At 43.1% G+C, this 288,358-nt stretch overlaps 1 protein-coding gene and 2 long non-coding RNA genes across 14 annotated transcripts; 2 read left to right on the top strand and 1 right to left on the bottom strand.

Annotated features, from left to right (window-relative positions):
• Positions 1-65,194: 65,194 nt before the first annotated feature.
• On the top strand, positions 65,195-98,169 carry LOC123630716. The gene is made up of 5 exons (XR_006732745.1): positions 65,195-65,377; positions 67,643-67,748; positions 94,140-94,218; positions 94,363-94,579; positions 98,106-98,169. It is a non-coding gene; the product is annotated as an uncharacterized LOC123630716 (long non-coding RNA).
• Positions 75,188-78,115, bottom strand: LOC123630715. The gene is made up of 3 exons (XR_006732744.1): positions 77,838-78,115; positions 77,188-77,329; positions 75,188-76,095 (listed from the first exon to the last, which is right to left on the bottom strand). It is a non-coding gene; the product is annotated as an uncharacterized LOC123630715 (long non-coding RNA).
• A 10,414-nt stretch (positions 98,170-108,583) lies between the features above and the next one.
• LOC123630714 lies at positions 108,584-222,861 on the top strand. 12 transcript variants are annotated; one of them, XR_006732739.1, is made up of 9 exons: positions 108,584-109,401; positions 109,678-109,818; positions 109,931-109,991; positions 111,596-111,790; positions 115,203-115,458; positions 121,255-121,378; positions 125,056-125,180; positions 221,900-222,015; positions 222,536-222,861. XR_006732739.1 is itself a non-coding variant. In XM_045540615.1 (5 exons), the coding sequence occupies exons 3-5, from the start codon at positions 111,788-111,790 to the stop codon at positions 153,407-153,409; spliced, it is 618 nt and encodes a 205-aa protein (XP_045396571.1). In that variant the 5' UTR covers positions 109,478-109,818; positions 109,931-109,991; positions 111,596-111,787; the 3' UTR covers positions 153,410-153,997. The 12 variants fall into 12 exon arrangements, 6 of the variants coding, with proteins under 6 accessions (XP_045396571.1, XP_045396573.1, XP_045396572.1 ...); XR_006732738.1 differs by lacking the exon at positions 108,584-109,401 and having other exon boundaries at positions 109,478-109,818; XR_006732740.1 differs by lacking the exons at positions 108,584-109,401; positions 221,900-222,015; positions 222,536-222,861 and adding an exon at positions 146,377-146,541 and having other exon boundaries at positions 109,478-109,818.
• The last annotated feature ends 65,497 nt before the right edge of the window (positions 222,862-288,358 follow it).

Here is a 288,358-nt window from a genome sequence, read left to right as displayed (position 1 = left end):
GGGGAAGACCTCGCTGTATCCCTCAAGGTGTAAGGAACTATTAATATATGCAAGATGCTCAGGACATAGAATAGGGTATTTCAGGTTGGTGGTGTCTGAGAAGGCTTCATGGAGGAAGAGATACCTGAACTGGGTTTTAAAGGATTCACAGGGCTTCAACCCAAAGACAAGGGAAGAAAAAGTGTTCCCAGAAGCAGAAGTAGAACGGGCAAAAGGCACGGAAGCATAAACTATCATGGAATGTTCAGGAACAACGTGCCATTTAATGTTGTCAAAGTGTGAACCATGCTGGCAGAGAGGAAATACAGTCCATGCTTGGTGGGGTGCCCAGGGGGTGCCCTCACAGGGGGAAGGAAAAACAAGCTCCCCCAGGCTTTTTATAAGGGCACTAATCCCACTTAGGAGGGCTCCACCCTCATGGCCTAATCACCTCCTGAAGGTCCCACCTCTTAATACTACTGCACTGGGCTTAGGTTTCAGCTATGCGGTTTAGGGGGATACGAGCGTTCAAACCATAACGGGACTGTATACTCGAAAATTGCTGAGAGAGCAGATCCCAGGTGTTCTCACCACAAGAACAAGAGAAGTGTATGAGGTGATGGATGTGTTAATTAGCTTGATTTAGTCATTTCACAATGTATATGTGTATATATATATATCTCACATCACGTTGTTCACTGCAAACATATACAATTTTTCTTTGTCAATTATACCTTAATAAAGCTGGGGAAAGCTTAAAAAGTTTATAATATGTTTAAAAAGGAGTGCACATACATACATATAGACACACATGTATTTAAGTTTTGGAGAGGTGGTTGCTAAGCATTTACCAACCCAGCACCGCATATGTATATGATGAAGCGTGAGAAGGTAACATTCCAGATATTTGGGAGCGCTCTGGGGGGAGGTTGCAGGTGGATATCCACCCACACCCGCCTCTGTCTTGCCTTCCTCTCTGCATTTGCCATCCACCCGGTCAGCCAACTTGGAAGTTGGGCAACCATCGAGGAATCCTCCCTCCCACTTCACATCTCATCACCAGCTACTGTTTTCTTCCTAAATTGTCATGGTGTTCATGCTTCCATGTGATAGGTTTCCAACTTGGAACCCAATTGAGAAAACGGCTCCTCTCAGCGAGTCCTCTCCTGTAGCTTGCAGAGCACAGACTGTGGGGGAGACCGTGGTCGCCAGACAGCGTGGAGGACGGAGACACAGAGCTCTCTGGGCTTCAGCCAGGGGGTTAGCAAAGTGTGCTATGGGCACAGGGAAGCAAACCCCTGCAAAACCCCCCATGAAGAACATATATAAAGGTGACTTAGAGCAGTTCAGAAGGAGAGACCAAAAGCAAGGTCCCCCCAAAAAGGAAAGTGACATCCCAGTGTGTCCTGTGCAAAAACTAGAGCAGGACACACAGAAGAGGGTGGGCAGAGCCCCTGCAGAGATGCAGACCACAGTGGAGGGGCTGCTCTCCGAAGCTGTGTCTCAGGGTGGGGCCACGAAGTTGGCAGAGCTGAGGGAACGTGGCTCGCACGGGGTCAGCTCCTCCATGGAAACGCCTGGGGAAGGAAGTCGGGGCAGGGGGAAACATGGGGGAGGGGGCTTTGTGAGAGCTGCCCGCTGGCTTCCCAGTGCTAGCTGGGTTCTCAGGGCGCCTACAACGTCTGTGTCCATAGGACAGATGCCACCTGTGCCCAAGGCAGACACCCGCTCAGCTCCCGTGTGCTTTTCTGCACAGCGAACGAAACCTCTAGCTGCCTCTCTCTCCTCCCCAGAGCCCTGCATCCTGGCTGCCTTCCTTTTTGCCATGGAGAAAGAAGGGGAGCTCCTTGTTTCTCCACCAGTGCTGATATCAGGAGCTTGCTAAATATAATTCTTAGGTGTGGATGTAGCTAGTGCCCTCGTCAACTCCTAGGAGAGCAAATATGCACAGAGCATAGTTTTCAATTCCTAGTGGGCTTTAATAGTGCTGCTGTTTTCACGCCAGCCTGCATTTCAAGGCCTCTGGTCAAGGTTCAGCATTGACTGAGACTTGGACTAGGTAGCCCAACTTTTCCTTCTTTCTTTATTCCTTCCTTCCTTCCTTTCTTTCTCCTTCCTTCCTTCCTTTTTCTTTCTTTCTTGAATGCCCATCCAGCCCCAACTTTACTAATGGGGGCAAAACCAGGTCAGCAGTGCCCCCTTCCAGAATGTAGCTTAGCTTATTCTGAGCATGTCCCAGGTTATAGGAAGACAGAATGCAAATGAGTAAAAGTGTGCTTGTAGCTGGTAACTTGGAATTCGGCATGTGAAGACACTGTTCAATCAAGTCAACCACAATATCCGAGGATCCAAAAGAGCTTGGCTCCACTTAATGGGAAAATGCAAATGAAAGACATGGCTTCATTCCTCCACCAGAGCAAGGAGTCAAGCGGTCCCTCCTGCCCTTAAGAGGTGGGTTCTAAGTTCACGTGGCCTATCATGGAGGCTGACTGTCCCCAGGGTCAGACATCAGGTGGCCTTGGCATCGAAGGCCCTATTCCCTCTGCCCCTTTAGCTTCTGTGCCCGCAGGTGCATTGAGCTGGAAATACTTGTCCCAGCTCCAGCCCCAGGGAACTTCTCTACTCGGCCAAGGCCCTTGTTCCTCTACCTATACCCATGCACGTGCTAGAACATTCCTTAAGGGATGGTTTTCATCTGGTTATACAACAGTCTGCAATCTTACAGGAATCATTCATTCATCCATTCATTATTTTCATTCCATCTCATTCTGCCTCAGACGAGTATGTGATGTAGGGTGGGCACAGCTTGCCAACAATTGCTGGCAATTGTCCTTGAGAGAGGGAGGCAGAGTACGCTTTCTTGGACACCCAGTTCTGTGCTTCCTGTGTTCAAGACGGCAAACTACCTTGGCTTCCTTCTGGACAAGAGGCCGAGGCAGACACCTCAGGCCTCATCCCTGTGCAAAGACTAGCACAGCAGGAAGATGCCGTGTAGGGTGAGAAAGCCTCCTGCAGACATGAGAACTAAAGGGAAGCATGTCATTACCGCTGTCGCCGGGCCACCGTTTTATTATTTCCTGCCTGTTTGGGTGTTGCTAAGGCTCTGTCCAGTCTTCCAGGATTGGAAAGGAAACACTCTGATTATATAGTACATTTATCATTTTCAGCCTTTTCAACTAGCCACAAAACTGGATCAGACGGTCTCTTAAAAAAATGGGAGCATCCTCCGGTTAGATGAAAAGGAGCCGCTCCACAGCTATTTGCCATTTGGCGGCCGTCCTGAGACGCTCCTTGGCTGGGATTGCGGGTGTGGCTGCTCTTATCACATTGTGCCGAAATCCTCTGCACTGTTTGCCCAGCTGGTATCGGTTTAGAGCTGTTTAGAGTCTCCCATAGAAAGGCAAGCTTTCCGTCCTCAGAGCAACCGCTGTGACTACGTACACGTAAGAGAGAAGCATCGTGATGACTAATCAGAACCGAATCAATGGTTCCCTTTTTGCATTATAAATGATGAGGTTTATAGTGGACGGCTTTTAGCAGGAGTGTGGATGTGACTTCTGGGTGGAGAAAGGGGGGGAAGACATGCCACTGTGCATGGGACCCGCCGGCTGGGAAAAGGACTAGAAACGTTAATGATGGGATTAGGGTGCCCACTGAAAATCTGACCCGGGAAAGTCTTAGCCTTTGTAATAGGAGAAAACATTATTAGAGGAAGCAAGAACTTTTGGTTAGCTCTGTGCAGTTATTTGAGGACACCCAGCCTAACCTCTCTGTCCATGTGGGAAACTTTCTACAAAACCTGACCTTGAATCCTCAAGAATCTCATCTTCCCCTAAATTTCCATGCAGCCAAGAAAGCAGAAAGCAGCCCTTGTAGGAATACAGCAGTGACAGGAAGCTCGTCACCTCCTGAGACTGTTCCAGTTTTTGAATGGCTTTAATTATTTGAGGAGTCTCCCTCACCTGTAGCTGAAAATCTCCTCCCTGTAACTTTTATATGTTGGTCTTAGTGCTGCCCTTTGGAATGATACAGAAAACCCCAGCTTCCCCTCACAGTATGGTTCTTGCAACATTTAGCGGTGACGCCAGTGTTTGTTCTGTCTGGTGTCTCCCGTCTGACTGTCCTCACTGTTTTCTGTTGCTAAGGAATTCATCGCCACATGGTTCTGAACTTGTGGGGTCCATGTGTTGGTCATATATGGAAAACTGGTCATATATGGAACTGTTGCCTCTTTTGTTCATGACACTATATCTTTATTAATTAATCCATCTTAAGAGCTTATTGTTTCTTTCTTTCTCCTTCTTTTTTTTTTAGCAGCTCTTAGCTTCTGCTTATCCTAAAACCTGAAGAGCAGTCAGCTTCCTGTTCCCTCAAATTTTCAAACACCTGAGGAGCTGGAAAGAAGCAGAAACAAAAATTTTGACCTTGTCACTGCGGACTTGTTTTATCAAGGCCTCTGTCTGTGGCATTTTATGTTAGAATCTTCGGTAAGTGGATATATTATGTACTTTACCTATTTTTGCATATTTAATGTGATAGGACCACACTAATATCCATGTTCTCTTTGGGAATGGTGGCTGGACCTTTGTTAGATTTTGAAAAAAACTGCATGTGCCAGTCATAGCCACCTGAGCAGGTCAACAAGCTGAAGGTGTATCCTCCATACAGTGCTACCCCTGCCACAGGTAGGAGTTTGAGGGCATCTGTGTGTGATGTTTACAGAGCCAGGGGAAATTCTTGTGGTATTCTGGAAATGCCCTTTGTGAGCCTGGTGCTGGTGTTCAGGTCTGGCTGAGCAAAGTTGTGCTAGGCATAGCCCCAGCCTTCAAGATCAAGTACAGCCTTTGTATTAGAGTAACTGCCCCAGGGCAGGCCCTCCAAAATCGTGTGTCCGGTGGGCAAATCCATTCGAAAGTGTCTGTTATACTTTCCTGAAGCAATAGGTAGAACCTGTGGACATATCTGCTTCGAGTGGACTGAGCCCATTAGAAAATCTATCTCCATCTCTGTCACTGTCAATTTGACGACCATCTCGGACTAGAAAGGGTGACTGACTTAGCAACGGGAGACTTGGCTTTTGGGAAGGAAGGCAAGAACAGCTTCTGTCTTGCCACCTCCCTGTGTTGAACTTTTAGCTTAAATCTCAGGAGCCCAAGTGTGTCTCTCTGTTCTTTGAATTTCTTTAGCACTTACGGCTTATTTTTTTTTCTTTTTTAAGACACAGTCTCACTTTGTTGCCCAGTCTAGATTGCAGTGGCATCATCATAGCTCACAGCAACCTCAAATTCCTGGGTTCAAGCGATCCTCCTGCCTCAGCCTCCTGAGTAGCTGGGATGATAGGTTTGTGCCACCACGCCTTGCTAGTTTTTTCTATTTTTGGTAGAGTTGGGGGTCTCACTCTTGCTCACGCTGGTCTCAAACTCCTGAGCTCAACTCCCGCCTCAGTCTCCCAGAGTGCTAGGATTACAGGTGTGAGCCACTGCACCTGGCCAGCACTTACAGCTTGTGTTAAACACCTGGGCATTTACAAATTTAATAAGCCTGTTAACTTTTCCCCATGAGTACGCCTCACCCCCGCAGCTAGATTGTTCCATCTTTGTATCCTCCACACTTAAACATGGGCTTTTTCCCATCAACAGGCCTAGATAAATAGATGTGGAATTAAACCACTGAGATCCAAGAAGAGTAAGTTTCTTTCTCAGAAGAAAGAACCAGCCAAAAAGGAAAACAGGCTTTTGGGAAATTCCTACTCTGTGCCAGGCACTGGGCTAGTAACGTTACACTTGATATTTCCTATAATCTCCATGAGACTTTCAAGTAAGTATTATGATCCTAATTTTGCAGAAGAGGAAACTAGGTCTCAGAGAATTTAAGGAACTTATCCGAGTTCATAAAAAGAATACAAAACTAGGCAGGATTTGAACCTGGGTCTCTCTGCCTGCAGGGGCAGCAGGGTAAGAAGCTGTCTGGCCCCCCTGCATGTGCAGCAGGCCTGGAAGTGAAGACATTGGTAGGGGTGTTGCTGCTCCACGGCCACCTTTGGGTCATCAACAGGGGCCATCTCACTGCAGAAGAAAGAGGAGAAAGCCCAGGGCTGCGAGAACAAAGACGGAAAGGGAGGCGGAACCACGAAGAAGGAGAGAGAGGAAAATTGCTGATTATTTACAGTTCTCTAGGCAGGAGGAACCCCACATCCACTCAGTAGAGCAAAGTGCTCATCAATGAAGTAGTTTGCAACCTCCTGAGCGGGCATAGCAATGACATGAATTTTTATTAGTCTCTTTCTCCCAAAAGGAGGAAGGTGTGTTCTTTGCTATAGAAGACAAGGATTTTGAGTGGTGTTAGGGAGCTTCAGAAAGTTGGATTCCAATCTTTGGATCATGTTTACAAACTTTATTAATCAGGTTAGCACTAGGCTATCCTGTTGCAATAAATAAAGCTTGATATCTCAGTGGTTGCACAACAAAGATTTGTTTTTGGCTCATGAAAATTCTGGTGTGGGTTGGGTGAGTCTCCAGGGCAGCTGTCCTCCGGGCAGCGACTTGGTGATGCGGGCTGCTTGCATAGATTGAAGCCATTATCTCAGCCCCTGGCTTCCAGGTTGCTGCAGCAACCAGCATGGAGGGTCCAGCCCCAGTTTTTAAATGCTTCGGCATGGAAATGTCACAGATCATGTCCATCCAAGGCCCGATGGCCAGAGCTACTCACAGAGCACTGCCTCGCTGTAGTGCCACACCCTGCTGGGAAGTGTGGGGGAAAGCTTGGGTACTCAGTGACCATCACATGTCTTGCATACATTCCCCCTTACTCTCTACTTCTCAAAACCATTTCTAAGGCAGCTCATGGCTCTTGTTAAAGAATATAGACTTCTTAATAGCTTGTAGGCTCCTTGCCTTGGCCACCATGTTCTAGTCACATTGGACATTTTCCACTGAGTCTTTTGGTTCAATATGCCTTCTCTTACCTACTTCCTCGCTCCTCTGCCTGCCTGAAATATTCTCCCCTTTCTGTTTTCTTGGCCAATTCCTCTGATTATGTGGAGGCTTAGATATCACTTCTTATGGAAATCTTTCCTAAACCTCCAAATCTGGACTGGGAGCCCCTCCTTTGAGCACCAGCCATCCTTTATTTCCCCTGTTACATTATACTTGGAAAGCCACTGTTTATTAGTCTGCACTGTATTTGATGGTGGGCTCTGTGATGCTTGAGATCACGGTGAGAGCAGCCCCTGGCACAATGGCCCACACAGAGAAGATGCTTACTTAGTGGACATTGGAGGAAGGAAGGAAGGACATTCTGAGGCAGAATGTATGTGATGATACTGTTGCAGATTTGATTCTGAAGTTAGACTGAAAAAGCAAATGCACTAGAGGAGCCAAGATATTTTAGAAAAAGAAGAACAGTGGAGAGATTCTCACTTTCTGTGATGTGAAAATGAACAATAAAATTTTAGTAATTATGAGAGTGAAATGATGGCCTTGGGAATAGGACGAGAGACAAACAGAATGAAATGAAGAGTTGATGTTGCAATCTTGGTTCCGAATTCTGCACGGCAGGCTGGGCAGCCTGGGGTCTCGGGCAGGCTTTCCATGCTGCAGTCTTGAGAGAACAGCCTCTTTGGGAAACCTCAGTCTTTGCTCTTAAGGTCTTCAACTGTATGCGAAATGTACATGGAAAGTTGGTTTTGTGATAAAGGAGGCATTTAGATCATTGGGGAAAGGACGGATTATCGAACAAATTGTGTTTATGCAATTGCTTACTATTTGGTAAAATTAAAAAATAATCAAGCTAAGATTTAAGAAGTTAAAAAATTAAAAAAATAAAGTTACATCTCTAACTTTTTTTCCCTATGTGGCTCTCATCTGTGAGAGTACTATGTGGACAATTTTCTTTCCCATTTTACTCCAGAAAATGAATAAGTTGGAAAATAGTTAATATCCTAAAGCAAAGTATGTTTGTGATGGACCCTTTCGTGTACCTAGTGGTACACTCTGGTTCACCAAGTGTTGACCAATTGTTTGCTTGAGTGTCTAAGAAACTAGTCCATTTTTAGTCTGGCCTGAAAGATTCATGTTGGAATAGAGGATATTTCTATTGAAAAGCTCCCCCCCTCTTAGTCATATTATAGATTTACATTGTGTGGGCTTTGTGTATTTCAGGGCTATAAATCCTGTCCCTTTGTAGGTCTTTGGCAATGCATGGAGTTAAATGGACACGTTCAAGTCATGCACTCCAAAGATGGCTGGCTACACATCAAATCTCATCATAATGGAAGATGAAAGTGAAAGATAACTGTCTAACCTTTGCCCTGTCTTGGCATTCAAATGCCAGATGAATGTTGGTTTACCAAATGCAAAGCCAGGTTGTGCTGGGTACTTTTTGACAGGAGGAACCCTGTAGGCATCATGAATTTACCCTTATGCCAGTGAATGCATGCTTATTGTTTCTGTTTTTAGTCTGTATTGACTATATTGCATTGTATTATTCATTTAAAAAAGCAAAGCACGTTTTGGATATTAAATCCTAAATTTGAATATGTAAAATACAGGGATATCCTCCTGAAACATTTTTGCATAGATTTGAGCATATGCAACAGATAAAATAATTTGTGATTATTCATATCGCAAAATGATACTTAGCATGAAAAGGATTCAATGCAATTTCTTTAAAGAGAATTTTCCTAATTTAGATGCAATATGATATTGTCAATTTTTGTACAACTTTAACAGCAGAATCTGTAATGAAGTCAGATACAGTACGTTTTACAATTAAAATATCCCAAGTCCCTCAAATTCAATTTGGTTCATGGCAAGTGCAAATGAGACTCCCTTATCATTTTCTTTCTCCCTTTATCTTGTATTTTACCAAATTATAGTTTCAGACATACAAACTCCTGCCCCTAGCACACACTTGGAGTTTCCTTATAGTCAGGGATGTCTAGAAGCTGAAGAGAGAACTGAAAAGCTATGAGAAACTGAAAAGGAGCTTTGGCTATAATTAAAGTAAAAATAGAGCTACAGAATTTATGCAATTTTTCTGGCTAATTAAAGCAAAAATCCACAGGACAGAATAGCAACTGTGAGCTGTAAGAATGTGCACAATGGGATAGAATTCACCATTTGAAACAATTTTTTTTTCTACGTTAACCTTATTGGTTGAACAGGCATAATTCTCTGAAAATCTGCGGTTAATTTCTAAGGTTCAATTAATGTATTAAGGAAATGTCAATATCTTAGCTGTTATGTAGCTTGCTTTCTTTAAAAAAAAATTTAAGGACATGCATTTGAAGATAAGAAAGGATTTCACATGATTTTGTAAGTCCTTGTATCTTGTGTCTGTGTAGAAATGATCATATTTAACACAATGACTGCCACACTGAAAAAAGAAGTTATTTTCCTGGGGGCTATGGTGTTTTATTACAAAAATAGAATACAAACTTTGAAAGCAAAATAATGCTTTCTAATTTAATGAAAAATTTGTTATTTTTTATTGTTTTCTGTGTGTGAGTTATATGCAGCTTGCAAAACAGTTCACGTGGCTCCCAAGGTACAGAGAAGGGTGAGTTACATATACTTCATGAGGCCCCGGGCTCAAAACTAGTGTGAGTTAAATACAACTCACATAGCAGTTAATATGTTAAATCAAAATGGGAGACCTGAGTTTAGGGCTTGTCCCAGACTCAGTTTATGTCCTACTGCAGAGCTTCCCAGCTCTCTTGCCTACTGGCTGGAAAGGCTCAGGAATGGCTGGGGCTGTTCTTGCAGTCACAAAGTCAGCTTACTGCTGCTGCCACCACGCCAGGTCAAGCGCTCTTCATGAAACACTGACTGGCCAGAAGAGAACACTGCATCTGAAGAGGCTGGTGGATGCATTTTGAAAGTGTGGAGAAGTTAGAACCCCATGTGGCTGACTTTGCCCAGAGGGAGGTGGTGGATAGCAATGGGCCGGTCAGTCAATCCTCTCCTTTCCCGGCATGCTCCTTTGCCCTCGGAGACTATTCTGAGATGCAGTGGTCCGTACAACCTTCCTGAAGACATGTGAGACGGAGCAACCAACCAGGCTGCTAAATCCTTGGTCAGAACAGTAACCCTGGTGTTTGGTCTCCCCCTCCCCTGCCGCACTGCTCTCTCCCTCACACTCCTGCTTTCTTGGATCACACTTTGCAGTGAAATGTTAGCACACAAACATGCGCCTCAGGCTCTGCTATCTAGGGAGCCTGGGCTAAGAGGCTTAGAACCAGTATTGGCCCCAGAGAGCAAACCCCCTGATGGGCTTTGGTCGTGGTACGGGGATGGTGACAATCCTTGGCATCCTGTAGCTTCACAATTACTAAAACTTTTATCTGCAGTTAATCAGGACGAGGAAGAGGTTGAAGGCAACGTGCTGAGTTATCCAGATACTGGGGCACTTGCTCCATTTTGGGGCAATAATAACCACAAGGACTGTGATGTGAGGTGATGATTTTTGAAAGCATTGGGAGCATTGCAGAAAGAAAATATACTATTATAATAGGTGCAGCCCAGCTAATTGCCATCTTGAGGCTCTGTGTCAAAGCCAGAGTATTACTGTGGTAGCTTTAAAGGAAGTCCTCATCTCTGAAAGCCACAGGGTAGAAGGTTCTAAAACTCAGGATTTGATTATAAGGGTGGCAGAAATGCAAAAGGGGCTAACTGTACAGACTTCACAGCTCCTCAATGTCAGAGTCAAGTCCCTGATGGGGGAAGAGTGGGTCCCCGAGACCTTGGATGATGACATTCGCTTGGCTAAGACTGAGACTATTATATCCCCAAATTCCCTGAAGCTTCCTGGTTGGCAGAAGCTGTTCTCGACAACTTGAGGAGAACAGCTTCCTCTTCCTCGGGGATTACACTATGGCCTTACCTGGAGGGCTATGCAGGTTGACCCTTGTTTATCTCTAGATCTGTCCCCAACATCATGCATTGTTTCCTGGCTAATAACCGGAGTCAGGTGTGAGGACTGCATCAGAGAGGAAGCATAATCCCTGATTCAAGAGAAAACAATCTATGTGTCAAAGGACTTACAGGGAATTGGCAAACATGTATCAGCAAAAAGCACATAGGGGTGGATTTTGAGGGTGTTAGCTTGTCACGGTCAGCTGGAGCTGGTCTGTTGGGGTGGCTCCTTGACATTTAGACAGGACGATGCTCTACAATTGATAAGGTGGAGGTGCTGGAGTATATTTGGCATTATTTTGAGGAAGAGGTTAAAGCTGAAGGAGTTGTGAATGTGAAAATGAATTTACTGTGTTAAACCTGAGAACCTACCACCTAACTATGTTTCCTGAAAGAGACTGGGAGACCCTTTATGAAGGCGACAGGGATGTACAAAGAAAGGGCTCACTGACATCTTTGAGAAGCTCAGTGTCTGTCTTCTGTAGACCAGGTTTGATGGTGATAGACACCACCATGGAACTGAACTCCTTTATGTCAATGAGAATGATGAGATTCCAGAATCATAAAACCAGCTCTGAACAACCACCAGAGACAAGGTGGCCATGACGATCGTCAAAAGCACTGCAGAGTAGCAGTGAGTGCCTTAACCTTCAGAGGTTTATAGCAATGGCTAACAGATCACGATGCTCCTAGCCATGAGAAAGATGGATAGCTGACTAGCGTATTACTAAGATTGTATAATGATAATAAAAAAGAAAGCTGGAGAATAGAAAGTTAGCATCAGTCACCGCAATGGGAAATTGTGGCCTCTTACTCAGCTTTCAAATGTAAGCCAGTTTATAGATCTAGAATTGATAGATTGAAGGGGAGGCTGAGGTTTCCTTGAAGAAGAGCCCTATTTCCCACAAGTATACATGAACATTTATTCTTCTAATCCTTCTCTTTAAGGAATTTGCCGCCATTTCCTCAAGGAACGAGTACTAGAGAATGGGGAACATCCAGGCTTTTTAAGGACTACTGTTAATATACACAAGGTGTGAGCTGACACTGAAACCAGGGCATCTAAAGTGCCTACATTGCCCCTTCTTTCAGTTAAATTGGCAGCTTTAGGAAGCCAGGTGATAAATGACGTTTTACCCCAAGTCCATTTCACAGTGGGTCTATTAGGTCCACTGGGTCCAAAAAACTACCTTATGGTTATTTCTCAGGTCTCAAAATATGTAACTGGATAGATATATTTAGTGGTTAGCAGAACTCCCAATAGGTTTCCTGACTTGTGGAGTAGGGGACATTATGGTAGGAAGAGCCAAGTAAAGTGTCTGAGACTGTTCTTTCCCAGTATCCAAGATGGTAATCAGAAATAACACGACGTTCCTGGGGGAATTGCAGATACTATTGCCATCATCAAAAACATAAAAGATGCATATCCCCATAATACCTCCATTCAATTTATCCATTGTGTCCCTGTAAAAACAAGAAAAATCATGGCAGATGCTATTAGGTAATAGCTCCCTTAAAGCTGTTGTGCTGTATTTACTGGTGAAGATCGATACACATTTTCAAACCTTGTATGTGACTACTGGTCTGGCAAATGCTTTCTTCTCAGAAATCTGTAGGAGGATCTATAGTGGTTGGCCTTTATACGGCAAGGACAGCAGTACACATTCACCGTGCACACGTCTGTGGGGACCTTGATCAAGCTGACATTCCACAGAACATCGCTCTGGTCCACCTGTAAATGACACCATGCTACTTGGACTTGCTGATCAGGGAGTGGCAAGTGTCATAGATACTCTAATACAGGGGTTCTCAACCAGGGGCAGTTTTAAACCTCAGGGGATATTTGGGGGTGTCTGGAGACATTTTTGGTTGTTATAATTGGGGGAGTGTGAGCAACTGGCATCTAGTGGGCAGAGCCCAGGGCCGCCAGTGCACATCCTGCAGTACAAATGTCAGCGCCCCGCCCCAACAGGGAATTATCTGGCCCCGAATGCGAAGAGTGCCAAGGTTGGGAAACACTGTCCTAGAGGACATGGAGGTGGGAGATTAACCCTATGGAAATTCAGGGGAATGTCACACTAATGAAGTTTCTGGGGGTTAAGTAGTCTGGGGCATGCTAGAACATCCTTTTTTTTTTTTTTTAAGGTAAAGGATAAATGGCACATGTGAGTTACTTAAAAACATTTGCTGAATGAATAAGTGAATGAATGGCATACAGGAAAGTTCCCTGTGCAAGAGAAGGATGCTTGGGAGAGACAGTTTCCCAGAAGAAGGTAGAAGTTTACTGCGCCAGAGGCCAAGACAGGGGCTGGAGGTGCAGCCTGGGAGAAGGCTTTGGTTTATATGGTTTACACGCTATTCATTAGACACCTGCCCACAGAAGGAGGAGGGCAAACCAGTGGTTTTCATCTGGTTTGTGTTCTAGAAAGATCACTTTAGGACTGGGTAGAGAGACTGTCCTGAAAGGCTATGAGACCAGAGTCAGTGAGACCAGTCTGGCCCTTTCGCAATGTCTGGCTGGGAAACTGTGGACACCTGTACCAGGACAGGATGGAAACAGAGTAAAGGGAGAAACAGACACCAACAGATTTGGGAGAAGAAATTATCAGGATGTGGTGACTGAGCTGGCAAAGTGGGTGGAGGGAGAAGGAGGCGTAGACAAAAACTCCCAGGTCGCTGGGTCCTTGGGTGACTGGGGAACACAGGAAAAGAACACAGTTTTAGGTGACAGCTTTGAGGAGATCATGAGTTTTATTTTGGATATTTTGCTATTTAAAGATGTGGGGCACACAAGAGGCAGCGTCTAGCTGGCAACTGGAAAATTGGGAGAGTTTCAGTTGAAGATGGGGACTGGGAGTCCTCATGTGATGGGGGTTGTTTGAAGCTGTGGGTTGAGTGAGATCATTCAAGCAAGGAAGGGAAATGCTTCCTGTATATTATCACGTTTCTCAGAGCCACTCTGGAGGGCAGTATTGTGTCCATTACTGATGAGGAAACTGAGGCTCAGAGAGTTTATCTGCCTCATGTCGACATAGCTGATACATGATGGAACTAATCAATTCTAACCCAGGCATTTCTGCCTCTAAGGCTTACTCCACCATCTCGCAACTTACCTTTTTTCATAATTCTATGGGATTTGACTTTAAAATATCTGTGGATGGCAGTTTATCAACATTACCAGTGCATTTGCACTTTGATCCAGGTATCCCACTTCTGTAGGAATTGACCTTATGTTCAGAACTGGACATGTACAAAATAACACACGCACAATGCTCTTCTTTGCAATCTTGTTTAAAATAGCAAAAGACTGGATGCAGCAGGGGTGGTAAGGGAAAGAGTTAAACAAACTGTGATGCATCCATACAATGGAATACCATGTAGCTGTGCAAAAAAGTAAGGAAGCTCTCAGTGAATGATTCAGAGAAGGTCTCTGGGGTATGTTGTTAAGGTAAACAAAAACAGCAACAGAACCCAATGTGTCAAACACTGTGTGTAGTATGCTCTCTTTTGGATAAGAAAGCAAAAAAAATAAGAACATATATCATATATTAGTATTTGCTTATATCTGTGAAAAGGAACACAAAGGATATAAGATACTTATTGAACTAGTTAGCTCCAAGGGCAGTGAAGAAAGGAGTAGAAGGGTGTGGGATGGCAGCATCTTCTCAGCAGACATCTTTCAGATTAGAGCCGTGTGAATACAGTTGCTATTCAAAACACCTAAAACATTGAAACTGGGGTCTACTTACCCATTAGCATCTATCTACTTTTGAAATTCACTTGTGCCCCTGGAATGATGTATTTGGCATATGGATTTATAATCTTCCTATATTCAGCCATCAATTGATTGATAGATCAATCCACCATAATTATTCATCTACGTGTCAGGTGCCGGACTAGCCACAGGCAAATACTTGAGAAAACAAACATAGTTCCTACCTTAAGTCTAGATATAAAGATGGAGATGAGTCAAATCACCCACAAATACACTCACATGTCAACCATGCTGCAAAAAAGTGTACGAAGGGACCAAGTTATCCCAGGATGGGGTTGGGAGGGCATTTAGCACAGGCTTTCCTGAGGAAATGGCTTCCGAACTTCAGAGAGGCAGGAGGTCATTGGCAAAGAGAGGGAGGACAGGCAGCGGGAACAGTATTTGCAAAGGCTCTGAGGCAGATAGCGCATGGTATTGGAAGAACCCAAAGAAGGCAGGCATTGGTGCTGTGTAGGGGGCTGAGTGGTGGGTGGGTTAGAGAGGGAGGGGGTGCAAAACATGCCGGATCTCATGGGGCATGTGGAGGATGAAGGTCCTTGTCATGAAAGATGAACTGGAAGGCACTGGGGAGGTTTAGACCACAGTGGAACAACATGGTCCTGTCTGTGTTTTACGAAGGCCACTGAGGGCTCTTTGAAGAAGGGTGGGGGTGAAGAGGAAGGGTCGATCAGGAGACCAGTTGGGTGACTATTGCCACACAGCAGGTGACAGGAGACCTTTGTTTGGACCGGGCAGGCGTCAGGGGTAGGGTTAGGAGAAGTAGATGCATTCAAGAGAAAACGACACCTAGAAGACTGCACGAAGGGTCGCATACGGGTGGTGGAGACAAGCGGTCCAACATGGAGAGGTGTCTGGTGCGTACCGTGCAAGAGATGGGGCTGCTGTTTCCTGAAAGCAAACACTTGGGCAGGTGTTTGCAGAGGGGCACGTTGGGTCTGGGGATTCTTGGGCTTCCTGGCAGTCGTCTGTTTTCTTCTGGTTCCCTGGTAAAGGCTTAGCTGTTAATCCCCCTGCATGTTTCATATTTCAAGCGTGTTTTTAAAAGGCTGCCCTTTTATTGTTGTTCTCGTCACTGGTTCCCTATTAACACGGGCATTTCCCTTTATTTGCTTTCGGCCTTCCACAGAATGATCTGGGTAACTTGAGACTGCCGTGGGGAGCCGGCCATTGTGTGTTCAGTCCCACTGCCATTGTGTGTTCAGTCCCGCTGTGTGGCAACGCTCCGCGGATGTTTTCACAGTCCTGGCTTTGGCCGTGCTGGGGCTTCTTGGCTTCCCAAGTCTTTAAACACAACACTGATGCTATTTTCTTGTCTCCATGGAAGGAGGAGAGGGATCACTGGAAGTTTCTCAAAGAGGAACACTTTTCTGCCTAAAGAGGAGAGGATGGGAGATCACTTTATTTTTCAAAAATTGGCCTAAAAATTTAGTAGTTTTTAAAAGAATTGCTGTTTGTTCCTGCATAACTTATCCAACCATGGAGCCACGTTCTGCCAAGGGCACTGTGACCTCTGCAGGGAAACAGAACATCCTGAACACCTGGGTCAAATATTCTGGCACGAAGGCAACTCTGGTGACTGACTTCCAACAGGTCCAGAAGGACAACTTGTTGGAAAATGTGTCTGCTCCTAGCAGTGCAAGGTCTGTTTCTCAGCTAGTGAGTCCTTTCCGTGTCTCTGAATGGGGTGGAGGATGACTGAATTCTCATTTGGTCGGTGGTGACATGTAGGTGTGCAGAGATGACAGGGATTCATCCAGGAGAGCTGGTGACAGAATGAACACAGCTCTAGCGAGGGCCCAGGCAGAGTCTCCGGTTGCTGGGAAGCTTACTCCATTGGGCCATGAGAATGGCCTCAGATGTCCAAATGGGGGGCACAGCCGACCTGCAGCCCCCGCTGCCATGTGTGGAAGTCCATCGCTGACCACGCTTTCCGTGACTGAGCATGGTGGGTTACGGGAGCAGGCCTGTTTCTGGGAGAGACAGAACACCTCTGACTGTGGCTCGAGGCCTCCCCACTGGCCTTGCAGAACTTTCTGGAAAACTGCACTTCAATCAGGGAGGCATCCACTCCAACTTCCTCCCTTCCATCTCTCCTTCACGCGGGTCAGACCTGCACCCTGATCTAATGGATCTTGTAGCCTCCTCCGGTTCCTTCTCCATGGTCTCTCTGCTGTGGACTGAATGTCCATGTCTCCCACAGAATCCATATGTTGGAACCCTAATCCCTGGTGTGATAGTCTTAGGAAGTGGGACCTTCAGGGAGTGATTAAGTTATGAGGGTGGAGCCCTCATGAATGGGATTAGTGCCCTTATAAAGACACTTCAGAGTTCCCTTGTCTTGCCACGTGAAGATGGAATGAGAAGTTGGCTGTCTGCAGCCCAGAAGAGAGCCCTCCCCAGAACCCACCATCCTGGCACCCTGATTGCAGACTTCCAGTCTCCAACACTGTGAGAAATAAAGTTCCGCTGTGCATAAGTCACCCAGTCTACGGTATTTTGTCATGGCAGCCTGAATTAAGACTCTCATGGGCAATTGTCTTGATAAATTACATGTGCATTTAATCTTGTCTTGGTTTCTGCTTTTTAGGCCATCACCACTAACGCAGGCCCTCTCTTAAAGAAAAGTTTTAGAAGGCACACATGCAGTTCCCATGGTCTCATCTCTTCTATTATTTTGTATTCAGCCTGATTCACTCATTTATGTTACGTGTCTGGCTCCTGTAAGTGTTTGATTTTATTCCCCAGGTCTTGTATTATCTTTTGAAGAGTAGTGGAGATAGAGAAATAGAAAAGGATCGGCCAATCAGGAAAATATTACTCAGTTGGCAACATGAAGTTAAACCATTGGATTTCTTGAAAGTTATCAAATTTGGATATCGTGAAAACTTAATATATGAACGATCCATCTAACTTTCATTTATCAGCAGTCCATTTAAATTTTCTCTATTTTAATGTAACCCATGAGTCCATGGAGTTTTTTCAAAATTAGAAAGTTGTAGAATTAATGATGCACTTTGCCTTTTATTAATTTGCATAATTGCTGAATGGCCAAATTGTCTTCAGTGTTTGAAAAACCTTGGTCATGTCCACCAATCCCTACTCTTCCCTAGGGAGTAGGTGGATTAAACAACAATTCCCTAAGAACACATGGTGCCCGTGCAGTAGATATTGCCATATGATTTCAATAAATAACTTTCTGAAATATTTCCAAGCAACAAAAATAGTTTCCCAGCTGCTCTTAACTTTTTCAGTAATATTTTTATAAAAGAAGTTTCTCTATTATTTTTTTCCTTCAAAGTGACTCATCACCTGAATTACTCTTTTTAATTTTGAATGTCATTGAATCTAAACTTTGCTGTTGCTATTGTTGTTAGCCAAAAAGTGATGGTCACGTCTCTTTCAAGTTGAAAGAACAAGGACCATAAGACGGGATTTTCTCCACCTTAGAAAGTTTTCATTGCTCTCCAGAAGTAACACGGATACATCTACATAATTTTGGGGCCCAGTGCAACATGACAGGGTGGGGCTGCTTGTTAAGAAAGCAGGGAAAAAGAGTTGGTTGGCCAGGCGTGGTGGCTCATGCCTGTAATCCTAGCACTCAGGGAGGTCGAGGCGAGTGGATCGCTCCAGGTCAGGAGTTTGAGACCAGCCTGAGCGAGATCCCGTCTCTACTAAAAATAGAAATAAACATTATCTGGACAACTAAAAATATATATAGAAAAAATTAGCTGGGCATGGTGGCGCATGCCTGTAGTCCCAGCTACTCGGGAGGCTGAGGCAGGAGGATCGCTTAAGCCCAGGAGTGTGAGGTTGCTGTGAGCTAGGCTGACGCCACGGCACTCACTCTAGCCGGGGCAACAAAGTGAGACTTTGTCTTAAAAAAAAAAAAAAAAAGAAGAGCTGGTAAAGGTATGGAAATACGAAGCTTTTCTTCTTATTTCATGTATCTCTTCTGCTCACACACATGCTCCACTGTCCCATTGGATTTCACTTACAAAACACAAGTTCAAAGGTGAAATTGTTAAGAATTTCCAGACTGTGACAGCAGAACACGAAACCCAGCACAGGGCCCTCCTGAATGTGGGGCCTTTGCAACAGCACAGGTTCCCACGAAGCTGGCCCTGGGTACAACTCACCGGTGAGTCACAAGGAAGCTGGAAACCAGCTGGAACACGTCCCCTCTTCTCTCTAGAGTTTTGGGCGGAGGTGCGAGCAGGGATTGTGGCTGGTGCCTGAATCCGGGCTCCCAGGTGAAATGGAAGGCCCGGTGCTTGTGTCTGATGTGCCAGGACAGGAGCAATTCTCCTCCCTCTGCTTTGTTCTTGGCTCACCTGGGCAGTGGCTTCGCCCTACTGTCTGTCTTGGTGGAGAGAAGGGTGATTACTTATTCATGGTGGGCAGTGTTATTTTGACTTTCCATTTTAAACAGTTTATGTCGTCGTATTTATCGAGTGCCTGCTCTATGACGGTTTCTGTTCCAGGTGTTGCTGAGGTCCTCCTGTCCTCAGGGAGCTTACGTTCTTGTGGGGAGAGGCGTGCAATAAGCAAAAGAAAGGAGTGGACAAAATATAAAGAGTGTCAAACACGGAAGTGCTGGAAGGAAAGTTGAATCGAGAGAGGGGATGGAGACGTCAGGCTGTTGGTTCAGAGCTGTCAATGAGATGGCTAGGGAAGGCCTCCCTAGAAGGTGACATTGGAATGAAGACTGAGGAAGACGAAGGAGGGAACCAGGTGCCGACGAGTGTCTGGGACAGTCACAGTCAGTGCAAAGGTTCTTTGATGGGAACAGAAAACTTTGTTCTCCGTTGACCTTGCGTGGGTTTTTGGCATAATTTTAGCATGCGAAGATCTACACTAAATCAGATTTTCCCTCCTTTGTAGGTAGAAAATAGTACTTCTCCATGAATGCAGTTAAAAATGAATGAGTGTGCCCCACGCCTGTAATCCCAGCGCTTTGAGAGGTGGAGGCGTGAGGATCGCTTGAGGCCAGGAGTTTGAGGCTGCAGTGAGCTATGACTGGGCCACTGCACTCCAGCTTGGGTGACAGAGGGAGACCCTGTCTCAAAAAACAAACAAACAAAAACCAAAGGAAAGAATGAGAAGGAGTTTCTACACCTCGACTGAATGTGGCTACTTTTCCTCCTGCAGCAGCACAGCTGGGTTCTGATGTCAAGTAACTTCTACAGACAGACCTTTCTTATTAAAGGACGTTTCTTATTAATGGATGACTTCAAAGCAAACTTCAAAAAATCCAATTGATTTCTCATTTATTACATTTTGTTTTGCAAAGGATTTTGTGTCAGTGATGGCAGAATGAAGGTGCCAATAGGAAAATAATTGGTTTACAAATGGAAAGTTAATCAGGCATTTCCCTTTACATTGCCCTCTCCAAGGTCAAGGCGTAACTGAAATGCAAAGAAAACACATTTGTATGGGAGGTGGGTGACAGGCTTAGGTGGAGGGTCATGAACCTCGAGGCTCCCTCTTGGAAGCAAGTGTTGGAGCAAATGGTTTGGCGAGCTTCAAAGGAGCGGGACACTATTGTACCTGGGGACACAAGACTGGTGTCTGCAGTTACATTAATTGGGATAACAATTATGAAAGCTTGAGAAGCCTCAAATTTCAGAGCACACAATAATCCCCAGGAAGACTTTTCCCCTGGTGGATATAATATTGCTGTTTGCCAGGTGCATTCCTAGGATGTATTAAATTTCTCAGATGCGTTTTGTATAGGCCACGGCCAGGGACAGCGTTGGGGGTTGCCAGAAGATTCTTTGGTTTCAGCCAGGCAACTCTCTGCTTTCCTGGAGTGTTCGTGTGCATGGTGGAAGCAACGGTCAAAGTGGACTTGACTTTTATCTGGAAGCGTGAGCTCCATGTCCTGGTTTTAGTGACACAAAAGGCAGGAATGCAAAGGTTTACTTCCTGGAACTGTTCGTGTTTACACGTTGATAATGTATTTCTTCATGTTGTTGACCCAGATGGAGTCGTATCTTGCCTGGTGACAGAGTGCGCTTTGTTAGTTGGCCACTTTGGAATTTAATGGGCTTCTGTGGAACATGGACTATGTTTTCCTGGAAAATAGAATATTAAAATAGTTGACAATTCTCCCATAGGCTGAGCTGAGTTCCAAGAACAGCATATAAGTAATCCTACCTGATTCACCTTCGGATCTCGACTTTGAACTTCTGTTGATGGCAACAAAGCTGTCACGGAAAACAACATACTTCACTTTTGAAAAAGAAAACGTCCATTAAAAAAAAAACGTAGACAGGTTTTAAAAAATTGTCATTTAAGACTCTTGTCTGATCCTTACCTCAGGGTAAAAACCTCTTCAATGTAACAAAAATATCTGCTATCAAATAGTCATTGGTTTATATAACATATTCCAAAATCCCTACAGAAAACTCTGAGCTAGCATTTGGAAGTGTCATTGTGACAGGAGTATATTTAATAACCACAGTCTTCTTAGTCGATGTTTCTGCCTTCACGCTGAGGTTAGCTTTTGAAGCCGTTAGAGGAATAGGAATTGGCACATTAGACACTGAAGGTTTTGCAAGCCGAATGTGTCATTCCTTCCATTTTCTCTTTACAGGAAATGTTAAGTTATCAAGTTCACTGATATTTCCTGATATAATATTGCTATTTCCTGTCTGAACAGTCATGCGGCAGGTCTCTAGAACACTGTCCCTAAGAGTGTTCACTTAACGATTCCAGAGCTCATGTTCTCCGGAATATTCACTCTTTCTTTTCTATGAGGCAGTGACGCAGAGGTGTTAGTTCTGCTATGAAACATAAAAACATGCATAGCCCCTGCCTTGGACCTTCCCACTAGTGAGTCATTTTCTTCCCTCCAGAAACTACTGCTACTTTTGGACAATCTTCTGTTGATGCTGGTGACACAGGGAACTGGGAAGAGATTGGACAGGAATGTGCTGGAGCCCCCAGCCCCTGCATTTCCACTCAGTTGGCCAGAAGTGATGGGCAGACACAGCACTTGGCTGGTTTTGGTATAGAAACTGAAGAGAAGTGGGGCAGGGCACTCAATACCACCATGTACTTCACACATAAAGAAAAACGTGTTTTCAGTTGAATTAGGCTCAGAAGCATAACCCAGGATGAGTCCAGTAAGAGCACTGTTAAGTCTGCAGTCACTAGCTCTGGCTCTACAAAGTGGCCCTTACTTTTGTCCTTTTACATTGGGTATTTCTTCCTTGTTTCGGCATCCGTGGGTCTGGAAATGAGTACATGTGCAATCTGAAAAATTCGACAGTTTCCAGAAGCTCACAGGTTTTCTGGGAGCTCACAGGTGAAGGCTTCTGGAAGCTTTTATCTCTCAGCTGAAAAGTCTTTCTGAGGCCACACACAAAGTGTCGTCGTGACACCATCTTCCTTCTTAACCCTTTTCCTATCACAGAGAATACTTCTAATCACTGGAAAACTGCCAGCTTCTCCAGGAAGCCAGATCCTTTGGAAATCATGCAAAACACCAAAAGCAGTAACAAAACTAGCAATGCAAAATGGGGTAAAAAGTCTCTGTGTAGATCTATTCCTATTGGCTTTTTTGATAGTAGGCAAGTGAGAAAACTTTGAATGTATGACTTCAGCTTCAACGGCATATGTCAGGGTGCGGTAGAGGAGGCGGGGTGGCATGTCACATTCCAGGGCAGGAGGTCCGTGCTTCTCAGGCAGCAGCCACCTGGCCATGGGGTGATCCCACTTGTGTTTGAACAGTGGGCATTGCTGGCTCTGAGAGGGTTCATTAGGGGTCAGGATGACCTTGAAGGTTCTTCCTTACCTTTTCTTCTGCCATCTTGACTGCTTCTACTCTTCATCTTCCTGGAGATTGCTCCAAAGGATCACACCACTAGTGCACACGACCACGCATACCACTGGTCAGCACGGAAATAGGGTGAAGGATCTGGAGTGACTACTGGCTCACCAAGGACCTCCCATCCTCTCTGCTTCTCTGTCCTTGCTTGGCCGGGCATGGGAGAGGGTCTTTTGTGGACAGGCAGTCTCTCTGGGGGCCTCCCTGGAGTGACTTACCTTAGAGAATTTACCAGGTTTGGGTTTGGGCCCAGGCTTGTGGCTCAGAAAGAGGATTGGGTAAACACATTAAGAGATGGCCCCTTCTCTGTCTAGCACAGACACACAGTTACTTCACTCAGGAGACTCAACTGTAAAAGCAGAATTTCAATCCATTGATCTCCATGAGAACTATAACTGCAGAGAGGCTGGATTCTCAAGAACTACAGGCAGGTCTTGCCGCCTGGGGAATGAAGTTGCAGCAGAAGGAAGTGTGATCAGCCTGGCTTCAGAACTGGGAGTGTTAGTGACAAAGCATAAGCCAGAATGATGTGTGCTCTCTGTGGGGGGTTGAATGGTGGCCCACCCAAAAGATATGTCCACCTGGACATATCCGTGAGTGTAATCTTATTTGGAAAAAGAGTCTCAGAGCCTTTAGAAGGAGCCAGCAACCCTGATGACATCTCAATATTGGCTTTCTGGCCTCCAAAACTGCGAAACAATAAATTTCTGTTGTTTTCAGCTGTGCACTCTGCAGTAATTTGTTATGGCAGCCCTAGCACACTGCTACACTCTCCATTTAGACAAAGCCGCCCCTGGAGTCCTCTGGCCAGCCCCTTCTCTGCATGTTGCTTAGATGGGTCCTGCCAACATCTGCCCACAGGGCTGGGCAGCTTCTGTGGCTGGCCACTGTCTTTTACAAGGACACATTTTGTCTCTAGACACCGTAATCCATCCACGTGGGTCTTGCTGGCCTGGAACCTATTCCTTCTCTTAAGCCTTTCCTTTTGTGCTCATCTTCTGACAGCGTTGCAGCTTAAGTCTCAGAGTGGCCACCTTATTCCCCAAACATTCTTGGGGATAGCGATGAAAGTGGAAAATGCACTTCTGCAGGAAGCATATTCCACAAAGACTAAAAATACCTTTTTTGTATTATTATTTTTTTATTTCTATGCACATTTTCCCATGAGGTCATGCCAGTTCTGGTTGGTTCTATGACTTGTCTCTTCTCTGGGGGCTTCAGTAGTGAAGTCAATGTGTAGTCCAGAGCCCACTTGTCAGTAGTTACTGAGTACCAGACAAAGGAAAAAGCAGAGATAAAGTTCTCTAAGGTTGGGTGTAACTTTCTTCCAGGGCTAACCTCATCCCTCCTGTCTCCTTCAAATAAGGTGCTGATAACAAATGTCTTTCCTAATAAAAACTGAGTTTTTCTAAGAAACACGTTTCATGGAAGATGGAATGCTTGTGCTGCTTTTGGAGGATGAGCAGGAGTTGCTTTTCTGGTGATGAGGTGGGATGAGGGTGGCCTGGGTTGGGGGATGTGTGTGCATGGGCTTTGGTGGGCTGTAACATTGGCTGCAGGGGCAGGGAAGCAGCCAGCAGGGATGACCAGGAAGGCCTGGCACACACACTGAGCAGTCCTGACTATTCTTGGTAGGTGACATGGGGCCATCAGGGAAGATTAGACCTGGGAATATCATGATCAGATTTTATTTATTTATTTATTTAGACACAGGGTCTCTGCCACCCAGGCTGGAGTACAGCAGTGTGATCATAGCTCACTGTAACCTTGAACACTTGGACTCAAGTGATCTTCCCGCCTCAGCCTACCAAGTAGCTGAGACTGCAAGGGCACGCCACCAGGTCTGGCTAACTTTTAAATTATTATTATTTTTTTTTGTAGAGATGGGGTCTCCCTGTGTTGCCCAGGTTAGTCTCAAGCCTGAAGTGGTCCTCCTGCCTTGGCCTCCCAAAGCTCTGGGATTACAGGTATGAGCCACCCCGCCTGGCCAGATTTGAATTTTTGAAAGAGGCCATTTGGTGCCATGGTAGTGACTGGGTTACATTGGGATGAGGGTGGAGGAGGCAGAGAAAACAGCTAGCAGATCATGCAAGTGAGTAGTAAGTAGCAAAGTGTAGTTTGGTCTTGAGTTGCAGGGCTTTAGAACATTCTACATCTTAAATCGTATCACATTTCCTTTTCCATCCGTCTCTCAAAGATGTCACGAAGCACAAATGAGATAGAAGTAGCAATGTACGTGCAAAAGCAGCACAAATAGTTAGGAGCAGTGTGTGAAGAATGACATTCCGTTATCCTGGGTAACCCAGCACAACCAACCTTTTCAAACAAGGCAGCTTGAAGTAGGAGAAAGAGGAACGGGGAGGAGAGGGAAAGGCAGCCTCCCCTTGCCTTTTTGTTAGAGCCAAAATAAGCATTATTAACAATTAAACCAATGTTAGTCACCAGATATTTCTGGAAGGGGAATTATACTTCCATGATACATATTAAAACAAAAAATAGAACAAATGGTCACCACGTGGGAAAGAAGTGGCCCCACTCTTCCAGGGGTCTAGGGCCACATTTACTCAGCACGGCATCTTACATTCCTAGTGCTGTGTGCAGCACATGGTAGGTGGCCACCAAACTGAAAAAATAATGAATATGGGGGTCCACAGAGCATATCAAGGATTTCTTAGCCATCTGCAAGTGTACAATTTTTTCTTTCTCTAATATCATGCAACCAGAATTATGCAAGCTGAATTGAAATAATTAAGCATTTGCCTTTATAAATACAAGGAACCTCTCACCCATACTCTGTTTGGTTGTGCCTGCCCGAGCCTTTCATTTTCTCAGTCATTTGCAAACACAACCTCAACTCTGAGCTTGGGACACCTTTTGCCCTTTTCTCCTTTTTTGTCAGCTGAGATTGGGAAGTAGAATGCTGAATAAATAGAAATCCACTCTGGGGCTCAGGGCTCTTTACAAAGGTAATTCTGACCTCCAGCCACACGCAGAATACTGGTAATTTGACCTCGACTTGATTTCCGCACAAGCTGTCATTTTATATACCCAGAGAAAGCAAGAGAGCACATAAATGAGGAGACTGTATTTCTAGTGGCACACAAAAACAGAATCAGTTACCAAAAACTATCCTTGCTCAGGTGATAACAGCCCATGTATTTTTTTAAATTTTTGTTTGCAAGTGCATATTTTTTTTTTTTTTTTTTTTGAGGCAGACTCTCACTCTGTTGCCCAGGCTAGAGTGCCCTGGCATCAGCCTAGCTCACAGCAACCTCACACTCCTGGGCTCCAGCAATCCTCCTGCCTCAGTCTCCCGAGTAGCTGGGACTACAGGCATGTGCCGCCATTCCAGGCTAATTTTTTCTACGTATATTTTTAGCTGTCTATATAATTTTTTTCTATTTTTAGTTGAGACAGGGTCTCGCTCTTGCTCAGGCTGGTCTCGAACTCCTGAGCTCAAACAATCTGCCCGCCTCGGCCTCCCAGAATGCTAGGATTACAGGCATGAGCCATCGCACCCGGCCTGCAGGTGCATATCTTGGGTGTCTATGAATTCCAGTACACAGTTTGTAATGGCTTTTGTGTTTGGTAATAAAATTTTACCTAATGGGCTAGCAGCCTAATATGCAAAAGTAATTAGGTATTCATATGCTTATAAAGAATGTATGTTATTATTAAATGCTTAGGATACAATATAACATTTTTCTTTGATTAAAAAAGTAATATAAGCTCATTTTAGTAAATTTGGAAAATACAGGAAGGTGCCCGAATCACTTGAAAGGGATTTGGAACCCATCACTCCACTAGAATTGCTATTATTTGAGGTATTTCCTTTTTGTGTATGCATGTACAGAGTCATTGTATGTGATTATATATACATTACATGATATATAATTCTGAATTCTACTTTTCTCCCCTTTAACACTGATGTACAAATATTTTCCCCATATTATTGAATATTCTTTGACAGTGCTAGGAATGGTTAAGGCTTTAATTGGTCAATTTAAGGTTGGCATGGCTAGATATTTGGTGCTTCCAAGCCAACATTGCATAAAGGATTCTTTTCTCCTTCTTTATTAAAAGTAAAGACATCTCTATTTCATCCACAGGGTGAGGGCCGTGTGAAGGCAATTAGGATCTCTATGTTTTATATTAAGAAAAGTGTAGTCAGATCTCTGGTGCTGCCTATTCTGTTTCTTATTTATATCCTGTACATTTTCTTTGTTCTCCTGGTCGACCAAAATCACAGAAATAATTAAACCTCAGTAAGAGAGGTAATTCCTACAAACCTGGAAGGTTTAGCTCCAGCTGGCATTGAATGGAAATGCAATATTTTACACAGTGCAGGTCATTCCCGATGCCCTGGTATGTGTCCTTTCTCTCCATGACATCAGACTCAGGTCGGTGATCACTGAGGATTTGGAGGAGTGGGATTTAAGAGGGCAGGTGGCACGCTCCCGGGCAAGTGGCCAGAGATAGCAGAGGGTCTTGGGGTACACAGGCCAATGGTTACTTTTTAGGGAAGGCTTGAGGTCAAGGACAGAGACAAGAGTATATATGGAAGGACCTCTACTTGTCAGGGTCACACCCTTGGGTTCAACTGGCTTCATTTGCTACACTTCTGCTGATGGATGGGGACAGCAGAGCGGCTTCTCTTGGCTTCAGTAGGCAGGTGATCCCCATGAGAGACTGGGGACTCCCTTGGGGTTTCCTCAGTCGCAAGTCAGATGGGAGGGCGGGGGGTGGGGGGGAGTGGGTGTTTGTTGGGCTGGGTGGCCGGCCTTTCTCTGTGGGAAGCAGGGAGCTTGGGCACCACTCAGCCTGGCCTGAACTGGCTGCGGTGTTGATGGGCCACATCAGGTGGGCCTCCCCTCAGAGCGTGTGCACCCTCCAGGCCCAAAGATGGGGATCTGCTGGTCTTGCCTGGGGGCACCGGGCTTCCTGTCTCTGCCTACTGTCCAACTGACACCGGCTCCTTCTTGTGTCCCTTGGGTGCCCCTGAGTTCTTCTGGGTTAGGTTACCCCACTCCTGGTACCAAAATCTGTATTATTTTTCTAGGGCTGCTGTAACAAGGAACCACAAACTGGGTGGCTTAAATAGCAGAAATGTACTGTCTCACAGTTCTGGAGGCCAGAAGTCTGGGACAAAGGTGTCAGCAGGGCTGATTCCTTCTGAGGAGAATCTGTCGGGGCCTCACTCTGTGGCTTGTAGATGGCTGCCTTCTCCCGGTATCGCTTCAGATCTTCCCTCCAGTTGTGTCTGTCTCTGTTCAAACTTACCCTTTTTATAAGGACACCAGTGGTATTGGATCAAGACCCAGCCTAATGGCCTTATTTTAACTTGATTACTCCGTAAAGACCCTGTCTCCAGATAAGGTACTAGGGCTTAGAATTCCAGCATGTATTTTTTGAAGGACATAATTCAACCCACAACAGGCCCTCATTCCTCACCAGCTGTCATGCCAGCGAGCTCAGGAAGTCCTTCAAGCTATCAGTAAATTACGACATTCAGCTGACTGTATCTCCGAAATAAAGTTTGAACTATTTATTCCTTCTAAAAGTAAAAGCAGGTTCCTTTGAAACACTTCCACTTTGAAGGAATCATTCAGCATTGCGTTTTTATCTGGAGAAGTAGTTATTTAAAGTGATGGAAGGTGATGCAGGATCCATCTGGGTTTAAGTTAGAATTTTCTGGCTATTGGTGTCTCAGTGGGTCACCGTGCTGGTGGGTCACGGTGTTGGAGGGTCACGGTAACAGTAGCTGTCCCACGTTCAAGTCTGTGTGCCAGGTGCTACCAGTGGAGCTTCTAACTCAGTACCCGGAGTTTTTGGTCTCAGTGGGTGCTAATGATTCTATTTGTGGGTTCAATCAATGTTGAAAAATACGATAGCAGTTATCTTGGTCTGTTTCGTGCTGCTGTAGCAGAATACTGGAGACCAGGAAATTCATAAAGAGCAGAAATTTATCTCTGGAGGCTGAGAAGTCCAAGATCAAGGCGATGGCAGGTTTGGTTGACCGGGGAGGACCTGCATCCTATGGCGGGAGGGATGCTGCGTCCTCACGCAGCGGGAGGCAGACGGGCAGCCTAGTCCCCTGCTGCCGCCTCGGTCCCTCTCACAAGGGAGGAGCCATCATGGCCTAATCACCTCTTAAAAGCCCCACCTCTTAATACTATCCCATTGGCCGTTAAGTTTCAACATCTGAGTTTTGGAGGAGACACATTCAAACCACAGCTGCAGCCTAGCGCAGGGGTGAGGAGGGTCGCGGGGAGCCAGACTGATGGAGTGGAACAAACTGTGGGCTGTGGGCAGGGTCCTAAATTCTGTGTCAGTTGCTCCTCTGTAAAATGAGGATAAAGCTAAAATCTAATATCTATAGTGTGGGGTTGTTAAGAGGATTAAATAGATTGATATATGCAAGTGCTCAGCACAGTGTCAATTTGGTAGATAAAAATAATGACCAGAAGCTTCCTAGGTGCCAGGCACGGCGTAAAGCCCTTGAAATGCAGTCTTGTGACCGTGCTAAGGGGGTGGTTACGAGTCTCCCTGCTTCCAAGAGGAGGAGACAAACGCATAGAGCTGAACTGACGTTCAAAGTCAAAGAGCCAGTGAGAAGGCAGAGCCAGGCTTTCAAACCAGCTGTGTCTGCAGACGGGGCCTGAGAAATGCTTCTCCCTCTGTTGATAAATGAGTCGACAAACAGTTGCTGAGCGTCTGTCGTGAGGTGGTAGGTACATGGCAAAGTCCGACAGAATAATGATGACGCTTATAAATGAAGGACTGATTTACACCGGAGTGTCAGCCCTAGCAATTCATTTGAACTATGCTCAGCTGCCTTCTCTACGTTCACTAGTGATTAAGAGTAAAGAACGAGGTTTGTGAATTTTATTCTATTTGAATTTTGAATTGAACTTCCATGAAAGGTTTCACAAGTGATTATTTCCTACTGAGTAGCTGAGTGTCTTCCCTGAGCTTAGAGATTATTATTTTTTTTATACGGATCGGTTAACAGGACCCAATACATTGGCATTCTTCTCTATTGCTGAGTAAACGTTCACATGTATACCTGATGCAGCTTAGAGTTCCACCTCCCAGCAGGTAGAAGGCAGAAGGCACGTGAGATCCATTTACCCTGGACAGCCAGCACAGAGCCTACCAGGTGTCCTCTCTGGCCTCTGGGAACCATGGATGAGGACAAGGCATAATTACAGGAACGTGCAAGGGCCAGTATCCCATGCTTACACCGGCTTACACCTGAACAGGTAGGGAAGGTGTGCTCGTGGGGGGAACATCCCAACAGGTAAGTAAGTGGTCATGTAATTTATCATCCAAACCAAAGCTCTTTTCAGAATCAAAAGAGGGTGCTAATAATAATTATGCCTAAGTAACGGGAGCAAAGAGGGACAGTCCTGGCCAACAGGGTGAGGCCACCCTACCTCCAGTCCATAAGGCTGAGAGGGCACTGGGGACCTGGGAGGGCTGGGAGGGGGAGCATGAGGGTCCTTGCTGGGGGTTGTGACAGGAGGGCAGGCTGGAGCTATCTGGATGGAGGTCATGCTGGGCCACTTGTCCTCTGGTGTGAACATGTTGGGCCACTGTCCTGCCCAGAGATGGACACACTGTCCCAGTGTGGACATGCTGGGCCACTGGTCTGTCTTGATGTGGACATGCTGGGCAAAGTGTCACATGCTAGGTCACATGATGTCACATGCTAGGTCACTGTTCTTTCCAGAGGTGGACACACTGGACCACTGTCCTGTCCCAATGTGGACATGCTGGGTGACTGGTGTGTCCAAATGTGGATACGCTGGGCCACTGTCCTGTCCCAATGTGGACATGCTGGGCCACTGTCCTGTCCCAGGGTGGACATTCCTACGCTGCATGAATGGAGGCATGAGAGAAATCCTGTTCAAAGTAAATTCTAACTCCTCCAATTTGATTAACCACTGTAACTCTCTTTGCAACATCCCTGGGTATTTGGAAGCACACAGTCCTTTCTCCGACAGAGCAGTGTGAGCTGGCCTCCTCTTGTGGAAGCCAACACTTTCTAAATCGGGGTGAGCAAGCCTGGTTAAATGACAGTGGCTACCAGTTGTTCATTTATCTCATAAGATTATTCTTAGCAAAGTGTGTGTGGGTAAACGAGGAGGTTGCTAATAGAGATACGTGTGTGTGCCCGTGCTGCACACCGGTGTGTACGCAGCATTCATGGGGTCAGGTAGGTCTGACCCCAGCCCCAGCTCAGTGGCCTGTCTGGTCAGTCGCCTCTGCAGGCTCAGCTGGCACGTGCTGATGGTACTCTAAGCCATTAGGAAGGTATTTGATGGGAAGGAGACGGGGACTGGTGAGCCATTTCAGGGCCGTGACTGTATCAAAGGCTGGGAAGAAAGGGTTTTGGCTGAGACGGGCATGGAGTTTCGTGTGCCAGGCCACCTGGCCTTCCTCCACCAGCATGGGGACGAGGGGCTGCTACAGGCCGTGGGGGAGAGAGAGGCAGGGCTGAAAACCTGGTCACAGGGCTCAGCTGCGTGGGACACATGTGACGTGGGTGGTTTGACAGGGCTGCAGGGAGACACCGTGAAGCTTGGGAAGCATGGCAATATTCACTCACCCTTTTAGTCTAAAGCGTTGAGATTTCCCAAAGAAAGGCACTGTGCCTTCAGGGCACATGGCAAATGGTAACATCTTTGTTAGCCTCATAGTCTCTTCTTTATCCTCCCTCACCCCATCACCACCTCTTTTCCTGATACGTGCATAATGTGCCTTATTTTTACTTACTGAATTTATTGGATAATTTAGTGTTTCTTAGTCTTCACTTTTAAAACAGTGACACTATCCTGTACTTCTTATTAACCCAAACTCTTATAAAGTGAACTCTAAGTCGAGTTGCTTTTTCCTGTATGGGTCGTAGGTGCTATGACAACTTGGGTTGTCAGTGGCCCTGAACGAAGAAAGGCACTCAGCCCCCTCTGTGCGATTGCTCACAAACGTCTCTACAGGCTCCGTGCACAGTGATGTTAAAGTCTTTTCCTCCCCTTCTAACTGAAAAGAGATGCATGAGGGTGTGCTTTGCAAAGTGCCATTTTACAAGTGCAAAGCATTATGATAGGATTCAAAATCAAACAACTTCCACATATTGGTAGTTCTTAGCGGTAGGCAGTGAGGGATTAAATACTGCCCCCTCCAACACACACACATTGATTCCTTTCCATTGTTGTCCTGGAAAATTTTCTGCCTATTTTTTTTTTTTTTTGAGACAGAGTCTCACTCTGTTGCCTGGGCTAGAGTGAGTGCGGTGGCGTCAGCCTAGCTCACAGCAACCTCAAACTCCTGGGCTCAAGCGATCCTCCTGCCTCAGCCTCCCAAGTAGCTGGGATTACAGGCATGTGCCACCATGCCCGGCTGATTTTTTCTATATGTATTTTTAGCTGTCCAAATCATTTCTTTCTATTTTTAGTAGAGACAGGGTCTCGCTCTTGCTCAGGCTGGTCTCGAACTCCTGAGCTCAAACGATCCACCCGCCTTGGCCTCCCATAGTGCTGGGATTACAGGCGTGAGCCACCGCGCTTGGCCCTGCCTATTTGTTTTTGATAGTTGTTTTGGAGACCTGAATTCAGAATTTTGCAGTTTTGCATTTACCTTTGATTAGTTTGTGAGCCCAATATTTGAACTGATTAACTTGAGTGCTATGAAAGCAATTTCTAAAATTAACAGAACTAAGTTTGTTTTAAGTCATTTTAAAAGCACTATTTCTATCTATTTCTATACTACTCAGCACTTTGGGTTTGGAGAAGGAATATGGGAAAGTTGTTATAAAAATCAAAGAATGAAAATACCCTGTCCCAAGTGTTGCAAATTTAGAATTACTGACATAGAATATTCTTTTATTTCTAGTGCTTTGGGCAAATTATCATTTTGCAATAGGAAAGCAAATAATTTGGTTTTCCTTTGAGGGATGTTCTGTTTTGAGGGTGAAAATTTTGTTTTGTCTTTCATAAATAGAGATAATAAAAGGCATTTTCTAATGGGATACATTTCCATCAGACTTAAATTATGAGAAATCCTTTGTGGAAGGATTTTTTTTCTTGTTCCTTGTAATCCCCAAACTTAGTGCAGTGCCTTGGACACATTAGATGTTTGATAATTATTCATCAAAATAAAGGGCAACTTCAGGTGAATGATCGGTTGCTCCTCTGGGTAGTCTGTAGGCTGCCTTGTTTTTTACCCACCTGGTCACTAGATGTCCCTCTGTATCCATGCTAAATCCCATTAATATCCATCCTTATGAATGCATGCAGAGAAAACAGGCTAGGAAATGCTCCAGCAGCGCTCAAGTTTCCCATTTCACTGGGCACCAGTGTCAAATCCTCTAGACCATTGGTGTACACAGAAGCGTAAGACAAAGCTGGTGATGTTAATGTTAAGTTGTTGAAAGAAGAAACAGAGGATCTGTTCTGCCCTATAATAGAAATGCTAGGAACATTTTATGGTCAGCAGATTTTTAAATTAGCCAGGCATGGATGTTAGTAGTTCGCATGAACGCTCATCACACACAGTGCTAGTCCCCTGCAAGTGTTGTCTGGGATGGTGGTGCATTTGCTGAACTGCTTATCTGTGACTACTCGAAGGCAGGATCCTCTGCTGGTGAACAGACAGACCCCGCTCTGCTAATGCTATTGTGGTCAAACTTGGTGTAACTGAAAAGTCATGGTTGGCCTGGTTCTCTACAGTGTCTGTAATAGTATCCCCTCCACGGGTGGAGCCACAATCTTAAACAGGGGGATGCTTTGTGCGGCCTTGGTAGAAAAAGTTTTAGAGGTTGTGATCATGGTCGCCTTTCCTGTAGTCACTTCTCACAGCCACGTGCTGTGCTCTTGTAAAAATAGCAGCACTGAGAAGGAGGAGTTTTCTCTGGGACAAATCCATTTCTTTGAACAATGTAATTTTTTCCCCTGATTATGGAAGTGATACAATTCCATTGTAGAAAATTTGGAAAATACAGAAGAGTATCATGAAAACAAGAATTCTTACCATTTTAGAGAAAAAAATTAAAATCATATTGTATGTATAATTTCATGTCATCCTTTTCATATTACATTGTATCATGAACATACTGTGTCCTGGATCATTAAAAACTCTTCAACGAGATATCATCTCACCCCAGTTAAGATGGCTTTTGTCCACAAGACAGGCAATAGCAGAGGCTGGTGAGGATGTGGAGAAAGGGGAACCCTTGTACGCTGTTGGTGGGAATGTAAATTAGCATAGCTACGATAGAGAACAGTGTGGAGGTTCCGCAAAAAACTAAAAACAGAACTACCATATGATCCAGCAATCCCACTGGTGATTGTACATCCAAGGAAATCAGTCTATCGAAGATACCTGCACACTCCCAAGTTTGTTGCAGCACTTACCATAATAGCCAAGACATGGAATCAACCCAAGTGTCCCTCCATGGATGAATGCTTAAGGAAAATGTGGTATATTGCACCATGTTATACTGTTTAGCCATAAAAAGAATGAAATCCTGTCATTTGCAGCAACATGGATGGGACTGGAGGCCATTATGTTAAGTGAAATAAGCCAGGCACAAATACTGCATGTTCTCACTCATGTGCAGTAGCTAAAAAGAAAAAAAAAAATTGAACTCATGGAGACAGCGAGTAGAATGATGGTTACGGAGGGTGGGAAGGGTAGAGAGGAAGGGGAGGATGAAGTGAAGATAGTTAATGAGCACAAAAATACAGTTAGGTAGAAAGAATAAGATCTAGTGCTCAGTAGCACAACAAGGAGACTATAGTTTATAGTATATTTAAAAATGACTAAGAGTGGAATTGGAATGTTCCTAACACAAAGAAATGATATGTGCTTGAGGTGATGGATGCCCCAATCACCCTGATTTGATTATTATACATTATATGCCTGTATCAAAACATCATGTATATCCCACTAAAAAAATATATACATGTAACTATTACATTATATACCTATAATCATTAAAAATAAAAATTAAGAAAAAAATACAAAATAAAAAAATACTTTTCGAAAACCTGATTTTTGACAGCAAAAATTATTCTTCTTCCTTTTGCCTGTGCTGCATTTTATTCAATCATTTTCCTATTGATGGACACTTAGGTTTTGTTTTGAATTCTCTATTTGCAGAAAAGGTGCTGAAATAAATACTGTTATGGAGGCATTTTTCTCACATCTCTGATTAATTCCTTAGCACAAATCTCTGTAGCTGGAATTAAAGGCAGGACTAATGGCTTCTGGTTGTGGAAGCAAAACGTGACTTTTCTCAGGAAGAGTTCTTCACCTTTGTGGTTATAAACTCAGGGCTGGATTGAGGAATTCTGAAATCAGGATGGTATCTGAGTTCTGAAAAGCATTTCTCCTGTGGCATCTTTTCATATAAGGCTATGTGATGGGGAGGAAGCCCAGGCTGTCTGTTTTGCAAATGGATTCTCCTTGCCTTACACCACTATCATTTATTTCCTGACAGCTTAACTCTGAAGGTTTCTATCAGAAATGGCTGCTTTTTCCTAACCCTGGGGTGTGTTTATATGGTCTTCTATCACCTGGAGAGACCCGTGAGTGGTTTCTTGTGCATTATTAAGGGCGCTCATTGTTCACTCTGATATGTTACTCCAAATCACTGGTGGGTTTAATGCAGGTGACACACGGGCGGTTTATCCTGATTTAGAATTTGGGCTCTCAAGGGAAGAGTTTTGGGCATGGTCCTTGTAACTATCCATGTTCTTTCACTAGAAAGGACACATTTTATTCCCATTCTAATAGGAGATCCAAAATGTAGGGGGTTGAAAGCATTTCAGTGACAATTACTGTTGAGAAGAGCTCTTTTAAAAATTTGTTTTAAAAGATTGACATTGAATAAAAGGGATGTTAATTTAACTTTTAAAGTCTTTTTGAAATAAAAATTAATTCATTTCTAAAAGTCAGTATTTTGATATAGGAGAACCTCTTATTTGTTTTCAAATGGAGTTCTTTTTGAAAAATGAAATGAAATGAACTTAAACATGTCTTTCCTCCCTGAAATCTGGAATGCTTCTGCTTTTGGTGTTTTGGGAAAAGGGAAGAACATTTTTTAAAACCTGTGTATGCACAAGTCTTTTAATGCTCTTTTTATGCTTTGGATTATGGAAGTCATAGCTCAGAGACAGCACAAAAGAAGAACCAAGGCTGCTTCTGTTCGATGTTCCTTTCCTGGTCCTCTGGGTTGGGTACTATCCGTCAGTTTCCCACATTATTCCAAGTTCATTGGTGTGTCTAACCACCTCAAAGCCAGTTGCCCAATGCTCTTGCCGTCTGGCCTGCCCTGAGCCATGGGGCTGTGCTAGCAGGGCTGGTTGGGGCAGCGTGCTGGGGAGAGGCTGGCCTGCAGGGTCCCCTCACTGCTGCTGGCTGTCCTGCCACCCCAAGCCTCAGATACTCAGGCCCCCAGTGGGCTCTGAGCTGCTCCTTGCTGGATTCCACCCAAGTCTTCCCTCTCTGAGTCCAAGCCCCATGTCCTGAACCACACCCTCCCTCTCAAATTTCACCATGTTCTGTTGTCTTAAAAATCTGCTTCTGTATGAAAGCTGATAGCATGTGGAAAATTACCTTGATGCCCACCAGGTAGGCTCTCCTTGCTGTCACAGAAGAGAAAGGCTCACAGAACAAATTGAGATGCACAAATCATCCAGATTATTGAATCAATTGAAAACACAGCATGAGAAGCAATGAAAAGGTGATGGGGTAGTGGACACGCTTAGGATTGGGTGCCTGCAGGTGGAATGACCACACCTGGAACCCTGTGGGCTATGTGTCGTTCACAGGTCCTGTCTCTTTACCCGCTGCGTCTGCCTTTCCTGCCACTGGTGTGGTTACAAGAACTGGAGTTGAGTTCAGCAAGGGCTCAGCAGAGGAAAGATGCCTGGAGCCAGTACATACTTCCTGTCTTGGAGTAACGCAGGAACAAGGATGGGGGGCGGTGGGGTCGGGTAGCTCCAGCTCCCAGTTAACCTGCTGAGTGTCTGTGTTAGGCAGAGTAATGGCTCCCCAAAGATGTCTGTGTCTTAATTCCTAGATCTGTGAATATGTCACCGTGCATGACAAAAGGGACTTTGTAGATGTGATTAAGGACCCAGAGAAGGGGAGGTTATGCAATGTAAGCACAGTGTTTAGGGAAAGTGGGAGGTAGGTGAGTCAGAGTCAGAGATGGGGTGATGGGAGCAGAGGTCAGAGCGGGATGCTGTGTAGAGATGTTACACTGCTGGCTCTGAAGACCGAGGAAGGGGCCACGAACCAAGGAATGTAGGTGGCCTCTAGAAGCTGGAAGACCTAAGTGTTATGGATTGAATCGAGTTCCTGCCCTCTGGTTCCCCACCTCCTCCCCGAATTCATATAGTGAAGTCCTAACTCCCAGTACCTTGCAGTGTGACTGTGTTTGGAGACAGGGTCTTTGCAGAGGCAGTTAAATTGAAATTAGGTCTTATGAGTGGGCCATAATCCAATAGGGCTGGTATTCTTATAGGAAGAGGAAGATTCCAACACAGACCCGGGCAGAGGGAAGATGATGTGCAGACACAGAGAAGACAGCATTTGCAGGCCGAAGAGAGAGGCTGGAACAGGTCCTTCCCTCACGGCCCTCGGAAGGAACCAACCTGCCAACACCTTGATCTTGGACTTGCAGCCTCCAGATCCCTGAGAAAATATATGTATGTTGTTTAAGTCAGGCAGTCTACAAGATTTTGTTACTGCACCCCACAAAGTTATATACCAAGAAAACAGATTCTCTCTTAGGGCCTCCAGAAGTGAATACAACCCTGACAGCACCTTGATTTTAGTTCAGTGAGACCTGTGTTAGAGTTCTGACCTCCGGAACCGTAAGATGATTACATTTGTGCCCCTTTAAGTTGCTATGTTTGTGATAATTTGTTACAGAAACAATAGGAAACTTATGCACTATCTTGTGGGTTTCATGTGTTCTTCTGGGCAGAGCACGTGGGCCGGAATGGGCCTATGGTGTGTCACTGATGAATGGCCAATTTAGGGATGACAAGACTGACAGCCTGGGGGTCGCATGGTCTGTATCTTAGGACCTGGTCTTTCTACCTAATTCTGTCTGTAGGTAACATTCTTGTTTGTTCCATCACCCTTTTAAAGTCATAAATTTAATTCATTCTAGCTATCTCCAACACATCCTACATGTTGCTCACTTACTGTTTCTATGTAATACATCTGGATTACGCTACATGCTTACTCACTGTGAATGTAGTAGTTTACTTAACACATTAATGAGTTTTGCCTGCATTATAAAAATCTATGTAAGTTTGTTAGTGTTGCAGAGAAACAGAACCAACAGAATCTATATATCTATGTGTGTATCTATACATCTATGTATGTATATATGTATGCATGTATTTGTCTATCTAAAGGAACTGGCTCATGCAATTATGGAGGCTGACAAGCTCCAAGATCTACAGGGTGAGTCAGCCAGCTGGAGACCAGGGGAGCTGATGGTTTAGTTCCAGTCCAAGTGTGAAGGCCTAAAAACCAGGAAAGCTGATGGTGTATTTGCAGCTTGAAGGCAATCAGGCTCAAGTCCCAGGAAAAGCCAATGTTACAGTTTGGCCTCCAAGATAGAAGAGCCAATGTTGCAGTTCAAACACCCCCAGGCAGGAGGAATTCTCTTTTACTTGGGAAAAATTCAGCCCCTTTGTTCTATTCATCTGCTTGGCTCAGTCTACTGATTTAAATGTTACAGTCATCCAAAAACACCCTCATGGAAAAATACCCAGAATAATGTTTGACTGAATATCTGGGCACCTTGTGGCCCAGTTAAGTTGGCACATAAAATTACCCATCACAGTAAGTAGTATATCCTTTGGGTTTCATCCTTCTCATTTATTTTTCTTGTCTTCTATAGTTGTACTAAATATTTTTTAAAATGACACAGCAAACACAAGTTGCAGCTGCTGTGTTCCCAGAGTGCTGATAGCTGATGCTTTCTGAGAACAACATTCACATTTGGAAATGAGGGCTCTGTACACAGTGCTCCTCCTGCCGTTATCCCGGCTGTGGAATTGGGTGAGTGCTGTGGCACATGGAAGTTATTAATGTCTTCTTTTTCCTTCCTCCCCAGCCAGGCTCTTCTTTAGGGCTTGGGACACATGTTTATGTATTGTCTATGGCTCCTTCCAAGCAGCAGCAGCTGTGTGGCATAGTTGTGACCCAGACTGTCTGTCCCAGAAAACCTAAAATATTTTCTAACTTACAGAAAAAGTTTATTGATCCCTACTCTAGAGCCTCATAAAAGAACTATTGCCATTTCAATGTCAAGTTTGTAGAAACCAGGACTCCGGAAGGTCATTTACTTTCCTAAGATTCCTGACCAACTAGAGATCGGCAGCGCCAGGATTTGGCTTTAGAACCCAGATGTTTCCAACATACCGGCTGCCTTGGGGGAACTTGTCTTCAGTGCGTGTGATCCACTGTTCCTGCCCAAAGAACATGATTTTGACCTGTCTTATGGACCTAATTTTGTTGTTTCTGATCTCTTTTCCAGCTCGGTGAACTCGCATCCAATACATGATATCTGTTTCTGGCTCTTAGCTATCTTCTAATTTGCTATGAGCCAATAAACACTTCTTTTATTTTGTCATTTAAGGTTGTTGATGAAAGAGCTGAGGTTTTGTTGGGTAAAGGCGCGATTGTGAAATGCCACTAGTCATGTGACTAGAGTGAATCATTAAAACATCCCACTATTTTGTGCTGAAATAAATTTTTGTTCATGGGAGAGTTGCAAAGGTTGTGCAGGGAGCTCCGGCAGACTCTTCACCCAGTTTCCCCCAATGTTAACTTCCTATGTAACTGGGCATATTTATCAAAACTAAGAAATTAACACTGGTGCAATTCTAGTAATTGGACTACAGACTTTATTCTAATTTTATTAGTTTTTCCACTAATGTCTTTTTCTCTTCTGCATTCTAATCCGGGAGACCATGTTATATTTAATTGTTACGTATCTTTAGTCTTCTCCAATCTGTGACATTTTCTCAGTCTTTCCTTGTGTTTCATGACGGTGACATTTCTGAAGAGGACTGGTCAGGTGTTTTGTAGAAGTTCTCCATTCGCATTTGTGTGATGTTTTCTCATGATTAGACCAGGGTTATGAAATTTGGGGAACAACCACAAATACAAAGTGCCCTTATCATTACATCATGTCAGGGGTACATGATATCAATATGACTTATTAATATTACTGGTGACATTGACTTTGATCACTTGGTTGGGTGCATAATTTTTAATGATTAATCAACAATATTGTGTCTCATACCCATTTTGCACTCAGCACAATGCTAGGCATGTGTTAGGTGAGATAATTGAGAAATAACATAGAAAATCATTCAGAAAAAAGGATAAGAAAGTATTCTTTATATCATGTGTAAGAAAATAGATGAGTAGACAATGGAGAAACAATTCACAGGAGAAAACACTTTTTTTTCTTCTTTACACAAAGCATTTAAAAAATACATCAAAAAAGTTTATCCTTATAAGTAGACAATAATTATCCTATCATTATAATATTAATTTTAAAAATGGTACACAAACTTAAAAATACTGATTGAAATTTGGTGTAACCAATTTGTATGTACACTATAATTATAATTATTTAAAAATATGTAGAGTTAAAAAGACCAGGTCATAGAATAAAAGTTAATAGTGATTGCCTTTGGATGATGAGTTTGTGGGTGATTGTTTTTCTCCTTTTGGCTTTTTTATAGTTTTGGAAAAATTTAACAATGAGCTTGCATTAGTCTTCTAGGGTTCCTATAACAGAATGCCACAGACCAGGTGGCTTAAACAACAGATATTTATTTTTCCACAGTTCCAGAGGCCAGAAGTCCAAGATCAAGGTGTTGGAAGGTTTGGTTTCCCCTGAGGCATCTCTCTGTGGCTTGCAGGTGGCTGTCTTCTCTCTGTGTCCTCATGTGGCCTTCTTTCTGTGCACGTGGCTCCCCCGTGTCTCTTCCTCTTCTTACAGCAGCAGTCCTGTTGGATTTGGGCCCCATACTTATGACCTCATTTGACCTAAGTTATATCTTTCAAGGCCCTATCTAACAGGGATATAGTGGGTTGGGGCTTCAACATATAAATTTTGGGGGAACACAATTTAGTCCCTAACAGAGCTAAATTAACAGAGGCAGCGTGAAGCAGTGGCAAGAACATAAATGTGATGGTCAAAGCTGATTCGAATGGCCATTTAAAAGCATGTGAGCTTGGGTAAACCTGCACCTTGGTTAGCTTATTTGTCAAACTGGAAGAATTAAATAATTTTGCAGTATGTTTGGGGGGAAAATTAAATGATACACTAAGTTTGGAAGGACCTGGCGCTAGTTATTCTCAATATTATCTTTCTTAAAAGACATGGCACCTGCCCTTGGGATTTTTATAATCTCCTTAGAGGGACAAGATTAAAATGCATTTATAGAGTGAATAGCCAAGTGTCATGGGACCTCACTGTAGTTATTGTAGGAATTCAGAGGAGGTGGAGGAAGAAGTTGAAGAATGCCAAGAAAAGTTCTAGGGAGTAGAAGAAACTCAGACTTTGTTACAATTAATATGTTGAATGTGTTAGACACTGTTCCAGTCATTTTGGATCCACATTTGTTCAAATATTATTAAGTGCCTACCATGTGCCAGGCATTATTCTGGGCATTGGTGGTACAGGGAAGAACAGAACAGACAAAAATACCTGCTTTCCTGGAGCTCGTGTTCTAGTGGAGGGAGTCGGTAATGAACAGATAAACATGCAAGTGTATGTTAGTGCTGTGAGGACAAACACGGCAGGAATTGTGCCTGTGCAGGTTGCAACTTTAGGTGAGGTGACTAAGGTGCTTGGTGCTCACATGCAAAGATTAAGGAGATATCCTCTTTCCCTCCAGTAACTCTCTAGGGAAGAGAGTCTTAAAAACAGAACGATCACCACTGTGTCTTTTTTTTGTTTGTTTTCTATCAGCATCACTTTTTAAAATTTATTTCAAGATATTATGAGGGTACAAACATTTTGGTTACATTTTATGTCTTTGCCTCACCCAAGTGAGGTTTAGAGCCTTGCCCTTCCCCTCTACAATGCACACCGTGACCATTAGTTGTGAGTTTATTCCCCCCAACCCTCTAATCCCTGGAGAATATTACTACCGTGTGAGCACCATAGTGTTGATCAGTTAGTGCCAATTTGACGGCGAGTACATGTGGAGGCTATTCCTCTGATTTTGTGATACCTCACTGCAGATAATGGGCTCAAGCTCAATCCAGGAAAATATAAGAGGTGCTAGATCACTGTCGTTTCTTATAATTGAGTAATATTCCATTGTAGACATATCCCAAATTTTAGTAATCCACTCATGGATTGATGGGCACTTGGGTTGTTTCCACATCCTTGCAATAGTGAATTGTGCTGCCATAAACATTCGGGTACAGATGTCTTTATTATAGAATGCACAGAATTATTATGATATGAATTTCAGAATTTGAAGGAAACTTAGAGATTATGTAAGCCATAAATTTAAGCCATAAATTATTTAAAGTAATTAGTGATCCATACTTAGAGTAGACAACTCTATAACAGGAGTCAGCAAACTCCTCTGCAAAGAGCCAGACAGTAAATATTTTAGATTTTGGGGGCCATAAGGTCTTTGTCACATCTACTCAAATCTGCCATTGTAGTGTGATAACAGCAATAGATAATAAATAAATGAACAAGTCTGACTGTGTCACAATAAAAATTTATCTACAAAAACAAAAACAAAAACAGAACAATCACCCACCAGCAGGGTCAGTGGTATCATAGAAGCCCAAGGCAAATGGGGACTTAAGGCGGTCTTCACTGAGAAGCAGCGTTTCATCGGAACCTTGAAGCAGGTAGAAGTTCCCCCAGGCATCTCAGGTGAAGGGACTGTGATTGGCTTTGGAGGCTTGGAGGACCCTTGGGTGTGCAGGGAGCCCAGGGTGGGGAGGGAGGAGACAGGTTCGAAAGGTAGATAGGGACCTGTACGTGAAGGGCTTTTCTCCATCATGCTGGGGGAGTTTGGATTTTATCCTATAGATGAAGGAAGTTACAGAGTTATTTTAAGCGGGCGTGCACCAAGATATTTCTTGCTTTGGAAATTGGATGGATGGTGACGTCATTAACTGAGATCTAGAAAAGAGCGCGACAAGGTTGAGAGGAGGAGAGATGAACATGGAAGAGGAAAGGGAAGGAGGGACTGAGTCCGGCTGTGCAAGGTGGAGGGTCTGCAGGACTTCCCGGGGGAGGCTCTGACGACAGCTGAATGGGGGAGGCTGAGCTGCGGGCAAGTCAGGAGGGAACGTCTAGGTTTGAGCTGCACCTCGCGTTTGCTGTGGCAGCGCATATACTGACCTGAGTTGCATCTCAAGGCTCTAATTCTATCTGCCTTCCTAGCGTAGTTGACACCACCCCCGCCAAAACCTTGATTAGATTAAATCAAAATCTTAACAAAATTAGAACAAATGACATCCCTTTCATTACTCTGCAATGCGAAGCTTATAGCTTTTTTTTTAAAACAAGGAAATTAGATAAATGCAAGAGTATCTGTACTCTGCCAAATCACGCTGATTATTTCTCAGCTAGGTTTCTGCTTATGGGTTTAAAAGTATCATTTACACAAAAGTATTTTTCTAGTTAAGGAAATTAAGGTAGGGACATAGATTTGCAGAAGCCAAGGTCATCCCTTTCTCCCACTCCCACCACCACTACTTTTTGGAAGCGTGTGTTTTCTGTACATTTTTCTAGTCTTCAGAAATAACTTTTGGTCATTTTCTTCAAGTTGCAAATCCACAGGATCTGTAAATTGGAACATATGTGGTGTATTTAAGTGATCTCATTCTTGCTTTATTATTTCTGATTTATTATTTCTTTTCGAGTCAGCTCTGGGCTCCTTACCAGAAGTGCCTACTGAGACATCTGAGCCCATTTACTCTTTCGGTCAGGACCCCTGCGTCCAGCGAACTAGTCAACCGTCTCCCAACATGACTTTGATCTAAGTTATCCATTCATTTTTCTCTTGATTCATTTCCTTCTCAAAAGATGTCTACTGTCTGCCATGGTCCTTTAGTGGTTGGCATCGACCCTCTCTCTTTCACACTCTCTGCTTGCTGTGGCCAAGTGTGTGTGTGTTTGAACGTGTGCACGTACATATGTGTGGCTCAGTGACGTTCTCCAGGGGTGCCTGGCTGGAGTGAGCCGGTTCTGCCCGACTGGGAGGAGGACAGTTTCCCCCCACAGGGCAGCGCTGCTCTCAGAGAATTGAACATCTTGTCAAATGTCCATGCTTTTACTTCCCTTCCTGTTTCAGTTAGAATGAATCACATTTGCAAACATTTCCATCCTTTTAGTGACTACATGAAATAACACATTTTTCATTAGTATTTACTGCAATTAACCTTAACCTCTCTTTTGCTTTTCTTTTTAGAATTAGCACAATTATTTCTATTATTATCTAGCTTCCCTCTGTGTCTATACTTAGCTTCATTAAAATGGATTCAAGCCTAGATAGGTTGACAGTCTTCTTTAATTTCCAGAGACTCAGCATTCAGTGTGGAATAATGAAAACTGTGGTGCAAGAGTAGAGCTAGTTGGCTAATAGTTCCAAACTATTTTTGATCAAGTTTCTCCTCGACTATCTTCCCCCAAACCAAGCTTACAGAGGGTCTCCAGTACTGAGCTCTTCATCAATATTTTATGCCATTTCTTTGAAATGGGACAAATGACCCAGGCTCTCTGAAACCTATTGAGTTCTGTGATTGCAAGAGACTATTTTCAACCGAAAATTCCACCCTCTCTGTCCTCACTGTCCTATCCTTCTAATGGATAAATGGAGAATCATGACAAAACAGCAGAATTTTAAGACTGTGGCATCACGCACCTGCTTTCTGAGTGATTGGCAGCTACCTGCCGCTGAGAAACTGTTTCAAAAGGGGAACTGGCCCTTACTTCCCTTTTAAGTGAGAGTCCCAGCATGAATGTAGCCTCAATCATCATTTCTAACAGTTGTCTCCTCTTACGAGTGCACTACCTCAGAGACCTCTGAGCATAGACTGGATGTGTTAGGCAGAGCCCTTTCAAAATCCAGACTTGTTTTCCAAACAAATGCCAGATTTCCTGGGATGGCTGGTTATAGCCCCTTAGTCCACCAACAGAGTGCATCTAGGATCGTCTGTGTGGATAATCTTCCCTTTTTAGTGTTTACTTACAGGGGAAGTGATGTTATCCAGACGCTGGGTCGGAATGAGCTCATGTCATGTTTTGTTCTGATGTTGTTTTCCCTCAGTAGTTTAGTGACCTCAGGATCTGAAGGCAGATGGATGGCTTTGATGACATTTCAAGGTGACTACCATTTCTAGTCTTCCAGGATCATTGGGAAATCACTAGAGAAATGAGGCCTCCATGTAAGGTGGCAGGTCAGTCTGCTAGTTATTCACAGCCATGGGAAGATACCACAGAACTATTATTAGTCTGTGCTGAAAAGACTTCTCTATTATTCCTTTTAAAAAGAAATGTAGTTTACCTATATGTAGATGACTTCTTCAAGGTTTTATCCTGATCAGATGGATGGTTGAATTCTATTTTCCAGCTAAGATTTTAGGCAGGAGAGTGGTTTTCATGAAAGTCTAATGCATTGTTAGTGGATATTCTCCCACAAAAGGGTTCCATGGTGGTATGGGTTTGGGAAATGGTGGCGAAGAATATGATGGAGTCACCAACAGGATACTTACATTGCTATTCATGATTTGGATATGTAAACATATGTCTGTCTAAGTTGACTTAATAATTATCTAATTTAAACTAAATTTCACTTCTGAGAAAATTGGTGAAAACAACCAACCACGAATATCCTAGCAGTCTGTCCTCATGTCTGTTTCCAGATTAGCATTCTCTGAAGGATTTTGTCCATTCATTTATTTGTTTATTTAGCAAATATCTATTTTGGGCCTTCTCTGTGCCAATACTTGGGGAGACACTGCATATTGATGACAAGGAGTGTGTGGCAGAGGCAGCCAGTCCCCCCACTCCCTCCTTCAGTTATGTGGAGCACATGGAACCCAGAACAAAGACTGTGTTTCCCAGCTCCCCTTGTGGCAAGAAGTGCCATGTGACTAAGTTCTGGCCAATGGGATGTGACCTTACGTGCTTTGTGCAGAGCTGCCATTGGGCCTCTAAGCACTGGCCAAGGTGTGCACCTGTCAGTAGCTGCCAAAATGAAGCTGTGTGTTTCAGATGGCAGAACAAGACAGAAAGAGCTGGGACTCTGACACTAGGGAGTGCTGTGACAGCCTTTGAATATTTGTGATTACACTGTATGTGAAAGAAATAAGCTTCTGTCAATTCAAGTCACTGTTACTTTGGCCTTTTTTATGGCAGCCGAAGCAGTAACGTAACTAATCCAGAAAGAATTTCTGATGATCAGGCATTGTCGTAAGACTGGGCAGACAGGACATTCAGGAGCTTTATAAAGTCAAACGGTATATAATGACCACCTCTGTTTGTATAAAAGGCTTGGATATAGAAAGGGAACATTTTGTGAGCTTCTTAACATTCTCACTCCCATGTGTTGGGGGGGAGGGAATCAAAGAACCAGGGAACTGAAGTGTCTTTCAGCGATGATGGGGAGAGGTGTGCATTCTTTTCACTATGATAGCCAGTGTACATAGAGAAATAAGGCCAGGTTTCCATAAGAAAGCTAATTCACCCAGTTAGTCCAGGGTATAAAGGCACTTGACATGGATTCAAAGGTTTTAAAATAATCAACATTTGTTTTTCTAATTCCTTCCATATATCTTTGTAAAACAAATCCTGGCATAGTAAATTTCCTTTTGCCAACAGGCTACTTCTATCCACAAAGTGGGCATATGTAAACATACAAATGTATATTTAGATATGGGTTAAGCATAAAATAGCTCTTTCTTCCTAAGAAAAAGAAAAACCTCAATTCATTACTCTATGTGACATTTTAGATCCAAGTAGACAAAAAGGACCATGTGAAAATGTGCTAAGCTTCCCCATAGTTAACAAGATGTCACTTTGTAGAAGAATTTTCATAATTAATGAACCAGTTCAATTTGCTCTGCCACTTGACTTTGATTAATATGTCGTGGAGTATTCCCACCGGGACTCTCTCCAGTTGGGTTGGGAAGCTCTCATGTCTATATCCTGTGCATGTGCATGGGTCAAAGTGCTGGCATCTAATACCTGCCATGCCGGGTCAGGGAACAGCCTTGCAAACTCAGGGCAATGCCTGAGATCCACGACCCAGAGGGACAAACCCCAAACCAACAAACATAAAATTGAAACCAAAGCCATTTGGAGCAGGGATTGGACCACTCACCTGGCTGTCTTATAAAGTCTTAGAAGGAGAATTTATATAATTGCGTTTTCATTCCTAATACTGCCATGGATTTGGAGATGAAATAAAATGACCTTAGGATCATCTTTAAACCATCTGATTAAAATTTGTTCCATTGCAAATACAGTTTATGGGGCATAAATTACTTGCATGGTGAGTATCAGTCTATGTCCAATCTACATTATGCTGTTTAGAAATCACTGTAGGTATTTAAGATAAGGAATTTAATACAGCACATTTACACTACATGACTTGAGAGGGATGGAAGAGGAAAATTGGGGGAGGCAAGCTCACTTAAAGTTAGGAATACAAGAAGCCACTGTCCTCCAGGCTTGAGGAAGCCAAAGGGAACATGATGCTCACCGAGCCACTAAAACTGAGCTGACAGAGCAGAAACCCAGAAGCCACCCTTGCCAGACTTTGCTGCTGCCACCACCATCTCCAGAGGCACCACTAGAAGGTGGAAAAAATAGCGTCTCCCTTACTCCCACCTGCCAATTTGTTACTAGTGCCTCATCTTGCTGGAAACTAACAAGAGCTGACTGGCACAAGGATCTGGGAAATGTGGTTTCTGGGCTTTTTACTCCTGGGTCAGAGAGGAGGAAAAAGAAAGGAGAGTGTGGAGCTGAGAACAAGAGACTCTCATCAGCACCCTGCGTTTCCAAGGACAGAGCCTGTATAAATTTAAAGTAGTTGTGCTTTGCTTGATTAAATTAGTTAATGAGAAAATCTTCTATTGCTGGCCAGGATATTATCTCTTTCAATCCATCTCTGTGAAATCCTATGAGATTATAATCTAACACATGCATACCATCCCAAAGTTGTGTGGATGCTACTATATTTAAAATGTTCATGTTAATATTTATTAGACTAATTATCCAATTGGCCTTGTATTCCACCTGAGTTACTGTGTTGCTAAAACAAGACCAAACCCCATATATCCTGTCCCTTCACCATGCCAATCCTGTCTTCCTATAGTAACCCAAAAGGATCAAATTTAAACAGAAAAGGTAGTGAAGAAATGAGATGAAACTCAGCTTAACCTCATGTATCTTCCATTTCAGATAAGAACCCAGATGGCTCTTTCTCTGGGTTTGAAACCAAATGGCTTTGGTTTCATTTTTATGTTTGTTGGTATAACCCCAAAGGCTACCCCAGCCCCCAAAATACCTTAGAGAGGTAGGAAATGCTACAAGGATGGACCTGTGCCTCCTGTTGGGCTTCTGATGGTCAAAGCAAGTCAAGGACATTGAGGGAGCAGCCATCTAAGCCCTTTGTTCCACTGTGTGGACCAGCGATGGAAGGCCGTTAATAAAAAGAAAGAAAGCCTGTTGGTCATAGTGGCATTGTATAAATAGGACTGGGTAATTTTCTTTTATGAATTCATTCCTACCTCTTCATGTGGGTCTGAGAAGTGTGTCTGGAGGGCATTTTCCTCCTTGGTTGGAGGTGACTTAACATACTGGCAATTACTGTCATTACAAGCCCAGTCACATAGCTGGAAGATCTAGGCAGCTGCTTATTCCTGAGCAGCATGGGACAAGTGGGAGCAGCTGAGACCTCAGTGCCAGGCCAGGGAACTGTAGACAAGTAATCTGCTGGGGGAAAAGGCCCTTTGATCTTTGCACCAGACAGTAATTTCAGCAGAAGTAGAGTCGACATGGTATTTTTTTATTGCCGTGGGATGGGCATTACCGACCTGCATGTGTAGGCATTGCCAAGAGGAAGCAAAGACGATTGTTAGCTTACCTGCATCTTAAGCTGTGCGGTGAAAAAGGCTCATGTTTTTCTTAAATAGAAATGATCTGAATATCTAATAAAGGTAAATCATTTATTATTTAACATTTTAACCATGTGGCCAATTTCAGCTCGTGTGGAATCTGATGCTTGCCGGCCAACTACAGTCTGGTGACGGCTATTTTATTTTTGATACTGGGGATGGACTGCAAAAATTCAGTCATTTGCATTAAATTCAGTACAGTGCTTGCCTTCAGATTTCCCTGGATGTATCTGCTGTAGTCTCGAGGGAGACACTAGACCTGTACCCTTGGGATGGATCAGTCTGCCCTTGGAAATGCTCCGGCTGACTGTTCCGCCAAACTGGAAAGAACAGAAAGACTGTCCGAGGAAGAAAGTGGGTCTGGGTGAAAGGCGTCTGCTCATGTCCTTTGTCCTGGTTACAAGACAAGCATCTCATCACAGCCATTCGGACTGTGGTCAGGGCGTGTGGATGTCCCAGCACTTTTAGCAAATGCTCCTAGACACTTCGAGAGGACTTATCCGTGAGTCTTCTTGGTTAAGCGTCTAATTGAGCTCATTAGAATTTTCTGGTTTCAGAATCATGATCTTTTCTTGAACTAAATAGTTATGGTCCCTCTAACTGGACAGGATGCTGGGTGTGGGGACAGCCTCTGGTATTGTGGTCTTCAGCATACACCGATAGGCTACCGATAAATAAATACTGAGTGAACGAACACAATGAATTCTCTGCTTATGGCCATTGATTGACTGGTGGAATTCTCTTTTTTTTTTGGTGTCTACAGGAAATGTCTTTCTCGCTTGTGTGTATGTCTGCCAGGCTTGCCAGTGCTAAGTCGGCCACGGGAGGGGTTGCTTTCAGACACACCATGTGACCTGTCAGGCAGATCAAAGCAGGGATTTCAGGGCTGACTACAAGAGGAAATGGTTAGTAATTAATAAAAGGATGTGGAATTGGTCATGTTGACTGAAAGAGCCCAGAACCTTGGCGAAAGGCTCCCAGAGGCTGCCAAGATAATAAGAGTGGCTGAGCCGGGTGAAGCTCGCAGGTGTTAACGCCAAGGGGTGAGGATGGCGAGGGGTAGGGTAAGAAGTTTACAAGCTTGGAGCATCTCACCCAGGCCCAGGGCTCCCTGATTATAAGAGCCTCTTCAGCTCCTGCCATAGTTTTGGTTTGTTTTTAAATGGAGCTTTTAGGAGCCGTTAGGGACATACAAAAACTTGATAATGATGTTTAATTCTGAGAGTCAAGCTGTGGTTTCTCATTTGCCATTTCTGGCTTCTCGTTGCTTTATGTCAATATATTTTGTTTCCAGATTTAGGATCAAAGAAACTTTTCTCTTACACTTATTCATTTTTTCCCCCCTGTGTGCAGTCTAATGCATTGATGAAACCAAATAAATCCCCAGGGAATGTGCCAGTCTGCTGTGGCCACTGTGTACCTTTTGGGAGGTTGGGGGTGGGGAATGTGGGAAGGGGAGGTGGCCTGGAGGACAGATGTTGGGAAAGAGGATGTTAGAAGTGAGTCACAGCTCAGCAAAGGACTGGTGAGTGTGCCTTGGTTGGTCTCAGCTAACAAAGCTGAGAGCCATGAGATGCAGAAGGTCTGGATGCAGCTGTGTGTGTGCCTGTGTGTGTATGTGTACTCTTGGGAGTTGGCAAACAAACTATGGAACCTCCAAAGAAATTTTCCACCCATTGGTTAGGATATTTCGGAACTTATAAACTGCCTCATTGAGTTTTTAAGCTGTTTTCCCAAGAGGGTGATGATGTTTGGTCCCTTTTGCAATCTTCATAAATATCTCAGGACATGATGTCCCTGTAGGGGTCGATTCTATTGGTCCTAGCCAAGTGACAGTGGAATTTCTTAACTTCTAAAGGATTACTCCCCTTTCTTTGTCCTCCTTCCCTCCCCTTTGAACCCTGACCAACTTCCTCCAAGGAGACCAGTGTCACGGACAACATGGCAGCAGGCGGGAAAGTGTGGATGGCCATGTGGGCAGCCACCATGGACTTCACTGGCTCATCCTCGGTGGGTTACAGTGGAATTTCTGACCTCAGAGCATATTTCAACCTTATGGGTCATCTTATATTTTTTGTATATTGAGAATGATTTGATGTAAATATGAAAGATGTTAAAATAATAAGCACTTACAAATACTCGTTAAGTATTCCCTGGACTCATCTGTAATTTCAAAACACAAAAATATCATTTAAGGGGTTGCAAGACCGATGTGGAGAGTGGTAAGAAATGACAAATGGATAAATGCATGCTGGCTGCCTTCAGTTTGCTATGAAGAGAAATCCTATCCCTCACGTGTCAGTTATCATTTGTCACATAATGCTGCATAGGAGCACCCCTAAATGCACTGGCTGAAAACTGGAATGAATTGTGGTGGCTCATGCATCCTGGGGTGTGTCTGGGTGGTGCTCCCGGTGTCCCTCCTCCTTCTACCTGGGGCTAACCGTGGTGTGCTCTTCAGGTGACGGCAGGGGTATAGGAGGCAGATGGAAACACCAAAGGCCGCTTAAGGCCTAGGCTGTGAACTAGCAGACTTTCCTTCCACACACATGCCATCAGCAAAGCAAGTCACACGGCCAAGCCGAAAGTCAAGGGACAGAAAGTACATCCAGAAAGGACAAGGCTGGGTGAGGGTGTGGACAGAGAGAGGCTACAATGGGGCCAATCATTCAGACTACATTCTCTCTCTCCAATGGCTAATTTAGGCAAACCAGGGACGACTTCTCTGGGGATATGACATTTAAATTGAGTTCTTCATGGCAAGGAGGAATAAGCCATGCAGAAATCTAGGGGAAGAGATTTCCAGGTAAGGAGAACAGCAGGTGTGAACATCTCAAAGGAGTAACAACCTCTCCTAAAAACTGCAACTTCCAAAAGCTGCCTTGTACAATGAACCCACGCTTTCTTGTGTATTTTTTTTATTTCAGCATATTATGGGGGTACAAAAGTTTAGGTTATGTGTATTGCCCATGCCCCCCGCCCCGAGTCAGAGCTTCAAGCATGTCCATTCCCCAGACAGTGCGCATCGCACTCATTACGTAGGTATACACCCATCCTCTGTGCGCCCCCCCCATCTGCCCAGCACCCAGTTGGTGTTATTCCCAAATGTGCACTTAGGTGATGATCAGGGAAGAAATTTTCTGGTGAGTACATGTGGTGCTTATTTTTCCATTCTTGGGATACTTCACTTAGTAGAATGGGTTCCAACTCTATCCAGGAGAACATAAGAGATTCTATATCACCGTTATTTCTTGTATTTTGAAGGAAAACATTCTCTCCAAATTGTTTAAGAGCCCGTGAGAGCACTAGCAAGGCCAACTTCAAACAGGATTGGTTATTTATCTATTTTTAAATAGACTTTATTTTTTTAGAGCAGTTTTAGTTCACAGCAAAATTGAGAGGAAGGTGTAGAGATTTCCTGTGTACACATATGCTGCCCCCACCCATGCGCAGTCTCCCCTGTCATCAACATCCCCTGCCAGAGTGGTCCATTTGTCACAGTGTATGAACCTACAATGACACGTCACAATCACCCAGAGTCCATAGTTTATATTAGAGTTCACCCTCACCCACATTCCGTGGGTTTGGACAAACGTAGAATGACACGTACCCAGCATTATAGGGTCATACACAGTAGTTTCACCACCCTAAAAAGCCACTGGTTGATTACAAGTGCCATGAAACCTCACACATGCCATCTGCGTAGCAAAAGGAGAACAAAGGAAAGCAGCCAGTGCAGCTTTTTCCTCCCTTTTTCTTTCTTTCTTCAAGATCGTAAAGGTCTTTGACGCGTGGAAGGCAGGCTTTTATTAACTCGGCATTTGTACCATAAACATGATTCCCAGACTAGCAGGAAAGTCCCAGAATTCTGACTCATTGATGTTTGAATAGATGTTTTGTAAGGGCAAGCGTTTGCTTTCACAAATAAAGCATTGATGAACTAAGCAGTTGCTCGAAATGAACCGGGAAAATTTTACGATGTGCACTTGGGCTTTGGAAGACAGTGCCATGATTTATAACAATTCCCCCCTCCCCTTTAATCTGTATTCATATTCAAGAGAATCTTCTGTCTTTCTGGCCACCCATCTTGGTCAATGCCCAGTGTGAAGGAGACTTGTATCTGCAAATAGAAAAACAATGAAACACAATTTCACATGGGAAAGGGAGATACACACTTGGTAGGTGCTGGATATCTGCCCTTGGCTCCCGGGATGTGGGGCTGCAGTGGTGTCTTCTCTCCTGATGAGAGTTACTGTGTATGAAAACGAGGAAGAACTCTGTGAAATACGCTGTTTTCAGGAGTGAGATCAGTGTGATTTATTTTTTGTTCTGGGCTGCTGGTAACACAGCTGGGATGTTTTAATACATTTGTGGCGCTTTGGTAATGGAAAGGTGTGGAAATAGAACTGGAGAGAGATCAGAGAGGGGCAGAGAGTCAGGTATTTGATGCTCTAGGCTCCTGTTTATATTTATGAGAACTGAATACCTCGTGTGGACTTTGACATGGCAACAGCAAGTGGTGGGAAACATTAGCTATCTGCACACACTTGAACAGAGTGTAATTCAAAAAAAGGAGAATCATTTAGCTGGTAGAGCTACAGTTGGGAGACAGGAGAGTCTGCTTGTGGGAATGAGGTCATAGAAGGTCAAATTAAAATACCCACATCATGGGCATTGAGTACCCCCTTCCCTCTCTCACCACCCTAAACTTTCCATTTCTTTAACCATTCTAAACACAGTTCTCTGACTCAAACTGTCCATCTGGGCAAGGAAGAACGACTCTGAGGACTGGACCCAGCTTCCTGTCCTAGGAGGTTGGGGAGGAAAAGAACTGTGGTTGGAACATGTGGGCACAGCTCCCTTGGAGTGGCATGTGGGAATCTCTGAGAGCTTTCTGTGGTTCAGTGGAATTTAATCACTTTCTACCCTTAACTCTGAATGTCCTGGAGTTGGGTCTCATCTACTGTCTCACTTGATGCGGGACCTTGTTGTAATAATGCTATGACAGTCACTCAGACTCCTGTCTAAACACTTTTGGTGATGGGTAAGTCAGTTCTTTGTGGGTCAGCTCATTCTTTGGTGTTTGTTTGGGTCAGTTCAACATACCCAGTCATGGCAGTACAACGTGATCACCTGCTGAAATTTACACAATCTTTGCTGCTTGTGGCCCACTCTCAGGGACTCTGATAGAATTGTTCTAGGGAGAGCGCTGGCATCAGTGTTATTTAAAATTCCTCAGGTGTTGCTGACGAGCAACTGAGGTGAGCACAATGGCTCTGGGCACTAGGAAATGTTTTTTTATTGGATGGAAGTCAGCTTTTCTGGAACTACCACCCATCCGTGCTCGTTCTGTCCTCTGGAGCTAAGTTCATTTCCTCTTTTACATGACAGACTTTCACACATGTGGAGTCGATAACCTGTCCCATCACTCCCCTAAGGTTTTTTCTTCTCCAGACGAAGTCACTTGTCTCGTCACAAGTTACTGCTGTGATGTGGTTTGATCTCTGCACCATCCTGTTCGCAAGCTACACTGCCAGGATGCCACTTAATAGAGTGTGTCTCTTCATGCTTTTGTTTCATTGTGGGATTGCTGTCAGCTAAATCCCCCCAATTTTCTCCCACTAAAAGCTTATAGCTTAGTCGGGGAGATAAGCATGCCAGTAAACCAAAGCTTCCCCATCCTGTAATTATGAAATTGATTTTAAAAGTCTAAATGCAGGACTTTTATTTACCCTTACTAAATTTCATCTTGTTGGGTTTAACCTATTTAATTCTGTGCTCCAAAAGTGTTGGTAAATAGAGCCAATTTGGTAAGGAATCCTTAGATTCCTTATAACATGATAAGGAATCCTTATAACATGATAACTTATCATGTTATAAGTAACAATAATAATAGCCTCTGTTTGTGGACCGTGAGCACTTTACTGGCTGGAAGCACCAGCAGCTTGGATTGAAAGAGACAGAGATGGACCCCCAACCCCCGTGGGCAGGAAGTAGGCTGAGAACTACAAAATCTCCAACTCTGTTCTTATAGAAAGGAAGGGTACTCAGGGACAGAAACAAGAGACCAGAGGGTGCAACCAAGAGCACTGCAGAGTAGTGGGAATTTGCAACACCTGTGCAGCTGGGATGCAGCAGTGCTTTGGACCACCGCTGGCTGTGTGCCTAGTTTCCCCCCTTTTAACCAGAGTGTCTATTGTGGATCTCTTGTGCTTGCTGCACTGTTGTATGTGGAGTATGTGGGGGAGTAAAGATAGCCTGTCTCTCTAGTTCATAGAATTCAGATGGTGATGAACAGTACTTGATGTGTTGTACCCAAAGTGCCAACTCAGGGACCTTCTTTTCTTCTTGGACATGATTTAGAGGGTTGAGGCTTTTGGGGGGTCTTGGGAGGGATGAGTGTTTTGCATGCGTGAGGGATGTCAATAATTTGTGTCCAGAGGCAGACTGGATCTGGGCTCTATAACTGCTTGACTAACAGAATATGGTGAAGTGACATTGTGCCAGTTTCCAGGCCTCAGCCATAAGGAACTGGTATCTTCTACTTTCTATCTCCTGAGAGACTTAGTCTTGGAATCCGGCCACCATGTTGAGAGGAAGCCCAAGCTGCTGTGTGAAGTTCTTATGGGGAGGATCCAACACCCAGAACAACCTGCCAGCCACACGAGGGAGCTACCTTGGGAGTGATCCTTCAGCCCCAGTCGTGCTGCCCCAGCTTATAGCAGTGGAGCAGATATGAGCTGCCCCTGGGGGCCCTGCTCAAAGTCAGATTCATATGCACAGTAATGTTGTTTTAAGCTACTAAGTTTGGAGGTGTTTATTTGGAAGCCATAGCAGCTCCGGGCATTGTGCTAGCACCTTTTCATATGTTTTATTATTTAATCCTCCAAATGAGGTTGTGACATAGGTATTATTTTCTCTTCCAAATAGATGAGAAAACTACGGCTTAATGAGTTTAAGTGACATGCACAAAGTCATACAAGTAATGAATGGCGATAATGGGATCCAAACTGGGCAATGTATCATTCTTTTAACCTCTAAAATGTTGAGTTAAACAGGGTTAAAGGCAAGGGAGCCATTCAGCCATTTATCAGACATCTATAGAGTTACTTCTTGTGGAGGAAAAAAGTGATAACTTAGAGGAAGAGACAGACATGAAAGCAAATAAATACAGTTCAGTATAACGTGTACCAGAAGAGTTGTATATTACGTTCTCTGAGAGCCGAAGTGAAGGGATACAACTACATTTTCAGTTCTTTCTCAGTAGATTTTGTACCTGCAGAGAGATATAGACAGTACTAGTATACATGATTCAATAAAAAAGTGATAATGTACTATAAATAGTGTATGATTTACCTTTTCCTATTATAGGTATATGAGACCAATATTCTAAATTGATGACCATAATTTATTAAACTTCTCTCCTATTAGATGTTTCGATATTCTTTTTGCTATTGCAACACAGCAGTGCATCAGATATCTTTATATATACAGCACACATACATATTTCTTTAGGAATTGTTGACTCAAAGATTATGATTGCAATTTTTGAAAATTATTGCCAGAAAAACTTTACCAATTTGTACTTCTACCAAGAATGAACGAAAGGGCCAATTCTCCTCTCCCCTATCCTATGAACAGTGCTTTATCAATCTGTTAAGTTTTTGCCATACTGATGAGAAAATAGAGTGCTATTGTTTTAATTTACATTTTCCTGTTTACTAGATCATTTCATTTGCTTTTAGCCATAGATATACATACATATTTTTTTTTCAAGGACTTCATGTTAAATGTCTTTTCCTGCTTTCTTTTTTTTTTTTTTAAATCTTTTTTCCTTCTGAATTTGCATGAGTTCTTTAAATATTGTAGATATTATTTCCGTTAACTGTTGCAAAGACTTTCTTCAAGTCTTTTGCTTGTATTTTAATTTTGCTTAAGGAATCTTTTCTTATTGAGGCTTTAAGTTTTCATGAGAACATCTTTCAATTATTGCTTTTGGAGCCTCTGGTTTTGAAGTGGTTAGGAACACCTTGTTCATAGGTTATAAATTCCCTGTATTTTCTTCTAATATTTATAATTCTTTTTAAAATTTTATTTTATTTTTTATTTTTTAAGAGACAGGCCCTCACTCTATCACCCAGGCTGGAGTGCAGTGGCATAATCATAGCTCACTGCAGCCTTGAACTCCTGGGTTTCAAGCAATCCTCCTGCCTCAGCCTCCTGAGGAGCTAGGACTAGAAGTGTATGCCACCATGGCCAGTTAGTTTTTAAATTTTTTGTAGAGATGAGGTCTCAATATGTTGCCCAAAGTGGTCTTGAGTTCCTGGGCTCATGTGATTCTCCCATCTCAGCCTCCCAAAGTGTTGAGATCATAAGCATGAGCCACCATGACTGGCTTATGGTTTTTTATTTTATATCCACCTGGAATTTATTTTGGAGTGTGCTATGAGGGAGATCTAACTTAATTTCTCTTGCTAAACATATCGTCTCAACACGATTTATTTAGTGATCCATCCTTTTTCTACTGAATTGAAGCTTTACAAAAATGAAATATATATCTAGGACTGTTTCTGTACTCTGTTTTATTTTGTTGATTTGTCTATTCCTGTTCTAATAGCACACTCTTTTATTAATGTAGATTTGAAGTATGTTCTGATATTTAATAGGAGTTCCCTTTGATTTTTTTCAAATCATTTAACTATTCTTATATATTTTCTCTTCCTGATGAATTTTGAAACCAACTTGCCAGCCCTATAAAAAATTCTGTTGGATGTCGATTCAGATTGCATTGAATTTATAGCTTAATTTGGAGAGAAGTGACCTCTTTAAAATTTTTTCATCCAAAATAACTGCATTTGCATTATTTAAAAAATAACATCATTACATTTTATAATAGAGATTTTAAAATCATGGCTGCACATATTAATGCCTGGGTCCCCCCTCCAGAGACTCGGATTTAATTAGTCTTGTAGTGATTCCAACATCCATGCAGGGGACAAAATCATTCTTCTATAGTTTTTTCTTTTTAATTAGTTCCTGCACACTTTTAATCAGGTTTATTTCTAGGTCTATTATATATCTGTTTATTATTATTATTAATATTACATGCCAAAATGAATTCCAGCACTAAATATAAAAAAACAAAACTATAAAAGTATTAGAAGAAAATATGACAGATACTCAATTTCTTATTACTTATGTATTAGAAAGCTATTGATTTTATATCTGATCTTATTATTTTGAATAGTATTTTTGTCAATTCTCTTGGGTTAACAATTTGTCTACAAGTAGGAAAAATTTTATCTTTTTGTCCACAGTATATATTTCTTATTTCCTTTATTTTTCTCCCTTTTTGGATAGGACCTATAGAACAATGACAGATGGTAGCTATGATGGTGGGTATGGTTGTCTTGTTCTTGACCTTAACAGAAACTTCTTAATATTTCATTATTAAGTATAATATTTTCTATGGGTTTTTTCCTAGGTTACATGATTTTACATCTTTTCTTAGTATAAGAGTTTTTTTTTTTAATCTGGAAAGGGTGTTGAATTTTATCAATGCATTTTTGGTATACATTAAGATAAGCATAATGTTATTACCCTTAAATCTGTTAATATAGTCAACTATATCATAAATTTCCTAATATTGAACTATCAATACTTTTGCATTTCCATGTAAATTCTGCGTGACCAGGATTAAAAAATGATATATTATTGAATTTGATTTGATAATACACTTTTTAGAATTTTAAATCTATGTTCATAGGCAACCTTGACCAATGGCTTCATTTTGTGTGTGTGTGTGTGATAATCTTGTCTAATTTTGGAATCAAGGTGATGCTTGTTACATAGAATGATATCTATGTAGAGTCTAAAAGCTATCTTTGTGTACTGTCAGACAGATATGTACTTTATGATTATCACTTGCTTCAAAGAATAGAAATCCTCATAAAAGTATTTGGATTTGGTACTGTTTTTAAAAAAATGGATTAAAGCTTTGACTATGTTTTCAGTTTTTATAAAAGTATTGTTGATCTAGCCCCATCTCCTACCTCTTCTTGGATCAATTTTGATGAATTCAGATTTTTAGAGAAAATCCTGTACTTGCTGAGATAGTCAAATTTATTTTTTATATAGTGTTTATTTGCTTTTATTTAATGAAATCCCATATCAAGAGTTATATCCCCTTTCTCATTGCTAGGTTGTTAATTAACACTGGGAATCAGTGGATGTCTATTTTTGCTGCACACCCCAAAACCAAACTATCACCTTAGCATGTTTCTGCTTCATCCTCTTCACTCTTTCAACCCCACAGCCTCTTATGTTGAGATCTTCTGGTTTAGTTGCAGATTGTTGTTAAAATTTCAAAATATATCTCCAGAATATACTTTATTGGTTTCTCTGTTTACTGTTGATTCTTGTGTCTCACATCTTACCCCTTTTGAATTAATTTCTCTTTTTTGCTTGATTAAATCTATTAGAGAAGGTCTGTGTATGGAGGGTTAACTTTTGGAATCTTTGTGTATGTAAATGCCCTTATTTTATTTTTCCTTTGAGTGCTGATTTGGATAAGAATCAGATTCTAGATTCAAAGTAATTCCTCCTCAGAACTTTTAATGTATTACTCTATTGTCTTTCAGCCTCAAGTACTGTCAAGGAGAAAGCTGGTGCTGGTCAAATACTCGTTAATGTTAGGTAGGCTGTTTATTCTTTCATGAAGCATTTAGGATTTTCTTCTAATCCTTGAACTTCTGAATTTTATAGCGGTATGTCTAAGGGCAGGTCTTTTCACAAGTGATGAGCATTTTTAATTTAAGTGTTTATTTGGTCCTAATAAATTTTTTTTGTTTCTTAATTATTTGTTCTTTTCCATTTCTTAAATTTTCTCTGTTCTCTATTTCTAGAATTTTCACTAGATGGATATTGGCACTTTATGTCTTTTTAAAAAGCTATTTTCCATTTTTCTCTTTTGATGATATATTCTTAAATAATCCCTTGGCCCAATTTTCCATATCAACAAGTTACTATTTAACCGTGAGCTTTTTCCAATCCTATTTATCCAATGAGGGTTTTATTATCTGAATTAATTAAAAAAATTTTTTAAGATCTCAAATTCTCTTGTATAATACCTGATTCCTAATGCATGGATATGATAGCTACTCCTATATTTATTTCCAAACACGACACTTATGTTAATCCTCTTCTACTTGCTGTATGTTTCTGCCTAGAGAGTAAAATGTAAAGTTGATGGAGATGGATACATGTCAAAATATCCAGATTTTAGGACAGCTGTTTGTTAACTTGCTGTAGATTGTAAGGGGTTTGGCATTAAGTATTGGGGTCTATTCTATGAATACCCTCCCTCCTTTTAAATTTCGAAGTAATATTTGCCTAACTCTATTCCTAAATACTTCTCCTTGTTCTCTAAGGTGATCAACAGTGGCTGATAATCTGATATGTCTGGAATACTTTGTACCATCTTCTTTCTTTTGGGAGTTTGAAAGTTCTAGTCATGACACTAGTGAAAATCTACTCTTTTGAAAATATCCTTTTAAGTTAGGCACTGTCATGGGAAAGAGTATGTGAGTTTCGCTCAGGAGAACAAGTTGCAAAGAAGGAGTGGACACATCCTCTTGCAAAACAATAAAATGTTCTTGTTTTGCCCCATTGTGTCTTTCTCTTAGTAACAATGGCTGGATGAAAGAATGCATGAATGAGCTTCTTTACTAGGCATGATATGGGGGGAAAGGTTATATTATGATAAATTAGCCTTTCTTTGCAGATGCACCCATCCATCCATCCATTTATTCATTTGTTCAAGAAATGTGTATTGTCTTCTTTTTATGAGCCAAGTATTATTTTAGGCACTAGGAATGTAGCAGTGGACCTGAACCTTGCATTTGTCTGGGGAAATACAATAAATGAACTGTCAAATGTAGCGGTGAACATGGAGAAGAAAATTAAAGCTGGGTCGCCCAGTCCAGAGTCCAAGTGCCAGCCAGAGAATCTGATTGGCCATGAGAGGTGATGTGACCAGCTTTCCGAGTGGGGCCGTGGCATTTTTAGCTTCTGTATTGATAGAATTTTGTAATGGATAGTAGATGTGGGAGGAAGTCCCCAAACAGGGAAAAGAGGCTAAGATGCTAGACAGCCCAAACTGGCAAAATTGTTCAGTACAGCATCCAGTGGTTTATGTAATCCTCCGTGTAAACCGGTGCCAGTCCAACCCTGTTACGGGGCCCAGACCTGAAGCCCAGCTCCCAGAACTGTTTTTCAGACAACCTCTATTTGGTTAACATCATGAAAGGAAACTCTTTACAATTTTGTTTTTTAACAATGTTTTGGCTGAGGTTTGGAATGAAAATGTTTTGTTGGGGTGTGTTCTACGATCAAAGCTCCCTTTTTTCACCATACATATAACCCAAGAGGTATCTGAAAATCTTATAACATGCATATTTTGGAGAAGAAGTCTAGCCTGAGCTATGTTTCAGATGCTGGGGGTCATTCTGGAAAGACATCTGGAAGATAAAGACATTGTCTCTGTGTTCTTGGGTAAGCACATTACGGCTGAAGGCTCAGGTACTGGTGATGCCAACAGATGGGCAAGGCAGTGATTCAGTAAGTGAGCAAAGAGACCACTTTTATTTGAAGCATGGTCTTTTGTTAAAACAAAAAGATTGTATTTTTTTGATTTTTGGCACCAGTATACTTCAACATTGAATGAGCCTGCATCCTTGCTCTGAAAGTGAAACAAGAAAATCCCAGTGCACAGCACAGTTAACTTTAACAGGGTCAAAATAACTTAAGACAAAAATGTTTATGCTTAGAAATGTAAGTAGGACCACTATGAATGAATCTGCTAATTGTTGAGAGGAATAGAGTGGAGTGGTTAAGAGTTTGGGCCTGAAACTCAGAGTGCTTGGGTTTGAATCTTTGTTCTGCCACCTACAAGATTTTGAGCAAGGAATTTAACCTCTGTCTGTATTCCTTGGTTATCTAGGATGGAAAATGGTAAAACCTCATTAGATTGTTGAGAATTTAAGTGAGTTAATATGTCTAAGACTAGTACAGTGTAGAATATAAATTCTCAATAAATAACTAGCAATCATTATCTATAATAATAATCGTCTTGCCTCACAAATGAATATCAGAAAGATAGCCAAGATAATTCTAAAAGGGCTTCTGTAGTATTGAGAGAGATAATTATTAATTACTTCCACCCAGTGGTTCAATGCATTTTGTTTCCTGGGGGACGTTAGCCCCTGGTTTATTTTGGGGGGCTGTTAGTACTCATCAAGTCAGAAGTTCTTGGGGAACCGCACAAAGCTTCATTTTACCTTCAAAAGATCTTCTAATGTAAGATCTCTCCTTCTTGCATCTTCAGAGCATAGCCCTGGGCACTGCATCGGAGTTCATTATCTGGACCTGAGTAAATGCAAAGTGAGACCCAAGGGCAGCAGTTCAGTATCTGTGGGGTGCATTCCCACTCACGCCACGCAAGCAGCAGAGCAAGTAGTCAGGCTCTTAAATCTGTATCATCAAAAAAACTTTAAAAGTTAACTATACACCTGTGTTTCAGGAATCCAAAGCACATGGATCTGTTTTTATTTAGAAAAAAGGACAGACAACCTGCCCTTCTGCCACTCGTTGGTGTCCTTAACCTCGAGGACGACTGGTCCAGAGCTGGATGGGGACTGTGGGTGCTGGTTTAAGACACGTCTGTGCTAATCATTTTTTCTGCCAGACTCGACGGCCGTGTCTCAAGTCAGAGCTCCAGAACTTCACCTCCTCCTACTTCAGCCTTGGAAAAACTAGATTCCTACTGGGATGATATGAAATTATGCCTTGAGCATTTATTATTTCATAAGCACAGGCAGAATTTTTCTCAAAGTAGTCCAGTAGGCCAGGTTTTCTCCATTTGTGGTCCACAGACCACCTGGGTTTCTAGTTAAAAATGCCGATCTGGGATGAAAAAGATCTCTTAGACCTTTTTGGATGTGCCATCTGTGGATTCATTTGAACTTATTTTTGAATGGTTTTAATATTCAGGCAATGAATTTCATTAGGCCACTACTACTACTTCTCTCTTCCTCCTCCTATATCATTGCGCTTCCAGGTACTGAGAACATACTATTAAGACACACCAAGCTTGCAGCCATGAATGATGGCCACCAGAGATGTTGACACCCTCATCTCCAGGGCCTGTGACTATGTTATCTTGCATAGCAAAAAGGACTTTGTGAGTGATTAATTTAAAGATTTTGAGGTGGGCTCAATGTCTCAGTGTAATCACAGAGGTGCTAATAAGTGAAGATGGGAAGACGACTCTCAGATGGAGGCCTGAAGATGCTACACTGCTGGCTTTGAGGATGGAGGAAGGTAAACTGAGGCATGCAGATGGCCTCCTGGAAAACACAAGGACACGATTCTCCCCTGGTGCCCCCAGGAGAAACGCAGCCCTGATGACACCTTGATTTAGCCCAGTAAGACCCACTTCGGACTTTGGTCTTTAGAGTTGTAACATGATACATCCATGTTGTCTAAGCCACTACATGTGTGGTGATTTGTTACAGCAGCAATAGAAAACACACACACAGGCCTTGTGCTAAGTTTTTTATACATACATCTAAAGGTAATTCTCTCCACCATCTCCTGAGATAGGTTATATTATTAAATATCCTCATTTTGCAGAAGAGCAGACAGTTTAGAAAGATCAGGTAGCTCAGGACAGCTCCAACATGTGAGAGCTTGTTGCAAATGTCCTGTGTTCACTCTGAGCCGAGTCTGCAGATTTGATTCCATCCAGCCTGTATCTCCCTTTGTCTTTGCAGATTGAAGTTCATGTTCTCCTTCATTTCCCTCCTGGGAAACTCTTCATCCTCTTGAGCACCTTCCTTATCCTTCTTTGAACATTCTGTAACTTATTATGTATTTCTTGTGGAATGAACACTACCTTAAGCTCTTTTAAAGTTATTCCTTGAGTGTTTGGTTAACATTTCTTCACCAGTAAATTGAAGAGGAAAGAAGGAAGGGAACAGTGGTTACTGGAGCACCATCTCACACCAGTGCTTTCCGTGTAGGGTTTCATTTACCTTCTCGGCGTTGGGCTGGAGGGATAGGTGGGGAGGAGACGTGGTCACACTGCACTTGCACAGCAAGCACGTTGTGTTGATGGGTCACCTGTGGCTTGAAATAGCACAGCCCTATCATAGCCTATGTTATAGACCAGAAACGTGAGGCTCAGAGGTTGGACGATGGGTTAGGGTCACACAGTTCTTACGCGTTGGAGGTAGGAGTGGAGCCCAGGGCCATCTCACCGCAAATCCCGTGGTGCTCCTGGGAGCAGGGAGAGGGGATTCCCGCGGAGGCGATCCACGGCGGGGAGTAAGGACAGAGGAAGGAGGAGATGGGACGCGCTGTGCTGGGGCCCGCGGGTGTTGCGAAGCTGATGCTGGGGCTCGTGGAATAAACCTGCATCGGTGAAGCCAGAACGACTGTGGCTTGCTCATGGCCTTCCATGCTAACTGGAATCTGCTCTCACGGGTCTTTCTGCAGGGAAATTCTAACCGATGATGCAGGAAGAGGAAAGAAAGGATGGAGTGATTCCTGGTCTGTGTGTGGGGGGTTTATAAGCCACAGAAATAGATGATTTTATTGCCATGGGTATCTTTTTTTTTGCCCACATTAAGGCATCTCACACACGGTATTGAGCAGGATTTCAAAACAGTACACATATCATGACCTGGTACCTGACTCCCAGGAATTTCATGTTTGATTTTTTTTTTTTCAACTGGAATTTGAGAATGCCCTGTGTTCTATGTTTTATTGGATTTGAAAATAAACTGTAGCTAAGAACTGATTTTTTTTTTGTTATTGTTGTCTAGTTCAAGTTCTTGATTTGTTGGGGTAGGAACTGGATGCAGAGGGAAGCGCCTTCTCATCTGGACTCTTTGTCCAATCTTGTCCTCACGTACCCTTAGCATAACTCTGAAATGTGGGCCAGGGGGCTTTTGGGTCAGGATGTTCTCCTCGTTTCTTTTATGAAATCTATGATCAAGATCAGTCTGGTTGCCTGGGGGGCCCTTGTGATGTAATCTCTAGAAAGATATGGAAGACTTCCCAGGCTAGCTCCTTCTCTGCAAGATCTCTCTGAATGCCTCTTCGTCCTCCTTCAGGGTACTGGGCTCCTGGGCTCAAAGAGCACGGCCCGTTCACCCTTTGGGTTAAGATGTTAACCTGAAGATGAAGTGGTTCATTTGAAACTAACAAAAGTAAATCCTAAATATTCTCCCTTTAAGGCAAAATTAAGCATATGATTTTTGGGGTGGCAATCTAAAGTTAGAAAGTGTTTAAAAATTATTGTTCATACTCATGAATTCAGAGCCATTTACAAAGCTTAAAATTGTAAGTGATGATTTTAAAGTCTTTGTTTGGCTAAGAAGAAATATATATTTTTTGTCACCTCTACTAAAAGGGAGCCCCAGCTACTAACCTGAACTTCAAGAGCTGCAAAACTGAAACCCAGCTGCTGGCAGGGGTCGGAGGGCAAGTTTGGAAGACAAGGAATGGGGTGCCGAGTTCTGTGAAAAGTTATCATTCTCATTGCTTGGCCTTCAGTTGGAACCATACTCATGAAGTATCTCAGAATATGTGAATCTGTGTTACAAAAAGGTAATTTCTAAAGAAGAAATGTTCATAACCTCTTGTGCGGAATTGCATGGGTGTTTACCGGTCCCTGCAGTCAAGAAATCCTCCCTTGGCCCTCACACAGCAGATCAACCTCAAATCTCCTGACTGGGTGCATTTCAGGGGTAATCGCATTCGATCAGTGATTGTTCTAGAGTAGCCCTGTGTCTGCGACTGGTTAGGCCTGGGCATGCCAAGGCTGAGCATTCCTTGGGGATTTTATGCCTCCCCACCTCTTCCTTGGCCTCCTCTCCACAAAATGCCCATGACCTTCTCCCTGAGCTCTCCCTCGGCCTCCTTCTTCCTTTTCCGGTTCTGTGTAAGCCCCCCATTATCTTAGAGCACCCCTCCCCTGGCCTCCGCTAGATTCTGAATCCCTGCAGACCTCTGCTGCTGGCATCCTTTGAGCCAAACACGCTCGTGCCGGGCGTTTTCTGCCCTGTTAGTGGAAGGAGCTGGGGCATGCTGGCCAGGCTCTGGGCTGCGACAGGTTACCCTTTTGGCCCTTCCAAAGGTCTGCTTTGCATTCAGGTCTGCTTATTGGCGTCCATGAAGTCTCTGGGACCTGCTCCCTCTCTGGAACCTGCCTGACACTCAATCTCTCCATTCCTCTGTGGACCGGGCCAGTTCTCCCCAGGGACTGGAGTCTTGTCCCTGGACCAGAGTTCATTGATAGGTGCCTGGTTATCTCCCGATTCTCTAGTGTTGCTTGGCTGCCTTCAGGTTATCGTCTAGAACAGTTCTTGCTCCTGCTTCCTTCCTGTTCCTGATTTATTTTACTTGTCGGAAAACTTCATGGTTTGCCATGCTAACAAATGTGCTCCTTTTCCCGCCCCCGCCCCACACTGTCTGCGCCCCTGGGTGATGTTGGCTGGGTCTGTCCTATCCTCACCCCAGTGAGTCCTTCAAGTTCTAGGTTGGGACCTTCATAGCTCCTCCATCCTACCGCAGTTGGCCAGCCACGTGTCTTGTGCCCAAATCGCACACCTGCTTGGATCCCATTTTTCCTGTGCTGTCATTTCTCTGTTCTAGTTTTGCTATCTTGTCTCCTCATGTGTGGGCTCTCCTTGCTGGTGTATGTTTCAGAGGTAATGTGACCTCTAATGATTGGTAGTTGTCCCCCACCTGGCAAGCACTCGTGTCCCCACCATTCTATTACAAATATTCACCCAAAGATACCAACGGCTTCCTTACTGGCAAAGCTCTTGGTTGTATCTCAGTCTTCCTTCTCTCTACCTTAATCTCTTTCCAACATTCGGCATAGTTGACCCCCCCATTCTTTCTTAAAACACCTCCTTGCCTTTGCCTTGATGGAGATTTGTTCTCTCTGTCCCCTCCCTGGCCTCCCTCACTGTGCCTGCCTCTGCTGTTTTCTTTCTGAGCGTTCCTCCTCCTCCTCCCACCCTGGGGCCCTCCCCTGCCTTTGAGGACCTCAGCCCTTACTCTTTTGGTGAATCACATGCAGCTCTCAGCATGTAACTTGAAAACCTACCCTTCCTGCCTCAGTGGTACTCAAATTTATATTGCCAAGTTTTGAGTTGAAGAGGAATATGAGAGCTTCCAGGAGTCAACACTTCTACTCCGGTTCATTTTTACTATCATTTTCCTCTTGTTGTTCCTCCAGTCCCCAAAACAGGGAACCTTGGACGCTTTCGCTCCGCTCCTTTTTCTCCTTTAGACAACAGCATCTTGTTGACACATTCCTCAATCCTGCCGTCTTCATTCTTTCCTTGTGGGAAAATAGAACCTACCATTAGAGTTGTTGCTGCTCAGGAAGTTCAGCCTGCTGGGCTCTGAGTTGTTGGTGATCTGGTGTTTTTGAGATAACATGGAAGAGATACACACATGTGCACACACATGTGTACACACACAAACAGAAATAGACCAAATGGAAAGAGAGAGACGGGTTCCTAGTTCTTCTGGAGTTTTCTCTATACACTCTGTTGTCCATTTTGGCGCTCACCCTTTGCCCCACGCTGTAGTTCACGGTGGTGGGTATCTCCTTAGGTGTCTGATGCATTAACACACTCAGATGTGCTAGAGCTCGGGAGGGTGTGGTGGGCGGCATTATGGTCAGAATGATACTCTTACAGAAAATATTTAACTTTAAAAAAGAAATTATCTGGCTGGAATGTCTCAAACTAAACAACAAAAAAGAGGAGTGTTATTGGAATTATTTTTTTCTTGGTTAATTTGCTTTTTACGATGATAGCAACTCTGAAATCTGCCTCATACTATTTTTTTTAACAGCTTTATTGAGGTATCATTGATCTACAAAGAATCAAACATATTTAGTGTGAACGATTTGATGAGTTTGGACATATGCAGACACCATGATGCTGTCACCACAATCAAGGTAATACGTATATTCCACAAACCTCCCGAAGTTTCCGTGTTTGTTTGCTTGTTTTTTGTGTCAAGAAAGCTTAACACGAGATCTACCTTCTTTACACATTCTGAAATGCACACTACTGTACTCTTCGTCACATACTATGTTGTACGGATCTATAGAACTCATTTATCCAGCATAACTGAAACCTTATACCCACTGAACAGCTCCCTGTTTCCTCCATCTCCTGGGCCCTGGAAACCAGCGCTGTGTCTTCAGCTGCTATGAGTCCATCTACCAGAGTCATGCAGTAGTTGTCGTCCTGTGACCGGCATATTTCACCCAGCATAGTGCCCTCAAGGTTCATGCATGTTGTCGCCAACAGCAGGATTTCTTCGTCCTGAAGGCCGGGTAACATCCTGGTGCAGGTGTATGCCATGTTTTCTGTATGCATCTCTCAGTGGACGTGTGGGTTACTTCTGTGTCTTTGCTATTGTGAATAATGTTGCAATGACCGTGGGAGTGCAGATATCTCTTTGAGATCCTGATTTCAACTCTTTTGGATAGATGCCTAGGAGTAGAATCGTTGCATCATATGGCAGCTCTATTTTTAATTTTTTGAGGAGCCTCCATGCTGTTTTCCACAGCTGCTGTGTCATTTTACATCCCTGCCAACAGTGTACAAAGGTTCCAATTTCTCCACATCCTCTCCAACGCTTACTATCTCTTGTCTTTTTGATCATAGCCTTCTTAACTGGTATGAGGTGATATCTCATTGTTGTTTTGATTTGCATTTCCTTGATAATTAATGGTACTGAGCATCTTTTCATATACATGTTGGACTTTTATATGTCTTCTTCAGAACAGAAATGTCTGCTCATTTGTCCATTTTTAGATTGGGTCATTTGAGTTTTTGCAATTCAGTTGTAAGAGTTATTACTTGTTATTACATAATTGTTACTGAAAATAATTCAGTTGTATAGGGGCTCTTCTCTGGGTGTCAAATATGTAAGATGTGCCACTATCTTGAGGTCACCTTGTTGGCCGGTGCTTTAGTCTGGTGATGGGACAATGACCAGATCGATCCCAATGTGTTCTGGGTCCTCCATTTCACTAACTCAGGGTTCCTCAACCTCCCAGTCTTGACATTTAGGCTAATTCTTTATCTTGGGGACCTGTCCTGTGCCTTGTAGGTTATGTAACAGCAGCCCTGGTTTCTGACTACTGGATGTCAGTATGCCCCTGCCCTAGTTGTGACCATAAAAAATGTGTCCAAACATTGCCAAATGCCTCCCAGGGAGCAAAATTGCCCCCAGTTGAGGACCACTGCACTGCTCTCCCCTTCACCATTATTGTTGGACGTTCTTAGTCTATATATTTAGTTTGTTAGAGACAATTGAACAGTAGGATGAATCTGTCATCTTGGCAAAGAAACTTGGATAAAGTTACCACCAACACTGAGTCCTCTTAGTTGAACTGGCCTGTGAAGGCCTGAGACATGAGTGTTAGTTATAATTAACAACCATAGACTGGGAGAACCGGCCCCATAAAAGGAAAACCTCACAGTGTCTGGGTTCTACGTCACATCGGATAGCTAGATTAAGGACTTAGAATCTGTGAGTAGATTCTTATGAATTTTTTTTTCCTAAAGAAATATTTTTAAGTGGAAGGGGCAAAGAATTTGGCCCTCTGCTGAATGTGAAAGAAGGAAACTCTTTTTGAAATGTATCTCTAGGTGAGTGAAAAGCTGCACGACCTCTAATGTGCAGGAAGTGGAGGCCAGGAATGAGGAGGTGACCCTGACAAACAGCCTCCTGGGGGGCCTCTGCAGCCGTGCGACCTTTGCAGACCGTTATCTGGGGTCCCAGAGGTTTGTGCAGGTAACAGACATCACTGGAACTGCAGGTTGAAAAAAGAGGTGGATTTATTTGCCTGGGTGTCACGGTCTACCGCCGCGGAGTCGCGCTTTCCCGTAGCATTACTCTCGTAGATGGATGCAGTGCATGTTTTGGGCTAGTGGTGGCGCGGGAGTCCTGCTGCTTTGGTCTTGCCTTTGTGCCAGGCTTCCTAGCGGGCTTATATTGGCTTGAGAGCCTGATTTTGTGCGGTGATTCCCAGCTCTGTATTCAGTGACTGCACACTGGTGGCTTGAAATTGGCCGTGGTGGGCGTATTTACACCATGGAAATTGGCAGTTACTACACATCAGGTCTCCCCCCACCGCCTCCTGAGACCCGCTTAGTAAATGTTTACCAGCACATTTACCAGGGCTCCTAGGGGCCTGTGGAGCAAAATTTGAAAACTGCCAGTGTAGCAGCTTAGTATACTGCAAAATAGCTGTATTAGTTTGCCAGGGCTGCCTAAAAAAGTACCAAAACCTGAGTGGCTTCTACAACAGATATGTATTATCTCAGAGTTCTGGAGACAAGCAGGTGTCTGCAGGGCCCTGCTCTGTCTGAGGGTGCCAGGGAAGGGTCTGTCCCAGACTTCTTCCCCAGCTCCTGGGAGGTCCTTGACCTGTGGCAGCATAACTCCAGTCTTCACACGGTGTCCTCCCTGTGTGAGCGTCTCTGTGTCCAAACTTCCCTTTTTGTGAGGATACTAGTCATACTGGGTCAGGGGCTACCCAGTGACCTCATGTTAACTTGATCACCTCTGTAAAGACCCGACCTCCAAATAAGGCCACATTGAGAGGTACTGGGGCTAAGACTTCAACATACCTTATTTTGAGGACAAAATTCAATGCCTAACAGTAGCCACACATGGATTTGGGTTCTGTTTTGTCCTTCATGGAGTATGTGGTCTCATTTGACACTTAGCCCCACTTCTATATCTAGAAAATGAGGGGGTTGGACCATGTTAACTGTGAGATTTTATCTTACAAATTCTGTGGCTTTACAACCACACTTACTGTTCCTGACCCTCCGTTAGTAGGATTCATCACTAATTTGTTGGTGTTTACTTTATGTATAAGGGAAACTGCTTAAAATTGGCTGGTTAATAGCAGTAGCTACTTTATTATTTTTTTTAAGCAACTACTATATGTCAGGAACTCTATTAGGAGCTTTAGATATTTAACCCCCAAGAAAGTCCTGCCAGAGATCCCATTTGATGTATCCCATTTGATAGCCGAGGGATCCAAGGTACAGAGAGGCCACCTCATTTGTTAAAATTCGTGCTATGAGCGAGTGGCAGAGCTGGGACTTAAATTCACACCTGCATGATTCCCAAGCCAGTGCTCTTTCTACTCTCCTATTCTACGGCATTGCACAGGCAGAGGTGGGGCCTTAACTTAGTGAAAATGACCATTCACCAGACAGGTGGACCCCACAGGCTAACCCTTTGGCACTGGGTTCTACTGACAGCTAAAAATTTCTGTTCTGAAGTCTCACCTACTCACCTGAGAGCCCCGTCTTTCAGCTCCTTTAAATTCCAGGTTAAGCTTGTGAAGATGCCCGATTCTGAAGGGAGGTCAGAGCAGAGGAGATCTCTGAGCTGCCCTTTGGAGGAACCCACAACCTCTCAGTGTGTCTGCAATTTTTGTCTCCCAGAACAGATTTGAATTTGTAAACTGTTGTTAAGATCACAAAACTGGTGGAGTTTAACAAAGGCCCACACTAGTATTGGTGACCATATTTTTTCTTGCTGTTTTGGGACATTGGCCCTCAGAAACCTAATGATTCATGAGCTTAGTGACCATGTGGCAGCTGCCATTTTATTCCTGTGAGGCCTGGAAAGCTGCCTGGAGGGACTTCTTCACTGTCGTCACAGTCTACAGGAGAGCACCTGCTCCCCCCAGGGGTGAGTGACATTTCCCACCCAGACCCCCCTGCTTCCCTGGGGCGGCATCTCCTCCTCTTGTGCTGATGAAGTGGTGAAGCCGGGAGGTCCTCTTTTTACCTAGTGTGCACTTCATGACAGATGACTGAAGCAGGGCTGTCCTGTCCTCAATGCCTTAAATACAGTCTGTACACACGGCAGGCTGGGCTGGCGGGGGTGGGGGGCGGGGCTCAGGGGACCAGGCAAGGACCAAGGTCTTCCCAGAGTCACATCTTCACATAGGCCTGGGTGGGGGGTGCTTATTTTGCCATCTTCTTCCAGAAGATCTTTGGTTGCTCATTAACAGATTCCTGGTGACCCAGCACCTCTGCCCCCCAAGTACTTTAGCCATAACCAAGGACAGCAAAAAAGACACGAATTATTTCTGTGCAGCAGCCGTAACTGCTAGATGGCCATGCAATTGGGGATATTACTGGAAGTCACATATGGCAATTTATGAGGCTGATTACCTGGACCAACCTGCCTCTGTTTAGCCACGCTTATCTTCTTGTGCAACATACCATTACCTGTACCTGTGGCAATGGGAAACTTGAGAAGGAGCTTGTGTGAATGAGGAGCTGCTAATCAGATAAGCTAGGAGGAGAAGTCCTAGGAAAGAACTCCCTGTTCCATAGCCTACCTGGAATGTCTCTGTGTGTGTTTATTCATGGCCTTGGCTCATAATTTGGATTCCGGTTTCATTTATGACACTTTTTATGAGTTTGTTTGTGTTCTTCCTCTTGCCTGCTGGCAAGACGTGTCTGGCTGAGAGGGTGAGGTCCCTGGGGGAAGGGTCAGCTCCTGTTTAATGAGCTTGGTTGGAGGCTGAAATGTAGGACAAGCATGAGAATATGAACTAATGCTACCGTGTAATCTAGGAAGGTCTGTGGCTAAAATTGTGGGCGTCCTCAGCAAAACAAGATACAGGAATTGGAATCTTCCAGTGTTGCAGCCCTGGAATTATTATTGTTATATTATTATTAATATATAAGGAGAGAAAAAGTGCTTTTCCTGTGCATTGTAGATTCTGGGCCACAGGAGATCCTTGCGCTGATGCCTAACTGGTGCAGCCAGACCACCTTGCTGCTGGCTCTTCACTCCTGTGTTGTGTCGATAAAGCCAGGGCAGAAAGTGGGGATCCTCATACTGACTGAGGAGAGGGTGTGGGCCAAGATCTTTTCCTTTGAGGCCGTCTGGTGGATTTTCTCCTTACATGTGAGTCAGCAAACACTGATCTGAAATACGATCATCTCAGGTCTCCCACCTGCTGTTGCTCTCTGGTAGTAGAGGGATGCAGAGGCTTCTCCGGAGCGCTCTACGTTAAGCACACTCGAGATTTAGGTTGGGCCAGATCATACCCACTTTCTTCTTGGCTTTCTATCTTCCCCCTCCAAAAATCCCATGGCATTACTTACTAAAGCCATTTTATTGGTTATTTTTAGAAAAAAAAATATAAATATATAGCAAACAATGACAAGAAGCACGAGTCAGAACTTTACAGGAAGTGTAATTATAATATTTAGCTTGCACTGATGATAATCTGAATTGGACTAGAAATAAAAATACTAACCATTATTTTTAATAAACAATCACATCCACGATCTGCAGAAGCAACTACTAAATGTTTCTTAACACAAACAACTGCATCTATACTCCCCCAAATAGCCATTATTACTAATATATTATATTTTGGAGTGAACAGCCGCAAAAATTCCCAGCCCAACAGCATCCATAACAATCGTGATAGCAGTAGTTGTGAAACTTGGGGTTCCCCATCCCGTTTCTGGGTCTCAGAAGTAACACAGTAATTCCAGTAGTACCCAGCATAGTCTCATTCACATGACAGAGACTGGCACCAACCTCAGTCCTATTTCAAGTATCATTATCAATTAACCTAAATATATTATTAATTATCACTATATTATCAATTCTAGTAGGAGGATGAGGAGGATGAAATCAGACACAACTACAAAAAATTTTAGCCTATTTATCAGTTGCACAGATAGGCTGTATAACAGCCATTCTAACCTACAATCCTTCTACAGTAATCGTAAGTCTACTAAGTACATTATATTAGCAATCACTGTATGCATAATATTTAATTTAAATATAACTACCACAACATTATCATTATCACATACAGGAGATAAATTACCACTAACAACGTCCACTACCCTTGTAACTCTGTTATCTCTAGGAGACCTCCCTCTCCACACAGGATGTTTACCCAAATCAATCATTATCCAAGAACTAACAAAAAATAGCAGCATTATTATACATTTATAGCTATCACAGCACTGCTCAACTCATATTTTTATATGCAATTAATCTATTCTACATTATTGTTCCCAACAACCAACATAAAAACATAATGACAATTCCAAAATATAAAACAAACATTATTCCTACCGTCACTTATTGTGTTAATATTGTCAACCTTTTCCCTCCCACTTGTAACAATATTCTCAACATTGGATTAGGAATTTAAGTTAGGCAGACCCAGGGCCTTGAAAGCTCTACCAAAGGCTTTTTCAAATATTTTTTTTTAAATTAAGGATTGCAAGACTCTGTCTTACATCAATTGAATGCAATCAAACACTTTAACTAAATTCTTACTAGATTGGTAGTATCCAACCCCATGAAACTTTAGTTAACAGCAAATACCCTAATAACCTGGCTTCAGTCTACTTCTCCCACAGGTGAGGGAAAAAAAGCAGGAGAAGCCCTGGCAGAACTGCATCTGCTCCTTGGAATTTTCAATTCAATGTAAATATTTACCTTGAGGCTTGGTTAAAAGAAGGTTCAACCTCTGTCTTTAGACTTACAGTCTAATGCTTACTTAGTCACCTTACCCTTCTACCTATGTTCATTAATTATTGATTATTTTCAACAAAACATAAAGATATTGGTACACTATACAATTTGGTGCTTGAGACAGAATTGTAGGAACTGCCTTCAGTCTCTTAATGTGAGCTGAACTGGGGCATCCAGGAACGGTATTAGGTGATAATCAAATTTATGTCATCATAACTGCCCATGTGTTTGCAATAATCTTTTTCATAGTTATACCAATTATAATTTGAGGATTTGGTATCTGATTAGTTCCCTCAACGATTGGAGCCCAAGATATAGCATCCCCCCAAATAAACAATACAAGCTTCTGACTTCTTCCACCATCATTTTTGCTTTGGTTACTCCCTCAGTAGTAGAAGCCAGCACTGGTCTAGAATGAACAGTTGACCCACCTTTAGCTGGAAATTCAGCATGTGCAGGGCCTCTGTGGATCTTACCATTTTCTTATTAATTACACTTAGCAGGTACTTCATCAATTTTAGGAGCTATTCATTTTATCATAACCATTATTAATATAAAACCACCAGCCATATCCCAATACCAGACATTTTCCACCTTATGTAAAATAAAAATATGTTTCCTTATTTTGATTGAGCCATTATTTTTGCAATGGAAAGCCTCTTTTCAATTAGGAAGGTGAATTTCAAAGGTTCTTAAGACTGGGTTGGCACCGCACCTATTAGGTGTATATATACCTGTCCCCTGAATGAATGTTATTACTATATGTACACATAAGTGTTGATCAGTTAATAAGAGTTGAGGGGGCTGGACACGCTTGAAGCTCTGACTCGGGTGGGACAAAGACAAAATATGTAACCTAAACATTTGTACCCCCAAAATATGCTGAAATAAAAAAAAAAAAAGACTGGATTGGTAACTTTTGTTAGCGCCCTCTTAGGTGAAATTGATAGTTCTATAAAGTAAAAAAAAAAAAAAAAGATTGGTTTCCCCCCTCTCTATTTGAAAAGAAATTCTTCTGGCTGAATGGGTGGGTGGGTTGGATCAAGTGACCTGCCCTGGGGTGGGCTGGGTTCTGCCACTGGTTGGTCCATGGAATCTTGGACACTTTCAGGGCAGCCTGAGGGTGTGAGTTTGCTCTTGGACCTGCCGAGGGGCTGTGCTTTACATGCAGCAGGTCCTTGGTCAGTTGGTGGCAGAGATGGTGATGTTGACATAGGTAGGTTCTGTCTGGTTTAGCGGGAGTCAGCTGCCATCCCCTGGGACTCCCCCAGGTGACCTGTCCTTTCAGAGTCCTCTGTAGTACCTGGGACCGGGAATGCCTTCCTAAGGTCACACTGGCCTGAATCTGTTTTCCATGTGGGTCCACTCAGTGTCTGGGGGTCTCTGCTGGTCCATGGGTTGATAGACATGCAATCAGTGTGTAATCCATGGCATTGGATGCATTAAATCAAACGTCTTTCCAGGTCCAATCCAAGCCCTTCATTCTGTGGATGAGGCGACTGATGCCCAGGTAGGAAGAGGAGCTGAGCAAAGTGTAGAATCTTGGTGTTCTGACTCATGGATCGGGTCACTGTCTGCTTCTTCAAAGGGTGTCCCCAAATGACAGTGAGCTCAGTCACCTGGCTGCTTGTTAACCATGCAGATTCCTGGGGTGCTTCTGAGATGTTGATTTTAATAAATACGCTGTGTTGCCACTCTGCAATCAAAATATAATGTGAGCCCGGTGTGTAATTTAAATTTTCCTAGTGGCCACATGAAAAAGGTAAAGAGAAACAAATGAAATTTTATGAATATGTTTTATGTAATTCAATACAACCAAATTATCATTTTAACATATAATCTCTATAAAAAGTTATTAATGAGTTATTTGACTGTTTTTTGCACTAAGTCTGTGAAATTTGGTATGTATTTTATGGCATACCTTAATTTGGATTAGCCACAATTCAAGTATTCAAAGCCACAGTGGTCAGTGGCTTTCATATGGGACAGTGTAGATCTACAACCATTCCTTCCCAAATCAGTGGGACTCTTCATAAAAAGGCTTGAGCTGCCAACAAAGTAATGAACTCCCCATTGCCAGAGGCATTCAAGCATCTAGTGTTGTAAAGTTCAAAAATCCAAAAGCCCTGCCACCCGAAACTTGTTCAACTTTGTGGGCACATCACTGATTCAGCACACCCGTGGACAGGGATATGTTTATACAGCAATACGCAGAAAAGCATTGGTCATAGGATGACACTGGACTCTTGAGGCCACACTCCCCTCAAGGACCACAGAGCTGTGTGTTTGCACATGTAGACTGTTCGCAAGCACTGGCACTCCGTGTGTTGAAGGCACAGGCACCCAATAAAGAATTTGAGTGGCATTTTCAACCAGAAGCAGCTGGAAATTTTTCCAATTTAATCTGTAAACGCAGTTGGGGGATTTTTGCACATGAATCAACTTGTTTGGCTTGACAAGCGCTCTTTGTGCCCCTCCTGGCCCAGTCTCTGTTCACAAAGGTGCTCTGTGTGTAAATTTGCAGGGGGTGGGAGTGGGTGCGTGGAAGTTCCAGGCAAACTTCTCTGAAAAATGCAGCACCAGGGAGCCAGAGTGCAAACACAGGAAAGGACCCCCGTCTGAATTGCTACTCGCCTGCTCAAAGTGTTGAGGGGGGAAACACATTTGAATTCTATCTAATAAGATAGACCTACACGTGATGAGACTTACGGCTCTGCGTAGGTATTAACATAATTAATTAATGAATGCAATTAGTGATTAATTGTATTTGAAGGTTAGAAGGATACTGATTTTTAAAATCTGTGTCTCATCTTTTTGTTTTCCATTTGACTTACATTTCATTTTCATAAAAACAAAGAAAAAAAATCGAGCCGCCAGAAGGAAACTGGGTACCCTGTGCGTGGTCTGTGCTTGGAAGGATGTCTGGGGTCGCACAACCCTCTTCAGTGGCATCTCCTTCCGGGGGTCCGTGTGATGCTGGAAGTGCAAGATGAGGAGTCAGAGTCCATAAAATAACAATGCCGTGATAACAACAGTGAATAACATTGATTATATCTAAGAACCTTGGTACGGATTAACCCATTTAATCCTCAGGACAACCCTGCGAGGGAGGTAGAGGCTGCAGGGCGCCCTGGGGCTGCTGCTGGGAGTTTGTGATCCACCAAGCCGAGCATCGTGGGCTGAGCTTCCCCCGCCCGGGCACGTCTCCACGTGAGCATCGTCCTGCTGCTCTGCTTTCAGCCTTGTGGTGCTTTACCACTCGGCATGTTGCAGCAGAGCCCGTGCTCCAGTCTAACCTCGGTCCCCAGAGGGAGACGAGCACTAGGTCAGCCTGGAAGAGAGAGACCGATGGCAACGAGCGTGGGGTGGCCTCCCAGGAGGCTCCTGTCCCAGCAGGGCCATTTCCAAATGGGGCGAGTCCTGCAATCGACGGCAAGGCCAGAGCCGCCCGGACGACCCATCTCTGCCCTCTCTCCCGTCACACCTGTCCTTCCGGCTCGTGATGGTCCAGAGGAGAGAGAGAAGGACCAGGTGCTTTAGACAGCCTCTTCCCATTTCTGCCAGGTCCCTGTCTGAATCCTAGCGTGGCCTGTGTCCTGATGTCCTTCGGTGGGATGAGATGCAGCTTGGGGACACGCTTTGGAAAATGAAGAGCGTTCTGTAAGCCCTGGGATGACTCCCTTGCCTGACCGGCACCCGTTTCTCTGGCATTCTTGACTTTTCCCCGTTATTGTGAAACTGCTCTTGAAGCATGAGTCGAGGTTCTCATGACCACTTGGAGCCTGCCGAGAACTGCCAGCTCCCCTGAAGAATGCTCGATAAAAATGCTGCACAAGTGCTTCCAGCTGCTGGAGATGCAGCCCGGGTCAGGGCTGAGGAGAAAGAGGGACAGCGTGTTCCTGAGAGGGCTGGGCCTTGTTAGGACAAGTGCTCTGCCATGGGTCTGTCATGTGGCAGGAACGAGCCCACGAGTCAGACTTTGCCTGCTTTGCCACTAGCTGTGTGACCTTGAGCAAGTTACTTAACCTCTCTGGTCTGGTCCTCATCTCTATAATGGGAAAAACGGTAGCACTTACCTAGGGGCGTTATCAACATTAAGTGGGTGACTCAGGTAGAACACCTAGAATAAGTCAATAAATGCCAGCTCTTGTCGTTATTAAAATAATGGTTTATAGTAATGACACATACGGGTGCTGGGTCCCGTGTGATGGGCTGGTGATGACGTTAACTCATTTAATTCCTCACAACCGCACTGTAAGGACAGAGGTATCCACTTTTCACAGGAGAAAACAGGGTACCTGGGAGAGGAAGTTTCTTGCTATGCCTATAAGTGGCAGAGCTGGGATTTTTTTTTTAAACCCAGGAAGGTTTATCACCTATAACTCATTCAATGTTCACCTTAAAAGGTTACCAATAATATCTTAAATAATTGATTAATACAATCGGTGCATCCTTGACATTTGTGACATTGGGGGAAGTACAAGTGGAGCTTCCTGGGCCGCTTGGGCTGTTCTGGAGCCGTCCGTGCAGCGCTGCCGGCTGCTGTGGTTAGGGCCCTTGCTGGTGGTCCTCACTGCCTGCTGGACGGCCCCACCTGGGTGCCCCACAGATACCCCAACTCCTGCAGGTCCCAGAGGGATCTTATTGCCCTTCCCTAAAGCCTTCTCCTTCCATGGTCGTTCCTGCAGATTAATGGGCTCACAGTCCCCTTCATCCAGGCTGGGCATGTTGGCGCCATCTTTGACTCTCACCTTGCAGTTGAAGTGAGACGTCTCTTGACTGTCTCTTTCCATCCCTACTGCCGCCATCGCAGTAGAGGCCAATGTTAGCAGGGCAGGCATCGCTGGTATGATGAGCAGCTCCCCAAGTATAAAATGGCACAGAACCAACAGGCTAGTTTTTGCTTGTGTGACAGTACTGGGTGAGTAAGCTGGTCCCCAGTGTGGCACCGCCCATGCATTCATGAGTCCGTGCCGGCATTCAGGGATTCAGGCTGAGGGAGGCTCAGCTGTGTTCACTGGGCTTCCAGGGCCACCCTGAGGTCAATGTCATCCCCGCCACTGGAAGGGAAGAGGCAATGAAGAGATCCTCTGGGAGCTTTGGTGGCAGGTCTGGCAGTGGGCACAACACTTCTGCTCACATGCCACAGGGGCACACCCAGCTGCAAGGGAGGTGGGGAGGTGTGACCCGCCTGCCCTCCCAGCCTCAGCTTCAAGTCCCTTCTCATCCTTCTCCTGGTTTTGTGTTCCCGGTCTCCCTTCTGTAACGCGTGTCCACTCCTCTGGTAGAGCCTATGCCCACTTTTGTCCTAGCCTGTCACTCCCAGCAGAGGTGAAATCCTCAAGAACTAGAATGTCCTCATTAGTTTCTCGGATTAATGTTTGGTGCAAGGCAGGCATTTGGCGAGCCCTTCTGAACGCATGTGCCCTGCGGTTGCATTACTGTGTGCTGTTCACCCTTGTCTCTGGAGGTCTGTGCAGACAGATCAGTCTGAGTCTAACAAGGGTGCTGTCAGGACTTCTTGAATGAGCAGTTTCTTTTGTCATCTGATGCTCCTACTAAGATGGCCAAAAGCAAGGACATTTTTCATATGTCAGGGTAGGTCAAAATCTGGGGACAACCCAGCGAAATATCCAATGAAATACCCCCCAAAAAAAAGGAGAGAAAGAAAGAGGGAGAGAAAGAAAAGAAGCCCAGGAAAATATACATGAGAAATGAAGTTCACATTCTTGAACTGTTTCTTCTTTTTTAAAAAATTGAAACATCTCCAAAGAGTACAGCCTTAAGAAACTTGGCCCAGGTGTATTTAATTTTCCAGAACAATATACTGATGACTATCATCTGGGAGCCTGGATTCTTAACCCTTAGGCTGACACCTACTGTTTGTGAACCTCCCTGAAAGCTTTAGGGTTGGTGCCAAGGCAAGAAAATGTCAGAGGGGTAAAGATGAAAGTTTAGTAAACTTAGGAGAAAAGGGCTCTGTGTTGGCTTGGAGGTGGTTCAGGTGGAGAAGGTGGTAATACAGGTGGGGTGTTCAGAATGGAGCCATCCAGGAGGGTGAGACAGAGCTGGATGCGTGGCAACACCACGTGCAATTCGTGGGATCTAGTTTTTGAGCATTTTCTCAATCTTCCGAGCCAGGGCGAGGGAAGCCACGTATCGATTTTTCACTTTTTATGTAAAGCTAGAGTTGAGAATGCTCTTGTTCTACTTGAAAGGCAATGTCAGATCATCATATGGATCGCTTTAAAGCTGAAGTTTTAAAGGTAAACATGGAAACACACTTTCACCTCTAGTGCTGGGAAGGACTGCACGATCGCTTTTCGGTGCCAGTTTTTCTGCAGGGTGGTTTTGTCCTGCATCGTGAGGGTTTCAGTTCCTTCAAGATGCTTCACGGAAGGTTTATTTTAAACATCGCCACACATGTCAGAGAAATGTTCATTTTCATGTCTGTCTTCTTTTTTTTAATGAACGAGTAATTACCGAAACGGAAAAGTGCATGACTGGAGTCTTTTCAGCATTTAGGTGAACAACTTCCACCGTTCTCGGCCTGGAGGTAGATCTAGTCTCTGCTCACGGGGCAGGGTAGATCTCTTTCCACCTTCCTTAGGAAACATGATGTGGCCTTTGTGACACATCCCCAAACCTCTGCTTAGTCTCACCTCCTTGGACACCTTGAAGAAGGCTGAGCATTATTTCTCCCCGTTAGTTGGAAATTTCCACCAGATTTTAAGATGGGGGAGGTGCTATAGGATTTGTAAGCGATGTAAAATGCATGGGTATTTATAAGATCTCCTTGTTCATTTTCCGAAACTATAGACAAGTACAATTTCCATATTCTGATAGCTTCTGGCACGTTCACATTTTGTCCTGACAGCTTTAGAACGTTTTGCAATGATGTTTTCCTCCTTTTGTCTACTTGTTCCCACCCCACTGCTGACCCTCCACTTGCCAGCTGCGATGTGGAGTGGTGACAGCGTTTGCACCCTCTCTTCCTAAAGGATGGCCTAGGAGTGACAAAGATGAGAATCTTTGTGGCATTTCCCTGGAGAACAAGAGCCCCTCTGACCTTCCTTTGCCATATTCTGGGATATTTTCTTCCAGATCCTGTTTTCTTAAATTTTTTTTTTCAGAGACGGGGATCTTACTGTGTTGCCCAGGCTGGAGTGCAGTGGCTATTCACTGGCAGTATCATGGTGCACTACAGGCTGGAACCTGGCTCAAGCAATCCTCCTGCCTCAGCCTCCTGAATACCTGGTGTGCCCCACCACGCCTGGCCCTACAGACCCTTTTAAAGGTTACACTTAAATTTCCCTTTTCCTCCTATTAGATGTGTCATGTACTTTTCACATTCATTCATTCAACATCGGCTTTTACCAAGCACCTACTTTTTACCAGGGCTTAGTAGTGAGGGTGCAATGGTGGGCAGACCAGGCACAGTCCTGCTGTCACTGAGCTCCTGTCTAATGGGGGAGCGGACAGTGCCATGGGCATGACAGGGAGAGAATAAAGGCCGGCTGAGAGGAGAGCCATGAAGGAAAGAGATATGGCCCCCATGAACATATGGAACCACGTGAGACCAATGCATCTGACCCATACAGTTTCCTGGAGAGCGATTTTGCATGGAGGTTTGAAGGATGAGTAGGAACTGTCCAGATGGAAGGGAAGTTCCAGGAAAGAGAGCCTCTGAGAGGGGGTGAGTGTGGAAGGATAAGACCCTCTGACACCCGTGGGCACATGGTTGAAGTCCTCTGGCTGGAGCTCAAGGTGGGGAAGTGTCTGTGAGGTCAGATCACGGTGAGTGTTCTAGGCCAGGCTCAGGGGCTTCTTTTCCAGAGGACGATGGGAAGCCAAAGTGGGTTTTAAGGTGGAACTTTGAATTTTGAAAAGATTATTCTGGCAACTGTGGGAAAGAGAGCACGACAGGGCCAGGGAAGGTGCTGGGGGACTAGTTCATGCAACAAGTATTGGGCTGTAGGTTGGTGCTGTCGAACTGGAGAGAAGCAAAGAGACTGATTATTACATGAGGGCAAATGGACCAGAGCTGGTGATGGGCTGGCTGTGAGGCGTGTCGGGGAGATGGAGAAAACGGTGCCAAGGATGGTGCCTCAGTTTCCCCCCAGCAAAATCGGATACAGGAAGATGCACTGAGAGATACAGAGGAGGAGGGGAAGACAGTCCCAGATTTGGGGAGAAGATCATTAAGTTCTGTTTGGACACGTGGAATTGAGGTGCCCACGTGGGATTTGTGGTTTGGGGATTCATAGGCAAGGTCGGGGCTGGAGATAGAGATTTTGAAGTCACCAGTACATACGTAGTCGGACATTCAAAATTCTCTGGGCAGGCCCAATTTGACTGGTTGTATTTAAGGAGAGATATTGTGACTAAGTCTACAATGTTAAAAAATAATTTCACATGTCTGAGTTCTCTGCTGATGAGAGAACAATTGTATCTCTCAATGTTCTTCACCCCTAGCTTCGCCCATGAAAGTAACAAACCACTTTGAGCCTTAAATCAGTACTTCTCAGGAAGGTTTTCTGTGCTTGGGAGAAATTCCTCCCACAAATGACATCACCTTCCAGGCCATGCACACAAGGAAATAATGGTGGCGTGCTTGGTGACAGACTGTGTGGCTTCAACATGGTACGTCTCTCACACCCAGATATGCTCACATAAGCGGCTTGGAAGGGCCCTGGCTCATCCCCCCCATGCTACAGTACTAATGCCCTGTTATTAACTGCAAAGGCTCTAAAAGTCATTAAGAAACCAACCCCAAACTTCTAAAAGAAAAATGCAAAATACTTACTACTTTTTCAACATTTTCAAGGATCCCCAAACTATTTAATATTTTAGAAAGATTTAGTCCTATACGATCATAAATTTTATTCTAAAAGTTGGGTCGTCAATACAAGGCACGTTACGGTTACTGCCACCACCATGACTGACCACTAGGCTGGACGCTGACTCACTTAACCCTGTTTGGTAGGTGGTGTTATTTCTCCCATTCTTCCAATGGGAATAGTAATGCTTTTAAAAGATACAGAGGCAGTAAGTGGCAGGATAAGAATTTGAAACAAGTGTGCCTGACTCCAAAGTCAGTGACCTTTAGCAGATATGGACCTTTCTTTTGGGGGACTTGACTCATATTTTATTGTTTTCTTTTGCCCCAGGGATAGTTCACTCTCTTTCTAGAACTAGTTCCTTTGAACGTGCTTTTGTCCGGCTTCTGCTTTATTGAAACAGTCAAGGTGTAGACTAGCCACCCGTGAAGAACTGTGCTGTAGGGTTTTGAAGGGGATCTGGCATCCCACGCCCGCTCCCCCCTTTCCTGGCCCATGTCTGTAAAGTACCTGCAGATGAAAGGTGCGTGCAAATGCTTTATATTATCATCCTCATCCGGAACCAGGAAAGAAGCAGCTGGTTGGAGATGAGTGAGCTTTTTGCTCTGAAACACTCAATTTTTGTCTTTTAGCTGACATGTGTGAAACTGGAACCCTTTCATAGTGAGAGAGAGAGAGAAATACCTTGTCTCTGAAGGTCCATTGGTTGGAGAGCTTAGCTATTGTGTGGGTCTTACTCTCAGGGGCAGTAGAGTGGGGAGAGACATGGGGGTGGTCCTCAGGTATTTGTTTCAGTTGGGAAACAGGGACATTTGTTGTGTGGAATCTAGTATTTACCATACATGGTGATTTTTGCCAAAAAGGCTCCCAGAAGAATGCATTCTTGTTCTCTCCCTTGTCCACACCCACCATTGATAATCAACACCATTTGGGTGATTCTGGAAGCTAGTCTAAACTAGCTGTGCTGCTTAATATTTGCAGGGGTGGGCAGAAGAATAGTTTCTTCATTGAAAACTATTAGAGGAATTTATAGGCTGTCAGGGTGTAATTAGCCATGAAGGATATTGGCAAGGGCACGGAGCTAACATTCCTCTCTCGTCTCTCAACCCTGTCTCCTTCCATACCTGGGAAGTCCTCTCCACATCCTGGCGTTCTTGTGCTGTTCTGCTCTTTGAATCACTGCCCTGGCTTAGTTTTTCAGGGGCCTACTATGTCGTCTTGTCTTCCGTGTTTCTGTGATCTCTGTTCATCGCTTGCAGCTTTTGTTTCTCTGACCTGCCTTTGCTGAGCTGTGGGTCCACCTGAGCAATGACCCCAGGCAGGCTTTCTGCCACTGTGCATTTGTGTGTTCGTGCATGTGTATGGGTGTATGATTTAAGGCCTAGGGATATATTTTATTAATCTGATGCTGTAGAAGGTCAAGTTTGGCCTACTTAGAAAGTATCAACATTACTTAAGAGAATAGGTTTATTTACCCATAAACATTTGAGGTATAAATATTTGGGGGTAAAAGTTGCTTTTATTTTATTATTTTATTTTTATTTTTATTCTTATTTCAGCATATTGTGGGGGTACAAAAGTTTAGGTTACGTATATTGCCCTTGCCCCACCTCATGTACTCACCATCAAATTGGTTTCACTGATCATCACCTAAAAGCTACTTTTAAATTTGAGGTTCCAGTGTCAGGAGTTTGCCTAGGTACTCATTGTGAATAAAATCAAGAGCCCATGGGAAATTTTAATGTCTTCTTTCCTTTTGGAGGAATGATTTTCACAGGCAGTCAGCTATAGGGCAGGGGTGATGGCTTGTAGATATTTACACTCCCCCAAACAATGCCTGCACTGAATAGTCACTGAAATGAATGCTTTAAAATTAATCATAATTTGGCGGTTCCTGAAAAAGTTAAATATAGAATTACCACATGACCCAGCAATTTCATTCTTAGGTATATACATAAAAGAATTGAATAAGAGCACTCAAATACATAGACTCACATGAATGCTCACAGCAGCATTATTCACAATAGCCCAAAGGTAGAAATGACCCAAATATCCACTAACAGATGAATGGGTAAAAATTATTGCGGTCTATCCATATGATGGAATATTATCCTGCCAGGAAAAGGAGTGAAGATCTGACACCTGCTACAATGTATCAAAAACTTTACACTAAGTGCCACAAAAGGTCCCTGTGCTAGTCTGCTCAGGCTGACATAACAAACTATCATAGACTGGGCAGCTTAGAGAATAGAAATTTATTTCTCACAGTTCTGGAGGCTGGAAGTCCAAGATCAAGGTATTGGCAGTGTCGGTTTCTCCAGAGGCCTCTCTCCACGGCTTGCAGGTGGCACCTTCTTGCTTGTCCTCACGTGGCCTTTTCTCTGTGTGCTCACATCCCCGGTGTCCCTTCCTCTCCTTACAAGGACACCAGTCCTATTGGACTTGGGCCCCACCCTATGACCCCATCTAACCTTAACACCTCCTGAAAAGGCCACTCTCCCTCTACAGTCACACTGGGGATTTAGGGCTTCAACACATGAATTTTGGGAGACATAATTTAGTCCGTAAGAGTCACATATTGTATGTTTCCATTTATAGGATGTATCCAGAGTGGGTAAATCCATAGAGACAGAAGGTGGATTGGTGCTGGCCAGGGGGTGCCAGGGGCTGGGCAGTGAGGTGCTGGGGACCAGCTGCTTAATGAGTTCAGGGTTTCTTTTGGGACAATGAAAATGTTTTGGAACTAGACAGAGGTGGTGGCTGCACAATGCTATGAATACACTAAATGCCACTGAATTTTTCATTTTAAAACTGTTGATTTCATGTTATGTGACTTTCTCCTTGTAATGTAGTTTTTAAAATGCTGTCTTGACCCAGTTTTGAGGACTTGGCTAGAAGCCAGTCAGCTCCCCTTCTTGGGCAGCTGGTTAAGCCCACACTCCCAGCCACCTCCCGTCCTAGCCTGTCACACTCGGGGCCACTATCACCTGCCCTAATCATCCCAGGGCCAGGTGCCAGGTTACTCAGTGCCCTGGAGGCCACTGAAATTATTCAGACCAGCCAATGCTGAGCCTGCCCGCCCCACCACACCTCTTCCTTCCTGAGGGAACCACAGTAAAAGCGTTTGCTCAGACCCTTCCCTCTCCCTCTGCCTCTTCACCAGCCCTGGTGCATCCTGGCGTGGCCCGGCCCATTCTGCCCAGGGAGCTGTGGGTCAGAAACCATAAAACTCCTTCCAACTTCTCTCTCCTGATCAGCCTCTGGCCTCACCACACCTTACCCTGGGCAATATGGTTAAAACACACTTCAATAAAAAATTAAAACTATAGAAAACACCTACTGAGCACTTGCTATCTACCTAGCACCGTATTAAGTATTTCACATAATTTCATTTTGTCTACATACTCTTTGGTGAGACAGATGGTGGTTTTCCTCCCATTTTATTGATGAGGGACCTGACTGAGGCCAAGGGAAATTTTTACAGCACATTCTCCCTCTCACAAGCATCTGGAAACGTGGTTTCCCAGAGTTACATATGATGATTTTTGGTTGAAGGTAGAATTATTATTTTTTTTTCTTTCAATTGCTTCAGTTTTTAAAGAATGTGGCTCTGCTCTAAATTTGGACAGTGGGTGGTGAGTTGGAGGGTTTGGTTCTGTTTTTAAAAAGGATGTTTGCAAAGAACTAATTCTGGGTGGGTGCAGAGATGTGCTTTCAAATACTTTGGGGATCATGGAATTTAAAGGGGCAGCAAGACTTCTTGGTAGGAGCTCATGACTGGGGGCCTCTGGAGGGCAGGCAGGATAGCACTAGGACGGGCCCAGGGATCATTCAAGGTGATATCTGGTTCCGAATCCATACTTGACTGGTCTATTATCAAGTTTCCCCATTCATTTTTCATTTATAAAATTTTAGCATATAATCTCATTGAGTCTGTGACTAGGCATTTCAGTGTCTTCAAATAGGCAGGCTCTAAAATATCTGGGTTGATCAGATTTTCATGATTTATTTTTTCCCCCTGTGGCTCACCGTTTTTTATTAGGATCTGCATATCATATCGGGGCACTTTCTCCCTTCTCCATTCAATTGCTCACACACTCACTCACTCATGTTCTTCTTGCTCAGGCACTAGTTAGCTCGCTCACTCACTCCCAGATTGATTGAGTCATTTAATCTATATGAATAATACATGAAAAGTTGCTTGTAAAAATGCAAACAGTATAAAAATAAATTGAGCAAAATGTGAATGCACTCCTGTCCTGAGCCTCCTGGGTCCCCCTCATCTGACTTTCAGACCCTCAGTAGACCTCCCAACTCAGAACTGGTGGTTTGGTGCACAAGTTTCAAGACTTCAAGGTATTTTTATTCCTAGATGAATACCATAAGGGTTTTCCAATGTCATAGCCATAATCAGAGTGGATTCCTTTTCTAAAAATCTTTTAATAATAACTATTAAATATTTATTTTATTTTAAATTTACTTTTAAACCTTTTTATTGTGCTACAACTTTGCAACACACTCCAAAAACTGCCAAAAGTAATCACTATCCTGGATTTTATATTAATATAGTCTTTTCATTTTTTTTGATTAATTAATAAAAGTGTGTAGCTCTAAATACTATAGTTTTATCCTTTGAAAAGTTTATATGTATAAATATATATATCCATTTTAACTCTTGCTTAACTTACAGTTCTCCCCTCCCTCTATTTATTTTCCTTACAGTTTATCTATTGAGGAACCTGGGCTAGGAGACCCATGCAGTGTCCCCAGTCTGGATTTTGAAGATTGTGCACTATGGTGCAGTTCAACATGCTCCTCTGTTTTTTGTCCTTTTATAAATTGGTAGCTGGATCCAGAGGCTTCACCAGCTTCAGGTTCAGTCTCGTGGGCTGGCAGATTGTAGGTGGGGCTGTGCTCCTTCACGTGCCTGGTTGCCCCTTGTTTTCGATGTTGGCAGATGTGATGCATTTTGCCCAGATTCATGGGCCAGGGGGCGGGGGGGAGGTGGGGGTCAGGTCTGGCCTCTTGGTGGACTGTTGTCCTGGTTCTTTGGCTCCTCGTTTGGAAAATTCACAAGCAGGGCCGGTGTGACGCAGTAACCGCAGACAGGAAGCAGTTCCACACAAACAGCTTTTGTTGCAGAAGAGAAGGGAGCTATACGAAGCGAGAGTACGTTCCAGAGAGGAACGGGTCAGTCTCCAGGAGCGGAGAAAGATGTTGAGGACTCCCAGGTGGTTTCCTTTTATTGGCCTGGTCTGGGGGCGGGCTTATGGGAGATGTGGGATGTTACCAGGTGACTGATATACATGATTGACAGGTGTACTTATCACAAAGTTGCAGCTCCACAGGTGTTTATGCCTCAAAACCTCAAGTTCTGGTTCTTAGTGGTTGTTAGCTGTGTTTTCCTGCAGTCCCTCCCCGCCCCCCACTCCAACCCCCTGGCTTCTCCGCCCCTAGGAACCGTCCTCCTGGCCTGTATCTGCCACCTGCAGATTTTGCAGATTTGGTCTCTGCCTAACAGGGGTGGTGAAGAATGGTGATGTTCTCGTTCTATCATTCTGTTTTCATTTATTAGCTGGAATGATTTCATAAGAAGATACTCCCTTTCATCTACTAATTTGTTATCTAGTGGTATAGCTCATGTGGGAAATGAAGATAAATGTTTGATGGTTTCCTTTTAAGATAATGTATTGATTTTCAGAAGTTTACCAGCTAGGTTTGAAAAAAGTGTTATGAACTCATAGATTTAAACATATTTGATGAGTTTCAATCCATTGAAATAATTCTCATCCTCATGGGAGTTCAAATTGTCCCATCTTTGACAGGCGGAGCCACTTTGACCAGTGGCTCTTGAGACTTCTTGGCAGGACTCTAGAAATCGTTGATAGCTGCCTTGCCGTCTGCTACAGTTCCAGCTCATCTTACATATTTCTTGCCCCAGACTTGGAACCAGCCATTTCTCCAAGAAGTCCTAGTTTCTTAAGTGGGAAATGGTATTTCAAGACCACAATCTTGGTGCCAGAGATGTTTATTGCTACTGGGTTGGTTACTGTTCTAAGATTTTTCAGTGGAGAGAGCTAGGAAAATATATGCACATATGTTTGTATGTGTGTATCTATCATCTGTCTGTCTGTCTGTCTATCTATCATCTCTCTGTATAAAGATAAAATACTTTGTCATCTCATAGTCATTTCCAATTCAAATTCAAGACCATAGGGTTTTACTTCAACTCCTCTTTAGTACATCTGTATCTCCTTTCTTTCACACTAAGAATCCTAGTTCTCAAGCACACAGAATTAGAATATCCCATAGTTGCTCACTTGCTTTATCCCATAGAATGCACACAACAGTCTTAGAACAGCAACATAACACTCCACCATCAATCATGATTCCTGAAAACAGTTAACTCTGTTTTTGTGCATTTGCTACCTTCACTTTCCCTCCATTTTTACGGCTTGTGTTACGTCCACATTGTTAGATTTACATCCACAGAGGCGTCTGCGCTGTAAGGTCTCCCTTTTCACCTTCATTAGTCTTAGTTCTACAAGTAACTACAAGTCACTGCAGTTTGGGTGCTCACCACCTTGTGTGGCTGGCTCTAGCCAACGTGCTCTAGAAAATTCTTCAGGAAGATCTTGAGGGAACAATATTTTCTGAGTTCCTGCATGATGACAACAATTTGTCTCTGCTCTTTATGTATGAAACCTGATTTTGATGAACCTATGATGAATGAATGCGACGTGTGATCCTGAATTTTCTTTGGCTATGAAAGACACTGGACGATTGGCAAAGCATGGATAAAGTCTGTATAATAGGTCTGAACAATGGTATTGTCAATTTTTTCACTTTGATCATTATATGGTGGTTATGTAAGAGAATGTTCTTGTTTTCAGGAGATACACTTTTGTTTTTAGGAGACACAACCTTCAGGGTTTGGGGATAAAAGGACATTATGTTTGCAGCTTACATATCTATTTACACACAGGCACACACACATGATAAATGTTAATATTAAATATTTGGAAAATAGAGGTGAAAGGTATATGGGATTTCTGAGTTCTTTATGTTATTTTTCAACTTTTCTGTAAGCCTAAAATTATGTCAAAATAAAAAGGTAAAAATATTTACATGGATATGTGTTTCTCAATAAACATATAAATGCATACATATTCACACTTATATTAGCACCCATAATTTTATGGTACAATATTTTTGGTCTATTTTGAGTTCTAGTTTTTCAAAGATAAGCGGTAGAAACTTCTTTTGATGTTTAAGGATTTTGGCTTGGCACTATAGGATATGGGATATTGATTATGGATTCAGAAAATATGCAGGGAAGAAAGACATAAATGTCTTATTTGGGAAGAAGGAAGGATCCATCGACAAGGCAGAGATACAAAGATTCAATCTTGATTCATCTCGTGTGGATGTCAATTTCTGCCATATTTTCTTGACCATTAACTGAGATCTTGTCCTCCTTCTTCCACTACTTTTTTTCCTTTAAAGCCAAATAAAAATAAACAGGACTATTATTATTTTGCATTGAGTATCCCAAGTAGATTTAGAATGGTGGTTTCAAAGTAAATAAACAACAGACAGATGCAATGGAATTTTGTAACCATGATGGGCTTTAGGGTGTAATAATTTTCTTAGGCAAGTTCATAAAAACAATTTTTTCCCCCCACACTCTGTCCTTAGGGACCAATGTTCTAAACAGGGAGAACAGTTTTCCAGTGAAATTAACTCTCTGTGGACTTCATGGATTTTAAAGACATCCCACTTTGGTGTTTGTGCACGTGTGTGTGCGCATGCGTGTGTTTAAGGGTCATATAGACAGGCCACTGTGTAGCTAGTAGGGCCCTCCCTGGTGGGTTGTGTTCTTGTCCTGGTGTCATGGGCACAAGTGGGTGTAAATACTTACATTCTTGGAGCTCCTGGATCCTTTGTCTAAAATATTTTCATCTTTTCTAATAGATTGCAAATTTCTTTAAAAGTGGAAACACCTCTTAAAGATCTGAAGCACACCTTTGCCATTTGGGGGACAGTCCATGACACATGAATGGGTTGTCTTTAAAGGCTGTTTCTAACGCAACGGCTAGAAATTCAAAATTGCATTTATCTGTGGACACGTGATAGTTGGGTCCCTAGGCCAGTTGACTAAGTGTTACCAAGCCCGTCCTGTCAGTTTCTGTGGTTCTGAAGCAATATGAGAGACCCCAACATCAGGTGCGACTGAGTTTCGGAGTGGTGGTTCTCAACACGACCAACAAAGACGATTTCCTAAAGGCCCTGGTGGCCTGGGTCCCTGACACCTCCCCTGCATGAATCTCCACAGAGTGTAGCTCCTCTCACCTTATTCCTGCACTGCAATGCTCCTTACCGACCATCAAATACATGTCTACTTTTCAGGCAATATTTGAGTACTTCGACAACATGTTTCATCTTTCCCGTCCCACTGTGTGCTATTTCTACACATGAACACATGTTCTCTAAAGCTTTGATTGAACATGCCCTACCCTTCCTCAATTTCCCACCTTTGCTTGCTGTTCTTGGCACCAAAAATCTAATTCCCATTTGTGTCTGCCTAAGAGATACCTCTTCTTTGCTGGATCACCTCATATGCTATCTCCTTTGGTGATTTCTCCCAACTAGAGCTCACTTTTTCCCTCTTGATGTAGTCTCATCCCACTATTATCTTACCTGTCTTATGGCACGTACTGTTATCCACCCCTGCATATCCCTGGAGGGCAGGGACTCTTGTCTTACCCACCCGAGAGGATCCAGCCATGCCTAGCAGTGTGCTTTGGATATGGTGGCTGCACAACAAATTCTAGAGGTGGTCAACTGCCCCCTACCCTCCACCCCTGCTTGCATGTGCACTGAGAGGGCTGGGCAGCGCGTGCAGGTGCTGGTAGGAAGCCGGAGAGGGGAGCTGTCTGTGTTGCTTTCAAACATTAATGTCCGTAGACATCCCTAAGTGCTGTCTACCTTTGGCTTGGAGTCAGGTATAATAAAATAAAATCAGCCATTACGAGTAATGCTTTTTAACTTTTGTTGTAAGGCTCACAAAAGAGGTTTGCTCTCCCTGACTGGTGTCAGATGCAATAAATATAATTAATCTCTGGAAACACATAGATGAAATTACTTTCATCCTGGCTTTAGTGTGTTTCCAACCCTCTGAATCTCCTGGGCATGTAGAGCAGACCACCTGGCTCTTGGCCACCGGAGGCCCTTCGAGCCCATCTCCTGGGTTTGGCTTTAGGGATAGTGTCTCTTTCTGGGGATTTTAAACTTGAAAATGGAAAGCATTGGGCTTTCCGTATCCACCTCCTAGGGACTTACTGAAAGAAAGTTTATTTGCCTAGGAGAGGTGACCTTTCCTTCCATCTCTGACTGTTTTCACATCTAATAAAGTTGAGAGAGGACTTGGCAGCTGCCTTCCACAGGAAAAGTTCAATGAGACCACAGTCCTGGAGGTGAGTGGCACTGAGTCCTCCATCTGCGTATTGGCAAAGATCTCCCTTCCTGGGTCACTATGGCTCTGGAGCTACTGCAAGGTAAAAAGCGTTGACTTTAGGAGAAAAGGCATCCTTAGAGTTGCTTCAGTGCAAGGCAGCTCCGTTTGACAAAGGGGAGATGGAGACCGGGTGAGCTGACGCGTCTCGCTAGGGACAGGTCATGTCTGAGTGACAGAGGCTGGCAGAGCACCAGCTGTCTTCCAGGGGCCTTTCCACCTCACAGACTTTTCTCAAACATTTTCCCAAGTGGGACTCTTTATGGTTTCCCAGATTCCATGATGGGAAGACTTGGTCAACAAGAGCGTGCATTTCTTGCATTCATTTAACCAATATCTGTAGAGGGCCAGGTACTTTCTAGGTGTTTGGGATACAAAGATAAACGAGGCAGATAGGATGCCTGCCCTGTGAACCTTCCAGTTACTGGAGCAGCCAGATATTAGACAGAAGCGTTCAACGAATTTTGATGGGTGCCATGATGCCTGGGACCTCATTAGAGGTGTGGCAGGATTGGGCAGGGGGAGCCTGAGTATATTCCCAGTAGAAGGGACAGTGCATACGAAGGCCCAGGGTTCAGCCAGAGCTTCCCCTCAGGCTACTGTCACATCCACGCTTCCTCTAGGCGCCTTCGTGGCCGCACCTTCTTCTGCCTCCAGCTTCACCCCTCCTGCCTGCTGCTAGCACACACTTCCAGCATTCTTTTCTGATTCTTTGCCCAAGCTTTTCTTTATTTTCATGCCTTTGCACATTCTGTCCCTCTACTGGAAATGTAAGTTGCTTTACACGTGCAACTCGAGCCCTAGGATCCAGCTTTTGATTCGACACCCTGGACTGTTTTGGCAGATTCTCCTGTGTCAACTCATAGAACCCTGCGTGTGCCTCCACTGGACTTTACAGCCTTTAATTTAATTGTCTACTCGCTTATCTCATTTTTTTCCTTGTTGGCCTGTGAGCTCTTAAGTGTGGGTCAAAGACGTGTCCTGTCTCAGTATGCCTGGCATGTTGCCTTGAACTTCACAGTTACTTCTAGCACAGGTTTGCTGTGTCAATGGATGAAGAAATATTGGCCTCCGGTTCTCCTTTCTCTTCCTTCCTTTTCTTTCCCTTGTCTTCCCCTCCATCCATGCATCCTTCCTCTCCCTGCCCTCCATACCCCTCCCATCCTTCCTTCCTTTCTTCCATCCATCGACAGATTGTTTTGAGACTCTACTATGTGCTTGGCCTTGAGCTGCTGTGCTCGGTGGCAGAGTTGGATGGGCAGTTGGATCAATAATGGTTTGTCACGGTGCCTGGTATTGAGGGAGTTTGAACACGGGGCTCCAGATCACAAGGGCCAATCCGCTATGCTTGGAGTAACCCCAGATGGCTTCCCCAAGGAAGTGCTATTTGAGCTGAGCCTTGAGAGACCAGAGGCATTTGTTTATTTTCCAGGTGAGGCGAGGGAGCAGGAAGGGCACTGCCTGGGAGGCATCAGGACATGCAGAGAAAGACCCTGCATCCGTCCTGGGAAGTAAGTTTGTGTTCAGGGAATGGAGGGCGAGTATGGGTGTGGGGGAACGAGGGTAGGGAAGGGTGGGTGGGAGGAAGCACAGGGGAGAGCCGGGTGGGAAATGCTCTTGCTTGCTTCTCTAAGCAATGTGAATTTTATATGTAGGCACTGGGCACCCTGAGGAATGCTCCCCGTCTTGCAGGCAGCCGATGTGCAGGCAGTTCCCCGGGGCTATCACAAGAGGAAATCCTGGGTCTTTGGTGCTCATCTGCCCTGTGCTTCCTCACTCTCCACTCTCCTCCAGCAAATCCCAGTCTGGGGACACCAGCCATTGCTAGCACTGGACAGAGATCACCGCAGCAGGAGAGAAGAAAAGGCCAAGGTGTGGAACCTGCACATTTGCAAGTATTTGTCACCTTTGCCTCTGGAGAAATAGGACTTCTGAAATGACAGCCCCATTTGTGTGACTTATCAGGCATCTCATTTCCCTAATAATAATCCCTATTAGCCAGACGATCTATTGTTCGGCACTGACTTGAATCTTTCTGTTTCAGAGCTGGCCAAAGGACTTGTTCTTCCCGGGCTCCTCTTGTTGTTATCACAACAATGCTAAATCCTTGCTGATTGATTCGAGGAGGCTGTTGAACTTGATAGTGACAATTAGAGAACCGAGTGCTTACATTAGGGCACCCGCAATCCATTGAAGTGCTTTCACTGCATTATTAATCAGGCCAGCTACAATTCTGCATCATTGTAATAATATTTACTCTGAAAACTCTCAGTTGGACCGAAGTTTCTATTGCAGGCTCTGCTGACATCCAGGAATCTTAAACTTCCTTTTTGTCAGGGAGGTTTACTGGGGCCTTGTTTTGGCAGTCCCAGCGCAATTCCTCTTGCAGATGCTCATTGAATTCACGGACTATTAAGGATTGACATTGGATTAGAGATTATCTGTTCAGTTGTTCCTAGACTTGGCTGAACCGTGGAATCTACTGAGGAGATTTTAGACATTTCTGGGTTTCTGGCTTCGCGTCTGGAGGCTGATTCAGGAGGCAGGGTGGGAGAGGACATTACAGATGTGTTTTCTTAGACACCCAGGTTATTCTTCCGGTTGTGGGAACTGCTGATCTCATTTTGAGGACACTGAGGGTGACAGGGTTGAAGTCGGTTGGAAGATTGAACCCATCCTGAAGTCTCCGGGGTTCTTCTGAGTGGAAGAGAAACTGATAAACATGGACTCCCGGGAGACACTTCTGTTATTAAAATACTCTTGTTAAAAGAAAGTCCTCACTTTTGACTTAAGGAGAGGGCACTTTTGCAGTTTTTGTTTCGCAAAAACCACCTTCTATTTCACAAGCGGGGCGGTTCCCTGACTGTCCTGGTAGAAACACTTGTCATGCAGGTTTCAGGGGTCTCCCAAGGACCCCCTGTATCAAAGTCTCTAGGGGGGGCCCACGGATCTGTATTTAAATAAACCCTCCAGGTATTTCTGATACACCTTGTGGTTGGAGAGCCTTTGGATTTTTATCTCTTTTTTTAAATCAACGGCTCCTCCTTGTTCTTGGTGGGCACCCAGTGCTATTTGATGAGCTTCTTGGAACTGAAATTTGCAAACATTGACGCTTCAGTGACACTGTCACTACACATTTTGGAAATGCTCTACTCTGGTGGTTTCCACGTACAAACCTCTGTCTCCCAACATCACTCTTGGGCAGCTCCCTCTCCTCTCCTGGACCCTCTCTGCCTGCCTCTCCCGGGATCTGTGGCCCACCCTCTTGAGTTTCCCACTGTGAGCGCATGATGATTTCCTGATGTCTTCCACCAGCCCACACTTACTTCCTGAGCTTCAGACCCACACAAACAACAGCCTGTCGAGTACCTGTGTTTTGGGGGTCACACGGGTCGCTCTGCCCCCCGTGGCTGAGTGGAGCTCACGTTATTTCTCCTGCACCTGGTTCTCTGCCTCCCTCCTGCATTCGAGGGGATGGAGCCGCCTTTCACCCAGTCGCCAGCCCGGACTCCCTCTCACCTCACTTCTAGCTATGAGCACGGGCTGCTGATTCGCACTGTTAAATAGGCTGAAATCTACTCTCTGGTTTTCTTCCCTAGTGCAACTCCAGACCCCCATCGCCCCTTATCTGGGCCTTGATACCAGCTTCTGAGCGGGTCTCCATCCCCCCAGTCCTGCTCCCCGCCATCCATCAGCCTCATTGTCTCCAGACTGGTCTAAACATCTGGCCACAGTCGGCCTCCCCCTTAAAACCCTTTGGAAATTCTACATTGCCTTCAGGTGTGGCCCAAGCTCCTCGGTGTGTCACTCAGGTTTTCCTCCTCTTCTCTCCTGTTCTCACTTCCCCTCTCTCTGGACCTTACATTCCCGCCCTTCTGAATTACTCTGCTCCCTGGAGCCTCGGGGCACTTTCATGGGACATTTCCATGACCTTGAATGCCTTTCTGTCACTTTATCATCATCTCTCCCTGTGTGTCCATCAAGGGAGTCCCTAATCACTGTTTTAGCTGCAAGTCTGCCCCTCTGAAAGCTTGGCTGACCCTCTGGTGGGGTATGGCCCCCACTTGGGGCACGAGGACACCCTGTCCTCTCCTCCTTCCTCAATCTGTGTGAGAGGATTTGTTTGCATGCCTATGCAATGGACTGGACTCATCGATTACCTCCCATGCTTGGAATGGTGGCTGGCTCTTAGTAGGTAGTTAGTAAACACTTTTTGAATGAATGAATGGATGAATTATTCATAGTGTCTGACTTTTGGCATCATATATCATAAACAATCCATGCTTATATTTTAGCCATTCTTCCAATTTTTGAAACACATGTCATGAATTAATGCACCGGCAGTAGAGTCCATAAAAATAACTGCATTCTGATTAATTGACTCATGTTACCCAATTAATTTTCCTATTAAGGGCTAAGCCAGAAGCAGGAAGTGAGGCAGATACACTGTGGCGTGGGTCAACATTACAACCTGTCCCCAAAGCAGTTGATAGAAGGGGTTTTAAAAACAGCCAAGGTTACTAAGCATTACTTCATCTTTTAAGACACATTGGGCATTTTTTTCTTTTACCAGAGGAAATCATATTTCATCTCAGGAAGAATCATGCTAATAATAGAAAACAAAAGTTTTTCCAACATTTTAGCTAAAACTTTAGAGTCAGCTGTAAGTAAAAAAGGAGCTTAAAATGCCCAAGTGGGCCTGTGTTTTCTTTGTCCTTTTGTCCACTGTGGCATTGGAATGAAGGAAGCCCTGAGTGCCTGCAGCCCAGTGCCACCGGCAGGCAGGGGAGCATTGGGGTGAGACAGGTGGCGGGGGAGGGGGGCGCACACCGTGATGCATTCTGGGGAATGATCAGGTTTGAGCCCAACACACGCAGACTCCAAAGCCGTGAACGTTCATTGACTTGTCACTCTGAGCCAGGCACGGGGTTTCGTGTTTTATAAAACCTGTGCCATTCAATCCACTCTGAAACTCTATGAAGCCATCGCTAATTTCTTAATCTTACAGAGTCGGGAACTGTTAATTGATTCTCTGCGGTTGGGGAATTAGAAAACATAAACCTGATTAGAAAACATAAATCCCATCGTTGAGGATTCAGGACAGTTCAGTGATGATCTCGTCTGATTTCGAAAGGGAAGGAGATGCCCCCGCAATTCTTTCGCCCTCTTGTTTCCCAAGATATTGTCGCTTTATTCTCTCAGAACTCGGGTGTCTCGGGTTCCGAGGAGACCCCACCCCTTGCCCGAGATGCCGCGGCGGCTGTGTTCGGCTGCACGGCTGCTCAGACTGGGGCGGCTGCGGTCCCTCTGGGGAGAGGCTCCCCGGAGCCCGGCTCTGCCACGCTCACAGTGGCAGGGGGGTGCGGCGTGTGACCTCAGAATGCCCCCTTCACTCCAGGCCTGCCCGGCTCCGGGGAGATGTGATCTGGGTGTCATCATAGACTGTCCGGGTGTCATCAGAGTGGGAAGACCTTGGGTCTCGTCAGTTCCTCTTATTTTACAGGTGAGGATCTTGAATCCCCAGGAGGTCCAAAGTCGTGGGAGCACTGGGTGTGGAGTTTGAGTCCCCTCATGTGCCTGGGCTCTCGCCCCTACGCTGCCGCGGCACCGCCATGCGCCGAGTTCACGGCCTGGTTCTCTGAAACCCGCTTTCCTCCCTGCCAGGCAGACAGCAGGCAGCATTTTTATGGATTATGGCCTAACTCGGTGATGCTCTCCCAGCACCCAAGGTCTGTCTGTGCTTCTGCTTTGAAGTCGAGTTCTTGTCTCCCACGCAGCACACAGGATGGGGTTCTTATTCACGGCCGGGTTCTAAGGCTCCTTCCCGCCCGCGTCTCCCACTCCTCAGAGGTCACCTGGTGTCATCGACAGCATCCCTTCCACGCAAGTCTTCCTGTGCTCTTCAAATACAGCTTTGCTGAAGCTGTTTTCCCAGCGTAGACATCTTGCTCTCTCACACTCCCCCTCTCTCACTCCCCAAAGGCTTATCTGGTTGTGTTTTAAGCACAAACACAAATCATACGACTTTGAAGACACCCTCTCCCACTGCTTCAGCCCACAGTGAATAGTCCTTGCACAGAAAGTCCTCGTGCAGATAGAGTGTTTCTGCTTTGGAACTCAACAGATCTTTGCTAGTTTAGGGTTTTTCAGGTTTGCTTGTCACTCATGTGAGTTCCCGGTGGAGAAAAGGACCCTTTCCATGCTCAGACACGGCAAAGATGAAGTGTGGTAGGCAGGAAAAGGAGAAATTGTCCCAAGATGAGAACAACTTAGAGTATAAATTTGTCATGAACCGTAAGGGAGGCTGGGTGTAGAAAGGCCAAATCTACTGTCAGAAAATCTCAGTGGAAAAGTGAGAATTTGATAAAGCCTCATCTGAAGGAAGGCAAATAATCCTGATATAAGAAAATGCCACCGAGCCCTGGAGAGTGAAAAATAATATTTAAAGATGGAGAGGGAGAGAGAGAGAGAGAGGGAGGGTGAGAGAGAGAGAGAGAAGGAACAGAATGGATGGTTATAAAACACTCATTTTATTATTTCAGTTTCAAAAACTTTCCTGGGCTGAGCTCCCAGATCCTCACCCTGCTACCAGAAGCTGAGGCTCTAGCTATTAAAGCTCTGTTCTTGCCAAAATTTCCTTCTTTTGCTCTTTTCTTGCTTCATGTTTCAGTAATGACCTTGAGTAACCCTAGATCCCTGTCTGTTCAGTTCAAGTTGGTGCAGGAGTTATTTATTGAGCACTTACTATGCGCCAGGCTGTGCCAGGGCCACAGAGATAAGTAAGATGAAGTCTTGGTGCTGGAGTGTGTTCAGCAGGGGGAGGGGGGCAAGGAGACATTAGACACGATAACAGGTAAATTCCATATGGTGCCAAGACAGAGAAAGCCCGGGAGGCACCTGACCCTGTCTGGGGACTTCAGTGACTGTTCCCAAGCCCACAAGACACAGAGCTGAGGGCCCATGGGACTTTTAGGTGTCCATGAAAATGTTGTCATTTCTTTTAAAATCAGAAGAAGAAAATGAACATGACCCAGCCTGGATTTCATCTGTGTTTACACCAACACAGTTGCAAAGTCACTTTGAATATTTTTTAGGAAGGATGGAGCCCCACGAAGGAGAAATGCTTAGGGCCCATGAAAGTCACACGTGACTGTGTTAGTTTCCCATGGCTGCCACGGGCCGGGTGGCTTAGACAACAGACATCCACTGTCTCACAGTTCTGGAGGCCTGATGTCCGAGATCAAGGTGTCGGTAGGGCTGAAGGCCACGAGGGAGAATCTGTTCCAGGCCTCTCTCCTAGCTCTGGTGGGCTCAAGAAGGCACCCCCTGGCTTGCAGGTGGCTGTGTTTCCCCTGTGTCTTCACAGCTGCTTCTCTCTGCACTTGCTTCTGTCTCTTCACGTGACATTCTTTTTTCATAAGGAGTCCAGTCCTATTGAATTAGGGGCTCACCCTGTGCCAGCATGACCTCATCTTAAATCACATCTGCAATGACCCTATTTCCAAATAAGGGCATATTCCGAGGTACTGGGCTTTAGGATGTTAACATATGTATGGGGGACAATTGAGCCCATAGCAGTGGTCCCAGATTCCTGGGGGTGTCCCTGCCTCTCTCCCCCTTTGTAACCACTAGGCTGTGCTTGATGTGGGAACTATGTGAGAGCCACGTGGCTTATGGTTTTCTGTGGTTACAGGTCCCCCTTCGCCCCGCCCCTAAAGAGATAAAAGGAAAGGCCACTGCCCCCGGCACCAGCCGTGCTAATGGGTAAATGTTCCCACAAGGACACTGTGAAAATTACGTTGCAGGATTTGATTGGAACATTTTATTTTTTGACCTAACTTCTAATCGAAGATGGCCGGATTTAGCAATCTAAAAAAGGAATCTTTACCCTAGGAAGAGCTGAGCGTGACATCTTCAGAGAGTTAAGGCTGCTCCCTGAACAGGACACTGGAGTTCTGCAGACCACCCCTCTGCAGAGACGCTGGCCTCAGAGGGTCACAGCATGGAACTCTCTGGGCTCTGCCGCTGGGAGCTGTTTGGGGGCTGCGGGTTTTCTTCTTGCTTCTTAGGGACGGGTTCTGAGCTGGGTTGAAAGCCAGTAAGGGTGATAGGGACTTTGAGCAAATCCACTCTAGTTCCCACCCTGTGTCTTCAGGGTTAGGGTCTAAAAGGGGCCAGAGCACATTTTTCAAAGGTTCCACGTGCTATTTTGGGGAAGGAGCCACGCAGTCACCCAGGGCCAAACCTGGCACCAGCTCCCCCCGGCCTGTTTTGAATTTACGTCGCTAATGCTGCCTTTTGCCCTGGGAGTTCCAGAAGACACTCGGGCCCTCCGCCCTGGCGAGCAGCCCCGCTCCGCCAGTGGTTCTCGCTGCCGCCCCTGCCGAGTCTGCAAATACTTCTGGGTGTCTGGTTCTCATTAGGGCTGGCTGGGCCGACGGTTTACAGGCTTCACCCGAGCTGCCACCTCACCTGTGGTTGCCCAGGCTCTCCTCTCCCCATCTTCACTTTTGAAGAAAAGGCCACAGGGGACCGCTCAGGTGGTTGCCAGAACTTGTCCTCTGGGCTCTCGCGCCATGTAACTGGGCCGCCGCTGTCACCACCTTCCTGTCCTGGAGGCCAGCTCACCACAGGCCTCTGGTGCTGGCGGGGCCTCGCCAAACCCCCTGGAGCGCAGCCATCTGGGGCTTTCTCCTGGAGCCCGTGAACTGCCTGGGTTCTCCTGCAGGTTGTAAGAGAAACAAGCCGAAAATGTGCTAAGTCCTTCATCACCTCCTTCTCTTTCCAGCCTCTCATTTGCAGTTCTCTGCGTCCTCCCAGACACACGCTTCTCAGTAATTTTCACAAAAATAACTGTGTGGCAGCTCAGGGTAAACATCTAAGCTTTCAAGTCTTCACAGTTAGGCCTCCCCTTGCAACTGCAAATTGAGCAGCTGTAAATAAGAAAAGGGCACAGAAAACAAGTTTTAATGCGTGTCCTTTGTTTCTGAAGCATCTGAGCCCTTTTGCTATTAACAGCAGGAAATATTTAGAAAAATCCAGGGCATTTCCAAACATCTGACTGCTCAGCTGGGTAAAAATACAGTCTAAGTATTTCCTTTCAAATTTGCATCACTTTATGATTAGTCAGGGCTTTTTCTTTTTCCCCCCTAAATGGTTTCCATTACAGCTGTGTCTTTTTTTATTTGGTGACCCAATTACATGACTCTTCAGCATGGAAAAATTCACGTTATTGGTTTAAAAATACATTGTTGAACCTCCAAAGCAGGTTTCGTAAGGTTTTGTTTCATGAACTTTTCTAAAGTTTAATTTTGTTGTTTTGTTTTGGGGTAGAGGAAAAAGGGGAGTGGGGAGAGTTTTAAGGTGTTTTGAGGTAGGACAGGGGTGGGCACTAGAAGGAGTTGTCAGGGTCCCTTTCGGATTTACCGTCTCTAGTCCTTCACTGTTGTAAAGGAGAGAGGGGGCGTTGGACTGAAACATTCCTGATTATTTGGACCAGGGCAGTCGGGCTGTACAGCTTCCTCATCTGGATGATTTAAGGTTCTTGTTTTCCTGTTCTGAAGGGACAGCCCCGAGTGCACAATCATCCCCTTGCTACTCGCATCTCCTAACAGAGAACTCTTTAAAAAACAGTATCGAGTTTATTTCATCACTTAGACACATTCCCAAAGTTCTGGAAAAAAACACTGGCTCAGATAGAATATAATCTGGAGATTTACGTTCTTTAGAATTCACTAGTCGAGAAATACTTTAGCCCACAGTTTCTTCAAAAATGAATTATTGATAGCTTCAATATTTTCTTTATCATTTGTTCCAACTTGTTCATCATTATTGAGGCAAGTATTCTACTCCCCTTCTCAAGCCAAGTCAGTCGCTTCCAAGGGGGAATTTAAAGAAAATGCAATGTTTGATTCCTCACTGCCCCCTTATCTTTCTGGAAGTAGATATATTGTGTGCGTGGTCCACCCATCTGCCAAAGTCAACTTTTAAAATAGACATAACGTAAGAGCAGCGCACAGCTTGGCCTTGTTTCCTTCTCTGAGGATTCGCATTCTATAGGATTGATTTGCCAGCCACGAAGGCTGCAGAGATACATTCATCAAGGAAGAAAAATGATCGCTTTTGTTTGCTGATGAATGAACCACCTCATGCATCAACTGCATCAAGCATCATTTGGTACGACTAGGTACAGAGGTATCAGAAGTACCTTTCCCCACTGCAGATGCATTAAAGAGTGATGCTTGCTTGGGATGTGCTGGGACACTTTGTGCAATGTCTGTGGTTACAGCGGTGCTCCTGGTCTCCTGTGGCTCAGTCGAGACTGTCTGCTTCTTGAGTGAGCCACGAGGCTCAGTAAACATGGAGGCCTCCATGTGATTCTTCTGAGGGTCCCGGCCTTCGTCGTCAAGACTTTAAGGCACTAGGAATTGAAGAGGCAGCTGGGATCTATACATGCCCCTGCGGCAGTGATTCTAGGGACTTGCAGGCTGTGAATGGGTAATGGAAGCCAAAATAAATGATCCTAGAGCATGGAGGTAGTGTTCAAGATCAGTATCTGAGATTTGGAGACAGACTCGCTGCCAGTAGTTTAAGAAATGAAAAGAGAAAAATAACAACAACAAAAAAGCACTCAGCCTTCAAATTAAGGGTCCACAATGTGTTTGTAGGTAATTTAAGAAAAAAACAGAAAGAAAAAGAAAGGAAACATTTCAGCGTTGAGTGGTCCTTAGTTGTGTTTTCTCTATGATGTCTAGCCAGGCTTGAATATCTAATAGATCTCCTAAGCTCGTGCTACTTAAAAAGGTATGTTGAAGGCCTAATACCTGGTACCTGTGAATGTGCCCTTATTTGGAAATAGAGTCTTTGCAGATGTCGCCAAGTTAAGAATTTTAGGATGAGATCATCCTGGATTTAGGGTAAGCCCTAAGTCCAATGGCTGCTGTCCCTATAAGAGAAAGGAGGAGGAGCTTTGAGACACAGAGACACACGGAGGAGAAGGAATGTAAAAATGGAGGCAGAGATTGGAGTGATGCTGCTACAAGCCAAGGAGTGTCAAGAGCTGCAAGCCGCCCGCAGAATCCAGGAGAGAGTCACGGAGCAGATTTTCCCTCAGATCCCCCAGGAAGCACCAAATCTGCCGACACCTTGAGTTCCGCGGCCTTGGGAACTGGGAGAGGCTAGATTTCTGTTGTTTTGAGTCATCCAGTTGGTGGTAACTTGTTGCAGTGGCAGCCCTGGGAAACAAACAGAGAATTGTAAGGAGTCGTGGAGACGTCTGGTCCGAGAGCCTCATTTCAGTCTTGAGCGGCCCAGTGACTCGCCCAAGTGCACACAGTAGGTGCACAGCTGAGCTCAGGCTGCCATGCGAGGCTGTGGACCCCGAGCTCAGTGTTCCGCCCACCCACTCACGGCCATTTATGGCCACCGCACGTGTGTGCAGCAGGGCGCAGGTGCGAGAGGGGGTGCGGTGGCAAGTCACATCTGCTTGGCCGTCAGGGAACTTTCAAAGAAGTCATGTGGTCAAGAGATGATGAGAAGGGTGCTCTGTGGTGTCATTAGACGGTGTCAGTCTGAATACTCGGGACTAGTACGTGTGGTTGGACTTGGCCTTCGAGGTCAAGAGATGGTGGGGACAAGGGGCCGGGCGAGGAGGCAGGAGAGGAAGATGAGACTCTGAAAGGACGTAGCAAAGGAGAACAGACGCTGTGGGTTGCCTGTTGCCCCCTACTTCTTTCCAAATGAAATGTGGGTTTGGGTCAGGTCTCCTCGCTGTCTTCAGCACAGCTGTGCACTGCAGGGGACACTGACCCCACACTCAGCCCGTGTGGTGGCCTAACAGCTAACACCTTGACACTGAGCTCTTTAAAAGATGACTGCCACTCCCCTCGCCCGTGGTTGGCAGAGCCATAGACACCTGAACTAATTTTGGCCAACGAAATGTAAGGGGAATTCTGGTGGGGGGCAGGGAAATAGGAGAAACTTCTGGAAATGTCTCCTCACACCTGGTGGAAGGAACAGAAAGGCAAACTCCCTTCTTCCTCTAGACATGGTAGTTTCTGGATGTGTCTGATGTCCAGAACTGGAGCAGACGTCTTGCTACCAGCCTGAAGATAAAGCCAACATCAGGGACGCAAAGAAACAACAGAGAAAGCGATAGGGTCCTGAGGACAGTGTGGCACCACTGACTCCACCCTTTGAGGCTCCTGTTAAGTGACATGAGTATGCATCCTAAGGTTTCAGGCAGTGGGAATCAGTGTTTCTGCCACCTGTTGATGAAAGTATGGTGGCCTTCCTGGAGGAAGTGGCACCCAGTACTTGTGAGAGAGGAGTAGGCATGAGATGGGAGAAAAGGGGTAGCATGGTCTAGGCAGAAAGAAGGGTGTCTATGAAGCCTTGAAGGGGTGAGACTATCACTCTTGCATTGGAGACACTGAAAAATGTCGTCTGTCTGGCACATGGCACGGGGGCTGTGACACACGGGTAAAGATGGGGAAGGAGGAGGAGGAGTAGAGAGGGATGAGGCCAGGAGACAGAACAGGAGCCAGGTTAGAAACAAAGATGGAAGTTTATGAGGATTCGTGCTGGTGAGACTGAGGGTGGGGTAGGAATTAGGAGACTATTAAATTGGTTCCATTCACTGAGACAGAAAATGAGATTCCTGAATCAGGCTTTGGCACCAGGGATGGATGGAAAAGCCACCAGGGAGGTAGAATCCATGGTGTCTGGCTTTAGATGAGCCGCGGAGGGGACGGAGACAGCAAAGCTGATGCCAGGAGCCTGGTCCGGGTGACTCAGAAGATGCGGTTCTCGTGAAAGCGAGTCAGGAGGAGGACTAGGCTGGAGCAGGGGGCAGGTGGTGAGAGGACAGGGGCTGCAGCCACCCACTGTGGGTTTCTTGAGCACAAGGTGCTGATGGCCACGCCATGCAGAGGTTGGGTGGCCAGGGTGGCCCTGAGCTCAGAGCTCTCTAGAACATCCACAGGATGGAATCGGGGTGCAGGTGTGCTCCCCCTCAGCTCCCCGTCCAGGGTGGGGACAGACAGGCTTGAGCGCCCACTGGCTCTCCCCACGCCATCCCGCTTGGTCCTACATCGGGCCCAGGCCCACCCATCCCGAGTTCCCTGCCCCATTCGGTGTCTGCATGGGGCACTCGGACCCTCCTGTATTCCCGAATGGTCCAATATTTATACCTGGGAGCAGGCTTAGCCTTGTGAGTTCCAAAGTGGCCGAGTCTTGTCCGCCAGAAGCCTTGGCTTTCAAGACTATGGTCCCTGGTCTGTAATCTGGGAATTCCACGTTTTATGTCTCTGCATCCTGCTGGGCTAGTCATCTCGGAAAGTCCAGCTTTAATAGGCAGGAAGCTGTAGTTCATACATCAGACTGACGCCTCGGTGCAGGTAGTAGCCAGAGAGACAGAAATATGGGCTGCTGGGCAGGAGATAAGGAAGAACCGAGTGCAGGTTAATCAGAGACCGAGATGCGGAAATCCACTCGGCCCTCATGAAATCCGCAGTGACGAACACAGAACTCTTCATATCACCCCCTCTGACCCTTCGAGGCTTCCCTTAGGGTTTGAAGGTAGAAAGAAGGTGGCTCCCTAAGCTCAAAGGATGCTTTTTTTTTTTTCTCAAACCATGTAGGACATACAAGAGGGGTGCAGGTGGTTTGGGGCCAACATCCCAAGCAGAGCACCGACCCCTGGTCCCCGGTTCTGGGAAGATGCAGAGGAAATCCTTTGGCACGAAGCAAGCAAACAAACACACACCCAAACAAAACAACACGAAAGCCCCACACCAAAAACTTTCCACTTGCAAACATGTTTTTGTCACTGCCAAAGGTTTAGGATTGCAACATTTGGGCGTCTTTGGCCCCAAACCCCAGGACTCTGCAGTTTTCCCAAAGCACCTAAAATAAAGAATTCTCTTTGGCAAAAACAGTATGTTTGTAAACAGAAAGGCTTTATTTTTGAGAAACTCAATTCCCCCTTAGATGCAGAGGGTTGGGAATAAAGCTCCCGAGGCCATTTTCCATCTGCCTTTCCTGCTCCAGATTGTCACAGGCAGGTAGAACACATTTCTGGTTTTGCGTGTGTGGTTTTCATTAACCGGGCGTGTGTCTGGCATGCACGCTTGTCGGCCACTTGCTGATTTCCTTCTGAGGCTCAAGAGAAAGGCTTGCAGAGGAGGCCTCGGATCCTTCTAGACTCAGGTTTCTTGTGCCACAGGATCCCCAAGCTGGGAACTTCCCAGAGACAGGGCCAAACCTTCAGGAAACCTGCCCCACTCACCTGAATGCCGAGCCTTCCCCAAGCAAAGATCCAAAGCTGGAGTAGCTGCTTTTCTAGTTGTTTCTTTTAACAACTTCCCTGCTACTACGAGCTCTCTTTTCCCTTCCCAGGAGCCCAGGTGACTTTGTTTTTCTCCCCGTTCTCCCTATCAGACCCTGTTCTCGAGAACTCTGTAGTGACCTTCTTTCCTTAGAGAGTGGTCTGAGGTCACCGGCTAAATCTTATAAATAATACTAAGCGTGGGTTTTAGTCAGGGTTCTCCCGAAAGACAGAACTGATAGGATATGTATAGAGAGGTATTGAGAAGGGGCTTATTAGAGGCATTGGGTCTCTCCATTAGGGAGGCTGAGAAGTCCCATGAGAAGGTGTCTACAAGCTGGAGACCCAGGGATGTCAGTGGGGTGGCTCGGTCCCAGCCCCAAGGCCGCAGGCTAGGGGAGCGGACGGTGTAACTCTCCATCCAAGTCCGGTGCAAGTCCCAGAGTCCAAAGGTTGGAGAACGTGGAGTTCTGATAGCCCAGGACTGGATAGGAAGGGTGTCCTGGGTTCAGAAGAAAGCTCAAATTTCTCCTCCTCCAGCTTTTGTTCCGTAGGGGCCCCAGCTGATTGGAGGGTGCCGCCTGCCCCCATTGAAGGCGGATCTTCCCCACTCAGTCCTTACTCCCAGGCCAGTCTCCTCTGGAAACACCCTCCCAGATGCACGTGGGGCAGCCCAATCATTCTAATCAACCGGCAAACCACCTGGGTTTCCTTTGCAGCAGCAGCAGAGTGGGCTCAGTGCCCACGAAGCATTGAGAATAACTCATGCTTTCTTTACCAGCTGTCTGGGGACCCCTTAATCCAGTCAAGCTGACACCCCAAATCAACCATCACAATATTCAAAATTTAAAACGCCCTGGTCATTTTAGACAAAATATATTTTTTATTTGTGATACTTATGGCATTAGCCACATAAGGTGGTATATAGGTATATTTTGATTGAGGTGAAATTCAAATAATGTGAAAGTAACCATTTTCTTTTCTTTTTTTTTTTCTTTTTTTTTTCATTTCAGCTCATCATGGGGGTACATAAGTTCAGGTTATATACATTGTCCATGTCCTGCCCATCCCCCTGAGTCAGAGCCTCAAGCGTGTCCATTCTCCAGACAGTGCGCCTGGCACTCACCATGTAGTCATACCTCCATCCCCTCCCCCCCACCTCCCCGAGTCAGCACCTTCAAGCATGACCATTCCCCAGACGGTGCGCAACGCACTCATCATGTAGGCATATACCCATCCCCTCCCGCCACCCCCCCATCTCAGTCTGATATCCAGTTGGTATCCTTCCCCGATGTGCATTTAGGTGATGATCAGGGAAACCAGTTTTCTGGTGAGTACATGTGATGCTTGTTTTTCCATTCTTTGGATACTTCACTTAGTATGATGGGTTCCAGCTCTCTCCAGGAGAACCAAAGAGATGTCGTATCATCGTTATTTCTTATAGCTGAGTAGTACTCCATGGTATACATATACCACAGTTTACTAATCCATTCGTGGATTGATGGGCACTTGGGTTGTTTCCACATCTTTGCGATTGTGAATTGTGCTGCTATAAACATTCGGGTACAGGTGTCTTTGTTATAGAATGGAAAGTAACCATTTTAAAGCAAACAGTTCAGTAGCAGTTGGTGCATGAAAGATGTTGGGAAGTGAAACCCTGGGCCCATTAGGCAGTTTCTCTCGGTTTCCTCCTCCCCCAGCCTCTGGCAAACACCGATCTGCTTTCTATTCCTGTGGGGTTTCCTATTCTGAGTATTTCATATAAATGGGATCATGCAATGTCTGTAGTCTTTTGTGTGCAGCTTCTTTCACTTGGTGTCACGTTGCTGAGGTTCATCCATATATAAGTCTTGTGGAAGGGATGTTCTCTCTCCTATTTAATGCCGAATGGCAGCTTTAAGAAACCCTGACACTAGCATGTCCCTGGAAAGATCAGCAGAAGCTGCAGAGGCTGGGCCTGTTCACAGGACCACCGCTGTCTTCTGACTGCTGCATCCCGGCTCTGGCCCCGAATGATGATTCCTGAGGCCTTAACATCATCGCTTGCTCCTGGCCAATGCTTCGTTCTTTCCCACCTTGTTTCTCACATCCCACCGTGGGTGCTCAATGCTGACACCTTGCCCTGCTGAGGTTGCCTCACCTCTGTATATCTGGATTCAACAGAGCTTGAGAGAAAATGAATCTCACAGAAATTGAGGAGAAGACAAGGGTGGGCTTCTAATCCTCCAGTGCTTTTGATTTTGTTCAATTGCCATGAGGTCTCATGGGACAGAGGTGGGAGCAGATGGTTTCTTACACCTGGACAGGAAGAAGATGCTGAATCAGGATAATTCATGGAAGAAGGGATTAGTCATAAAAAGTTTTTAGGGTATGCATATAATAAATTCATTATCTGAATATAAATTTAAAATGATTTGCATATTGTCTTTTCTCTTTCACATTTTATTACTATAGTCTTTTTATTAAAAAAAGAATGTTATCATTCTTATTGCTATTATTGACTTCACCTGTTTTGACTTTTTCCTTAATTTTTATATTCTCACTATATTTTTAAAACTTTTCCTGGCAGTCATAGAATTCATTCTTCTGGAATTGGACACTTGCATCTACCAAATTTTAATAACAACTTTTCTGTTCTTCTGAGCTGATCCTACATAATCCGAGAGAGAGAGCAGTTACGGTGCCAGCAGCCCTGCGGAGCCACTAGGTGGCATTCCAATGCTATCATGAAAGATTCTGACATTGACGTTAAACTATTTGGAAAAACATTTTGTCTTCATTTTAGGTAAATACAGGACTTGGCCCTATAAGGTATATGCACTTTTTGGATTACAGCTTTTTCAGCAACCTTCTCTTTCCCTGACTGCGTTTCTCACTGTGGCATCATCATTAAGCAGGACTCTAGAGTCAGACTAAGTTCAACTGCTACCTCCAATAGTCACTTGCCAATGACCTTGGGTAAGTCACCTCACTACCATTTTCTCGTCTACAAAGTGGGATTAATAATAACACATACCTCATAGAGTGGCCATGAGAATTAAAAAGTATATATTAAGCACACAGTGTTTTTTGTGTTTGCATTCATCATTAATGCTTTTGTTTTTTGTTATGGCATTGCTAATCACTTAGACAAATTTTCCTACCTATTAGTTCAAGGACTAGCAGTATCAGAATGTAAGGATATGACTTAAGATGTAGATTTCTGGGCTCCATATCTGGAGCATCTATTTCAGTAATTTGGGGATGGGGCTTAGGGATCCATGTTCTTCAGAAGTTTCTCAGGTGATGCTAAGGCTTGGCTAGATTCGGGGATGTAAACTGCTCCTGGATGTGGCTGTCTACCCAAGTCCAGTCAAAGTGTATGAAGCTAACAATATTTGCCCACTGTCAAGTTCCAGTTCCCCTTCAATATGGAGTGTGCACCATCCAAAGCTCTGTCCCTTGGGAGGATTTCCTCTCAGCACTGTCTTTCAAGGTCCCCCCCCCCCAATGAGGCTGCACCACAGCCACTGGCTACTTTTGATTGTACCCTCATGTGCAGTTGACCCGTGGTAAAGCCACTTGAGCTCTTTCTTCCTCCATCACGTGGCCATAGGGGCCTCCCATGTGGTCACAGGTGTGAGCTGAGGCGAGACACTGACGCAGCCATGGTGAATAATGTGGGTCTGGGCTACCTGCTTGTAGGGCTGCACTCCTGACTGCATGGACCACTTCCAGCTTACAATGAGCTGCTGCCAGGCCTGCCCGACTATGTCTTTGTGAGTGTGACAGAATCTGGCCCATCATGAATGATTTGTTACTTGGTGTTCCATGGTCAAGTGCGCCATTTCTTCCAGGGCTGAATAGCATGCTAGGAGTTGTTCTTTCTGAAGTTATATTGTTCTTTGCTATAGTTGGTGTGGAGTTGGTCTAGAACTCTAAGTGTCTGAGCTGCAATTTTCCAAACATGGATTGCCAAAAACTCTACACCGTGTCTTTTTCCATCACCAATACCTATAGTACCATGGGGGCTGCTGGGTCATATGGCCACTTGCCATGCAACTTGGACCTTTTGCAGAGCCTTTCCTGTTTGGGCTCCCATTACAACTGGCAGCCTTTCGTGTCCCTTGCTATATGGGTGTGAGCAATATTCCCAACTGTGGATTAATATCTCCACAACCCGAAGAAGCCTACCAGGTGTTGTGTTACAGTCTTTGTTTTAGGAGGGACGAGATACAAAATCTTTACTTTGGCCAAGATGTCCTGGCATGCCCCAGATCCTGGACTTTTAAAAGTATACTCATGTGCAGGCCCCTGAATCTTCATAGGGTTCCTCCCCATTTTCTTGATTGCATGAGTCTGACTTTGAAGGTCAGATCTAATTGCCACTTCTCGCTCACTGGGTCTGGTTCACATGATGTCATCACTCTGGTTCCGCAGAGGTCCAGCTGGGCCAGGTCTCCTCAGGCTATGTTATGACAGAGCAGGGAGAGTGAACACGGCCCTGGGTCAATGCTGTAAGTGAATACCGTTGTCCATTCTAAGCAAATGTGAGCTGTTTCTCATCCTCCTTTTTGATACAGATGAAAAGAACACAGTGCCCAGATCAAAGCCTGCATCCCGTGTACCTGAGCATGCGCCTTAGTGAAGACACAACATCTGGCAAGGAAGCTTCAGTGCCAGCTGTGGGCTGCTACTTGCTTAAGTTTTCAGGAGTCTGACATCCTCTGGGACCTGTCTGGTTTCTGCAGGGACTAAATTAATTAAATGATGATATGGTAGGAACCACACTCCTGCAACCTTTAAGTCTTTAAGGGTAATTCTAAGCTTTCAAATTTCAACCTCCCCCTGCCACAGGATGTGATATTATTTTTGATTTACTCTTTTGGCTGAGTGGGGACAGTTTTAGAAGCTTCCCCTTGGCATTCACTGATAGCTCTTATCCCACGTGCTGAGAAATCTGTGTAGGTGGATAGTTGCAAACACCCACAGAGACTTCCTGGATAGTTGTCTACTTCCATTATACATTTGGGGATTGGAGAAATGACCGTGGGATGGGTTCATTCACTGGTGGACCTACTGTGAACCATACCTAGGCCTGGGTGCCATAAGTAGGTCATTACCTGGGAAATAATGTCATATAACAGGCAGACCATGAGGACACTTCAGGTCTGTGTATATCAATGTCACTCATTCTGGGTCTGAAAATTCATGCGGGTCTGGAAACAAGGCGGAGGACCCTGACTTGCTATTGGGGCAGTGGTCTTCAGCTTCCTGATCATCCAACATTGATTCTTCTGACAGTATAGATTGAGTAATACTTTGGTTGCTGCTCTGCCTGGCCTTTAAGAGATACTGTTCTCTAACAACCATCTATGCCTGGAAGACCCCAGAGGGTGCCACTCTGACCTTGACACTCAGGGTTATTGTCTATCTGGCTTCTGATAGCTGAACATAGGCACCTGGTCTCTAAGATTTTGAGATCCTTTCATCCCCATCACTAGGTGTCTCCTACCATTGGCCCAGAGTGGCAGCCACTGAGGTTTTCATGATTCTGGCATCTCCTAGCAGCACATTTCTTATTACTTTGTAAGTGGAGTACTTCCTGGATCTTTCCATGGCATGGCCTCTGGTGTGTTTTCTGGCCTTAAATGGTATGTTCACTCTAGCTGGCCACTCCTTGCCTCTTTCTCCAGTGTCTGCCATGATAGTTCTGGTATTTCTACCTCACTTAGTGTGGTCATTGCTTGCTCCAAGCTTCTAAGAACCATCCCAGCATCATGCTAATACCACCTCCTGTAATTCTTGTTGGGGTGTTGTGTTCCTCACCACCCAATTTGTATGTTGAAGCCCTAACCTCCAGTACCTCCAAATGTGGGTATATTTGGAAACAGGGTCTTTCAAGAGACAGTTAAGATTACCTGAGGTCATGTAGGTGGGCCCTAATCCAAGGACTGGTGTCCTTATACAAAGAGAAGATTTGGACACAGTTACAGAGGGATGACCATGTGAGGACACAGGGAGAAGATGGGCATCTGCAAGACGAGTGAAAGGCTTCAGAAGAAACCAGCCCTGCCAACATCTTCTGTGATGGTAAATTGCATGAGTAACTTTACTGGGCTAAGGGATGCCCAGATAGCTGATAAGAACATTACTTCTGGGTGCATCTGTAAGGGTGTTTCTGGAAGACATTAGCATTTGAATCAGTAGACTGAGGAAAGAAGATCCACCCTCACTGATGTGGGCAGCACCATCCAGTCCACTGAGGGCCTGTGTGGAATAAGAAGGTGGAAGAAGGGAGAATTCTCTATCTCTCTTCTTGAGCTGGGATAACCATCTTCTCTGCCCTTAGATGTCAGACCTACTAGATCTCAATCCTTCAAACTCTGGGACTTACACCAGTGGCTCCCTGGTTCTCAGGCCTTTGGATTTGGACTTAGTGACACCAATGGCTTTCCTGTTTCTCCAGCTTGCAGACAGCAGATTAGGGGACTTCTCAGCCTCCATAAATGTGTGAACTAATTCTCATTATAAATCTCATCCATCTATCATCTATCTATCTATTATCTATCTATCTATCTATCTATCTATCTATCTATCTATCTATCATCTATCTAGGTTCTCTTTCTTTGGAGAACCCTGGCTAATACACCTTTATCTCAGGCTTATAGCTTCCAGGATTGTCTGTTGTTGAAGCCACACAGGCTGTGGTACTTTGTTATGGTAGCTTTAGCAGACTAACGCAGGTGCTAAATCCTGTACTGTAGGAGAATGTCCTGGTGTTAATAAACTCCTTTATCTGACTTTGTGTTCTACCTGCCTCGATACAGAGGCCAGAGGACTGAATCCTTCCCCCATCTCTTGGCTCCTACCAGCACATGTTGCCTGGGGCCTGTAGCTCCTTCAGGGTCTCTTCCCTTGACATTGGCCTGGGGGCCAGAAGGGGAGGAGGGGGCAGATCTTGGGTGTGTGTGTGTTGTCTTGCAGGCAGAGGCCTCTGAAGAGTATCTCCCAGCCAGGGGGAGGTGCAAGCCCACCACAAGGCAGGATGAGCCTTCTGGAGCCTCAGAGTTCAGGGTTCCAGGGGTTCAAGATCATTGATCCAGTTGCATCAACTTGGATACTTAGCCCCATATCTCAGGGCATCATCATTTTCTCCCAATGGAAGCTCTAATTTTTGCCATAGCAGACTCTCCTGGTTGGGGGTTAAAATTCTGTGGAGCTCTGCCATTTTTATGACTAAGTCTTGGACCCCATCCTTAGTTTTTTCTGCCTTTTGAATACAAGTGACAGAGTCCCTTCACATGCTGGCCAGGAGGCCTCTGGCTCTCACACATAGCATTTAATTCATAATTATTGTCCTCAGCCTTTCCTTGTCACTCTCCCAAACGTCACTTGTCCTCAGCAATAGCCAGGCAACTTCACCGACTTTATCATCACTCTTTCCCGTATGTAATTCTCAAGCAGCTGGTGCTTAGCACAGGCTCCTGCATTTCCTGCCCCTGATATAGCACCACACTTGTAAGAGATTTAAAAATTCCACTGTTTCTTTGAGCAGGGGCTATGTGATGGGGTCCTCAGTGGTGGCTGGGCAGTGGGTGATACAGCTCCCAAATCCTAGCCTGGGTTCCCAGGGACAGACTCCAAGGGGCCAGTCCTGTGGTCAGGGGGAAGGAGGCGGGGGACACAGAGGAGAATTGGACAGTGCTGCTGTCATGCTGTGGGAAGCCGGCATGGGCTGTAGAGTCATGCTGAGCTGGGGCTGGAGAGTCAGAGCGTCATGCTCCTGACCTGTCAGTGACCTGTCCGTTGCTCAGTGCATGTCACCTGTCACAGAGAAGGGTGTGATCTTGGGCACGGTGGCTCCCCTCAGCCAGCACCTGCAGAGGATGGACAGTTGGGCGCTTTGGGCTGGCATCCTCCCAGCCCTGGGGAAATGCATCCTTTAGTCGTGGAGGAGGATGTGGGCACGGCAGAGGACACCCACGACCATAGCCCAAAGGTTTCACAGGGGGAACCTTGAACTTCACATGGGTCAAGGACCAGTGCTGATGGCTTCTGTTGGTGGTGGTGGTGGGGGGGTGGAGTGCTGACATGGTGCCACAAGCTGGCAGTCACATGTATCCCAGCTGTGCTGTCATCCCAAGATTTATCCTTCTTGCTTCCCGAATGTGTATCTTTTCCATGAAGGTGTGCGATCCTGAAGGCACAAGCCACACTCAGCCATCTCTGACTCCTGGACACCAGTTCTCGGGTGTGAATCGGAGCTTCCACCTGACGCTGGGCTGTCATCGAGCCAGAGTGACAATGAGACAATCTGGCTGTCATCGCACGTTGGGAGCCGGTGAAGGTGATTCAGGGGGAACTGCAGACATAGACACAACTGGCTCACACAAGTTTGAACTGCACACCCCGGCCGACCACAACAAAAGCTCCGAGAGGAAAGGTCAGACCCATGAAGTGCTATTTGTTTTCAGTGAAACTTCATCCCTCCCACTTAACACCCGTCTAACCAGCAGCGGAATCAATTACCACGTGTCAGCCCGAAACCTGACACAAGAAATGAAAGAAGGGCACAACCTCCCAGGGGAGGAGGGGGTGCATGCAGGCAGAGACAGAGGAGATAGAAACTCGGGGGGTGGGGAAGCCATGAATGAGCCTCGCACGCCTGTCACTGAGGGTTAAGCTGGTCTGAGCCCTCCTCTGCCTCTCTCTCTCCCTCTGTCTGCCTGAGCCGATCAGTGTGACTGGCATGGACGACTGGGTGTTGCTTTCACATAGGGGTATCAGTAAGCCCAGGAGGGTATTTGACTTTGGTTACATAAGTCGCTCCATTTAATAATTGAAGACCAAAAGTTCCTAGACGTTTATCATGATTTTGGAGAGCTCCGGGAGGGAGAATTGCTGGTAGGTCGTGTTAAGTGGCCTCGCCTGTTGGAGCCGAGTTGCTGAATTTCTCAGGCTTCTGCCACACGTGGTGTCAGCTCCTCAGAGAGCCCCCTTTTGAGGTGGTGCCGTTCATTCTCTACATGTATGCGGGTCTCAAAAGGAGAACTCCATGGGCTGCTCAGGTGGGACCCACAAAATTTGTGAGGGTGAATCCTGGTGACAAGAAGTTAGCCTGGTTCTGTTTCACCAGCTCTGTTTTTTTTTTTTTTTTAAAGATGTTTAGTTTTCCAAAGGATTTTGTTTATAAAGGACACCTAAATTCTTCAATGAATAGGATCCTAGGATCAAAACCTTGCTCATCTTCGGATAGAGCATCGGATGGACATTTTCTAATCTGTTCTACAAATGGTGCTGCCACTCGGTTGCTGTGCCCTGTTGGAATGTTCATTCCTCTGTCAGCCCCTATTGGAATGTGAAGCATGGATTAAACTGGAACATGGGTCTAGAAAGCTGGGTGCATCGCTCCTGATAGCCCGGTGGCAATTAAAAGACATTTCCATTGATGGGTGGAAATTAATAACTTTAATGAAAGGCTAAATTTTTGCAATTAAACCTGAATGGAACCATAAGCAGCATGCTAATGAACAAATCTGTGAATTGTCCTTTGCCACCATAGCTGTAGTTCTATTTAGTCTTTTGACATCAATACCTCTTTATGACACTACTATAAGATTATTTCTTTTTTCTGATCTAAATGGTACTCACTCTTAGGCTGTTTTGTCTGTAGAGAGATGCCATGGGCTTTTCTTTTCTTTGCTGTCTCAAAGTGATACCACCTACACGCGTGGTTTTATTTGCGCCTAGCTGGACAGTAATGCCCTTGTGTCTTTTCTCTTTGTACTGGCTCTTCCTTCCCCTCGGCTTGGCGCTGCACCTCCGGCACCAGGTGGGACTCGTCCCTGCTGCCTCCCAGGTGCCTTAGATTCAGCATCAATCATCTTTCCTCTATTTCTACATCTATTCTCCATTTCAAATGTGGAGGCACAATCCCAGGGGTCACTTAAGCTTGAAACCTGAGAAACTTTCTTGGTCCCCTGACTCCCTTGTCCTTGACTTCTCAGTGGTCATCTGATGGTATCGATTTTGGCTCTTGACTGTTTCTCAGTCCCCTCCCACCACTTCTTCCCTGGGCCCTGCTTCACGCCTGGGCCCTCTTCCACCTCGACAACCTCGCACCCTACCCTCTGTGGCTGCCCTTTTCCCCCTCCTTCCCTTTTTTTTTTTTTACAACTAGTGAATTTTAACTTTAAGACTCATGTCAGGTATCACCTCTTATTTTAAAGGAAATATTAATTACTTGTCTTTAACATCTGACCATTCTCTGTTTTTTTTTGAAGTTCTTTGATGTCATCCTTTTCTCCCTGCCTCTCCTGGTTAGAAAGTTTTGAATCATCACTCTCCCCCCATGGTGTCAGTCACCTAGTGTCAACTTACTGCTCCATTTTGCCTATTTTCTTTCCTGTCTCCACTGTCGCCTTCCAGGCTTAAATAAGCCCACCTGATTTTCTCTTAGAGAATCTTTCCTCCTCTTTCTCCGATTTCACGCTGTCCTCGTTTACCATCAGAGTCATTTTCCTAAAGCACTTTGTTCAAAGCCTTCTCTGGACCTATGTCCTACAGGGAAAGGTCCCAACTCCCCGGGTTGGCATTCGGAGCCCTTAACAGTCTGACCTCAATTTACCGTGTTAGCGACAGGTGCTGTCATGCCCCAGCCTCTGTACCCGGCTCTATGAACAAATTTCAAGGTTTCAATGACCCTGATATGGTTTTCTATAATCCTCTCTCTCTCATGTTTTAGATTCTCAGGGAACTAGGGCTTGATCATCAGAACGCTGCAACTTTTAACTAATTATTGCCCTTAACGAGTTGTTTCCCAGAAATGGCGGAATCTCTGAAGACAAAAGAGTTGAGATCCTGGAAGGTCCCTGGGAAGAAAGACTTCCTGATGCTAAAACTCACCATCCCTCAGTCACCTGCCCCCTGCCACAGATGGGAGGCATGAGAATGACGGCACAGCTCTGGCAGAGGCAGCCGGGGAACTGGAAGTCTTGTCAGGAGACCTGGAGACTTAGAGAGAGGGCTTGGAGGCTGCTCCTCCAGTTCTCCCAGCAAGACGTCTTTTGCATTAAAATTTCTTTTCTGCGCTGGCAATCCTTGTTGTCTCAATAAGTGACTATCTGTGGGGTGAGTAACTGGACCTAGGCCAAACCCCCTCGTGGTTTCAATAACAATACCCTGGCGTCCAGTGGTGGGTGGCAGGGCTGTTGTCCCCTGGGTGCTGAAGTCCTGCTTACCCTCGAAGAGCTAATTTCACTGGAACTACCCTGTGAAGTCCTTCCAGATTCCACCATGAGAGCAGAGTGCCTTTTCTTTTGCGGTCTCTATGCAACTTACACCCCTGTTTTGCTGTTTGTCACAGTCTACCTGGCATTACGGGGACTCAGGAATCTGTCTTTTCTGGACGCCTTAGGGGTGTGTTTAATTGCAGTTTGTGCTCTTCACCACCTCATTTAGTAGCCACTCACGTAATCCATCGTAAGCAATGCAAGATCCTGTGTTTTAAATTTACATTTCGAAAAGAGAGTTCTTTATGTTTGGTTGCGTGGTCCTTTTTTAAATCTTTTTTTAATCTATTATTATTTCTAAAATCATCAACACTGTTAAATACACCCTACCATTTGTCTTTTTAAAAATTTGATACAGTCAAACTTAGTGACTTCGAAAACCTGTGGTTGAATTCATATAAATATGACTGAAAAATATTTCTAAATTGTTGATTTAAAAACAGTCGTTTGATGGGTTTCAGTTTCAACTTTATGCTTCCAACTGGAGCCCAGGTAGACAAAGCTGGAATCAAGTACCACGCAGTTTCTCTGCATTTGGTTAGGCGGGGCTCCGCTCTAGGGAGTCACCTGATTTTTCTTTTATAAAAGTGACCTCTGATTCTTAGCGAATGGGTCAGTGGAAATGAATAGCCTAAAACATGTCTCGCTATAGAATAAATGAATATCGGATGAAATGCCCTGAAATGCGCGCACACACACATACTATATATGTATATAAACGTGAACATGTGGACAGCAGATGATTCTTTAGATGTGACTAACATACTCATCAGGCCTTTATAGCAAAATTCTCCACTAGGCTTATTGTCCTGAAGTTGAAATACAAGAAGTTGACTGTCCGGTAAGCTCTTCAGAATCCCGAAGTTTAACCTGGGTCCCTTTGAAGTCTTTTATTATAATTGATGAATCATTTCAACATTGTGCTAAATTCAAAGGCCCTCACTAAAAGATAAAATCAAATGACTTACCAATCAAGGATACCACAAAAGACTGGAAATCAGGTGAAAATGTGACATGAGCGGTAATACTAAACTTAAAAACCTGTATCAATCACTGTACCTTTCAGAAGAGTTTGGAAACATTTAAAACTCTGGAAAAGTGCGCCTAACTGATTGCAGAAACTATCTGGAAAATATTTGAGTGCTATTTGTAATAGAAATAAATTCCAGTTTGATATCCTTCTCAAGTAAATGTTTTATAATAGAGTTTGGCATCACAAGGCAAAGATACCAGCTTGAGAGCAGAGGTTCCAAGGAGAGGGTCGGCTTTTGGTCCCCACATCTGCGTCAGCCACTGATGGGACCAACTTGCTTTTCTTGGGGAGGCCAGTATTATGGCTAGATGGGGAGGGTTAGCACCCACAGACTGAGATTTTGGGGTTCTTGGCAGGGACTGCTGAGGGTCTGACTTCCTCCCCTTCATTCCACTCTCAACACTGCCCAGTGCCTGAGGCCTTGCTCCGCCAGAGAGCACAAGACTGAAATGCTGGCACCCCTGGAAGGGGTATTAATAAATCCACTATGGAACCTACAGCAGAAGAGCTCCCCAGTCTTCCACATCCTGAGCAAAGAGGAGGTCAGTGAGTGCAGCGGGGTAGCAAACAGACTGAGGTGTGCAGACCGTCAAGGGCAAGTCTCCGATCACGCCTTCCTTTCTGTTTAGGGGACAGTCCACAGTCCTTAGTGGGCGTTCAGAATGGGCCCACACTTACTCTTGCAGCTCACATTCTCCACTCCTCAGCATGTATTCTTCACCAGAATCAAAATCACCCACGTGCACCTTCAACCTGCCTGCCTCAGTGCCTTTGCCAATGCCGTCTAGCAACACCCAGAGTGTTTTTCCTTCTTTGCTCCCATTCAACAGAAACTTTGCCTACGCTCAGACACACTCACATCTCACCACCTCCAGGAAACCTTCCCAGATCACCCAAGATAAGTGAGACTATTTCCTCTTTGTACCTCTAAAGTGTCCCCTGGCTTTGTCATCTTCATGACACACAGCCCAGGCTGTCTAGTGCTGTCACCCCGTATACACCTGTTGGGAACCCTGGGCTGCTGAAAGCTCGTGGGAAATAAGGGACAGTTTCCTCCCCCTTTTCTGCTTGTCAGCACTTGACATAATGCCTGGCACATGGAGCGGCTCTCAGCGCATGTTGAGCACACTGTGAGCTATGCCTCTTTGGAACGCTTGGTACCTTAAGTAGCTCACGTATAGACACATTCATTCATTTCTTCCTTGAGTACCTCCTCTGTCAAGCTCTGTGCTTGTCTCTGGAAATACAGCAATGAGCAATAAAGTTATGGTGTCTTCACAGGGCTTATAACCTCCAGGGAAAAACAATCACACAAATGACAATGACAATATTTGTTAGGGCTCACCTGTAATGAAGGCTCACTCTATGCCAGCTCCTGTGCTACATACTTTCCTCAGACTATTTTATTGCGTTCTCAGTACACCCTTTGCAGGTAAGCACGATCGTCTCCTTCTGACAGACCGGGGAATCGAGGCTTAGTGAGTTTGTTGGGTTAACTTGTCCAAAGCCTTGGCTGGGGGCAGGACAGCGGGAGCCTGTCCCAGTCTGTCGGGCTCCAGCGCTTGTGTTTTTACTACCACGATATAAATAATTACCAATATTACAGTGATGACAAATACCATGTGTGTTGGTTTCCTATTGCTATATAACAAATTACCACAAACTTAGTGCCTTGAAACAACACCAGTTGATTATCTCACAGTTGTGTAAGTCAGAAACCCGACACAGGTCCCACCAGGCTAAAACCAGGTTGTGGTCGTGACTGTGCTGCCTCTGGAGGCTCTGGGGGGAGATCCATGTCCTTGCCTTTTCCGCCTTCTAGCGGCCACCCACATCCCTTGACTTGTGGTCCCCTTCATCCACCTGCAAAATCACTTCTCTCAGACCCATCTTCTGTCCTCACACCCCTTGGCAGGTGAGAAAGGTTCTTTACTTTTAAGGACTCATTTGACTGCATTGAGCCCACCTGGATAGTCCAAGCTCCACTCCTCTTCTCAAGATTCTTAGCCACACCTGCATCCTCACGCCTCTTTGTCACGGTGAGTAACATATGCACAGGTTCTGAGGATTAGGGCATCCTTGGGGACTGTTATTCCGCCTACTGTACCATGAGAAGATGTAACAAGGAGAAAGGTCTGGAGATATTTGGGGGGCTCAGGCTTCCTAGGAGGAAAGACGTTAGGGGTGGTGGGGTGGGCCAGATGCATGGGGAGGACCAGGCCCCGCAGGCTGGGGACGGAGGATGTGTGAAGGCCCTGTGAGGTCTGGAAGAGTGAGTGGAGAGCAGCCCCTGCTGTGGGTGGAGAGGGTGGTGGGGCCTGGCTTACGAGGAGGGACGTGCCTTGCAGGCGGGGAGGGGGTCGCCATGAGTCTGGGGAAAGAGGCAGTAACAGGGTCAAGTAGGGGACATGACTGGTTTGCATTTTCAGAGGATCATTCTGGCTGCTGGGTGGAGAACAGCTCAGCAGGGAGCAAGAGTGGGTGGTTCAGGTGGGAGAGGTGGATGGTCTGGACTGCATGGTGGCAGCACAGGTGAAGAGGGGACAGTCTGGGCTCCAGGCCAGGGTGAACATCAGGGCTTGGTGTTTGCTTGGATATGGGGGTCAGGGAGAGGGAAGCGTCACAGACGGGTTTCTGGGCGGGATAACTGGCGTGGGCGGGGAGGGGGATGATTAGAGCCAAGTGGCTGTAGAAGGAACAAAGGCAATGAGGAGGAGGCCGGAGCTGAGGGGGGAAAACCAGGGAAAATTTGACAGAATTAATCATTTTGATTATTTTTATTTATTTATTTTGCCTTACAATTTATTTTATTTGATTATTATTATTTTTTAATATTTTAATCATTTTGGGTCTTATAATTGAATATTTATAGAGACTGTACTGCTTTAAGAGGACCCAAATGTATCACGTGGTGAGCTGGTCTAGGCAAACCCACCCCCAAAGCCTGAGGAAGCTGAGAGGCTACAGAAAGAGGCTGACATATCCAGTTTCTCAGAAAGAAACATTTAATAGGAATTTATGAACAGAGGCCATGTCCCAGGTGCGTGAGGTGGTCGGATCCCCGCACAATTATCCCCTGGACCCAGGGCTAATTGCCATGGGGAAGGAATGCGTAGGACCATTGAACCCCTCAGAGGAAGGCAAGGATGCTGTGTGAACCTGCCTAAGGGAGGATTTGTGGTCAAGGTTATTTTGACCTAAGGACAGGATTTACAGAAACAATAGAAAAAGTAGGAATCTAGAGGCATTCCCAGAACAGAGGTTCATCAGAAGTCAAAGTGGTAGATTAGCTTCCAGGATGGAGTTGCTTTAGCCTCCACACACCATGTTCAAATGTGGTTGGGAAAGTTATGCAGACCAAATATTCTGATTGTTGGTTTGGTTTGATTAAGGGTAACAAATCTATCCTCATAGTTCAGCCTCTCTAGCTTAATAACTAAGCATTCTTTTTGCTTCCTTGCTTGTGGCACCTTCAGGTGCAACATATATTTCTTCTGATTCTCAGCCCCAGGAAGATCGGATTCTTTGGGCACAGTGTACTATCCTTGATTTTTAATAAGATTCATTTTTTTTCCTTCAGTAAATACAAAAGAAATTGGGTATTTCAACAAAATTAACCTTATATGCAAAAAAGATTTTAGGGAAATGTCTTTTGGCATGAATTAATCGTGGGACTGAATAAAGAAAGATAATCAACCCTCAGTGCAACACTGAATTTACAGAATTGCATCGCATGCACTTTTAACTGAACAGCTTACTTTATATACTTGTCCTGGGATGAGACAAGTATATGTTATTGTTTAGACAATTTTCTTGTTTAGACCTCACAACATGACTGTGTCTACTAACATGTTAAATTTAGAAGCTCAACATCAGAAAAGAATGGAGTACATTTTTTTGGCAAGCAAGAACACCCTAGAATTCTGTGCTGGCCTCCCATTCAACACAGGGCATGTGGGATGATTTGGATGCCCAGACATCTGTGGACAGAATTCCCTTCTGTTCTTTTCTTTAGTCCATGGCTTGGTCAGTTTGGGCCACTATAACAACGTACCATAGACTGGGTGACTTGTGAACAACAGAAATTTATTTCTCATGGTTCTAGAGGCTGGGAAGTCCAAAATCAAGGCACCAGCAGATCTGGTGTTTGGTGGGGGCCCATTTCCTCGTTCATGGAAGACTGCTTTCTTGCTGAGTCCTTACGTGGTGGAGGGGGTGAGAGAGCTCCCTGAGGTCTCTTTTATAAGGGCACTAATCCCATTCATGAGGTGACCGAATTACCTTCCAAAGGCCCCACCTCCAAATACCACCACATTGCAGGGTAGGATTTCAACCTACAAATTTGGAGAGGGCACGAACATTCAGTCTATAGCAGTCTGTTTCAGTGGCTTTCAAACTTCAGTGAGCATAAGCATTGCTATACAAGGCTATATAGATACAGCCCTGTATCTCATGCTTGATTAGCAATTTAAGAAAATTTCAAGGTCATTTAGACTTTAATATTTTTGCCCTGGGTGCTTATTTTAGAACCCAAAGTCCATCTGGAGTCTTAGAATCTAGCACAGTCTGGAACTGTCATTCTAAGTTTGATTTGGGGAGGCATTTCAGCATCCTTCCTCTGTAGAAGAGGGGCTAAAGTTAGAGACAGTAGGGAGATGTTTCGTTGTGAACTTGATTCAGTAATTAGACAATGATAAGCACTCTGTGGGCATGCCGTGGTGCAGAGACCCTGGCATAGCTAAGCAGCCGAGACTTTAATACTCATTGTCACACTGTCTTATGTCACATTGTCACAGAAAGGAACAGAGGTGGACCTAGGATATGAACGATGGGATTTCTATCTGTGCAAAGGACCCGGTTGCCACCTAGTGCTGTACAAGCAAAGATCCACCACTCTGAGTAGAGAGAAGTGCTGGGAGAAGGGCAGCAGCTCCTGAGAACCCATAAGAACAATGGGAAGGCACGAAGCTCGGGCACACGTGGTGACGCCGCAGGTCAGACCACAGGTGCCTTAGCAGCCGCATTTACAGTCGCATCATTACCTGCCATGTGAAAACAGATTTGTCAGTTTGAAGCGTTGTGGCTTTTTGCCATTTTGATTGTGTTTATTTCAAATATTATTTTAATTTTATAGTTGTGGAAGTGCTCTAATCAGAGGGGATTTATTTCTAGTTTTTGGTGGGTTCATATGTATATAAAATCTCCTGTTAGAGATATAAAAGGAGATTTATTGCGAGACATGGCTTACTTCATCACAGAGGATGAGGAGTCCCATGATGTCTGAAGGCTAAAGGCCCAGGAAGGCTGGTGGTGTAATTTAGCACAAGTTCGAAGGCCTGAGAACCAAGGACGCTGACGGTGTGACTCCCAGTCAAGAGGGTGGTAGAAGGTGACATGAGCCACCCCAGCTCGAGCAGGCAGGTGGGGACTAAAAAGGGGCAAATCCCCCCATCCTCTGCCTTTGGTTCTATTTGGGCCCTCAGAAGACTGGATGAGGCCACCCACGCTGGGAGGGCCACCTGCTTTACTGAGTCCACAGATTCAAATGCTGATGTCACCCAGAAATAATGTTTATTCCGGGCACTTTGTGGCGAGTTAAGCTGACATGTAAAATCAACCACCACAAGCACATCCTCCGTTCCATCCTCAAACACTTCCTGAGCCTGTGAGGTCTAAAGGTGAGCAGGGGTAAATGTGAGCAATTGTTTTCTCACAGAGAGGGTCTGCGTGTTACTCAGCTTGATGGAATCCTGTCTTATACCATTCATAAGAGCAATGAGAAACTGTGATGTGTCCTTCCTAGTGCATCGTATGTTGGCTACGTCACAATGGCACCAAGTGGTAAGTAAAAAAAGAAAGTTCTTATTAATTCTGTAGTTTCCAAAGTGCTAAGTTATAAACAATACCAGATCCTAAAAACCTGCTGCATGTCCTTAACACAATCCATATTAAATGCATCAAAAAATCCACATAGGAAAAAAAGCTACGTGTAAAGTGAATTTAGTAAAAAACAAACAAACAAACAAATAAATAAAAGCCATGGAGATAAAACTTGGTTAAAAAAAGCAAACAAAAAAACTTGGAAAGGTTGTTGTCAGTGTAAACTGGGACTCTTAAGCCAAGATTCCCTTACAAGTGGGCCCTTAAATGTTCTGTGCTCCCTTAACACGTCGTGAGGACTGAGGGTCGCGCTTACCACCTCCTCATCTTCAGATGCCAGCATCTTGCACATGCTCATAAAATATTTGAGGAATGAAGACAGTATGAGCTCCTGAGTGATTTCTGTTCAACGGCAAATGCATCACTTAACGTGTCACTCAGCCCATTGGCAGCTCCTGTGATTAAAGTTCTGCTTCTGGGCACATAGGCTGTAGAGCTCCCCTATTGACACGAGATGGGCCTGGGCTAATGTCCTCCTTGTCTCTAGGTATCTGCTTCGCTGTGACTGTGTCCAACCCGGCCTAGCCAGCCGCAGCCAATGCCCATCCACCTGTAGGCTTGGTCCTTCAGCCTGTCCTCACCAGCGTAGTGAGTGCCCTTTCCCACCAGTGCAAGGGACTGGACTGATTTCCATTCTCTTCCACTTTAAGTCTGGTGAGCTCCAGGTGTCCTGCCTACTCCATCTGCAAATTTCAGTCTTATTTTACCCTCATCTCTCCTGAGACCGGGAGTGAGCAGTCCATTGAAGAGACTTCTTCCTCAGCCCCTAGTTTGCACACTAATTTCCCACAGGAACTGGAGCCCTGCCTGACCCTAGCTTGGCTGGGACACTGTCTCCCTGAGTCTTGCACCCTCTGTCTCCATGGGCTCTTGAGCTCCCGACACTGTGCAGGCTGTATTCCTGGAGCAGTTTAGAGTCAGAGCCACTGCCTTCCTCTTCCCTCCCAAATAGCGCTCAGGTCCAGCTCTAGGATTAGGTCTCAGCACTTGGCAGGGTTCCCTCTCCTCTGCACAAGGGAGCCGGGTCTTCAGTGTTATGGGTTTTGCTCAAAGCAAAAGAATCCTAATTGCCCATCACTGAAATAAGAACCGTATTACTTCTAACTAAAAATGCACTTGATACAATGGGAATATTATTTATGTGGATTTGGAGGTAAAGTCCAGGCTGAGGGGTTGGTACACATTTGGGGGGGTTCTCACCTGAGCAATCCCACAACTGCTGTGACTCTGGTTTTTGGCATTTGGTGCATGTGAAAATGGGATATTGGAGGCTTTGAGTTTGTTCATAGGTTTATAGTCCCTCACCGTGAAGGTTTTTATTAGTATCTCTGTTGAGAGTTTTTTAAAAAAAACATATTTTGTAGAAATGGTAGCTATGGAGCCAAACAATTCCCGGTAATTCATTCGTTTTTCATTCTAAGCGTGAGATACAATTGCTCTTCTCATTAGCACCAATGGAAGGTGATGTTGGCCAATGCCCTCAACTTCGGGAGAAAGAAAAGTTTAGGGTGGTCTGAGCCACTGGAAGTGTGTTTGGTTTTGCAAGTTGACATGGGCAATAAATGGAAATGGAGATTAAAATGTTGTAGGAGAAATCTAGGGAACAGTGAATTCTTGCTCTTCCTGCTGACATACCTCCCCATTCCTTGGAAAAAGAGCCGGGCTCTTTTCCCAGTTCTAAAGATGAAGTTGCTAGACAAGGATGTAGAGGGAATGTCCATGTGCAGAGATGAGTTGTTTGGACCTAGTTTGCAAACCACCACCCTCCAGCCCCATGCCTGCCCCTTGTCTTTTCCGCACCCTCTGTGATGGTCCCTGTTCTCTGTCCGCCACACCAGAACCCGGTGGCCAGAGGTGCAGTTGGGTGTACATCTTTAGACCAAGCCCCATCCCTTTCAGGAGTAGAGCTATCTTCTTGTGGGCCCCTTGGTGGGACATTGGGATGTCTCAGGCAGCTGGGTGAGTTATGCTGGTTTGCATGTGTACAGGTCACTTAGAACTAGTAATGAGTAATTTAACAGACGGCTTATTAATACTGCAGACAATGCTAGCCACAAAGTAGGTTTGGTGTTTGGTGGGTGGGTGAGGGTAGAGAATCATAATAGTTTCCTTTCCAATTTCCCTGGGAAAGGTCGAGATCATAGCAGGAGTTTGAGCGCAGGGAAAAGGCTGAGAGTTGGATGGGAATATGGGATTGGGTAAGATTTGACGCTGTCTGGTTACTTGTCATTATCATGGGCTGTTCCAAGAACGTGAAGATTCCCAGCATCTTCCTTCACTAATGAAAAATTTGTGACATCTGCGATTGCATTTATCTTCTAAATTTCCTTCCTAACCATTGTTTCCCATAGTCTGGTACTTCATTAGTAATGATTTTACTGACAGTTCCCTCAAACATACTCTGGATTCAGGTGGAGGAAGATGGATTTTTAACTAATCTTTTTTTGGCATAAACATATATCATAGAAGAGACTAACTATTCTTTCTATTTTTCATTTGTTTTCTTTGGTAGTATCTGACATTAGGTTGTCAGTACAAATTAAAGTGGCGAGTGAGCAATAATTGCCTTGTGATATAAAACGATGGGTAAAAATTGCTTTATAACTTAGAAGATGCTTTACTTTCACATCTAAAATATTTAGGCAGGCGTCTACGAGTTTAACAGACAGGCTTATGGATATATTTAAGGACCTGGTCCATCTTTTGAGAATGGGGATTTGTACGGAATAATTTGGATTTGCTGACTTCATAGCTCAGGTTTCCTGGATCCTGGCCAGCCTCCTCTGCCTTTGTGTCATGCAGATGTGGTCTTGCTGCTAATGCTAATCTTGTCTGTCTGCTGTTCTCTTTCTTTAGACAATCTGCTAGCATCCTCCTAGGCTGCCCCCCTGCTGTTTAACTGAACTTTTAAGACTGGCCTCATTCTTTTAAAAAAATTCATTTCAAAACTCAATTAGAAAACAAAACAGCCAACTCCTTAGAACTCTAAGCCCAAAATGCATCAAGGCACACAAAATTTGAACAGTTTTCCTTTGCCATTTCCTTGAATATTTGTTTCAGTTAATTTCTTGCTGGATTCTAGGGGGGAGAGGGTTCATATATGTTATGATTTCAGTGTGGGAATAATGAAGCAGAATGGCCTCCCCCTCAGTAACATGTACAGTATTTAGGATTCTTGGTTCTTGGAGCTATTTTTATTCCCACGAATACTGGAGAACTGGTTCATGGGTGGAAGGTGGCCACGTTAGTGTGGTCTTGGTTAGTATAACTTAGTATGGGAAATGTGAAAAAATAGAAAGTTGCCTCTTAAAAGAGAGGGGAATTTCCTTGAGTTTTGCTGCAGGAGTTGTTCAGGCATTAGCTGAGGAAGCTAAATTCTTTGGGTTAAAGTCTCATTTGCTGAATTACCTCTTGCCAGCGGATAATTGAAACGGGAAACCTGGATTGGCCAGTTGTACTTTCTCATTGTCTTCACAGATGAAATGGCACCAGGAAGGGAAGTGACAGTGGAATGCTTTTCAGCTTTTGTGCCCAGATTCATGTGGCAAGTCTTAAGAGCTCACGTGCCAGGCTGGAATCAGGAAATCCCTTCAAACTTGCTCAGCGTGTACGTATGTGCATGCCTGCGTCAGTGTTTTGGAGGGATCTGTTGCAGGAAAATTGGACTCAATTATTAATTCAGAATTGTTTTGCTGCACAGCAATCAATACAGATATGTACTTGCAAATTTTTGGTATATTGATTAATTAAACAAGAATCAACACTAAATGAGTGCTTCCTCTGTGTTTCAGGGTTGGATAACGAAATTATATGGCACGAATCAGGGCCTCAGGAGTTTGTGGTCTCTGGGGAGACAGACAAGAAAATAATTATCAGGACAGAGTGTCCTGAGCCAGCTTTGCCCTGGGGCTGCGAGGGAAGGAGGACAGGAGAGTGTTGGCAGGAACTGCCTGGAGGGGAAGAAGTGGGACTTGAGCTGAGTCCAGACACTGAGGTGGACAAGAGGGAATCGACGGGCCTAACAGAGGGGCAATGGCCTGTGACAAATGACAGTAAGATTGCAGCTCTGGAGGGCTTGGCTTTCTTGGGTGGAGCAGGGAGTTTCCATTGCTCATGATAACGAGGAAATGGCGAGTGGTGTACTGTTTCTCTTTCCCAGAGGACATTCTATTTGGATGAATAAATATTTTAATCTCAGATATCTAGGTAACTTAGACTTTGATTTTTTTTTTCTTAGAGAATTATCTGGATATCTGGAAACTTATTGTTACTCTTCAGTATCTAGATGGTAGGTGAACAGCTGACTTTAGAAACTCGACATAGTTGAAGTGTGTCACGCTATTTTCTTAATTAACCCTGGCCTGTCATATTGTGTAACATTAATACAGCACCTGATAGTAAGTGGTCCATGCATTCCTTGTGTGAGTCTTATCACGGTGGATCATTCTTCTAAAATAATAGCATTTGCTTTGTGGTACTTTATATAGAATCTTTTTGTCTATTGTCATGAGATTGGTCTATGATAGGGTTTTTTTTTCTCTTTCCTTCTTTTGGTTTTCCTCTTTCCTCTCTTCTCTGGTTGGGTTAGCCCAACTGTGTAAATTGTGCTGGCTGGCTGTCTATATTTTCTATGCTCTAAAGTGATTTATAGATCATAAAAATAATCTATTCCTTATTTTTAAAAGCTTACTTAAATACCTGTTATGGTCTGTAGCCTCTAGGAGGTGAATGTTAGATAACTTTTGAAATTTTTTCCATAGTTTTTGGCTTATCCAAGGGAGAAGCTCTCACTATTGTTTTGATAATGAACATTTTCTTAAAAGAATCTGCCATTTTCTGAAGATTTCATTAGAGAGCTCTACAAAATATGCTTTTGTGTCTTTTAATCTTTTTATTTGTGATCATTTCTACTTCTTCATTTATATAGATAATTTTTTCTGATTTTATTTTCTTAATTTGAATACTAGAAGTGTTTGTGTGTTTACGTACGTTTGCCAAGGAATCAGCTCCAGGATTTATCTATTAATTCTATAGTTTGTTTAATAGCACTAATTTTTTTAACCTCTCTTAGATTTGTTTGCTTTTTGACTTGAGAGCTAAGTTCATTTACTTTTATTCTTTCCTTTTTAATATGAAGAGAATTTAAATGTGAACTTTCCTTTGACAGTTATTTTATCTTAGCTCAGAAGTTTTGATTATATTGTTTTAAAATTTTACTCATTTAAAAACGTTTGCTTATTGGTTTGTTTTAATTTTTTAATCAAGAGTTATTTAGGAATGTGTACTAATTTCTAAGGAATGGCTCCTATTCTTTAAATATTATTCATCTGAAATAATTTTTTTTAGATATTATGGGAGTACATTTAGATATCCCAGATATTATGGGAGTACATTTTGGTTACATGTAATGTGTTTGCCCTGCCCAGGGCTACAAGCGTGTCCCTCCTCCATACAGTGCGTTCTGAAATAATGTTGGCTTCATATATTCATGCTCTGCTATTCAGCAAATATTTATTGTTACATATTCATTTGGATTTCGTCTTTATCAGTATAAAGTTTATCTTCATCCTGTTTAATATTCTACCTGAAATTCAGCTTTGTCAGAAATAAATATTGCTACACTTTCCTATTTTTTAAATTCACTTCTAAAATTTGTCTAATACATTTTTTCTCATTTTGAAAAAACTCTTCTTGGTCATTTTATTTTCAACATATCTCAAGAGAGAAAAATATATTTGATTTTAAAAATTCGATCTGATCACCTTTTAATGTTTTTATTTATTTTTGCCATAATATTTCTGCCTTTTTTTTGAACGTTTTCTGTCTTTCTAATATTTTCAGTTTTTTTTTTTTAATGTACTGATTTTTAACCTTTGCACTCTCCTGAGACTGTGTCAATTGCCAGTGGCTCTTTACACTTATGAAATCATTTAAAATGTGTATTTTTATACTAATCGAAATTAAGGATATGATAATTTAAAGAAAGTTTTCCTACATCAAGCAAGAGGTTTCATATGTTTTTACTGCACTTCCCCATTTCTAAGATCTTAAAACTATGAACTGGGTTTTAAGATTCAGATTATTGCTATTAAATGACTTTTTTACCTATTATTCTGAGAGGTGTTTTACATTTATATTTTGTTTGGTCAGCATCTTAAGAACATTTACTTAGACCACCTGTAATGAATTTTAATGCTCACCGCCAGGCCTTTTACATCACAAAGGCCTATTTTCTTTCAAGTCATCTCTTGACTGTTTGGTATACATCTCCTAATAACCTTTTTTTCTGTTTAAATTTAGCAAAAATTGTAGTTGCATTTCCTCATAGTTTTCAGTGTTACAGAAGGGACAACTAAAGCTACTTTATTTTTGCTTTGTTGTAGGTAACTTCTTTTTCTCTTTTTTTTCTGGCCAAATACTTATATGCCTTTTTAATCCATTCATATGATTTAAGAGTTGTTAGAACACGTCTCAGTTGGGGGCTTCTCTCATCAGCTTAGGTTGGATCATGGTGAATGACCCTTTTCTTCTACATACTTGGGTGTTTTTTGAACTCCTTAAAAGTTTATGGTAAATTTGTTGAAATCAAAGCTTTCTTTTCAATCTTTCTTGCTTCCTCCTGGGGAATTCACAGTATTTAGGTTGGAGGTGTCGTTCTAGGTGTCTCAATCTTCATTTTTATCCACTTGTCACTTCCCTTTCATCCTGAACACTCAGTGTTGCCTCCAAATCCCGGATTCCGTCTTCTACACGATCAAGTCTGATTTTTATTGTTTTCATTAAACATAAAGCAGATATTCACTTTAAGATGGCAAATGTTGTTCCCTTGCCATTCCTCCTGGTCTCACGGGCTACACTTTCTATTTCATGCACCTCATTTGCGTCTTACCCCTGGCTCTTTCTCTCAGTCGTTTGCTTTCCTGACAGCGAACAGACAGAACCTATGGAAGGTTCTGCCCTTGCGTGGCATCTCCTCCTACTGAAGCTCTTGCTCACTCCAGCTCTCAGAGCTGCCCCACCTTGGTCACCTCTCTCTCCCAGCCACTAAGCCATTCAGTTAGTTTCCTCCTCCTTGAGACAAAGGTATACAGTGAGGCTCTGAAGGGATTCTAACTAGCAACCCACCCACCCCCAACACACACACACACACACACACACACACACACACACACACACACGGTGGTGACTGAGTGTTTTCTGGTGTGTGCGGGCCTGGGGTTCTGAGTGTGGAGACAGAAGAGAATCGGAGCTCTGGAGAGGCAGATATTGGATTTGTCTTCATAATTAGTGGCATTTTCTTCCATATTATGGTAAAAATTTGCCTGCCAGTCGTAGTTTCACTCTTTTTGTGAGGTTCCACCACCTTTTCTGTTTATCTTATTTTCTGTATTTTGTTCCTCCGTAGGGGAAACTAGGGAGAGCCCACGTTTTAACCAGAGGCCAATATCCCCGGAATGTTTATTTCAAAGTGGATTTTTTCCCCATAGTCATTATTCTTGGGGATCCATTTGTGGATCCCAATTTGTTAGAATTATCTTTACAATGTCTATAAATGCCACAAGGTATGCAACGGCAAAGGGGAGATGACATTCCTGAGACAAATCAAGCTGAATAGTTTGTTTTCTCCCTAAGTCATACTGTCGGGAAAAAAATGATATGATGTAGGTGGTGAAGTGATATATCAGAAATATGCCTGGCTTGGAAACTGGAAATCTGGGCTCAACCTCTACTGCTCCGTGTGACTGTGAATTTGTTTCCTGACCCATAAACAGAAGAGGCTGGGCTGAAAGATCTCACAGTCCCGTTGACTCTGGGATGCTACATATTTTGTAATCATCATATTAACTATTGTGTGGCATTTCATCTTTCTGGTACCCAGCAGAGTTGCAGGCAAGAAGGTGGTGTTGCTCTATGGCATGGAATGGTGCATTTGGGGGTTGGCAGAAAGTGGCATCCCTTTTTGGTGCCATATCTTTCCAGGTATCTTTATTCCTTGCTTGAGTCCATGGGGTACACAAGGGGAGGAGTTGCATACCAAAGGAGACTTTTCTTTCAAGAAATTAAAGCTGAACAATGGATTGGTTGCTATTATCACACACTAATGGCCCCTTATAAGGGATAATCAGACAGCCCAAAAGGCAGGGTTTAGGGCTAATGTGCCAGGCTCCCCTCATGCAGGAGATGCGGGTGACTGTGTTTAGCATGGAGTCTTTTCTCGGACAGCGAGGGCCACAGGCCCTTCTCCGAAGGAGGACAGGGCAGGCAGCACATGTCCATGTCCACTGTCTGCTCCGGGTTCCAATGATGGATCTTTTTGTGGAATTAAACTACCCAACACTTCTGGAAGCCTATAGTATGAAGTCCACCACTGAAGGTGGACAGAGACTATACTATAGGATGGTATGGATCCCTTATATGACATATAAACAACTCTGACTGCTTGATTCCTTTAATGTCATTGCTACATCCAGGGTACCCTGGTGACTTACTGTAAATGGGTCAGTGCCACACAGTGACCACTTTCCAGCTGTGTCACCTTGCATGAGGTATTTAACTTCCCTGAGCTCCAGTTTCCTTGTCTACAATGTGGGCAAGCCTGATAATGCCCCATATTTCATAGCACAATTGTAAGAATTATAGATGAGAACATGCACAAAGTGTCCTAGTGCACCACATACTAGGGGTTCCATAAATGGAAACTAGATTTTAAAAGAACATTTATGTCTCCCACGAACATGTTGGAGCATCCATTACGTGTCGGCCACTGAGCTACGAGCTTCCAGTCCATTATCTAATTGAATCCTCACCATATTAGTTTGCAAAGGCTGCTGTAACAAAGTAACACAAACTGAGCGGCTTAGAACAACAGAAATTTATTGTTTCACAGGACTGGAGCCTAGAAGTGAAAAATCCCGGTGTAGGCAGGATCCTGTTCTCTCTGATACCTGTAGGGGAAGGACCCTTCCTCGCCTTGCCCAGCTTTTCTGGTACCCCCAGACCTTGTTTGGTTTGTGGCAGCATAATCCCAGTCTCTGCTGTTGTCTTCCTTTTGTCTGCCCTGCGTGTGTATCTTGTTTCTGGGTCCGAATTTCCTCCTGTTTATAAGGACACCAATCATACTGGATTAGAGCCCACCCCAATGACCTTGTTTTCACTTGATTACTTCTGTAAAGACTTTATTTCCAAATAAGCTCACATTCACAGGTACTGGGGGTGAGAACTCCAACATATCTTTTTGGGGGATGCAGTTCAATCCGTAACACTCACGCATTTCCTTATGTTAGGCATTATCATCTGTATTTCATCAGGTGAGTGAACTAAGACTCAGAGAATCCACATAACTCCACCAGAGTCACATAGCAGGCAAGTGGCAATGCAAGGACTTGAACCTAAACCTCTGCGGCACCCCAGGGTGTGGCATGCTCTTTCCATTAAAATGTGGTTGCCTCCACATATAAAACCTCTATGTGAACTAGGAGACATTTAAAGTTTAGGGGTAACTTAAGAGTCTCAAGTTGCTACAATAAAATTAATTGTTATTGGGCATAATGGCTTAAATCTACAAGTAGCTCATGGGTCATTTTACTTGAGAAAACAGCCATGAGAGGTACCCACACATGCCTACTGTTGGCAAAGGTCTCAAACCTGGCTTTACCACTTTCTCCTCTTACCTGGAATGCCTGGCACTTGAGACTGTTTTTGACCACCAAGCCCTTGGTTTCTTCCCCTGAAAAGGAAGCTGGCAGTTCGTGTTCCATAAACTATGAAATGAAGTTGGTTATAAAGCAGTTTGTATCTTTCTTTAGTCATGATAGTTGTTACAACTTCAGTAACATATACTGTACCAATCTAGTCCTGATAGTAACGATATCCACCTTCATTTGAGCATCTCCTCTCTGCCAGGCATTAGGACCGTTAGTGATGTCGTGAGAGTTTGATGTGAATGGCTCTGGCTTTGCAGGGTATCTATGTCTTCCTCCATTCCTAAAATGCACCCTTTCCATTAAATTGATAATGATCATGCATTTTGCAGATACAAAGACATAATTTCACAGTTTGAATTTCTAATGAAATAAAACAAAACAAAACAAAACAAAACAACAGAACAGGGTTGTTGTATACAGTAAGAATCAATAAATTAGGGCCTATGGGCCAAATCGAGCCTGCCACCTATTTTGGTAAATAAAGTTTTGTTACAACACAGCCATGCCAGTTTTTTTTATGCTTTGTCTGTGGCTGCTCTTGTATTACAAGGCGCAGAGGTGAGTGGTTGAAACAGACCCTCTGGTCCACAAAAGCTAAAACATTTACCATCCAGCCTTTTGCAACATTTTTTGATGCCTGGTCTAGAGGATTTACAGGGACCATTAGCTCCACAGATAATCAACAGTTTGAAGACAAGAGACGTTTGAAGTTAAGAAGCTGAGATCAAACATTCAGCCAAACAGAAGCTGATAGGAAGGTGCAAGGAGAGAGTTGCTGCTCACATCACGAAACTAGACACAGGGCATGATGCTGGTAAGGTACTGGGCGGCAAAAGCAGAATCCAGGGTTAACACTTACTTGACTGTAAAAAACATTGCATGAGCCAGGCGTGGTGGCGAGTGCTTGTGGTCTCAGTGACTCAGGAGGCTGAGGCAGAAGGATCGCTTGAGCCCAGAAGTTTGAGGTTGCTGTGAGCTATGGTGACGCCCCTACACTCCACTCCTGTACTCCAGGCTGGGTGGCAGAATGAGACCCTGTCTCTTAAAAAAAAATGTATTTCGTTGCTGGGGTCATGTTAAGGCCTTAAGGGAATAAAACCAATGTGTTCTCTATAGAGGCATGGGTCACTTCATTTCCCACGGTAAGTGACCATTTCAGATCAACTAAAGTTGGAGTGGGATTTTTAAAAACGTGGACTTGAAAATGCTTTTTAGTTTCTCACTTGCCTAATGTTGTTAATCATCTTTTCATGTGATTATTTGCCATCTGTATATCTTTTTTGGTGAAGTATCTTTTCAAAATCTCTTGCTCATTTTTTTTTGTATTGAATAAATTGCTTTCTAATTATTGAGCTTTAAAAAATTGAGATATAATTCACATACTGTGATGATTAATTTTGTGTCATCTTAGCTAGGCTGTGGTGCCCAGTTGTTTGGTCAACCACAATCTAGATGTTGCTGTGAAGGCATTTTTTTAGATATGATTATCATTTAAATTCATAGACTTTGAGTAAAGATTACCTGCATAATGTGTGTGGGCCTCATCCAATCAGTTGAAGGCCTTAGGAGCAAAGACTGAGGTTTTCCTGAAGAAGAAGGAATTCTGTTTGTTCCGAGACTGTGACATAGAAACCTTGCCTCAGTTTCCAGCTTGTTTGCCTGCTCTGAAGGTTTTGGACTCAAGGCACCAATATCAACTCTTACCTGAATCTCCAGCCTGTCCACACAGTTGTGTAATCCAGTTCCTTAGAATAAATCAATCTCTCTCTCTCTCTCTCTCTCTCTGCTCTCTCTCTTATTGGTTCTGTTTTTCTGGAGAACCTTGGCTAATGCACAAACCATATAATTGACTCATCCCCAGGCTACCAAAGTGAGTAAAGATCAGAGGACAGAAAATGCCTAGGACCAATTGCAACAGTCTCCTAGGATGTCCTGTGAAAGTATTCTGATTAAGATTCATTCTCCTGTGGCAGTCCTGGAGGGTGTTTCTAAAGGGGGCACATTAAACTGTTAAAGTGATCTCTCCACATGCGTGTGTCACAGTAGACTGTGATCTGCCTGTCCTGGCCATCAGCACCCAGCAGAATGCCCGGATCTTCCTATGTGCTCAGTGCTTGTGAGAATCAATGAATGAAAAAAAGAAGGTTGGGCGCCGTGGTGGCTCACGCCTGTAATCCTAGCACTCTGGGATGCTGAGGCGGGTGGATCGTTTGAGCTCAGGAGTTCGAGACCAGCCTGAGCAAGAGTGAGAACCCATCTCTACTAAAAATGGAAAGAAATTATATGGACAACTAAAAATATATATAGAAAAAATTAGCCGGGCATGGTGGCGCATGCCTGTAGTCCCAGCTACTCGGGAGGCTGAGGCAGGAGGATCGCTTAAGCCCAGGAGTTTGAGGTTGCTGTGAGCTAGGCTGATGCCACGGCACTCACTCCAGCCCAGGCAACAAAGAGAGACTCTGTCTCAAAAAAAAAAAAAAAAAAGAAAAAAAGAAGATGAGAATTTTAAGTCTCATGACCTATTAAAGCCTTTGTAACATAGCTGAATAAAACCATGTTTTGACTATAATATGATGAATTTTGTTCCCGAGGATTCACTTATTATTCAGATGGCACTAGCTTTTAAGACTTCTTAATACAAATACAGAATATCTTGGCAAATTTTTTGAATGCCACACAGTTTTTGCCAAAGTTACTACCAGGTGTTGGCTGACAGATTCCGTGGAATTCCTGTGGATGCTTCTCGTTTGACAGAGAACTTATGAGCCCTGGTTTGTGCTGTGTTCCCTTCTCATTGGCCTGAACAAGTCCAGAACTAGAGCCATCACAACTTCAGGCTTGACCAGTGAATGATGAGAAGTTACAATTTTTGAGCCCTGCAGATTGCACCTCTCTGAAGCTAGACTAGCACCAAAGTTAGCATCAGAATGATCTGAAGATGGTTTTATCATTTACTGTGTGGACAAGTCTTCATTCTGTGCACTGTCAGAAGCATTAAAGAAAATGTAATGATAAAAATAAAAATAGTAGTCATAATTTACTACCATTTGTCACATTCGTAACAGTATTATTCACAATAGCCCAAAGCGGAAGCAACCAAAATGCCCATTGATGGATGGATGGATAAACAAAATGTGGCATATCTGTGCAATGAAATATTACTCAGTCTTAAAAAGGAAAATTATTCTGCCACCTGCTCCAACAGGGATGAACTGTGAGGATATTATATTAAGTGAAATAAACCAGTCATAAAAAGATAAATATTGTCTGTTCCCATTTATGAGGTATATAGAGAAGTCAAATTCATAGAAGGTAGAATGGTGGAGGGAGGGTGAGGAGTTATTGTTTAAAGGGTACAGGATTTCAGTTTTGCAAGATGGAAAGAGTTTTGGAGATGGATGGTGGTGATGATTGCACGATAATGTGAATGTCCTTAGCACTATCAAACTTAAAAATGGTAAAGATGGTAAATTTTACATTATTTATATTTTACCACAATTAGAAATAAAAATTAAAAGAAAATAAACAGTAATAATTTTAACAATGGTTATTATTTACTGTGTTTACTATGTGCCAGACATTTTATGAACATCTTTGAAACAATCTTATGAGTTAAATACTTCTCTGAGCCCGAGACTATAGTGGGCCCTGGAGGATGGAAGCAGTTAATAAGTTGACCAAAGTCATACAGCTCCTGAGTGGCTGGGGCAGCCTCAAGTTCAGGTCTACATGACCCCAGAGTACCTATCTGGTCTAATCAGAAAAGAAGGATTTCAAAAAAATAGGCTGGGACCAGAGCGGGGAGAAGGAGTCACTTGCCCTGGGTACAACATTTACGGGGTCACCAAAAAACTTAGTCATCAAGATAAATGATACAGTCCTGCAATATTTTTTAAAAATTAAGAAATAATACAAAAATCCGTAATGAACAATATATGAAAATTCTAAATAAAGACAGGATCTGACAGGAAGGGGATTTGGGCAAGTGCAGGGTGGATCCTACAAAGAGTCACTTATTGCTATGGGATAATGTCACGTCACTAATTGAACAATAAAGTATTAATAGTACTTCCCAACTGTTTTAACGTGATGGGATATTTGTAATGTTTAAAATGTGCAGCAGCAAAAGGATGAAGAAGAGCCGTGTGAACTTGTGGAAAGAGAGAGAAAAGTTTAAGCACAACAATGTGAAACACTGTCATAAAGAGCTAGACCTTTGTAACAACTTGGCATTACATTCAGAGGGCTTAATTTCAAGAGATATTTATCCCAAAGATTGCTGATTATAATGCTTTAATAGGTCCTATACTTTGTGCTAAGACTACATTAATTAGACTTTTCTGAGGCTGTGTCATGTCCTGGGACCCTTGGGCCACTGGGACTCTGCCACTTACCAGCTAGGGGCTGTTGGGAAAGTAGGGTCCTAATTTCATAACCTTGAAAACAAATATCATGCCTGCTTTTTTTGGCTTCATAGAGTTCTTGTGAGACTCAATGAGACAGTGGTTGTGAAAGTGCTTGGTAAAATTGTGGTGCTCTGCAGAATCAACCATTGTTATTTTATGGTGTATTCTTTTTTAAAAATTGGAGCAGGGAGCCAGAACTAATATCCACCTTACAGACTGTTGTCAAGCAGGAATTTTCTGTGTATAGTTTTGTCTGGGTGGGCATGGTTTGACTCATGGTCTCCAAATCCATGTGTTATTGAGTTAAAGGCACCATAGCCAAGAAGTTGATGCAACCGTGGGTAAAGATTATGACACCACGAACTGGCAGGAGATTGCAGACTTTAGGCCGTTTATAAAGGAAGCTGTCTCAAAACGTGGATGAAGTTTCTGGAAATGGCTAAACGTTGAAATGAGGGACAAGTGTCGGGTGGCCATGTTGGATGACCGGGAGATGAAAATGTTCTTGGCTCAGTTAACCTCTTTGTTGAGATTCAATTGGTTTTGGGTACCTGGTGGCAAAATTCCTGGCCAGAGCTGGATGTGCCAAACAAGACGGGCGATTGTTTAGTCGTCATCTCAGTAGTCTGGCCGTTGTTCACTTATATGAGCAAAAATGTACCAATGCACCGTTTTTTATGGACATTGTAAAGTGCATATTATGTGTTTTGAGAAAATGCATATCTCTTCTAATATGTCAAAGTAACTTAAGAAATTATAAGTAAGTATATAATATTTATGTCAAAATATCAAAGAAACTATTCACACATTTCAAGATCTTGAAACTTTTTAAGAACCCTGTTTTGATGAAAGTGTAAGGAAACAGGCCATTTGTTGAAGAAATGATATTGAAAGATCTTTAAGCAACACCTCTTTGACCTTGTTAAGCCTGAGCCATCCAGCTCAATCTAGCTAACGTCGGTATTTGGCTGTTGGAAATGCTTGGCGGGGTGGAATGTTTTGGTTTCATTTGATCTTCTATTATACTGTACATCTGTTTTTTTTTTCCTCTTGAACTATAGAGCTTAAGATTCGATGGGCCCCACCCGAATTTCAACACCGAACAACCTTTTGTATTAAGTTCAGAGTGGGAGATTGTTTGGACAAATAATTCATACGCTTTGATGGGAAGGGAAGAGCTGTTTCAGGGAAGAGATTGTGTGTGTGCCAGGTAGGGGCCCTAGACCTCAATTTGCCAGTGCATTAACCTGTCCATTAAAGGGATTGCATTTTTTTTTTTTTTTTTTTTGCTCTTTGGAAGCCATTTTTTTTTTTTTTTTTTATTTCAGCTCATCATGGGGGTACATAAGTTCAGGTCATATACATTGTCCCTGTCCCACCCATCCCCCCGAGTCAGAGTCCCAAGCGCGTCCGCTCCCACTCTCCAGACAGTGCGCCTGGCACTCACCATGTATTCATACCTCGAGGGATTGCATTTTTATTGGATCCGGTCAAGTTGTTGATTGAAAAAATAAAAGTGGCCTTTGAATTTTTTACCAGCTGTGACACGACAGAGATGGCACATCCAAAGAATGGGCTGGAAATGGTGAACAATTAATGCTAGCAGTATTCTCCCAGCCCATCCTAGAAGAAGCCCCACCCATTTCCTCAATTGCTCTGGCCAAGACCAGGCCTGTGCATTATGCAAGGTGGGCTGGGCCTCCCCGTGAGCACAGAAGGGCTTTAAAATGCCTCTTTTCTAAATTCCCATTCTACTATCCTTGCAAGTCTCCACCAGCAAAGGTACATTAACATAGTAGCGGGGTGTGAGGGGAGGGCAGTGATAAATCTAGGAAGGTGGAGGTGGTGTACCTTTAAAGAGATATACCTTAAAGAGGGTCTCATCAATTTAGAGCAAAAGGAGACATCAATTAGGTGGTTGTGGAGGGGTTCCGAAAAGGGTAAATAGCTATGGAGATGGGAAAGGGTCAGAAATGAAGAGAATCATCATGTAGCTCATGACATAAATATGTCAAGGCCTTTTCACTTTTTAAACTAGAAGGGCCATGGATAGACTCCCAAGAATCATTGCACTCCCGGGAGTAAAGGGCACGAAGGACCATGGAGGAAGACTTTCCCACGGAGCTTGTCAGATTCCTAGCACTCGCATTCCCATGTTGCATTGGTTAGATTTATACACTACATGTAAAATTCTAATTCTATCTTTCCATCTCTCCCAATGCAGAGATTTGTACATGCAGATGCTTAGAGGCAATTTTTGCAATAATTGTATCTAGCAGCTTTTTATGAATAGGAGGAGTGATCTGTTGTAAATTTGGCTGCTTTCCAGGCTTTTTTAAACAATCAGTTCTTTTTCTGTTATGTCAGTGTAAAGCTTAGTTTGACTGGAGGTGGGGGAATGGGAATCAATATTATTCTAACAAAAACAAATAATTTATTAAAAGCATGTCTTAATCACAAGGGTGAAACTTACAGGCAAAACGATTCTCCTCTGTCACAATGGCTTTATTTTGATTTGTGGTTTGTATAAATGGAATGATTGAATTGGATCTGAACTAGAAATTGTGATTTAAATTCTGTCAACCTGGTTGTTTTGTAAGGGGTGGTTCTTATTTCAAACAAAATGTTCTTTAGATCTGAGAATGAAACTAACACCATTTAAAAGTTTCTTGAAACCCAGCAATCAAGCTGTTTGGGATCTCCTTTTATTCCGGTTTCTTCTGTTATTCATGAAAAATTGGGGGGCTTTTAATGAGCATCAAGTCACCAGTTATATTATTTGTTAGAAAGGAGGACAGAGGGACCTCCTCTCCTAGGTAGGATGTAGATGGTCCTGGCCAATGCTCTCGATGCAATAATTAGGAGAAAACAGATACTAGATAAATTTACAAGAAGCATATTTTTATAGACACCAGAGAGCTATGAAAACAATAAGAACTAGATAAACTGAACTTCCAAGGAGGAAACCCTTCTAGGATTAGTTGGCAATCATCAGCTATTCCCCATCCTTCTGGGGGTCATTGGCCAATTCTGGATATGGGGTGGAAAACAGAGACCCTTCTCCAGGAGGAGAGGACTTGGCTAGTCTCTCTCTCACCACATTTTCCAAATTTCGAGGCTGATTTGTTGGGAGAACAGAGAGATATGTTCAAAACCTCTGAAGGGCAAAGCTGAAACTCTGAGAATATTTCAGGGCTGAAGAGACGGTGACCACACCAGGATCTTCATAAAAACCAAGGTCACTCATAACCACAGGAATAGAGGAAAAGCAGAAGTATAATGAGTCTCACTAAAACCAAACCCTAGCCTATTTTCAGCTTAACCCATTACTGGACAGAAATAATCAGTCCTTTATCCTATCTAGCTAACAGAGGAAAGAGAAATTCTCCCTGGTGGATGAATAAAATCACCTGGATGCGTTTTTTTTTTTTATATCTGGCATATAATAAAAAATTACAAGACATGCAAGAGGCCAGACTATATGATTGATAATAAACAAAAAACAGATAAAAGACCCACAGATGATCAAATATTAAAATTAGCAGGTAAGTATTTAAAAATAACTATGCTCAAAAATAAAGAAAATGGAAAAAAGATAAAAGGATAGACTTTTACCACAGAATTGAAATTCTAAGAAATAAAATAGATATTCTACAATGAGAAAAATACAATATCTGAAATTAAGACTATATCGAGCTTAGCAGTTGATTAGACACAGCAGAACATAAGACTAGTGAAAATTCAAGTTCAGATTTAAAAAAAAGATAAGTGTGTGAGACCTGTGTGGAATATGCTGAAAAGGTCTAGCATGCACAAAATTGAATTCCCTGAACGAATGGAGGAAGAAAATGTGGCAGAAATAATTTTCAGTGATAACGGCTGAGAATCTCACCAAGTGAACCACTAGATTCAAGAAACTCATGGCACCCTGAGCAATAGAAGTACAAACAAACCAACAAAAACATACCTGGGCATATAATGGGAAAACTGCTGAAAACTAAAGTAAAAAAATAAAGTCTTAAAAAACTTAAAAAAAGACACATTACCCTTAAAAGAGCCACAAGAAAACTGACAGCTGAATGTTCAGAAAAAACAATGGAATCCAGGGAAATAAAGATGTTTTATTACATCTTTAAAGTGACAAAAAAATAAAAACTACCAAACTAATAGAATTAACAGTATTTTGCAACAGTGAAGTACAGATATTTTTAAAACAAATAACAACGGAAATAATTCATTGCTAGCAGGTCTATACTATTAATAAAAAACCATATTATTTTCTTCACCAGGCAGAAGGAATACAACTCCACGTGGTAAAAGGGAGATGCAGAAGGAAATGAATGATACTAGGAGGAACAACATGTGGCAAAATAGAAGTGATTCTTGATTGTGCAAAGCAATAATTATAATGTCTTGGCATTTAAAATTGTTACAATAAAGCAAAGGAGGTATATGGAGTCACAGTTCTAAAGTTCTGGTAGGATTGGGGTGATAAAAATTATAATGTGTATAAGACTATGATAAATCAAGAAAGCATGTTGCAACTTTTGGGTTAACCATTATAAGAACAGTAAAAGAATACATAACTAATATGTTAATAGAAAGAAAATAAATAAGATAACAAAAGTATTTTGATGATCAAAAAATGAGGGAAGAACTAACATTTGACATGTTCTTTTTGTTTATGTTCCAGGTGCTTTTATGTAGGTGTTCCAGGTAATTCTCAACATTTTTGTGATAGACAGCTTATCATTTCCACCTGATAGATGAAATAACTGAATTTCTTGGGGCTCCTAGTTGGAAACAGGATAACATATTCTAATTTTCTTAAGTATAAAGGGACCTCAATATAGGATTGATTGGGTAACTCATAGACTTTTAAAAGGGTGGAAAGTCTTTGTGGTGACCACTTCCCAGAGTCACAGATACCACAGTGTTCTTCACTGATGCTGGAGGACTGATGCTCTCCAATCTGAAGGCTTCCCTTGCCTCTCTCACAAAAGAAAAGACTGTAGGGTTCCTATGCTTCTGCACATTGCTCGCTACTGATTTGAAGTCCCTGGGAGTGTATCTGATGCATAAAGCCTGGCTCACGTATCTGCATCCCAGCTGCAAGGAAGTCTTAGGAAATGAGTTTCTGGATTACTTTTAGGAGAGATAAAACCCATATAGGAGAAATTGCCCTAGACACAGGCAGAGCGTTCAAGAAACGTGTTGGTGTGTGTGTGTGTGTGTGTGTGTGTATTCCCAAAGCATGACAGACATCCACTACAGGAAGTGAAACTCATGGAATGGATGCTGAGATGCATCCATGGGTCTCAGAACCTTAAGTGATGGCCCAGGGGTTGGAACCCGGACTACTGGCTCATGAGTGTGTGCATTACTCCTACATGTCATTCATCTGATCGCTTCTGGGTCTTTGTGAGACACACCATATATAATGCTACCGGGGGGATACCAATACTTGGGGCATTTCAAGACCAACAGGCTAGGGCTTGAGACACTGGGCTTGGAAGGCTTCTACTTGGCCTTCTGTGGTGGAAACGTCCTCAGCTTGTACTCCTGCTGAAAACTGAGGTTCCAGGAGCGACACCGTTAGAAACCTCCACATCAACTGACTGATGGTTCCTCACATCTCACGGACCTTCTCTTTTCTATCCAATTGGCTATGCAAAAGAGAGATTCCAAAGACAAAAAAAAGAAATGGATTCTAGCTTCCAGTTCTCTAAGAATTAACAATGAACCAAGGGATGATGAAATTTTTAATGGTCCAATAACATAACAAATCTCATCCCAGATAAAAAGACAAAAATGACGTGTGAGTAGTCAGCCATGGGATCTGATTGTGTATATAATTATTTTTGCCCATGTCACATAATTAAAAACTAATTTGATAAACATATCTTTTATTTTATTTTATTTATTTATTTTGAGACACCCAGGCTGGAGTGCCATGGCGTCAGCCTAGTTCATAGCAACCTCACACTCCTGGGCTCAAGTGATCCTCCTGCCTCAGTCTCCCGAGTAGCTGGGACTACAGGCATGTGCCACCACACCTGGCTAATTTTCCTGTTTTTAGTAGAGACGGGGTCTCACTCTTGCTCAGGCTGGTCTTGAACTCCTGACCTCAAGCGATCCTCCCACCTCGGCCTCCAAGAGTGCTAGGATTACAGGCATGAGCCACCACGCCTGACCAAACACATCTTTTAGATCATGCAGATAATATGGAAGCATCCTGGGGAGAGATTTCGAACCAGTGGATCTCCCCCTCCTGCCTTTTTCATACATAATGACCTACATTTGCAAAGCCCTCCGCTAGTTTCAAGATACTTTTCCATGGAGTCTCTAACTTGCTCCTCTCAGCACGGGCAGATGGGCAGTGTCATCCCATTTGAATGAAATAGATCAAAGGCATGAGAGAACGTTCTTACATGTTGCATCAAGGGGACACTCTGCTTTCTCCTTTTTATAGTGTTATCTTTTCACTTTTTACTTTTGTTCTATGTTTTTTTTCTTGGGATGGAAAGGAGGGCTAGAGGATATTATCAATAAGCGATTGGTTATTTGTCAGCCTCTCAACAAACATATTTATTACCATAATGATCAAATTTGCATATTCTATGGCAGACCTATATATTTGTGTTTTCTTATTCCTGTCTCATTGCATAACGGTCATAATATGTTGCTTTTAATTGACATTGATAACAAACCCATAGAAAATATTAATTAAAGAAACTTTCTGAGATTAAATCATAAAAGAAAACATTGGAGTATAGTTACTATAAATAGATTTCTGGCTGTGGTTCAGGTGACTCTGATCTTAATGGGTTAAAGGCATAGTATTCTTGCTCTCAAAGAACTGACTCAGAATAATGATAATAATAAAAGAAAATAATGGATGTGAAAGGCATTTTCTTTAAGGCCTTTTTCAATAGACATTTCTTGCTACCCTAACTTCCTTTTGTTGGTTTGTTTTTGATTGGTTAGATGCAAGAGAAGAAGATATAGAAACATAAATACGGATGGAAAAGAAGGAATAAGTGTGAGAACAAGAATGAGAATGAGTAGGAGCAAAAATCAGTGAAGAACATGAATAGGAGACCCAGTTACTCCCTGGCTAAGCCTTGGCTTAATTATTGCTACACATTCCCAAAGCACCCAAAGCAGAGCTTATTTTTTGACAGTAAAGATGTTCTGCCAGGGTTCCTTACCTCCGGGAAAATAATAACCCAATGAAATAAAATATATGATCCAAGAGGCAAAATTATATGGCTTCAAAGAAATCAGCCACAAAGGTTTCATTTATGAAACAGGTTGGAAGACATTTTTGTATTTTACATCTTAGGGACCACATCACCTGAGCAATCTCACCATACTTACTGCTGCGTCACGATCCAAATGTCAAAATATTTTCTCTCTGGACCAGTCCATGTGTTTTTGTACCTATACTTACGCACGCCCAGACCTACTGGCTGTCACAGGTGCCTGCCTTCAAGAGGACTCAGTCCTGCTCACACGTGTGGGCACATTAGGGCTATTCCAGGAGGGTGCCCAGGCCAGCCCTTGAAACTGACACCGATTAGCAGTGCAGACCCAAAAGGATCTCAAGGAGTAAAGAAACCCAATTTAACAGTGAGATGCCAATCTAGTTATCTCAAGTCAGAGGCCAGCAACTAGTGCCTGCAATTGATTTTGGATGGCTGAAAACGTTTTTCTCCATTTGGAATGAGTCTAGAGGCTGGTCTCCTTTGGCAGGAGTAATTTTCTTATCAACTCTAAGAGTACGGACGGGCAAACTACAGCCAGTGCAGTCAACCCAGCCCGTTGCCTGTTTTTGTAAATAGTTTTGTAAATGACGTGGAACACTGTGACACACGTTTTGGTTTATGTAGTATCTATGACTACTTTCATGCTACAACAGAGGAGTTGAATAGTTGCAGCTGAGACCACATAGATGGCAAAGCCTAAAATATGTGCCATGTGGCTCTTTATAGAAAACATTCCCACTCCTCTGTCCTGATGTGCCAGGCTGAGAGACCACAGACACACAGCAGCAGTCTTGCAGGTTGGGGTGGGAGGGACTTTTAACGCCTCCCTGTGTAGTTCTTGCTGTCCTTTGGGCTGCATTAAAAAAAAAAAAACCTCAAATATCCAGGGCCTCTTTCTTTCGTAGGATTCGTTGTAAATGATGTACCTCTCCATGTAAAATGGTCAGTAGGTTACAAAGCTTAAGAAATTCTTATCAAAATATTATCAGTAGTTCAATGTAATATTCTTGCAATTTTCCTTTAGGTCTGGAATTTGTTTTCAAATGAAAGAATTTAATAATAAAATGAGAAATAACTCAGATTTTATACTCAGACACATACACACACACACGTTTACAGAGATATACATAGAACAGTATTCGTTATGGGACCCTGCAATGAGAAAGGATAGATGTAAATGTCTGTTAGGGTGTGACAGGTTAAATTGTGGTACTTGCAGTCTCAATGGATGACTATGCAACTATAAAAAGCAACAAGGATGCCCCCTTTAAAAAAAAAAAAAAACTGTTGGAAGATTAAAATGTTAAATGCCGGATAGTGTGCTATGTTTCCATTGGTATGAAAAAGAGGGAAGGGTAAAAATGGAACATATAGATATAGCTGTAGATTTTTCGCCCAAAGTATTCAATCCCTAGGAAGTTATGCAGAAAACTAGTTGTCTCTAGAGAGGGCAACTAATGACAGGGAAACAAGATGATGAAGGAGACATTTTTCTGCATAATCCTTTCTACTTGAGTTTTGAACTATGTAAGCAAATTACTTTTTCAAAAAGTAAAAGAAAAAAACAGAGGGAATTTTTGAAGAGAAAAAGTTTTCAAGGAAAAAAGTGCAAGTTTATGGCTTGTACTCAGTTACGTAAGTGATGTAACTGACCAAGACCAGCATCCTAGTTGGTAAAAACCAGACTGAACCCACATCTAAACCAGAGCCCTGAAGCTATGCAAAAGGGAGCTCAAGGTGGAATGAAGGCTTTGCTGGTGACAGAGGTGAGATGACATTCATTGCCTTTTTCAAATCTACTGACTCTGCTGGCAAAGAACTAGCCAACCTCAATCAGAAGCAAACACCAGCTGGTTAAAGTGCCCGGCCTTCCCTCTGCTTCTCACACTCTGCTGAGGGCCGCTTAACCTGACCGGTGAGTAGGTTAATGCAATTACAGCCACGGAAAATTCTCATGGAGTTAAGGGATATATAAACACAGTGCTTACCTCTGAATTATTAAAGTGTAGATTTACTGATGAAATATGCTCACTGGTGGGTTCTACTGCTCAATCTGACCCCAGGGACCGTTTTTAGTACCTAGATGCAGCCGTCCAGGGAAGCTTTCATCAGTATTTCATCTTGTAAGCTTTTGTTTTTATGGAATTGGGGAACCTGTGGCCTTCTGATTTCAAGATTGTTCTTTTTTAAGAACCAGAGGAGGCAAGAAAAGCTTCATCTTTCTCTGCTGCACCCCTTTTAATGAAAGGATTTGTTCTGTAAAAGTTGAATTCAGTCAAAAGGCTGCACTTAAGGACCTAGAAGGCCACACGAGGCCTTACGGCCGCCCATTCTCCACCCCTTTTTCCAATGCAAATATTCTACCTGAAGTCATTCTCACTTATCATGCCATTTGAAAAGAACTATTTTGATCAAGTGTAAAAAATGAACTTTTCATTGAAGTATATGCATAGAAATGTGCCCATAGTACAAGTGTACAGCACAGTGAATTTTCGTAAACTCGCCACTAGTGTGACCAACCCCCACTCAAGAAACGGCCTTGGCAGTACCTGGAAACCCTGTTTGGGCCACTGCTGGTCTTTCCCCCTGGCCTCTCTCCCCACATCACCACATCCTGACTTGCAACAGCAGACATGGGTTTTGCTTGGTTTTGTGCTTTTGTGCTTCCGATACAAACGGAATCACACAAGATGTCTTCCTTCGTGTTTGGCTTCTTTTGTTCAACTTTACGCATGTGAGGTCCATATCATTGCTGTATGAAACTGTAGCTCGTTCATCCTCATTGCTGCATAGATTTCTATTTAGTGACTATATCATGATTTATTTATCCATTCTACTGAGGATGGCATTTCCTGTTTTGGCTATTCTAAGTGGTGCGACTGCAGACATTCTTGTACATGTTTTTTGGTAAATATGTGAACATATTTCTGTGAGTTGTACCTTGGAGTGCAGTTGCTGAGTTACAGGTAATGCATGTGTTTAGCTTTAGCACTCTGGTCCTCAAGATTTCACACACATCAGAATCGCCTTGCAGGGTTTGTGGAAACAGATCTCTGGGACTTACCTGGAGAGTTTCTGATTCAGTAGTGCAGGGTGGGGCCCAGAATTTGCCCTTCTGGCAAGTGCTAGGTGATGCTGAAGCTACTGGTCCAGGTACCACACTTTGAAGACCTCTGAGGAGAAGATACTGCCAAATAGTTTTCCAAGTATTTTCACCAATTTACATTCCCACCAGCCGCATATGTGAGTGTCAGTTGCTCTACTGGGTTATTTGCCTTCTTTTTAAATTTTGGCCACCTGATGGAAGAGTAATGTCTCCTTGTGGTTTTAATTTACGTTTCCCTGATGAATAATGAAGTTGAGTTGCTTTCCATATGTTTATTGACTGCTAGGATATCTTTTTATGTGAAATATGTATTGAAGTGCTGTGTTCATTTTTCTATTGGGTCGTCTTTCTTTTCCTTATTGGATTATAGGAATTCCTTATATATTCCGGGTATCAGTTCTTTGTTGGAGAGATGTATTGCAAGTGTCTTTTTTTTCTCTGTGGGTTCCTTTTCACTCTCTTAATAGTGATAAACAGAAATTCTTAGTTTAATATAATCTAATTCTTTTTTTTTTTTTTTTGGTTTTAAGGTTAGAGCTTTTTGTATTATTTAAGGAATCCTTCCTTGCATACTCCAAGGTCATGAAGATGTTCTCCTATGTTTTTCTTTAAAAGATTTATTTTTTTTTCCTGCTCATATTTAGATTCAAAAATCATCTGGAATTGATTTTAGTATTTAGGAGAGTTTCAGTAAAATATTTTCATATGCTAACGTAATCCTCCTTAGGAACCTGTTTAAAATTCACCTATTTGTATCCCTTTTTAGTACTTTTAAAAAATATCAATGCCATGTAGCAGCTTTTAGAAAATTAAAGAGATTTTTTTCAACCTACATTGTATTGGAAGCAATACTTCAAATAATAAATGTTTTATATTTACTCAGGGTAGGCTTATTTTCAACTGAGCCAAATTTAAGGCAGTTATTGAAACTTTTAAGTAACATAAAACACTTTTTTCATCTTGTGCCAAAACTGTAATGCCCACAATAATTTATATTTAATTTTTAATACAGTTATCTATCATGAGTAATTATGTGGGCTGCTCACAGTATTCCATTCTCTGTTATGTGGTTTTTCTGAAGACTGTGGTTTCTTTGTGTAGCTACTGGGAATTATTACCTCGCTGATGAATTTCTCCTCTGAAGAGATATCAACTGTGAGTTTCAGTATAGTATTTTTTCACTTTAACTTACAAAACAGCTACAGTATCTGGACACTCCCTTTATTTCTTGGAGGTTTGGGAACAAAGCACTCTTTGTATTTAAAGAAATATTTTAGCAAGACTGTGTTACTTTGTGATAAATACCTTAGAAATTGGCTGAAAGAATTGATTAAAATCACTCTACATGTTTAGCCATGTCGTTTGGAGCAGCCTGCTATCTTTGGCCAACAGTGTACTTGAATAGCTAAGAAAGACCCTTGGTACTTGGTGGTCAGACTGGCCATGCAATTTTGCACCGAAGGAATGAAATTTGGTTTAGAAATTAGACTGGGAACAATTAAGAACTTTTAGAAAGACTGAAAAATATATCATATACCAATCATGAAGTTTGTTACTCAGCTTCCTTTTTCTCACTGCCAAGAAACAAATCACTCTGGAATGCAAGCTCCCTGAGGGCAGGCACTGTACTTGTTTTGTGCATCACTTTTTCTCCATCGTTGAAAACACCGCAGTGTTTGGGCACATTGCAGACGCCCAGTTAGTATTTCTGAATTGAAAGTAGAAATGAACCAATCATGTGCCTCTCCAGGGTGGAAATTGGATGTGTGTGGAGTTAGGGGCTGGTCAGTGGCTCCCATCTTTGTCCTCTCTCACCTCTGACCTAGTCTAAGGCCTTCTGGAGGAAGAGCACAGGTGCAGTTAGACTGCATGTTTCCTGCCCAGGCCTTTTAGAGTTTTACACTTTGGAGGATGTGTGCATGGCTGCTACTTTCTCCTTTGCATTTTGTGACCACTATCTGTTGATTTTGGGAAAATTCCAGCTAGCTTATAGTGGTCAATTATTTATATTTATATTTTAAAGTATTCAAAAAGGCTCCAGAGAAATTTGCATCCAAGAATTTGTGTACTTTAATTTTATCTGTCCCTGAACATTACAAAAACTATAGGTAAATTTGCTTTGGTATTATACAGTACAAAGGACCAGCTTATGAGTTTATGAGCAGGAAAACTTTCTTAATTAGATGTACAACAGTGTTTTTCTTATAAGGCATGCTATGGGATTGTTACAAAGTTTCAGCTAGATAACAATTAATGCTAATGATTATAGTAATATTAATAATAAGGTAGTCATTATAGACTATTTATTATCAGGCGTTTTGCTGGCTGCTTTATACGTAGTGTTCATTTAATCCATAGATAGCCTTGTAAAGTATCATGATCATTTACAAGTGGGGAAAATGAGGCTCACGGAAATTAAGCAACTTGCTGAAGGTAACCACAATAGCAAGTGGCAGAACCAGGTAGTTGAATCCATGTTTGACTTCAAAGCTCTTGTACTCCATTACTAAGCCAAAGAGTAACCTTTGGGTATACAAGGGAAAGCTATTAGGTAGAAGAAGACAAGTTGCATTGAAAAACTCTTAAATAGAAATCATAGGTTCGTACCTTTAAAAAGATCTTTGTTAGAACCTTAGGGAGATGGGAGTGGCAGAAAAACCTAATTACTTATTAGAAAGAACATTCAGCATATAGCAAAAAATTTATTGAGCAACTATTAAATGCCAGGTACTGAGCTTGGTGTTCAACACTGAATAGATCACAAACTTGCCCAGAGAGTATTTCTCTGTGTTTTACTCTCATCTTCGCTTAAAAGAGGAATAGAGAAATTCACTGAAACCTAACATCTGTTTGACTTTTCAGCTTTGTAACTAATTGGTTTCACGAAAAGAATGGAACCTTTTTGTCCAAGATAGGAAATATAGGGGAACGAGCAGATAGGTATCTTTGAAGAAGTATTTTCTTTCTTGTGTTAATATTGGCATATTGGACAGTTATTTTCCTAAAATACTGAAATTCATACAGAATATTTTTAGAAGTCGTCCAGCGTAAATGCCTTTTTGCCTGCTGTCCTGCTTGGCTGGAGAAGCCTGAGAACGTGGCACGTTTCCTGAGGACATTGACAAAGAGAAGTAGAAGAGGGAGAACCAGCTCCAATCAGCCCTTTTCTGATGTCACCATAGCCGTGCAGTGACACTGTGAGCTCCCTGCCACGGACCACCATGGGAAACTAGAGCCAACAGCTGGAAACTGTTCACATCGATTTTCTCTCTTTTCTTTTAATACAGGAGGCTGTATTAAATCACACCAAAAAGAGCTGACATATTCAAAATCCTTGCTATTAAGCACGGCAGAAATTTGCCTGATTTTCACAGCTCCAGGGCCCCCGACACCGACGCTTTGTGGACTTGCTGGGTTGGGCCCCTTCCTTCGTCCCTGTGCTTACCCTGCATTGCCGAGTGGAAAGCAGCCTTACCCTTCTCACCCCCACGCGTCAGCGGGCGTTGTCACAAGCAGTAATATAGAGCCGCTGTCCTCAGTCTGCCCTGCTGCTGGGCCGGGTCCCGGTGAGCACCGAAAGGTGTTCATCAAGAAGGTGAAAACTGGCAAGAAGAGCCAACGAGTGAGAAAATCAACCTCAGAATAATTAAATGCAAGGGTTCAACTACAAAACAATAGCCTGCAGATCCGAGTTTCTCATATACTCACATTTTAAAAATCAGAGTTGGAAACTTTTAGAAGTCTCTGGAGATAAGCAGGATTTGCCTAAAGACAGATGCCTGTTTAGGTGGCAACAAGATGTCCCCAGAGGCCACTGGGATCCACGCCAGTGGTGGGGCAGATGGCACCACCATTCGAAAGATCGGTGTCTGTGTGGCTGCAATAGGACATTTACGTTTTTTCCACTGATATTTTTCATGAAAGGCATTTTTTAAAAAAAATATTAAGTTTATTTTAAAAGATATTTTGTGTCTTATTTTTTGTCACCGTTTTTGGCCATTTTTCTGGGAGCGTTTCCATTTCTTTATCTCTTGTCACAATTTGCACGATGTACTAACCAAGACGGAAAAATGACGAGCAGCAAGAGTAAGCATTTAGCAAATTATCAAATGAATGATCATTACTCCCAAAGAACCAGGCCTCCTGTAATTTTCTGACCACATATAATTTTCTTATAGAAGCCACTTGACTCTTGGGAGCAAATGAAGCAATTGAGAACTTGGAAAATGATGAGTGTTGCCATGTGTTTAAGTTTGTGCTTCAGAATAAAACCACATTATCTTTTACTCTGCTTCGTGAATCTGAATCTATGCTGAAATGTCCTTGGGGGGTTGAATTCTAACTTGATTATATTTAAGTTCAGTTTTGGAAAAGTTAGGTTACATGTTGACTCCTAAAAACATGAATGTAACGTCTAAAGTTTCTCTGACTCTCAGAAATGAGAGCTAAAGTTATTTTTAGAGATTACAGTTAAACGGAGACAGTGATCTCTTGGTCTTATGCTTCTTTTTTTGACATTACTCCTGAAATGTTGCATATTTTCATGCTTACAAATACCCTCTAACTTTGTAAGGGACTCTGAGGTTTGCATTGTACCTATTCTTTGCGCTGTAAATCACATAGTGGCTGTTGTCCAAAAGTAATAAGATCTGACCTGACGTCTGATCCATGGAATGGATGTCACATGGTTTGTCTTGGGTGCGTGAAAGGCTGAGGATGGTTCTTGTGAGGTCAGCCTTCCGGGCACGAGGCCATAGCAGTCCTCCCACGGGACGGTAGCTTGCGTGTAGGGATGACACTGAAGCTGCCTGTCCCTTCATGCTTCACATGTTCTCCAGCAGCCAGACTAAGTCAGGATGATTATTCAATTGGGAATTCAATTCACCCAGCACAGGGCCATGACATCGCCCAGTTCCAGGGAGCACCACCCACCTAGCACGAGTGCCGCGATAGGACCAACTGATCAAACAGCACCATCTTCAACCACACCAGACAAAACTGTGCTATTTAAAATTAATCTTCGAGCCTATAACTTCTAATACAAAGCAGAGAACTTGGAGAATCTGCTTGTGCCTGTAGCCCATCATGCCGATGATACTGGAAAAATTGGCAGCAGATTATTTTCCAATCAAAGTCAATGTCCAAGGCCAAGGCTAGAGGGGTATGAGTGAAAGTGAATTCAACAATCTTGATTAAAGAAGCTTAGAAAATGAGGAACACCAGACCCTAAGTTGATGTGTAGTGGTGGGGGTTGGGCCTTTTGAAAACTTGACAGCGGTTATTTTTACATTCTTTTCCATTCCCTTTTACCTCCTATTCTCACCCTTCCCCTCCTCCCCCTTCTGCTCCAGGTGACAGAGACTGCAAGTTGACCCCGTTATCTATTTCCCCTTTCCTCAACTGTGACAGAATCCTCATTTTTAGCTGGGTACGTGGACTTTTCCTTTCCCCAGTACATTTCTTGTCTTCTTTGCAGTTGGATTTAGCTGCAGGGTAAACTGAGGACTCTGAACATGTGGGAAGGGCACCTTCTGGCTTGTGCCTTAGGGGAAGGGACCCTCCTTCTTTCTTTCTCCTTTGGTTGGAGTGAGGAAGAGCTAATGAGCCATCTCGGACCATATAGATAAGAGAAAGACTCTAAGGATGTCCAAGCAACAAGGAGAATTGGGGGTCCCTGACACCACGATGCCCCCATATCAGCCCAGGACCCAATGGAGCCAGACTGCTACGTGCAATGGAAATACACTCTTTTCGTTTGTACCAACACTGTAGTGGGCCTCCTTGTCAGTAGCTGTCCTCATGTCCTAATACCTCACCTGCTCTTCCCTGACCCCCCTCACTCTCTCATCACCCCAATTCTTCATCCTTCTCTTCCACCTTCTGTGGGACTGTCCCCAGTGTAGCCCAATGGCTCTAGAACTTTAGTTTGAATAGTATCAGGAGGGTGGACTTTCTTGAGATACACATACCCAGCCCCTGCCTCTAGAGGTTCTGGTTTAGGACATCTTGGGTAGGATGCAAGAATTGGCATTTTTAGCAAGACCTCAGGTGATGTGGATGGAGATGGCCCCTGGGCTACACCTGGGGAAGGCCTGAGGCAGGGCCTGTGCCTGCATGAAGTAGGTGCTCAGAAAAGCACTTGAGAGCATTGGTTACCGCGCTGCAGTAGGACCTGCCACAGCTGCACAGATCGACCCTGCGTGATACTTAAACCAGCACCCTGCTGACTCAGCTGCCTTGAAAGTATCAGATAATATAATGGCTTCAACAACAACAAAGGCAGCCGGAACAACCACCACCACCAAATCAGGTATTTGGTACAATGGAGGAAAAAAAACCCCAAAAAACAACAAAAAAAAATTGACCAAATTTTCCATATCCAACCAGTTGTTTTTGTGTGATAGTTGTAATGTAACTCGAGAATGCTGATTTTTCTTGTTGGTAGTTTGTTTTTGAGGGGCACAATTTGTTGAATAGTCATTTGCTTCCTGAGATTTTTAACTATTCATTCTCGAGTGGGAATAATTGTGAAGCTCAGTGAATGGCATTAATTAAATAAGATAATCCGTAAACACTTGATTCTTCGTATGTGACAAGCGTTGTGGTAGGAATGAGGGACATAGGGGTGAGCAGAGCACAGTTCTGCCCTCCAGCGTCACACGGGCAGCTCGGGAGAGGCAGCGGGAACAGTCCTGCTACTGCGGAACAGGGGGAGGAGTGCTCAGAAGTCTCATCCACGGGGACTTGGGGGCACAGAGGGTGACCTGAGCAGCCTGGGATGCCGGAGAGGCTTCCTGGAGGAGGAGGGCACTGAGCTGAGCAGAAGGTAGACGGCGGGAAGGCGGTCGGTAGATGGGAAGGGGGGGATGCCCAGTCCAGAGAAGACATCGTGGGTCAAGGCACAGGAAGTGGAGCTGCGAGGGAGGACATCAGTACTTGCGGGAGGCAAGGGGGAAGAGGATGGCGGAGGAGAGGACTGAGTTTATGCTGGGTGCAGACTTTATCCTGAAGTGCTGAGGCACCATGGAAGGGTGTTAATGAGAAAAGCAAAATCACTAGCCACCAGTTACGATCCCTCACTCTGGCAGAAGCGCCGGGGATGACCTGGAAGGGAAGAAGACTGGAGACAGAGACACCAGGTAAAGCAGGTGGAGAGCGTCAGCTAAGACTGGAGCTGTGGAGTAAGAAGAGGGTGAGAGATTTTAGTGGCAGAGGCTGGGCTTGGAGGAGAGGAAGGAGTCTGGGCTTATGGATAATTTCTGTCTCGGGCAACTGGGTGGGTGGCTGTGCTATTTACTGAAAACACAAATAGCAGAGGATGAAGAGCTTTGGGCAGAGGGTAGGGAGGAGGGAAAGTTGATGGATTTAGGTTTAGACATGTTGAACTTGAGGAGCCTGTATGTCCGGAAGACGATCTGGCTATGCCTCTGAGACTCAGACAGGAGGTTTTGTCTCAGGACACAGGTTTGGGAGTCACAAACATACAGATGTTATCTGAAAATGTGTATGTGAAGGACTCACCAAGAAGAGTTTGTCATGAGAATTGGGCAGGAGGCCCAAGAGGGAGCTCCATGCAAATTAAAAAAGCCAGTGTCGCCTTAATTCAGAGACTTGCTCAGACCCTGACTCTGCAAGACAACTGCTCTGCAAGGCCAGCCTTATCAGAGTCCTCAGGGAGCATTCATCACGCCCTCCTCGCTGTTCCCGAATCGCTGCTGCATGGGACAGCTGTAGCAGGTATCTTTCTGTGTCATGAGTTGTACAGATGTCTGTCACCTTGCAGGCTAGGTGGTGAGTGCCTTGAAGACATGGACCACGTTTTATTTAACTTGTATCCCCAACATGGATCAATCACTGTATCAGAACCAGAGCATCTGAAGAATGATTTGATTGATATTTATTTATTTAAAAGTCTTAGAGTGCTGGCCTCATGGTTGAACTGTTTCAATATTCATTTCTTTGGAAAGTTTTTACAGAAAAACTCCTTTTTCTGAATTAAAAAATGAACTTAATGGCATTTTGGGAAACAAATTTTTCCTGTTCCTCCTCTTCCTGCCTGCCCTTCTAAGTTCACATCATTCTGGGGTTTTCTCAAACCTTAATGCCTTTTTCTAAAATTGTTCGCTGATCTTTACTCATAAGCTTGTATCTCAGTTCCAATAGAATTTATGGCTTTGGAAGTTCCTTTTCTTTTACTTGTGGCTATTGATAACATTGCTTTTGAATCAATATTATGTGAGAGAGCAAAATTAGATTTTATGAAAATATGGTTATTTTTCCCAGTTGTCTGTCATTTAAAAATGGTAAAAGAAGACCAAAGAATTGATTTGAAGGTCACATGAAAAACCTCTGTTTAATCTGTGGTTTAGCTTGGATTTTAAAGCTGATTTTATATCTATTATGAATTGTTAGCAGTATTTAGTATTTGGTTTAGCATATTTCTTACACTTAGGTATTTATTTATGCCTCCTGTAAGAGGAATTTACCAATGAATATTTAAAAAAAACTGAATGATATATGAATAATATTTTCATTAACTTGAAGCACACTAAAGTTGTACACTAAAAAAACTCCATACAAAGAATTAAATCTAAGGATTGTGAACTTTCCTCTATTTTCAGAACGTAATAGTTGGTATCTTAGTGTCTTTTGAAAGCAGGGAAAAGTATTCTGTTATGTGAATATTTGTGCATATTTTTTGAGACTTTCTGAAGCTAATGTGGTGTATCAATTAAATTATGCTCTTAATTTGTCTGCATAAGCCCCATTTAGTTCATTCATCTGTAGATCACAGGGTTGCTCAGGGCAGTTCGCGTGCTGTCTGCCGTAGAACGCTCAGGTGGGTTTTTCAAATGCAGCATAGATCCACTGAGTCAGAATTTCTGGGAGAGCGAGGTCGGGTGTCTACCCTACAGTCCCCTAGTACTTATGCTCAACCACAGGCTGAGAACCACGGCTTAGGACAGTGGTTCCAGGGACTGAGTGAGGACTCTAAGCTGGGGCCACAGGGCTGTCTTCAGGGAACTGAGACAGGCATTTGCAACACCACTCAATACAAGGACAAGAGTCATAATCCTCGTTCTTGTAACAGTAGATCCTGGAACCGTAGAATGGAGGTAGCATCACTGTATGGCAGCTGTGTAGACTTTAGTCTTAAATTTGTAACTATACTTTGAGTCTGCACTTGTCACTGTTTGTTTAATGTCTCTATGACCATCTAGACCCCAAGCTCCTGGAGGACAAGATATGAATGCTTTGTTTACAGGGTCATTGTGGAGCTTGGCCCAGAGCAAAAACTCAATGTGCCCTTATTTACTGATAGTCAGGAAAGCCGTCTAGTGAGCTTGAGGCAAAAATCATATATGAACCGTACCATGCTTGTCTCCATCCACACACAAGCACACAGCCCTTACACATTTCTTGCAGTGCTACAAGGCTAGTTTGAAAGGACAATGATGCCAGTTCTTGTCTACAGCTACTTATGTCAGAAAGACTCCAGTGGGGACTGCCCCCATTGCCGGGTGATGAAATAACTGCGTAGAGCCAAGAGAAGAAACAATATGACATGAGTTTGCATGAGCACAGTTCCCTTTTCCAGATGGAGGGGTTGTGTGTATACCTATTCTCTTTCGATGTGTCCCCAGAAAGAGGTGTGTTCACTGTTCACCAGTGTGGATTCCTCTGAGAAACAGCTCCTGAAGCTCATGTGTGGTTGGATGGGAGCTCTCCTGTTCTTGATTTCTCTAGCACTTTGCACTGTTCTTTGGTATTTGCCAGCCTACTGTATTCTTGGTGAATTGTCTTATCTACCTTATTAAATTATGAGTTCTTTGAGGGTAAAATCTTCCCCAAGGTTATGTGACCATAGCTGGGTCTCGAACTTTGTTTTGTTTTGTTTTGTTTTGTTTTTTGCTCCACATGCTTCTTTGCCCCAAACCCTAACCTGACACAATGCTCCATTATCGTCTGTTATTATTGTTACCTCAAATGGAACAGTATCAGACAGATTTTGAATATAGAGGTAGTTGATAGTGGTCTCCTGAGAGTGGGAAATGGCACAGAACCTTTTTATTGGGAAGGATTGCAAAGAAAGCTCTGGAGGGCAGGGCTTGGTTAGTGAGGATGCGCTTGGAGAGAGGCCGTCATGCAAGAGAGGTTGCACAGGCAGCAGAGGCCAACGTGAAGAGAGCAGCTGTCTTGGTGGGGAATATTTGCTGTGTAGGGTGGGCATGGAGAAGACATTGGGAATTAAGGCCAGGAAGAGAAAGAAAACGCTACTATTTCAAAGTTTGGCCCTTTCCAATATATTTGTTGCAAAGAGGGGATCTGGGTTGATTAAAAGTTGTACATAGGCTGGAATGTCTTTCTAAGTCTGGAACTAGGAGGCAAAATTAACAGACACTCCACAAGAAATAAGCCAACTACTTTAAACCAGCGCTTCTCTGTTCCGGCATTCATGGCCAACACCTCGCTTACGTCTGTAGATCAGCGCCTAACTTTTTATTGAAATTATGAATAATTAGAAAAGTGATGCCATCTGAAATGTTTTCTGAGGGCTATTTATTTCAGAATGGTAGAGTAAAATGCAAAGCAAATGTATCATTTTAACATCAACTTTAAAGTTTAACTAAAATTTAGCTTTAAATTTTAATATTGTAATACCTGGATATTCTATAATTCCTCCCACTTTATCAAAGTGAATGGAATCATTCAAAATTTAGAGGGAATGAGCACATGCAGTTAAACACAAAATTCTTCTTAGTCAGATTGGAGTGTGTGCCTACTTGGCTGATAAATTAGGCTTTTCCTGGCCGATCGCACTAAGTTTTTCTTGCTGAGGTTTAACTTGTGATTCTAGGAACTGGATCAAGTGGTATCTAATGCAGAGATTCTCAAATGTTAGTGTGCTGAGGAATCACCTAAATATCTTCTTAAAACACAGGTTCCTATGCCCCACCCCCAGATATTCTGATTTAGTAAGCTTGGGGTTGGACCCCAAATTGGCATTTTTTACAAACTTTCAGGTGATGCTAGTGCGACTGGTCTATGGAATCCCCTTTGCAGCTATCCAGGGTCTTACAGAATTAGAAAATGCAGTTTCAAACAACCAAAGCTATATGCATGTTTCTCAGTCAAATTTCTTACCGTCAAACCAACCAGTATGATGATTACTAAATTAATTCTACTTTTAATTTTATTTTTCTGAACAAAGGAAAGAGAGTATTAATTCCTATCATATTTCTTTACAAAACAACTTGGCATTGAGTCTAACTGCTTAAAATTAAAATTTTATTGATTCTTCATTGTATTAAATACATGTTTCTTGAGCTTGCTTTAGCTGGGGGGAAAAGAGTTTTCTGTGCAATTTTACTGGCCTCATATTGGCTGCTTTTTGAAGTGCAAAAGAAATATTTATTTCTACTAAATCAAAAGGACAAAAAGGATCATCATAAAAATGAAGAAACAGAAGTTATATTATCACCTTTATTAAGACAAACACAAAGAAAACTGTATTTGGGGAGCACTTGACAAGGTTTATTATGATGGTTAATTTTATGTGTCAACTTGACTGGGCCAGGTGGTGCCCAGATATTTGGTCTAACATTATTCTGGGAGTTTCTGCGAGGACGTCTTTGGATGAGATTAACATTTAGATCAGTAGACTGAGCAAAGTAGATGGCCCTCCCTGATGTGGGTGGGCCTCACCCGATCAGTTGAAGGCCTGAGTAGAACAAAAAGACTGACCTCCTTGTAAGTGAGAATTGCTCCTGCTTGATGGGTTCCTAGCTGGGACACTGGTTTTTTCCTGCCTTCAGACTTGAACTGAAATGTTGGTTCTTCCTGGGTTTTGAACTTTCCAAACTTTGGACTGGAACTGCAACCTTGGCTTTCCTGGATCTTAGGCCTTTGGACGCAGACTGAAGCTACACCCTTGACTGTCTTGGGTCTACAGCTTCCTGACTCACCCTGTAGACACCTGTAATCATGCGAGTCAACTCCTCATAACAAATCTCTTTCTCTCTCTATATACACATCGATTGATTCTGTTGCTCTGGGGAACCCTGACTAATACAGTTACATTATAGCTCTTTCTCTCTCTTGATTTTTTTTTAATGCTATAATTTCCATGGTGTTTGGAAATGTAGGATGTTTGAGGCCTTATTTACATCCTGTTTTGTGCCTCAGCAATAAGTCTTATTTGTCAGACTGCACACAGAGGATGGGAGTGAGAGACAACTTGCACACCTTGCCATCAGCCCAGACCAATGAGAATCAGAGAGAGACCTGTGTCTTGCACTATCATAGAAGTTACACTGTCATCTTCCTTGAGATGCATTGTCAACTCAAGGCATCATGCTGTAGACTTTTCATCAAGGCCTGAGCAAGACAGGGCAGGGCAGAGGAGGGACAGGGACCTGTTCCTATCACTGAGCATTTATAGGGACATCATGGTTGTCTGTCCCTTGTGGTGTCTTATGAGTCAAGAGTCATCTTCTGAGCCTTATTAGGACCAGGATGGGTAATTTCCATAGCCCACTCCAGTCGTGCAGAACCGTCATGCTCCACTTTTAAGGTAATGATGCCTGTGAGTGATATCATTTTGATATTCTTAAAAAGAGAATTAGCCTTAAAAAAATGTGCCATCATTATTGACATGGAGTATAAACATGTACATATATACTTACACAGAGTCCTGTATGGAGCATGGGAAAAATTATTTCTCCCTTTCTTAAAAATATTGACTTCATTAGTAAAATGGAGATGTTTTCTTAGTTGCAAGAAAAAATATTCCTGTCAGCTAAAAGTGGGAAAGAATTTACTAAGTTTGAAAAACTAAAAATAATTCCTGGCTAGTCTTATTCCTGTCCTCTGTATTTAGAGGAATTTACTCCTGATACTACTATTACAGGAAATTCCAAAAGTGTGAACATTTTCTGGTATTTTTATAAAAACAAATGTTTATGTCTTGTTTAATTTAGACATGGAGGAAAACAGTTCTGCTTTGTATGCATTGAAGTGTCTAGTAGATGCCATGACAATGTGATTTTGTGTAAAATTTAGGTAATTAAAGCATTTAGGAATGCATAGAGGAATAATAGAGTATTATACTTACGTAAAATGTTTCTCAAACTCTATTGAAGTGCATTACACACAGTGATTCTTAGCACAAATGCAATGCCCACTTAGACTCAATAGGGAATGGATGCTGGTACCTTTCTCTAATACCAGCTTTTAGGTCATTACAAAATGATCAGTGGTTGATATTAATAATTATGAACAGTTCTGATTACTGTGAGCTGTCCAGGTATTTGCTGGCAGCTAAGTAAGTAAAGGGATTGAAGAGTGCTGAAATATTCAGATGTCTTGAAAATATACAGGCCAATGTTTGGTTAAGAGCATCTCCCTGGCTCCTGGTCTCAGCCCTTCTTGCATTTTGTCTATCAATTCTGGAATAGACGAACACCATTCTCAGGTTTGTCAATATTGCACATAGGTAGGACAAGGATAAAGATATTAAAAATGTGACCTCTAGTTTAGAATCCTTGGAGCACAATTCTGAATTTCCCAAGTTTACCATGTCTTTCCAAGGTCCCATAAAAATTCCATCTTGGTTTATCGCTATCATTTTTACTACACAATAAGTGGATTCCTGGGTAGAAGAGCTATGCAGTGAAGAAAAGCCTTTGCACACCCATGAGTTCAGTCCTTGTGAGTTTCATGCAATCACCACCAAGGGTCATGTCAATAACTCACTGAAGAAAGCTGAGAAAAGTTCTCTTTATGCAATAAGTCTGTGACATTTGTCTGAATATATTCCTTAACTCTGTTTTCAAAAATCAACTGAACATGTTCATTCATTAGAGCCTCTGATGCCACAGGTAACTATAAAAATTTTATCGAACAATTTTGACTTAAATGTACGTTGAACAATAGCTTTGTACTGTCAGGCTGCATTAACATTTTTGCATCAGACAAAATCATTATTGAGAAATTTGGTATTGCTTTGCTAAAGTGGATATCTACTGAATACCTCCAATGCAATTCTTTTCTCTAATATGGTAATCTGTTATCCGTATTTCATTATCTGGAAGGTGAAAGTTGCCGGGCAGCCCAGTGGAAATTTTTAAGTCCTTTCACTCTGGGTTGGCTGTCTTTTCAGATCAATCTTTCTGCTAATGACAACCAATACTTTCATATGTGATTACGGGCCTGCTCCATCTTTTCATGAGCCGAGACTCTTTGGAATCATATGTATTGATCTTTTTAATAGAAGTCAGGAAAAATAAAATTACTCTGGCTTCTTACGGCAAAACGATGATAAATGAGAACTTAGAAACTTATGGGAGAAATTTTTTCTGCCTTGGATTATTTTAATCACTAAAAATGATTGTCTTTTTAATAATATTTGCTTTCCATTATGCACATTTGCAGCAAAGCCAAAAATTGTTTCTGTATTGCTTTATGTTACCGCATTGAGGCAGAGGCCTGTCAGTGTTCCCGTACCTGCTGGTGACTCAGGTACAACAGCTCCTAATGGGAGGCAAAAAGCCAACACCCAGGGCCATCTCAAGTTAAGTGTCAGGAGAGAAATTTTGATGAGAAAGAGCTTTCTGAACTATGTATTTGTTTTTACACTTATTTAAAAGGCTGATTGTTAATACTATCATCTTAGAATCAAGCTTATATTTCTTTTATCATCTCTACAATTTTTTACTCCTCATTTGGCCAAGACTAATTATTTCCCAAGTAGTTTTTCTTTTCTGTTTAAGATCAAGTGGACGTAATTCCTTGTGTGTGGTTTGGTTGTTTTCTCTGTGTATTTGTGAGCTGCAGATGGAGCCATTGGTGATTGTCGGGAATTTAGCAGGCAGGGTCCTTGCTGTATCGCCCTTTCTCTGAAACTGAAAATTATTGGATTCACTTTGGCTCTCTTTTTGGAACCTGAGCTATCTGTTTTATGTTCAAATCAAGTCTCTAGTTCCCAGCTGAAGGCAAGATGGTTTCCTTGGCTCTGGGGGAGCATGTGGCCAATACAGAACATTAAAGAACATCAATGCCACTACACATAGAGACTAGATCACTGTCAGTTTGAAGAAATGGATGAAGATCAAGATATTGCAGGTGTCTGGCCAAAGCATACCTTGGATTGCTTTGCTTGGCCTTGGAGACCTGTCTGTCTGTAAGAAGGAAGACTTGTTCCCCGGGGATAGCATGTAAATAGCCTCCATGGCCCAAAGGCATTGCTGCACCACGATGCAGACATCAGTCTCTCTCTCTCTCTCCTCCCTAAATGTGACAAAAAGACAGTTACTTACTCAGGAAACAAATTGCGTTCACTGAGCTTGTCATGCAACTTGATTCAATATAGTTCAGTGAAGATGTGATGGGTGGGTGCTCCGTGCCAGGCAAGGGGAATTCAGGACTGATGGAGGAGAGAGGTCTCCAGAGCTGCTGGGCATCTGAGCCAGACGGCCACCAAACACGGCCACCAAACATGGCCACGAGCCCGAGGAGTGTTGCTGCACCGCAAGTGCAGAGTGACTGCACGGGAGGACGCAGAGTCTGGTCTGGGTGTTCACGGAAGGCTACATTTAAGCTGAGAAAGGAAGAGCAGGAGCATTCTGGAAGGAAATTGGACAGGATGGGCAGGGGAAGGGTGTTCTAGGCTGAGGGAACTGCTGTGTGAAAGCTGGGATTGGAGGGAACATGTGTGTGAGGCACTGGAAATACCCTGCCATGGCTGTGATACAGAAAGGCCCAGAGATCCGGGTCACTGTGTGCTACTGTCACCTGGAAGTACAGACGGTCTCTGCATTGAAACTCAACCCACATGTGGAGACACTGAGGATTCCAAGTCAGATGTGGGATCCCAGCTGCTGGATGAGCTGGATGTGCAGTGCTGCCTTGACTGGACCGTCCCACTGTGGCCACAGTGCCATCTTTGACTGAAAGGCAGTGTTTGTACCATTGCTTGACTATTTCTAGAATTTTGCCTTTCATTTATAAAAATGAGGAAAATGCTAATACCCAAATGCTGATACCTGTGATAAGAAGTGTGGGTTTAAAAAAAATTCATACAGTTGGAAGAAAAATTAAAGTTTTGTGGTGAATTGCCCTTAGGCATATATTCCCTTCAAGCTTGTCAATTGTGTATTCATGTGTGAAAAGCAAAGAAAATATTAAGAGGAGTGATTGAAATACTAGAAATAAATTTTTGAAGAGTATATCTAAAAGTGAGATAAAATTAAAGACCTTTTAACATATATTCCTCTGGGAATCCTATCATCATAAGGAATATATTATTAATATTTAAGTTTTACTCAACTTTATTTGCTTTCTGCAATCTCAAATATATGGATACAAGGATGTTTATTTTGTATGAAAGTAGAGGACTGTCTTCATTTTTTTTTTGTCTTAGGGAATTTGTTAAAAATTATTAGAAATTACAGATTTAAAATTTAGTAGCTTACATGATATCGGTTCTTAGTTCTGTGCATTGGATGAAACCAGGGAATAATGTGAAATTAATAGAAGCAACTGTAAACATCTGTTTGTACCCACCTTGTTAAGTATGTCTACAGTTACCATGGACTTTTCAGATTTTCAAAATCTGGACCTTGCTATTAGGAAGTGGCAATAGTTCTTGGTAATGGTAAATATTACGGAACTCTGGAACTCCATAGCAATTTGGATAAATGGAAACAGTTTGGTAGCAAAATGTGACTAACTATAGAGGGAGAAAGTCAGAAGAAAGAGTAATGGAATCTTCAATTCAGCTGAATTAGGAATTCTTAAGATTTACTGAGGTAAATTCTGAGAACAAATGTTGCCTTATAGTTATTCAAAGAGTACAAGAGGAATATTGTGCTTCATTTGCACATTTGACTGTCCAAAATCGGTTTAAAAAGCTTCCCATACGAGGGCGCCCATTGACATGAAGAGCCTTCCGCAGCTGACTGTTCCGGGTGCCTGCCTTACATTACACCTTCCTGAGGTTGCTTTGGTTCAAGCCAATCTGTGACTTCATCCTCTACAAGCTATGGTGGATGCATTAAGAAGATTCCAGAGCCTTGGATAATGTAAAAGCCCTTTTGTATGCTTAAGATCGACAGGTAGAATATGGACTCTAGGTTGTCATGCTTTTAGGTTTATAATGAGCAAACTAAAAAATGCAAAAGGAAAAATAACTTCCTTGTCTGCCATATCATATTCATTAGAGAATGTTCCAATTTCTCAGCCCCTAGTTCTGCTTATAATTTATTTCCAGTCTGGCTTTCTCTTTTCTTCATCTATTGTAAGCATTAAGGCCTCTATAATCACGTTGATTGCAATTCCTTCAATATTCAGTGTAGTTTAAAATGGCCTTTAATTTTCCATGATTCAAGCCTGCAGAAAAGCACCATGGGTTATTTTCCTTGGCTGGTTTTGTCCACTTCTGACTTGCTACTCTGCCTCACAACCACTTGTCTCAGCACTTTGATATGTCAAAGTTCCTTGTGTTCCCTGAGGGTTATGGAGGTTAAGAACTGATAACAGTCCTGTGGGCATTTACCCTCAGATCTTTTAGGGGGAGACTCTAAAAGCTGGTGCATGCTCAGCTGTCTGTCTGGATAGCTCTCTAAAGACCACAGGTGAGACACTCTCACCAGCATGAGCATGTGATATGGGCACCTCTTGGTCTGCTTGTGAGGATTTGTTGGCCCTTGATGATGCACTCTTCTTTGCATTTCTCTAGTATTTGCTTTTGGATGAGGTTACCTTTAATTGGTAACCTCCTTCTTTCCTTCAGATCTAGAGCTATTCCTGCTCTCTAAACTACGTAATCCATCTGTTAATACTTGTTAATCAGCCAGGTATAGCAGTTAAAAAAGTCTTCCAATGAAGACACTGTTAAATGGGGTGTTCTGGGGTCCAGCTTATTGTTGAGTCACCCTGATGTGAGCTGATGAGCACATCAGGGTCTTAGAAGTCTGTTGATCCTCTCTTCTGGAATCAGAGAGTTCAGGGTTTATTTAAAACAACCAAACTAAACATACTCCATGTATTGATACCAGGAGATTTAAAGAATCTGCTAACCGAGAACATTTCTGAATTATCCATAGGGGACAATTTATGGGATATCTAGGATAAGTTCTTAAGAATTCAAAATACCATTTAAAATTCTTTAATTTCTTCGTTTGTTTGCTCTTTCATTTCACAGGTGTTTACTTAGCACCAGTGAGGTGCCAGGCACTGATGTAGGCACTGAACCCTCAAAGGTACATTAAGCATTACCTCCTGCAGGGAATACAGGGTCTAGGGAAGGATACAAGTTCTTAGCAATGATGGCAACAGCCTGTCCTCATCCTCAGGTGCCCAGAGAGAAAGGAGGTGCACTAATTCTGCCTTGGGGCTCATGGGAAGGATGTGGACATTTTTCCTTCAGGGATCACAGAGCAGGAAAGGTTGGATGTGTAGAGGCGATGATATTTGGGTCGAATCCTCATGGTTGAATAGGAGTTTTCCAGGTGGACATGGCTCTATGCGGATAAAACACTGTTTCCAAAGGCCCAGAAAAAGAGTGGATATTTGAAGGCCCAAAGAGTGTTTTCACACGAGTTATATTTATAGTAACAAAGAACATTCTTTTTCTTAAAGTCTGTGTTTGCTACTTGTATTACTGCTCAATTTCCACATTTTAAAACTCTAACCTTATTTTATATATTTTAAAATATATGTCAGTGGGAAAGTAGATTTTCATCTAACACTTTTCAGGAATCCATTTAATTTGTCATATAAGATTGGTTTTTGTTACATCTACTTAAGCATGTAAAAATAACTTATTCTTTCTGGTGTATTCTAGATAGTTTTAACATGAGAATTATTTTAAATGGATACACTTTTTCTACCTTGGTGGCACTTGGGTGCCTGTAAATGTCTGGACTTGATATGGTCAGGCATGAATATGCTAAGTTACTAGTCTTCCCATTCCAGAATCTAGGATAACAGGCAGAATTTCGAAAGTGCAAATTGGACGTATGACAGCTGGCAAGAGAGGAGCAAAGAGAATTTGTTTCCCCTTTGGGATTTGATAACTGTTAATTCTTCATGAACTTGGCTTCTGCCAAACATATATTGTACTTTTCTCTGATAGGAAATTCATATTGTTAAACTCTATGTGAACTCCAGGTATTAATGTAGAATGCTTACTAGCAAAAATGACTTGCAAATGTCAGATAAAATTAAATAACATGGCTTAATAAAATAAGCTTGTTTCCGAAAATCTGTTTTTCATATTTGTGAAAGAATTATCTGTCCTGTTATTTAAACCAAGATATTGCCAGGACAGGGAAAAGAGACACTCTTTTATCAATTATCAAGGGAACCATTGATTTCACAAAGCCAATTAAAGCATTTCTGGTGGAACAAGTAAATATTAGTTTTAGAAGCATTTCTTTATTAAAAGAAATTTGGTGCCTGGTGTAAAGACTACTAAATAAAAATAAGACATCCTATTCATCGCCTAAGGCCGAGTTAACTTCTGGGTATGCTTGAGAATTGCTAGTTCTGAAAGTTGTTGATTTAACTGGCAAGGTGGAAAGTTAGCCTGCAGTGTGATACGGACATAAACTGTATGGACAGAGTTCATGGTCGTTCAGAAAGAATTTTGACATAAGCAAATGTCCCATAGTTTAATATTAATAGATATTTTGTGGGCAGTAAAGAGTTATCAACAAAGAAAGTCTACACACTAGGGACTCTTCACAAATGCCACTGATGTCTCCCATTGCCGTGGTCTCTGTTGGAGTGAATGACCATCTGCCATGTGTTCTTGCCTGTTGTATATGCCACCTGGGAGAAAGGGCTGGGGAGCTCTCTCTGATGGCCTGCAGGAGGGCCCGAGTTTCAGTGCAGTGACTGGAGGTTGAACAGAAACAGTGGGGAGCTGGGACAGGCTGGTCAGGCTGCTACTGGAGCATGTTGACTCCTGGGTGGAAGACGTTTTAGGGAAAGTGTGTTAGATGCATGAGTGGTGGGAGTGGGCAAGAGGGGTCTCTCAGAATCGTGTTCCTCTTAGGCAATGCTAACTTGATCTGTGATGCTCCAAAAATATCTGTCCTGGTAGTCTTGGCCTAAGGTGGACTCTAACTATGATAGAATGATCCAGAACAATTGATCTATAAGGAGAAGCCTATCCAGCATCTCCTGGGTCTTTATTTAGAACCAACTGTCTCAGATGAAAACATAATTAGATTGTTGCTCTGGGTGAAGGCCAAGGTCTGTCTTCTTGGAGGCTCTGATATCCACCTCAGGACGAAGACTGTCCTGACAAAGTCCTTTCTCAATAATCCCTCATGATTCTGTCTTCTGTGAATGACCTCACTTCTCTCCTCCCTCCTGGGAATGATGAATCCCATAAACCTGCTTACCAAATGTATAAGACAGACCCTGATTTTATTTATTTTAATTTTAATATGGTCAATTTTGTGTTTCTCTTCTCTGACTTAGGAGATAGTACTGAGGCACAGTTCACTGGAATTTGGTAAGGAGCCAATGACAGCTGAGAATGGAAGAGCAAGCATAGACAGAACACAAGGACTTTCCCGATATTTTTCTCCTCAGTAGACATTAGCTACCCATCTATCTATTCATACCCTGATGATATGATCAAAGAAAATCTGAGCACCATCCATGAACTTAGAAATTATTCTTCCTTCCTTTGACTTTCAGCAGATATTTGCTTCTTAATAGTTTTCTTTGGGATTAAAAAAATAAAAGTTCTACCATGTTTCCTTCTGCCATCTTTATCTATTAGAGGTCTAGGTATTTAAATTTCACTTAGAGTTTTACATTTTAAAGCCTATTGAAATATTACTATTTGATAAATAATATTTACATATATGAATGAGCAGACTACATATACTGTAATTTCTTAATACAAAAATTGTCACTGTAAGGAACAACCCTTTTGGACTGCCTTTCTTGCCTCAATCTGATCCTGGCTTTCCGGTACGAGTGTCAGTAGTTGGTGCTGATTTTGTGTCTGGTTCCTGTGGCTCTGACAGAGAAGCTTTGAAATGGGGATTCTGCCCCATCCCCCCAAATGGCCTTGGTGATAGAACACACAGGACCCAATGATGTGTCTCCATACCGAGTAAAGAAGATTCACCCTCACCAACGTGGGCAGCACCATCCAATCCACTGAGGGCTTGACTAGAACACAGTGGTGGAAGAAGGACAAATTCGCTCTCTTTTTGAGCTGGGATACCCGTCTTCTCCTGTGTTCAGACATTAGCCTTCCTGGTTCTCATGCCTTTGGATTCAGACTGATCTATACCGCTGGCTTTCCTGGGTCTCCAGCTTGCAGATGGCAGATGGTGGAACTTCTTGGCCTCTGTAATCACATGAGCTGATTCCCATAATAAATTCCCTCTTATATCTTTATGTTCCTATTGATTCTGTATCTTCGGAGAACCCTGACTAATACAGCTTCTTTACTCAGGAGAGTGAGAGTGATTATATTCTAACTTGAAAAACTACTTCCGGCCAGGCGCGGTGGCTCACATCTGTAATCCTAGCACTCTGGGAGGCCAAGGAGGGAGGGAAGATCGCTTGAGGCCAGGAGTTTGAGACTAGCCTGAGCAAGAGCAAGAGCCTGTCTCTACAAAAAAAGAAAAATAGAAAAATTAGCTGGGTGTTCTGGTGTGTGCCTGTAGTCCCAGCAACTTGGGAGGCTGAGGCAGGAGGATTGTTTGAGCCCAGGAGTTTGAGGTTGCTGTGAACTGTGATGATGCCACTGCACTCTAGCTGAGGCAACAGAGCGAGACTCTGTCTCAAAAAAAAAAAAAAAGAAAAAAAAGAAAAATTTCTTCCTTTATTTAAATTTTTTTTTGCGCAAACTTTCTGTTATGAAAAATTCAAATGCATATGTATAAATATAGAGTATAAAGAACCCCAATGTTTTCATCAACTTTCTTTAACAACTAGGAGCAATCTCATACTCTCTGTACCTCCAGCACCTCCCCCAGATTATCCTGAGGCAAATCCTGAACATCACATTATCTTATCTATACATATTTCTAAAGACACAGACTCCCCCTTTTACATAAAACACAATATTATCTCACTTTAATATTCCCCAACATCACAAAATATGCAGTGTTTACTTTTCCCTGATTGTATTATAATTTTTGAAATTTAATCTATTTGAAAAATGATCAAATACGGCCCATATACTGTGATTTGCTAATATTTCTCTTAAGTCTCCTTTAATCTATACGTTTCTCCCAACATGCTCCTTTGCTTTTAACTGCCAGAGCTTCCCGTGGTTTGTATTTTGCTGATTGCTTCCCCAGTTGTGTACCTGTGGTGTAATTTACCATCATGTTCTCCTGTTATCTGTATTTCCTATAAGCTGGTGTTATAGCCAAATGCTTAATCGGTTTCAGGTTCACACTTTTTGGCAAGGTTATTTCATAGATGGTGTTTGTTCTGTTGGACGTACTTTTTGTGTAGGAAGGTAGGATACATGCTTTTCCTTTATTCATCAGTTTTCACAATAATCAACTGGTTCCCTAGTCTCCTCTAAAGGTAGTCAGTGGTTTTGCAGTGTCCTTATGGATTAATTCATGGATCAAACCCATTTGGTGTGTTTCCGTCTGTTGCAGTTAGTGTCCTCACCGATGCTTACACTGTGCTATTTTCAACCAGCAGGCATCTCACGGATGATTTCGGAGTCCCTTTGACACAGCTGTCTTTGATGGCTTCCTTGCTTTCCAGCCTGAAAAGGTGTTGACGGACCCTCTTCTGCATATCCTGCCCCAGGCCTGGAGTCAGCCATTTCTCTGGGAAGCCCTGTTCCATTTGGTTGGGAAGTGGTAGTAAGCACCAAGAGACCTTGTTTCTACCTAATCCATCATCATTAGGCCTTATCAGTGGATAGACTTTGAGTTTTTTTTTAAAGGATAAATTTCATCATGAGTTCATCTTGACATTTCCTATTTTATTTTATTGGTATGTAATAGTCATACATATTTTGGGGTTACATGTGATATTTTGATACCTGTATACAATGTGTAATGATCAAATCAGGGTAATTAGGATATCCATTTATCTTTTCTTTGTGTTGGGAACATTACAATTCTTCCAGCTATTTTTAAATATACAATAAACTATTAATCATAACTTCCCTACTGTACTATTGAATGCTAGAGCTTATTCCTTCTACCTAACTGGACTTTTGTATCCCTTGACCCTGCTCTTCTTCCGCCCATCCCCACTTCCCTTCTTGGCCTCGTAACCACCATTCTACTCTTTATCTCCATGAGATCAACGTTTTTTTAGTTTCCATATATGAGTGAGAACATGTGGCGTTTGTTTTTCTGTGTCTGCCTTATTTCACTTAACATAATGACCCCCAGTTCCATCCATGCTGCTGCAAATAACAGGATTTCATTCCTTTTTATGGCTGAATAGTATTCCATCATGCATATACACGATGTTTTCTTTATCCATTCATCTGCTGATGGGCACTTAGGTTGATTCCATATCTCAGCTATCGTGAATCTTGCTGCAATAAACATGGAATGCAGGTATCTCTTTGATATACAGATTTGCTTTCTTTTGGATATATACCCAGCAGTGGGATTGCTGTATCATACGGTAATTCTACTTTTAGTTTTTCGAGGAACAAAAGTACTTCCTTTATACATGCATTTTATAGTATTCAAAAAACCATTTATCCAGAAGGACTGAACCATTCCAGATTTAGGATATGCTCGAAGTTTCTAATTCAAAGGAAAAGACCCCACAACCCTGGGGAAAGAGAAGGTGTGTAGCAGGTCCAAAAATATCAGTTGTGCACAAAATGTAACCTTTCTTATATTTCTGTAATTATCTTATTTCTACTCAGAGTTTCCATTCTACTGGATGTTAGAAACTAAATTGCTGTTATTTCAGGGTCTTTCCCGTCTCTCTGAGGCTTCATCCTCATCTTAGGGGCACTGGGGAGCCAAGATGCCCCAGGCATGAGGCCGCTGGGGAGGGTTGCTGTCAGGTGCATGATGCCACATCTGTCCCACCTGACCTGCAAGGCTGGCTCAGGCCCCAGGGCTGCACCACGCCCTGCAGTGAGGGCAAAGTCCCAGCAGCCTGCATGGCACTGGGGCACCCGGGCTTGGGGGTCTTGCAGGAAGCCCATGCAGATATTCTTCCCATCGCGGTACCGAGTTGGGCGTGACAAAACGTTGAGATCGTGCTCCTTTTTCATACACTTCACACCTGGAAAAAGTTCTCTTGCATTCCCTGGACGTGGGTTCTCTTATGAACCCCGAGGTCTTGGTCTGGGAGTCAGGGTCTCAGCTCTTTTCTTCCCCTTTGGCTTTCTTCTTCCAGCACAGAGAAGCTATCTCTTGTCTGGGGTAGGACAGTCTTGCTCATCATTCATTTTTTCTGATCTCTTGTTTGTTTGTTGTATAAATTTTATGCCTTGAGATTTTTTTTTTTTTTATGGTAGCAGAGAGCAGCCACAACATAGATATTCTACATGGCAATGTAGATAGACAATTTGTTATTAATAATAACTTAATAATCAATTAGTAATTAATTCAATGCACACATGCAATAGCCATGCATTTTTACTAGGACACGGGCACATGCAGGGGTAAGCAAACACTTCAGCATGGATCACCTGCAGGGGTCTGGGGCGTGGGGTGGGCAATCACAAATCACAGGGACAGAGAGAGCCAGGGACAAGCTTTGCACAGACTGATGCTGCTAACAAGGAGCTCAGAACTGGGGTGTGTGATTAACTCCATTTCTCTGCCCATAGAAACAAACTAACAAGGTTCATTTCCTGAAGCATTCAGGATGTGGGCAATCCAAGCGCAAAATCTTGGTCTCGGGAAAGGTGAAGTCTGTAGATTCTGAAGGAGGAAAACCATATTCAAAGTCATACTCAAAAAGCCTCCTTTGTCCTTCATTGTTCTGCTGTAAGGTCCCTTCCATGACTCAGTGACTGCCAGTGTGAGACTCTGATTTGGGAAGGGCCAGGGGGAATTGCCATGAGTACAGGAAATGCAAAGGGAATCCCTCAGTTAATATTCCATTGCATTTCTCTCCCTAGTGTCTTTGCAAAAACGATTTACTTATCACTCTGATGTCCCCAGCTTTGCTTTGAGAACTTGCCATTGTGTGCATGGTTTGGGTGATGGGCATCCTGGGTCTCTTACTTGCATCATTAAGCAAGATGACTTCCTTGGAGAAACTGATCAAGTCCCACTTTCTCTGCATCTGGGAGCTTCTCCAAAGTAGTGGGGAAATATTCTTGTGGGACAAAGAGGTAAATTCTAGGTGTAACCCATCATCTATAACAGTTGTCATGAATTCCCTTGGTACATAGTTCCATGGAATCTTACAGATGACACCTTTAACCCTTTGAGCCAGTACTCCTAAGCATATCTGAAGTCCTGGATGTAACTCCATCCTCACAGAGGCATTAAGAGGTTTACTGAGCAGAAAATATTATACATCTTACACAGCAGTCTTTAAACAGGAAGCCCGTATCTGTGCACTGAGAGTCCCTGGACACCCTCCTTTTTGCAAAACCTTTGTGCCTCGGGACCAGTGATGGGCATTTTCATTTCTATCCAGGAATGGGCAAGAGAGTAGAGTTGTAGAGTTCTGGCTTCTATATTCAGGTTTTTCATGCATGGGCCAAGACTCCACTTGACAGAGTACGTGGAAGATTCCCTTCCACCTGGCGTTTGCCTTACCGCTGTGGGCCCCATGTGTTCAGCCATCCAGAAACCACAGGCCAGGCAGTTGCTTGACTTGCGCCTCTAATCTCTGCCAGGTCCTACGTGCTGTTAATTCCTCTCTTCTGGTCAGAGGAAGGGGGTATTCGTTATATTTTTTGGTGGTTACTGTGTTTTTTTTCCTCTCTTACTCTCCATATCTATTAAGCTCTCAAATGATCTCTCTGTTCCTTTAATTTCTTTAACTTGCATTCTAGATTTCCTTCTAGACTCTATTCTTATTACCTAGGGTGGAAACTAGAACCGTGTAGAGAGACTCATGCAAACTTCTGGAGTTTTCCGTGTTAGTAAAATGCTCTGGCCAGAAACTGAGGAAGCCCTGCCAACCCTGCCATCTTCGTGCCCGCGGCAGCTCCCGCCTCTGTCCAGCTCTGCAAGTGGCCGCACACGCACCCCTTAGCTGGTCTCAGTCTGCCTCCTACGCCGCCCTCGCAGCTCCCCATCCTGCCTGCCTCATCAAGCCTCCTCCCTCTCTCGCCAGGAACGTGCTTGCCCCTGGCCATCCCCTCCCTCCCTCCCTGCTGCCACAGAGTTCTTTAAAAACCCAATCCTTGATTCCTCTACTTATAACCAGTTAGTGGCTTCCTGCTGCCCGTGGGATGAACAAGCACCGCTGCTTATAATGTCCTAGGGACCTGGCCCTTCCTGGACTCTTCCGCCTCTTCCCTGTCGCTGTCTCCCAAGCCCCCTTCTCTTTCTCCACACCCCGTTCCTCAGAGTTCCTTGAACAGGCCATGCTCTTGGCCTCCTGAGCCTGGTGGCTGCTCGCTCTGTTTGCAGTGTCTGTGTTCTCTTTGCCTTGTCAACGCCCGTCCTGTCTCAGCGTGACTCCCTGGACCAGGGTGACCTCCCAGCAATGCACTGCCATAGCGGCCTGTCCTCCTCTTGCACGTATTTCATTATTTACAATCGCCTTGCTAATGCTGCCTTCCCTTTGAGAACATCAGGGGAAGTGAGTAGGTTTATTTTGCTTCCCGCTGTACCTTCCAAGGTACTTGGAACCCAGAAGTGCCGCAATATTTGTTCACTGGATGCTTTTCCTAAGTTGGTTAATTGCCTGTCCAAAGTTTCATGCTCTTGAATAGTGCTGAGAAAATTCACCTTTGAAACGCAACCACTGTGTGCCCAAGTTAATTCCTTCCTCCTTGCCATGCCTATAAATACTACCTTTTGAGTGAACTGAGACGTTTTCTGGTTCAGCATAAGACTGTCTAATGTTTGTGTTCCAATAATTTCCTTATGTCTCATATGTTTCCTCTGCGCCGTGTCTGAGCTTCAGTCTTACTGGAATGATTTCTCATCTGTTTCTTGTACTAGATAACACCATATTAGTCTTGAATGAATGTGACAAAGTTTTAGCCAAATTCATCATCCTTGTAGAAGCCAATGCCCAGGATTTCTATGAAATGGGGAAAAAAATAGACAAATAAGCTACTCTGAATTTATTTATGAATTGTGGGCTCCTGAAGTTATAGCCTGCAAGAGCTGAAATAAAATAATGAGGTTGCCATCTCTCTCTACCTAGGGCTATGTCCAAGTCAGTTTTGTCTTCTCTAGACAATAGAGACAGAGGAAATTCCACAGGCAAAGAGGTCTTTTTATTGTGGGAATCAGGAGGCTGGAATGTTCTACTAAGTGGCACAACCAACCACTTTGGCTCAAGCCAAAAGTAGGCGTCATCTGTGATTCCTTTGTCTCCCTCAAAACTTCTACTCAAACCATTAGTGATCCTATTGCCTCAGCCTCCAAAACATTGCAAATCTGTATGTTTGTGTCTTATCTCCACCACTCTGCTACAATCTGTCTTCTCCCCACAGCTCTCGACCTCCACTCTTGACTCCCTAAAATGCATCTACATGCAGCTAGAGTGATCCTTCACAAACACAATCAGACGGTATCATTCCATTGTTTAAAACCTTCCAATAATCTCTTATAACTTAAGAAAAAAATCGGATCTATTACCCTGCCTTCCAAGGCAAATGCCCCCTTCTTAGGGAGAGAGTTGTGGGATGGCCATTTGTGAAGCAACAGCTCCTACCCAGATCTATTAATATCTCCTGTTATCCCTGACGTTATATTAGGTACTTATTTGGTTATTTGTGTTTCTGTTTCACCCACCAGAATATCAACTCCACATGGGCAGGGACTTTGAAGATCTTGTTCAACATTGCAAATGCAGCATCTATAAGAGTGTCTGCTGCAAAGTCGGTACTTAATAAAAGACTTGTTAGATAAATACATGAAACAAGCAAATAAATGGGATTCAGTCTTCCTCGTGTCCCTTCCCTTTAATTTCCCCAAAGGGAAAATTTCCTGTAAGTCAAAAGGAAAAGTGGCGTAAGGCAGTCAGAATCTAGCTATTAATACTGTGAGTGTGCTGTTTTCTTGCTGTCGGCCTTGATTTTTGGAGAACCCAGAGACAAGAGGCTTAGCATGTCCCTTGCACTGAGTCCGTGGAATGACAACAAACCCAGACCTCCTTCTGCCCGGGCTACCAAGCAATCAATGCAGGCCTGTGCTTCCTGGCTGGCACCTGCCGGGCACAGGGCACGGAGGCTCATTTCTCTCTGTGGAGCAGCTGGGTGGAGCTGTTTTTCCCTCCCAGGGTGCTAAGCCCTCATTAGCAGCTTGTAAACTTTCCCCTGCTCTTCAAGACTGGCTCTCTAGTAGACAGTGGGGCATTTACTGAGACCTTTGGAGAAATAAACTGGATTTTTGCAAATCTGCATATTGAAAGGGTCTGGCATAAAAGTTTACTTATAATGATGTAAATAGTGTGTTTCTTTGTAGACAAAGTCACCAGGCTTCAATTAGATGTTTTTGAAGCATTTTTCTTCCTTTTTTCCCCCCTCATGAATTATCTTGGTGTTCTATTTTCAGGATTGATTTCCGCAAGCTTCAGTTTTTATTTTTATTCTCATTCTTCTTGGGCACAGGGAGGAAGGGAGGACTCTTCCTTTCAGCACTTCCAATTGTCATATAATACGTGTACAGAAGAGTGGACGCTCCTTCTCTATCTTCCTTTCTTCCTTTCTCCTCCTCTCCTTCCCTCCCCATTTCTTCTTCTCCTTCTCCTTGTTTTTCTCCTGTGAAATGGAGGCTCTCTGCTAGGGCAGGGTCCATGCAGGTAGGCGTGAGCACGGTGGTCCCCCCCTGAGGATAAGCCTGGATCTTGTGTCCCGGGGTCTTCCTTCAGCATCTACCCTAATTGCTGCTTTCTTCCCTGAAACATTCTGGTGCTTTCTTTGGGCTGGACTCAAGCACCATTTTCACGCCCCGTTTCCATCTACTAAAACTTGAAGGAGCTTCTGGAGTCAGAGTTGGGTTAAGGGGTGGCCCAGCTGGGCAGTTTCCCAGGACACTGAGCAGTAAAGATGAATTTAAACATCTCTGGAATTAGTGCACCAGTGAACTCAGGTTTTTCTGTACTGCAACTAACATAACCAAGAAAGTTTAACTTGGTCCACCAAAGACACCACCCTCCAGAAAAAAATACTGTCTCCCCACTTTCCCAGCCCTCTATCTTTTGAGGATTATTGCCATAGGAGTACTCCAGTATTTTATGTCAGGTAGTTCTGGACTCCTTCTCCAAGTCTGGGGGTGTCATGGGTTGGGTCCACTCAGATGTGAACCTTGGCATGCAGGATGTTCACTAAGAGGGGTGCTTCAGATGGAAGCAACACCTATGTGGGGTGTGCAGGAGTGAGCAGGACAGAAGTGGGGTTATAGTCTCAGTCAACCTACAGGGGACTCTAGAGCTAGAGTGGCCCTCAGAGCTATCGCGATTGGAGCTGAGATGGCCAAGCCTTTCTGCCCCATCCTAATCAGTCAGGAGGAGCATGACTGAGGCGTCTGTGGCCATTCCTGCAAGCACCATGAGTTGCAGGCTGCTTGCGGACAGCACTGCCTGCAGCTGGGACAACCCACCACAGCTAGGTGGTGCATCATAGCATCTGTCTCAAATGCACAGCTTTCTAGTTGTTTACATAATGCCTTAAGGAGGCAGATATAAACTTTTATTTATTTATAGAGATAAGAGCAAAGCCATTTATTGAATCTGTACCATGTGCCTTGTTAAGCACTTGGTATACATGATCTCATCTCCTCCTTTCAACAGTCTTACAAGTTTACTGTTTCCATTGTAGAGGAGAAAGAAATGTAGTCTTTGAGCAGCTAAAAAACTCCTTATGGTAGCCCAATTAGTAAATGGTGGAGTTGGTATTAAACCTCATATTGTCTAAATAGAAAAACTATATTCTTACTCATTGCACCTTAAGGCAGTTAACCTCCAGGACAGGCCCCATGAACTCTTTCTGTGAAGTGCCAGATTGCAAAGATTTTTGTTTTGTGAGCTGTATGGTCTTGGCCTCAATTACTCAACTCTGTCTTTGTGGTGTGTAAGCAGTCGTAACAATATGGAAACAAATGGGGTGCTGTCTTTCAATAAAACTTTATTTATAAAAACAGGTGGCTGGCTGGACTGGGCCCACAGGCTGCAGTTTACTGACTCCGACTCTAGGAAGTCAGCAGATTGAGCAACTGCCATGGCCTAGGCCAGTGGTTCTCACTCCTGAGCATGCATCCCAGTGGCCTGGAGGGTTTGTTAAAACAGATAGCTCAACCTCACCTCCAGAGTTTTGATTCAGCAGGTCTGAGGTGGAGCCTTAGGATTTGTAGTTTGAATAAATTTCCAGGTGAAGCTGATGCGGCCGGTCCAGGGACCACACCTTGGGAACCACAGGCTTAGGCTAACGCTCATTAAGGGGAGGCAATAATGCCTCCCTCAGAGAAATGTCCTGAAGTAATCCTTCAGTCAAACCATAGTGCACAATTATTTTCTGTGTGTGTAACTAAAGGGCATAGTGATTAAATGGATGCCTTTCTTTGAGTCTCTGACAGAAGAGGCTCCTACACTTTTTTTACATTTGAGGAATATAAATTATAATTTGAAGAACATCAGGAATGGCCTCTCAAAAATGTGTTCTATAATCTACTATTAGTGCATGAATTTTCAGGAGGGCCAGTGTCAAACTCCTCCAGGAATACAAATTCTTTTTTTTTTTAAATGTAAATGCCTTGGATGAATAGAAACTTGAAGTGGGGGTGGGGCGGGCAGGGAAACTTGTAAAGTTTGGAGCTGAGAGACTGCTTACTAGTTTAGTGGCTATGGACAAGCTTTTTCCTTCCTGAGCTGCAGTTTCCTTCTCTGTAAGATGGGAATGATATGTATCACTTCACAGGTAGTTGTAAAAATCAAATAAAATTTAACGAGATAATGCATCTGAAAACACTCTTCCTGTTCATGTATTTGTTCACATTGACTTTATTAAATAATTCCCATCTTGGATAGCAGGAGACTGTAGTATCTGGAGAGAGAGGGTGCTGAGGGGGGCTAAGGAGAAAGCAGGGTGGGCACAGGCTTACTGAAGACAAGCTACTCATTTCAGAGCATAATCTAAAACATAATTAAAAATAATATCTAGGTTAGCCTTTGTTAAAAACAAACTAGGTGTATCAGTTAGCATTTGCTGCATAACAAACAATCCCAAAATTAAATGGCTTCACACAACAACCATTTATTTAGTTCATGATTCTTGTAGGTGGTTCTTTTGGTAAGGCTTGGGCTTGGCTGATCTCAGCTGGACTTACTTATGAGTCTGTGGTCACTTGGAGAGTTGTTTTGGCGCTGGCTGGTCCCAGATAGCTTCATTCACAAGACTGGTGGTGCGTTGGTTAGGGGTGAGGTGATGGGATGACTATGCCAAAGGTCTCTGTCTTCTGATAAGCTAGCAAGGGTTTGTTCAGGGGGTGGCATGATCGAACCTCTAGAGGACTAAGCTAAGAAGTGGCCAAATAGCACTTCTGCTGCCTTCCACTTGTGAAAGGAAGTCATGAGGCTGGATGAAAGGGACAGGGACATAGACTCTTCCTCTTGGGAAGAAGATGGGTGCAGCTACAAAGCATGTTGACCATATTTGCAATCTACCAAACCAGGTATATACTCTTCTAAGAACATCACTCAGTCTGGTTTTGTTATTTGGATTAGAAAACTCAAAATGAGCTCAGAACTGCTCAGCTCCTCAGAGAAGTAAGCACACCCCACACATCACAATATTCTTATTTGCAGAAAAAAAAGCACATCAAGGCCCCTCAAAACTTACATGATTCTGAAACAAGAAGTAATAATGACTTTTTTTTTTTTTACCTCAGGTGTAAGAGAAGAACACATTAGGTAATTGGAACATCAAAGAATTTGCAAACAAATGTTATTTTTACTTATTTATATATTTTCTTAAAAAATTGGAGGTGTGTAGAGAAAAGATATAGGAAACTATGCTTTCATAGGTGTGGATGGAGGAAGGGCAAACAAAATGAACTGCATATAAATGTTCCTTGGGCTAACTCTGAAACCTGAAGAATGAAATAAAAATGTTAGATGTTTCTGAAAACAAAACAACACTTTAGTATCAATATTTGGCTTGAAACTCATGGGTTAGTCCAGGCCTCTGTCTGTAACACAGGTGATCTTCAAGGGGATTTCTAACTTTGTGACAGTATTTTTACATGTTGGAGTTGAAAAGGTCTTTAGGAAATTGTGGCCCAGAGAGACTTCAAATCGTTTTAGGAAACCCAGTTAGGTAGTGGCAGACTCAGGACTATGCCCTACATAACTAGCTCTAAATCCAAGATTTTTCCATTGCTCCATAGTGTTTTCATCATAGGTGCTCTGGCTAGAGGCCCCTCCCTCCAGGGGAAGTACCCACAGCGCGTAGTCGGGGAGTCAGTTGGAATGCTACAGAAAGTGAGTTATTCCCATCAGAATGGGGAAGTTGTAGGGTGAGGGCATCCTCTGTTCTTCCTATTTGAAAAGGCAGCCAGGTCTTCCAAGGCATTTTGAGGATGTGTTAATATTGCCGCTTGCCTCATTTTTGGTGCGGCATGTCTGCATTACCTACTAAGTAGGTGACAGCATTTTCCTTGGTGGAAAGTGTATTAGGTAATGATATTTTTCCTATGCGCTCATCAACAGCACTGTCCCTCTCCAAGACGTGGCCCCGAGTTAGCACATGTTCCATCTAGTGGGGCACAGTCGCCCCCCACCCCCCAGCCGTACCGTGTTGACGTTAAGCTACTGAAACTCCTCTTTGTGTTGCCGGGTGACCATTAACCATATTTGACAAAAAGAATGTTTTCCGTGTTCTGGTAAGGAAATCCTCTGTCAAGATAAACAGCCCTTTCCCTCCTCTCCTCCAGCGCGGTTGTTGCCAGGAAGGTCTAAATGGGTCCTCTGTAGTCATTTTCTTTTCAATATTTCACACCAGGGTTTAGTAATAAACCTGAAGCCAGAAGAGTCAGCTCCTGCTGAAAGACCACAGAACCCACGGCACAGGGAGCTATTTTAGGTCTGAGCGTCCTGGTCTGGGCCTCTTTTGGACATTTCGGATCTCGGGAAATGTCCTTTCTCTCTCCTCTCTCTTTCTATCCTTTTCCTGTGAGGTTAATTTAACAAGTGTGCTCCCTTTTGACTTTTTGAGAATATTGTTTTGTATCCCAAATTTTACCTCCTTCATTTTTCTGTTCCAAATGATTTTATGAAGTGTCTGGTTTGCCGACGAGCTGCAAGCTACACCTAATCCGTTATAATGCCACCAACCTGATATTTGGAAACAACTGACATGTCCAAGCTAGTCCCTGTCTGAGATAGAGCTTTTTGTCACAGTAAATGGATGGCATGGCCCTGGGGTCGGGGCAAGGAAGCCCGTGTTGCTGCTGGTGGATGGGCTGTGACCCCACAAATACGTGGTGCCCCAGCTAACGTGAAAAGAAATCCAGGGCTCGTTTATACCTCCACAAGCTACCATCTCCACTGCAATGTTTCCCTCCCTCTACCCCTTCCACTGTGACTTCTTTTATCTTCAGAGGTGCCACTGATGTTCAATTTTTCTTTGGGAGACACCAATATAACAAGTGAGATGGTGGGCATGGGGGTATGTAGTGTGGGCTGGTACATTGTTTTTCCTTAGGATGCACACATCCAAGGAGTGACCCTACCCTTAGGTTCTTGCCTTCTGGGGAGGGCTAATTCTCTGTTGCTCCAGCTGGGCGTGCTTCTGTCGGATCTGACTTGAGACCTGTAGGAAGCGACCTGAGTCTGATTAGCAGGTGCGTTTGACTTCCGGGTCAGGAATCTCGTGACGTCCTAGGGCCCTATAGTGCTTTCCCTGAGTGCGCAGCCCCGAGACAGTGGCAGTCTGGACCTGCTCTCAATTCTCCTGTTTCCCCTGTGTACCCAGTGTGGTCCATGGTGCGTTTACCTAAGGCAGAGGAAAGCATGGAATTTTGCGCTGTTGTCCTGGGCCACCCTTGGTCACACCTGAGCAAGTGCGGCAAGGGAAGAAAACCTGGCCATTGAAAATTGCTTTCAGTTTTCCTTGACAATAAACAACAAGAAAATGGGACGCAGAATGTTAAGACTAGAAGAGAAGAAGAAGTGGCGCTACCATCTCTCTTCTTATCACATATTCATTCCTTTATTGAACGACTGTTGACTGAAATTTCTGTGCAGTCGGGACTGGCTTGCATGAGTTTTGAGCCCGGCGGCATCTTCCCTCTGCCTTGCATCTACATCAACTTAGTTTAGATGTGTGCATATGGGTAACATATGCACAGCAAATTTATCATTATTGTGTTGGTTATTATTTGCATCTGTCCCCCCACCCTGACACCCCACTTTCAGGCCATAAGCACGTTGTACTTAGTTCTAGTTTAAACAGTTGAAATACATTTCTAGGAGCCACCTCTCACCCTCCCCATCACTCTCCCTCTCTACCCATTGCACCAGTTTACTGTTTCATTAAGACAGTTATGTGGTCTTGAAAGAGCCTGGCAAAGGGAGCAATGAGAAGTGTCAGGACCCCGGGGTTAGAATCCCTGCTCTGTCTCCGTTACGTTGTCCATAAAATACAGGGCTAGCAGGATGGGAAGATTAGATAAGCTTTAATTTCCCTTCCTGTTTTGAGTTTCAATGACTCCCTTCCCCCTTTTTTCCCCCACAACTCCCAACAGCTGACTCTTGCTTGGAGGACACGGTGCAAGCTTATTTGTCGACTATTCGAGATGGACCAACGAGGTCCGTGTTGGTCATACAGCCTTGCCCGCCTCTCCTCTGCGTGGGTCCTCCAGGGCAGCCACATGGGTCTGCGAATCTACTGGCTTTTACCCTTTTGCCTGCCTCTCTCTGTGTGCTCGTAGGTTCCTCCTATCTATAGTGCCACATCTGTGCCAAGATCACATTCATCTTTCCAAGGCTACCTCCTCCAGAAAGACTTCTCTCTTTTTCACTCAATTGAGAGCTCTCCCTGCTCTGAAATTTCATCTCACACGGAGGCTGTATCATTCATTTGGCACACACACACATGCACATGTGCGCAAGTATATGTGCATATATACATTTGTGTCCATATATGTCTGTATTGTAAATATTATATCCACATCTAATTCTTATAACCAGAATGCAGTTAATGAAAAATAGCTTAAGAATGGGTACTCGCAGCCTCTTCCTTACTTATGAGGATTCATAGCAACTTTTCCACTTGGAAGAGTTGCTGTGCATTCCAGATCAGCACACAAACCTTTGTTGGATGGATTCTGAGTGATAGGACAGGGGAAGTATCTTTATCAATTTATTTTAGGAAGCTACAATGGAAGACAATACAATCGGTCAAGAAGATTGGGAGGTTAGTACCTTTTCCCCAGTGCTAAAATTTAAGCTCCAGGAGAGCAGGGACTTCATTTGGCTTCTTCTCCCATGGAGCCGTGTTTCTGGAATGCCTGACACACCATAGATGGATAATACGTATTTGTTGAAAGGACAAGTGACAGTGGATCATACTAGGTGATTTGGGAGTGGGGAGAGGTTTTGGAAGTTTTGGGAAATGTGGAAGTTACTGATGTCCAGTACTGATGTTCATAGGGGCTTTTAAGGAAGAGGTGAATAAGTTTTGTTGTGAGTTGTGAACAAGTCCTTCTTGGCTTACTTTTGGATGCTGGGAAGGATTTGAAAGACATTAAAAAAGATTTCTTAAATGTTTAACTTATGTTGTAGGGAGCAGAGTAGCGTCCTGTAGTCCCTTGCTCTTTACTGTTAAATAATGGATGATTTTCCATTCTTCTCCAAGATGGAGTATGCTATCTGGAATGTGGTTTATTTTGCACATGGTTCTAACCTCTACCTGGCCATAGGTGGGCTCAGTATGTTTGCAGTGGGCTACAAGCAAGGCTGAAGGGGGAGTTTCTTTGATTCTGTACTTATTAGTTGTAAGTGATGAAAGCCCAACTTGAACTAGCTTAGGCAGAAAAGGGACTGTGTTAAATGGATGTTGGGCTGCCCCATGGAACCCGGGGATGAGATTGAGGCTGGACCACAGGAGTGACCTTTGAATATGATCTCCTTCCCCACTTTGGTTGTCCCCCTCCTCCCTTGTGCCCTCCCTGGACAGTTATGAAGGATGGAAGGGGCCAGGAAATTGCCAGAACCCAATGGCTTCATCCTGGCGAAGTGGGGGAAGCCCAGTTACCAGATGTAAATGGGACAACTGAAGAGAGGCTTTCAGGGCACTTGGACTTAAGAGCACAGCTGAGAGAGGGCAACCTTAGAACATTCTGTCTAGGACTTTAAAGAGGTTGAGAGAAGCCCAGAATACTTTAAGTTTTTTGAGTTTCTAAGTATAAAGGAATAACAACAACAAAAACAAACAAAAAAACACAAAAACAAATAAAAAAAGAAAAAATGGAAGAAAAAAAATGCCAAAATAACTTTTCAAGTATTCTGGAATATCTAAACTTACATTTAACAAGCTAATTCTTTTTAACCTAACCACAAACCCTTCAACTCAGTATAACTATGTTGGGCACAAGATACTAACAGGATTTATAAAAACGAATTCATGTGTACCACACAGGTGGCGTGGCCTCATATTGCAACATAAAATTAAGGTTGTATGATGAATACCATCATCTTTCAACCTTGTGTGTCATCCATAATGTCATATATATGTCTTGAAAGTCGAAATTTGAGACCCTGTGATTGTGACATCAAGGTCAAGAGGCCCCTCAGTGATAGCCCTAAGAGCATTTAGCTATTATTTAAAACCCAAATGTAGTGTTCTTTGCCTCTCTTCAACATTATTCAAGAGCCAATAAGTGCCAGGAAATGGGCTCTACTGGGTGCTGAGGACACAAAAATAAATAAAATGCAGCCCTGTGCTGGAATTGCTCGCAGATGAACGCAGCCCATAGCAGCAGCTGACTCCGATTCAGGGTGATCGTCCTTGCTTTGCTTTCACCAGTCTGCTGAGTTTAAAGCTTATTTCATCTCTTTCCACTCTTCTTGTTCTTAAATTCTCTGCTAGTTTTTAAACAAATCCCATACAGCTTGTATTGCTATTTGTTTTAATGTGAAAAATTAAATTTTATTATAAATATTTATATATTATAATTAGATACAATTACAAGCAATTTTAATGCAAAATAATGATGAAGTGCCTTATCCTTTGTTGTAGACCCTGCATCCCCCTGCCTTGTTCCTTGTGTACTCAACAGAAACTCTTGTGCTTATTGATGCTTTTCCATGTTATGGTTCCTTTTGGACCTCTACATGAGGGTAGTTTAAAATGATGTGTACAGAAATTTCTACCTGTTACCCAATAGTTATACTCCCTTTCTTCCTGTTGGTACGAGAAACTCCATCCTAAGGGGGCAATGACCACATGTTCCAGCCTCTCTTGCAGCTAGGTGTGGCCAGAGTAAGTTCAGGCCAATGGGATATGAGAAAAAGCCATTCCTGCAGCTTTTGTGTTGTGCCCTTAAACAGAAGCTTCTAGTTAATTATTATTGCTCTTATTATCTCTACTTCTGGCACTCTAGGAGGAAAAACTTTTACTTCTCCCTCACCCCCAGGGAGGGAGTGCATCTGCACATATTATTATCATGTCTCTTACCTCTGTCTAGTCTTCATCTGCCAGGCTCCCTGTGGAGCTCATTGAAGTCTCAGTCATGTTTGCCTCCCTAGCACAGAGTAACAGTCAGTATTCCTGGCACATTGGAGGGTCTTATAAACATTTACTAAATAAATGAAAGAATTGAGGAATACCCTGCATCATGTTGATTGGGGTTGTTTTTCAAAATGCTGCAAGGATCATAGAAAGTATCTCATCTAATATTGCCAGTAACTCAAAATTGGTGATAGTAATTGATTGTATTTCAATAACCAACCCCTCCCCATATCCCACTGCACACCATACATGTTGGGGAATGGACCCAGGCCTTCACGTGTTCACTGTCCACAAACTGTCCAAATATCTAGCCAACAATGACAGCCTGTGTATTCAGTAAATATTCATTAGTGTGTTACCACATTATTTGGTCAATATTAAATGCCAATTTCAGAGAATTTGGTAGATACTTCATAGGAAATTCAGCTTTAAAAAGAGGCTGATTGGATATTTTCCTTTAAACAAAGGTAATTAGTTTGTGACTGGGCAGAAGATGTAATATTTAAAAGGGCATAATTTTTTAATGGAATTGTCATTACAATAAAGTAACATTTTGGGGCATCTCTGGGTGATGTGACAGGTCTGAGCCACACTAGACACTGCTAATAGCCATCAATGTCACCATGCGCTTTCTGAACTGCTCCAAATTCCCTGAATTTAGGAACCCCAGGCTACTTTTGGTTGGGCTCTGAAAACTGTCTTGGGATACCCTCCATCAGTTGCTATTTATACAGTAGAAGTAAAAACGGAAAGGCCACTTCTCTCTCTTCTGAGGCAGGGTGGAAAAAAGAAACAAGGTTATTATACTTAAGTGTCACCAGGAGCAGCAGTCACTAATCATGAGGGGAAATACATTTTCTTTTCCTTCCCCGGTTTGCTTTTATATAAACAGCAAAACACACTGAATCAATTTTCCAAACAAACTTGTAAAATCAGAAAATACAACGACCTTTAACAGTTGGTAGCATGAATTATCAGGGCCCACAAAGAGGTTTTTAACTATTGAAACATGTTGGCAACATGACAAATGAGTTTTTTCCCCTTCCAAACCGTTAAAAATAGCTTTTATAAACTCTTAACTCCCTCTGATGGTGAGCTCACCATTAATCACCTTTATGACATCTTATATTTAGGCCATGGATAAATCCATGAGTCCTAATCAACCACTTTCCTGAGGAAATTGGCCAAATCCCGACTGGAGGGGGGGATGAATCACAACAACCCTGCTATTCAGACAAATCTCTTTTCAAGTGCCCTTAAAGCTTTTTTTCATACACCAGCGAAGACAGCCACACAGGAAACAATAATAGTTTAATCTCTTGAAAAATTTCCTTCCTGCACTGCAGTGCTTTCAGACAGGTAGTCAGAGCCAGCCAAAGAAAATTAGCAGCAGCCCCTGCCAAGAGCAGGCTGCTACTCGAGCCTCTGACTTTCACCGCCCTCCTCTTCCCGGCCCCAGCATAGCACGGAGCCTGCTCACTCCCACGGGGACGCTCCTTCCCCACGGGTCCCCAGTGGGTGTTCTGTCTGGTGGTGGCGCTCACTGACATGGGCAAAGAGCAGCTTTCTGGGGAAGAGCCACTTGGTGACTCATTGTATGGCTAGACATTTTTAAAGCCTCTTCTCCCCTCTCCTCCTGGAGTTCTCTTGCACTTCCTGTTGGGAGGACAATGTGTCCTTATCTGGAGAAACACATTTGGCTCTCAGGAAAGCGTGGTTTCTCACCGTTGGAGCCGTGGTAAACCTATATCTCTTCTATGCTCACAGAGCCTCACTGTCTTAGTGGTGGGCAATGCAGGCTGGCCCCAGGACCACTGGGGAGTACTTTTTACTTCAACAAGGCTCTAAAGAATTGGAACTATTTCTGAGATCTGTGAGCTAGACAGAATCCAGTTTTTGTAGGTCCACTTGCCTTACCCTCAGCAAGCAAGGCAGCACGCCAGCCTATAATGATGTTGAGCAAGTCACTGAAGATTTTGTTAGATATTATTCCTTAGAGATTAGGTCACATTCCTAATGGAGGTCTCAAGCTGTACCTTGCTTCAAAGGAGCTGCTTCCAACCAGCAAGTTTCTGAACTGTGGACAGAAAGAGGCTCTTTTCCTCCATGGGGCATTTGACCAGTGCCACAGGGTGCTGGGTCGCCCATCTGTCAGCATCTGCCCTCCTGACCTGATGGCTGCCATATTCGCTGCCCACCCATCATGTGCGTTCTTCTGCCGTAACGCACCGTCCAGTGCTTCCGGCTCTCAACTCTGGCTTCTCCACCAAAAAAATGTTTTTTTTTTTCCCCCTCCTTGGCATGGCAATTTCATGAATAACTTGCAGGACTTGTACAAAATTTAGTTGCATTTCCATCTCTTGTATATTTCCCCCTCCCCTGTTTGTGGCTTGTAGGAAGAAAAATAATCTGTTTTACAGAGCCTAGAACATTGCTTAATCTCTCAGATGAGGAGAAAAGGGGCAAAAAGATTCACTGGCTACGCTTCTGATTGGCACAACAGAAAGGAAACAACATTAGTTATCATCAAAATAGCCCCTCAAAGCCACCCATGGTGTCTAGGAATTCTCTGGAACTGTTCCCATGCATTTTCAGGCCAAGCAGAAAGTACATGAAATAGAACCTGTTTTCACCTCTTTTTCCCTCTATTATCAAGGATCACTGAAAGCAAACTCTGTGATATTTTTTTTTGCCAAGTGCCTTAGCCAGCCAGGAAATTTTCCCAGCAGTCCAGGTAAGAACATCAGCAATCTGCAACCACATAGGAGCTGAGGAGGAGCCCAAGCTCATGCTGTCGCAGAGGCATAGCAAAACCAAGGGACACCTTTAAGATGTTCATCATAGTGTTGCTTATAATATCAATAGGTTATTAATGACATATTTCCAGCAATGAGGGAGTGCTTAAACCAACGTCTAACATCTACATAATGGACACTCTTCCCAGCTATGGAAAGTCACATTTTCAAAGAAAACTAAACTAATGGGGTATATTCTTATACTAAATTAAGTGGGGGAAAAATAATGAAAATATACTGTTTATACTATTTTCCAATTTAGGTATCTTTATTGCAGAAAAAATTTTATTTCTGATTAATGGAATTATGAGTGATTTTAATTTCATTTTTATAGCTTTGTGTTTAACCCAGTCAAATAGGCATGATTTCTCATTATATGGCTACTATCAATTTTACTTTTGTAGAACCTTGAACTGCTTTTGAATTGTCTTCTTTTTTTTCTCATGACTTTGGCCAAGGACTTCTGTGTAATTTTTTTGGCTGACTTTTTATGTTAGGGTTTTTCAACTGTGTTCTCCTGCCTGGTATAAAACTTCCAGGTCGGGCAGAAGTTTCACTCTGGATTCCTGTTCCTTCCACCAGAGACAGTTTGCCTTGGTGAATCAGAACTGGGTCCTGAGCAGCACTTCTTACAGTTTCTACGTTCTGAGTGATGAGATTATTACACCAGTGAGGAGGGTGAAGAATGAATTAATTGGATGTGCTGCTCTCTGTGACAGTCTGCAGGTGAAAGCTCCCTGTTCCCTGACTCTTGCACGACCTCTGAGTTCCACCAGGCCACGTTCTTCCATGCTTCCTCCCTGGCCTTTGGCCTGTCCACATACTTCTTGGAGTCCTTTTTGCTCCTTTTTTTTTTTTTTTCCCTCCACTCTGCTTATGTTTTTAGGTTGGCTGTTTCTTCTTACATATGCCAGATCCCACCCTTGACCCCAGGACACCATCAAAGTGTAGTCCTCTTCTGTTCTTCCCGCACCCCTGCACGTCTCTGTCATCACATTTACTACCTTGCAGGAAACTGAGTCCAACCCCCACCCAAGGGCAAGGGTCATTTCTGATTTAGTCCTCCCTCCCAGTGTGTGTAACACGGCACCTCCTTTTATTAATATTTTAATTTTATTTGATACATTATATTTGTACACATTTATGGGGTACATGTGAAATTTTGTGAGATGTATAGAATGTGTAATGATGGAGTCAGGGTACTTAGGGTATTTATCATTTCTATGTGTTGGGAACATTCCAAGTCTTCTTTGCTAGCTATTTTGAAATATGCAATACATTGTTGTTAACTGTAGTCACCCTACCCTGCTATCAAACACTAGAACTTACTCCTTCTAACTAACTGTGTGTTTGTAGCCATTAACCAACCCTCTCTTCATCCCCGACCTCCCACACACACCCTTTCCAGCTGCTGGTATCTATCATTCCACTCTCTGCCTCCCTGAGATCAAATATTTTAGCTCCCACATATGAGTGAGAACATGCGGTATTTGTCCTTCTGTGCCTGGCTTATTTCACTTAACATAATGTCCTCCAGTTCCATCCATGTTTCCGCAAATGACAGGATTTCATTCTTTTTTGTGGGCACATAGTATTCCATTGTGTGTATGTGCCACATTTTCTTTCTCCATTCATCCATGATGTACTCCATTCTCCATATTTTGGCTACTGTGAATAGTGCTGCAACGAACATGAAACTGTGGCACTTCATTTTCATAGGCACTCAGTATGGTTATATGAACTGAATGATGCCAGTTTTAACTTCTATTTAACTTCTATTTCCTAAACTGCAGGATTCGTTTATTCTAAATGTGGTTATATTCCTATCATTCTCATCACATCAATTTCCAGTGATATTATTTAACTCTTTGCACTAAAAATATCAGGGTTTCTTTATTAGCTATACCAGGTGTGTTGGTTTCCAGCTGCTCTTTTCTGTTTGTTTTCTCTAATTCTGCCAGGTCATACTTACATAATGATTTTCATACAGAATTGCACAGATATCATGCCTAATGGATTTGCTTGTATAGTTTTATTTGGGAAGTTTTCTCCTTTCTCAATTTTTATTTGATAGCTCTTAGAAGGGTAGAGAGGAGGTAGGTAAAAAAAGAGAAAGAGAAAGGCAGAGAGAAAGGAAGGGAAAAGGAAGAGGGGGGAGAGAGAGAGGGAGGGAGGGAGGATGTGTTATTTCTGTATTTGGTCTTTAACATTTTTGTGCTGTATATTTGTAGTGAACACTGCAGGGGTTCTTAAACACTGCATTTTTTTTCCTGGAAAAACAAGTTATGTTCTTGAAAAACAGTTTTAGTGTTTAAAGAGACAGCTTGTCCACTCTGAGAGCAATGAGAAGACTGACCTGACTGTGCCCCCACAGGTGGGTCCTGACTCCAGGTGGAGGTTAGGACATCGAGAATCCAACTGGTCAGGGAAAGAGTTATATTGACTCGCAAGTTTCTAAAGAAACCTTGAATTAATGATGCTACATTAAAGATGCCTTTGGGTGGTGGCATTACTATATAAATGTCCCCCGCAACAATAAAAGTAGGCAAAGTTGAGAACTTCGAGAGATATTTTAATGGCCACATGAAGATTTGTCTTCTGGCCCAATCAAAGTCTGAACGTCCAGAATTTGATGTTGGATAAGATATTTCTCTACTATACGTAACTGAAAAGGAAAGTCTGACTGATGAACCAAATTAAATTCAGAATCAATAGTACCTGCTGGAATGGTGAGCAGGGAGGTGGTTAACCTTTGACGAGTACCTGTCTCGGTGCCACCGCTCTTCCTGGAGGCTTGTACCTGTTGTCAGGTAAGCCCCGCTATGCCTGGCTTAACTTCATGAAAGTTTTGTGACCTAATAAACAAATAAGGTGTGGTGGGAACCAGAGCGCAACTCGGCTGGCGAGCCCTGCCCAGGCATTCGGGAACAGGCTCCTCTGAAGCAAAGCCTTGCCTGGGTCATGGCCATGTCAGCATGTCAGCATTTTTTGCTTATTTGAGGCCAAAGCTCAGGTGAGTCAAAGGAAGTTCACACATCTGTGGCCCTCATTGCACCCGCGTCTTCTGTTTAGTTGTGGAAGAAGACCCCGGCTTGGGAGGCCCAGAGGACTGACTGCTCTTGAAAACACGAGAAGTCACCATCTGATTTGTGTGCATGTTGGCTCTCCGCAGGGGCAGGGTGAGGGCAGGAAGGTGGCATCCACACGGGATAGGGGGTCAGGGACCAAAATTCTTCTCTTGCTGTCTCTCCTCTGCGCCCATCCGACCCAGGGCTTTGTGATCTCTCCAAGAGCATGCCACATGTTCACCAAGGTGCTCGTTTTTCTCTTGGTCACACAGGAGACCACATTTCAGTCCTCCTCGCTTACCATCAGCTGGAAGAGGTCCAAGGAGAGCTCCAAAGGCCAGAGGACAGTGGAGACCCTGGGAGGAAGGGGCCAGGGTTTCTGAGTCACCTTGCAAGGCTGCTGCTGAATATCTGATCAGACTGTGATGTGAGTGGGCATGAAACTTCCTTAGGTTATGCTGCCGAGATGTAGGGTTTTTCCTTATAGTAGTTAGACTGTCTGCCCAATACTGGGTGGTTGCAAACTATGACTTTCCAATGGCCAACATACCCTCCTTAGTTTGTGGCTCAGTTTCCTCATCTATAAATGGGATACTGACAGTACTTACATTGTAGGGATGTGATGAGGTTAAGTATTTAGAATAGTGCCTGATATTCCATGAAGTGTTAGCCACTACTACTATTTCTAGTATAGTGAATACCACTATGACCATACTACTATAACCTCTACTATGATATTAATATCACCCCTATTATTGCTGTGGGGCTTTCTATTAGGGAAAGGAAGCCCATGTAGTAAGTGGTTGCTCACGCTAAGAAAGCCTATAGTGGATCTCTTGCTTTCGGAGAGGGGAAAATGGATTTCTTGATCAGAATCTATGTGAAGTACTAGCTAAACCAACCAAACAAGTCTTAGATCATGCCACTCATGGATTATGTCCAAGGAAATGGTACATTTCCTATTGTTATGGAAGATCAACGCCACCTAATGATTCATAATGGATTCAGAGAGGACAGATTGTTTTGTGTTATGAGGAAGTTGTTGAGGTTTCATGGTGAAAAGAAAAAATGGTGAACATAGCCCTAGAAATTTAATAGTGGCCATAGAGTAAACTTGATTTCTCAATAGGGATTTGCTTTATGAAACTTAGATAATGAGATTTTAAACAAAGACAATATTGTATCTCTAGTGACATCCCAGCCAGTCAACTAGGACAATTAGAATTGTTTCGACTGGCAAACAGGTAAAGACTGGTATCTGAGTCCTAGGAGTGAGGTAATTAAGAATGGGCTTTAGGGTCAATTACCAGTTGTGTGACCTTGGGCAAGTCACTTCTCTCTCTGGGCTTTGGTTTCCTCATTTGTAAACTGGAAATAAACATAATACTTCCCTTATAAGGTTGTTATGAGCATTAAATGAGTTAATACATTTCAAAAACTTAGAACCATACTAATTGTTACCATTATAAGATACTGTTTACTATCTTGGTGTAGAACATAGCCATCTGTTTTTAAGGGATTTTAAGTTTTAAAAGAGAAGTTTGAGGCTTCATCCCTTTGAACTTCAATCCCCAGGAACTGCCCCCAGGGGTTTAGCACAGAAATCTATGTGCCTGATTCAGCAGCTCCACGAGCAGCGGACGGATCGAAGTGCTCAGAGCCAAGAGGATGCCACGCATCATTCCCACCAAGATGTTCATTTTCACACATTTTGCTTGTAGATATTTCTGAGCCAAGCTGAATGCTGTTTAAGGCTGTTTACCGATGAGGAGGACTGGAGACGTAAGAATGAGCCTGGGGGACAGAGTTGACTGTCTCTGAAGCTGGGAAGAAGCCACCTAGATGTTCAGAGAATTATTTTCCCGAAATTAATTTTTTTCTTGTTCTTCCCTTTTGTCTCTCCACTTTCCACTTTACTTCAGAACATAACTTAAAACCATAAGGCATATATTTTTAGAACTTTTAGTTTGGAAATAATTTGCAATAATAAAAATATTAAAAAGCATAACAGATACCCTTTACCCAGATTTCCCTATTGTGGACATTTTACTCCATTTGCTTTGTCATTTGCTCTCTCTCTTTCTATACATATATATACACACACGTACATACACATGTACATCAATATACACATATAATATTTTTTTTCCTGAACATTTGTGAGTAAATTGCATAGATCATAGCCCTTCACCCCACAAATACTTCAGAGTGTATTTCCTAGGAACAATGCTATTTATTATCTTGCATAACCATAGCACACTTACTAACTTTGATAAATTTAGCATTGATGTAGTAATCTAATCTACTGTTCCATATTCCAGTTTTGTTAATTGATCCAATAATGTCCTTATAACATTTTTTTCTTTCAATACGAGACCTTGTCTAAGATTACATTTAGTTATACATCTCGTTAATCTTTAAAAGGCATATTTTTTTAAAGGGAACACTTTTAAGCACTAAAAGATTAACCTTTTTGTATTGCTGTTAATAACAGGAGCAAACCAACTTGATCTACTAATGATATTTGATGCTGCAATGAAAAAGAAATAACATATTCACTTCTTAAAAATGATTTACTTTTTTGGATACCATTTAGAAATGTTTAATTTTTCTAAGTTATGTAATGGCCCTATTCTGGTGCTGCTGTTCTATAAACTTCTCAAGGACAAGCACTCTCTCTGCCTTCCTCAAGCTTAATTTGATAAATATCTGAGCACTAATAAAATGAAATTCTAGGGAAATCTTAAGGTATATAGATGGGAAGGTACATCTTTTTGGAATTCACATTGAATCTGCTTTTCCAGGTTCAGCTTTTCTCAGACAAATGCCACCTGTTTTTACACAAGAAAAATTCAATCAGCAGTTTTAAGTACCTCTTAAATTTGGGAGACAGCAAAGAAATTACAGTTGACGTTTGAACAACATAGGGGTTAGTTGTACAGACCGCCCTCCCTTCCCTGCAGTCCAAAAATCTACAGAAAACTTTTGACGCCTCCAAAACTAAACTACCAACAGCCTACTGTTGATCAGAATCCTTATTGATAACATAAACAGTCAATGAACACAAATTTGTATGTTATATGTATTACATACTATAATTTTACAATAAAGTAAGCTAGAGAAAAGAAAATGTTATTAAGAAAAAAGAAGAGAAAATATACTTACTATTATTAAGTGGAAGTGGATCACCATAAAGGTCTTCATCCTCATCATCTTTGCATTGAATAGGCTGAGGGGGAGGAGGAAGATGAGGGGTTGGTCTTGCTGTCTCAGGGGTGGCAGAGGTGGAAGAGGTGGAGGAGGCAGAAGGGGAGGCAGGAGAGGCAGGCACACTTGGTGTAACTTCTATTGAAAAAAATCCACCTACAAGTGGGGCCCGTGCAGGTCCAACCTGTGTTGTTCAAGGTCAACTGTACTGGAAAAAATCAACCCATAAAATCTCTTCCAATGAATTGAGAAAATAAATAGGAAATAGTCTTAAGATTTGAGGTCCCTGCTTTTATTAGTAGTAATGGGTGGTAGCTTCTTTGGCTGTTTCTTCCATTCTTTATAATAAACTCCGTAGGAGTCACTGCTCTTTGTAGAATCAGCTTGCTACATGTTTTTATAAATTCCATGAAAAGAAAGTTACGTGTGGGAGAGGTGGAGTGAGGGGCTGGAGGGAAGAGTTGCAGTCACATTCTTCAGAAGCCAACGTGTGGTGACTGGCTTGGTCAAACGCAGTGGTGTGAAGTGAGATAGCTGAGAACAGGCTCTGAAAAATAGGTGAATGGATAGATGGGAGAGGGTAGAGGGTGAAGGGAAGGGCTTCTTTATAATCTCTCAAAGTTTGAATGTTTCTGGAAGCCATTATCAGTTAATTGTTTATAAAAAAGTAGAGCTGTAGTAGGACGAGAAATTTGGCCAGGTGTGGAGGATGCTGTTTGGCTTCCTTTCCAGAACGTGGGGAGTCACTGGTTCCGTGCTTCCGCTGGGAATATGTTTCTAAGAATAAAGAACAAGAAAAACACCAGGACCAGGGAAACTGGTATCTGAACCTTGGATCAAGATGAAGGTAATTTGAAAAGCAAGGAAAGTTCTGGAACCTCAAGTCTAAGGGAGTGGCTACTGAAAATGAAATCCAAGTCTAGGTGAAGAGGGAATCTTTTGTTGCTGACTGGTCAGCGGCCGTGGGTGGGGAGGACACTCTGATGGGGCAGAGATAGCTGAAGAGTAGCATTTCTGAGCTCCCTAAAAAATGCGGAGGTTTTCCAATTCTCTAGCTGTAGAAATTAGTCTGCTCAGACCTAATGTGGATGAATTCTTATCTTTCAGTGCATGAACTCATTTCCATTAGAAAGGAATGGCAGTTCTTAATGGCCCTTGTGAGCGGCCATTTTATATGCATAGGAGAGTCCCACTCGTGGGTAATGCAGACGTTGGATATCTGCCTTAGAAAATAGCCATAATGGAGGGCAGGGCATTCTGAGTCTTCTCATCACCATTTCTGGGGCTCACTGTCTGGGTTGGTGTGGGAACACCCAAGTACGCTCTTTGTGCAGCTTCTCAACAAACAACTCTTAGCAGCCTCAACCTCTTGTGGAAGTAAGGCTTGACGCTAAGCTCAGCAAGTGATGTGTAACCACAGTCTATCTGCCTTTCCTGTGTGACTTCTATAAATTAACCTGATTATTTTATAGACTAGCTTCATAAGGAATCAGAATCTAGAATACAGGTCCACACTGTTCTTAATGTGTAATGTAAGTGAGATTAAAGATTAAACCTTAAATGGTCATAGTAAACATTGAAGATATAGTTAGATACCATATAACCAGGGATGTTTAATGATCCTTAGCATTTTTTTTTTCAGTCTTTTACTATGTGAGAGGGAACTATGAGCTAAAGGTAAGTAAAATCTAACTTGTTACATGACAGCTGACAACATCCATCCATTTCCAGAATGGCAACTTTTCTCTCTCGATTTTAATAATTCATGAAAGAAGAGAGGGTGTGGTTCCTCCAGAGGCAGGTGAAGTGGGCCTTTATCAGCCCATCTCTTCTTTTTCCTGCTGTGACTCACAGATGGATGGCAATTGTGAAACTTCCTTAGTTTCATAAAATAGAGTTTGATGTTTGTATAATCATGCTGGTTGCTTTTGACCTTTTTTATTTAGAATTTTTGTAGAACAAACAGTGTGCATATCAGCAAATCAAAGTTAAATTATTTATATGGTTGATCAACATATAAAGATAAATTACACATACATATATATTAGATTCAACTCTATGAAATTGGTGTTTTTAGGTTAAAAATAGCCAGATATTACTAATTTCATAAGGTACAAATTAAAATATGTACAACCATATTACATCTCTACTTACCAAACAATAATAATGAAACATGGTACAATTACAGCAAAATACATTGCAAATAACTTCTATATTAAAATACTCAATAAACTGATTCATAGTGTAGTCAAATCAATGGAAGTCATTATTCTAGTATGTGCAGGTTAGTGTGTTTTGTTCCATGAGGGAATTTGGGGTATGGGTTACTATGGACTAAACTGTTTTCCTCTCTGAATTTCCATAACCCCCAAAGTGACTGTGTTTGGATATAGGGCCTTTAGGAAGTAATTAAGGTTTGATGAGGTTATAAGGGTGGGGTCTTAATCCAATAGGATTGGTGGCCTTATAAGAAGAGGGAGAGACACCAGATACTGTGTGTGCTCTCTCCCACTCTCTTCCTCTCTCTCTCTCTCTACTCCTCCCGTCATGGACACTGAGGACACATTCCCTGAGGACACATTCCCTGAGGACACAGCGAGAACTTGAGAACTCAGCTGTTTACACGCCAGGAAGAGAACCCTTATCAGGAACCTGCCGGAACCTGATCTCTTGGACTTCCGGCCTCCAGATCTGTGAGAATATCAATGTTTGCCATTTAAGCCACTCTGTCTGTGGTATTTGTCACAGCAGCCAGAGCTGACTGAGACAGGGCTGTGGATGAGGCAACCAAAGTCAGAAAGATATCTTGGGGCAGTGGGGGGACTGTAACATCTGCGCAAACTTGCAATAGGTTTTCCTCCATGAATAATGGGGAGGCGGCTGTGTGGGCCTGTGAGGACATTGAGAAAGACCTTCCCGCTGGGGGCACAAGGGCAAAGGCTGGTGGGTTTGGTGAACTACACACCATTCAGTATTGCTGTAAATTGCTATAAATTAAAGGACAGACCTTGGAAAACCTTGCATGCCACCCTCCGGAACATGAACCAGCAGCTTCTGCTGTTACCCTAATACCTCCCATTTACAGAATCTCCCAGAAAACTGTGTCATCCTCTGATAGAGTGTGCTGTGGCGGTCGGGAGCAAAGGAAGTTGGAGTCCTGAGAACCGAGGCTTTGGATGCCCCAGATCCATCTTTCTAGCCCAGAGCTCTCTGCAGATTTATGGTGTTGGCAGCAGAGTGGGGCACAGGTTTTAGACTATCCCAGGGTGCAGGTGGAAATGCCACTGCTAGTTCTGTCCTGAAGAGGAAGTCATGGGGACAGCAGGATTAGGGATATGACTTGAACCACATGGGGGGTGACTGAAGGGGAAGAGTCCAGGAAAACTCCCAGGTCTCTGCCTGGCTTCCCTGCAGAGAGGGAGCCAAGAAGTTGGCCTCGGGTGGGGATATTTTTGTGCTCTGAGACCCTTCGGTGGACAATCCAGACTGAATTGCGGAGAGGTCTGGGCTAGACAGGAGAGCTTGGGGGCAGCTGGTGCTTCGATCCTCAGTGCTCCCAGGTTTTAGCTTATTCTCTGGCTTAACGTGCACCTGAGCATGGACACAGCTTTCTGGTATATTCCATAAATGGCAGATATTAGGGTCATAGCAGAAGCTAACTCTCTATCTTGTCTGCTCAAGGTCACAGGAATCTGCATTTACTTTTTCCTTAAGTCAAAATCAGTGGTATCATGTGTGTGTGTGTCGGGGGAGAGGTTGGGGTGGGAGAAAGGAATGCTCACTCACTTAAACACTTATGAACACATTGACCAAAAATAGTGTGGTAGGGGTAGGAATGAAAACTGTGCTTGCAGAGCTTGCCATGCTGGGCTGAGCTTTCAGCATACATGCAGAGTGGCTTCGGCTGGAAAATAACATGTTTTGTGGGGAAGGCACTTTCATGGACTTGGAAGGAATGATTATGATTTGTATCTATCCATAGAATTAGAATTTAATGCTCACTTTCAATATTATAATTTATTACACACTTAGTCCCACCAAGACTAACAGGAGCCCCTGTGCTCAAGAGCTTAGGCAGAGCAGAAATGAGAGGGGTGCAGCGTGAAGCCACATACCCCAAATCATAACAAACTTGTGGAGGGAGGGGCTGAGCCCCCAAAATTGTCATTGTTGCAGGCTGTCATGAAGCAGGAGGATTGGCGGGCAATGGGGAGCTCCCAAACTGGATAAAGAGTGCTATGAACATTGACTGGCAATACTTCGGGGGGGCCTCAATTATTTGACTGGGTAGGACAGGAGCTGCCCTGTGAGGTGAGTAAAAAAGGGAGATTGGAGATTGGGAAAGGGAGAGGGGGCTGGACGTTTAGAGACAGATCTGTGGGTGGAGAACATTCCTGAAGAGGGGCGCGGAGTCAGGGGGGTGCTGCTTCCACGGTGGAGAGCAACAGAACACGGGAATGAGACCTAAACACCCCCATCAACTTGGACCCCCCAGCCAGTGCCCAGGAGGAGGGAGGGGAGAGAAAGCCTGGTGTGAAGGAGCCTGAACATTGCATGGACGAGCCCAGGAAGAGAGATGTGAGGTGAGATGTTTGAAGGTGTGATGGAAGAGCAGAGGGAGTGGATGGAGATCAGGGACAGCAAATGCAGCCTTGTTTGCTCTTTCCTTGGGCAGGGATAGAAGGAGAAAAAAAAACCCATTGATCTTAGCGTTTTTATACATTTGCTAAAGGAAGTCACAAAATGGCCTTTGGGAAGAGAACTCTGGGACACACCGATTGCAAGCGAGACGGTGGCCGGGAGCTGTTAATATTTAAGGGGTCCCTGAACCTCGGAGAGCTAAGATCGGACCTGCCCCCGTATGGAGGGCAGGAAGTTAAAGGTCTGGGGACCAGTGGGATAAATCCAGCCACTCTTATGAAGGAGGAGAAAGAGAAAAGAAGTGGGGTCACAAAGGTAATAAAAAAGCGGGAGTTCAGGAAGTGGAGGAAAAGGTCGCAGTACAGTGAACAGTGAGCTAAGGATCCCAGAGCTGGAGAGCCTGAATTTGTTGCCAATTCGGCTGTTTCCATCTGTGCTCCCTGAGCCGAGCCGTAGTGCCAGCCGCTCCAACCTCAGGGTTCAGGTCTTGTTTTGAAAATGGGCCCTGTCATATGTTCTCCTAAGATTTACTGCGTGATTAAACAACACGGTCTAAGACAGGCACTCCTCAAACACGATCTCTCTCTTTTATCTTTACATTTTATCACATAATGGAATGTGTCTAAGGTTGGGGAAGACAACTGGTGGAGGAGGAGCGGGGAGGACGAAGTACCCTGGTGTAGGACATGCAAGTAGGGTGCAGTCCTCAAGGTCATCCGGTTGACAGGAGAAGTGAGAGAGCCGTCTTGGACGACAGATCCTGGGCTTGGAGGTAGATAGAACACACAGCCCCCAGGGAAACACTGTGCTTACCATCTTTCCTCCTCTGCTGGGATTCTGGAATGTTAATTGGTCAAAAGGCAGCAAAGATGCACGAAGCCTGTTCCGAATCCACCAGGGGTCTACGGGAAGGGCTTCCTTCTCCTGTCTTCCCATGTGAGGTCCAGCTATTAATTACACTAAGTGACAAAGATTCTCCTTGTTGCATGATGGACACAAGGATGAATCTTTGTTACTGACTGCAAATAATAGAAATCTAGTGGTGATCAAAGTTCAGGCCGGGAAAACCTGCTTCAAGTCACGAAATGGGCATATGGCACCTTCTTCCGAGTCTTCCCAAGAGGCTGCATGCGGGGAAACAGAGTGGGTATTATTTGGTTAAGTTCCTCCTGTGAAAATACAGCCTCCATCCTTTCTTGCTTGTTCAGTTCTGGCACTGGAACAACCTGTCTCTTTATATTAGTTCAGTTCTGTAGAAAAACGCTCATTTAGAAGGAAATAGTTGGAAAATCTAGGCAAGAATCCATTTTTAAAGTCACAGCTGAATGATTGCTTTCTTATTGTGCTACGTGGGGCTGGAAAAATCATTCCTTTTTGTACATATTTTTCTTTTTTGCTTTGTGTTTTCATTCTGCTTAAAACACACATATGTGCCAAAAATGAAAACATTTTCAAAGGGCAAGTTTCAAGGACTCCTAAAAATAGGACCTGTTGCCAGATATACGTTTCCCTAATATGTAAATGGCTGAAAAGAAGTACAATGAAAAGCATATGCTATTCAAATTTTCTTTAGAAAAACAAGAGCTGGAGGATTTGAGTTCCAGCCTTGAAACTCTTTAAACTAGTGATTTCCATGTAAATTTTATCTTAAGTCTTCAGACATCATTTGTTTTGCATATTTTACATCTATCTTTTAATCAGACTGAAAAAAGTTACTAAGAATAGTCTTATTTTCCAAATGGGAAGAAGTTATTTCATCATACCAGTGTGTGACTTGACATGAAGCTTTCAAATAATTATCAAGACTAAAAAAGGTATAAAACACCCAGAACATCTAGGTCATTTGTAGCTGCTTCACAGATCCACTGAGTTGGAAAGTAAATACAAATTTGTCCAGGTAAGAATCCTTTTATTTCTTGCCTTCTGTAGCCTGCAATCAGGAATGACCTCAAATTCTTTCTGGAAAAAAAGAAAAGGCAGAGCATAGATTAATTAAATTAATTAATTAAATTCAAAGAAGTCAACAGTGGAAGGAGTTTGCTTAGAATTCTGTGGCTGTGAGCCAGCATGAATGAATGGTCTCTGTTCTTAAGTCTGTGCCTTGCAATTTGGAAGAATTATCATTCTTTATGAAAAACCCCACTGGTGAGCTAGTCTATCAAATACCTTCTTTTATTTTCCAAAAAAAATTTTTTTGATCAGTGAATCAACATTTTAATTATTATACGTCATCTTGTCAAAGGTTCACAAACCTGGGTGGCTGAATCCTTCCCGGGAAGGCTCCGTGGGGCTGGAGGAGATGTCCTCTCCTGCCCACAGGGCGATGGAGGTAGTGCTGGTCCACACATTGCAGCTGGAGGTCCAGACCTTCACCCTTGGACTTATCTTGCTTTCCTAGCTCTGGTTACAATTTGTCTTTCATATCTTAGTATTTCCATGATAGGCGATGGAAAAAAAATTAGAAAAGATTTCACCTTTGCTGTTAAAAAGTTGTGACCTTTGCTCACATTTGCCAGAGAAAGTGGCTTATAGCACCAATTAACATGAATTATTAACTCCTAGATTAATAATTTATTAGAAACCTAAAGGCCCTGGGCACTGTCAGATCACACTATTGAAAGAAAAACGAAGAAAACAGCATAACTCTAATTATAGCATTTGTGGACAATGCTTGGAATGAGTAATGGCTTTTAGGCTTTTAGAGAATTTCTTAGTTCCCCTCTAACACCACAAGGACAGGGGAGTCAAGCAAATTCACTAATAATTCCTATAATGACCTGTGCAGGTGTTGATTTTTAAAAATTTTTATTTAACAAATACTCACATACCTCTTTCTTTGTGTCAACTTCTGTTTGAAACACTTGCACATATTAATTCATTTAATGAATCTTCCTAACAGCCCTCTGAGTTAGGCACCGTTGTGTTCACCCACACGTTCCAGACGGGTAGAGAGAAGCCCTGCCCAGAGTCACACACATGGATGGTAACTGGTTGTATGAACTTGCAGGGCTGCCATAACAAAGCACTACAGATAGGGTACCTTAAACAGCAGAAATTTACTCTCTCACAGTCCTGCAGGCCAGAAGTCCAAGATCAAGCTATCGACAGCGTTGGTTCCTTCCGAGGCCCGTGAGGGAGAATCTGTTCCAGGCGTCTATCCAACTTCTGGTGGTTGCTGGCAATCTTTGATGTTCCTTGGCTTGTAGACACCTCGCCCTGATCTTTGTCTTCATCTTCACGTGACATTCTCCCTGAGTGCTTGTTTGTGCGTCCAAATTTCCCCTTTTTATAATGACACCAGTCATGCTGCAAGTAGGGCCCACCCGAATGACTCATTTTCACTTGATTACCCTCTGTAAAACCCTGTCTCCATATAAGGTCACATTCTGAGGTGCTGGGGTTAGGACTTCCACATATGAGTTTTGGAGGGTGGGGACGCATCAACTCCTGACCCCAGGAGAGCTGGGATTCAAATCCAGGAAGTCTGGCCTGGGATTGTGCTCTTACCCACCATGCAGTGCTGTCTCCCTTTTTTGGGTCTTTTTGAATACATAAAGCTCATTAGGGCAAGTTCAATTTAGAGTATCTTACTGATTCATATCTAAGAACTGCACTCGGGACAGGTGCTCCTGTGGAAAATATCTTCTTGAGCTCAGGCAGGGATCTGCTTCAGGGGGATCAGGTTGGTTTGCAGGTAGAAGGTCTCTAAATCTCTTCCAGCTATGAGCCCACTGAGTTTTGAAGTCTAAAAGCTTTTTCAGCTCCTTCTGTTTGATTTCCTAGCGCATATGTTCTTGAATTTACCTTTTAAAGGCATTTTTAGGAGGGAGAGGCCTAATTACTTCCTTTTTTTCCTTCTCACTTCCTGCTCTTGGAGCCATGATTAGGTAACACTGACTGCACCTCTGCTACCCTGCAAATCTACCTGACCTCATCCGATCTTGAACTGGAAAGAAGGAAAACGAAAGGTTTGCTAGTTCTGATTCCTCGGGCTTTTAACTTGACCAGGAAGCAAAGCTTGAACATCCTTCTCCTTAATGGGGAAGGGAAAAGAGAAAAAAGAGTAAATAAAAAAGGAAACAGGAAAAAATAAAAGAACAGAGGAAAGAATTTTGCAAATAAAAGTAAAAACATGGATTGGGGATTTAGGAAATTGCACTTTGCTTCATTAAATGCCAGTTTTCAAAGGAGAAGAAAGTGACAACTCACACATGGGTATCCTGATGACGAGATCTAGGGGGGAGGTTACCCGCACCGTGTCTTACCGCTTCATCCACCGAGCTCACTCTGACAGCCGCCTCGGAGATTCATTGTGAAAATTAGATTCTCAAAAACATATGCTGCGCTTGGCTGCCAACCTCAATCTTTTTAGGATTTTTCTCCTTTCTTTCTATTTCTTTCTTTGTGTGTGCAGACTTGATGGCATCTTAGTGCAGTTTATGTGTCAGATTATTTCCTTGCTTCTCTTCTTTGAATCAAAGACTGTCATAAAAATCATGCTGGAGGATTCCAGGTAGATTAAAAGAATTTGTTCCTATTTTTCTTGAATAAATTGTCCACCCCTTTCAGTATGTTTGCACATTTGCTCTGTTCTGAAGGCAGAAGTCATGGAGTCTTTTCTAAATTGACTCGAAAAGAGGACAGGGGACACACAGAGGTCACTTTAGAGGCAGAGAAAGGTGCAGTGAAGGTCAGGCTTGGCCAGGGCTGCTTTGTCCTGCTGGGTTTCTAAGGAGAGACATCAGATCCGATTAGGAATTTCTGATGCTTGCCTTGAAATGACTGGGCTCGGAATGTGACCAGGCTCTTCCTTTCCTCACTCTCTAAAGGGCTGCTCTTCCTTGGGAGGCGCCACAAATGTTAACTCATTCAGATTCTAGCAGACTGGTAGGCTGCAAAAGTGGCCACAACCTTTCACTTTTCCCTGTTTCCAGGCTCTTTGTAATATGACTTTGCAACTCTCCCATGAAGAGGTGGTGTCTTGCTCCCCTACCCTTGAATCTGGGCTGCCCTGCCACTTGGCCTTGGCCAACAGAGTGCAGCAGAAGTAATGGTGTGCCATGCCTGGGAGCTCAAGAGGTCTTATGTGCTGCTGTTCTTTCTTGGAACCCTGCCCAGATGTCATGTGAATGAGAGCAGGGGAGCCTGCTGGGGATGACAGCGAACACATGAGACAAAGGTGAGGTGTCCCAGATGAGGACATCCCAAACCAGCAATCCCTAGCTGCCTCAGCAGCTAAGCACAGATGTATGAGTGAGCCCAGGCACAATCAGAGGATCCAGCCGACTGAGCCCAGACCAAATTGATGATGGGATCATGAGCTAAATAAATGACAGTGGTTTTAAGCCACTACGTTTTTGTGTGGTTTTTTATGCAACAATAGCTAATTGATATACTAGCTTGGAAACTTGATAATATCTCATGTTTTCTGTTCTCTTTTGTTGCTGATATTCCCTTGAGAGTCTCAACAAATGTTCATTTATACAGAAAGCCTAGCATTGTTGGTGATCCCCTCTGCTGTCCTGGGCAGAATGATCATAGCTATTGGAGAATGTCATAAGTCTGTCCTTGAAGTTAGCCTTGGGCTTCCTTCATATGTTGGGAAATGGAAGATGCAATATTTTGTTCTTTACTTTGGATGAGATGCCCTGGCATACACCTAAATATTTTACTGGTATAGGCAGCCCCTGAATCTTCCTGGGTTTATCTCTCATCCTCTGGAATATATGTATCTTACTAAGGCCTCCAATGTATACTACTAGTCAATTCTTTCCATCTGCTTAGACTAGAATGATGTCATCAATACTGGGTATCAATGTGATGTTTTGTGGGATGCCCAGATGTTCAGATCTCTACAATCTACAATATGGCAGAGGGCAGAAGAGTTAACATAGTCCTGGTGCAAAACTGTAAAGGAATATTTTTTTTCTTTCAATTTGATTGCAGATGGTTTCTGATATTCTTTTCTGATAGAAAAGAATGACTTCACCAAATCAGTGGCTGCATAGCATGTCCCTGAGACCTTATTAGTCTTTCCAGCCATCACACCATGTCTGGCATAGCAGGAATTATTGGGCTGCTACTTAGTTGAGTTTTAGTAGTCTACTGTCATCCTTCAGGGTCTGTATGGTATCTGCAGGGATTTCCCATGGAATTTGAGTATCTGGAGGGTTTTTGGTCTTCCGTGATGTATCTTCTCCAGCTTGTTTATTCACACCAGCCATTTGCTCCCAGAAATTCTGGCCTTTGAACCTCACTAAGTTGGGCCATCACTTTTCTCATGCCTTGAGGCTCCATCCTAATAGCCAATTTACACAGTCTCATGGAGTCCTTGCTGAAGTAGGTTGGATTCCAAGCAAGGCTAGTCTCCTGTGCCGTGGTCAGCTTCCTGGCTGGAAAAGAATGTGACCTGACATTTGGCTGCAAGGCAGTCACTAGGGTGAGGCAAGTGAGGTGCCCAGGGTGCAAAATGGAAGGAGGTGCTTACTCTCGGGTCTTTGCATGTGTGGGTAGTCAGTGACTCCTGAAACTTTGCACCCTATATGCCTTACTCACCTCACCTCACCTCACCCTAGCCCCAGTTCTGCTCGAATGGAGACAACTGGGTTGATGCCTTCAAAATCTGGAATCCTCTGGTCCCCCTGAACCCTGAGTTGTAGAAGTAACTCACCCCTCCTGGGAGGATTAGAACAACATGCTTGCTTGGAGATAAGGCAAAAACGTCTCCCCTGCAAGACAATGGGTGTACCCCACCTAAGTATCCCCTTAAGGATGTGCCCCACCTCCCCTCCTGGCCCCAGGCCTATCACTAGGATTATGTCACAGCACGCCCCAGCTGAGGATGTGCCCAGCCTGATCACTGAGGAAAGGTGCTGTGAGGCCCAGGCAGCACAGACCAGCGGGGCCTGGGGGTGTGCATGAGCTCGATCCTGAGGGTTTTGGACCCCAGGGCTTAGAGCAGAGATTGGCTAAGGGAGAGCTGAGACCCAACTGCCTGGCAAGGACCTCGGGAGATTTGCAACCCTGATACTCTGGGTGTGTGGGCAGCCCATTACTGTCTCACCCACCCCGTGCCACATGGCTCCAGAAAGCTGACTGGCCAGTGGACTGGGATGAGGACCCATGGAGCTGGAATTGATTCCCTGGACTTGGAGAGTGCAAGATCTATAACGGAGACTTTAATCCCTGGTGTGTGCTCCACCCTCTAACATTAATAGCCTGTTTACTACCCTAAACAGTCAATATACCTACAAGTGCTGTCTGTGTTTACTTTCTCTTCCTTGATTCTTCCTTTGTGTTTTAGCCCATTGAATTCCAAATGGTCCTTAATTTGGGTCCTGCTTTTGTTCAAAACATCCTAATGGACACTTTCAGTCCTTATGTAATGTCACAAAAACCTTATTTTCATAACAATTGTCACTGGAATTCCTTGTAGGAAGGAATTTGTCTGTACTTAGTATGGTTGGCAGAATAACGCTCCCTCTGTCTTCTAAAAGGATGTCCCCATCCTAATCGCAGAACCTATGACTATTTTATATAACATGGAAAGGGGGAATTGAGGTTGTAGATGGAATTAAGCGTGTTAGCATTAATCAGCTTGAGGTGGGGAGATTAGGCTGGATGATCTGAGTGGGCCCAATGTCAACACATGGGCCCTTGTAAGTGGAAGAAGGAGCTCAGAGTCAAAGGGAGAGATGTGATGATGCTACATCACCATAGCTGAAAATGGAGGAAGGGGCCATAAGCCAAAGAATGCAGGCAGCCTCTAGGAGCTGGAAAAGGCAAGGAAACAGATTCTCTCATAAAGCCTCCAGAAGGGAATGCAGCCCTGCTGACAATGTGATTTTAGCCCAGTGACTTCTGGATTCCAGAATTATACGATAATAAATTGTGTTAAGTCACTAAGTTTGTAGTGATTTGGGACAGCAGCCATAGGAAACTTTTACACCCAGGAGACACTAAGACACAGCTTGGGGGAGAAGTTCAGGAAGAACGGTCAATGAAGGAAGAGCTTTGTCTAGGGAGGAGCAGGGAGGGGTAAGGGACTGGCCTTGCACGGGGTGGGATGAGAGGTGGGACCACTGACTGTTCCTGTCAGGATTTAAATTGCTGTCCTGATAGCTGTTGACCGTTTCCTCCTGTGCTCCCCCTCTAACTTGTGTCACGCCACCCCTGCAGTAGGGGACATATCATAACTTGACCAACCAAAATGCTTAGAGTCCACTCTCGCATTGAGGGGTCTTCTTGGGTCTCCCCCACTCTAACGAGAATGACCTGTCTCTGTGTTCATGTTGTATTTCTTCCTGTCCCTGTCTTCCACAGTATTTAGGCTTCCAGTGTTTAGCACAGTGCTTGCACATGGCAGAAACTCTTTGTCAGATGAATGAATGAATGAAGTCTAAGCTTACCTTTGAGAAGGGCTGATAAAGGATGTAGGTCTAGGAATGAAGGTAGGTGGACAGTTGAAACTTACAGATTCCTGTGACCAAGGCTTGTTATGGGGGAGCCCTTTCTGAAGCCTGGCATTTGTCTCCCTTGATGGTCCTGGAAGTGCCACCTCGAGTATGGCTTCCAACACGGATATTGGATTTCTGCTGGCAGCACCGCAGTCCTCCCGTGGGGGAGAGCTGGGGCCAGGGTGGGGAATTGTGGGATGTTCACTTCTGAGCCGAAAGCTGACTGCAGAGGTAAAGTCACACACAGGAGACGCACAAGAAACCCACAGTTACTACGAACTAGGGGAGGGAGTTCACTTTCACTAAAAACCATTCTCTGTTTGGAACCTGGGATGACTTATTTGAGCTGTGTTGTGGGTTGAATGGTTTTCTCCAAAATTCATGTGTTGGAAGGCCTACTCCCCAATACCTCGAAATGTGACCTTATTTGGAGATAGGGTCTTTACAGAGGTAATCGAGTTAAAAGGTCATTAGGGTGGGTCTTCATCCAATGTGACTGGAGTCCTCATTGAAAGGGGACATTTGAACACAGAGACAGACACACACAGAGGGAAGACGCAGGGGTGAGAAGAGATACAGGGAGAAGACGACCGTTTACAAGCCACGGGGAGGGTTCTAGAGCAAACCCTTACCCCACAGCCTGAGAAGAACCAACCCTGCCTGACACCTTGATCTCCGACTTGCAGCCTCCAAGACGGTGAGAAATAAATGCCTGTTGTTTCAGCCACCCAGCCTGTGGTACTTTATTCGGGCAGCCTAGGAAACTCACGCAAGTCAGAGACCTGCATTCACTTCCAGAAAGGTGAGCTCATGCTCAGGCAGCCCAGGGGCTCTCGGACACACACACAAAAGGAGAACGTGAGCCCTCTTCGCTCACTTTCTGTTTGTGACTGAGGTTTAGTATCGAGGATCCCACCTTTACTGGTTTCTTGCAGTGTCAAGGCCAAGGGGAAATGGTGAAGACCCAGCAGCCCCACCCCGGAGGGGGAGGCGGGTCAGTGGAGAGTGATCCATTACAGCGTGGACTTTCTGAGAAGCGGAATTACAGGGTCGTAATCTCATTTTCTCCCAAGACAAGTAATGATTCCAGGACCCCAACTTCTGGAAAGTGAGATGCTCCTGCAAACGTCTATGAAGATAAACAAAGTTAAAGACCAGGTTATAAATGGGGCCTGTGCCTGGGTGCGGTGACTCGGTGACACGGGCTGTGTCCGCTGCTCTAACTCAATTCACCTTCGTGTGACTTCCTTATGTTCCCAGCATCACTCTGCCTCTGCTGCTCAGGAAGACAGAAGCTGGGACAGTAAATGAAGAGATTTTCTCTCCTTTGTTTCTGATATGTTTCAGAAAGCCATATCTTGATGAAAAAATGCTTACAAAATGTATCCTTAAGTGTTTCCAAGTGATGATTTTTTTTTTCCTTAGAGAAATGGCTTCTTTTGTTTATGAAAGTCCTTTGCTGGTGCTGATGCAGACCTGGCCCTGGGAGCCTGGCCTGAAGGTGACTCACAGTGCTGCCCTGTCACCTACGCCCTTCTTAGGGAGAGCCATGCTGTGCGAAGTGCCAAAGGGCACTTTCATTCCTGAAAGCCCCCGATTTGTCTCCTGCTGTTTACTTTCTTTAGGTAAATCTACTGGGGATGAATGACATTGTTTGAGTTAAGGCTATAGATGGGTAATCGTGCTGCGAAGTAATTATAAATCCTACTTAAAGTAGGATGCTAAATATGTCTTCACAGAAAGTATCTTATACCTCCTGGGTACAATTGTGGGGACCCTGGGAGGGACAGAAAGGAAGATGAAAGTGAAGTCAAAGTGCACGCATTTGGGAAGAGTGGAAGCCACTGTCCAATGGTAGATTTTCAGGGGACAAGGATACTAGGCTTGGTGTCTGGGGGTTCAAGACAGGATAAATTACATGGCGCAGCAAAGGCCTTGGGAAGTGGATGGTTAAAATGAATGGTAAGGGCAGCTTTAAATGGAAGGGACCAGGCAGCCAGTGCCAAGGGCCCTGTCAAACATTTCCAAAGCACAGGTTTAGGCTCACCCGTGCGGGTGAGGTCTGATAAATTCCTAGCCCCTAAAGATGTGGAAGCCAGTTTTCTCTTCCTTGTTCAAAATGATAAAGGAGATGTTTCTGAGTGATGTGCCATTTGGGACGGGTGGTGATGGTGTCTCTGCACACCCAGATGGAAGGCTCCATGCAGAAGTGGATCTGTGCTTATGGGGTACTGCATGGAGTTGTTACCAATGGGATCGGCCGGCACTCTCCCCGACGTGCTCGTGGCTGGCGGCTTGTAGGAAGACTGCTAACCTGGAGCTCAGAAGGTTCAACCTGTTCTCCTGAGTTGTTTATTCAGTCACTACAGAGTCTTTGAAAGTCACTCTGTGTCTTGCTTCACTTATCCGTGAAAAAGGAAGTGATAATATGTCCTTCACCTGTCACCCAGGATAAATATGAATATCAAGCTTTGAAAGGGTTTAAAGATGATTTCTTACTGTTTTAGAGTTATAGAAGGGAGAAAGAAAGAGGAAAAGGAGGGAGGGAGAGAAGAGGAGAAAAAGAGGAGTAAAAAAGAAAGGAAGGAAGGAAGAGGGGAAGAAGGGAAAGAAAACAGACTCTTGAATCTCATCTTGTTCCATGCTGAGATTTCTGAATTAATTTAGTGAAAGCTGGGTGGTCTTTCACAGAGATATAGGTAGTCTTAAATCTGTTTCTTAGATATCTAAGCTAGAAAAATGGTAATACAGTCACCAAACACATTTCCTGTATGAAAAACCCAAATTCCAATCTCTGGAAACTTAATTGGTTTATGTATGTAAACTTTCGATGTTGCTGCTCCTGGCTGCAGCCATCCTTAAACTTACCAGGATTCTCTTTAAAACTGCAGAACTGTGCAATATACTTTAACCACCGGGCCCTAAACCACAAACCCATCACAAAGTCTGGCAGAGCAGATCAGCAGTAAGAGGATGTCTTTGAAAGACTAAGATGAACATTAAATTAATCAACCAGTGCTCTGGGGGGAAATGGCCACTAATTTCAAATTTTTCATCTCTGGAAAATCAATTATTATTATGTTTATTGATGTTGTATTTGTCACTATTTTCAGCCATTTCCCCTGATGACATGGGTTAAAATAAGAACATTGTTATAAAAGAGATTAGACATGTTCGATTCTGTTTCTAGACTTTCCACCTCTCAGCTACCTGGGCTTTGGGAGAAAAATTGAGTGCCATGGGGCGAAGGCTGAGCTTGCTTTTCTTTGTTCCTTTCTACGGTGATTGCTTTAGCCTCTGTAAGATTTAAAATATTTAGTTAAATATCAGCTAATGCTTGTTATTCACCGAGCAGGATTTTGGAGACGTGTATGAAGTCAACCAGCACTCCCTTTCCAGCCAGGTTGGTTGGGACTTGGAATCTGTTTCCTTATCCCCTGCCCCAAAGATGCTGAGGACCCTCACCTCGGTGTGGGGTGGAGCTCCCTAATGTCAGCTGCACAGAAAAGGGACTTCCTGTTGATGTGTTTGATTCCCAAATGGCCCTGACTCACATGTGGACCAGTTAATGCCAGCCTGTGCCCATTGTTCCCAAGCCTATTATCTTTTCCCTATTGAATGGCTCTTGTCCTTTTTTTTGGTCTTAAAAGATAGGGTCTCGTTCTGTCACCCAGGCTGGAGTGCAGTGGCGCAATCATAGTTCCTTGTAGCCTTGAACTCCTGGGCTCAGGTGATCCTCCTGCCTCAACCTCTCAAGTAGCTGGGACCACAGGTGCACACCACCACACCTTTTTTAATTTTTATTTTTGTGGAGATGAGGTCTTGCTATGTGGTCCAGGCTCCAACTCCTAGCCTCCCAAGGTGTTGGAATTACAGGTGTGAGCCAATATTCCTGGCCTCTTGTTCTTTTTGAAACACTTGGTGATTTGGAATTCCCACAGCAGTAATCAAGACAAGCTTGTCAGAACAATAACAAAATGCAAATTGTTCTCCCATTCGGTTGTGTATATATTTACATATGCAAATATGCAAAACTATAGTCATATATATGGCCTTTGCACAGCAATAAAGAAATGATTCTAGATTCACAGTCCATGCTTCATCATGTTCCATTAACTGGGAAAATTTTGTAGTAAATTTTATATACCCCCTCATCTTCTAATATATGCTAGACATTATGTAAAGCGTTCAGGAAAATTACAAAATGAATTGACTAAAGACTTTGCCTTTGATGAGTACACAGTCTATTGAGTACATTATATTGTTAAATTTTAGGTTTACACTTAACACATATTAATGTACCCCAAATAAAAACATAACGACAATTTCTAAACGAAGCCCTCAGTTAAGTGCATTTATGCACTTTTTATTGGATTCAGATATTAAAAAATAATAACTGCATGCTATAACACATTTTAATAAAACAATAACAAAGTAAACTTAAAAGCCCTCTTTTCTCCTCAATCTCACTCCTTAGGTGGCCATAGGTTATAACTATTTGGTGTGTGTTCTTCCCAAATGTTTGTCTGTCTATAAAATATAAAAATAAGTTATACATATGGAGCACATCTTTGTATGCCATCATCCTATTCTTTCAAATGACTGCCTATTACTCCATATCATAGATGCACTAGAATTTCCTACTTGGTGGGCACCTGGGTTACTGACAATTTTTTGGTTTATGTGTGTGTGTGTTTTGTCTTACTCCAAATGGATTGTGAATAAGCAAGAACTTGTTATACCAGGAATAATGGCATTGTAAGGGGTATGTAAGCAACGTTCTGTACTTGACCCTGAAGCTTTTAATAGAGCAACAATGTGATCAAGGTGTATATCAAGAAGATTCAAGGTGGGAGCTGAATTGGAATGGACTCTACACAGAATCTGTAGACTATTTATCCAATCGTCTGGAGGAGAGCCGCTGAAGATTTGAATTAGGGCTATGGTGGTGAGGAAGGAGATGAAACATTCTAGAATTATATTCCATACTCTGATAACTAGGAGAAATTAGTAGCAAGGAATAAGATACTAAACTAAATCAAAGCTACAGCCAACTGTTGGTTTTCTAGTGGTGGGACAGAGAGGAGAGATGCTCCCAGTCAGTTGACAAATGCTGGTTGTCCACTTTGGGAGTGGCTCATGTCTTGGGAGTCAATGCCACTGGGTGTGAGGCAGGAGGCAGAGAAAGGGAGGCCACACGGAATTCCCGTCTCTCCTCCCTGCTGATGTCAGGGGTTGCTCTTCTGCTTCCTGGGTTTTCCTTCCCAGCCTGGCAGTCAGACAACAGCAAGCACTCTCAGTCGGAGAAGGAAAGGGGTCCCTGCTCATGCTCAACCTCAAACAACCAAAATTTGACACTTTTAAGAAAACAGAATTGACAGGAGTTGATGACTGGTTAGATATAGGAAAAAAGAAAAGTTAAAGGTGGATATGAAATTTCAAACTCCCCAAAATGGCACAATATGGCAACACTAACTGAAGGAACTTGGAAAAGGGATGAATTTTTTTTTTTTCTTTTTAGTGGAATCAGGAGAGGAAGGAATGTATTTAATTTTTTAAAATTCAAGATGTAGAGCATACAATTGGAAACTAAAAATTTTGTTCTGGAACTCTCTTGTAGAGAGTTTTATCAGAATCATCATGTGGGTCCTAATTGGCGCTGCGGAAGATGAAGTTTCTCCTGGAAAATCTGTTAAGGAAGTCAGGGAAAGCACCTTGGTGAACAGCAGCATTTGTTTATGGGCAGAGAAAAGAGTGGTCTCAGAAAGAGTTATCCCAGAAGCCAGAAGAGGACTCAAATTCAGAAGGAAAGTGAGCTTCACCCCATTACCTACTGCACAGGGACTGACGGGCAAAGGTTGAGAAGGAGCCACCGGATCTGCTGACTGAGGGTGATTGGCACCCACAGGGGGTTCCAGGGCAGGCCAGGTGCCAGTCTGGTGCAAGTCTGTGGGGGACACACAATCCCTCACCCACACTGAGACTGAGAGCAGCCAAGAAGGAGAAAGGACAAGATGGGAGAAAGGGAAAGCACAGATTACCGCACCCATTTTTAGGGGATCCTCCCTTTCTTCTTCTCAGGTTTATGTCCCACTCTGAACCACACAGGGACCCCCTCTTTTTGTTCCTTCCCTTCACCAGTAAAGAACTCCAGTTTTCCATCTGGCTCTAGAACTGCAGTGTGATATATACAATGACGGTGACAAAATGCTCATTCATTTTGATTGAAAGAATTTTCCTTGTGACTGCGTTTGTGTTGGGTTTTTGGTTTCATCATCCTTAGGTTGCTTATAACAATGTAAAGCTGGAATGACCTAAATGCCCACACCTGGCAGTTTGCTTAATTAGATATGTTCAGTAATAGAACAGTATTATGTTTTCCTTTTTTGTAGAAAAGCAGTAATACACAGATATATAGAAATGGCCAATCATCCATTCAAATGTACCCTGGGACACCAACCACATCCCATAATAGGGAGCTTGTAGGGTGGAAAAAGCCATATCTTCTTTTTGTTGTTGTTGTTAATTATAGAGAAAACAAACCTTTTATCTCCTGTCTTTTTCTAGCCAGGAGTGGAAAGTTGGTCATCAAGGTGTGTGAATTTTCCAGGTGGGTCTGACAAATGATTAGAAGGGCTTAGGGAAGCTGTCACCTGGCTTGCACAGTAAGAAATGGACAAGGTTTCTTACACAGCTCTGATGGAATGCTGTGTGCACACACAGGGGAGTTAGCCCACAGAGACACCATCTCACCTTGCAGAATGTCAAATATTTGGGCTGATAACAAAACTTTGAGCAATCATAAAGTACTCAGTACAGTCCTCTAATGAACTGGCAACAGTATAAATGTCTAATACTCATAAAAAATTTAAGAATTAATCTTTTCTTAAGTAGAACACATAGAAGCCTTGTTGGATCACAATGTGCACTTAATAGATTTTGAAATTATTTCAGTTATATACCAACCAATGAATGTTATTTAAAGGACATATTTTAAAAGGATGATTGAATGCACAAGTCAAGTTGTTTGCCTGGTAGACAATTTTAGTGAAATTCACTTGCTGGATTCAAAACACATTTCTTAGATACTTTGGTATCATGGGATTCTCCAGGAATATAATCATATGTTTGAATCACAGGCTGTTAAAATGGGAAGGGTTAGTAGAAACTACTATCTAGCAACCCACTTACTTAGAGGAAATTGAAATTCACAGAAGTGGAGGGCTGGTTCAAGGTCACAGCCTGTGGCCAAAATTCAGCTCCCTTGATTCTTGGTCCAGTGCTCTTTGCAAAGCACACTGATGCCTCTTCCAGAAACACAGCTTTAGAGTATTTTTAAGACCTTCACATATAGAACCTACACAACTGTATATGGCAGCACTGGGTTATTTTGACTTCCTAAACAGGAGGCAGCGCTATTTTTTAAAACACTTTTTGCAGGGGGATGAGAGTAGCCTATACTTACAGATAGATTATTGGGGAATAACTTAAGAATGCGCCCTCCTCTATTCAGCAAGAATGCATCTGCTGTGGGAAAACGAAAGGGGCTCACAGCCCCTCTGCAAACCCCGTTTCCCCTGGCTGTGTGGTTTCTCCAGCCCTGGGGGCCATCTGCACACTCGCCCTATGGGACTGACTTCCCAAGGTGTCATGAAGAGTGTTTAGGGCGACACACACCTTTGAGAAGTCATTCCAAAAGGAAGCAGTGCAATGGGTGAGTGAGGAATAAGTAGAACTTAGCTGGATCTCTGACTTAAGAAATCAGAGTCTGCTTGAGAAGCTTTCATAACAAGTATGGCTTTTTAAAAGTTTAGCAAACAAGAATAATGAAAAGTTATTGAAGTAATAATAGGAAGAAAAGGACTCACACGACAAGCAATAATCCCTGCTCCTCCCTCTCCACCTCCTAACCCCCAACTTTTCCCCTCCGCCACCCCTGGGGACCTTCACCTTTAGCTGCTTCTGTTTTCAGCTACTTTTAGTTACTTTTGATGGTCAACTCCACATCTCTAAATAATATGCCTTTGCCAGTGGTTGCTTCCCCTTGCCCACCTCTCCTCCCCATGCCTACACAGTGGTGTCATTAATTTTTCCTTTACTGCTACTAAGAAAACTTCCTCTCTACATGGATGAAAATAAAATGGAATCCCAACCTTACGCACTACCATATACAAAGGTAGGCTCCAGATATATTAAAAACTTAAATATACAAGATAGTATTATGAAGATAATAGAAGAAAAGAAGAATATCTTTGTGACTTAGGGGTAAGAGAAGACTTATGCAAGACCTCAATATTTCAAAAAAAACTTGTTACATTTCATTACATCAAAGCTAAGAATTTTGATTCATTGTAGGACCTCATGTAGACAAAGTTAACAGTCAGATAGTAGCATGGGAAAAGGTAGTTGTGACACGTTAAACCAGAAAGGCTTATATAGTGTTCTTTGCTTGCTGTAGTCATCACTTCACTTTTTTATGTGTGTGTACATAATAAAAGACATATAGGATGAGCAAGAAATTCCTGCACAGTGACAAAAAATGTCAAGGAATTTTAGAAAAAGTGGTTATAACAAATCAATTTAGAGGAACGGAGAACTGAACAACTAACATTTGTTAGGTGTATTAGTAAATGTTCTGACTCATTAGGAAGCAGAGAAATGAAAATTAAAACAATGAGCTGCCATTTTCTGAGCAGCAGGTTGGCAAAATGAGGCAGGTGAGCGGTGTTGCTGGTCGGGCGCTGGCAGAGCAGATGCTGAACAGATGCCGAAGCAGAGACTGGTTCAAGGTGTTTATTAGGAACGAACACCTGGGAAGAGAGTGGGGTGGATGCAGGATTGGGCAGGAGAAGGAGAGATGTGACGAAGCAGAACAAAGTCTTGGCCAACCAGAAGGGGCTTCAGTGGATGTCACCTTTCAAAGTTGCGGGCACCAATTGGTTTCCCTGATCATCACCTAAATGCACATCGGGGAAGGATACCAATTGGATATCAGACTGGGATGGGGCAGGGGGGGATGGATGCATGCCTACATGATGGGTGCATTGCGCACCGTCTGGGGAATGGTCATGTTTGTGGGTGCTGACTCGGGGAGGTGGAGGGGGGAGGGGATGGAGGTATGACTGCATGGTGGGTGCCAGGTGCACTGTCTGGAGAATGGACGCGCCTGGGGCTCTGGCTCAGGGGGATGGGCGGGACACGGACAATGTATGTAACCTGAGCTTTTGTACCCCCATGAAAAGCTGAAATAAAAAAAAAAAAAAGCAGTGTGAGGCAAAATTAAAAAAATAAAATAAAATAAAAGTTGCAGGCACCTGGCTGGAATTGCTGGAAACTGCAACTCCTAAGTATCATTGATAGACATGAAGACTCATGAAGCCATATTTAAAAGCAAGGAGCAATCCTTGCTCAGGTTGAATAGGTATGTCTCTTATGATCCAGGTATTCCATTCCAGGTGATAAACATCAGAGAGTTCTCATGGGGTCCATAAGAAAACATGCAAAAGAATGTCCATTGCAGAAGTGTCCGTGCTGGAGGCGACCGCGTCTAAGGTGTTTGTTACTGCAGGGGTGTGTAACAAATCAGGGAATGCTATGCAGATACCTAACTAGGCATACACATATCAGAATGAATAGACCTTAAAAACAGAGAGCTGAGTGGTAAAGGAAGAACAGAACCTCAACTTCAGTGTACTACCATTTACATAAATGAAAACTATGGATCTCAAGGATACATCAAAATTAGTTAAACACAACGGGGTGACTGCCGATGTGAGAGAGAGAGAGGGAGAGAGAAATGGTTAAGGGAATGGGAAGAAAAGGCAATCGACCAGTCAATTGCAAACTACCAATGAGCGTGCACCAGTAAGTGACAGTATGCCGTCAACAGGAGTAGGATTAACTTAGCTCTGTGTGCTCGAAGTTCAAGGGGATAAATACACAAAACGCAGTGGACCCTTCTGGTCTTGGGTGTGTGCCAGCACCCGCTGCCCTTGTCTGAGTTTTGTGCCAGGACCATTTGGTCACTGGTGTCATTACTTGGACCCTGCTTGTCCCAACTCTGGGCCTCTTCAGTCCATTGGTCTGTTCACCCCTGAGGATCACAGGAACTTGATATTTCCATGCCTTGCTGCTGAGCCTGTGGAGATCTGGGGTGGGGGTTATTTCAGGGCCTCCAGACCTCACTCTGACATTTCTACTTTACTGGGACCACCTCATTTTACCTTTGGGCCCCCTCCCAAGTGGTCTTCTCCTTAAATTCAAACAAGAATTAGAACACAACCCCCTCTTTTTGGGGGGGTGCTTCAAAACTAAATGGTGTTTTTATTATTTTCTCTCTCCTACCTCAAAGCCTGCTGTGGGACCCTGGAAGCACCCTAACCTCAGCCTCATTCCCTCTGGATCCTCCCAAGCTCCTCTTGGTGAGCCTGGAACTGAATTATCTTTCTGGTGCAGAGGAACTACCCTCACTTCTTGTTTTCTGTCCTCATCTTTGTCCTTCTTTCTTCCTGGTGCTTCCCAGTTCACAGAGCTGCCAGGATGAACCTGTGCAGAAATGTTTTGAAAGGTCTATTTACTTTCAAAAGTAATACATGATCATTGAGAAAAAAGTTAAAATACAGAAAAGAACAAAGAAGAAAATAAACAGATACATAAAATCTCAGCACCCCAAAAAACCATTGCTGAAATTTTGATGCAGTTATTTATCATTCTTCATTCTGGGAACCTTTTTTATACATGTGAAATCATAGTATATAGGGCATAGTATACATGTGACATTATGCCATAAACATTTCTTTCCATACCTGGGACATACTTCATTAAATCATGCCCCTTCTGTTGGAAAACGGGTTGGCTCTTTTTTTAGTTTTTTGGCACTAAAAGCAACAATGTGATGGCCATTCTTAAGCACGATGCCTTTTATGTCTTCCAGGTTATTTCCTTAGACTAAGTAGTAGACTTTTTGGGTCAAAGGGCATAAACATTTTTTAAGGCTTTTAATGTATTTTACTAAACTACTTTCCTGAAAGAGTGAGTCAGTTTATATGAGTATGTACAAGGTTCATATGCAGGTAAGACCATTTTAGCGCCTCCCCACTGGCATTGGCCAGACAGCCTCATCGCTGCATGAAAGGATTATGAAAATGCTGAACTTGAAAACTCCAGAGTTAAGATGCAAAAGTGTTCAAGTCATAACGGATTTATCTCCCCTTAAGTTTATTATTTTGGGGGCAGTGACACTGTCTGAAGATTGACAGTCCTCTGAATTCCATTTGTTCTGTAGCTGTGCATCGGTGACCAGCCAGCTTGGCAGTAAGTTGGCAATGTTTAATAAGATTGTCCTCCATGATTGAAACAAATGACTCTCTTTTTGTCATCAGAAAAGAAACCTTTGTGCATTTGTTTTAGCAATACAAGATCTGACATCATTAATAATCTGGGCTTGCAACTAGTGCTCGTTGAATACAATAGATGAATGAAAAATTTAATTTTTTAGTAGATCATAAAAGATGTGCCAATAGATCAAAAATAATTTAGGCAGAAAACCTTTGATGCATGAGATAGTCCACTGTCTCTACTTTATGTTAGGCTTGCTAGCACGTCCGTGCTGATGTCATTCTTCGTGAATCCTCCAGGTGCCAGACTGTAGTATTCAAAGACTTATATCAGCTGGTTCTCTCTTCCCAACTTTCTCTTCCATTTCTCTCCATTGTGGCCTTGCTTTGCCAACCACGTTAATCGGCACCATGTCCCCAAGGATGAATTTCAAACTCGTGTTTTTGTTCCTGCTGTAGCTCACATGAGGAACATGCCTCCTTCCCCGACAGCCCATGTAAGTCCTCTTTCCCCGAACCTGTTTCAAGCTCACTTTCTGGGTATATTCCAAGATTCCTCCCTCAAACCTAGCACTTAAGTCTTGAATTCATAGCATTCCACTCTTCATTTGATTCAGTTCGGTGTCGCTTCTCCAAGAACGTTATCTCCCCTTGGCCTGGGACAGTCAACTCCACGAGGTTAGAGACCATGCATTTGAATTCTTTGCTTTTCATCCTCACCCACCAGTACTGTTTGAGTTTATGGAGCCATTTAAAGTGTTTCTTAAACTTCTCATTTCTCTAGATTGTGCTGGGGAAGAGATATTGGATTTGTGTCTATCTGAAGCAAAGTAACATCCAGAAGAGAAATACCTGGCTAGGGATTGTTAAAAAAAATCCCAATTCTGCCTTTTCTCACAGGTGAGAGGGAGTTTGGCAGTGAGCCCAGAACCACTGTGGGCCCCAGCTGCTCCTGGGTATTCTGGAAGGACTCCTTTGGCCAGGCACTTGTAAAGGTTCCCCAAGTGTTGTGACCAGTCCCTTGTGTAGGCTGTAATCGGAGCCATGCAGCCAGGGAAGGGTGCTGGGGATGGCATTCAGGTGGGGCACAGAGGGAGGCAAGGGGATGGCTGGAAGTAATCAATTTTTACTTAAAAGGGAGACTAGAAAATGTAGTGAAGGGACACCTTTGCTCATGGCTCCTGACAAGTGTATATTTACCAGTATAAGGATGAAAATGTCAGTAGTCATAAAGCAATGATAGCAGAAAGGTGGTCAAATGACATCCCTATGCTTCTGTACCCACTGATGACATTTATTGGCCCCTTAGAAAATTGCATTTATTCCCTGAAATTTATACCATGGAGTTCCATCGTCTATATAATATTCAAGAACATTTAAAAAATTTGTTCTATGAAGTTTTCTATTTTATCTCTTGTAGGAATGTCGTTGGATTCTACACAACATAACTGTAAAGGGATCCAAAGAACAAATTCGTCTGAGGTTGTAGTATCAGAACTTCAGTCACCTCCCTCCACCCCAAGCTTTATAAAAAAAAAACTTATGAACACTCTGATCCCTGTAACTTATTCCCTCTTTACTTTGGCTACTAGGAAGCTTACAGCAAACTTACAGACCACTGCTAGCAACTGTACCGAGCTGTGGCTTGCATTTCTCTAACTCCTGGATTTACCATTTTGCTGCCCACTTCCCTCTTTGCTGTGATATGCTCAGTTTTTTATATTTTATTCTTTTAAAAAATTTTAAATTATTTTTAATTGCCATAATAATATGGTACATAGTGAAGTTTCAACACATGTGATGTATGGTGATCAGATCAGGGCAATTAGCGTATCCGTATAGACAGAAGGAGTGAGTCCTAGTGTTCTATATAGCATTGTGGGATGACTGTAGTTAACAGAAATGTATTATATAGTTTCAAATAAGTAGAAGGAGGATATTGAATGTTCTCAACACAAAGAAATGATAAAAGTTTGAGATGATGGATATATTTTATCCTTTTGATTATATATACTTTTTAATTAAACTTGTTTATTTTGAGATAATTGTAGGTTCACATGCAATGTAAGAAATGACAGAGAGAGATCCACTGTGGCCTTTACTAGTGTCCCCCAGTGCTGCCACCTTGCATGACTGTGGTGTGGAGTCACAACCAGGATGCTGACATTGATCCAATCCACTCACGTCATTCAGACTGACCGTATTTCCAAGCTTCTCCTAGTCACTTGTAGAAAGGGACAGGACATAAGTTAAGAAAGAAAAACATTTATTCAATGATTAGTATTTAGAGAATGTTTTTATGATGTGTCTAATAACCATTTAAGGTTTTTATAAAGGTAAAATTTTTAAAATTTTTAGAATAAAAAATACATGCTGGCCTACAGCTGCTAAAATCTAAAGACAGACAAGTCTATCAGCATTTTTGTACAAATGGAACAGTTATAGCTAGGACTCGATGAGAGCCTTCTGTTTGTCAGCTGAAAGCCTACTCTTGGGTGGGAGAAGCTTAGACAAGAGCTCCTCACTGTCACCTTGCCAGGCCGTTCTCCACAGCCAGTGGGCAGGTATTGTGGCAATGGTAGGGGTTTGAGTTTAGTTTGTTTATAGTAAGAGTCTGCATTCAAATACGAATGCAACAGTAGCTTTGCAGGACGGCCTGCAAGCTTGCAGGGGTTTGTTTGGAAGTGAAATTATGTATGGTTGGAATTACCTGGCATAAAGGCTTTAAAAATGGAGATTAAAAAAAGTTTGGGCTGTGGTCCTACGATCTTGTGTATTTTCCAAAACTCCACTGATTTCCTATCTAGGAGCCATCTCTTTCTTCTTCCTAAATTCATTCTAGAAATAACAAGCTCGGGGGAGATGAGCTCCAGGGATGAACCATGATTGGTTTAAGGCAAATTTAATAATCTCACTCCCTTCTGCCAGGGAGCGGTGCAGAGTTGGGCCTGTGACTCCGTTCTGCCCACTAAGGCCCAAGGGCAAGGGATTCTAGGGAGAATTTTGCTTCCCCGGTGTTTTTAAAAAAGAAAACACAGCGAGTTGGCTGCTCCTTCTTCCTGAGTCGGGAATGTGTGTGGGAAGACGGGATGGTGCCAACGGCAGGTTGGGAAGCCACCGTGCTGAAACGCACAGGGCAGACGGATCCGGGATCCCGGGTCCCTCGACGGTGCCGCGTGGCTGTGCCACCCGCCCTGGCCTGCCCGCCTTCAGACCTCTTGCTACATGAGCAGCAGGGTCTGTGTGGTGACCTTGTGCTTGTTGGAGCCAAGTACGTTTTAACTAATAGGCGCATTTAATTTTAAATGTTTGGATTCTCAATAGACGTGTCCTGCAGACATGGTGGCCACACAAACTTCATTATTTCAAAAGAATATTAATTTTAAGTGTGCCTCCTGCTGTCTTCATAAGCTAGAGAAATATCATGACATTCCTGGTGTTTTTGATTTCAAATTCTCTTCCCCTGTGCTTGCTGCTACAAAAGAAAATAGCCCAAATTTCTTTGTCAGTCAGGCAGATCAGGAAGCAGGGACTGTGGGGCCCGGGGATGGAGCCTGCCCTTTGCCTGCGGTGCCCTTGACCTCGTTTGTGGTTAAATGAGAAGAAGGTGGTTGTGGACCTAAAACAGGGTGGAAGGCAAAGGACGTGGCAAAGTGGTTCCAAGGCTGTGTGTCCTAAATGCTAAGAGCAAGGGGAGAGGACAGAGTTGGGTCAGAGGCTGATGTCCATGGGTACCCAGAGTAACTCCATCTGTGATGCGTGAATGCAGGGACCGCGCTCTGATGGAACTTGGCCTTTCTCGCATCAGTCCGTGGCGGTGGCTGGACCTCAGCCCCTGAGGGGTGGGCGGCAGCTATGGAACCAGCAGAGGAAGGCCCCGAGTGCTGCTGAAAATGTAAGGGCTGCCCGGGGTGTGACTGTCTAGGAAAAAGCAAACTGGAGGGCTTTAGAAAAGAAGACAGTGTCCTCAAGCAGCCAGGTACGCAGGGGACAAGGGACAAGGGACAAGGGACAAGGGACCCACAGACCCTCTAGCTCGCAGTGACGTTCCTCCGCAGCCCTTCGGGGACATCAGTGAGACGGGCTCCTCCAGGCCTGGTGCCAGCCTCTCGCTGCTGCCGCTCAGGGGCAATCCCCAGGGACAGGGACAGGCCTGTGGTGTCTCCCAGGCCAGGAAATAAAAGATCATTTTTCAAAGCAGATTATCAAAACGAGGCACATTCACCAACGTTCAAAGCCATCAGCAGTGAAGGGCGTGGCCACGGTGCCAGATGCCCGGATGTGGCTGCCGGCGGGGACTCAGTCCTGGACCATTTGCTTTTGTCTTTGCTGAGCCAGGGCCTGTGTGGCCCGAGGGTCCCGAGGAGAAGGGCACGTGCTCCCACCTTGGTCGGCTCACAGGCTGGGGGGACAGGCAGGGAATAAAGCGACCAGATCAACATGGTGGGTGGGGAGGAGCCATACAAGAATGACCGAAGTGGGGGGCACAGGCGAGGGTCCCCGATCTCACGCTGCAGGCAGGTCTGGAGGGAGGCTGTGAGCCACCGGCTGCCCCAGCTGTGGGGTGCGGGGGACATCCCTGACCGGAGTCTCAGCCCGCTCCCTGCGAGAGACACCGTATAGTCCATGACCCCACTGGCCACATCTAAGGGGCCTCCCTGACCCGTCCACCAACGACGGTGTTTTCCACAGAGTCATCACTTGGTGATGTCAAGTGGACACCTTCTCTGGACGAAGGAAGAGAAGGGAAAGTATCTGTTCCAAAGCGCTGGTTAGCATTTTGCCCTCTGTTCCCAACATCTGGCCTCTGTTGGCCCCTGTCTACCAAGTGGGTGCAGAGATTTCACAAAGGAAGGAGGAAAACTCCATCTCCTTCCCACGGTGGCTCAGACACTCTAGGTACAGGCCACTCTTGCTTTGCCTGGAGTGTGAGACCATAAAAGTGACTTCGAGCTGAAACTGGGCAAAGCCATCTTAATAATAAAAGAACAAGTTGCATGGAGAAAGGAAAGCTTCAGTGTTCCAGAAGAAAGTTTTGACATATATTTAGCTAAGGAATCACAGCAAGAAAGCAAACCACTTACATTTAATAAGTCTGTCAGCTCCTTCTGGTTTGCTTCTTATACAAAATCCCTTTGTTATGGTGCATGGGTAAGAGCATCTGCATCCTGGACTCACGTGGATGATCACTGGAGGAGTGTCCCTCTGTCAGGATAATAGTCGGTTGAATTCCTTTTACTATGATTGGCATCCTTCAGTTGGGGAGACTGCAATAGATGCATGTGGTAAAGGGGTTCCTCTGCATTGAGTAGCCCTTCCATCGAGAAAGCATTCCTGCCTGGGGGGAGAGAGAGAGAGAGGGAGAGAGAGAGAGGCTACAGCCCACACTGAGGCTTCTTAAGATCAAGCAATATGGAGATACCTTAAACAGATTCAAGTAGACCTACCATTTGATCCAGCAATCCCATTATTGGGCATCTACCCAAAGGAACAAAAGACACCTGTACCCGAATGTTTATAGCAGCACAATTCACAATTGCAAAGATGTGGAAACAACCCAAATGCCCATCAATGCCCATCAATCCACGAATGGATTAGCAAACTGTGGTATATATATACCATGGAGTATTACTCAGCTATAAGAAATAACGGTGATACGACATCTCTTTGGTTCTCCTGGAGAGAGTTGGAACCCATTATATTAAGTGAAGTATCCAGAGAATGGAAAAACAAGCATCATATGTACTCACCAGAAAATTGGTTTCCCTGATCATCACCTAAATGCACATCGGGGAAGGATACCAATTGAATATCACACTGAGATGGGGGGTGGGAGGAGGGGATGGGTATATGCCTACATGATGAGTGCGTTGCGCACCATCTGGGGAATGGTCATGCTTGAAGGTGCCGACTCGGGGAGGTGGGGGGGGGAAGGGATGGAGGTATGACTACATGGTGAGTGCCAGGCACACTGTCTGGAGAAAGGACACACTTGAGACTCTGACTCAGGGGGATGGGCGGGACATGGGCAATGTATATAACCTGAGCTTTTGTACCCCCATGATGAGCTGAAATAAAAAAAAAAAGAGATCATTGTGAATCAAAATTGATAATTGATAAAAGAATTGTGGAAGAAGGAAGATGATTACAGAAGCAGAAAACAACCATAACGTAGTGATGTTGGCAGGGTCAAGAGCAAATGAAAAGGAAATGACAAAGCAATTTCAAGAGGACACTGTTCGAGAGTGACCACAGATCTCCTTGGTGAACCTGGTTTAGAAAAATAACTGCTGTTGGAAGAAGGTACAAGGATTTCTGGGATTAGTGGCACTGATTTTTCTCTTAGGATGTAACTGTTTTCCTATTCTTGGCATGTGGTTTCTCATTCTGTTGGTTGTCAGAAGGAGTGGGGGTGCAGTGAGGCCTGCTTAGTCCTGACATGGTTGGGGGAAGGGTGTGCCTGGGGGAGAGGGCCTCTGCTGGGGCTGGGGCTACAGGCAGAGGAGAACAGCCCCTGCAAACCCTCCACTCTCCCTGCAGACCTCATGGCACACAGGCTAAGGGAAGCTGGGTTTTCGGTCATATTTTTCTATAAGTTAAAATAATGTCTTGCATTAGGCCCATAGTGGCAGTGATGTAGTTTTTAAAGTCATGAGTAACTAAAAAATGATTTCTTGGTTTTAAAATAAACAAACAAGGAATGGCTCAGCTGTTCTTTCCAGAACACCTTCACGTTTTCCCTTTCTGTTGAGGTAGCCGACCCGTGTGAGCACAGGCCACGGAAAATCCTCAGGCTGCATCTACCTTCTCAGCCTGCTTGTTTCTCACCGTCATTTAGTGCGGGCTGTTCACAAAGAGAAGGAAAATATATTGATCGCTTCCTTCAAAGCCATACATTTTAATATAGTTTAACATACCGAGTTGTCAGGGTTTGATCCCTTGGGTCATAGTTCAAACTCCTTCTAATTCTATTGCCTGTATTTCTAAATTTCTTGGGCAGTTTCAGACACAAGCCAATCAGTGTCAATAAGAAAAAAAGAAATAGAAAAGACAGGGTCATACTTTCTGAAGAACCTAATGGTGTTTTGGATGGTTTCCTTCAGTGGCATGAAGGTGGTTGCTTTTGTTAGCTAAGCATTTCTTTTCCTTACCTCCTGAATCACAGAACACAAGCGAGTACAAAATGTTGTGAGCCCTTATTAGCTTTAGAGGTAAAGAGAAACTTCCTTGCCCTTATGGAAACTGAATCCATATGATGGGTGGGTGTGATGGTTAATTTTACATGTCAACTGGCCAGACTATGGTGGCCAGTTGTTTGGTCAAACACTAGTCCAGGTGTTGCTGTGAGGATATATTTCAAATGTAATTAACATTGACAATTAATTGACTTTAAATAAAGCATATTACCTTCTAACATGTGGGTGGGCTTCATCCAATCAGTTGAAGGCTGTAAGAACAAAAGACTGAGTTTCGGATATATTTCAAATGTAATTAACATTGACAATTAATTGACTTTAAATAAAGCATATTACCTTCTAACATGTGGGTGGGCTTCATCCAATCAGTTGAAGGCTGTAAGAACAAAAGACTGAGTTTCCTCTAAAGAAGGAATTCTGCCTCCAGGCTGTAACAGAAATTCTGCCGGAGTCTCCAGCCTTTGGACTCAAGACTGCAACTCTTACCTAAGCCTGTCTGCTTGTCCTTGGAGTTTGGACTTGTCAGCTTCCACAATTGCATAAGCTAACTCCACAAAATTTCCTATTGGTTTTGTTCTCTGGAGAGCCCTAACACAATGGAGGAAGAGATTTTGGGGTCAAGATTGATTACCAGAGAGATCTATGTGTCCACTGACCACAGCACCGAGTGTGACACATATGTGGCTCCTGCAGTCGGGTCATGGAGAAGGCAGCCCTGTAGAAGGGTTTTCCCAACAGGTCCCTGGCAGGAAACAGATGGCTCACTCCAGGGGATCATTGAATAAACGATTTCAGATGTCAAGGGGTAAAGGAATCAGGAAGGTGGTGTACCCAGGGGGAAGCATCTGTGATCATCTGTTAGCACCTGGGGCCTGAAGGGGCAGCGGAGGGGATGAGGTCTATGGGAGAGGCCAGCCCCCATGGGGGCTGGGGCTGCAGGCAGAGGAGCACAGCCAGAGGCAAAAATGCGGTTGCAGAGAGGCTGTGCCAAGAATAAGTGCCTTGCCTTTTCTCTCTTCTAACCCCAATTTCCTGCCAGCACCATTGGCTGAGCCCAAGTAGAAACTTAGGATGAGGAGGCTCACTGCACACATTTCTGGGCCAGCCTTCTGGAGCACCAAATAGGGAGGAGAAGAGCAGAGAATTTGATTTGGGAGGAAACAAAGAGAGAAGAACCAGATTGCATGGAATCTGTCACTGGAGAATTCATAATAACTTATTTACTTTTAATACATTATAAGTTTGCACTTATTAATCAAAGAAACAGAAATAGGTCATCTTAGAGTGATGCAGTGACTCTATTCAGCAAGGCAGCAGGGGGATGTCAATACATTTTCTTTGATAATGGGGAAGAGAAGACTTAGGCCCCTCACACTCTAGGGCTCAGGTGCTTGGCTTAACCCCAGTTCTGAGCTGCTCGGAGCAGGGTTGCCTAGACGTAGATCTTGCCCTTCTTCCTCTCTCCCACCCCCATCCAAATAACCAGGGCCCCCTGCCTTCCCATCGTCACTCAGCAACACAGTGTGGACAATTTCACAGTCATGCTGTGGTACAAAGGTTGTCCACTGGTGGATCATCTTAATGCTAAAGAAACCTTTCATGGAATCTGGGAGCAACTATGAAGTTGGGAGTTTACGGAATGCAAATGTTATAAAAATGGGAATTCATGGCCACAGAGGATAGAGATAAATAAAGACAGAAGTATTTTGATTGGATTTGGAAATTAATGGGGTGTTGGGGACTTTAGCCAGAGCAATTTGATGGGGTGATGGTGATGGATTGGGGACTGGGAGGGAGGGGAAGAAGCAGAGAGAAGTGTAAGGTATTCCTTCAAGAAATTTCACTGAGAAGGGCAGGAAAGAGTGAAGCTAGAGGGGACCTTGGGTCCCAGGGAGTTGCTTTTTTGTAAAAGGTAGGCAGTGCTTGGGTGTGTTATCAGGGTGAGGGCAGAGCCAGGAGGAAGGGAGGGCTTCTGGATGTCTGTGACGATGCAAAGCCATCCCTGAAGAGTTAGCAATACAAGGGAACTTCCAAAACTTCGTGGAAGAACTGCATTAAAAAATACAAATAAAAAGTGGAAACCTTATTTCTCAACATAAGCTTCATTAAGTTCAAGTCATATTTGTAAGAGATGATACCAGCCATTTAGTCCACCCTTAAAAAACTGAGGGTCCTGGGAATTTAACCATGCCAATGTAGTCTTTTTCACATTATTGATTGAAGAAAAATGGGTACCCTTTACAAATTTTTTAAAGATTAAGGAACAAAATGAAGTCAGAAGAAGCCAACTCAGGACTGTAAGGTGGATGTCTAATGGTTTACCATTTATATTCTCATAAAATTGCCCTTGTTTGATGAGAAGAGTGAGTGGGAACACTGCTATAGTGGAGACAGACTCTCTGATGAAGCTTTCTTGGGTGTTTTTCTGCTAAAACTTTGTATAACTTTCTCAAAACACTCTCGTAATATGCAGATGTTATTGTTCTTTGGCCCTCCAGAAAGTTAACAAGCAAAATGCCTTGAGCATCTCAAAAAACTGTTGCCATGACCTTTGCTCTTGACTGCTTCACTTTTGCTTTGACTGCACAACTTTCCCCTCTTGGTAGCCATTGCTTTGATTGTGCTTTGTCTTCAGGATCATAAACCCATATTTCACCCACTGTCACAGTTCTTCAAAGAAATATTTCAGGATCTTGATCTCATTTGTTTAAAATGTCCATTGAAAGCTCTTCTCTGGTCTGCAGCTGATCTGGATGGAAAATTTTTGGCACCCATTGAGTTTGCTCCACTTTAAGTTTTTAGTTAGAATTGTGAAAGCTGAACCAGTGGAGATGTATATGGTGTTGGCTATTTTTTCCACTGTTAATTGTTAGTTCTCTTTAATTAGGGCATGAACAAGATTAATTCCTTGAAAACTGATGGAAATGTTCTGCCGCTGCAGACCTCATCTTCAACATTGTCTCTTCCCTTCTTAAAATAAGTTATCCCTATGTAAACTGCTGATTTCTATGGGGGCCCTGTCCCTAAAGCATCAGTGATTTCATCATTCTTCCACTCAAGATTCACCATAAACTTGATGTTTGTTCATGCTTCAATTTTAGCAGAATTCATGTTGCTCTGAAAGCTCCTTCAAACTGATGTCTAATCCTTCTTAGTGCCTCCGACTAGATCCTGTTCAGACATGTTGTAACAGGTTAATATGAGCTTAACTTGGTACAGTTTTTTAAATCTATGCATATTTTTTCATATTAGGCATTTTCTATGAACTTTTTGAAGGCCCTTTGTGACAGATTAGAAGTACAGGTGAGAGCCAATAAAGTAGAGGGTGGAAACAGAGAGAACCCCAGAGTTTCTGACTTCAGAGGCAGGGCAATTCCTGGTGATGAAAGTTTCAGGTTTTGTAGAAGGAGTGAGAAGAAGCTGGAGGAACTGAGATTTGTCCACATGGACACTTTAGAATCCAAACACTGAAACCAAAGTCCCCAGCGAATGTGGGTGAGTAAAGAGGAGGAGCGTAGAAAACAATGCAGAAGAAAGTTAGAGGGCAACATAGCCTAAAGACTTGAGTCTCAGAATATCTAAAAGACTGAGAACCCAAGAGACAAAGACAAAGCCAAGTCCAGCTCTTCCCCATTTAGACAGCACTTTAGCAGGTGTGGAGACGGGCATCTTCTCCAAACCCAGAGGGCTCACAGGGATGCAAGTAGGGCCAAATTTCAGTTGGAAATTATTCAGTCAGTTAAGGCAGGTTAAAAAGTTGCTTTTTTTAGTTCTGCAGTTATTTAATATTGAGCTTTCAGGAGAGTGCAGCAGAAAAGGGAGAGAGAGTAGCACCAAGAATATAGATAACAGATGGGGAAACAATGACTGCAGTTATTTGTTATGAATCTGTTTTAAATTTGTATTGTCCAGGATGACCATTTATTTATTGCAAATAACTGTATTTCCATTTTATAATCCTTCTTTCTCACTAGGGGTAAAGGGCCGTATGGGCCTTATGGGCCTTATCCAAGGTGTAGGCAAGGTCTCACTAGATGTAAAGAATATGAGCTTTGACAACAGAAGTATAAATAGATACACAATTCAGGACTTCACTAATTCTCCATCCCTGTTGCAGATATATACCAACATCTGACATCTCATCATGGTATTGTTCAAAATGCAAAGGAACTTATTAAAATGGGCCTTTTAAAACATTATGTGAAGGAGTTTAACACAAAATTAAAATAATCTTATTTTATTTATTTATATGTATAAATAAGCATATATCCTATATTATATAATATTATGTGATACTTCATATGTGAAGTTAAAGATAGAGTTCCAGTTAAGCTCCATCATAGGATCATTGGTAGGTTTGTATATGCATGTGCAGTTATATACTTATACCTATAACCTATGCCTATATCTTACTGCCTCTATCTCTATATCTTCAGTTTTTATGTTAACAGGAAGAAAATACCCTGAAATGTGTATTAAAATATTATGGGGTAATATTTTCAGACTTACCAAAGCTAAGTTATTTTGAAATCTATAATTTTAAAGTGGAAGTTTGGGCAAAAGTTCATTTGCAAACAGTTGAACGTAATCACTCAGCCAGAATTTTTACCTGAATTATAAGACTATGTTGCTGTGCAAAGACCTTGAAAGATCAAGAAATGACATAAAATTTATGATATAATTTTCTAAATGACCAGCCATCGCTTCTTTAAGAAATGCTATCTTCATTTGTAACTCTCAGGATACCCTGAAATTTATAATACAAATAAGATTTCTGTGGTATTGAGTCCACAACCCACACATAACAGCCCAGTATATCTTCATTAACAAGAAACATTTCTATTGATTTCATTTTGCGATGTTTCATATTACATATAACAAATATGTATGGTCACCTAAATGAATTATTACAATCCAATTTGAAATGATTGCATAGGGTTATTGTATTATCTCTAGGATGCTTTAGTCTCTGGGTGTCAAAACTGTTTTTATTTAATGGAATAACATGGAAAAGTTAATCAGAGTAGGTTAACCTCTGTGGAACTGAAGGTCACACGCATTTACTCTTAGTTGGAAATGGAGGAGCTTTCAGTTTTGAACTCTTGCTGAGAGTGGGTGAATGTGGAAGAGGCAACGACCAGGAAAGATTTAATGCTTGTGTTTCCTCTAGTTTCACCAGTATCAGTTGTCTTGTGGGGCTTTTCAATAACTGGATTTTTGATTAAAAAATTTCCTGCAAGGAAAATAAAATTAAACAGACAATATAAACATAATAAAAAATCAATACGGTAGTTAACATTTCTATTGTATGTTATTGAACAGCTCAATCTTGGGCTCATTCAGCTTTGCATACACATGCAACTGCCCAGACTTTCTGACCAGAGTTGGGGTGAGGATAAGGAGTTACAAAGAAGGAGTCCTCTTCTTGAAATTATATTTCCAAGAAAAATGGTGCTTCTTGTAATTTGAGTTCTTCCACTATTGGGCCAGGAACACAAAGGTGGAAAGTTCCCCTTTTGCTTAACTAACATCGTACACTTGATGAGCACTTAGAAGATACCAAGACCAGGGGCCACTGAAAGTATCAAAACTTGCTTATTCACATGTTTCTCTTGTAGAACAGTTTCTATGAGGTTAGGCTTTTGCCTTTGTGAATATGTTGTCTTTTTTTGTCTTGCTATGGAGGTGCTTGCTTGTTCTTGTAGGATGTGAATGCAGAGATGTATAACTGGAAAAATATCCAATTAAATGCTGAGGGGAAGGTTTTGCCCATGAATTAGTTCCTCTAAAGTTTCAAAGTCCCTTTAGATATCTGGTAAGTTTGGCCCACTGAAATAACTGGGAATGTCCCCTTCTACTCCAAAAATAACAAAAACATGAAAATCCACGGGTGAGCTCAAGAGCTAGAACAGGAAGATCTCCAGGTAATAGAAATAAGAAACCAGATCTGGAACAGAAGGCAGCCTGGGGACTCTGGATTAAGGCACCTACCATGTGTCTGAGCTAGAACAGCTCACTGGGAGAGAGTCTAGTCTGTAAGATCCTTGAGTGGTAGGAGGTGGTACTGAACTTCCAGCAGGAAGGACTGTCTTATTGTTGAAATAGGGATTAAAAGCTCCACCCACTAGTTCCAGATATGGGCTGTATACTCTAGACCATGGGTAGAAAATGAGCTACGTGGGGGAAATCAGAATGTATAAGCTTGCATAGCATTTGAGTATGAGGCTAAATGCACACAGCCAGATATCAAGTAAAAAAAATCTCATTTAAAACCAGTCCAGCATGGAAATGAATGTAAAAATTAGCCTGGAGCTGGTAGACTCCATGGGGTCTGCAGAAGCCAAAGTTAAATTACCCTCTAGGATCCCCTCCATAGCCCAGGGCACATAGGTGGAATTTTTTCAGGAGCCAACATATGCCAAAGACGAGCTTACATCACACACACTGCAAGGTTGTACATTCTTATTTCCCTCAAGTAACCAAAAACATTATGGACACACAGACATTTACCCCTTAAGAGAGACAGCCAACAGATACAACAAATGAAGGGATTCACAAAGAACTGCAGACAAGAGTGATGTCCAAGGAATTTAAACAATAAGCATAATTTAGATGTTCAAAGTAAGGAACACATTTTATAATGCAAGATGGAAGAAAAAGACGTGCGTTTGAGAAAGAAAAAAAAAAGACTGCTAATGCAACTGAAGAAAGAAATAATTCTGAAGACAAAGATGAAAACCCACTCAGAATACAGCTCAAAAATACAGCAGCCATAGACTGACAGCAGACTTCTCATTGGCAACAACAGATGTCAGAAGATGATTGAATACTATTTTCTAAGTGGTAAGGGAAAATAACTATCCACTTCACAGCTATACTCTGTTAAACAGTCATTCAAGAGGTAGGAGAAAAGGGGAGCTCTTCTCAGCAGTGATAAACCTGGTCTGCTGGCAGAGCCTGTGGTGAGGGATTTCATTATTTATTTTATTTTCCCCAAAACCTCTCAATAAAATGATTTTACTCGCTGCTCTACAATGAAGATATTTTTAGACATACAAAGACTAAGAGACTTATTTTATTTTATCAAATAAAATGGGGGGGGAGGGGATGGAGGTATGACTACATGGTGAGTGCCAGGCGCACTGTCTGGAGAATGGACACGCTTGAGGCTCTGACTCAGGGGGATGGGCGGGACATGGACAATTTATATAACCTGAACTTATGCACCCCCATGATGAGCTGAAATAAAAAAAAAAAATAATGCAATTTTGAAAGAAAAAAATGGAAGGAGTCAGTGAGCAGCAAGAAGCCAGGAGAAGTTAAGACACTGGTAAAAAACATTTTGCAAATCTTCTCTAAGAGTAATATTAATATCAATAATGTTTGAGGAGCTGTTTTTAAGTGAAAAGGAATTAAAATACTGGACAAGAATATCATGGATGATAGAAAAAGCAGAATTTCAGGGGAAGTTAAAAAGATCTAATTTCCTTATCTTGTGGGGAGAGTAGAGATATTGTTAGTGTCAGAATATGAAAAACAATAGTAAATTATGCTTCATAATATATTAACGAATGTATAGAAGTATAGAAAGTATAAAAAGTATGGAAAGTATAGAAATATGTAATTCCAAAAGAGTAGCAAGAAAAAAAGGGATTAAAAAGAAAACAGAGCAGAAGGCAGAAAGGAGGAAAAAAGAAAGAAAAAGTAAAGCCAGGAAAATTATAGCAAAAATAGATCCAAATGAATCACCAGTAATTAGAATAAATGTAAATGGATTAAACTCTTTTTTTAAACCAGCAGACTTTCAGACTAGACAAAAGTTCCTTCATTCTTTAAATATACTGAGAGAGACCTTTGTTTTCCCAGTATCTTGTATTAGCACAAGAAGTGGTAATTTTTTTTAATGACAAGAGCATTTACATATGTCCACTCTTTGGAAGTGACGTGTTACCTAGTGTGTCTTTCTGAGGGTATGATCAGAGCCCAGATCAAGAGTCTCCTTTACTGTCATGATGGTGTACCTCTAGGAACAGCGGTGAAACAGTTGATTTTGATAGCTCTATCCAGATCTAGTGAACAGAGGAAGGCTGAAGCAGCAGTGAGTTTCTTTCTATGTGGGGCAGATGGAGAGATGCCAAAATGCTGGCTGAATAGTCAGATGATTCACAACATGGTTGAATAGCTTTATTCAAAGAGTGCTGATAACTGGATCAATGGCCACACACAGAGAGGTTTCCAGTGAAAAAAGACTTTGGGAGTTTTAATTGAATTTTGGGTCAATAAGATGTGGCTACCAGAGCAGCTAATGTGATTTTAGAAGGCAATGAGGGAGGTAGATTGTCCATAATAAAGGGTGTGGTAGAACTTCTCTGCTTGATCTTCTCAGAGCACAGCTGGAAGGATAAATTTAGTGCCACATTCTGAGAGAAACATTGATAGGCCAAGGTAGGTCAAGAGGGTATCAACTCAGATGTTAAGAGTTAACCAAACCCTATAGCATGGATAACTGAAGAAATGGGGAGGGTGCTTATCTTAGAACTGACATGCCATTTGTCCTTCAATATTCCATTGGCTGTCAGGGTGCTTGGGGATTTGACCTAATCCTTATGGCTTCAGCAAACAGAATTAGAACCACTAAGAGCTTTGTAACCAAACCATTCAGAAATGAATGTACAGTTACAGAAGGCAGAGAACTTCCCATAACAGAAAGTGTTCAAGCAAAGGCCAGACCAGTATTATGTTGGCTGCACTATAACGGATTTATGCACTGGGTCTGGGGTTGAATTTTTTAGTGCCTAACTTGCTCTTCCACCGTAAGACCTTGATTATATTTTGCCCATGACACTTTCAGTGAGTATCCTGGATGGGGGTGATGCCTTTTGTATCCCACTTCTATCTCCCTCTTCAAGCGATATGTGTATTTGTGATGCTGACACAATAAGACAAATCCTGACAATAAACTAGTGAGAAGAGGGAAAGGTGTCTTTGAAAGGAATTCCTTCACCCTAGCTTAGGGCTTCACAATCCCTGTGTTGTCTTCAGAATTATCTGAGGATATTACATGATTCTTGGAGCTCTATCAAAATAGAATCTTGCGTTGATGATAGGAAATCAGTATTTTCACAAGCTTCCCAGTGGTTTTTATTCTTCCTAAAGCATAAGAACAAACTCAGTCTCTGGGGTGAATAACTGACACTTGTTTTTTTCAAACCTTTTCTGCTCCGACACCATCAGTAGGTGACAATCTCATACACACTCTTTCAGATGTTTTTGGTGCTGGCAAATAGGCAATAAAATGGCAATAAGTTATGCACAAATTGCATTTAATAAGTTGTAGCTCCAACTTTCTTCTTGTTATGGTTGCAATAAGCTCAGACATTCATTGTGGACTGATGATGGCCATCTATACATTCATCCATCCATCATTCATCTATCCATCAGCCATCCATCATATACCCATTCATCCATCCATTCATTCATCCATCCATAGTCCATCCATCATCCTTCCATGATCCATCCATCATTCATCCATCGTCCATCCATGCATCATCGATCTATCCATTCATTCATCTATCACCTATCCATTCATTCATCCATCATCCATTTATTCATCCATCCATCATATATCCATCCATCTATCATGTATTTATTGAACACCTACTATTGTTTGTAGCATATGCCAGATGACTTTTCTGAGGGTAAGTAGGGATTGAGTCACCCTAAAAGTTATATTGGTTCTATCTTTATAGCAATTTTAGCTTCCATCAAGAGACACACTGACTATAAGTGAGCTCTTTGGAAGTGTGTCCTTTTCTTGGTTTCTCCTCCATTGGGGCAGCATTGGTGAAGTAGAAAAACCAAAGCATTGGAAGAAGCTAGTAGTGGTTTTGAGCCCTCTATATGACTTTTGGTGATCTATTGGTGTCTCTGAGATGGTTTCCTCATTTTAAAAATGGAATGATAAGAACAATAATGAAGTTAACATGAATATCAAATGAGATAATTGCACTAAAGGGTGCTGTACAATTTAAAATCTTCTATGAATAGGAAGTAGTTTGTGTGTGTGTGTGTGTGCGTGCATTTGTGTGTATAATATACATCCAAGTTTAGATTTCCCCAGAAGCAAATCCTGAGACTCAGATTCAAATTCGTCAAGTTATTTTTGTGGGAAACAAAAGCTTAATGCCCCTAGAGAACTCTGGGAAACAGTGTTGAATATAAATTTAGGATTTTTTCCATCTTAGGGTATATTCACCTGTCAACTCCCATCAGTCACTGGGTTAGGGCTGCTCCTGGAGGCGTTAATTTCCTGTCAGTTCCAACCTGCAATGTCTATGAGTGGATCAGGCTCTGGTAGCCACAGAAATCCTTCAGACAAAGAGGTACAGGTGCTGGAATTTGGAATTTAGGCCAGAGGCACTGAAGAGGGCAGGACCCGAGGGAGTGTGGCTGGGCACCTGTTGTGTCACTGCAGTATGTGTGTGGATGCTTGTGTGTTAGCTTTGATGGGCATTGCACTGGTGGCCTTAAATCACACAGAGACCACAAGTGCAGACGGACAACAGTGGGTCAGTAGGTGTGATGCAGGTAAACAACCAAGTGCTCCAGAGTTGGATGTGCACCTTGGACTGTGCGCGGAGACTGGCCTCCTCCTCCTCGGTTTCCAGGTATTTTGGCAGCCACTAGAGCAGTACCTTCGCATTTTCCAACCCTGTCTTTGTAACTTGGTCTTTCTTCCTGAGCTTCCAGTCTCTTGTAACTTCTGCTAGAACATATAACCTCTCTTCTCCCCTTTCTGTGAGAGTCTTGTGTAGTGTGGGTCTGACGGCTATTTCCAGACAGTGCCGACAGCAGACACGTCCCTAGCTGGTTCAGATATGTTTCTGACATCATTAACAATGCGGTGCAGACACAGAGCCTCAAAACAGATATGCAAAAAAAAAAAAAACAACAAAAGATAAGGAAAAAAAAGGTCTAACCCTCTTTTCATGTGTGCACTCCTGGTATAAATCTTAAGATTAGCTTTTCTCCCACAGAGCAGGATGGGGAGCCATAGGATCAGGACGTGGCACTTGTAGCTACAGCCACTTGTGGTGAGTGCCTGTTCATCAGAGGGGCCTGATTCTGCAGGTATACCTGCCACCTGACCCATGGTGTTTGGGTCAGGACTGAAACAGCATCTGTCTCACAAACACAGCTGCCACCCAGCCTGTGGAATTAGGCAAAGGGAGAAGTGAGCCAGTGGCACCATCACAGCATAAAGGACTTTCATTGACCCCAAGGCCTGATGGAATTTCAATCCCGGGCCCTGAGTCCATCTGCTCTGCCTCTACCTCCTCTAGGGACAGGTACTGTGTCTATGGTCAGCAGAACAAAGGCCAGCCAGGGTCATTAATATTTCAAAAAGGTAAATGTGGAAACGATATTGCAAAGGATGCTCCTCTAGGGAAGAGTCCAGGCTCTTTAGGAAGTCCCTATGGCAACCTGGTGCATGTCTGTTGCTAGGTTCTCACGTTCTGTTGCAGAAATAGTCACTTTCTGTTTCTGACTGTCTCCCTGCCCAAGTGCGTTCCTCCTCCTAGGTGTGGTTCAGCATGCTTCCATCCACCCGCAGCCATGAACTCAGGAGTCCTAGCCCTCCCCTCTGGCCCCCTCCCACGTCCTATCAGCTAAATCAATAGATGATATCAGACGAGGATGCACTACAAATGCTTGTTATACCCATGGGTCACACATCTACAGATTCAAGCGACCATGGATGAAAAATACAGAAATGTATTTGCAGGATGTGGAACCTGTGATGATGGATGACTGTCTTTCTGTATCGTGGCTTCTGCAGGGCCCACTTTGGGACTTGAGCATCCTTGAATTTCGGCATTCATGGAGGGTCCTGGAGCCACCCCCCCCCGCCCCCCGGATACTGAGGGATGACTGTATGTGTAAGTGCTCGGATTGCAGTAATATTTATTAAACCCTACGGTGTGCTTCTGCATGGAGAGATCAACAGACAAAGTCCTCGGAAGGTGAATTGTTTACCTGGAGAGATGGGACCAATCATATGGCAGGGACCAAGGCAAGACACCGTGACCACCACTTGGAGCCCCAGAATGAGACGTGTGTGGAAGTGGGGTGTGTGGCTGCTGGGGCGAAGATGCAGAAGCGTTTCAGGGAAGAGTGGATGTCGAGCTGTTTCCTGAGGTATGAACTGAGGGACGTTCCAGCGTCATCGCAGAGGCCTGAGGGCACTGGGACCAACACACACTGTGCTCTGGGGGAAGCACAGTAAGAATTTCTTTTCATTTTAGGTACTCATGAACTTGGCAGTGGCAGAACCATGGAATGGTTAAGAACACAGGCTCCAGAGCCAGATCCAGGTTCTGTTACTTACCAGGAGTAGGGCATCTGTGCCTCAGTTTCTCCAGCGGCAAAATGGAGATAATGAGAGGACTTATGTCATGGAGACTGAAGGAGCGAGTAATTCTAATGCACTCGGAGTCTTACCTGGCACACATTAAGGTGAGGTCGCTGTTATTGTTGTGATCATTGTTAATTATATAACCACACAGGAAGAACGTTAGAGGTTATCTAAAAAGAGAACAAGGCCTATGTGGGAGAAGTAATTTTTTCTTTTTTGAGGCAGGGTCTCACTCTTTTGCCCAGGCTGGAGTACAGTGGGGTCATCATAGCTCACTGCAGCCTCCAGCACCTGGGCTCAAGCGATCCTCCTTCCTCAGCCTCCCAGTAGCTGGGACTACAGGTGCCTGGTACCAAACCTGGCTAATTTTTAAATTTTTTGTGGACATGGGTCTTGCTACATGACTCAGGCTGGTCTCAAACTCCTGGACTCAAGTGATCCTCCTGCCTTGGCCTCCCAGAGTCCTGGGATTACTGGCGTGAGCTACCACACTTGGCTGTAATTTTCTTAAAGATCCCTCGGCTAGTGGCCATGAGAGATGGGAGGGGAACCCTGTGCACCTGACTCCCACCTGGTCATTCCTCAATGTCCAGACCAGGAATCTGTGACCTGTTACCTTATCTTTAAGAAAGAAAACAAAATCTGGTCTGAAAGGATCTAATATGTAATCATATTGTTCCCAGAAACCAAGATCAATAATTCTGAACTGTATCAAAATGCCACAAGAAAGTAAATGATTCCACAACTTTAACCACAACACTCTGAACATCCAGCTTTTGCTGAGCACCACACTGAGGGCTGGGAAAGATAACCACTCGTGGTTTTGCCCCTGTTCTTCCAAAACTTAAAAGTTGAGAGAGAAAAAACAAGGCAGAAAAAGCTACAATAAAACCAGGACAGCAGAACATCTGTAGTGCTTGCCTTTTCACACGCTGATCTAAAGACTTTGCGCGTATAAACCCACTTGATCTCGCCATGACCCTTTGAGGTAGGTTGTATTATTGAGCCCATTTTCCAGATGGGAACACTGAGGCTCAGAGGGGTGTATTTAGTCAAGGTCATAGTCCAAAAAAAGGAGGAGCTAGGGTACAGCCCAGGTGTCTACCTGGAGTCTGTGTGCTTCACTCCAACACAACAGCATCTCTAGCTGGAATCCAGAACACTGGATTCTAGTTTTCTAATTGTTGGTAACCTTAGCTTTTGAATGAAGTGTGCCTTACATACAGTGGAGTGTACAGATCTTTAGCCTGTGCTTATGGATTTCACAAAGCAAACACATCGATGTAGCCACCGGCCAGGACAAGACATAGAGCATCATCAGTGTCTCAGAGCCTCCCTGTGTCTTGACCAAGAACTATTATTGTCTGGACTAGAGTTTCTCCGCCTATTTTCCCATTTTCTTCTCCCTGAGGAGCTTTTTAAGATATTGTCTCCCATGGAATTATATTATAATACACAGATATACTGCAAATCTGTTTACACATGCTACATATATCTATGCTGTATACATGAAAAGAATACAATTTTTGACTCCCCCCACTGGCAACAAAACCCACTTCTCATCCCCTTGGGGACAACATGCCCCCCCTTGGGAAAGCATGCCGCCAGAGCAGGGGATCCTGGGCATGAAACAGAGGACGCCAGGGGAAACTTCAGGGGCCCTGAAATCCTCCTGCATGTGCATGTTTCTGAAGCCTTCCCTCACGTTCTCAGGTCTGTGGAAAGGCCCAGGGAGGCGTCAGGTCTCCCGGCACTGTGGGAGCTGGGTCAGAGTGGTCTCCAGTCTCCGTTGGCTGCAAAACAAACCCCTTGATGGTGGGGTGGTCCCACTGCGGTGGATTCCTTTCTCCTTGACCCACCCTTGGGAACCGTCCTTCCATCAGGCCTGTCCCTGCTCTGTGCAGATCCTGTCCCTGTTGGTGTTCTTTAAAAGGTAAACTGAGGCAGGATACAATTTTTTAAAGAGTTTATTGAGCAAATAGCAATTCCTGAATTGATTGAGCAGTTCCAAACCAGAAGTGGTTCAGAAGCTCCACCGACAGAACACAAGGAAAGGCTTTTATAGGACAAACACAAAGTAAAGCAAAGAAAATATTTGATTGGCTACAGTTATAAAGTTGCCGTATTTGGTCTATCCTGCCGGAAAGTCCCTGGTCGTATAATTATAAGTCTGCTCGCCACTTCTGATGGGCTGAGCTTAAGTTCTGTTTTTCTTTAATACAGAATTTACAAGAAATAGCTTGTGGAGCTTTGCTTGTGTTTGCAAATCAAGCAAGGTTAACTGGCTTTGTCTGCTCAGGGATTCTTCAGGCCTGGTCTCCATTTTAATTCACATTTGACAGTGTCTATAATGGGTTCTTGTGCTGTGTAGCAAACTGACCAAACTTAATGGCTAAAAACAGCACCTGTTTATGACCTTGCAGTTTCCATGGGTCAGGGATCTGGGCTTGGCATACTCACAGGCGGCAATCGAGGTGTCAGCTGGGGTGGCCGTCTCATCTGAGACCAGGGTCCTCTCCCAAGCTCACGGGTGGTTGGCAGAATTCAGATTGTTGTGTTTGTAGGACTGAGGCCCTCAGCTCAGAGACCCCTGCCATCGCCTGACACGTGGCCCTCTCCAGAGGCAGGTCACAGCTTGGCAGTCAGCTGCTTCAAGGCCAGCCGGGATCTCTGGGATGTCAGTAGCTAAAGGTTACTGACCACTCACGGGTGTGGCTCACTGCTGAGAGACTGGGCTCAAAGCTAGACTGCTCGAATTAGAATCCCAGCTCACTGCTCACCAAGATTGTGGGCAAGTTACTTTGCCTGTGTCTTGAAAAGGAGCTACTTTGTGGGTTGTTGGGGGGAATAAGAGCAAACAACAACGTAAAACTAGAAGGGCGACAGGTATGCGGTAAACACTCAACAAACGTTAGCAACAATAACATCATTGCTGTTCTCAGCATCCATCCTTCAGGTGTGTACACCCTGAACCAACACCCATTTGACCCCAATGACATGTGTCTCAGTCTTCTAGCATGTTCTTATAGGGACAATGTCACTTGTAGGAAATTACCTTATTTAAGTGGAATTGAGCCTCAATAATGTTTTCCCCAAGCTAGCAAAAAATGCTAAATATAATTTCCATTTTTACTCTTGAATATGATGCACTACTTTAAATAATAAAGTCACTTAATAGCTAGTGACACAATATGAAAAAATATTTATCAATTTTTTAATCAATATTTTTGTGAAAGGGTATAAACTAAGTTTCAAAAACATTTTTTACGTAGTCCCAAAATATATAGAGAACTCATACAACTCAATGGAAATAAATAAATAAATAAATGTAACCTGATTAAAAAATGGGCAAAGGACTTGAATAGAAATTTTTCCAAAGAGGACATAAAAGTGGCCCAGTTATATAAAAAAGTGCTCAACATCAGGGAAATGCAAAAAACCACACTGAGATATCATCTCATGCATATTAGGATGGCTATTATCAGAAAGACAGATGATAATAAGTGTTTGTGAAGATGTGGAGAAAGGAGAACTCTTGTATACTCTTGGTGGAAATGTAAATTGCTACAGCTATTATGGAAAATGCTATGGAGGTTCCTCAAAACTTTAAAAATAGAATTACCACGTGATTCAGCAATCCCTCTGCTGGGTATACACCCAAAGAAAAGAAATCAGCACCTCGTGGAGACATCTGCCCTCCCACGTTCACGGTGACATTAGGAAGCAACCTCAATGTCCATCAGCAGGTGAATGGATAAAGAATAATATTCAGCCTTAAAAAGATCCTGTCATTTGAGACAACGTAGGTGAACGTGGAGGACATGACACTAAGTGAAATAAATCAGTACAGGGAGGCCAATACTGTGTGATATTACTTGTATGTGGAATCTAAAAAAGAGTTGAATACATAGAAACAGAGTAGAACAGTGCTTACCTGGGGTGGGCAAGGAGAGAAACTGGGGACATGTGAGTCTACAGTACAAACCTGCAGTTCGGTGGGATAAGCCCAGAGCTCTAATGTACAGTGGGACTGTAGTTATTATAATAATATTGTACTGTGTACTGAACATTTGCTAAGAAAGTAGATTTCAGGTGCTCCAAACAGAAATACAGTAACTGTGGAAGGTGACAATATGTTTATTTGCTTACCTGTATTATCATCTCACTTTGTGTATCAACACCATATTGTACACCTTAAATATATACAATAAAAATAAATTAAAAATATTTCTGATGAGGATGTGTATTTAATGATGAATAAATGACTAAGATTAGTTTTTCTACACTAGCTCCTCAATCTTTAATACACTCCCTCTGGTTTCATGTATTAAGTTGGACATCTCAAAGTTTATCTTATTATAATATGAACAATCTTTCTCCAATAGTAGTAATACAGGGAATCCTCACCTTATGGAAAAGCAAATTTAGGAGTTAGTTTTGGGGATTAGAATGTTGTTTCCCATAAAAAGAATGGCAGCATCCCAGGACAGCTGACTAACGTACGGCTGAGCCAGGGCTGGAGAAGTAACTAAATGCTGACTTTATGGGAAAATATATTAAGAACGTCACCACGTCTGGACAAGTATTTTATCCTTCCAAAGATAGGAGAAAGCTTCTCTCTTCCCCTGCTAGGAGCTGGTCCTGGAAGCTGGGTGGCCTTCAGGGTCTTGTAGAGTGGTGGCTGGAGGGAGTACAGGGTCAAGGTCTGAAGGGTGAGGAGCTGGGAATTCCACGGTCCAGGGTGGGAGAAAAATCTAGGGACAGCTTTTTGAGCCAATAATCTGTGTGATCATTATTGTCTATGATCACCCAGAGCCTCAGAATGTGACCTTGTTTGGAAAAAGGATCTGTGCAGCTGTAATTGGTTAGGATGAGGTCATAGGGGATGAGGTGGGTCCTGGATTCAGTTGCTGGTGTTTTTATGAGGAGAGGACACAGCAGAGACAGAGGAGAGGCCACGTGAGGATGGGAGCAGAGCCTGAGTGAGGCAGCAGCCAGCATGGAATATCTGGAACCACCAGAACCTAAGAGAGGCAAGAGAGGATTCTCTCCTGAGCCTTCAAAGGACCATGGACCTCCCACCACCTTGATTTGGGACTTCCAGCCTCCAGAACTGTGAGAGAACACATTTCTGTTGTTAAGCCAAGCTGTTTGTTACTATCTGTTATGGAAGCCCTAGGGAGCAAATACAAAGAAGTTCAGTGGGACTTTTTAAGTTGTTCCATAGCTAGCAAATCGGGTCTTGACTTAAAGCAAAAGGCATCCAGAATGCCCACATTCTAGAGAGGGTGGCAACATGTGGCCACAGAGGCCTATGGAGAGCCGGCATTGCTACCACCAGCCACCGCCCAGCACCCGCTCCCGTCTTTGTGATGCAGCCTTACCATGAAGACAAGTGGAATGACATCTACGGAACTGCTAAAAGATGAAGGCACCCGAAGGAAAGGGAGACTTGCCTTCCCCAGCGAGGCATGGGCTTGCTAGTAGACTTGCTGATTTGCCTCTCTGGGAGACAGGGGGAGGGAGGCAGGTTGGGTAGAGGGTGGGAGAGGAATGTGCCAAGTGTGCCTGCATTCCCTGTGGGTCAGTGGGCACCCTGGAAAAATAGCTTGGCTTGAGCCATCTTGCTGGTACCCACCTAGTAGGGATGAACCCTGGGCACAGGGAACCTGGCAGAATGAGGCTGCGAGACTTGCACCTGGCATGCAGTGCCATGGGGAAGGGGCGAGAGAGGCCAAGCCACAACCAGGTGTCGCATGTCAGGGAACTGTGCAGTAGGTGGACGTGGGGAGGGGACGTGACAGAGCCTTCAAAACTTTCTAAAGAGCTCACACTTGTCCCCACAAGAGAGGCAGTGCTCAGATGCTGCCACTAAGAGGAGTAGCAACAGTCAGCCAGCAGAGCTGCAGGGATCGTCTGAGAGCAGATGCCACAGCAGCCACATCAGTGAGTAGGCACGTGTTCCCTTTCCCACCTTCCCATGCCTCTTTCCTGCCCCCCCCCCCCGGGAGCTCAGCTGGGAGTGGACGGTGGGCATTGCAGAAGCAGACTTTGCCCAGCCCTGCATCACTGAGGGTCCCAGCTCAAGCGTGCAGAGAGGGCACGGGATTGAAGTCAAGATGGAGACTGAAGCTTTGCAATGGCCCACGATTAATTGCTTCATCACTTTGACATTTTAAGTGACTGGAAAGGTATGGAATCTGCCCAAGACACTGGTAAGGGGTGTTGAAAGGAAGATTCCCCAGAGCAAAGGGGATGGTGCAGTGATTAGATGAAATAAAGCCACTTTATTTATGTTTGTCACCCAATGTTTTGAGACTCCTTATTGAATTGGTTACAGTCCCAAGGGATGTTGTTTTAGTGATTTTATTTTGTTGGTTTGCTCATGTCGATCGAGGCACAAACAGCAGTGAACGAGCTCTTCTGCTGTCTACCTTCTCAGTTTTACCTGCACACTTGCCAAGAAGGGTGAAGTTCACCGGGATTTCCCCTTGAAATGCTTAGTTCTATGACACCAAGATCTTGGGCTGTGTCTGTCTGCTGTGAATGGCAGATGTCAGACTGGCCCCGTGAGTGCCACTGGAGGGAGGAAGGAATGGATCAAGGAATAAATTGGGAATAAGTTCTTAAGGCATCTCACCTATGTTTCAAAAGAGACCCTTCCAATTCTACTGTCTGGACATTTGATCTCAGGACTCACATCAAGCTTGGTGTGGGGAGGAGACAGATAGAAATGTGATCTGAGGCTTGAGGGGCTGCGGCTCCCCTCAGGGCTTCCCTCCCACCCTATCCTCCCCAGCTGCTGGCTCTTCCACGGGGCCTGGTGCTGGGTGACTAAGAGGGACGGGTGAGAAGTGTGGGTCCGGGCTTGGGGAGAGCTCTGGTGAGGGGAGAGGGTGGGGGACTTGTATTTCTGCTGTGTACTTAGAACCCAGTAGGGCAACTGTTTTGTAAGTTGAATACAGCTATTATATACAGATATATCTACTGAGTAAAGATGTTCACTTTTGATCAAAATGTTTAGCTGATTGTATTTTGGGGAGGCTTCAGAGGAGTGTAGCTATGAATTAAATACTGGGAGACAATATCCCATTGATTGCCACATCATTAAGCCTTTGCACCTTCAGATGAACTTGGTTTAAGACAGCCCAATGTAGAGCCCAAGTCTTGAGTCATCATGAGAGATGTTATTTTATTTAAGCAGTGCAGCTGTCTATTTTATGAGAGCATTTTGGAATAAAGATACTGAGTAGTAGCCATGTTCTGGGGTGAGTTTCAAGCTTATTTGAGTCTTGGACAGAATGGCATGCTCTCACTGAGACATCAAACCAATGATGAAGGCTGCCTATTAAAAGAAAAACGATTCTACTGAATTCCTACTCAAAATAAAGTATCTTTACTCACAGCCAGTAAGGTTTTTGTTGATGTTTGGGGGAGGTGGAGGAATCATAATGACAATATTCAATGTGTAGGTAATGGGGAAAAAAATGTGTTGTCACCACTGGCACGCTTACTGGGAAGAAATATGAAGGCTTCATTTGAAACAGTGAAATGATTAGTCAGCATAATGCATTTCATAATTTTGGGGGAAACAAATGAGAAATCTGGTTTGAAGAACTACCTCAAAAAATAAAAATCAAAAAAGCATCATATCGTGGAGCTGTAATTACTCTTCAGCTAAAAGAAATAAAATTTCCCATCTTCAAAATATGCAGAGTATCCAACTTGCAACTAATCCTGAATTTCAAATCAATAGGGTTTAATATTTCACCGGCAATCATAGGTTGAAATCAATGCTGTCGCGGCTCTTTGGAAGAATAGAAGCTTATGAAACAAAGGAATTGAAGGCAATCATCCAAGGATGAAATAAAAGAAATATGCTTTGCAAGGGCTTTTGTGAAAGGGAAACATACTGCAACTCAACCCATCCCCCAAGGTCTTTTCCTCCCGGTTTCAATGTTAGGTCCTGGAAGCTCAGGGAAGTAGTCCCAAAAGATCAGGTGGGGGAAGGAATGGGACATCAACAGCCTCCTGAATGTTTGAGGTGAGCGAGGTGGTGGCTTCTTCAAAACTGGGATGTGGAATGTTATGTTGATAAACTATGAAGACTGTATCAGTTAGCTCTTACTGCATAACAAACCACCCCAAAATGGAATCGCTTTAAAACAACAGCCATTTGTTTCACCTGCAAGTCTGTGGGTTGGCAGTTTGGTCTGGGCTTAGCTGCATGGCTTTTCCTGTCCCAGCTGAGTTCATTCATATGTCTGCAGTCAGCTTCTGGGTCAGCTAGTCTAGGATGGCATGGGACGGGCTGGCAAGTCTCATGCTCTGGCAGGCTGGCCTGGGCTTGTTCCCATGAACGTTTGGCAAATTCAAAGAGATGGGGTGGACGCACGTGAGAACTCCTGACGCCTGGGCCCCAGACTGCCACACTGTCTCTCCCACTCCATTCTTTTGCCTAAAGCGAGTTATAACAATCAGCCAGATTCAAGGTATGGGGAAGTAGACCCCACTTCCTCGTGGGAGGAGTCACAAAGTCACACTGAAAAGTGTGGATACATGGCTAAGTGAAGGATTGAGGCTATTTAGCAGTCTGCCACGGAGCCACTGTGACCATTAGTTAATGCCCCAAAGAGCGTCAGGCTTACAGCAGTTACCCACGGCTGGAAACACCGTCTCTGCAAGGAGGGGGGCACATCTGGATGGAGGAAGCGTCTTGGATTGGAAGTGTCTCCTGATTATCTTCTGTGCAGTTTCACACCACCTCACAGAGTAGGGAAATAATAAAAACACATGGTCTTCCCATGAGATCTCCAGTGGAGGGTCTGAAGAAGAAAAAAATCGAACAAGACCTTCTTTGTGGAATGAAACATCACGGTGATGAGTTTTTAAACGGATGATTCTCAGGGGAGGTGACACCTTGCATTCTGATCAAGCTGACGGAGTTGTCCAGCAACACGCTCTGAGTGCCACATGGAGTTTAAGCCGCTGGAAACAAAGTGTGTGTCTACGCAGCCGGTGAGGCCTGGGAATTGCCCCACGCGAACACACAGCTTGGGGACAACACCGCTTATCCAAAGGCTGAGACCCCGCGTGATGGCCAGGACTGTGAATACCAGTGTGTCAGCCACCACCACCGCTGGGTGGATCAGCACCCTCATGGGCCAGCAGGGGCCCTCCCAAAACTGAAGGGGGATATCGAGCCGGCTGGTTGAGGGTGTTGTCTTATCTCACTCTGCTGTGTGGGGTAGTCACTCTTGCCTAAAGGTGAGGCATCTTCGCTGCTACCAATAACTGACCCAGTCTTCAGAGGTGAGTCCCTGGGGCCTAAACTGCCCCCTTATTACACTCAAAGGACAACAAGCCATTTGTCAAGGCAAGAGCAGAGGGGAACACGAGGGTGTCCCAAAGACGTCCCTGAGGTCTAGAGCCCAGCTCTGGACTGCCCACCTCTGCCACTGCACGGGCCCCATCTCTCACCTCCATGCAGGTGTCTACCTGACCCTTGGTTGGGACTGATGGCAGACAGATCTAAAGGTGGTCTCAGGCTCACACTCTGTGTAATCCCCTCTTCTTGAACGTGGGTGGGACCTCTGACTTGCTTCTAACCTATAGAATATGGCAATGGTGAGGGGATGGCATTCCTGTGATCAGGTTATCTCATATGGCAAACGTGACAGAATGCCTCTCCTGTGCCAGGACTCTGTCTACATGTGAGTGTGGGCAGAACTGTGGAGGCTGCAACAGTGAGGGCAACAGGGAAGGTGGAAAACAGAGGATAAACTGTCCAGTTGCCAGGTGTGGACACAGAACAAAATCTCTTTGCATTAACAGTACAGACAAGACGGAGTTTCAGATGGCTGAATTTGGGAAAGATGCAGGGTGGGCACATTAAGAATTTCACTAGGGCTGTGCCTGAGCTGCAAACCCAACATCCCTTAAGGTCAAACGCCACCTGTTGTGTGACACGTTCTTTGATCAGCCTCCAATCCAACTTCGAATTAATAGTTAATCTTTCTTTACCTCGTAGCTCTTTCTTTCTCTATAATAATCTATTTCATTTTGTCTTTTATTTAAAATCAATTAATTTCTTATGTGTCTTTAGATTTTAAGCTCCTCCAGGGAACGCAATGTGCTGTGGCCATTTTTATTTTACCATCACAGTTTCTCTATGTATATAAAGTACTTTGAAATAATAATTGGGTAAAGTATATGTGTTGGATTTTATCTGCAGGCTATATTGATGGCAACACCTCTATACATATCAAAATCATTTTGTCTTACAGAATTACACAAACACTTTCTCACTCTGGAAGGGAATGCTTCCCACACCAGCCCAGTCTATGAGTCCTCTTGGTCCTGGGAACTCATGTGGCTCATGTGACTCATGTGACAACTCTGCATGTTTAGGTTGCCCTGAAACTCGCTCCGGGCTTTTGTGACTCATTTAGTCCTCATGGAACAGTGAAGATGGTGGTTTTTCATTCTTCCTGTGTCAGCTCTCCAAATATTAGAAGATTGCTGCCTTGCCTCTGCTGGGCCAAATACCACCAACCATGCCAGTCAACCATTCCTCACCCAGTAGTGTAGCCACATCTGTCACTAGTGTTGTTATCCTTCTCTGAATTTTCTCTTGTTTGTCTTAAAATGCAGGGCCTGACCTGAACCTGGGTCTCTACCAGCCCACCACGTAGCAGGATCGTAACTACTTTTTTGCAGGGTGTCCTGAGCTTCCACTGTAACGCGGTCCCAAATCCCTTAGGTTTTGTTACTGACTACAACATATCAGGAGCATGTTGTGCCTGGGCCAGGTCTTGTCTTCATTAACTGCCCCTTAGCCAAGAATCTTGCATCCTTGTTTGCATTATTGATTTCTGAATCAATTAAAGGAATTTTAATTCATTCCTATTACATTTCTTGTAGACGGTTTGGGGCCATTGGACTAGCAGGATGAGAGCATTTTGGATCCTGTTTCTCTTGTTTACTGTGCTAGCCATCCCTCTCAAACTGACGCCACTCACTGTTCTAACAAGCATGCCCACTGCCACTTTGTTCAAGCCACCGATGAGCTTGCTGGACAGAGCGAGGCCCCAAACGGAGCCCTGAAGCACAAGGCCAGTCTTCCTTCCAGGTTGACATCACTCCATTAATCAACACTTCGGATGCACTTGTTCAACCAGTTACAAATCCACTTAGCTGTGCTCTAGTGTCGTCCCATTTCTCCGTCTTGTCTATAAGAGTATCCTGAGCAACTATATCAAGGGCCTTGCTGACATCGGATCTGAGCTTGCCCTACCTGCTAACCATATCAGGAGAGGAAACGAGATTCGATCGGGTGACTTGTGGAAGGGCAGTTACTGCGTTCTCATCCCCAGGCTCACAGATCAACCCGCAGCGTGTAGTTCTCGTGTTCTCCCAAGATCAATATTCAGCCCCCTGGTTTGGATTTCACAGGCTCTCTCCCCCTATCTCCACACCTTCCCTTACCCCTCTGGAAAATTGGACTTTTTGCCTGCATCAACTTTTCAGAAATATTTTTTCTCCTTTCTGCTTTTTTGAATAATCCTCCGTCTTCTGTCACTTGTCACATCTGCTGTGAAGTGTGATAATTGCTGGGGATATTTCTTACTCTCTTCCAGCGTCAGTTTCCTCCTCTGGGGACAATAATGCCAGTCTCACCTAACTCCTGAGGTCACTATGAGAATCAATAAAAAAATGTGTATGGAAATCTCTTACACAATGCCCAGAATATAGTGGATGATTGTGAATTGAATACACTACAAATAATCCTATATATAAGAAACCTTGCTATAATTACAAGTAAGATACATTCAGAGTATTTTTCTACAAAGGCAAATGAATTGTATTTTGAGTTTTACTGGGTGCTGTCATGATTCTAGAATGGCATTCTTCAAAGAGTTTAAATCTTTGGTCTGATTGTTATTTCAAAATTAGCTTACCCTAAAATTGAATTTACTAGTAACCTAAAGTTTTGCTACACCCAATTGCTTAGTTCTATTTAAGGAAATTTAAGATTTTTGACATAGTTTACACAAGTGCTGGGTAATATGGATAAACTAGACCAAATCTTTTAAACCAAGTGTTTTGAAACAAATGATGTGGTATTTGAAACCTGAAAACAACAACAACAACAACAAAAAAAAAAACCTCAGCGGCAGAGAGAACATTTAAAGGGTGAAGGAGAGCTATTGGAAAAAGACTTCTTGATGGAAACACAGTTTAGGTGATAAGTGTTAATTATGATGTTTCTACTGATAATTGGCAAATTGCCCAGAGAGAGCAATGATGTCTCTGATCTCAATCAAAGCGACAGGACTCTTCACCCATGCTGTTTAGAGTATGAGCTTCACTATTCGAGACATAAAATAAGTTTTGGGTTGGAACAACCAAAGTCAATGCCCTTACTTTACAGAAAAGGAAACTGAGGCTCACAGAGGCCGGGTGACCCAGCAGGGAAGGGCCCAGCCCGACCTCACAGCCAGGGGGTCCTGCCTACAGGCCGGTGCCTGCGCCATGATTCGGAGCTGCACTGACAGATTTGGGAGCTCTCCATTCTCATTTCCTGCAGTCTTTCTATTTGGGGTGACTCACTCAGGCCCTTTGCTTCTCATTCCATTGGACAGTGGACAGAAAAAAAAAAAAATTCTGTGTGTGGCTGTCATCCAGCCTCTTCCTGCCATTTAACTTAGTCCTTGGAAACACGAGGCTTCAACTCTGTGTTGTCTGGTGCCCAGGGCAACGCAGATGCTGAGATGACAACATGCATCTCTGTGATGCACAAATTAGAGTTGATTGATGGAAGGCCGCTAATAAAATGTCACATCTCATAGATGTGGATGGGCCACGGGGCCAGTGATAAAGTGAGACCGGTGGGCTCTGACATACACGCATCTCGGCCGTGTTATTGACAGTGGGAGATAGTATTGATCGAGCTGCCAAGATTATCCTATTATGCAATTAGAATATTAGATTTGCATTTTTAATTCCTTTAGAAGAAATTGGCCTGAGGTAATTATGGCAGGAAAATATTAAGATAGATCTAGCTTCTTCAAAAATAAGAAACCAGGAGAAGCTTTTAGGAAGATGCAGTCATTATTAGAGAAAAGTTTCACTCATAAAAGGGACAACAGCAAAGGAACGAAAACACAAAGCAAGGTCAGTTTAAAGGGCTCATGGAAAGCAAATCTTCCCCCAGTAGGTGAATCAAACCAACTGACTCTAGGACATAGCGGCGAACCACCAGAGGTGCTGGACTGCATTCGGTGTGAGTGCATGTGCACGGCACGCTTCGGGCTTCTCGTTTGGGCAGATTTTCCCATTTTTTGTTTGTTTGACTATTTGGACAGGGTTGTGTTGCAGATGCATTTCCTACACCAGCTCAGCCTGGTTACTGGCTTCTTTTTAAGAAACCTGGTTTCTGCAGTGCTTTTGGTGGAGGAGTGGCTCCACGGGCAACTAGAGACAGCGCTCCTTCCTCTCAACTAATAACATTTTTAAAATTATAGACTCCGTTTATAATGGCTTGAAGGGAAACGTTTACAATCTGAAGTACTAGCAGATGCTTTCGAAACACAAAACTGCCCCCCGTTGGTGTGTGGACAGCATTTGTTCCACCAGGGCTGTCCAGGCCTGATCTGTGGTCCAAACCGTTCCCGAGCCCTTGGTAGAATTTCTGGGCAAGCTAAAGCGAGGTCATCAGATAAGAAATTAAAGCCACAGCTAAATTACAAGCCAGATGTCTGTGTGGTTAGTTCAGCAAACTGTTCTGTAGAGGGCCAGCTAGTAAGTGCTCTAGGCTTTGTGTGGCCACATCCAGTTCCTGTCTTCTGTCCCTCTGATCCACTGAGGCCACTGGACAAAGCCAGGCCACGTTGGAATTGGCTCACAGGCCACAGTTTGCCGAGCCCTGGTTTGGTGGACAGGACACACAGACTGTGTTTTCCTTTCCAAGTATTGGTAGAATGTCTTCTACCCATGATGTCAAGGGAGAAAGACTTGGCTTCTGTCCTTTGGAACGTCTGGTATGGTGGGGAAAGAAGACATGCAATAAGTTAAAACAAAACAAGAGAATTGGTATAAAGAATGGAAGGACCCTTGATTGATACCACTGCTTCCTTCACCAACAGAATTATCACAGTGGCCATTGCTTAGTGAGTGCCTACCAGGTTTCAGTGCTAGACTTTTCCATAGCACAATGAGAGAAGAAGAGAAAAACTGCTTGAGAAAATCCAGAAAGGATTCTCCACGTCACTGCATTTGGGTTAGGTCTGAAGCAGTGGGAGTTTGAATATATAAGGGCAGCACTGTGCACGCAGATGCACAGCAGAGATCATGGCATGCTCCGGGTCTCTGCACAGCAGCTGAGGGGCTGCGAGATGAAGCCCACAGGCCCAACGCCCAGGTGTTGTGTTGGCCATGGAGAAGCAGGGGCAGTAGGCGTAACTGAAGAAAGATCAGGGACTGAGACACAGGTGTTACTGGGAGGTGGATCTGTGCTCAATATAAACAGCACACTTTAAATAATAGATTATTCTGTTTGTCCACTCAACAAATGTTTATTAAGCCTCTGTATATGCTGGACATGGTGCCATATGCTAGGGCCATTTGGACCTTGAGAACACAGTTCTTGTTCTCCAGAGACTCACAGGGGACCCCAAAGATGGGTGCTGTTGTAGGAGGAGGTGAGCTCCATAGAGGTATGTGGGTGCAGACCAGGAGTGTGTGTGTTTGTGTGTGTGTGTGCATATGTGAGTGAGTTGATGTGTGTGTGTGTGTGTGTGTGTGTGTTGTGTGTGTTTGGAGGGGTGGGCGTGGGAGCAGGATTCCAGTACTAGGTGGGAGTTCCGCTGGACAACATTTTTTGATTCTACTTGAAAAGAAAGTGAGCTTCTGTCTTAATCCACTTTGTGTTGCTGTAACAGAATACCTGAGACTGGGTAATCTGTAAAGAAAAGAGGTTCATTTAGCTCACAGTTCTGCAGGCTGGGAAGTTTACAACCTGGTGGCTACATCCAGCAGCTTCAGGTGAGGGCTTCATATGGCGACAAAACATGGCAGAGAAATGGAAGGGGAATTGGGCACAGGGGAAAAGAGCAAAACACAAGAGGCCACCTCACTTTACAACAACCCGCTCTGGCAGGAACAAATCCACTCTTGAGAGAACTAATCTATTCCCTAGAGAACTAACCCAGTCTAACGAGAAAGACATTAAGCCGTCTACACGACATCATCACCCTTTAAAGGCACCACCTCCCAACACCATCACATTGGGGACCAAGCCTCAATGCAAGTTTTGATGTGGACAAACCATGTGACCTGTGACCCAGACCCAATAGAGTTGTGCTGTAATGTATAAATATGAATAAGATATTTAGGATGCACGTGACTCTGAGGGGCTTGAGAAGCTTCAGCTTCACCGAGAACACAGATTGCCAGGCAGGACCTTATACTGTGCAAGGGCAACTTGCCCCCAGTCTCTCTGTGCATACTGCCAGATTCATGTGGTCCCTGGGTTCTTCTGAGCTTTGCTACCTCATGTATTAGTATCCTAGGGCTGCCATAACAAATTGCCACAAATCAAGTGAGTGGCTTAAACCAACAGAAATTCATTCTCTTACAGCTCTGAAGGCTAGGAGTTCAAAATCAAGGTATCAGCAGAGGTGCTGCCTTCTGGAAGCTCTGAAGAAGAATCCATTCCCTGCCTCTCTCCTAGCTTTCGATCCCTGAGGCAACCCTTGCCATTCTTTGGCTCATCAATGCATCGGTCCAATCTCCACTTCCACCTTCACGTGGCCTCCTCCCTCGTGTGCCCGTGTGTCTGCCTGTGTTGTGTTGCTATAACAGAATACCTGATACTGGGTAGTTCATAAAGAAAAGAGGTATATTTAGCTCACGGTTCTGCAGGCTGGGAAGTTTAAGAAACTTGGCACTGGCATTGGCTTAGCTCGCAGTGAGGCTTTGCTCCGTGACGTAACATGGCGGAAGGTCAAAGGGGAAGGGAACACCCAGGAAGAGGGACCAAACATGAGGAAGAACCTCCCTTTGTAACAACCTACTCGAATAAGTTAACCCCGTCTCCTGAGACTGAGAACTCCCTCCCTACCTCGAGAATGCGTGAATATATTCATGATCCAGACACTTGCCACTTGGCCCCACCTCCCAACTCTACCACATTGAGGGTCAATCCTCAACATGAATTTTGGTGAGGACAAACCACATCTGAACCATGGCAGTGTCAAACCTCCCTCTGTCTCTCTGCTAAGGACACATCATTGGATTTAGGGTCCACCTAAGTCCAGAGTAATCTCATCTTGAGATCCTTAACTTACATCTGTAAAGACTTTTTTCCCAAGTAAGGTCACATTCCCAGGCTCTGGGGGGTTTGGACTTAGACATAACCTTTTGGGGCCACTGTTCAGCTGACTATACCTGATAAATATCAGCCCCTGAGATTTTTAAAGACCATGACGATCATGTCCAGGTTATACAGTACATGATAGGGAGAAAAATAAACTCTCAAGGGCTTGGGGTTCATGCCTGTAATTCCCTGGGGAAAATGAGGGCACTTCTGGGAAGCCTAGCTTCAGAGTGACCTCACGTGAGGGGCTAGTGCTCCAAGTGCAGGGGCTCAGAGAGTCAGGGAATAGTGCCATTTGTTCCTGAAACCAGCTTCTCCAAGCAAGGCTGCTCACTCCACTCCAAGTGGCACTGTCAGCAGTGTCACCCTGGAATCCAAAAGATAGATGAATGGAGTAAAAATGGAGTCCTCTTGATTCATCAAATGATTCTACCAAATGAATCCATCACATTTGATAGAAACCACATTAGCAATTCCTGTTATTGGTCTTATCCACCCAAAAGCCCCTGAGGTCCATCCCAGTGCCCATATGATCCATACAGGGAAAAAGAATGCACTGTTGAAATATACACATGTCTATTTATAAGTGTAAAATGCTTGAACAAAATAATGCAAAGCGATACAGACTGAGGTGGCAAAGAGACCTTTTTCTCTCTTGAAGAATTAGCCAGGTGGTTCTTATACCACCCTGTGAAAAAGCAAGGTCCTAATCAGTTATTAGAGCAACAACATGACATTCTATGGTGTTCTGAAAAAGCTTGATTCAGTTTTTCATCCTGTTTTTAAATAGCTGTGGCGTGTCCTTGGTAATTTCTGCAATTGTATTTCTGAATTTCTGGAGGTGTATCTCTGCTTCCTTGTGTTGGACAGCGTGACTGGATGCTGAGTCCCAGTACCTGCAACACTTGCTCAATTGTTCATTTGGCTCAGCCCAGCAAACATCATCCGGCCCCCGCTGTGCACCAGGCTCCGTGCCAACCGTGTGGATTAAGATGATGAAGGGAATTATTTAGATGGAAGGTGGAATATATGTGTGATCTTTTCCTCTGAATATGCTAAAGCTTTAAAGTCCTCTATTTGTAAGGTATATTTTTGACATGTGTTTTTTGAGGATAACGGAATGGGGGAGCAACGGGTGAACTCAACCCTCTGGAACTTTGAACTCCGAGGACCTCACTTTCTTCAGCTTTCAGTCAATAAGAATAATGTACCTTAAGCTCTTCTCTCCTGGACTCTTGAAGGAAGTGCAAGCTATTAATACAAGGATGCTGTTTGTACAGCACCATTAATTGGGTCTTTGTTATTTTCTGTATAGGCTGAAGCTTGATTTGGCTGTCAGCAAGTTAAACTCAAGCACATCCATCTTTCCGGTAAGTTCTGCCATTCCTCCACCCCCACCCATCAATGTATCAATACGGCTGCTCTTCATTAAGATTCTCCTGTAAAAAGACGGAGAATAGTAGAAGAGTCTTTTCTTTTCCTTAACTTCTAGAATCAGTGCTGTCCAGTAGAAATGTGATACAATGCAATTTTTAGTAGTAAAAAGAGACAGATGAAATGAATTTTAAAAGTATATTTTATTTAACCCAACATATCTAAAATATTATAATTTCAATATGTAATAAATATAAAAATTATTAACAATACATTTTATACTTTTTTAATATTGAGGCTGCAAAATCTGGTGGTTTTTATGTTTATGACACAATTTAATTTGGAGAAGCTACATTTCAAGTACTCAGTAGCCACATATGTCTAGTGGCTACCATATTGAACATTGTAGATATCGATAAATAGTTTAATATTGGCCTTCGCTTTTGGTAAAAGGGATATGTCAATCTTTTTAAGAAACGGCAAGGAGTTAAAAGAAAATGGATAACTTTGGGTGAAGTTTAGGACTATGTTGTCTGAGAAGAAAGAATTTATGAGAATTTTCACTGTAGAAATATCATCAAGGTTGAGAAAGTGTATGTGTGTGTGTGAGAGAGAGAGAGAGACAGAGCGAGAGAGAGAGATATAAACACATGTGTAGGCTTATGTTTAAATGCTTTTTCAATGAAGGACATGAATTGATAACTGACTTAAGTATGTACTTATTGCAACTCTAGCCTAAAACCAATTAAAGGCTAACAGTACAATAGTTATAGGCATTAGTATCCAATAATAATAATTATTAGAAAACTATTAATTATTACAAAAAGTAAAAGGACCAGAGTACAGATAGCACATGGGGAGTTTTGCATGGCTATGCTTATGTGTGGCCCACAATTTGTCATGTTGTCATGTAAAAAAAAGATTGAGAACTGATAGTTTAGAGAAAGAAAATAGAAATCTACTTTCTGAGACCCCAAATTTATCATGTTTACTATCTAGCATTTTTATATTAATTTGGTTGAAGTATTAATCTGGATAGTATTATCCTCACCAATGCTTATTTTGTAATGTTAAGGTGTTAAATTCTTTTTAATTGTAAATGTGAAAAATAAAGGTGGGAATCATGAAAAGAGAGGGAACCACGTACCTAAGAAAGTTTCTTAGGGAATTACAGCTCCTATGAGACACATAAGCACATGCACACCAACGAACCCAGCCTTCCCTCCTTCCTTCTCACCTGCAAAACAGATTGGACCATCTTACTCTAATTCTGCTGCTAACATTCAATGGCTTGCTAGTGAATGTGCTTCAACCAACTTGGGAAACTGAGGCGCAGAGAAGAATGCTCACTGTGACACGGTCAATTAATGGCAGAACTGGGACCAGAACTCAGGACTCCAGATTCCTACTCCAGTATTTTTAACATTGATATAGTGGAGGGGGAATGATACCTAAATCAAGCAATGGTTTATCAGTCAGGGTCCCTTCAGGTACAAAATCCAGTGCAGGTATTTCAAACAGAGGGAATTTAATAAAGGGAATTTGTTACACAGGTGATGTAAGAACTGAGAAACCACCAGAGAACCATTAGGTAATCAGTACTTAGCAATAAGAACATTCTACTGCTACCCCTTGGGCTGTAGAAACAATGGGAGAATGTGACATCAAACTGGGGGGCTGCCTAGCTTGGGGACACCCTGTCCCAGGGCAGGGACTGCCTGGCTAGAGCTACAGCCCAGAGTGAAGGGCACACTGGTGGGAGCTGAGGCCACAGAGGAGATGTGTGCACTGTTGGGGACCCTGTTTTAGGTAGAATAAGACTCTCTAGTCATACCATTATCTCCTGTTGGCTAATACTACTTAGAAGCCAGTTGGCAAGGGGTGTGGGGAATGTAGGTTCCCACGATACAGAGCAGAACTGGACAAAGGGTAGGAGAACATCTGGGAGCAAATAGGCATCTGCCACTGCCTTAAAGAAGTTCTGGTTCTGTTGTTTTATAACAGATTTATTATCTGCTTATGTTTTACAACTAATTTTAGAAATAATTTGTGCATTAAATTCACAATCACTATGACTAGAGGAGACACCAGCCAAACAAGTGACCCTTTGGGAGCCATAAATGTGGATAACCAGTTGCTGACCACATGCATCTTCCCTTTGGCTTTACTTTGGTCCATCCTCATTCATTTCCATCTTGAGACATTGGACTTCCCAGCTTCTGGTCCAAATCCACAGCCTTATTCTTCTTGGATAATAAACACTCTGTTCAGGGCTTTCTGGAAATTGCTTCTATTTGTTTCACAGTTTGGGTCAAGTGAGGGTGGACTCTTGGGCATAGGTTGAACCCGAATTCATGACTGAAGGGACAGGCTGGCACAAGAGAGGGGTTTTTGTTTTGGTTTGGCTTTGCTTTGGGCAGTACAATACATTTTAAAGTTATTTTTTGCACTAAATGGAAGGAAAGAGTTAATTGATCTGAGTCCCATGGAGGGAATGCATCTGAAACACAGAGAAACATTGGCCACTTTTGATTTACTGTGCACTGGGAACTCTTTTAAATGCTTTGCATCTATTAACTCACTTAAGCCTCACAGTCAAGCTGGATATTAGAAGCAACAATTTCTCCCAATTTTCAGATGAGGACACTGACATTCAGGAAAGTTTGAGTAAACTTGGCTAAGTTGGCAGGTTGCTAGTGATGGAGCTGTGTGTGGAACCCAGGCAACGGGGCTGTGGAGTCCATGTTCTTAAGCACTAATTTGCACCTCCACTCGACCTATGCTAGCAAGTGTGTGGGCCAGCCTTGGGGTTCCCAGGGTCCTTGCTCTGATGTACTGGGCTCTGGTGCCCTCAAGGCTTGTGGTGTTGGAGGGAAAGCCACTTTGAGGTCATGAGTGGCACATTACTGCAGGAACTTAGTTGATAATTGCCATTTAATCACAAGATGAATATAGTTCCCTTCTCCCTCTACTGGACTGTCAGTTAGAAGGTAATTACTTCTGAACGAAGTGCTGAAGATGTGGCTTTGTGTGGAGCTGGAGCTAAATGCTACTACTATCCTTTGAGCCACCACATTTCTGGCAGAACTTGTTTACCCATGTGGCTAATTAAAAACATCCCTTTGATATCAGATGCTCATTCCAAGTTTCCCACTTCCCTTAAATGATGATTTTTTTCTTAGAAATACAATTTTTAATTGCTCAAACTTTGGACTTTATATTTAGGAAATTAAACAACCCAAATTTTTGTAGAGGTGACATTGCATTTAGGTCAACAACTGAAATAGAAAATTTTGCATTTGGATAGTTCTAAATTGAAAATGAGTTCACTTAGCTGGTTTCTTCAAAGTCTCCTGTATACAGCTGTTGTAAGGAGTTGAAGAGGGACTACTTTTTGTTTTCTGTTGTTTAAAGTTTGACAGATATAAAAACAGTCACATGGAGTATCTTGAAATATGGAAATGCAATCTATTGGCTTACCTTTTCTGAGAATTTTAAAATGGGTCTATCTGGGATTTATCTGCTTTTCATAAAGGGCAATAAAAGTGAGCAGGTTAAGTAACTTGTCCAAAATAACTCAATTAATGAATGCAGTCTTTGTAGTCTGGCTGCCAGTCAAACGTCACAGATGATACCCGAGGTTGATAAACCTTCAACCTTACAACGACCTAATCAACCTGATCCGGGCTTCGAATCATATGCACACTCAATATTGGTAGCATGAGCAGTAAAGCAGTCAAATATTTGGAAGCAAGAAGTCTGTGACACCAGTTGCTACCTGTGTGGACTCTTCAGGGGTCTTGCGGGTGATGGAGCCATGACAAAGATCCCTTGTGAGGTGGCAGCCAGATTTTAATTGGTTATTATGCTCTCAGTTTAAGGTTTTTGTGTTGGGACTTCCTGTCAATGGTTATCTATGTGCCATAAGGGGAAAAAAATCCCTACAAATCTCAGTGCCTTTATGCAATAAGGCAGTAGTTGTCAAATGTTTGAACATCTGAATCGTCTCATTAAAACACAAACTGATGGGCTCCACCCCCAGAGTTTCTGATTGAGGAAATCTGGGCTGGGTCTGAGAACCTGCATTTCTAACAAGTTTCCAGGTGAAGCTCAGGCCACTAGTCTGGGGATCACACTTTGAAAACCAGGGCCGTAGGGACCTATTTCTTTCCCCTATCTCACTCTGATGCTGGTGTTTCTAGTGGGGCAATTCTCCAGGGCGTCCTCCTCCAAGTGGCAACTCAGGAGCTTGGATTCATTCCCTGGACCTATTCTGCCATCAGCTAGCAGGTCCTGGAAGAGAGAGAGCCTGGAGGATTGTGCGGAGGTGTTTCAGGGGCAAGACCTGGAGGAGGGATATGCTATTTTTGCTTCCCTTCTATTGGCTAGAACTCAGTCTTGTGTATCTGCCTTAACTGTAAAAGGAAGCTCACCATGGAGTCCAGCTGAGAACTCAGACAGGAAAAGGAAACTGAACTTGGTGAAAATGCAGCCATTTTAGCCACACCTAACTTTGTGAATATCCTACTCTTCAATTTTTCCTCTACCTTAGACCCTGTGAAAACATTTCTCTATTATTGATTTTGAAAGTTTAATTGATATTCCTCGACCCACTTGGATACACTCGTGAGTACGGGCATCTGGAGTTGGGTGAAGCAGGCTGTCTGTGTTCTTTCCATGGATGAAGACAATATGATAGCAGCTCGCTGAGGTGAAGGGTTTCCCTGCACTGGAAGTGAGACTGGATCTAGAATGAGAGTCCCCATCTATGCCAGCTTTCGATTTATTGTCTCTTAGCTCCAAATCCACCCTTCCCTGCCCTGCTTTGTGATACTGGAGCTGGACCCTGTCAACATTTCTCCTTTGCTGCTGGCTGAACCTTAACTTCATCAGTAGAGGGCGCTAGTGGCAGTGCCAAGTGATGATAGCGGCAGGAAGAGGGTCCCCTGATAAGTTCCGGGTCTCCATTAGTTATTACTGTTCAATGCAGCAGCCCAGTGGCCCAGGAAGCAGAGCCTCAGCTGTGCCCTCAGGCCATGCTCTCCCCAGCTGTGGTCACTTCTCAGAAGCTCCTTCCTGCCCACACCCTCCTACCACAACTGCAGACCATCCCAGGCCTTTGCCTTCGAGAAAGCTTCTTCACCACCAGCAGGCTGTGAGTTCCTGGAGCAGATAAATCCTCTCCGAAGAGATTAGAACCCCAGCCTTGTTTGCGGTAATCCAAGACTCCTCTCCCAGGCCTTCGTTCCTTTAGTTTTTCACTCTCCCTTATCCTAGAAGTAAGAGCTCCTCTTTTGCTACTTTATTAAGGTCTTTTTAAAGGCTCTTTTAGTAGCTAATGACCTTTAACAGTTAACAAATTCTTTTTGTATTACATTTTGTTTGTTAAAATAAGTGGAGTGATTTCTGTCTCCTGGCTGGATCCTGAAAAATATGCTGTTTTTCTGGTGATTTTTGTCACAGAAAGACAAAGTTGAATATTCATCCTCTCACAAAGGAGGCCAGCAAAACCATACATAGTCAAAGCTCATTTCTTTATTTTTCACTCTCATGATGTTGCTTTCCTGGCCTGAAGGGGGCTGGTGTTCATATCAGAGACCCAGTGGAAGTTGGGTGAGAAGATCTTCAAGCCTCAGACTGCTGAACTCCATGGTCTGGAGCCTTAACAACCAGGGACCACTGGGGTAAGGCCCTGGGTGGGATTCCCAGGTTAGCTGGGACATGAGGAAGAAAAAGAGGAGACACATGTGTCATCAGTGACTAGAAACCAATGTTGCCTCCTCAGCTGTGGGCCTCTGCCTCTGTCTGGGGGTGAAACCATGAAGTCAACCATGAGTAACCACCAGGTTCTTTGCTTTGGTGTGGTTCTGCTGCCACAGCAGTAGAGAGTCAGCGCACCCTAAAAAAATATCCCCAAGTAAAAGCTGAATAAACAATGCACAATCTAATTTTAGGTCACAGAAAATAGAAAGCAGAGAATAATGATAATAATAATAATGACAGCTAACCTGAGTTGCTTATTATATCTTTTTCTTTCTCTTCACAGAGGATGGATACATTCAATAAGGCCAACTTGGGTGGTTTCTTTAGAGCCAGCCTTGGCTTCCCAGAAGGGCCCCAACAGAGACGGGACCTCTGAGGCAGATGTTCCTGTGATTTAGAGACTCTGAGGAAGTTTCTTCGTGGGAAACCTCTCTTCTATTGCCATCACATCTGATGCAATATCAACATTAAAGAAATTCAATGCTCATCAGCATTATTACACTCATAAGGACCACAAATATTTTAAATTAGAGGCAGAGGCATGAAAGGTTGTATTGCAGAAATTAAGAGATATAAAGTAAAAGCAAAGATAATTCTTTCAAGCAGCAATAAGACCTGGAAATAATGCCACTGAAGCAACTTATAAAGTACATTATATATTCAGGAAAAAATGGAAGCTATTCAGTATTATAGAAATTGTGAAAAAATGCATTACCTAAGTTTTAGGATGCTTAGACCCTAATAATGTTTCAAAGGACAAACAAGTGCCTCTTTCAAGGAGAACCATAACTGATTGGCAGCATGAATTGGCCTTCAACTTAACAGAACAACTTCATGCAATACTTCAAAAGGAAAATATATATTATTCAATTGCTTTGGATGAATCAACTGATACTACTGGCTTGGTGCAGGTTTTATACTTCATTTGAGTCATAACAGAAGATTTTCTTTGCTAGGAAGAGTTACTCACTTTGGGCACTCTTGTGAATGAACACAGGGCATAGATATCTTCAACCACTTTCAAGATAAATGTCATGAAGATGGACTGAATTTGGTAAATTTAGTGAGCGTATGTAAAGATGGTGCACCTTCCATGACAGGAAAACATGAAGGGTTTATTGCATGGATAAAAAAAGTATTAACAGATCCAGATTCTCTCATTTCTTTTCATTGTTATCTTGCATCAGCAAAATCTCTTTGCTAAGGCTACTATTAATATTTCAAGTGACACTTTGCAACAAATTATAAGAATTGTTAACTATATTCCTGCAAATGCAACAGGGTATCATCAGTTTTCTAACATGCTAAAGTTGAACGATGAGGTATTCAATATGGATTTGCCATATCATTCTAAAATGCATTGGCTATCACACGGACACATGTTAGCAAAAATTTTATCTTTGTGAGAATTGATAGTTAAATTTTATGAAGAACAGAATTAGTAATGTGAATTATTGAAATAATATTTCTATAGGAGTGCAGCATTTCTGTGTGATATCATGTCAAATCAAAATGACTTGAATATTTCTTTGCAAGGTAAAATTAAGTCTATATATGATATGTGGCAAAAAATATTCAAGCATTTTGAAAAAGCTTTTTTCAAAATACTTCTTCAAAAGGAAATTTTGGATGAACATTTTTCCCAGTTAGCAAAGCTCATTGATGAGCAGGATGACATATGCAAATTATTTGAAGAATACACTGCTCTTATAGATCTATTAATTGAAGAATACAATGAAAATGTCACTGACTTTGAGAATCATGATATCACACTCAAATTAGCATTTCAGGCTCACCTAGTTGGTATCACCAAGGCACCTAAAGAACTACAGATGGAATTGATAAAGCTCTCAGTGGATGACATTTTAAAGTCATTGTTTGATGCTAATAAAGATCCATTGAAATATGGAAAAATGCAGTAGAATACCCACACCTTTGGCAAATGCCCCCAAAATGCTTTCTTGCTTTTCAACCACTTATTACTGCAAATCTACATTCTCCCACCTAACCCAAATCAAGATGCACTTAAGGTCACAAATGACTGATACCCATCTAGAAGATCAACTGAAACTGCAGAACTCCATGCTGCAACCAAATATTCAAATGCTTTACAACAGAAGACACAACAAGGTCATTAAAAGGTTAGTTAACTTCAAAATTAACAAATAGCTTTTATTTTTTAAAATTATTAATTACATAGTAGTTAGATTTATACAAAATTATGTACTTTTAAAGTATATCTAATTGAAGTTTCCTGAATGCAGCCTTATTTGATTACAGCTAAATTCAAGTGGTCTCCAACATGAAAAGGTCCCCCATCCCTGCCATAGTCACTAAGCAGTCACTCTCCATTTTTCCTTCTCCCAACCCTGGCAACCACCAATCTGGGTTCTGTCTCTATTCTGGGCATTTCTTATAAATCAAATCTTGCAACCTGTGCTTTTGTGTCTGGGTTCTTTCACTTTATGTCATGTTTCAAGGTTCATCTGCATTGTAGCATGTGTCAGCACTTCATTCCTTTTTAGGGCTGAAACTCTATGTTTATCAGCATAAACCAGTTGTGGTATGTATGCACCAAATCCTTTTTAAATGATTTTTAAGTGAGCTCCTCCAGTGGAGGGGATAACACATAGGACCCACAATATTTTAGTTTGAATGAGGTTGTCTAATAAAATTCCTTTGGGACTAAAAGGACCTGGAAAAATTGCAGGGTAGAGGGGACTCTCAAAGTAGAGAGAGAAGGTGAAGGGATGAAGGGTGGGGAAGCCACCTGCAGTTTATGGGGGTCTGCCTCAGGTTCGAGTTCTAGGAAATTATTCCTATAGGGCTTCTCTAACTGAATACAGTATTATATTGCTGAACACAGAATCAAAACATACACACTCTTTATTCTCAAAGATCAGTTTGCCAAAGAGGATCTCGGCAAGAGAAGAGCTGCCTTCTCTTTACCCAGAAAATTCTGGACCAATTCTTCACTGGGTGAGTACTTAAGCTTATCACATAACCTCATCAGCTCAAGGTGGGGACAAGCTGCTCCTGTGTGACTGGCTGGTGGTCACACTTCACCGCACAAGTATAGTCTGTACTGAGTTGAGTTCTTGCTCCTAATGTGGGACAATAAAATCCCTTTGGAAGGAAATAGTCCAAGAGTCAAAGGAGACAGATATCCCTCTTCATCTTCATTGGGAGTTAATTTGCTGGCAATTATAGTGTCTTTACCATACACTTAGAATCTCATTCATTTACACTCCAGGAAGAAGGATTACTCTTTATGACTTTTTTATTTAAATTATTGATGCTTAAAACCATGAGCCATTCATTTCCTGCTTTCTCAACATTGGTAATTGACTAGTTCAAGGCAGGTGTGGGCTGAGAAAGCTGCTTAGTTGGCATGAGGAGTGATCACTTCAGGGGCCATGCTGTTAATTTTGGCCACAGATGATTATCAATCATGGAACACTCCAGTCTCTGCTTTGGGAGCACAGGTGGTTCCTTTTGCACATCTGTTTCCTTTAGAAGCCAATGCCAGGATTGGTGCATGGGTCGTGGAGGTAAGTGCTGAAGGATTAATACATACAGATCTTTTACTCAATCTGTTCAACATTCTCTGTATGCCTTGTAGGTACCCAGCTAGCGGTAAAATCTTGTGCCAAATTCTGCACGTAAGTCGTCTACTCTTTGGAAGACCAAATAGAAACAACTACAAAGGGAGAATGGGCAAAATTAGTTTAAAAAAGGTAAGATGTACAGTTAGGATAATTTAAAAGACTTAAATTGCAAATGATCTCAGTTTGGTTCATATATATCACTTTACTAAGGGTAGAGCATGGCAAGGGTGTACTATGCTTCAGGAGATGTGACACACACCCTAGAGACTTGAAGATGAGTAACACATGGTGCTGAACCCCAATAAATACACAAATCTACCACAGGACACAGACTCTGAAGCATCAAATTGTAGTATTGTAGTAGAAATGGCATGAGTGTTGTAATCAAGACAGTACTAATAGCAGAGGGAATCCCAATGAGGAACCGTTTATTCTTTTGGGAAGGTGATGAAAGTGCAAGGGAGGTGACATTTGAGCCCCAGCTGGAAAGGTAAAGGGGGACTTGCCAGGTGGAGAAAGGAGGACAGGGAATTCCAGGAATGCTCAAATTAGAAGATACCAGCAGGCTGTTTGATTTGACATTTGTCTTCTGCTCATTCTCCCTCCTCCTGTTTTCCCATTTGCCATCAAAGAACTTCCCGCCTTCACTGTCATCTACAAGAATAATCTGAAAAACAATCACTTTTCCATTGGTTGACACTACTTAGGAAATGTCTAACTTGCCTCCTCTCCCCGAGAATCCAGCCTGAGATTGCTTCCTCCTTGGCCACTTGGACCACTGGAAGGTCCTCCCGAAGGGCTTCCAACCATCACCTCTTCCCCATCTCTGCGGCCAGTTAGGAGATGCCTGGAATCTTTCAAGAGATTGATGGTGGAGACATTGAGTGGGGCTGATTCAGACAGACATTTTTGAGAGAAAAGTGATGATTATTGGGGAACCAATGGATGCAGGGGGTTAAAGAGAAGGCAAGGAGACAAAGCTGGTTATGTTTCCAGCTTAGGGGAATAGGTAGATACTAATGCCCTAAACGGTGGTCAGAAAGGTTTGAAGAAGATAATCATGGATTCAACTTTGGCCATGGTAAGCTTGAGCTGCCCTACAGGCAGCACTGGGACTTGTGCCATGCTGGTCAGGATAGAAGACAACACAGATGATCTGTAAGTATTATCACATTTTATTCTAGTAATAATTTTAAGTAACAGAGCATATTTGGGAATGGCATTAGAATTTCTGGCATTTATGCTTGAAACTCTCAATAATGCATTCCTCATCACAGTTTTTGTTTTCTTTTGTTCAAAAAAATAAATTCCCCTCATTAATATGTTTGTATTTTATCTGATGATGTATTATGTTTCTAATTTTTTTGGCCTCTGGAGAAAGAACCAACACATTTAAAAAATGCACTAATACTAATACATTGTAAATCTCTAGAATGGCATTTTTGTTTGTTAATCCAATATAAAGTGTTACTTGAAAATCAAAGAGTATTAAAGGGAAGCACCTAAAGAATTACTTGTCAATAAATTTTTTTATTTTTCCTAGTGAAATACAAAGGGGGTAGTCACTAGGAAAAAATAACTAGTGGCCTAATGACATTCAATTGTCTGTGTGTGGCAGTGGCAGCGGAGGAAGGTTGGTGATTCCAACTGGACTTTGCTGTTGTCTGCCTCTTCTCATGAAAATTCCATGGCTCCTCCTGGCATGAGGGATAAAGTCAAAAAGTTCTAGGTTGAGACTTTCAAGTCCCCACTGGTCTGGACCTTCTTCACCTGTTCATAGTTATCTTCTGTGACCATCGCTTATAAAATCCCTGTTCAAGCTAATTGGTCTTCTTACCACGATCCAGATATGACCCAGGCATTCTTTCTCTGGTGTCTGCCTGGGTTCCTCTGCCTCCTCTCTTGATCCAACGCCTTCTAGCACACAGTGCTGATGACTTAGTGTTTTATCTGACAGGCCATGGCAAGCCCATGGCAGTTTTGAGTATGATTTGACATGCTTTGTTTTTTTCAAGAGGGTCCTTCTGGTATCAGAGGTCAGGAAAGAGATACTGGTTGGAAGCCCTTCAGGAGACCCTTGCAGTGGTCCAATTGATCAAGGAGGAAGCAATCACAGGCTGGATTCTAGGGGAGAGGAGGCAAATTAGACATTTCCTAAGCACGGTCAACCAATGGTCTGCCTTTTGGATTTTTCTTGTAGACAATAGTGAAGGCAGGAAGTTCTTTGATGGCAAATGAGAAAACAGGAGGAGAGAGAATGAGCAGGAAGAAAAATGTCAAATCCAGTCTGGTGCATATAAATTCATGGTGTCTGGAACATCCAGGTGGACTCAGCCATTTGGCAGCTGAGAACACTATTCTCAGGGGAAGCCGGAGACAGAGATATAAAATAACTATTAAAAGCACCACAAATATTTGCATGCTAATTGTGGCTTGTAGAGTCTGAGGGGGTTTGGAAACAGTTTGTTTTGCACATATTTTCAGCATTATTCTTGCCATCTTATTTTTAAAACACTTTGCAGTATCTATGAAGAAAATACTTGCTTAGCAAAGTCTAACCCATCTTAATCACGAATTCCAAATTCATGGCATCAGAATTACAAGAAGTTTTATATTATACAATTAGAAGTTCCAGTCTTTGGTTCATTGACTCTGGAGCCATGTTCCAGTCTTGTTGTATCTGATGATGACACAGCAGGCATTCTATCAGAACTTGGATATCTGGAGAGAGACTACAAAGTGCTTTAGTCTTGTCACAAATCAGAAGCAGCTGTTGCTTATTAAAAAAAAAAAAAGCTGAAGTTTGGATGTCCTTAAAAAAGAAAATGTGACCTACAATCTTAAATAGCGGATTATGGAATTTTCAATTGGCAAGTGTTTTCCATCAAAAAACCCTCTCCCTGTGTTGATTCTTTAGGCTTCTCTCAAACTGAAAATTGCATTTATGTAACAAACTTTATCATATGCATGTAGGCATTTGTAACCAAGGCTAGCAATGTCCCGAGACTTTTACACACCATGGAAAACAGATAACATGAAAAATGAAATTTAAATACAACTTGCCTCCTCTGAGTGGCGGGATAACCAAAGAGAGAAATGTTATTATCCTCAGTCAGTCGAGGAACTCCAAGCCTGCTGAGCCTACAAACCTTCCATAGGGTCTATGATGACATGAAACTGCTGTACTAGAAACTCTAAAACTAACAAGGGTATTAGCTTCATTGATTTTTTTGAAAATGGCAAAGGGAAAAAAAAGTGCTCAGCTAAATCCAGGAAAGAGATTTAATACAACTGTCTTTTAATAATATTAAGTTTCCTAGAATCAATATTTTCTCCCCCTCATATTATACTATGGGTTGCTACACACCAGTTGCTATGTAGGAGAATGGAATCAATATAAGGCTTCCCTTCTTTGGAGACAATTTCAAAGGTCTGCATAATGGAGCATAGATTAGAAAGAGTGAAATTGAATTTTAAGTACCCTGACATTATGCTATCATCTTCAAACCAGGGAACATAGATTGTTCCAGAGCCCATGAGACTCCTGAGGCTCGGGGTGAGAGATGCCAGCTGCAGATCAGCCCACAGAACTCCAGTGATGGTGGCTTCCTCTAGGGTTGTTTAACAAATGCTAAGTCCAGCGTTTGGGTCACCCATAAGATCAGCTTCAAGGACTCCAGGGTGTACTTGGTGGGTGGGGATGATGGTGTGTTCTTCACACAGTTTAGCATAGTGGCTTTTCCATGATGCCAGACCAAGTCTGTTAACTTGAACTTGGATTTTGAGGCCCCTTTCTACTTAGATTTATTTTATTTTATTTTAGTTTGGAAAATTCAATGAGTATCTCTAAGTCAATAGGAATAACTCTTGAAAGAGTCACTGAAATGTTTTTGCAATGGCTAAAATATTGTTCATTAACATTTATGAAAAATAATAATATCACAAAAAATATCAAACACCACAAAAGATATTAGATTTTCAGAGTAGGTAGAGCACATTAGTTTTTGAGCATTGATTAGCAGTGGTATTAGTCTCTTGTTTTAAAATGTTGACCTGGAAAAACATCTGGACATTTAGTGTGATGTTGATGTTTGCAAGTCACTGTTTAATTAATAGCAATCTCACTCCTGGATGTTTATCCTAGAGATGTGAAAACTTCTGTTCAAACAACAACCTGTACATGAATGCTTATGGCCACTTTATTTATAATTGCCAAGATCTAGAAATAAACCAGGCATTGCTCAACAGGTGGTTAAACAAACTGTAGTATGTCCAGACCATGGAAGACTCTTCAGCAATAAAAAGGAACAGACAATTGATATACATAATAACTTGGAAAAGTCTCAAAGGTGTTGTGCTGAGTGACAAAAAGCCAGTTTCAAAGGCTGCATGCTGTATAATTCCATATATGTGACATTTTGGTAAAATGTCAGAATAGATCTGGAGAATGGATCAATGGTGGGGAGGCTGGGGCAGGGCAGAGAGTGTGATTTTATATATAAAGCGATTGTACTAGGAAGTTTTTGAGGGTGATGGAGTTGTTCTGTATCCTGATTATGGTGGTGGTTATGCAAATCTATGTATGTGTTAAAATCTGTAGAACTCTACAACAAAAAGGAAAGAAGTCAATTTCACTGTATAACTGGAAAAAAATAAAATTTTAAAAATTGCTTTTATCTTGATTTATTTGTTTAACTTGGACACAACTGCATAAATATTATCTTTCTGTAAAAACGAGTGTTAAATATCGTAGATGGAACCCATTTATAGGTAGGTGATTAGCCCACACGTGGTTAGGTTATGGAGGAAGCTATGTCGTAGGTTAGGTAGGAAGTTGCTTATTACTTTATAGGTGACTTAAACATAACCTGTAAGTCTTCCAGTAATTATTGTGGATGGGACAAGTCTGTAATAATGGTATTAAGACCTCTCATTTGAATGTTTTAAAATTCTTGGCACTGTCTCGTTTTCTCATTTTAGTACTGTGAGACAGGTGGGGCAGGCATCTTCATCAGAATTTTGTCGATGCAGGAAACTGAGGTATGGGATGTTTAGGTAACTGGCCTCAACTCACACTTCCAGAACCTCCTGGAAGTTCTGGATCTAGGGTTTATTTTTAATTATTTTAATTAAAAATGATTTTTTTTACTTTGAAATTGTTATTTATGGCAGCCTACCTTTAGGTGATGTCCTGAAAAGCTGGAAATCACTGAGACCATTTAAGGAGATTGTCTATCTATCTATTATCTATCTAATCTATTACCTATCTGTTAATATCTATGTAGCCAAAGAGCCTCAAATCACAATATGCCTCAAAAACAGACAAACAAATAACATACCACCTGGTTACTGATCAGGAGAACAGTATAGGGAATTCTAAATCCTTGCTGTTCTCTAAATCTGGTTAGCTGGAAATATTTGGTAAACTTCTCAGACTTGATTTACCTTTAGAAAACCTAAAAAATTGAGGTTTTGCTTTATGCCAGAAACCTGGGATGCAAATGAAACAGATGCAGTGCAGGGAGAGAGTGGACTTTGGCCATTGCCACATTTTAAAAGCAAAGGGGTTTCTGCCAGGGCCAGATGTGCTGTAGCAAATGCAGCACCAGCCAAGAAACAGCCCGCCCAGGGCGTGGAGCAGTGGCATCCCCCCTTTTAGGGAAAAGCCACTGTTTTGAATAGTTAAATACAATCTGGAGTCCCAGAATACTAAAAATTGGGCCTTTCTTTCCATCTTTACAATTTTATAGCTCTGTACTTCCTGCGCCCTGTGTTCTAGAAGTTCTGCAGGAGGCCTGGGGAAAAGCCAGTCCTGCTCACAGTGCAGAGGTGCTGATTCCGTTCTGAAGAGTGGATCACAGACCTGAAACCAAGGGGAGACAACAAAACAAACAAACAAAAACCACACCAAAACCTAAACAAAAAGACTTCTCTCTTCTTGAGAGTGTGCACTATATTCCCCACAGTTCTGTTACTACAAAGGTTTGCAGCGTATTTGGGCGCTCAGATACAGGTGAGTGCATGGAAGCATAAATGCCACACCCTGGTGCTGGGGAAGGTGGGGACTCGCTTGGTCTCCCAGTTTCCCAAGTCCTTGGTAAGAAGGTGAAGCTCAAGGCGAGCCTGAGCACCTGTCTTTCTCCTTTCACGATGGCCAAGTACCCTCTTGTGCAGTTTACATCAATGTGGCAGGGATGACAAGTGACTCTCTTTGTGCTGCATGCTGCCCGTGTCCAGTCGTTTTCCTTGCCAGCTCCCTGTAGTGACGTGTTGGGGTGTGGGCCAGTGACAGAACAGACCCAGCTGTGTCAGGTCAGGAAGAGAAAGCTGCCACCCACGGTGGGATCTCCCATTGCCCCATCGGGGCTCCAGGACACTTAGTGGGATGAAGCGAGTCTTTCCTTCTTGGCATCTTTCTTGTTTTCATCTTTGTCCCTCCTCGATCCCACTTTCTAACTTCCACTTCCCTTTTCGTCTCATTCTCCCAGTTGTTTCTCTTCCTCCGTGTCTCTCTATGGAAATCTGCTGTTTAAATTTATCTCTTTCTTTCTCTGTGGGTGGCGATTTGCAATTCAACCCATGGTGCGCGATGAGCCCGCCCTGAAAAAGATTTCTCAGGACACTCAGTGCAACATGTGTCTGTCTGTGAAAGTCATTTCGGGATCATTTATCATATTTTCATGCTTATTATCATTTTTTAAGGCTTGTGGTCCAGATGGAACTTTTCTTGTCCTTCCTCCAAGTTTGACCTCACTCCAAGTTGCTGCCACTGTCGATGAGACATTTGTAGTTGGATTTGGGCAGTCTGATTCATGTTATTACTGCCTGCTAGTCTACAGATTTCAAAATGACTGTCTTAGAAACATTTAAGTAAAAGTAATTATTATGGTGCTAAGTGCCAACTTTCTCTAGGAAGTTGTGTATTTGTTTGTGGTCTCTAATCTGAGCCCGATGACACTTGCTGAGGCCTCTCTCGTGTCTGGGATGGTCTCAGCTGTGCGCACTGGCTGCAGCTTGTTAGCTGACCTTGTCAATATAGTCTTCCTCCCAAATCAAGGGCTTCCCGCATTCACAGAATTCCCTCTCGGGCCGTTCCGGCTGCCGTCCTGGCGTGGTGAACAGCAGCCACCTCCTGAGATTAAGACATCTCTTGGCCTCCTTCTGCCAGAAGCACCAGTTCACTCTCTGTCTTCCGGATGGCGAACATGTCAGCTTTCCCTACTTGTGGGGAAATGTTACACCAAGATTTCAGTTTCCGCGCACACTGAGATTTGGGGAAATTGATTAGAGTCTCCCTCTACAGAATTTATTACTAGTTGGCATTCAGCACCGCAGTGGCTCTGGGAGAGGCGTTTTTGCCTCAGTGATTACACAGGAGCACGGCTTCGTGCCGTCTCCGTAGAGCCTCTGCGGATAGGCCAGGTACTGTCTCAGATAACCTCTCCCAGCCTTGACCGTTATCGCTGCCTCTTGTCCAGCGTTAATCACTCTATTTCTAGCCACCTTTTGGCACAGTGTCTCTTTTCTAGGCTTTCTATTATTTTTATTGCTCTTTAATTTCTCAGTCAATCATTTTTAATGTGATGGATCCACACTGTACCCAGTAATCTAATAAGGGTCTTAAACTCTGAATGTAAGGAACAGGTTGGTTCTTTGATTTTATGTCCCATTTTCCTATAATATGTTTGGATGTCACATGAGTTTTTTATTGGGGTAAAATACACATCAAAGAAAATTTACCGTTTTCACCATTGTAAAGTGTACAATTCAGCATCATTAAGTACATGTACAATGTTGTGAAATTATCACCACTATCTAGTTCCAGAACTTTTTCATCATTGCAAATGGAAACCCCATATCTATGAAACTGTTTCCTCCGCTCCATCCTCTGGCAACCCCTGATGTGTTTTCTGTCTGTACAGCTTTGTCTATTCTGGGTATTTCATATAAATGGAATCATACAATATGTGGCCTTTTGTGTTCTGGTTCCTTTCACTTCCCATGGTGTTCTCGACACTCATCCACATTGTAGCATGGATTAGGACTTCTTTGATTTTTTTGGCTGAATAATATTCTTACATTAGCTTTTTAACTGAAGCGCATTCTCTTGCTGACTCAGGACCCTGTGTTCTCTACAGATCCTTGTCTTCCCTGAGATAAGTCAATGATTGTTCTGTGCCATTTAGTTCTTTTGCATAATGGTAACTAGAATGTCAGTTGACGACATTGTCACCTCCACACTGGGCTTCGGGGCTTGCTGATGGAAGATATGGTGGGACAGCTGAGCAGCAGTAATGCAATGTCAGGAGTGACATGCCTCATATTTCATTAGCCATGACTAATCACATGGCCAAGCTTAATTTTAAGAGGGTGGAGAAGTGTAATTAGCACTTTACTAGAAATAGATAAGAACCAGAAATTGGGGAACATTGGTAATATCCACCTCTGAAAACTGGTAACTCTCCTACTATGGACTGAATCATGTCTCCTCCCCCTGCCCGAGTTCACATGTTGGAGCCCTAACTCCAAAAGTGATGGTATTAGGACATGGGGCCTTTGGAGAGTAAATGGATTAGATCAAGGTCATGAGGGTGGGGCCCTCATGGTGGGATTAGTGCCCTTATAACAAGAGACACCAGAGAGTTTGTGTTTTCCCTCTCCTTGCTTTTCTCTCTCTCTTTCCCCCTCCCACACACCCTCCCCTCCTCCCACCCTCCCTTCCCCCCACAAAAGTGGCTGCCTACAAACCAGGAAGAGGGCCCCCACCAGAACTCTGTCATGCTGGCAGCTTGGCCATGGACTTCCAGAATCCAGAACTATGAGAAAATAAATTTCTGTTGTTTAAGCCACTCAGTCTGCAGTATTTTGTTACGTCAGCCCAAGGTGACACCTCTCATGCTGCAAGTGTACTCAACTGTATACTTATTTCCCAAGTACCCACGTTACACAGTAAGTTTGCTGAGATTTTCCACAGCTGAGGAAATAGATGCCCATATGGTTTGTGCCTTCCCTCCCATGTTGCTCTTTTACCTGAGGGATATGCATCCCATGCTGCAACATGTATGTTTTGTAGGTAGGACCCAAATACATCCTTCACATTTCTCTGACTTCTGGGTGCATTTGTGTGCTTGAGCCTTAATCCCACCATTTTGGTGAGTGACATTTCAACAGATTGACAGATTATGATGTGCAAGAAGCAACTGCCAACACACCGGGTTGTCCTGTGAGCAGCAGAATTCTGCCACTCAGCCCCTTCTGGAGGCAAGCCAATTTCTATACCACGTTTCATTCCCACCTGGTTTTATCTGTCATATCTTTTGGGACAAAAGAAAAATGCCTTATGTGATTAGAAAAATCAGGTGAGTTTTGGAGCTCCCCGTACACTTGCCATCAATTCTGACTGGCCTCCCAAGTCATAGCTAATGGATGATATTGCAGAGGAAAAAAAAAAAAACACATTAAAAATGACCCAGCCGATGGTGACTTGTACCAAACTAATTTCAGGTACCTGTGATTTCACCAATGCTATCCTGTTTCTGGAGTGATATTATAAGTTCCGCAGTGGCTAATGGCCAATTATGAAACAGTTTGCTGTGCTTTGTTTTACTGTGGGTAACAGCAGCATCCTTGTGATTCTAGGGGATGCTGGTGGCCTGGGTCCCTTCCCAGGATTAGGGAGAATGTTGTGGATTGCCTTGAGACAACTGAAATCCTGCATCTGTGAAGTTTCCATTTTGAGAGAATGAACTCTCCGCTCACAACAAAATTTTATTATGGAGAAAACTATTGACGGCCAGGCGCATCCTTGGGAGGTCTGTCGTGAATATCATGTGGTCTCCGCACAAGCCGGAGTTCTCAGCATACTCTGCCTAGAAGTGCACTGTTACCAAAATCAACGATTAATGGGTGAAAAAGTCTGAAAAATGGATATCCCTTTGACCTTTCTAAGGTTTGTCATTTAGTTGACATACCCATTACCTCAAAAATCAAATGTGTTTGTCTAAACATTATTCTGATGTTTACTTTGGGCACCAAAGGGCAGACAGCTGACCACGGACGCGCTGACAGTGATCAATTCAGCCTCGGATCTTGTCACTTTCCCTGTTTATTCTGCTATCAATCTCCCCTTTGCCTGCCACCACGGCCACTTTCTGCTGCTCAGGCGCTTTTAAAACTAACAATAATCCAATTTAGGATTGATCCATGAGAATGTGTGGTCAGTAAGCAAAATGACAAAGTCTGCACGCAACCGCTGACCGCCGTCAGGGATATATCTTATACGGGGCTGAAGGCAAATTTTAATCCATTAATTAAATGCTAACAGCATTCAAGCCTCTTCCCTGGGGGTTTTAAAGTAAGACCCTCTAAGTTTCACCATCTTATAAATGGGAGAACGAGGCCTATTCACTATCTCTTCGACCCGGTATCTCCAAGAGTGTTGTGCAGGAGAACTTTCTGTGAAGGAAGGAATGGTCTGTATTTGTGCCATCCAATGTGGGAGCCACTAGCCACCTGCAGCTGAATTTGAAATACGGCTTGTGCAACTGAGAAACCGAATTTTTAATTTGATTTTATTTAAAGTTAAAGTTAAATAGTCCAGGCTACCGGCTACTGTACCGATCAGCATAGTTCAAGAAAATTGAGATTTTCGTGATGAGGTGACGTCTGCCAATGCTGTTTAGAATGTCATACTGTCTAGACACTGTATGTTAGGAGGCCACAGTCTCACCTGATCCAGCATAGCTACAAACCAGGCAAAAGATGCGAAAGGAGATATTCAAGGGCTTCCCTACATCCTAAAGGCAGTAGCATGTTGGACCAGGGCAGACTTCTTGGTCCATGGGGGTGGGGTTCCTACAATGGCCCAAAAGGCCTGGCTGCTGATCTGCAGGGGTGGCCCCTGCCCAGCAGAGGGGAGAGCTCCAGTGTAAGAGGGCGCAGGACTGGGCATCACCAGGGGAGAGAAGTGGGTTACTTTTCTTAAAGTCCCCCCTAAGGCAAGACCCATTTGCAGCTGCATTTCAGGTCTGGTTTCTAAGACAGAATGCTCGATTTGGTTCTCAGCACCAAGTGGCTCCTGGATTTTGGCTTCGGGACTTGGGACTCAGGACTGGGGACATGCCTAGGCCCCTCCTTGGGCCACTGGTTTCTGGCTCCTGAATTGGCTGCATCCCTGGACCCTGAGTTCCTTGTCTCCTCTCTCAATCTCAAACTCCATTTTTGCCAAATCCAACAGTGGGGAGTCATTTGATGAATTTCTTAAAATGATTTGCAAATGTTACCTTCAATGGGCAACAGTTTAAAAGCTAATTGATAATAAGATTAGAGCCATATATGATACTTGGGAGTCTTTTTAAAAATATAAAATCAATTTAGCTTTTATCTCTAGATAGGTGTCTGTCAAAAGCTTGATTGGATTTTTTCTAAAACCATATTATTTCTTATTTGAATTTCAAGATTTATGGGGGAAGTTGTGAGCAAGTAGACACACTTTATGATGGCTGTGGTATAATCAATGTAGATTTAAAATGCTACATTTAAAATACCAGATAACTATTGTGTTAGAAGAAAAGTGGTCTGGGTTTTCTCTTGAGAGAAATTTCAAATCTATAATTCTTATGTTATTTACATACCACCAACAACAAATTAAATACAAAAGCCAGTTCTTATTTACACAAAAAAATTGAAAAGTTTATTTCCTGAAAATCTTAAAGAAGAAAAATACATTGGGTTTTGGGCATTTAAAAAATTTAGTTTTTAATAAAGCTTTACGTGACATACTATAAGAATTTGACAATGACAACAAAAGGGTAGTTTATAGTCAGAAGGTCTTTGAATGAAAAAAATAAAAATAAAAAGTATATGTAATATGTATGTATATCATGTATGGTTCCACTATTCAGAGACAGAGACAATATAGTATTTTTTACATGTCCTTCTAATATTTATTCAATTTGTTTTCAATCTAAGTATAAATGTCATGTATATATTATTTTTATCTTGCTTTTTTATTTAACCTTATAACATTTGTACTTTCCATATTTGCATATTCTCCCTAAATATAATTTTTTTTTTTTTTTTTGAGACAGAGTCTCACTTTGTTGCCCGAGCTAGAGCGAGTGCCGTGGCGTCAGCCTAGCTCACAGCAACCTCAAACTCCTGGGCTTAAGCGATCCTACTGCCTCAGCCTCCCCAGTAGCTGGGACTACAGGCATGCGCCACCATGCCCGGCTAATTTTTTCTATATATATTTTTAGTTGTCCAGATAGTTTATTTCTATTTTTAGTAGAGATGGGGTCTTGCTCAGGCTGGTCTCGAACTCCTGACCTCGAGCGATCCACCCGCTTCGGCCTCCCAGAGGGCTAGGATTACAGGCGTGAGCCACCGCGCCCGGCCCTAAATATAATTTTTAAAGTTACCTTACAATTAATGGAGTGAAATATGTAGTCTGTATAACTACTAAGTTTTTGTCTGATATTTAGATTAATTCTGATTTTTTTGACTGTTAAAAATAATGGTTCTCCATATTCAGGATTATTTTCTTAGGCTCCATTTTCAAAAGTAGAATTACTGAGTTGGAACGTATAAACGTTACAAGGCTCTCTGCCAGATTGCTTTCCAAAAGGATTCTACCAAAATATCAGCAATGTTGGAGAGCACCCTTTCACAGCACCCGTGTCAGCAGTGGATATCATTATTTTTTTTAAAAAAATCTTTGCTAATTTGATAGGGGTCAAATGTTCCTTCATTGTTATTTTAATGTGCCATTCTTTAATTGCTAGTGAAGAAAAGCATTTTCCACGTGTTTGTTGATTGGTTATATTTCCTTTTTGGAAATTGACTATTCACATCCTCTGTCAATTCATCTATCGAGGCTTCAGTATTTTACAATATTTATACATAATGATATTAGTGCTTTGTCTGTGTAGTATTTCCTATGACTACTTTGCCCCAAGTAAGGTGTCTTAAAATTTTCTTCATTTATATATTTTAGATGAACATAAGCTTAAATTTTTAACTTAGCTACGTATGTTAATGTCTTTAGTCTAACTTCATCCTCCAATGATGGTAAATATTTATTTCTATTTTTTCTTGATTTCCTATATATTGATACTTTACATTAAAATTTTTAAATTGACTTAGAATTTATTTGATGAATGATTTTAGGTGAAAATCTAAATATACATATATATTTTTACTAATTAATTGCCCCAAGGCTGTTTATGAAATGACTTGTCCCTTTCTCATTGATTTAATAGGTTTCTTGAAAATAAAGAAATAAAAAAATTTTAACCTTATATTATGTATAATTTTTATTGATAAGATACCCTGTTTCTTCATTATTTTGTTCTGTTTATTCCAGGATTACAATGTTTTTAACTTTCTATCGATTTATGCCACTGGTTACCAGCTGACAGGTCCCCCTAATTTGCCCAATATCATGTTTTTTCAAAGAAGTGTTTTCAGCTGGGCATGGTGGCATGCGCCTATAGTCCCAGCTACTCGGGAGGCTGAGGAAGGAGGATCGCTTGAGCCCAGGAGTTTGAGGTTGCTGTGAGCTATGTTGGCACCACTGCTCTCCAGCCTAGGCAACAGAGTGAGACCCCCTTCTTTAGGAAAAAAAAAGGTGTTTTGTTTTATTTTGGGTGTTTATGCATCATGGGAGGAGTGAGTGTTGGTTATTGGCACATTTTGAGTTTTACTCTTCCCAAATTCTTCCCATCTCAAGACCAGATGGAGTCCTACAGCCCACAGGACCCTCTCCGACCCTGCTTAGTGGAAAGGGCTTATCCTCTCTCCTGTTTCCACACAGCTTCTTCTGTACTTCTCTCAGGGCATTATCACTGCAGCCTTGCGTTATGGTTATTTGTGGACAATCTTATTTTCATCTAAGCATGTATCTGTAGTAGGTGGAATAATGGCCCTCAAAGATGTCCACATCCTATAATCTCCTAATTTTGCCATATATGTTACCTTACATGGCAAAAGGGACTTGGGACTTTGCAGAGGCGATTAAGGATCTTGAGAGGGAGAAATGATCTTGGATTATCTGAGCGAGCCCTAAATGCGATCATAAAGGTCATTGTCAGAGGTGGGCCAGAGAGATGTGGCCACAATAGAGGAGGCCACGTGACCACAGAGGCAGCAAGTGGAGCCGTGTGGCTAGGGACTAAGGGCAGCTGGCAGCCACCAGAAGCCGGAAGCAGCAAGGAACAGATTTTCCCCATAAAGTCTCTAGCAGGAACCCGCCCTGCTGACACCCTGATTTTAGCTCTTTAAGACCTTTTTGGACTTCTGACCTCCAGAACCATAAGAGAATAAATCTGTGGGGTCCTTATGTTTTGTTTTTTTGAAACACTAAGTCTGTAGTTATTGTGACAGCAGCAATTGGAACTAATATTGCTATGTAGGGCTTTCCTAGCTGGGATAGACACCTGATTGGGCGACACCAGCATGAATCCTTCAGCTTTCCAGTACCCTGGGAGACTTGTTTCTTTTAGCTGTTTTAGAATAGAAAAGGGGAAATCGCTAATATAATTACCTTGAGAGATGTGCTACTTCATTGCATTTTTGTTTGCTTTTTTTTTTTTTTTTACATTCAATTTCAATAGTTAGCCTGATGCGGATAAAAGTTCTTGCAAGAGGAAACATTTGTATATTAATATAAGCAAGTTGTGTATTTCTATGAATGAATATTTTATTTTCTCTTAGGAAAATATGGACAAATCTTCAACTCCCTTTGGTTCCAACTGACTCTGTCATTCAGAATTTCTGTAGTCATTTTAAAATCTACACATATACACAAATCTCTGCATCTATACTTATATCCCCCTCAGTGGATGCGGTTTGTTGTTAAGATAATAACCTCTCAGCAGGGTACTCTCCCCTGATGGGCTGGTCAATACATTTATAGAATGTAATTAAACCATATCACATCCATGACAGGAAATTGATGACCTTTTAATTATTTCAAGATAACTGAATATGTAATCATTTTCTCCTTTAACTGGAAGAGAACAGTATATTTTGAATAAACTGAGAGCAGAATATAAACACTTACTTGTTTTCTTTGTAAGCCGTACTTCTGCGCTCTTTCTGCAAGACGTCATTTTTGGAATGCTTTTCACATGATTTAGGAAAAATCAGTATCAAAGACGGGAGATTAATAGTCAGGAAACAGTGTTTAAAAGGCACTTGTTGATCATCGGAATTAGGAAATATCTACTAATTCTACCACAAAATTTTATATTGTCGGTAAGCTCACAATAAATTTTGAGACTGCCTGGTGGAAAATATATGCTAAGTAGGTTTTTAAAAGTAGACTGAGACTTGCTTATGAAATCTGAGTTGAAGAGCAGGACTGATTCCCATGGGGAAGACAGTGTCATAGCACAAGCTTATTGTGTGTCATTTTGGGTGTTGCGGTGTGATCATTACAGGGTCCATATTATCCAAACCAAGTATCAAGACCTGATGTGTGAAAGGTGTTAGTATTCTCATGGGGATAGTGAAATATAATATCTCGAATCACAATTATTTCACTCAATTTGGATGACATGACTATCATATCTCTAGCATAGCAGATTTTCCCTATTTTAAAAATATGTATTTTATAACTCCCTCGAATAAGAAAATTTTCAACTTCTACACAATATATGTGGTATATAAATAAAACCTATCCAGGCTGGGTGCGGTGGCTCACGCCTGTAATACCAACACTCTGGGAGGTCAAGGAGGCTGGATTGCTTGAGGCCAGGAGTTCAAGACTAGCTGGAGCAAGAGCTAGACCCCGTCTATGCAAAAAATAGAAAAATTAGCAGCATGTTCCTGGTGTGGGCCTGTAGTCCCAGCTACTCAGGAGGCTGAGGCAGGAGGATTGCTTTAGCCCAGGAGTTGAAGGTTGCAGTGAGCTATGATGACACCACTGCCCTCTAGCCCGGGCAACAGAGTGAGACTCTGTCTCAATAATAATAATATTAATAATAAAATGAAAATAAAACCTATCCAAATGGGAGCATTATCTCTGCAATCTGGTACAAAACGACAGTTTGTCTCTACACATAGGCCAGAAATGTGGAAAACACTCTTTTCTCACCTTCTTCCATTAAGAGAAAATAGAACTTGTGCTAATACTTGAAAAATTAACTGCTTAATCTTTGACTGAAATTCCAGTCAGCAAAATTAATGGGGAGTGGGACAATTTCAATAGAAAAACCCCATGGTGAGTGGTTTTGATTTATAGCTGGATATATTAAATGTATAAGTTATGGCTAGAAGCAGCTCTTTCCTGGATATGTTTTCTAAGTAAATTAGTATAGTGACTTGCACATGTTATACCTAAATTTTTCCTTTAAAAATATTGCAAGCATGTTCTTAAACATTACTTAAACCAGGGCCTTTCTTCAGAAAACAGTTCGGAATATCATGATCCTTTTCTTTAATTTTGAAAAAGACTTTAGGAATATTCAAGTGTTGAGATGCTGTGATGCAATTCCCTGATTTTTTGTTATTATGACTATGTGTGTTGATTTTGCATATAAGCACCTTGTGCCAAAAAATACAGGCAAGTTGCCATTATGCTCCTGAGAAACCCGGCCGGTGGAGACAGAGTCCTAAGTAGAAAGCCGGCCCCTCCCCTTTAGACACCACAGCCAGGACATAAGGTACTTGGGGGCTGGGGTAAGATCAGAGTTGGAAAACATTGTTAGTAATGAGACAATGATCCCTTGTTATGTAGGAGATCCTCAGTTAATCCCGGTCACTTTGTTTTTTTTTTTTTGTAAATCTTTCTTGACCACTTGACACTATGCTGGGGGCTGGGAATTCAAAGTTGATTAAAACAGGATTTCTGTTTTTAAGAAGCTGACAGTTGAGCTCAGGAGACTGATTTATTATCTAATGAAGTGTTTATAAAAATAGAGATTTATACATTGGAAAACTGAAAAGGGAATGATTAATCCTGTTTAAGAGGAAAAGGCAAGCATTCACATAGAAGGCCGTGTTTGAGATAGATCTTGAATACCTGAGTAGACATTTATGAAGAAATAGCAAAACCAGTTGACATTCATCCACGCTTTCTCTGGGTTGTTTCCTTTGAGCTAGTTTGTTTCATAAACTAAGTGACTTTGATGCTAACGAACCTTTCCTGGTTATTGCAGTCACCCACCCATTAACAGAGGGTAGTCTCCAGAATGTTTTCTTCATGAAAATAGCTATGTTCAATAGTTCAAATTTGCTGGCATTAAAATATTAGTAAGAGAAATAAGCATAGAGGTCTTTTTCAAACTTTCCACTGTTTGTAGCTTTTCAGTAGTCAATGAACGACGATGTTAAGAAACACCAATGAGTGGGGACACCAGCTAAAATGGATTGAAACATCATTTTATTCTGGGCTGTAAATTTCTTGATTGAAAAAATTTATTTTCAGTGACCTAATTTCCTATGTATATATATCAAATGACACCTGAATCAAGTTAAAGCCTTAACCTTTTTCCATTTCCTGTTGTAAAACTGCCTGAATCTGACATCTTTTTAAGTGGAGTTGAAATTGTTTTCGCTTCTGATGTCGGAATTCAGATAATGCCCAAATTGATGCTTAGTAATATTTATCTTAAATACTTCATTTTTTTCTAAGATGTCTTCTTTTCTTTTAAGGAAGAGTAGAATTCCATTTTGGGTTTCTCTAGAGTTTGAAATAGTCACTTATTACAATATTCCCCATTGATTATTTAAATCCCACAGTCCTGGTGACTAAATATTGACAGAGGTAAGTACATTGCAAGCCTTCAGCCAGACCATGAGCAGTCATGGTTCAAAGGCTTGAGTAGTCAAGGGTGTTGGTGTTGGTGTTGGCAGTTGTTCATGCTCCTCCCTGACTCTCCCTCGGGGTGGTTAGGACCCCCTACCTGGCCCTCACCATCCCCTGAGCAACATTGGCTCTATGTGCACATTCCTCTCACCGTTTTCTCAAACCATTTTCTCAAATACCTTCCATGGTCTTTTCTGAGTATACACTCATGTCTATTTATGGATTCTTCATTTGAACAGTTATAATGAGCATCTATTGTACTGTCCTAAGTTAAAGTGGTGAAAAATTCATCATGATTTTTGGCTCTCCTAGAAACAAACTATAAGAAAGTAAAACGAAACAAAAAGATAATTTAGGGTTGCAGTAAGTACAATGGAATAAAATAAAATGAAACAAAACAGTGATGTAATTTAAAAAGGGGGACTGCCAGCTGGGTGCAGTGGCTCATGCCTGTAATCCTACCTACTTGGAAGGCTGAGGTGTGAGGACCACTTTAGCCCAGGAGTTTAAGACCAGACTAGGCAACACAGTGAGACCCCTGTCTCTAAAAAAGGTGGGGGGATTAATGTAGGGGAGGGATTCACTTTAGGCTGAATGGCCAAGGAAGTCCTATTTGACATGGTGATAACAGAAAAAGTTCTAGGCAAATAACCTTCCAGGCCAAGGAAAATGTGGGTCCAAGAGGCCCAAAGGAATTTGGATGAGGAGGAAGAGGTGAGTGTGGCTGAAATCTAAGAGGAAGGGGAAAAATAACGCAAGGTGAAGGAGACAAGGGCCAGTCCTCATGGGGCTTGATGAAGGGATTTGCTGGGTTACACTTGGTAGATGTAAGCAGGGACATGACAGGAGCTGTCTGATGATTCTGGCTGCTGTATGGAGAATGAGTGTGGGTGGGAAAGGGAGGCCCTGGCAGGTGCACTGGTGAATGGGGTGGCTGAGCAGAGGGGAAGAGAGTGACTGGCAAGGGAGGTGCTGTGGGGTTGGAGTTGACAGGACCTGGGTGTGGCCAGCTGTGAGGATGAAATCAATGATGACTTTGTATTTTGGAGACCTGGGTGACTGGAAATGAGGAGTCTGAGGAAGGCACGCAGTGAGGAGGAATCAAGATTGTTGTTTGCAATCAAGTTGAGAATAGGTATCAGGCATTCACATGCAAATAGTGAGTAAAATGTTTAGTTTACAGGTGTGTACTCAGGAACTAAAGGTGTATAATTGGAAGTCATTGGCATATAGATGGTGGTTAAAGTCGAGGTATTACAAGAGATTTCCTCAGGCTAGAGTGTAGAGGAAATAACTGGAAATTAGAAAATGTTTAGAAAACCAAAGGGTTAGAAAATGAAACAAAAATATTGGAAAAAGTAAAGTATTTAGAAAACAAAAATACTCTGTAATAAAACCTGAGGCACGCAGCTAAAGAGTATTACTTAATAGTGCCTCAAGAAGATATAGAAAATCTGAAAAACTCTGCAAACACTTAGTAAGTTAATGGTAAAAATCTCACAATGAAAATATTCAGATTATTTGTAGACCTTACTGGCAACTTCTAAAGCAATTCTAATTGTACATTGTTTTAAAGTATAGGTTTTAGTATTATTTAGTTATGGCAAGGTCAACAGATTAGGAGCCGGCTGCCCTTGGACAGATAGTTTGTTACTCACAGGCCCCAGGAAAAGGAGGCGCCACACTGTGGGGACACACAGGGAAGCACCAGGGGGTCAGGAGGGAGAGGGGAAGGGGCACCTGTGCCCAGAGACTTTGTTGTGGAAAGGAATGGGGGAGGCAGGGTTAGCAGGGTTACAATTGGCTAGTTGGACTAATTTCAGTGGGCTCTGGGGGATTGGGATTGTCCCTACTTGCTAAGTACTTGGCCCTGGGGCCATCAGGGCAGGTAAACAGTGACCCAGAGTGTGAAAGCTGATAAAGGAGGTGTTGGGGGAATGGGCTCTGGATTCAATTTGTTGGTTTGCATTTGAAAGGAGAGCTTGTGGGTGAATTGTTTACTATCTCTAGGAACTGACAAATTTTGGGAGGAGCAGTCCCTCCAGGTTGAGGGAAGTCCCAGATGTCAAAACATCAGAACACAGAAAATAAGAGACAAGGTTAATATATACATAAACTATTCCAGAGTATTGAAAGGTTTATGAAATTCTCATAAAGTTGATACTAGACCTGGCAAGAATGAATAGGGAAAGTTATAACCCAAACTTACCCATGAACATAGATGCTAAAATCATACACAGCATGCCATCTGTAAATGATGAAAGTCTTGCTTCCTTTGTAATAATCTTCATTCATTTAGTTTATTTTTCTTGCACTTTTGAGAACATCCCCTAAAATATTGATAGAAATTATAATAACATACATCTGTACCTTATTCCTCATTCTCCAAGGAACGCTTTTAATATTTTCTCACGAAATACAATATTTGCTATAGATTTTCTTTATAGGTTGAGGAGGGCCCTTTCTATTCCAAGTATGCTAAAAGTTTTTTCTTTAACATGAGTAAATGTTGAATTTTATCTAATCATTTTTCTGCATCTATTGGAAGGATCATGTGATAACTTTACCTTTAATCTGTTAATATGATTAATTATATTAATTGATTTTCTAATATTGATCCAACTTTTCATTCCTAGGATAAGTTCAGATTTATCATAATGTATTTTACTTTTCTATGTATGACTAGATTCAGTTTGGAAA

Source organism: Lemur catta, chromosome 1 (assembly GCF_020740605.2).
Source record: "Lemur catta isolate mLemCat1 chromosome 1, mLemCat1.pri, whole genome shotgun sequence".
In the NCBI taxonomy this organism is placed as follows: Eukaryota; Metazoa; Chordata; class Mammalia; order Primates; family Lemuridae; genus Lemur; species Lemur catta.
The sequence above is the reverse complement of the archived record's forward strand: the minus strand, read 5'-3'. Positions and strand labels throughout refer to the sequence as shown.

Excerpts from the sequence above, each read along its gene's own strand:
- LOC123630714 (XM_045540613.1), top strand. The coding sequence starts at position 115,107 with ATGGTGCCACAAGCTGGCAGTCACATGTATCCCAGCTGTGCTGTCATC. Across the intron at positions 115,459-153,050 it reads CAAAAGCTCCGAGAGGAAAG|GAGGCTGTATTAAATCACAC; the intron begins GTCAGACCCATG and ends CTTTTAATACAG.